This window comes from Hakea prostrata, chromosome 3, assembly GCF_041222555.1.
Source record: "Hakea prostrata isolate BN-2017 chromosome 3, UWA_Hpros_2, whole genome shotgun sequence".
NCBI lineage: Eukaryota > Viridiplantae > Streptophyta > Magnoliopsida > Proteales > Proteaceae > Hakea > Hakea prostrata.
In genome coordinates this window covers 14,921,053-15,164,594 of record NC_142602.1, presented here as the reverse complement: position 1 = coordinate 15,164,594, position 243,542 = coordinate 14,921,053, and the positions used below count along the sequence as shown (strand labels likewise).

Sequence of the window (243,542 nt, the reverse complement as noted above, 5' to 3'; positions counted from 1 at the left end):
ACTAAGGCTGCGTTTGTTTGCTAGAATAAAGGTGGTGTGGAAAAAAATGGATGGAAAATTTATTGAAAAAAACAAACATTTAATATTTTTTCATATTTTTCCTAAAAATGTATATTGTTTGGTTGTTTGAGTGGAAAAGTGAGAGACACTTGTTTGGTGAGGTGGCAACTCAATTTTCTCACCCCAAGATTTGTCAAAACCTCATACATTTAGTAGGATTTTATGAAAAAATTTGAAAAAGTAAAAAATGGGACCCACCATTATCACTTTTTAACAAAACCCTTTACTTTCATTTCCTTATCATTCACCCCGCTATACATGAGGCCTACATGTTTTTTTTTTCACCCTTTTTTTCCATTCCACCTTTTCAAACAAATGCTACATCAGGGAATGAAAAGATATTGATTTTTCCCTTTTGACAAAATAGTGATATTTTCCCCTTCAATGTGGTTATTTTTAAGGATAAAAATGTTTAATGGGATGAAAAATCATTGTTTTCAATAGAACTACAAATTCAAACTTAGTTTTAACTAGTTTCGTTAATTGAAATATTGGATCCTTTATATGAAGAAATATTCCACTCAGCATTAAGATTCAATCACGTGAATTCATTTTTAATTGGCTAGGTGATACAAGGGTAATTTTAATATAAAGGGAATGAAAATATTACTTATACCATTGGGGTTGAACTCACGACCTATTCACTAAGAGGTGGTCATTGAAGTAAATCCAATAAATACCATTAGATTAGAATATTTATATGTAATTAAATTCTATTACTCATTATCAAGGTTCGGCATGTCGGCCCATGTCACCGTGTCGGACCCTGGCAACACGACGACTCGGGCGACATGTCACCAGAAATCGGGCGACTTTTGGTTTAGGGAAATTTAAAACCCGTCCGAAAAATATGTCACTTTAAAAACCCGCCATCACCGTTTCTCCTCTTTAAATACCCGAAGTTTTTTCTTCTTCTTATTCCGTACACAGAACCACATCACCATTGCCATTCTGTGTGAGTCTGGACATTTAACTGTCTCCGTCTCTCTTTCACTCTGTCAATGGCGGAATCGCAGTCTCGACAACTCCCCTGCAACGGTGACGGCATCTGCATGTTGTGTCGGAAATCGCCTTCAGACAACTATAAGCTCTTTTGCAACACCTATGCTACTCCTTGGCACCTCAACTGTCTTTCTGTTCGTCCAGAAACCCTAGCATCTGCTGTACAATGGGAATGTCTAGACTACTTTCCAACCTTCAATGGTATTCTGGCACCGATCGTTGGATTTTCGATCTTATCTGGCGATGCTGGAACTTCTGAGGGACTGATCGCTGCGATTCGAGCAATCAAATTAAGCAGATGAATCGTTGACGGGGCAAGCATGGTGGAAGATCTCGCTCTCGAGCGAGATCTCGCTACCATGAAAAACAGAGATCTCGACCATCTCGGCGAGATCTCGGTCGAGATATGTAATTTTTTGGGCGTCAACTCGGTAGCCCATCTCGGTGGGTTTTAGGGTCCCAGTTAGGCTAAAACTTGGTATTTAGCCTATTTGATGCCTTTTGAACACACTAGTGGCCTTGAATTTGTGAGAAAACAGCCCTAAGTATGATTTCTAAATCTACCCATATTGTGAAACTGAAATGCTGTAGGATTAGAGAATGCAAGGCTATATAACATATAATATAAAACCATTAATGCTGTAGGATTAGAGAATGCAAGGTTATATAACATGTAATATAAAACCTTAAGGCATATAAATGAAAATCATGTGTATCAAATACATCAAATAACTCAGATGTCATCAAGATAACATTCATATGAGTATTACAATCTTAACTTTCGAGAATAGAATGATAAAAGTATACAACCGTTAGAAGTTTTATATAAGTCATTAACGCATAAGTTCATAAGACAAGTAGAGGATGATTGAACTTTCTTTGATGCTGTAGATGTGCTAAGAGTAGTTGCAAGTGAAACTTTGGCTGAAATCTACAAAAAATTTGGTAAAAATTGAGAGTTCCAGCGAGATATGGCGAGATATAGCGAGATATGGCGAGATATGGTGAGATCTCGAGCGAGATATCCCATCTCGTAGATCTCGCCCTTGATCTCGTCTCGATTTATGAAAAAACCGAGATATCTCGCGAGATCTCCCACCATGGGGGCAAAAAATGTTCGGTTAATTAGGTGTCACTAGGGGGTGTCGTGTCACCCCCAACGACATGTCGATTTTTCGCTATGTATCGCCGACACGAGGAACCATGCTCATTATATACTTATTTATCCAGAAGAACCAAATATTTTATTTTGTATTTTTTGTTGTTGGAAAAAGAGCAAAATCTCATGAGCCTCGGCATATAAAATAGTAATTATTCCTTTTCTACCCCGAAAAAAAAAAAAAAAAAAAAAAAAAAAACTCCTTGCACAAACCTACAAGTTTCGGAATTTTAATTCCTTTGTCAAATTGCCGAATTTGTTCTAATATTTTTTTCGGTAAACATTTCCGAGTTCAAATGTTACTAGTTGTTGTTGTTTTTTTTTTTTTTTAATTTCCTCCATTAGCAGCTATTAAGCAAGCGGTAAAAACAAAAAACCTCGTTTCCTTTCTTGTTCCAAGGGTTTAGTGCGGGTCTTCTGGATTTTGAAGCACTTAACACTGTTCAGGTCTCAGGAATCAAGCGCACGAGAGAGAGAGAGAGGGATGGAGCATCCGCAAGATGGTGAAGTATTAGACGAGAAGCCATCGGAAATTGAAACGGCGATAAGGAACGCTATGCGCTCACGCGTAGGTCATTTCAAGGCTCAAGCCGAGTGAGTAGTGCCCATGGTCTATTATCTTCAATTTGTTTATATTTTGCTTTCACAATTTCAAAGATCTCGCTAGGTGATTTTTTCATGTTGGTTGATGCCCTTTTTAGAATTTCAATTAATTTTGGTTGTACTTTTCTTCTGGATATAGACTGAGCGTTGTAGCATTAGAATTCAGGGTTTATGTGTAGATTAAGAATCCTGAGGGTGGTTGAGTACACCAGGTACTTGAGTAATCGAATTCAAGAGCCTTTAGCAGTGAAGAGAAGACAATCCATTTGAGCTGACTGTTGATTGGCTTTCACCTGGGCTGTAGATTTTGTTTAGTTCAGTTATTAGAGTTTTGCGTTGTCTATAAGAAAAATTAATGATTATTGTGGTGGTATTTTATCTAAATTCGGAGTGGGTTTGTAATATGTTGATTGTTACTCATCATGGTTTGCGGGTTTTAGGGAAGTTATTTTAGCTTAAGCAATGGAAATCAAGTGAGTCAGGTGGATGAACGTCGGTAGCTAATGAATGTGAGTTAGGAAAGTGAAGGACATATGTTAGTACTGGAATCAGACTTGTGATGGAACAAACAAGTGGGTGGGTTCGTCCCGCAGAGAGAATGACAGTAAATCCGCATGCTGGAATGAAGCTGAAAAGCTACAGTGCACACTTATTGTCTTCGCGCCCCCAATCCCACTGCCAAACCCAAAAAAGGAAACGAAAAGAGGAAGATCAAACGGATAACATTGTTGAGAAAACTAGGGGCTAAAAACTCAAAGATAATTAGACTTACTGCCCTGTGAAACTTATGCCTGAAGGACACAACGGGAGCTTTATTTCTACTTGAAACTTGCCAAATACAGAGCAAACAAAATCTTCCCAGTATGGGAATCTTACAAGAAAAATAAAAACCTAGCAAACATACTCCCAATAAGGAAAGAACAGAAAAAGGAAAGTGAATCAACTAAGACTACTCAGATTACAAGATCTCCACCAATGGATTCTTCCTTTCAATGGTATGGTTAGCCTAATAGAGTGAATATTGAGGGATTAATTAAAAACTGGTCCTAACTAGGTATTTGGTTTGATTTCAGTTCAAATCCTGATGTCTAGCAAAATCTAATTGGTTAATAATCAGCGTAGTCGGTTCTGGTTCTAATGTTGCTCCTCCTACCCAGTTAACTGGTTTGTTCTTGAATTGACAACCATCACTTGATTCAGATATGAATGAAGCTGATGATCTTGCTTCCTTTGTTTTCTGTTTACAACAGTTCATTGACTTTAGAGGGTGTGCGGAGGTTACTCGAAAAAGACCTGAAGTTGGACAAATTTGCATTGGATGTCCATAAAAGACTCATCAAACAATGTTTGGAAGAGGTACTTTTTCATTTGAAAACTATTGTGACTTGAAGGGTGAACAGTTGTGGAATTAGTATGCCTGTAGAGGAATTGTCTTCTATAGAAACTTTACTTCTTATGCATGGCGTATTTTAACATTGAGCATTCTGTTTTCTTTCTCTTCCCACCTTCCCCCGCAATGGTTTGTTGCATAACTGGATTTCGTGAATTATTATAGCAAGCATTTATGAACTGTAGGTACTTCCTTGAGGCAAAACTTTGTGTAACTAGTTTATTTACTATATGATTCTGGTTCTTGTTCAATGTTCTTTTGCCATTTTAAAAGACGATGAAGTTGCACATTACCGTTTGGTCTTGAAATAGATATTATAATGTAGAAAAAAGAAAAGAAAAAAAGAAATGAAAACCACAAAACACTTGTACCTAACCAAAGGCATTACAATGGCATGGATATGTTCCTCTTCCTCACAATAAATAGTGGTTGGTTATCCCAAGATGATTATTCTTGAAGCTTACAAATTCCCGGCTGTGTTTTAGTTTGCTTGTAGTAAGCTTTTAGTGACATATTGACATGTTTTGAAGCAGAAACTGGCCTCAACACTCCCCTACTGCGGGTGCATTTTCCTCTTTCTCTCTAAATCTCTTACTGTAAAAGCTAATCAGTTAAGTGACTTGTAGGCATGGTTTAAGATCTCAATCTCAAGGTCCATCTCACCAACTCAAAAAAAGAAGGTTGGCTCAAGATCTCGGGAGTTGGTGGAACCCCCCCCCCCCCCCAAAAAAAAAAAAAAAGAAGAAGAAGAAGAAGAAGAAAAGAATAATAATAAATAAATAAAAATGAGGGAGGGGTATTGAAACTTCTTGTCCAACCTGCTCCAGCCCTTCTGAACATGTTGGGAACCTCATATTTATGAAAAAAAACTAGTGTAAATGTGAGTTCCATTTCTTAACCTTGTGGGAAACTGTTATACTAAAGTGAACCCTTAGAATGGCCTATTGTACACATTGTATGCTTATACATTAATGATCAAAGTTAAAAATTCAAGCAAGTCTAATTGATGTGAACAAGTTTGACCCCCCTAGAATTGGGTTCCAAAACCTAGGCCCAATTGGTGCACCAAAGGGCTGGCCGAATCTTTGTAGGGGTATTTTGGTCATTTTTACATCGTTCGGGTGTCTTAGGCTTGGGTCCCATTGAGTCTAGTGGGTTGTTTGGACCTTATATTTATTTTATTTTATTGTTTATTATTTTGCAAGTTATTTGAGAGTCCTTGTATTGGTGAAATTCCCATTTAGGTTTGGATCCCAAAACTTGAGTCCACTTTAATCTCCCAATTGTTAGGATTCCGTATTTACTCTTAGAATTTGGATTGGAGTCCTCTAGAGTTAGTTATTGAGTTTTGGGGGGGGGGGGTCAAAATAATTAGTCAAAGTTAGATAGTCCTAATTGGAATCTATTTTAAATTTAGATTACTTTAGATTACTTTTGGATAATTAGGTGTTATCTTTGAAGATGGTTTTTTTTTTTTGTGTGTATGTTGGTTATTGAGTTGTAAAGGGGATCCTAGTTTATAATGGATTCCCTAGTTCAGTCAAGTTAGGTTTCTTGTTAGATTTCAAATCTTTTTCCTCCACTTTGTAAGGCTATAAATAGCCCACCCTACGTCATTGTAAGACAAGTTGAATTTGATGAATAAAATTATGAATTTGGAGGCAAGTAATCCCGTGGTCTTCTTGGGAGGCAAGACGGTTTGAGTGATCTTCTTCAAGTTCAGCCATTCTTCTTCAATTTCAGCAATCAAGCTTCAAGTCCAGCAGCAGTCCAACCCTAACAGCAGCCTACCTTCAAACTCCAAGTAAGTATAAAACAACCCCCAACCCCTTCCCAACCCTTAGCCACCCTCCCGAACCCTAAAACAATAACCTTAATACCCTTATCACCACCCCTTTTCTTGTTTTTCTTGAAATTTTCTGCAATTTTTGGACTTTTTCCTAGACCTAAAATTCAAGGTAGATCTACAGCAATTTAACTGTTAGATCTGTCTGAAACTTGAGGACCATCATCCCTCTAACCCTAGTAACCTTCCATCCCAGTTCAGCCCAATTGGGCCAACCCAACCCCTAGTCTAACCCTAACCATAGTTCCATTGAAACTCTCATAACTCCCAAACCCCTCTACCAAACCCTAAACCTTTTTAAGATTAGCATCCCCACCCCTTTTCCTACAGTCGATCCCAGTCCCAATAAAATCTAAGAATCCCAAACCCTAAAGGACTCTTCAAATACATCTAATCCATTTAGGACTGACCTAAACTTATAAGACTTGACCTGAAATTATAAAACATCTGACAACAGCACCCTGCCAAACCCAATTGAAACCCCACAGCGGCATTCTTTGAGCCTTAACTTATATATTCAGCTCTGGAATTCCATAACAGAAGCAGCTGAGCCTTGGTATCACCCCTCCCAAGCCCTAAACCCCTTTATACCTAAATCTAAACCCATTCCCAGATCTGAAACTGAATTACAGCAAGGAATTAGCCTCATCTGCACGGTATTTTGAGTAAAAGCAGCTGTTATCCACTAGGTTTCAACAACAGAAAGGGTTTAAACCCTAATTTGGTGCTGGTTCTTATTGAGAGGATCCTGGAATAACCCAGATTTTGGGTTTCATCTATAATTGTACATGTTAAATGTTCATAGCTGCAATTACAAAGTTCAAATGATCATACAATCATCAAAGTTCAACTTCAGAGTTGAGACTTGAGACCCTGTGTGCTAAGCACATCATTTTGTCTTGCGCATCTTGTCGTCTCACTAGATGGAAAAAGAGAGAGATCTTGTGAAATATCAGTGACATCTTGAGAGTTTTCCTACCACTCAGTAGTATATTAGAGTACAAGTGAAGCTGGTGAATGACATTGTTTTACTGTGTGTTCTTAAGTTTGGAGAAATGAGAGTAGAAGGGGAAAATGGATGGCATTTTTTTCTCCATGTTCTTCTATTTGGCTACTCATGGCTGGTATTGAATTCGCTATTGCTGCTGGTGGTTCTGAACGGTTTGGTCTGCTAGGGGCTTGCCCAACTGATTTTGTGATGCAGTTGCCTTAACCTCGCTGGACCCACGTGACCCACTTTGAAATTTCAAACCAATGATCGGTCTTAAACTGGTTTTTGATTCAGCAATGATCGATAGTTCCAGTTATTATTATTATTATTATTTTTGCATTCTTTTAATTTTATTTTATTTGATTGGGTAGATTATCTAGGGTTTTTCTTCTTCTTTTCCCCCTAAATCTACCTTTTTTCTTCTTCTTTTTCCCCTGGTTTATGTTTAGTTTCCTCCTTGAATTGTTTCCACTTTTGTTATGCTACTATTTCTTTGTGCAAGTCTTCTATTTGTGTATTGTAATTTTAACCTGTCTTCTTTCTATTCTGCAACTCCAATTCTTCTGAGGATGCATCTACCCATGCTATGATGAAATTTATTTTGGGCATGTGCTTGTTCAAATTCGAGTATGTGCAACTGTGCGATAATTTAGCACAGATACTTACTCCTTCCCATAAAGGCAGTGCTCCTTCCCCTTTTCTGTCTGTCTCAATTATTTCATTCATTTTAAGAACTAGGTAATAAATCCTTGGAGGGTTTACTGAAAATTTTTATGTAATGGAAGGACATTTTTGCAACAGGGAGGCTTTTGATGCTTTAACAACCTTTCTTGAGTTCTTCTCAAAAGAACAATCATTGTGGGGGAGGGCATGTAAATATTGGCCGCCACTTTAGTGCTTATTGTTGGATACCATTTGGGTCACGTTAATGTCGTTCAGAAAGCTATTGTTTCTCTTTTCAATTTTTTGGGCTTCATTGTTTTCTCCATTTCGATCATTTTGCCTATTTTGGTACGGTGCTACTTAATTTTATGTTAATGGAATTCATTGCTTCCTGGTAAATGTCTTCTTCTCATTATGAAGATAACTAGTAACTTTTATTATTTTAATGTTCTTGAATGCATACAGTGCTTTAATAGTCCGGATGATGAGAATTCCAAGGCGTCGGAGGAGAATGTGGAAGAAGTTGTTCATAATGATGAAAAAGGTACAGCAAAATCACTTGAAGATCTTCGACCTAAGAAAGAGGCTGAATTCAACTCTAGCATGGAGAAGGAAGGATCTCCAGTTTATGGCCTCCTGGGGGACGAAGAAAAGCAACACAAGGACACTCAGAATTCTGAATTGGAAAAAGTTCCAAGTGAAGACATAATAAAGAAGGCTATTAAAAAAAGAGCTGCTTATTTCAGAGCAAATTCTGAGTATGCTTCTTCATATCTTTTATTGGAATATGAGTTTATCATTCTTGCTACAATATTTCTTCTTTTTTTACTGCAACACTTGTCACTTTTTCAGGGATGTTACTTTACTAGTAGCTCGTAGACTGTTGGAAGAAGACCTTGGATTTGAAAAATATGCTCTTGATCCCTTTAAAAAATTCATTAGTGTTCAATTAGATGAGGTATGTGTATTTTGTTTGTATGCTTTAAAAAATCCATTAGGCTGCGTTTGTTTGCTGGAATAAAGGTGGGGTGGGAAAATTCTTGAAAAAAGTGTAGATTTCTTACTTTTCCCTTAAATCCCAAAATGGTAGATTGTTTGGTTGCTTGGGGTGGGAAAGTGAGAGACAAGTTTCTTTGAATCAAGGAAACTTGTCTGGTGATGTGGCAGCCCAACTTTCCCACCACAAGCCATTTTAAAACCTCACATATTTGGTGGGACTTTGTGGGAAAGTTGGGAAAAGTAAAAAGTGGGACCCACCACTATCACTTTTCCACAAAACCCTTTCCTTCTCCCTCACCCCACTACACATGGGACCCACATGTTTTTTTTCCCACCCCACCTTTGCAAACAAACACAGCCTTAGTGTTCAATTAGATGAGGTATTGTGTATTTTGTTTGTATGTCCTGCATCCTGGTAGAAGCACTGCAATTTGCTGTCTCATGTCTCAGGTACTTCATGGTTCTGAAGTTGCTCAATCCTCGAACGGAGTTAAGAAAAACTCCCAAAACAAAGAATCTCTAAGTAAGGTGTCTAAAAAGGGTGGCACAGCTCGAAGTTCTGATTCTTCTGATGAAGAGGTTGATGATGATGATGACATAAAGCTAAAAAAGAAAGCAACTCCTATAGGAAAGTCAAGGAATTCTGAAGAGGTAAAGAGCCGGAAAAGACCTGCACCAGAAACTAAATCATCTGGCAACAAAAGGAAAAAGCCCGTTGAGCCTACATCAGAGGAAAGTAGTGATGAAAAGGATGGAAACCTCTCAGACAACAGTCAATCGCAGTCCTCTGCTGATGAGCCGGTCAAGGTCATATTGTATTGTTGAGTTGAAGAACAATCCTTCAAAATATTGGTCTAATGAAAGAGTAATTAACATCAATTCTTATTGTTGGATGCAGAAAAAGAAGGAAGTTTCAACTCAGACATATGGGAAACAGGTAGAGCATTTAAAATCAATAATCAAAGCGTGTGGTATGAGGTATTTCATTCTTCTAGCTGACTTCTATGATATCATCCATCACTCCTGTCATTCTGTAATGCTAATGTTATGAAATTTTTCTTCAATTTGCAGTGTTACCCCAGCAGTGTATAAGAAAGTCAAACAGGCTCCTGAGAATAAACGTGAATCCTGCCTAATAAAGGAATTGGAGGATATCCTTAAGAAAGAAGGGTTATCCACAAATCCATCAGAAAAAGGTCAGCACTGTCAAAGAGACATCCGTATATTCTGGTTGAACCTTTTCATAGTCTAGAGGAGATGCTTGTCCAGGTTATACTGAAACCACCACTCTTGCTGTGATATTGTTGGATTATACGTACACACCCCCAACCTTCCCCTGTTTTTTATATTTCTTTGATTTAAAATCTTGGGCAGTTGGTTTCTTTGTTGCTCACCTGGGAAAGCGCTTCCTGAGCAGCCCAGCCTATAAGTAGCAATGTGGAAGTTGGTGAGGGAGAAAAGCTTTTTTTCTAATTTTTGTTACTTTTACCCTTTTACCACTATTTAAGTAGCAGTATTATACATGTTCATTAACAGTGCCTGCATAAACAAAAATTGGAAGTTTATTTATGAATTTATGTTTGACTTTACTTAGTTTAATGAGACATAGGGGTCATAAATCATCCCACACGATCTATTTATGTTTATTTAAATAGTAATAATAAATTTAAATTGTACTAAAGAGAGCCATGAAAATTCAAAATCTATGACCTATTTCACTTACCACATTCCATTTGGCTATTCTGATGAGTAAAAGTCAGCCACAAAGATTCTGGTCTACATTTACTGATCCATGCCAGCATTACTTGCATGACACTTCATTTTTGTTTCAGAAATCAAGGCAGTTAAGAAGAAAAAAGAAAGAGAAAAAGAACTTGAAGGTATTGACATGAGCAACATTGTCTCAAGCTCCCGCAGAAGGTCAAACACATCTTATATAGCTCCTCCGAGGCCCAAAATTCCAGTTAAAAGTGATAGCAAGGATGACAAGAAAGATGATCATGGGGATAGCACTGATGAGGATGAAGATGATGATGACGAAGATGACAGTAGCAGTGAAGGAACAAGTGAAGGACTTGATGAAGGTTAGTAACTCTGAACTTGTTGGTATTTCTTTATACTTTGTGCTTCAGTTATAGGATCTTGACATGCTTCGGAAAAGCAAGAAAGCCAGATGCAAAAACCAGACAATTGGATGGAACCAAGGGTAGACAATATGTTTAATTTTGAGTGTCTAATGGGTTATATGGGCCATGAGCTTAGTTTTTCTGGGTTTTCTGTGGGTTTGTTAGTGTTGATTCTTTTCATCACCATACCTCATCGATATTGGTTTCCAGCTTTGGGTAACTAAATCGCCATTAACTACTGATCTAATAGCTCTGTTGTGTTTTTTTACATGATGAGTGACATGTATGTTGGAAGAACCTTGCAATGAGGATCTGCACAAGGGTGTTTTTGGGAAATTTTTTTGGGGGGGGGGGGGGGGAGTTATGGATCCAACAAGCCATCTTAACTTTTTGAAATATTTTCAATTTATATTGTGTGTGGTGTGTGAATGAAAGCTTATCCTTGTAGGTTGACATAGACGCCTTACTTGGATCTCCCCATCCTTTCCCCTATAAATGTTTGGGGTCATGTTGGTGTTCGGTGTTTGTGCCTACATGTTTTGCATGCTGATGTGAAAATTTTTGGGGTGAACAAATAATTCATTAGCAAAACCTTTAAAGAGGGTGGATGGAGGAATACATGGGAAAAGAAGGGGTGCGGTGGCTTTACATAGCCCCCAGCCCTAGGAAGAAGGGTCAGGAGACTGAAAAAGGGAAACATGTGAAGAATCTTAAGGGATTGCAATATGCATGTTCCTTAGAGAATCTATAAGCGAACCAACCGGTATCATGTAAAATCTAGAGCTAACACAAGAAAATGGCTTTCCAAATCATATCAAAAGGACGAGAGTTGGAGTTCAATCTTTAAAAATTCCTCTCCATCCAAATATGAGGGAGAACAACACTAAAAACAAGCTTACCTGCAGTGTCATAGATAGAGCTGCTAGAGAAAGGTCATATCCAATCCAAAGCCACTCCCTATAGAAGGGTATGGATCTGCTGCTGTGGGGCCAACGGGTTTCCAGTGCCTTTTCCAAATAGAAACAGTGAAAGGGCAAGGAAAAAAAGAGGTGATCGATGTGTTAATGACAGTCTCAATAAAGGATATGAGGATGATTGAACAGGTGCTGGCGGTGACAAAGAAGGATTGAGTAGGAGGCAGAGTTTGGGGTTCTCCAGACTATGAACCTATATGGAGAGATATGTGACTTCTAAACCAAACAAGGTTTGCCAAGCAATCCCCCTGGGTGTCTGATTGTTGATTGTGGGCATGTAGTCTAACAAAGTCGTGTGCCAAGTGGGAGCTATAGCCATTTGGGGAGGGGAACTATGACAACGTGTCTGTACGGGCGTGGGGGTTGGGAAGCCCAAGACCTTGAAGAGGCTAAGGGGGTGAGATTGTTATTGTGTTTTTCAGACCTAGGAATGCCTATGATAAGAGTCCCGAGAGATTTAATTTGGCGAGTATTAGAAAAGAGGAATGTTTCAAGTAAATATATGGACATAGTTAAGGATATGAGCCATGGTTCAGTGACAATGTAAGAACTGGTGGTGAGTTTCCGAATACAATTTTTCACATCATGGATCAGCTCTAAGCCCTTATTTATTTGCACTTATCATGGATGGTTTAACTAGAGACATTCAAGATGAGGTTCCTTGTGTGTTTTTTGCTAATGATATTGATTTAGTAGATGAGATAGAAGTAGGGATTAATGCTGAGTTCAGATATGGAGGTCAACTTTGGAGTCAAAAGGTTTTAAACTAAGTAGAATGAGGACGGGGTATCTAGTATGTAACTTTGGGCATGTAGAAAATGAGGTAGCAAAACTTGATGAGAAGGAGATTCCGCAAAGTGATTATTTTGGGTACCTTGGCTCAATCATAAATGAAGAAGGCGATATAGAGGATAATCTTTTCCAGAGAGTTAAAATACAATGGATAAAGTGGAGAGGTGTGTCTGGGGGTTTTGTATGATCGACACATTCCTTAAAGGAAAATCTATAGGACCATTCTATGACCAGTTAATGTTGTATGGTGTAGAGTGTTAGTTTATTAACAAACATCATATAAATAAACCTAGTTTGTCAAAAATGAAGATGTTGAGATGGATGAGTGGTAAAACTAGGAAGGATAAAGTAAGAAGTGATTATCTTAGAGCTGGTTTAGGAGTAGCTCTCAGTGAATGATAGGCTATGGTAAAGTCGCTTGAGGTGGCATGACCATGTTCAATGGAGGCCTTTAATGCCCCTACATGGAGTAGTGATTTAATCTAGATTGAAGGAACTAATGGAACTAGGGGCACACCTAAGATAATCATAGGAGAAGTTGTGAGAAAAGATACACAGGTTAGGCCTTGTCTTGTACCTAGTATGTCTATGAATGGATTTTGATTGGAAGGCAAGGTTCCATGTAGTCGATCTCATTCAGTTGGTAAGGGTTGTGATGATGGGTAGGCCTCCTTGAGGGATACCAAAAGATTACAGATCATATGGACACCAAAGACTGGACTCATAAGGGGTGCTAATGCTCAAGCAATTGGAGGTGCATGCACCATCAGTGATCTGAATAAATGGTTGCTCTATGGACTATGTGGAGGAGGATATTGTGCTAGACCCATGTGTGACACTTATTATGCTAAGCGTCTTAGCTCATAACTTCACAAGTTTATGTGGTCTTAGGAATACAAATAGCAGATTTCTGTCAGGGTTGCTCGTATTCGATGGAGATGGGTCAAGTAGTTTGTTGATCCCTGCTGTCTGCTGCCAAGTCTCTTGACTTGGGCTCTTAGGAGATCCAAGAAGACATGTTACCCTTTTACTTGACATGTTTCCCTACTCTATGACTATCTTTTGTATATTTTGTTTTATGGTTGTGAAGTGTCTGCTTTTTAGCATACACACACGCCGGTCAGTAATTGCATGCTTTTTGATTCATCTTACAATACCTTTCTGAACATTTATCATGTCTGTTCTCCATGTTAAAAATGTTCCTAATGCTCTATTCAATTGACTGTTGCTCGCTTGCTACCTTTTCTTTTAGATGTTGAGGAGGAGAGTGACTGACTCCGGATCAACCACGTTCAAGTTTCTAAACCAACAGCTGGATAATCAGAGATTCTAGGTTCTGTTTCTCTCAAGAATATTCTCTGTTTTCTTAGCCCCTGCGTTATCTTTTTTGGGGCCAGGCGGTTCTTTTAGGCTGCAGTAGCTGCTAAATTTGCAAATTACTATGAATATAATGTAAGATGCATAATTTATATTCGACTTGAACTTGTACATTGGTGGTGGTGGTGAAATTTTCTGATGATGAATGAAAATTGGTAGTTATTTGGTTCACGGTGCATATGGTATTCGTTGCAGTTATTCTTGTCATTATGGGTTTTTTGGGGCCAAAAAATTATGGTTTCATTTGGTGGCAAGGGAAATCAGAAGAAAGGGAAATGAAATTACCAAACCAGAAAAGGGAACCTCGCTGATCTCAAATGATTAGATCAGCTATCCATAAAGAAATCATTCTGGTTTTGGTACTACGAGCTTAATTTACTTTGCATCAATCAATTTGGTAAGTAGAATAAAAATTATACATAAGAAGTATCATGAGTAAATATGATAAGAGATGAATTTTGTGCTTAGAGATCGTACTTCCATTTTTAATTTCAACCAGACGGAAAATTAGGGAGGGAATAAAGACGAAGATATTATAATGGTTGTCAAGATTGTTTGATTAGCGAAAGGCTCATAAAATGATGTCTCAAATGGTTTGGTCATGCCTCCAATAACGATGAGTGACTTCATCTTGGCTGAAGGAGTTCAAAACAGTTATGTGCAAGCGTAAAATGATCACAGGTGACGTTTGAAGAGTGGCAAGCATAGGTAAGTGGGAAATACGAGAAATCCTTCCAATGTACGGATATGCAATGAACATTTTCCTAGCTGATCACAGTTGGCTCCTTCGATTTGAAAGTTAATGAACTGATGAGGACTTATCGTCTTGTGAGAATTAGTTGTAAAACCTATAAAAAGAATTCTTGGAAGAATAATCATCTTCTGATTCTTCAATCATGACTGTTGTGCTCAGCCCAATACCATTACTAGGGCTTGAAATTGCTTCAGTCATGCATTAAATGTGCATGACAATCAAACGAAATTTTCGTCAAGATCCAAAATTTCAAACGAAATTTTCGTCAGGATCCAAAATTTCGGTCGAGCTTGAACAATTGAATCTCAATGGTCGAGGTTCAAATCTCAATCCAATGGACTAAAATGTGTCACATGACGATCCTGCACTTGTAGTGCGCTGGATTGAAGCAAGGTCCATTTGGGGCTGGGTTAAAAATTGACAAACGCACATTCGATACAGGGGACAAGGAGTGGTGTGGGGGTGGGGGTGGGGGTCGGGGTGGTTTGGCCATGACTCATGACATGACAATTTCAAACAGGGTGCCACAACATAGAGAAGACAGTAAGTGATTTTTCAAATCAGAAATCTTCTAATTGAAAAATGAAGTAAAACTTTAGTGACCATGTTTAAAATATATCTGAATCTGTTTCACAGTTACATGTTGTCAAATCTTGTAAATATGGTCAAGAAATAGACTGAACCAAAACATATATTATCGCAATGAGCAGGAAGACTTTGAAGCTTTTGAGCTTTGGCTTTCTTTAAGCTCCTGAAAAATGAATAATCACCTAACAAGCATGTAATGTTGCCATAGCACCTCAAGCTTGAAGAATAGTATACTTCAAACCCACAAAGAAAAAAAAGTCTTTTTTTGAACTTCTTCATGATTTCGATCACTTCCCTCTGGAAGCTTTTGCCTAAAATACTTCAAAATCACAAAGAAACTGAATCGTCTTTTTTTGAACTTATTCATGATTTTGATCACTTCCCTCTGAAATCTTTTGCCTAACTGTTTCCGCAAGCTCCATGACATGCTTGTCTTTACATCCTACACGAATAAAATTCTAGGGATAAGAATCAGAACCCTATTGATAAATTGAGATCATAAGAGAATCTTACCCAACTCAAGAAGAGCCTTTTCAAGCTGGAAAACATAGTCCCTGTTGGGGCCTGAAGGGCCTTTTGCGTGGACAATCTGGCTGCATGGGAGAAAATGAAACAAGGAAAAAGAGGTATCAGGGTCAATCAAGAGGATCCTTCAAAAGATTAATAACAGTAAAGAGAAAAGTGAAGAATCACAAAGCGAGGAAGAAGCATACTTGGCCATCTCTTCCATTGATGCAGGGCCCAGGTAATTCTTATTCAGTTTTTTGTCTGGTGATGCTATGTATCTAAAATAAAGAAGTTTAGAGAATCTGATTTTTCAGACAAGATGCTTAAAATGATATTAAGGTTCAGGGACTTTTCTTCCACTTACACCAGTACTCCAGAGACTGCTGGTGCTGAAGTGTCTGGTTCCTGGACATTTCCATACATGGTAAATATGAACAAAATGAACTCATGATAACTCCAAAATCTAAAGAAAATTAGAAAACTTACAGTGAAAATGTCAACGGAAGCCTTCATGTCATATTGCTTCTCCCTTACTTCAAGATACTGTATTGTATATCACCATATAAGGGCCATTGCCAATAGAAGAAACAGTAGGCACAGGAAAACAGAACTAGACTTTTTTTTTTTTGTTTGGGTGGAAAAGATAGATATAAAACTGGTACAAGTGATTATGTGATGGTGTTATGAAGATGGAAAGGTGCTAGCTAATTTTCACGTTTTGAGGTCAGAACATGCGCGATGGCAATATTGCTCCACTGTGACCTAGTGCTTGAAGGTTCGAGTCATGAAATAGCCTGTGTGACAATCCCTGTGACACCACTGTGGTAGAGCCTCATGCACTGGATATGCCCTTTGCTGGGATTCCACAGTTCTGAATTTGATGCTACTTCCTTGATTCAGTTTCTTTGTACCAGCCAAAGCTGTTGCTATGTGGCTTTTCTCATTCAATGTTCTGGATTTCATGTTTTCAACTCAGAATTTTTTTTTTCTTTCTTGGTTGCAGGGTTCCTTTTTTTCCTTGGGGGGTTTGCGAGGGTCCCGCATGTGGGCACCTCCATCCTTAGGGCCAAATTAGCTATATCAGAAATGCAACTGAACTTAGAATTCCACGCGCATATGAAGTTCACCTTTTTCATTGGGGTGACTATGAGTTCACCTTTTTCTTTTTGTATGTTAACCAATCCAAGTCATGACAGTTGTTGAGTTTAGAAGCCATGAATATGAATTTTAAGTCATTTTTTATAACATGTCCAATTTCCAAGATTAAAGACTGGATTTGTCATCAAAAGCAAATAGCTTTCTTTCCCATCAGGGAATCTTCAATATGTAGGTCTTTTGGCAGACTATATTTGGAAGGAGAGTATTGTTTGAAATAAGCAAGCATTGACAAAAATGTGAATGCTTAAAAGACAGGCATAATGTGTATCAGCTAGAGTGAAAGAAAAATTCATACAGTCAGTGCAATCTGCTCATCCTCCTCCCCTGAAACCTTGTATGCAACTCCCCACTGTTAACACAACAACAAAAGAAAAATTAGAAGAGAAAAAAAAACAACACGATTCATCTGTCTATTGAATCGAATGTTAAATAATTCAAACTCATTGAGAGTATTGAACATAAAGATAAGAAGCAAGCACAACCATAAAAGCGGGACTAAGTCAGAGGCAGCAACTATAACTGGATCTGGATCTGGATCTGTATTTAAGGCAAAGGGAACTGTGTAGTGTGTACTATGATAAAAACAAAAAAATATGTTACCAAAAATGGGGGGGGGGGGGGGAGAGAGGAAATGGACTTTCAATTTTATAACTTGAATGGAGTTTGTCCAACAAAAAGAAAAAAAATCTAAGTCAATTGGTCATTTGGCACCCATGGAGGGCACAAGACCACTGTATGGATGGATTCTTTAAACAGGTTGAACAAAAAAAAAAAAAAAAAATCCATATATGATGGGTTTTATAACTAGAATTTGTTTCCAAAAAAATGTTGTTTCTGTTGGTACTTTGGTACCCTAAGGTAACCATGAAAGAGCAGGTTTTGCAGCCACCATGTCCTAAGGGAATTCTACCAGATGCAGAGGAAAGTAAGAAAAACATGATTGAGGTGAGCACTCATTTTGATGGGTGAGCTAGGCTGAACCACACAATCACTAGAAACCTGAATTGCAGTGGAAGTATGACCATGGCAGAGACTAATATGATTAGATCTTGCACAGTCCAACCATAATGGGGGTTCAACTGACATATACTAGAGTTCCTAATGAGGTGAGTTTGTGGTTTAATGTTATATCAAGAAAGGGTTAGACTAGGATACACAAACATATGTTAGGTCCTATTGGGGTAAGTTTGTGGTTAAAATATCATAGCACTACAATGGCTAGATTAGGAGACACAAATATAGAAAAGAAATACAAACTATGGAAAACAGCAAATATCAAGGAGACCTTGTATAACATTCAATCCACCAGTGTGATGATACTTAAGTTTGATCTGATGGACTAGAGCAGGAAGGGAACAACATGGTCAAAACTCTGCCCAATCAGATGCTTAGATACTCTAGAAGAAGAGTCTAAGCTTCAGACTCACATGCTGTCAAATAACTCTAATGCAGATCTGAAACAACAGTAAAAAATAGTAATTGACAGAAAGTCACTCTAAGAAAGAGAACAAATGATTAGACACGGACACACAAAAGTTCTGAAAAGAAGCTACAATTGTAAGAGAGAGCCAATGGGATACCAGCTGAACAGTAACGAAAGAAAGAGGAAAGGGAGGGGGATATGATCATGATCATAGACTTCAGCATCACTGGCATGTTGAGAAGGCTTTAACACTAGTCCAAACCAGGATTTCGACACTTTGGTTGTAAAATTATTCACCACAGTACACACTTTCAAAATATCTGTGCACTTTCTTCTTTAGTTATAACCGGTGAGCATTACAACTAAATAGGAAAGTCTCCTATGTCATAAGAAACCCTCTATTACAACACAACAAAGAAAAATGTAATATTTACTTAAAATATAAAGCCCTAAACAATTAAGAAAAAACAAGAGCCTAGGAACTCTCCACAAAATAAAACGACACAAGCATAATACAAGGTTTCGTTGAAATTTCATAAACAATTTTGGTTTTGTCAAACATCTGAAACTGAATCATGATAAATATTGCAAGACAATAGTCCAGGTTCCAAACAAGAACAAATAAGTAAAATACTTGCTAACTAGAAAATGGAACTACTAAATTTGAAACAAATAACTACTAAAACAAAATAAAAACTTGTTATTTTAGACTCCCAAAAATATTCCAGTAGCAAAAAAAATCTTATAACAGACTTCTCCAACAAAGTTGCTCAATGAGAAGCCCACACAACTTCTTGTGGAAAGTGCCAAAAAGTTGCCCAAGCACAATGCAGACCAAGTTAGGATTACAACTACGAAGCACGAAATGTCCAGGATATCGTGCAGCAGATGAACGAGCAACTAGTATTTACACTTAATACCTCAACTCATTCGATATTTAGGATAATTTGTGATAAATTTGCCTCTTACTTTTGCTATGCTGGTCGAATTTAAATTAAACGATTGCGCTTATTTGACTCGACCATAAGATCTTCACATAAAAGATTTACTCCATCATTAAATACAAAAAAAGAATGAGCACATTTCAGATGAATTCGATGCTATACAATATAGCTGCGAATTCCACCGATTTGATTTAGCATTTAAGATTGTCTAATATCGTAAGAGAAAGATACAGGTTTTAGAGGGAAATGAAAAATTGGATTGTTGAGTTTGAAGGGCACTCACACAGACTTCTTCATCGCAAGGTTCCAATGTCACCGTTCTCCCTGGATACTCTGGTGTCCCTCTGTGGTCCGTGCTACCTGTACAGGTCCAAAGAGAAGACTTCAGTGCAAGAAGAGTTTCTATGATTACATTAGAAGGGGAAGAGAGAGAGAGAGAGAGAGAGAGAGAAACCTTGATAGAAAACACGACGATAACCTTTGATGAAACCAACGACACGATCGTCGTACTTGAAGCCTGCTTTCCAAATTAGAGAGCCATATCCAAATACCCACAGAACCATTTCCAGTGATCGTTCTTTGCCTTCGAGTTGAGAACGGGTTTTGGATTTCTCTCCAGTTCAGACGAAACCAATCATTGAGCAGAGGCAGCACCAATCGAGCTCAGGCGGGACAAAGCATTGATACCATTAGCTTCTTTTTCGCAAGGATCGTATATGATTGTGTCCTTGAAGTATTGGAAGGAAAAATAAAAATAATAATAATAAAAAATCTTCATAATGTATACGTTTCGGTTTGGGTGTCGGAAACAATAATAAAAATGCATGGTTTTGTTGGCAGAAGGCTAAAAGCCATTAGAATTCAGATCTTAGGTCACTAAATTTCCTTCTCGAGACCTTTGGGCAACCCCTTTCTGCATCACCTTAGGGCTGCAACAGGCCAGGCTAGGCTTTTGCAATATCAAGTCTAATCCTATATATTTTAATCCAAACTCATTCTCGTCTTGACCTTAATTTATGGCCAAGTATTATTGTCCTTGACCCTTAGCCTTACTGGGCCAAGCCAAGCTCATTCTTGCCCTAATTAGCCCTGTCTCTGGCCCTATGCCTAGCCCTAGCCCTAACTGGCCCTGTCCCTGATCCTAATTGGCTTTATTTGTCCCTAGCCCTGATTGACCCTATACTTGGCCTTGGCCCTAATTGACCGTATCCTTGTCCTTAATTTGTTAAGATCAAGCATCAGAGACAAAAGTGTGGTCAAGACTAGGGCAAAAAATCAGAAACGGATCTGAACAGACCCACCCTCAGAGCTAAAATCTTGTGCCTAAGCCCTATTCGGGCTCAAGGAGGGTAAGGGCAATCAAGACCAAACTTGCACCCCTACGGCCTTGCATTATCACCTTCCTGTTAGGGGAGAACAATGTACTTCCGATTTTAAATCACACTGTAGGGGATGAAACTAATATATAAATATATTAAACGAATCATAGATAAAAAACTATGGGCTCTACCCCTACGTTGTGATTCAAAGCTGTCAGGGGAGCACGTTGTTTTCCCCTAATAGGGAGGTGATCTGAACTCAATTCCAATGATATAAAAGTAAGATTAGGCTCCTAATCATACAATCCTTGTCTGTGGTGCCCTGGTGTTGCATATGATTCATACCTTGCATGGTCTCGCTTGAGTTTATCTTGTTAAACCTAGAACATATTCTCATACGTAACGTTCAAGGTCATTCATGGGCCACTCAGTTGAAGCCTCAATGCCATGGATCCCACACAGTGAATTTCATGTAATTCGCCCTTGAGGGGTCCTGGATATCATAGGGACGAAAGTGATTTGCTCTCCATTCGCTTCTTGATGATCTTGTTTGATAAGATTGTCTGTAGTTCAAATATTGTACAGTCAAGAGTATAACTCCCATTTGTGAAGTTGATAAGCCTTTCCAATCCCCAACTTCACTAACATGAACAGAGCTGACCAAGTAATGTTGAGAAAATAATAAACCTTAGTTAACGTCATTCTAAATAAGTCAAAGCCAGGATTTCATCTAACATGAATTAGATTTTGAAGACAAATAAACCCTAAAATTCCTCTAAGGATCACAATTCAGCCTGATGGGCATTAAGTATTCTGCTGCAAAATGACAACAGATTATTATAAATAATAATACACAAAGGATTTAATAAACTCCATATCCTTGAAAGTCTTCTTTTTCTTTTGGTAATTCATATCCTTGAAAGTTAATTAGTCACTGAAGCAATTTCTTGCTCTCAATAATTTATACAAGAGGGTATTTGGTGATTATACAATAAGGAAACCTCAAGGACACCTATCTTGTTTCCTCTTTACTTTTCTTTTTCTATTTTACCCATCTCAAAGAATGATAGGTTCTTATCTGGCCCAACAATGAACAATAGAAAGAACGTTTGAAAGGAGAAAAGCTGGAATAAATTACAACACGGGGCCATGAAATTAGTGAATTAGGCAAGAAATTTCCCTTCTCTAACTATCTGCTTTTGTTTGAGGGACCAAATATCCACTCTTCAGATTTGCTTAGGAGCTGAGCCTTCTGTTTGGTATCTCTCAAGAATTAGGTTGCAGTTGTTCATTGTACGCCCGTCAAGGAGATTGTGATTCCATAGCTTAATCATAAACAACCTCCAACACCTGCTCAGTACACAAACAGATGAATCATTTGCAAAACAATAAATACAGATTCCATTTTGTAAGGAAATGTTTAAATGCATATGTTTTTCCAGTGTCAAGCTCATGTTTGCATGTGTAGGACATAAATTCAATCCATCCATCCATCTATGCCTAATTCGCAACTTCTATATGCTGTGATATTCACATCACTGAACTATGGATAGCCAGTACTGTCACATCACCATGTAAATTAATATTGAAATGAAAGAGAGTGCTACCAAGCAAGGGTGGGTGATCGGATGAGGTCCTGTCCATGAAGTTTTGAGAATGCCTCACATGCCCATGGAATATGGCCATCAGCAAGAACCCTGCAACACAATAATTTATGTTTTTTTAGAAGGAAATTCTAACGAAATTATGCAGAACATTGACAGCAGAATACTTCCTTCACGTAACCTTGTTAGTAAATATTTCCTAAGCTAAAAAATGTGCAAACTCTTCAATTTATTTTCACTAGACAAACAGATTTTAGACTTCATTTCATCATATCTCTGGAAAAACCTGTGTCATAGGCTAATTAAACCAGCATTGTTTCGAGGAATAAACCAATAACTGAGAGTAGACGTTTACATTCCTACATGTGTGACACCTTGACTGCTCCCTCTGGAGCAACCAATAAGGGCACCAAAATAATATTTAACTAACAAAACAAAATACAGAAAATAACAAAAATCATGGTTACCTTTGCTTTCTTACAAACGAGTTCCAAAGATGCATAATATGCTTCTCATCTTTGGTAACATCTACAAAGTCATCTAGCATCTGCCACACATGAAGATTAAGCTTCATTATTAAAAAGTGTGTTCACTGCTCTAGGAAATTAAGAGGACATAAAACATGCATGATTACAATTATTACTAAACTAAAGTTCATCAAGCCAGCACATTGACCACATATCAAAACAGTCAAAAAGTTTATGGAACTTGGTAAGTGGAAAAAAACAGCACTAGTGATGCAAGCTATGATAAATGGTTCTAATAAGCCTACATGAAAATGATTTTACAGTTGCACTAAAACTAATTGGTATCAAAGCTAAGGTTGCATATTCAAGTAGCTCTACACCGAAGGAGTGCTTGTTGGGCCTAGAAGGAGAGCATCTCCTTGGAACATTGGGATTAACCGCTCCACCCTGCATAAGAAAATATAGTTATACACCCTCACTAATCACTACCACCAATTCATTTTTGAGTAGTGGTAATCACTTGACCCGAAAGGCCAATAGTAATGTGTCTAACCCCTAGACAATTTCCCAACAAAGGATATTGATGTAGCTTCAAATGAAAGGGCCAATCTTTCAAGATCTTTTAAGAAAAACAACTCAAAGGGGACCAAGAAAAATATCAGAGATTTGGGGTGAATATTTTCGGGGTCGGGAATCAGGGTCTACAGGTGCCCAAATGTGCTGAAACTTGGAGAAAATATAGGTGATTATATAGGGATATGATCCCCCCAAGTTTGGTTAGGTTTGGATGGTTAAATCAAAAGATATAATGGTTCTTGTTTTGGGGGTTCCAGGAAGCCCGGAAGTTCAAAAAAATAATAAAGTGGAATGACACTTGTAGGGATGTGGATGGGATATGCTGGCTGCCACTTATATCGATGTGGGAGGCTCATTTGAACTGTGGAGGAGACGGAATGACTTGAGTGAAGACTGAATACACAGCCATAGAGGAATCCCTGCTTGGTTTCACAAGAGACCCTAATCTCATGCAATTGGAAGTTCCTTACTAATACTGAGAACACCATTCTTGATGGGTTAGCAAAGCAAAAACAAGCCTGATCTTAAAAGCTGAATTTTATTAATCTGAATATGTGAACTATTACACGAATAGGGGCTTATTGGTAGCCTAACAATTGCATCTCTAGTTGTACTTTGAATATAAAACAAATTGAAATATAATTTTAATAATAAGAATTAGCCTACAAACAACAACAAGCCTTGTCCCAACTAAATGGGGTTGGCTACATGGGTTCTTGTCTTCCAATCAGCTCTATTTGAGGCCCATACCAGATACAAGGCTGAAGCTATACATATCCTTTCTCACCACTTCTATTAAGGTTATCTTAGGTTCGCCCCTAATTCTTCTAGTTCCCTCAATCTGTATTAAATTACATCTCCATATCGTGGCATTTACAGGGCCTCCGTTGAACATGGCCAAGCCACCTCAAACAACTTTCTCGTAGCTCATCATTTTCAGAGCTACTCCTAGACCAACTCTAATATGATCATTCTTTATCCTATCATTTCTAGTTTTGCCACTCATCCATCTTAGCATCCTCATTTCTACTATACTGAGCTCATCTATATGATGCTTCCTAATAGCCCAACACTCCACAACATACATCTTAACTGGTCATGCAATGGTTCAATAGAAATTTCCTTTGAGTTTAAGGGAATAAGTCGATCACACAGGACCTTAGATGCACCTCTCCACTTCATCCATCCTATTGTAATTGTCATTTTGTGACCCGTATATAATATATATATATATATATACACACACACACACACACACACACACATGTTCCTTCATGGTCAACTACGAGCATGGAAGCGATGAAAGCATGCCCACTCTCACCAGCTAACACAATGGATCAATGCAGGGGAGAAAGGCCGAGAAGCCTAAGCTAAGCTATCAATTGTCGTACCCCAGCGGAGTGACGTCTACTTAACGAGATGAACATGAGTGGTCAAGCCCTACAATGAGATCATGCGCCGAGCTTGTGACCATCGCAATGAACGCGGTATGCTTATATATATATATATATATATATATATATATATATATATATATATATATATATATATATATATATATATATATATATATATATATATATATATATATATATATATATATATATACATATATAATGTTAGGATCCTGGAAGAATGCCAAGTGGAGAAGAGAGAATGGGAATATCACTACCAACTGTTAGTTGGAAGATTATAGAAGGGGGGGGGGGAATATGTCAAAAGGGGCATTGGTAAGTTTGCATAAGGTTTTGGGCAGCCTTTCGCTAAGGGCACCGTGAGGAGTAGGGGGTGATTGGCACCATCAAAACCAGTGTTATTTGGGATTTTCACTTTAGAGTTTTGGGTGAGAGTTCTTGTAACTTTGTTCTGGCGATTGCTTGAGAGAACTCTATTATGTTCTTGTTCTACATAGTCGGAATTTCTTCTTCTTTGCCTGTGGATGTAGCACAACGAATTGGTGTGTGAACCACATTAAATCTTTGTGTACTCTCATTTTCTTTCAATTCATGGTTTCTTGGTGTTCGTTTTAATAGTAATTCTTTGGGAAACAACATCGTCTATATCATCTTTTTTTATTATGATAGAGCTATGGTACCTAAAATAATTCCTTTGTGGAATCTCCTCCTCATCAAGTTTCAATATCTCATCATCTGCCTAGCCTAATACCCATCCATGTAGGACCATAGTTGTTAAAGTGTCGCCTAGGCGTCCTGGCACACTTGGTAGGGCCTAAGGCAAGGGTTGCATCATTAGGAGCCCATAAGGCGTCCGCCTCAGTGTCTGAGGCGTCGTCTTAGGCACCTTGGACGCCATATACCCTGAGGCGACTGCCTTATGGGTAACTTAAAGTCTGAAAAAAAAGATGCCAAATCAAAGGCTGATAATTCATTTACAATTAGATTACGATTGGGAATTAACTACTCATTGGACCTATACGCATTACTGCAATATGCTACATGGGATCAAATTGTTGCATTAATTTTTTTTTTTAAAAAGCCAATCGAATGACTTAAACCGTAAAGACTAAAATAGTGTGCCCTAAATCTTGCAAAACTCTTCTTCTCAAACTTGATTGCCAACAACTTGCAGCGACCAACGACCGAGACTAAGATGCAGCGACTACCGACTTCTTTCTTTCTACTCTCTCCAGCGACTTCTTTCATCTTCTTTTCCCTCCCCCCCCCCCCCCCCCCCCCCCTCTTCTTAAAAACTTGGTACAAACCTGAAACCTCTCATTACTCAAGTTGCAGCACCGATAGTCAAGTAACTCCAGCTGCAGCGGCTAAGACATTCAAGCGTCTTTGCATATAGCTTCATCTCAGGCGAAGGTAGGTGATGCCTCAATCTTCTTCATTCTCTGTGTTTCTTTCCCTCTTCTTTTCCCTCTTTTCTTCTTTCATTCTTCCTTTGGTTAATTTGTGATTTTGCTAAGACAAATAATCTTAACAAAATCCATCATCAATTTGCAATAAACTCCGGCGATTTTTGGGTGTTTGTCCACCATCTCTCAAGCGACAATATGTCTCCATCTTTTTTTTTTAACTTTTTATCCGTTTCCAAAAATAAACAATGCTTAATCAGGGACTAAGTATGACCTGTTATTGAATACCCTCATGCTCTAAGCCTTTGCTTCTGAGATTCTTGGCCATTTTTTTTTTTTTTAACTTTGTATTCAGAATTGCTTAATCAATATGATCAGCCACTGGGGACTATGTATAACTTGTTATTGAATACCCTCATTCTCTGATAGATGCTTTTGAGATTCTCTTACTTTCGACATTTAAAAAAAATAATTAGAAGACACTCGTGCAAATCGTGAAGCTTTCTGACTTTTGAAAATTTTGTCATAAATGACATGACATTTGATTATTTCAACATAGAAGCTTCATAGATGTTTAATTGGCTTTGTGGTATCATTATTATTATTATTATTATTATGATTATTATTATTGTTTTTAATTTTGGCATATTATATGTATAAGTTTTATGTTTTTTTATTTGTAGATATTTCCTCGTTATTTACAATGGCCACAAGTGATAATCTGATGCTTGTTGGTAGGGGGGGTTAAGCAAGTTATAATCCCTCCATAGACCCAAAGAGAAAGGCCAAGTCAAATGACCCCGGGTAGAAGTATGGGTATTGGCTAGATGTGGCTGATAGGATACAGTCAAGTGCACTTTGTGCAACAGAGACCTTAAAGGAGGAATAAGAAGATTGAAATAACATTCAGCGGGTGGATATGGGGATGTTGCAAAGTGCACCAAGACCACTGCAACAATTGCCGAAGAGCTGAATGTAGTGTTGTCGAAAAATAAGAAGAGGGCAGTTGTTATTGATTAGATAATGAGTATGATGATGTTCAACAAGTAACTGAAGAAGAACATCCTACTCCTGCCTCTACTGAAGGAGGGACGTTTCCTAGTGTTGGGTCTGAGGTACCCTCTAAGAAACCAAGCTCTTTCAATTATTGGATAGTAAAGTTGAAGAAATTGGGGAAGAGCATGTAGTGGTGACTGATAATGCCTCAAATTACAAAGCAGCTGAGGCATTATTAACGGAGAAGAGGACTACATTATATTGGACTCCTTGTGCATCTCACTGTCTTGATCTGATGCTAGAAGACATTGCGGTGATAATTCAAGCGAAGAGAATAACCACTTTCATTTATAGGCACACAAGATTGTTGGAGGCCTTGAGACAGAAGACAAATGTCAAGGATTTTGTGAGGGCTATAGTGACTAAATTTGCTACTTCATTCTTGACACTGAAAAGCTTATTGAAACACAAGGATGACTTAAGGCACTTATTCATTATGAGGAGTGGACAAAATCCGATTTGTCCTAGATACAAGCAGGGAAGACAGTAGCTAAAACAACATTTGCTTCGACATTTTGGAATGGAGTGGAGGATTGCATTAGAGCATCACAACCTCTTATGATTGTATTGAGGATTGTAGATGCTGATGAAAGACTTGCATTGTAGATGCTGATGAAAGACTTGCATTGTCTGAGGTGTTTGTAGCCATGCAAGAGGCTAAGAGAAGAATAAAGGACAATTTTGGAGGCAAAGAACGACTCTGGAAAAAAGTCATACAAATAACTGATAGGCGATGGGAGTGTCAGGTGGAGAGATGGTGCAGCCTTATTTTTTAATCTTGGGAAGTTCTACAATTTAAATATTATGGATGATAGTCAGTTGATTAGTTCTCTCCAAACTTCTTTCAATGAAGTTGTTGCAAGACTAGTGTCTAATATAAGTCTACAAGGCTACAAGATAAGGTATTGCACTAGGCAAGTGAATACAAGAAAGCTAGAGGTCCTTCGTAAGTTTTTACTCGTATGCTTTTTTGTTTTTAGTTATACTTATTTTGTTTGTAACTCTAGTTTTTATGTTAGTCTTTTTTATTTTAATATATATTATAGATACTTGGTGGGATACATATGAGCTTACAAGGATTGCACAGAGGATACTAGGCCTTCATTGTTCCTCCTCTGGTGGTGAACAAAATTGGAGCACATTTGAGTTTGTAAGTATTAAGTGATTTAAGTATTTTAAATACTTTTAAGTTTAAATTTTGGAAGAATGACTTGGGATTCTCTTCAATTGCTTATGAATTCAGATTCACACCAAGAAGAGAAATAGGCAGGAACATGAGCAATTGAATGATCTAGTTTTTATTTAGTACAATTGCCGTCTTCAAGAAAGGTTCAATGAAAGGTTTAGAAATTATGATCCCCTACTCCTTGATGAGCTTGATTGGAGCAATGAGTGAATGGTTAGTCAACCTGAAAATTTAATTCATCTTGAGGGTGATCTTATTTGGAGCACTGCTGATAGAGCTATGGGGGCATCTGCATCACTTGAGGGATAAAACAGACCGAGGAGAGGTCAACCAAGTGAATCAACATCTGCTGGAGCTAGTTTATGCTACTCACGTCGCAGGTCTTTGGAGAGGGTAGTTAAGGAACATGACTCTGAGTCTGATGGAGACATGAAAGAAGTGGAAGATTTGAATGATGATAAGAATATTGTATATGATTATAGTCTGAGGTCTAGGACAAGTATCTCTTCGGAGCAACAACAACTTCGAGAAGATCTCCCACTTGTTACCAATTTGCTTGATGATGATTATATCTAGTTGATTTATATTTTTTTATTGAGGATTTTGGATATGGATTATGGATTTTTATTGGGAATTTTGGATATGGATGTTTTGTTATATTTGGGATTTAGACTTTAGATTTTAGATATAAGTGGGATTATTTGCTTAAATATTTAAAACTTTGTATTTGGATATTTGGCTATATGTTTTGTTTAATTTTCTTCTACTTATGAGGATATTTGGCTATATGTTTTGTTTCGTTTTCTTCTCCTATTTTCTAATACTAGACAATGGCGGATGAGGATATTGCTTGGTAACATGGAATCCCTATGGACATAAGAAGACAAAGTACAATGTTTTAACCACTGTGGTAGAGCCATCCATGGAGGTAAAAGAATGTTCAAGGCTTCAAGCAACACTTGGTTGGAGGTTATGTAGATACACCCAAGTGCCGCCAAGTCCCTCTTGAGGTGCAGGATACTATTGCTGAAAACTTATATCAATTGGAGTTGGCTAGAGCTCAACAAACGTAGAGGAGCATGTGGAGGAGGTAGAGCCGCAGGTGCTGGTGGAGGTGGAATTGCAGCTGGTGCTGGTGATGTTTAACGAAGGTATGTTGTCTACTTGTTTTGCTTATGCATCTATGTATTTACTATTTAGTCCCATCCTATCGTATCTTGATTCTTGAATTCAATTGTAAATGATAGTATGATACTTAGAATTTATTTAGGACCTACTATGTGTGGTTTATAGTATGTTGGATGACTTAATGTAGGCTAATGTGAGTTCTTTTATTATATAAGATATGATAAATTTACAATAAACTCGAGTGTATGAGATATACACTAAAAATTTTACTTAAAAAGCCTCGACCGCCTCAAAAGCACTTCGGAGGGTGCCTCGTCAACTCATCGCGTCAAAACTAGCCTAAGAAGTTTGATACATAGTAGGGGCAATTTGGTAAATTTGAGCAGTTCCAATCAAGCCCAGTTAGATCTAGCTAAATTCAGAATGTTTGTAGGACTCCAGTTCTATTTTTATTTTGTTATTTGGGTCAGCTTAGGAGTAGTTAAGTTTTAGTCCTATTCTAGTTAGTAGCTCCACTTAAAAGTAGAAGTCCTTTTATTTTATGTTTCAAAGTTGACTACTGTTAGGAGTTGTCTATTCAATGCCATAAATACACGGCCTATTGCTTGTAACAAATCAATTTTATATGAATAAAAATATTGAGGAGTTAAAGCAGAAAGTGAGGCTCAATTAAGGTTACTAGGGTTTCCAACGCAGGAAAGGCCTGTGGCAGCTCGATTGATAAATTTTTTTCCATCCTTAATTCATCCACAGCCCCCTAAACTAGTAATCAATCATCCCAAACCTTACCTTATTCTTCCCTATCCATCGCACCCTTCCATTTCCCCTCCACAACCCATTCAATCCTCCTCCTTCCCCAAAACCCTAGGTTCCATAACTCCTAAACCCCATCACAAAATTCCCACTCCATTTAGGATTACCACCCCCACACTCCACCTAGCATTCAATCCCAACCCAAATCATCCCCCAGAAAACCTATAAATTAAAACCCTAATTTTCTCAAAACTCTAGACTTTTAGAACTTGAATCTGAAAGCAAAACATCAAACGTCAAGGTTCAGAATTAGGTTGTCGACAATCCTAAGCCTATAAACCATAACTGAATCCTGTGCACCCTTTCACAATCCCCAAAAACCCAAAACAGCCCCTAAAACCTTAGCCGCAGGGTTTAGAGACCCTAATTTGTCTGCAGGTTCCTCACTAGATCCTGGATATTGGCCCTCATCCTATTGGAGCTACATCACGAATTTTTGAAAGAAAACTCTAGTGGGTCACTGGGGAAGCCATTGTCGAATACTGAGAAGAACAGGGAGGAAATGCAAATATGGATGCAGAGAACGAGGGTTGACCAGAAAGACATTTGGATTAAAACATTGCAAATGAAACCCCACTTAAATAATTGAAGGTTTTATGGATGTCAACTTGACGTGAACCAGAATTTTCCCCTTGGTCAAAACCCTAAGTGGGGCCCACAAAATGCACCTAGGAAGCCTCCCAAGGTTGGCCGAACCCCCTTGAAGGATTATTTTGCTCACTTTAGCCCTAATTTAGTGGCTGGTTTTTATTTTCAGAAGAGTTTCAGTCAGTCAGGAAGTCTAGTTTGAATTAATTAAGAGTCCTTATGCCTGTCATCCAGCACATGTCAATTAGAGTTTCAATTAAATGGAATTTGATAACAGCTAATTAGAGTTTTAAGTTACTTTGAACTTTATTTCAGCATGTGTCAATTAGGGTGGAATTTTCTTCAAGCATGCGTTAATTAGGGTCCATTAGATCTTTGAATTTGTATTTCAACGGTTGTGATTAATGTGGCAGGATCATAATCTATAAAGGAATCCCACTTAAGAGTTTTATGGTTTTTTAGTAGGCTATAAATTAAGCCTACTTTTTCTTTGTAAATGCAGCCTGGATTAATAAATGTATTCAAGAATTGCAGTCAAGGAAGGTGCAGCAGGGTCCTATTCATGTAGGAACTTGCGGTTATCTAGGGATTCTTATTTACATCAATTCAATCCTGTGATTCCAGCAAGTCCAACAATCATCCATCCTATTCAGCACTCAAGTACGTACCAGAATCCTCCCCACCCTTTGTCCTTCATTCATAGCAACTCTAGCCCCTCCCCCAACCCTGTGCAAGCCTCCCTTCCCCTCCCTCTGTTCTGGACAACTGCCCCCAACCCCTTTGCTGCTGCATCACAGCAGCATCATCTCCAGCCCCCTATGACTCCCTAGATCCCTTCCGCACCCCTGCGATACCCTAGGCAGCAACCTCACCCTACCCCACACCTTGAGGCACCCGTCCCACTTCTCTTTTTTTTTTGTCTCCTGGTTAGCATTCTGGAGCTCATACTGGAGTCTGGGCTCAATGCAAAACAGAACTCTGGCTGTGGAGTCTAGCTTGTTAGTTTATGTGTGCAACCTTGATCCTCGAGGCTTGGTTGAGAATCAGTCGAACTCAGAAAAGTTGTTCAAAATTAGGTTGAACCTATACAAAAATAATGACAGAGAACATGGTGGAGATTTTTCAGCACAAAATGGCTGATACCCAGACATTTTGTGGGGCATTGCCCTTTCTAGTGGAACCCTAGGATTATGAGTGTAAGAATGAGACAGTTGATGAAGTTGGCTAAGCAGGAGTCCCCCACTCAAAGATGCTCATAGGATTAGTATTCCATTGTGAGGACTGCGCCTTTGTAAGGGCAGTTTCCTTTATAAAGTTTAAGAATACAATTTACAGCCTTTCTTCTTGTTGGAGTCTTGCTATATCTGTATGTACCTGATCTTTAAGTTGACACATAAATAAATAAAAAAATAATAATAATAAAATAAAATAAAAAGGCAGAATAAATCAAGTAGAACCATTCTTAAAAATTTTCAATGGTGGTAGAAACAATCAATGTCATCATCCAACAAAACTTCAGATAAATTGGCGAAAAAATGAAGGAAAATGATAGAATCACCATATATACCCTTATATCTTCAAGATCTGCAATGTCATCATCAACTTCATCCTCACTATCTCGATCCGACAATACTTGATCTAATTCCATTGGCTTCATGCATAAAATAGTTTGTAATTGAAAGTAAGTTAGTATGTAATCCAAACAAGCATCATCACCAGAAAATGAAATGCAGTGGTCATTGAACAAAATCCAGAAAAAACTATAAAAGTGACTCCAAAATTTCCCAGCTAGATGAACAGACTGAGGTGGAACTATCACGGAAGTCTAGCAGCTAGAGAGCACTCATTTGCCAATTACTACCCAGGATTGCAGATGGATGGGAAGCCATCACCAAAAAATGCATTTACAGAAGAGTTCAATAAGAATCGCACTGAAAGACAGCAAGACTCGAAAGAGTCGGACCAAGAAAATGAGTCACTCATTTGGTGATCATTCAAAATTCTAACTTTACTTTTACTTCCACTAGCAAAACTTCACATGGTTTTTGTTGTTTTTAAATAATTTAACAGTATAAATGTTTTCATTTTGAGGGAGTAATTGTTTTTGAGAATTATTGTGAATTTTTTGTTTAATACATTCCATAACCATCCCATAAAGTTATTATGGAATTTTTAATTTAATATGTTCAGTGAAATTATGTTATTTTAGATGGAAGTGGGGAGGGATTAGTATTTCTAGGATATTATTGGGGAAGAACTGAAGAGGCGCTGAAAAGCATTAGGGTGTGCTGTTCAGGATTTTGTTGCGAGGGGGAATTCTATGAAAAAGCATATCTATTGAGAGTAAGGGTATTGTGGTTCAGTGAAAAAATATACCAAAACCCAGTTGTACTTTTATATAGTAGTAAGTATTAATTGTAGAGGGATCTTTGTTTTCGGGGGGGGGGGGGGGAAGAGAGATTGGAATTAAGATATCAAGTATTTAAAAAAAAAAAAAAAAGAAATGGGAAGGAAAGCAGATATCAAGAATAATTGTAAGGTCATCCATCTCATTTGCAAAATTTCTGTCCAGATCTCCTGCGACAACAGCCCAGCAGTCTTCACGGTCCCAGGCCCGATGCATTGGTGAAGTCCAACTCCCACTGTTATGACTCTCCGGGGAGGAAACAAGCTGCAGCTTCAACAGCTCATAAATCTAATAAATATACTCCACTCTAATCCATCTTTATTCTTCCACATGAAGAAGCTGGGGGGGGGGGGCTGTTAGGCTGTTCACAGCCGTACAAGAGCCCTCTGGGGACTTCAAAACTGAAAATAAGATCACAAAGAGGCTCCTTGTTGTGAAAGCAAAGGGAGTTCAAGATATTCTCTAGCTAACTCCTATTCTAATTATAGATGTTAAAGAGTTTGTTTGTTTTTTTCCAAGGTGCCCACTTAAGTTGGGCTGAAACTCTTGACTGTCCACTTAAGTTGGAAATATTCTAGATTGCTCACTCTAGGCTTTTTGAAAAATTACGAGTTACCCAAAATTATACCCTTTGATCGTTAAGTTTAATGTTGATGGACCATAATACTAGGGGTGTAAACGGATCGGATAGTGGTAATACCAATCTGCATCCTATTATATTCGACGGATTCAGATAATATCCTATCGGTTTTCGGATGGATAGCCACATTCAAATGATGATCAGATAGTTATTTTCTTAAGTGGATTCTTCTAAATGGGCATGAATACAAATTAAATACAAGTTTTCGACTATCTGTTGACATCTTTACCATTTTATTTGTGAGGCTAAGTCTGAAATTTAAGAATTTAGCAACTTTAAAAGTCATTTCAGCAAAAAATCTAGAAAAATAAGTCACATATCCCATAAAAAATTATAAAGATAAGAAAAAAAATCCAAATAAGTATTTATTGGACGGATAATAATCTGTAGGAAAGGGGTATGTCATTTCCTCATCCTATTAGTAATTGGACGGATACGGATACCACTAAACGGATGCGGATGCAAATTCAGAAGCGGATTTTGGTTATCCATTTACACCCCTACATAATACCCTTCAACCACTAAAATGACTTTAATGCCCCCTCAGTCTCACTCACACTACCCAACACCTAAGCGGGTGAAGAATCCCATCTTCTTCCTACACCTCCCAAGAAACCCCACCGCCCCCACATTCCCCTGCCCGCGACCAACCCTTTGATCTTGCTCTTCTAGTTCTAAAAATCTGGGAAGTGAAATTAAATCTGAAAACTCAGTGAATATAGAATTTTGGTCTTTGAATGGGTCATAGAGACGATCCATAAATCCAATTCTCGGTTCATCGAACCGTGTCGATGGTCCACAAGTATGATGTGGGATATCTTGATCGTTAAAAATGAAATCTGTTTGAGGATACCTGACAGCATAATGAGCTTTGTGAAGTGGTCTCTCGAATTTCAGCCAAAGGTTCTCGACCCCTGTGATAACTCACTAGTTTGATTTGATCTTACTGAGTTTATTCTTGAACACCTTCTTCCCTCTCTTCTTAGTTTGAGTTATGGAGAAGGTTTTGGGAATCTTGTCTATTCTCTCGTTTCTGCTCCTTCCCATGTTAGTTTCAGGTGATTGTACATGTAGCAGTGAAGATGAATCAAAAATCAACAAAGACGAACTCTTAAGTAGAAGATAGGAGACATCGCATCCAATAATGAGACTCATTGTAACCTTTAATTCAAATTCCAGGTTTCAAAAATCAGGGTGTCGATTAGCATGTTCCTCAATTTGGATAAATATGGACAGTGATTTTGATTCAGATCAATCGGAGATCGTTGTTTCATACCAAGGTACCTAAGAATCAGGGAGATTTTGGTTAATTCGGTTAGGGTTTTACTCATAAATTACGGCTGATTGAGCTAGGAACATTTCTTTTTGTGAAAACTGCAGACCACCATCTCTGCAGGTGAGCACTAGATCTCTCTATGAATATGTAAAACCCTAATTTGAGATCACTGGCTCTCGATTTCTCGAATTCATTCATCTCTAAGAGGTCTAACAATTCAAACCCTAAACCCTAAACACACTTTCTTTCCTTCCTTCCTCCATGATAAGCCTATCTAGAGAAACCCTAATAAGTATTAACCACGCATCAATCGCAATCAAATTATTAAATTTCTAGAATAACTTGGTTTGTTAGCACCGGAAGAGCACAGTCACCGGCAAGGGGAGGGGGGAAGGTGGGGGCGGTGGTTGCCAACGGGGAAGGGGTGGTGGGGTTTCTAGCAGCGAGGTGTAGGAAGATGGGTGATGGTTGGATAGTGTGATTGAGAGCATTAAAGTCATTTTAGTGGGTGAGGGCATTATGGTCCATCAACATTAAACTTAACGGTCAATTTCCCACTTAAGTGGGCAGTCAAAATGTTTCAGCCCAAGTTAAGTGGGCACCTTGAAAAAAAGACTCTACTATCCTCACTTAAACTAGACCAATTGATAAGCTAAGTATGCAATTATCGTACTCTACCCATTAATCCATGTTTGTGGTCAATTAAGTTGGCAAATTACAAGGGAAACCCAACCAATAAAGGCTCAATCCATATGCCTATCAACCCTAGGTTGCTTTCAATAAAAGAGGTCTTCTCTAGTGCAGGATCTGGGTATTCTTTCTAAATTATTTTGTTTTCTCCCCTTCTTCATTATTATTTGTTAGCTTTTTCTATTCTCAACTTAGTACACAATCTCATTTTATTATATAGCATAACATATAATTCAAAATCAAATAGGTAACAAAAAAGGGGAGAGAGGGGGCAGGGGGAGTTGGGGTCACCAATCACCTGAGCTCTGTGGGAATGGAAGAACTGCCGCTTTTGCAAGAGTGTGCGACTGGAAAATAACAGTGGATCAGTTAACCGGGAAATTAAGTAACATTATACACGCAATTCACAAATCACACAACTTAACCCAGACCATTTGAATAGCCACCAACTTGTACAGTTGTACTCATTAGACAAATCAACATTTCATCTTCCAATAAAGAAAAGAAATATTGAGACTTCTACAAAATAGACATGAAAGATCTCCAAAATTGCTAAACCAGCCAAGATTTAGACCGAAAAAGTTACAGTTGGTAGAACAAAACCTTTTGGACACTTCCAACTTTTGACTGGTCAAGCAAAATGGAGAACCATCATGTATCTTGGGTATTCGTTAATCACCATTCCAGGTATTTCACTGTTGTGGCTAAGCTTCATGGCCAAAACACAATTGCCATGAGTACTATTCAGTCATTTGAACGATTAGACGGGTGAAGAATAAACCAGATAGGGTACATGTAAGATTTGGAGGACAATGTCAACCATAAGGCACAGCTAATAGGAACTTGTACTGCACCTAGTACCAACAAAAGGTTAATATTTAGAAAGTATTAAAAAATGACACTTGAAACAGTCAGATTGCTGGTAGCAACTAACAAGTGCCCCGTTTACAGAAAATCTGTTCTGGAAAATTTAGATACCCAGAGACAAAGGCCTGATTAGACCTTATGGCAACCGCAAGGGTAGATACATTTGTTAACAACCAGAAAACAGCATCATGTAAAGAGAGCATAGTTGACCAGAAAATAAGTTGCACGATGCGAAAGCATAGTAGAAAGAATATCTCCATTGAAAAAGAAAATTGAAAAACATGCAGTCTTTGAAATAAAATATGCCAAATAGAGTTTAGTTTAGAAGCTTACTTTTTAGGATCAGACCGTTCGACGGACAACTTTCTAGTCTTTGCAAATTGCACAGAGGCAGATGGTGCATGGTTGCTTCCAGATACTGTTTGAACACATTCAAGACCCACAGATGACTGAGCTGTAGCAATTGATACACCTGCAATATTAGGGCTAGATGCAACACGTTCTGCACTCTCTACAGTGCAAAGATTCACAGGACCATTGCTTTCAGCCTTATGGTTTTCATTTTGCAGAGCATTCTCCACGAGAGCTGCCCTTTGAGCCATCTCCTTTTCTTCTTTATTGGAATGAGAATCTGAAAAACCAAATGAGTATCAGCATTCTTAACCAACCCAGAAAAATACAACAAATCAGCCTCATCCCAACTAAATGGGATCAGCAGTCAGCAACCAAAAAGTATGAATACACATGTGGCATATAGGTCTGGCACAAGAGATTCCGGTAATGCATACGCAATACTCATGATGACATAAAATATTCAGACTGTACACTATTGGTTGTTCAACCATATCAGTGGTGTTATACCTGTTAGACAATGGTAGAAGGGCAAAGCGGCAACACAGAAGGGATTAACGCCAAAGGATCTTGGTTTCTTATTGTTAGCCTCTGGTTTTCCTTTTTGATCTCTAACTCTTATGTACTTCTTTCTCTATAAATATGGAACAGATTTGGAGGCCTTCAAACATCGATCATTAAGCCTCCTTGGTGGTAACCATCTTCTCTTCTTCTTCTCTTTCTCATTTGTTGAAGAATACACAGGAGCACCAAGGAGCTGCCTTGGTGTACAAGCATGCTTTGATGGTGGTTTCAGAATTGTAGATACGCTACATTACTTTCTATCTCTGGTGTAGGAACCTTGGTACACAGTTTTTGGGAGTTTCTAGAAAGCATAGTTTCTATTTTCTGTTAGTTACTAATTTCAGAACTTTCCTTTTTCTGTAGTTTCTATTTTGGACAGATTTTAGGAGTTAGAAGACCAGAAGATTTTGTCCATGAGTTGTACTTTTTATTCCCTTTTTAGAGGACAAGTTTCTTGTCTCTCAAGTTGTATGCTTGGCACTTAAGTTCTATAATAAAGGAAGCCTGCGATTCTAGTTTTACTTTGCTAGAATCGCAGGCCTTTGTGTGGTTCTTCTCTCATCTTCTTCTTCTTCTTCTTCTCGCATTGATTTGATTCATTAAATCTTATTTTCTAACATGGCATCAGAGCTTTATTAAATCAAAAACAGTGTTGTCCCATTCTTTCTTCTGAAGTTCTTTTCCTGTGTTCTGTTTCCTTGGTACAACCACCTAATGTTGCACCTAATACACTGTTAGATCAGGTATTCATCTGAACTTATCTATTCTTCCTATTACCCTATGTTTTAGGGTCCCAGAACTCAGACTATATTCTGGTCTTTATCACCTTTTGATTGATTCTGTTTCTGCACACTACAGATTCTGTTTTTCCTCCCATTTGGCCTAGAAATTGCAGATTTTCTGTTTCGTTTTTTACTTCAAGTTCTAGGATACTTATTCAAGTTCCTACGGATTGTATGATATCTATTACAACTTATAATGTCTTCAATCACTATTGATTCAGCTGCAAATATTGCAGATTTCAAGGGAGCACAAGTTGATCCAGTGAATGTTCAAATTACCTACATCAAACTCAAAGGTAGTTCTAAATATTTGTTTTGGTAATAAGTTGTTTGTGTTTAAATACTTGCAAAAGGTAAACTTAAGATCATTGATGTTGAATCACCTACTGAGACCGATAAATCCTATGCTAATTGGAATTGGACCCAAGATGATGATATCATCAAAATTTGGATGTGGAATAGCATGGAACCTAATGCTGCAGCCAATGTTATATTTCACAAAACTGCAAAGGGAATATTGGATGACTTGCAAGAAACTTATTCCCAAGCTAAAAATATGACTCGAATTTATAGTATTTATGAAAAAATATTTCAATTTCAACAAGCGAACAAGTCTCTGCAGGATTACCGAGGCAATACGAAATGAGTTTTTTCTCTCTAAGTTTCTTGCAAGATTGAACCCTGAACTAAAATCCGTAAAGGACATCTTCTTGCTGGTAAGCATGTCCCCAACCTCAGTGAAGCCTATTATAGACCTCAACATATTGCTTTGCCTAAAGGGGATCCTTCTGGAAATAGTTCTAAAGGAGAAAATTTTGCCTTTACTACATCTAGTAGAAGGGGACGCGGTTGTGGTTTAGGGGGAGTTACTTGACCTCCTAGAAGCCGTGGTGTTTAGCAATCTTATAAGGCACCTAGGCTTTGTACTCACTATGGTAAAACAAGACACTGGGTGGAAGCTTGTTGGGCCAAACATGGAAAGCCACAATGGGCTAAGCAACTTGCCAATCATGCCATAGATAATGGTTGTACTAACACAGTAGCAACAAAGATAGTGGTTGTATCTTCTTCTGGGGACCGGTCTAAGACTTTTCGAGATGATGTAAGCCAAATTCTTCGCTGTCTACAAAATACTGAGACAATCGCTTCCACATCCAGTGGTACTTCTGCTTCCCACTCTTTCTCATGGAGGTAACACAACTCTTCTCACTTCTACATCCTACCCTTGGATCATTGATTCACGGGCTACTTCCACATAACTGGTAAGTCATCACTTTTTAGTTCTTTTTCTACATCCTACATACTACTAATAACTCTGTTATCATAGATAATGGAACTTCCACACCTATTCTAGGCTCAGGAAGTGTCTCTCTTACACCTTTTACTTTATCTATTGTACTCCATGTTGCTAATTTTTCCTTCCAATTTATTATCTATTAGTCAGTTAACTAAAGCTTTGAATTGCTTTGTAACCTTTACTCCTAATTATTGTGTTTTGCAAGACCTTCACACAAAGTGACAAAGAAGACAATTGGTGGAGAGTGTGAAAGGAATGGACTCTACTATCTGGACTATGCTACCCCTACTGCAGCCCTTTTTCATGATGATGTAGATGCTTTCCAGTGGCAATGGCATTTAGGCCATCTTTAGATTAAAAAATTTATTTCCTTCTTTAAAGTTAGTGTCTAGATTGACTTGTGAGGCATAAGAGTTGGGGAAGCACAACCGTGCCACCTATCCTCCACGCTCTATCCCCCATAGTGAGTCTTTGTTTTCTTTAGTTTATTCAGATATTTGGGGTCCTTGCAAAGATAGTAATAGGCATGGTTTTTGGTATTTTGTTATTATTGTGGACGATTTTTCACGTTTTACATAGTTGTATCTTTTAAAGGATCGGACTGAGTTCTTGCCTATATTTAAAAATTTTATTCATGAAAAAAATACTCAATTTTCTCTTCCTCTTAGATCAGATAATGCTCTAGAATACATACAAAATGATATATCCATTTTTTGTGACTCTTTTGGAATGATTCTTCAAACCAGTAGTTCATTCACTCCCTAACAAAATGGAGTGGATGCACGCAAGAATCGCCACCTCTTGGAGGTTGCACATGCTCTTTTAATTGAGATAAATGTTCCCAAGTGTTACTGGTGTGATGTAGTTTTAACTACTAGTCATTTAATTAACCGAATGCCTATGATTTTACTTTCCAACAAATCTCCTCTTTCAATTGCTTTTCCAAATGGAGAACCGTTTTTAGTTCCATCCAAAATTTTTAGTTGTGTTTGTTTTGTTTCCACATACTACGGATAAACTTTCTCCTTGATTTGTTTAAGTGTATTTTTCTTGGGTACTCTCGTACTCATAAAGGTTTTCGGTGTTATGATCCTGTTCATTGAAAACAATTTGTAAGTGTCAATGTGGCTTTTTTTGAGGACATCCCGTATTATACTAGTCCATCTCTGTCTAATGAAAATCATGTTTTGAATGATGCATCTCCCATTCCATCTTTAATTCCTTCAAATGACAGTGTGCCTCTATAGGTTTATCTGCGAAGACATAAGTTGGTTGAGCATATTGTGGATAGTACAATTCTTCTTGTTGATACTGGCGGCTCTCATGTAATGGAGATTGAGGCTGGTCCTATAGAAATTCCCTCTTGATCCTCTAAATCGGCGGATTCTTCTAGTGGAGATCCTACTCCTCCTTTAGATGACTTACCCATTGCCTTGAGAAATGTACTCGTACTTGCACTTAACGCTCTAATATTGTTTATCCTGTTTCTAATTATGTATTTGTTTCTCATCTACCTCCTAACTTTCATTGTCTAGCCTTTTCTCTATCTGCCATTTGTATTCCAACCCATCATAATGACTAATAAGGCCCTTAAAAACCCTAGCTGGAAAGCTGCCATGGATGTGAAAATGGATGCTTTACAGTCTAGTCACACATGGTCCTTACTCCTTGGTAGACTTGCCCCTTGGAAAAGATGTGGTCTGTTGTCGGTGAGTATATATTGTTAAGTATCATTTTGATGGTACGGTTGAACGGCTCAAGGCTTGTTTGTTGGTTAAGGGCTATATACAGACGTATGGTGTGGACCAAGACTTTTTCTCCTGTGGCTAGTCTTAATTTTGTCTGTCTATTGATATTTTTAGCTGTTAATTATGATAGGCCTTTCTTTCAGCTTGACATAAAGAATGCCTTCCTATATGGTGACCTCAATAAGGAGGTTTATATGAAGTGACCTTCAGGGTATGTTGCTCAGGGGGAGGATAGTGCTCATGTTTGTAGGCTTTATAAAGCCATCTATAGACTCAAACAGTCTCTGTAGGCTTGGCTTGAGAAGTTTAGCAAGACAGTGGAATCTTTTGGATTTGTCCAATGTTATTCTGATCAACTCTATTTTTGTTAGACGACAGGATGCTAGTGTTGTCATTATGGCAGCTTACGTTGATGACATTATGCTTTTAGGTAGTGATATTGGAGCTATTGATACAATCAAGGATTCAAGGCACACTTATAGAAGTACTTCTAGACCAAGACTGGGGTAATTTATAGTATTTCCTAGGAATCAAGGAAATTCGTAGTAAACAAGGAGTTAGTTTGTCACAGAGAAAGTATGTGTTGGATCTTTTGACAAAAACTGGCATGCTTGCATCTAAACCTATTGACATTCCCATGGATCCTAAGTTGAAGTTAGGACTAGATGACGGTGACTTGTTGGATGATGTCCATCGTTACAGCAGTCTTACTGGGAAGCTTATTTATCTTACCATTACTTGTCTTGATATTTCTTATTTTATTGGTGTGTAGAGTCAATTTATGCAGTCTCCCAGGAAGGCCATCGGGATGCAGCAATAAGAGTACTTCGGTATCTCAAGAGTGTGTCCGAGAAAGGGCTCATCTATCGACCAAATTGGACTATGGATTTGGTTGCCTTTTCAAATGCAAATTGGGCAAGATCTTTAGCTGATCGCCGATTTACGACAAGTTATTGAACATTTCTTGGTGGAAATCTTGTGACTTGGAGGAGTAAGAAGCAGTCCACTATTGCACGCTCTAATGCTGAAGTAGAATATAAAGCCATGGCCCATAAGGCTGCTGAGTTAGTGTGGTTTCGCTCCTTGGAGGAAATGGGATTTCCAATCTCTGGCCCTATGAAGATGTTCTATGATAATCAGGCTGCTACTTATATCGCTAGTAACCCAATGTTCCATAAGAGGACGAAGCATATAGAAGTAGATTGTCACTTTGTTCTTGATGGCAATCAAGAAGAAACTGATCGAGACCCCCTTTGTGGGCTTTACTAATCAGCTAGCTGACTTATTTACTAATATTCAGGCCTAGTTTTCGGTCTAGTTGCAAGTTGGGCATCAAAGACTTGTATGCTCCAGCTTGAGGGGGAGTGTTGAAGAATACGTAGGAGCACCAAGGATGCTGCCTTGGTGCATAACCATGCTCTGATGGTGGTTTCCTTTTCAGGTATGCTACATTACTTTCTATTTCTGGTGTAGGAACCTTAATACACAATTTTTGGGAGTTTCTAGAAAGCATAGTTTCTATTTTCTGTTAGCTACTAATTTCAAAACTTTCATTTTTCTGTAGTTTCTATTGTGGACAGATTTTAGGAGTTAGAAGACTAGAAGATTTTGTCCATGAGTTGTATTTTTTCCTTCCCTTTTAGAGGACAAGTTTCTTGTCTCTCAAGTTGTATGCTTAGCACTTAAGTTCTATAAATAAAGGAAGACTGCGATTCTAGTTTTACTTTGCTAGAATCGCAGGCCTTTATGTGGATCTTCTCTCATCTTCTTCCTCTTCTTCTCCTTTGTTCTTCTTCTTCTTCTTCTTCCAACACTGATTTGATTCATTAAAGCCTATTTTCTAATACCGTTCTTAGGTTTCTCTTTTATTTACAATACCCATGATACTCTCCAAGTTTTTCTTTGTTTTCCTACAAACAGTAAACCAAGCGAAGCCCTCATTTTATCAACTCACCCATGTTCAGACTAAAATACATTAGCTAACAATCTTCTCACTGCCAAAAACAAAAACACAATCATGCAAAGACCAAAAACGGATCTAATCCTATTCTACCAGGTTTGAGACATCCCCCAGTCAAGCCCCCCCCCCCCACCACAAAAAAAAAAGGGGGATAAATTTCCATATTAACTATTCAAACCCTCCCCAACCCCCCTTGCCGCGAGTATTCCATCGCTTTGGATCAGTGATCCAAGAGTTCAAAAACCGAAATGCCTCTATTTCTGGATATATCTTAATTATTTTTAAATATTTGAAAGTCTGAATAATTGTGGTAAATTTGGATTATGTTTATGCAGAAGCAAACAACTTGGCCAAATAATACCTGGAAGGTGTATGATGGTCAAACTCTAGAGTCTCTATTTTCTTGCATTCTTCTTTGATAATAATCACTTTCAGTTACAAAAATTTTAAAAAAAAATGAACAACAGTTTTCTTGGGGATCTTCATATCCACGGATCCACCAAACTGAACAATTGTGAATTCCTTTGATGGAATAATTACTTACTCAATCTCTAGGCTTTTGACACTAATAAAGAAGCCAGGTACCAGCAGCCATACCAGAACAAGAAGAACGGTAAGGCCAAACTAAACCTGCTGGTCCAAGTTCCAGACTCCAGATCTCTCTTCGAAATTTTACGCGTAGTTTATTGTGGGGTTCCATATTAGTTACTTTTCCTCTTTGATGAATATCATTGTTGCTATTTGAAGGATTGATATTTATTAATTTCAGCCTCCTTTTGGTTATGTTCTCACTGTTATTTCAGAGTCCTACTCAACTGGAGGAGTTTGTGTGTATTGTACCCTGTCTTTCTTTTCCTAAAATGTCTACATTCCTTGAATAATACCTGATTGACTGTTATCAAGCATTACAAAATAGAAGTCATGGCTATCAGGCCTCCCAACAATTTAAAGATTACAATATTACAGTTTTGTCATTACAAAGATGCTAATGTGGATTCAGAGGCGTATTTGGTGGATCCCAGTTGAAGTGTAAGCTCGGTTCTCTTCCCAGTTCAGTTCTCTGGCTGGAATGTGTAATGTAAGTAGATTTTTTTGGTGTTTAGGTTCATTAAGAAATGTTATTGTGACAAGGATTGAGTCAATCACTCAATATTTGTAAAATCCTCAAGTTATAGATTAAAAGGAGTGGTCTATCACACTGATAAGGAAAAACATTTCCTTTTCTCAACTCTTAACTTGTTTATCTAATATATTTTCCTTATCTCTCCGCTAGAACTACTGGTCCAGCTTACTCGATTTTTAAATGCCACAATGCTACTTTTTCCGTCAATTTTCTAATCCGCTACTGGTCACAACTCCAACAACATACTGTTGAGAAGTGTATATTTTGCTTTGGGAAATTCTGGCTTGATTCTTTGTGGACTTCTGTTGCTACCTTCGGAATTTTGCTAGTTGATACATGCAATTCTGAACCTAACAGTCCATGAGCTAGTACGACAACTACTTCCAGTAAGACCTTAAATAGAGCTGAATGGAAGACAAGGATCCACGTACCCAACACCATTTAGTTCAAGTCAAGGCTGAATTGCTGTTGTTTTTGTGGTAGTTGGGGACACACTTAAAATTTATTCTATTTCTCAGATCCTGCAGGTTACTTCTGCCAGTAAAACAGGCCCTTCAATTGTAATTTCAAACTAATCTGATTTGTCTGATTCTCCCTATGAGCAAAAGAATTTATTTTGCACGTATCCTAAACATCCCTACGTATTTCCTACATAACTTCATATCACATATATGTGTATTCATGATATATTGCCCAATAATTGGCTTACAGGATTCAATATCCATACTTTAATCTCAGGTGAAATAACTGCATGGTTCCTAACAAAAAGGTATAAACTTCCCATGTCACACTTTAACCTCCCTGACTCAAAGTTCCACCAACCACTTACCAAATTTCAACATCAGGTCTGCAGTTTCCAGCTTTATTTTCTTTCCCACAGATGCCCTCCCACTGTTGATTCTTCAAGAGATAATTAGACACTGATCACCAGACCTTTATGAAATTCATGTCTTATTTTTTTCTAATTTTCTAAGAGTTAAAAAGGTCAATAAATTAAATATTTAATAGGTCACAAAGACAAGTTATCGCATGTTCTCACTGTTGTGCTACCTCATTGGCATGTGAAGGTAGATCCGTAGATAATATAATACCACTATTCTTCATTCCAAGAATATTTGTGAGAAATAATTAAATGCTTGCAACTGCCTACAAGCATACTGCAGAGACTCACCTTTCTCAAATCTTCTAAGAGGATTCTGATTCGAAGGCTCGGCAACTCTTGATGCCAGAAGAGGCATGGGATAAGGGCTTGTACAACCATCCTTTTCAGTAACTACCTCACAAAGACCATCTCTAGTTACTTCAGGCGAGTCGGACTTCAAGGGTTGCGGGTGCACATGTTTTGCATTTTGAACTATGTTCGTTGATCTTAAACGCTTTCGTGGCCTTGAGCTGTCCATACAATCGAGGTGAACCTCTTTCAGTTCTTGGGCATAGAAATTAAACTAAACAACAAGAGAGTTCTAACTTCATTAAATATCCAGAAAACAAGATAATACCAGTAGGAGAACGTTTGCAACTTTGGGTCGACCCCATCCGCAACTATCTGAATCAAAAAATATATTAGTGGAGGATTTCCCCCCCCCCCCCCAAAGGCTACAAGCAAAAACTACAAGGTATTTCAACCACTGTGTTGGGGGTGAGGGAAAACAAGTTTGAATATGAAGCATAACTTCTCAGGAGCATTAAAAGTTCATACATTAACTAGGGTGGATTAGTGGCATAACTCATTCAGTAACAGATAGTAATACATGTACGCTGAATGCGTCAAGAATTTTAACCTCTCATCTCATACCAAAATCTGGGTAGACTAGTACACATTTCATGATGCGGAGTGGGGGGGACCCCTCTCTTTTATTGGAAAGCCATAAAAAGTATCCGGAGTTTCTGAAGCATTACATGTTTGTGAACTCTCATGGATCAAAACCACCAAAACGTTGGTCTAGCAAGGAAGAAGAGAATAGCCCCAGCTTCCAGATATACAATTGGAGAGTACCATTTAACCTGTGCTCCCTTCCACAGGCCCTTTCAAGATTCTACTTGGATACTGTCAATAGAAAACAAATGCACCTTGGTTTGACCTGTGTCAAGAGCTTCACATGAACACCACTACGTAGGGTAACTCATAAGTGTAAGAACCATTGTGATGCGAATAACCTAGGTTTTGATGGCCTACAGCACAGCTATAGAAAGAGGAATGAAGAAGGCCTCCTCTTGATGTCGGAGATAATTAGAGACAACATGATGTAACACAACAGGGGGAGTCCCCCTATCGTGGTCTCCTTTAGGATTTCACAAATTAATGTTCTAGTCTAAGTGAGTTTCTTTCTAAGCTTTAGGATAAATTAGATAAGAGTTAGGAGTCATATTCCTTGTGTAATTCTAACTTGGTTTATTATCAATATATGTGTTGACTGGTATGATAGAACATACATTCTATCACCCAGCCCTGTTCTCCAATTGTTCTCCCTTCTTCTCCCTCAATCTCTCTTTCTTCTCTCTCTATCTAGTATTGGTTACAAATTGATGTATCCAGCCAGCGGCACAGCCCAGGCAGGGCTGAAAGAGGGGCTAAAGCCCCTAGCGTAATTCATAAAATCAGGGGTGTAAATCTGTCTTCTACTGCCCCTAGGAATGGGTCCAGCTAGAGTCGTAGGGTTATTATATTGGTTTGAAGTCCCAGTTAGGTAAGAGTTTGAGTTAAGTAAATTGTTTGGCAGTAGTTTCCTTTTGAAATAAAGATTCCTATTTTTCATTTTAATTCAAAATAGGAAAGAGTTATTTCCTTTTGCAAGAGCCTTGTTTGAGTAGAGTTTGTGTCAAATTAGGAAAGAATTAGTAGCGTCTATAACCAATTTGGGCTGTAAGCAAAGACAGTTTTGGATGAATAAATTTTGTATTATTACTTGACAGAGAGAGTCGTGGGGAACCCTAAGGGAACCTGCTGCTGGTTTTTCGCTTCAGCCCTCAAATTTTCCTAAAGTTCTCTGCTCTTTGAGGCCTGTGATTGTAAGTGAGGAGCAGTTTTGGCTATTTGTTCAAGCCTTTTCTCCTTTCTGCTCTTGGTTCCCCTTCTACAATCCAGAATTTTCTGCAAACCATTCCTCTTTCTCTTGGTTCTGCTCTAAGTTGCCTAGGCGGCAGAAGTGGTGTTTCAAAGAGAGATCCTGAAGATTTTGTAGCCCAAACCTGCTGTTACATCACAAAGTCTGGGATTGTTTACATGGTATCAGAGCATAGCTAGTTTGAGAATCTAATAAGCCCCCAGAGTACGCCTTAGTCCTCAAGGGCTCATTACTCATTAAAATAGCTTTCAGCTTTGGATGGGTTTCATACAGTGCTATTTCCAACATCAATGTTTCAATATTTATTTGATTCTTCAGCCGAAGACGAACTTGGTCTCAAGCTGGTTTTTTGTTATGATAAGAGTATGGGGTAGAAATAATTTCTGTTTCAGACTTTTCCAGCAGCTGCCACTGCAATGGTTTCTGTATTTGGTGATAAGGTTTTGTGGGTCAAAGATGGTCCGAATCTGCTCCCAGAACTCTTATTCCAAGCATAATTTGAGCCTATGCCTTCTATTACGTCATATTTCCCTCATCACTGGTTTTCTGTTGGGATTCTCTGATGCGTCAAAATTGAGGAGGATTTTAGATTTGAAGGTTGATTTTGTTTCCATCGTTTTCATAAGTTGAAGGAACAGACCTGCATCTTCTTCCTTGATTGAAGATATGGCTTTCAAAGGCGATCAGAACCCTCGAGTTTCTTCCCCCAGCCCTTCTCTGTTGTGAGTAAATAAACCAGCTGCAGGTCTGGTTTCCCTATTGCCACCGTATCTAATTTCTGGACTTGGACTTCAGGGTGGTGCTTACCTGATGGTGTTTCCATGATCTAGAATCAATTGCCAAGGATTACAAACCTATTTGGAGTTTGCATTGGAGGACTGTACCAGCAGTGAAAGATTGATTCAGGCAGGTTAGGGTTTCCACGCACAGAAGCAAATCCACTGGAGCTGTCAACTGGTTTAATACCCAGAAAGGCTATGAATCATCATGCCAGATAACTGTGAAGATCTCTTTGCCCATCAGTCTTCTAACAGGTCTGATGGTTACCCAACCCTAGGCAAAGGAGAGAGTAGAATTTGTGATCAAGAAAAAGAGGAAGAAGTTTCGTTTCTGTAGATGAACCTGCTTTTGTTGATCGTTGGTTGAAGACCCTAGTCGCTGGAATTCCTCCATTAATTGAGTTTGGAAAGAAGATGATTCCTTTTGTATTCAGATTCTCCGTTGAACTAATCTGCCCCACAACTTGTTCGTGATGGAGATAGAAGCACTTCCTTTTCTTCCCAAGGTTTCTGCCTCTGGTTTACGATGGAGATGCACACGCTTCCTTTTTTTCGATTTGTAGACACTTTATTTGGTATTTTCAGTATTGATAGGGTTAGCCATACAATTATGATTGGTCCATCTTTGTTTCCTTTAATCTAGTATTTATTTCAGCCTACTTACATGTTGTGTCCCTCTCTCTTAGTTAATTGAATCAGTTTGCTTTTTTTCTTTCAACACAACCCACCTCACGTTACCTCTTTGACTTCTATTCTTCTTCACTTTCTAGTTTAACTTAGACTCTCTTTGGCATAATTTATATTTATGTTTATGATCTATTTATGAATAATCAACTACGATACTATGTTATGAGTGAGAAACAGTTTTGTTTGGTTATTACGGGGCATAGTATATTATATAATAAGAAATAGGTTTGTTACCATTGGATGAATAATATATTATGTATCATCAGTTTGGTTTTGGGTTGGTTTTGCTTTACCTTATACAATATATATGTATATCGGCTTTAGTTTTGGTTTTGGCTCGCTTTTATTGGCCTCGGTTAGTTTTAATATCCCAAAGACATTGTTTAAGTGGAGATGGAACAATGTGGAGGTTGAAGAGAGAGAAAAACAAGGTCTTGTTCAGATCTTTTTTCTATTTTTTGTGAATTTACCTTTTTTACCCTTGAGTAATAATTCTGCACATGTTCATTAATGGCACCCGCATAAACAAAAATTAACGGTTAATGCCTTAATGGTGATAAATCAAAACCTCCCTAAATCTATTTATGAATTTATGTTTAAACTTATTTATTTCAATGAGAAACAAGGGTCATAAATCATACCAAATACGGGCTCTTTTTGGTAACATTTCTTATTCTCTATTTTGCCTATTTAAAAAAAAAGGCATACAAGAATCCATTTTTGGTCAGAAATTAAAAATGGTTTGGTAACTTTAACCAGAATAAATTATGTAATAAAAGTAAGTTTGGTATATGAAAATTGATAATAATAAAAATGATAATGAAAGTTGACAACAGATCATCAAGGTTTGGGAGTGAGAAAAAGGATAAACAATGTGGGTTCTCATAATTAAAAAAAAAAAAAAAAAAAAAAAAAAAAAAAGGTCTACTATTATACCCTCAATTTGCATTTGGATTTTAAGTGGCTTGCGCAAAAATGAATAGAACAAGTTTATGATCTATTCTTTTAAACAAAAATAGGATTTAAAATGGATATAAAACACATCAAAAAAATGAGAACAAGAATTGATACCAAAAAGACCCTAAATCTATTTATGTTTAGGTCAAATAATCATAAATTTAAACTTTACCAAATATAGCCTTACGTAATGATTATTTCCAACCTTAGTTTGTGCCAATACCTTTTCATACAATTTGCATTTTTCCAAAGAGAGTTTTCCCCTTCCAAGTTTACCCTATCGTGTTTCTTTCAGGAGATTTATCTAAATTACATTTATGTCATTCCAATCTTAATTTTTCTGCATTTACAAAGTTGCCATTATTTTCCTCTATTTACCAATAGCCCCTTGAAACAATCTGGTTTACCAGAATATTGCCATGATTTCTTTAAGTGGGGCCAATTTGCTGATTTTGCAAGCCCATGGGTTATCAAAATGGTTTTCGAACCCAAGATTTACTTTATTTGGTATATTTGCTTAGACTCCTTTAGAAATTGGAGAACTCCTCTCTAATTGGGACTCCTAACTCAACTAGGATGTGATGTATATGGCCTTCAATCAAAATGAGTTTGGAGCAAGGGATGGTGGGGAAGAAGGTTTATGAAGTTCCAAGCAAAGGAACAAGGGAATGGTAAAAATGCCTGAGCAGGGAAAGAGCAAAACAGTTTTGTCTGACTTGGATTTTTTTTTCATTTTTTTTTGGGGTGGAGGGTGGGGGGAGGTGTTTGGGAGGAGCCCCAACATGGGTTAGGCAAACTATTTCATATTTCATTTATATAATATATATCCATACAAGTAATAAGAAAAGAATTAAATATTTTTTTGTTGCTGATAACCAAAATCAAGTTCCTAGTGTGACATGAAACACGAGAACACCAGATGGTCACAATCTTGAAAAAAGAAAAGAATCTAGCAGCAACCAAATTAGGCCTATTTTTAATAATTTGAATATTAAAATAACTATGCCTAAAAGAAGCTTCTTAAAGAGCTAAAGACAACTATAGGCATTGCCCACTGCAACATAGATCTGATATGAAACAAAAGAATGTACAAACTAGTCAAGACCCCAGCCATCTTGATCTAGTTGAGACAATTTTTTATTTTTTATTATTATTTTTTCTTTTTTACCGTGATTGTAATTTAAGGAAACTATATCTACTATCATTCTCATTGAAAACAAATTTTAAGAAAAAACTGATGAAATCAGAAGAGAATAAAATGGTCTCTTCATCCTCATTCTTTCACAAGTTGCAAGTGTATCATTTCACAGAGAATACATCACAATCGCAATAAGTAAAGCACATGCCAACATGAGATTCTTATAATCAGCAGAAAGTAGGTTCTGACCTCAGATCTCCAAATATCAGTTCTCACAGAGACATTCACTGCTTGATACTCTTCGGTCACCTGCAACAAATATCATACAAGCTGAAATTGTACATATCATAAGAGTTTAAAGGTCATGCTATTGCTGGAGATTACTGAAGTTTACCAACCCAAAACTCAAAGTTGAACAAGTCATGTGACGCGCACAAGTGGCATCTAAGACCCTACAAAATAGTGGTTTATTGACTGTAAGCAGAAATGAATAAGAAGACTTCCCTAATGGTTAACCAAAAGAATAAAAGTAACAAGATGTAACTCTGTAAGACAAGGGTACCTTAAAGTTTGAACACTTCATCAAGCAAAAAGCGCATGAGTAGTCTTCAGTAACTGCAAGCAGAGGAAACATAGAGTATTGTAGCCAAAAGCATATAATAAAACATAAATCAGGAGAAGATTACAAAATAATCCATAGAATATTACTAGCATACAGGAACAGAGAGAGAGAATGAGTGATTGAGAGAGTATAAAATGTGAGACTGGAAATCTATAAGGGACAGTTCCCCATTTTAAGAAACCAGGCTCCTTTTTGTAAATCAACCAACATTTGTAACTGCCATCTCTTGGATCTAATGAAGAAAGATGACTCCTGTCTGTGAGCAGCTAACAGTTCAACAATTACCCCTCCTATGACACATGCGAAAAGGAAAGGAAAACTAGGCAAAAAAGAAATGAGCATAAGTAGGCTAGAAAATATTCAAGCTTCAATCACTGTAAGTTCTGACAGGGTAGTAAAGGTCCATCAAAACTACCTACATTCAGAAAACAACACTCAATATCCTGCTTAACAAATTAACGTTTAGACTCCTGTGTCACTAAGACAGAAACATAGAGCTACACCAGTTCCAATATAGGAAGCAACCAACGTCGACAAATCCTTGATGGCCACTGGAAACTCAAATAAATCTGTTTCCCCTTTATCAGAAATTCAAAACTTATGCTTCTTTCTTCCCAGAAATTACAGCATAATCTAAAGATTTTATCTATACCCCTCCCTTCAACAGTGATAATGTATAATGTGACACTCTACGAATTGAAATGAACCAGGATCAAGGGTTTGACTGATTGAGGTAATGCCCTAGATTTAGGCTCACTGATCCTCTTTAATAGAACCAGTAGTCAATTAGGGTTTAGAATACCCTACACTTGAAGAAAACAAGCTGGATATGGAGTTCTAGACTTGGGAAAGGGATAGGGTTATATTTGGCTAGGTCTTGGAAGTTCAGAGTTTTGAATTTCAACATTGTTCCTTCGCCGTACTTTCATTTCAGACTGAAATTCAGGACTAGAATATTTTGGAAATTAGGGTTTTGAAAATCTAGGGTTCTTAGGGTTTGAACTAGGGTTAGGATTGAGTGCTCAAGAAGGGATGATCTACATCTAGGGTATAGGCTCCTATAGGGTCTAGCCCAGCTGCTGCACTTCTATTTTGTAGTTTTCTGGAATTTCCAGAAGTGCCACAAGGTTTAGAAAGGGCAAAGAAGAGGAAAAGGATCAGGGGAAGGGGCTGTAACTTGATTTAGGGTTGAGGGTGGGGAGTTAATTAATGATGAAGGGAGAGGCTTCCTAACGCTGCCACAGGGGTTTGGGAGGGGTTGGGTATGTCTGCGATAGAGGGGAAGGGGGCTGGAATTTCCAGAATTACAGTTAGAGTGATGGGGAGGAGACCTACAGGTGAGAGAGAAAAGGGGGGGGGGGCATGGGGGTAGGGTGTTGTTTACTTACTTCATGATTGCACAAAACAGCTGGAGTTGTTGAATTGTTGCTGGAATTTGAAGAAGATACTCTCAAAGCTGCTGCAGACCTCCAAAGGAAGCCCACAACTTGTTTCCTCAAAACTCTCACTTTTATTAATCAATTCAACTTATATTTACAGAGAACGTAAGCTTTAGTTACAGTGAAATCCAATTAGGATTCTAGGAGTAGATATGGAGTCCTAATAAAAAGTATAGACTGTATAGTCAAACTAGGGGATTCCAACACAAACTAGGAATCAGACCTAGACAAGGACTCTACAATATATCACAAAATACTAACTCAAATGAGGAAATAAAATAGATCTAGGGTCCTGAGACTTAGCTGGACTCAATGGGACCCAGACCTAGGGCACCATGGGATTTGCAAAATTACAAAAATACCCCTGGATCAACTTAGCAGCCATAGGGTTTGGGGAGTGTCCCTAGGCCCAAGGGAATCCTTGGAACAGTTTACATCGCAAACACATCCGATTACCTCCGATAACAGCATAGTTGTCATCGCCTAAGTTATCTAAGGTCTTTTAGGGCAGTCATAGGCTCGCAGCGCTTAGGCAGTAAGGCACCCATCAAGGCAGTGTCGAGGTATGGTAGTTTAAGTGCACCCCCCTTCCCCCTTCTTTTCTAACATACGTACACCATACATGAGAGGTTGACCCTTTATCATTTTAGAATTTTATTTTTAACAATTTTTATTGGATTCCTATAGAAGATACTTTCTTATTTATGAATAACATCTTAAGTAAATGAAATATCCGATATAAAACAGTTTCTTGAATGATATTTGGCATTAGCAAATGCTAAATATTGGCCTGAATACCAATTAAACTAGTGCAAAGCACCTTGCAATAAGGCAGCAACTATGAACAAGAGTAACACCATACCAAAAGAAAAATCCTCCCAGTCTACTCTCTAAATGATACACCATTATAACTTAGCACAGAACCATGTAACCAACAGATAGAAAAGGAAAAACCACTTTCAGAGGAAATACAATTTTCAAAAACTGTTAACGGGACAAACTATTGGAGATCAAGTTACAAAAATTGAGACAGGATAGTATTAGTCAGAACTGAAATACCACGAGAATTCTTCAGCTACACATCTTTTGGTCTTTGAAGCCAATATCAGCCTGCCAAGTTTTTACCTCTAATAAGGCATCACCTTCTGATGTTGTTATCAGATATTGGTGTCCTAGTTTTCCTACAGTATTTCAGCCATGACCCAACAACAGCGATAGCAACAAAAACTACTCAGTAGTCAGTAGATGGATGCATACCCTCCAATCACCTCTGTTCAGGGTCAAACTTAATACAGAGCCTAAGCTATGCATGTTTGGCTCCCCCCTTTTCCTCTGGTCCTTTTTAGGTCTATGCTTGCCTCTTTTATTTCCTTCAATTGGAATGAACTCACTCCTCTGTACTGGGAGGCACACAAAGGCCTCCGCTGAACATGGCCATGTCACCTCAAAAGACTTCACGTAGCTCATCAGGTATCAGAGCTACTCCCAAATCAGCATTAATATGATCATTCCTTGCTTAGGACAAAATTTTGCTCCTTGTAGCAGGAGTTTTCCTCCTACCCTGCTGGCAGCCAAGGAAATGGAATCTTAAAAGGATATGATTGAAGACAAAAACCCTGGCATTATTGCTATCAAGCTGGTAATGGAGAAAGAATGCATAAATATAATTTGTGCATATGCACCTCAAGTAGGATTAGATGAAGTCTAAAGCTAGAATTTTGGGAAAGTATGGATGGATTAATGCAAGGAATTCGTCAAGGAGAAAAGATTATCATAGGAGGTGATTTAAATGGACATATTGGAAAAGATCAAAGAGGATATGAGAGTGTTCATGGAGGATATGGTTTTGGAGAAAGGAATGAGGAGGGGATTTCAATTTTGGATTTTGCTACTGCTTTTGATCTATCTATATTAAATACTTACTTCAAAAAGAGAGATGAACATTTAATTACTTTCAAAAGTGGACAGCATAGAAGCCAAATAGATTTCTTCCTAACTAGAAGGACTGATAGATTGTTGTGCAAGGATTGCAAGGTGATACCGGGGGAAAGCTTAACTGCACAACATAGACTTTGTGGTCTTGGATATGTGCTTAGTCCCAAGAACACATAAAAGGTCCAAGGTAAACTATCCCAGAATAAGATGGTGGAATTTGAAAGGAGAGTACTCTAAATCCTTCATTAATGAAGTAGTCAAACAAGGAAAATGGGATTTTAAAGGGGATACCAATGCAATGTGGAATGAGATGGCTATGTGTATTAAGAAGGTGGCTAAAGATGTTCTAGGTGAATCAAAAGGAAAGACTCATTCTTATAGAGAGACGTGGTGGTGGGATAGTGAGGTTCAAGTTGCCATTAGGAATAAAAAAGCTAGTTTTAAGGCATGGCAAAGAACTAAAGATGTTGAGGATCTTCATAGGTATAGGTTGGATAGAAATGAAGCTAAGAAAATTGCAGGAAAAGCAAGGGAAAGGAAATATGAAGAGTTGTATAATAAATTGGGCACAAAGGAAGGGGAAAATCTATTTATAAGATAGCTAAGATGAGGGATAGGAAGAGTAGAGATCTTGACCATGTTAGATGTATTAAAAATGGAGATGGTAAAGTTTTAGTTTGTGAGGAGGATATTAAGAAAAGATGGGAAACCTATTTCTCTAGTTTACTAAATGAGCATTCTTCAAGCACTTATGTTTCGGACGATTACACTTTTCACCAAGGCACCAAGGTCCGAACTTATATACGTAGAATTTCGATGTCCGAAGTAAAAGAAGCTTTAAGGAGGATGAAACTTGGCAAGACACAAGGTCCTGATGAAATCCCAATTGAAGTATGGAAGAGCTTAGGAACCCATGGACTAGTTTGGTTGACTAAGTTGTTTAATAAGATTATGAGCACAGGGAGAATGCCAGATGATTGGAGGAGAAGTGTTGTGCTTCCAATTTACAAAAATAAAGGAGATATTCAAAGTTGTAATGACTATAGGGGCATTAAATTGATGAGCCATACGATGAAATTATGGGAGAGAATAATTGAAACCCGTTTGAGACACTTAACTACAATTACGGAGAACCAATTTGGGTTTATGCCAGGAAGATCTACAACGGAGGCTATTTACTTAATTAGGAGACTTATGGAAAGGTATAGAGAATGTAGGAAAGATCTTCATATGGTATTTATTGACCTAGAAAAAGCTTATGATAGAGTCCCTAGAGCGTTAATTTGGCAAGTACTAGAGAAAAGAAGTGTTGCAAGTAAATATATAGATATAGTTAAGGATATGTATGATGGTTCGGTGACTAGTGTTAGAACAGTGGGGGGACAAAGTAATGAATTCCCGATAACGGTTGGGCTACATCAAGGGTCAACTTTAAGCCCATATCTATTTGCACTGGTAATGGATGAATTAACCAAAGACATTCAAGATGAGGTCCCCTGGTGTATGCTTTTTGCGGATGATATTGTGTTGATTGATGAGACCCAAGTGGGGATTAATACCAAATTAGAATCATGGAGATTAGCTTTGGAATCAAAAGGCTTTAAACTTAGTAGATTGAAGACAGAATATTTAGTTTGTAACTTTAGTCATGATCGGCCAGATGATGAGGTGGTGATACTTGACGATAAAGAGATTTCTCAGAGTGATTGTTTTAGGTACCTAGGTTCAATCATAAGTAAAAGAGGTGATTTGGAAGATGAGGTTTCCCAAAGAATTAAAATAGGGTGGATGAAGTGGAGAGGTGCGTCCGGGGTCTTATGTGATCGGCGTATTCCATTAAAGCTTAAAGGAAAATTTTATAGGACCGTTCTTCGACCAGCTATGATGTACGGTGCAGAGTGTTGGGCTGTTAAAAAGAATCATATAGATAAACTCAGTGTAGCAGAAATGAGGATGCTAAGATGGATGAATAGCAAAACTAGGATGGATAAGATAAGAAACGATCATATTAGAGTTGGGCTGGGAGTTGCTCCCATAAGTGATAAGCTTAGAGAAAGTTGTTTGAGGTGGCACGGCCACGTTCAACGGAGACCTATAAATGCTCCTGTACGGAGAAGTGATATAATCCATATTGAAGGAACTAGAAGAGCTAGGGGTAGACCTAAGATAACCTTAGGAGAAGTGGTGAGAAAGGATATGTATAACTTAGGCCTTGTATCTAGCATGGCCTCGAATAGAACTGATTGGAGGGCAAGAATCCATTTAGCCGACCCCATTTAGTTGGGACAAGGCTTATTGTTGTTGTTGTTGTTGTTGAAAGGGATTTCAATCATTCCATTTTCTTGGCTGCAAGAAGGGTAGCAGGAACATTGCTCGTACAAATACAGCAGCAAAAAAATTCCTCACTTTATCCTTCTTAGTGTTGCAATTTATCCATCTCATCCATCTCAACATCCTCATATCCACTACAAAAAGTTACACAATGCGTTTAAACTGCTTAAAATACTGTACTAACACATCATAGCAGGTGGTATGACTGTCATATAAATTTTCTTCTTCCTAGTTTTGCAGCTTATTCATCTCAACATCCTCATCTCCACCACACAAAGTTAAACTAAGCTTTTTGACTGCACAACATTCAGCATCACACATCATTTCTCATCATACCTAATTCTTACCACCTCATTATCCATCCTAATGTAACTAAACTGTTGACGTAAGCTTTGAAGTTTCCCTTCCCTAACCGTTCCAAGCTTTTACGAAAAACAGTGGCAAACATAGTATTAGAGCTAGGAGCAGGAGAAATCAAGTGTTTGACTCCTGAGAAGTGCATTTCCTAACATTTCTTCTTCCTTGGTTGTGCATGCAGTAAACATCACTTAAGCAAGCTCCACGTGCAACAAAATTTAGATCTCGGCATGCACACACATGGAAGTGTCAGTGACTTGCTGTATAGTTTGGTACTGCCCTCCCCTAACACTCCAAGCTTTTGGGTGAAATGAAAGTGGCTTACATGCCATATACTCCAGCTTTCTTGAACAAATGTTAAATATTTTGATTCCAAGGTTAATGTACATAACTCCAACTTGCTCTTAAAATAAAATTACAGCAAGCAACTTGAAGAATAATGGGCCAGTAAATCCTACCATATTTCAAAATTTTGCATTTATTTATTTCACTGTATTACCCTCCTACAATCACCACATCTTCCAGCATAAATGTCACAAACAAACAATCAGAAAGAAAAAAATCTACACATTTCTATCACAGAAGAGCTCCTTAAGCAGTCAATCCATTTGAGTTAATTGGACAGATGATTTGGCAATTCGATCCACTAGGCATCAGAGGGAGAGGACATGGTTCTGAATCTGGATTAGCCAGGTCTCAAATTCCAAATTCAATCATACACACTCCAATGTACTGGCACGCATCCTCATGTATGTACATGCACAAGTATGTTACTGCAACTAACACTATTCGAATCCCATAATCCTGGATTTTTTAAGTTCCTATTCTTTTCAGTTAGCAAAACTACACTGCATTAAAACTACAGATTTGAGCAGTAGACCATGGGCACTACATGTCCATTAAGTTCCATCTGATCTGCACATGGAAGATTTAGCGCAGTTTAGTTAAGGCTTCCTAAGTGGTACATTAAGGAAAACTTTACCCCCAAAAATTTCAAGTAGAATGAAGCTTATGCAGTTGCATATCCAACATTATATATAGAGAAAAATCGAAAGAAAATAAAGAAAAAGGACAAAAAACAACAAAAAGGGTGAAAAATGTCATAACTCAAACCAGTGTAACAAAATTAAAAAATTATAAATATTAGAAAAGAAGATCTGGATAATAACATTCACATAAAATTAAGAATAGGATGCAGCACTTGATAACCATTAAAGCAAAGAAAGGCAATTAACGTACCAAGGAAGTATATCAGTACATGCAAGCAAGCCAATCAATAAAACACAAAACAACATGACACAATCATAAAAGAGAAAAAGAAAAAGGAACAAGTACCTTCAGTTTTTTGTAGTGTGTTGTTATAATATCTATAGTTGAAGATGACATTTCCGGCTCTCAACCTGCATTTTTCAATTAAACGGAAAAAAGAAATTTAGATACATCCTAACAGAAAATCAGAACTCTTGAAAGCAGCCTAGAGAAAATCAACAAACTAAAAGTGTTTCATAATTAACACAAAACAAACAAATAAAGAATTAATGTGTTTAACATTTGAGAAAGCAAATGAAGTCCTCAAGCTAATTATATCATGAATTTAAAAAAAAAATTGGGTAAACAATTCATCATCAAAAGAGAATGAAGGAGGCACATAAGGAATGAAGACCCAAGAGACAACAATAAGTTTTTTTTTTCCTTGGAGAGTCAATACAAGAAGAGGGATAGCCAAAAGCTTAGCTTTAATGTCCAAAAATATGAAATCCCAAATCTGGCAAAGAGACCCATTAGTTGTAGGTCCATTTGGTGATCCCTCCAAATTTGAATAACAGCAACACAAAAGGCCAGCTTCCCCCACAGTATCACAAAAGGAGGATCCCACGAAAGACATCCACCCAAAACCGCTCCCTTACAAAAGGAATATGTGACTTCCAGACTAGCATTCCACTGGTATCCTTTTCCGAACAGAGAAGAAAGAGTTCTCAAAAAATATACAGCCAATATTTTACACTGCATTCCAACAGAGGCAGCCAAAGAGTGAGAAACAGCGATCTACCAATGGACATGGACTGACGAGCTGGAAGGCAGTTGGAGAAAACCCCTCGGACCATGAAATAAATGCCTTTCTTGTTACACGTTAGCTTGCCTTCAAATTGAACATCCTATTCTCTACCTAATTCTCATAAATTTTGAACTTCGTCATCAGAATTCAGTTCCCTGCAACTATCTCTCAACAAGCTGTTGCTTTTTTTTCTAACTTAAAACTAGTCACATTATTGAAACCTTTGTGAAACCAAGCACTTATTTGTTTAATCTCATTATCAGTTTAAACATAAAGAGTCCAACTTTTAGCTCTAAGCCTTTGTGAGGCCAAGTTCTTATTTGTTTAGTTTCATCTTCAGCGAATAAGTTTAGTTACGACCCCATTTTATGATCTTTTAAATGGTTACACTTTTCAACTTTTCCAGCCACTGTTAGAGTCAAACTCTTATTACTTATTTTTAGAAATTTCAAATTTATTCACTCTTAAGCAGGGCATTTAGGGTGTTCGTTAAGGACCAGAATAAGCCAGTTTTTTGGAAACTGCAATGAGGTTTCAGGATTTTGTTCAACTTTTCAAACCACTGGCAATGGGAAAGCTTTTTATGCCATTACAATGCATTGGACATGGATTCAAAGCTTGGAAACAACCTATACTGCAAAACAGAGTGTAAGGTTGCATACATTTGCCCCTCCCAAACCCTGATCCTACACACTGGGATGCTTTTTTTCTTTTGACTAGTATTTAACAAGATAAAACAGAAGTTTCGGCTACAAATTTGAAAGCGGATCCTATTAAATATGTATAATTATCTTTCTAAAGGAGTTTTTATTAATGCTTGTCATATAGTGAATGACCACTCAAAATCTAATAAAATTATTAAGTCTCCAAACTAATACTTCAGGTATGGTATGAACTATGAAGAACTGATATGGAAAGGGAAGCCCTTCGATCACAACAGAATTCTCTACAGGTATTAATGCAGAATCAAAGTATGATATCTCAAACAAAATATGTTCAACATTATAAACTATTTCTGTTTAAATATGTTCCACATTATAAAATATTTCTGTTTCCCTAGGGATCAGAATATCGTGAAATTTCCAATTGCCATAATATTGAGCACAATCTGTCAAAAACAGGCAAAAATACTTCTTTCCTCTCAAGGTTGAAATCAACTCCCAAGATAAAATTACAAGCATTGCAGACAATATCAGGCTTTAGACAAGTGCAGGCAATGGGGGAAGGAATGTGATTCCCCAAATAGTTTTCAGTTCCTTTTGATGGCTCTCCACTGTCATCCTCTCGAGGTCATCTGGGTAAAAAGAGGACCATAAGAATGTAATTCTTTGTTTACACACAACAAAACAATATTCTAATGCTAGATCCTCAAAGCAATTAATTGAAGGTCACAGATAGCTCAATAAGCAGATCTTTTTCCTTATGGGACAATAATAAAATCATATGTTCCCTTTTAGCACATTGGAGGTGCTCAATGATTAATTTGGATGAACTAAAAATATCTTAATTCATGCCCAGCCCCCAGAAAGGTTACTAAAATGTAGAGGAAAGGGCCCAGTTTTGCATGCAGCAGCTTCATGACTTATTATGGGAGCAGATTATGGAGAACATGGCAGCAACAAGTTATCGGTGTGTTTGACAGTAACAGGGAACTTGTGGATTACAGGAAGAAAAATGCAAAGCAAGGTGGCTGATTGACCTCCGATTGCAATGGTTTTACAGTAATATCTGCCTCAACACATTCAAAGGGAGACGAAGTCTTTCTTGAAAATCTTGTTTCGTAGATAACTTTCAGAACATACATGGTATATAATAGCTTACTTCCTACTAACGTAACTAACCTATAACCAATTAACCATAAAAAAAATGATGCAATTTATTCTTAAAAAACGAAAAAGAATACTCACCGCATAATATGAGATATTGATAATGTAGGGATATCATTGTATGTGTACAAATTATAAGGAGATCTTTCTGCTGCCCCAACCTCCTGCGCAGATATATTAACTAGTACTTTTTGCAATGAGTCCTGCAGGAAACCAGCATGAAAGGAGAACAAAAGAGAAAAGCAATTGTCATTGGATATCTAGGTAATAAATATTAATCACGTCAGCAGCCACATAACGGAAAATCCAATCTATGTCCACCATAGAAGTAAGAGTCCCAGAGGCATGAACGCACCAAACTTTCGGAGTTATGAGGAATCTTGAGAGAGATAGAATTTCCTTCTTCCAAACAACCAGGCTGCAAAATAAAATAAATCAAGACATGAAGCTCAGTTTTTTCATATAAACATAGGGTGAAGCACCCTCTCGATTCTCACTAGATGATCCTCATGCATAACGAAATCAATAAAACAAAAACTCATAACTCAGCCTCAGATGTAGTTTGAACTTTGAAGAGTATAACACTGCTAATGCACAATTAACTGCAAAACCATCTTACCGGAAAAAATAGGAGTTCCTAAAAGGATGAACCCAGTGCACAAGAGTCTCACCATTGCAGGATCTAGGGAGGGTCATAATGTATGAGTCTTAACCCTATCCTTGCAAAGAGGTTACTACCAAACTTAAACCTGTGATCACTAGGTTACAATGGAGCAACCCCTACCATTGCACCAAGGAGATTCTTTCTACAAAACTACAATGGTCCTGAAAAGGGGAAACAACAGAGAAACTTAACAGCAGTGTTTGATCGTTGATGTACCTCCAAGAAGCAAGAATGCATATCGAAGGATGACACCATCTCTGCTCTATGCCCTGACCTCAAGTTTCCACATTTTGCCCATGACTTATAGAGTGACTCAATTGGTATTTTTCCCCACAGGCTGTATCGTCCAACATTTGCTGTCAAGTTATAGAGTGCAATAAGTCAAATAAGAAATTAAATTTTTCAAAGAAAAATGAACCAGAAAAATAAAATAAAATAAAAATTCAAGTTACACAAATGAAGATGAATAAAAATAAAAATCAGGAGCACAAGAAGTTGGAAAAAGAAAAGAAAACCATATAACACAGGTTTGCATAGGATGAGCCTTTGATATTATCAAACAGCATTAGCAGTCTTTATTTAGAAGAAAATAACACCTTAGGTATAGAATTAAAGTTTTCATAAATCTACTTTAGAGTGTAATCATGTATTTTGATGCAGATCAGGCAACGAAAGCCAAACCAAGCCTGAGAAAGCTGAGCTTGATGGAAAGAGTTGGTAAAAGAAAAATATGGCTCACTCAATGCCGTCCTCCCTCTGGCGCAAATCTCCGAGGCCTTAGGTATAATAGATAATACCCGATCAATGGCAGTTGAGGAATTGCTTTCCATCAAGACGTGGGAAGAAACATCAACCGTTGAATTTTGAGAGAGGTGCACAAGGTAGTTATGGACGTGCACCCTCATTTTCCACACAGGCTCTAGTTCTGAGATGGTGGGTATGAACAGATACCTCTTCTTCATTCCCCACAGCTTACGAGGTTCAGTCATAGGGCAGATCGTCTTTTGTGTGGATAGAATCTTCCATACACCTCCACCCCGAGCAATCAGATCAGTCCGGTCCACCAAGCTGCTAAAGCAGATCCACATTTATGACTTATTCCCAATCCAGTAATCTATATACTAGGTTGGATTACCTAGAGTAAGTAAACAATGACACCTATCAGGTGTCTCTTTTGTGTTGGGTTTCAATCATTTTCCTCAGGCATAGCATGACAGTGCCATCTTTTGTAATACAATTGGAGGAAGAGTAATGAAGCAGCAACTTTTTAGAGGTTTTAAGGCTCCCCCGTAACTCTATGCGGTACAGACAAAGAATTGGGAAATGGTTTCGTATGGGTGTGGGTGTCAACACTAGTAACAATCGTACTGATGTCCGACATAAGCGCGGGGTTTAGTTTGCATGATGATGATATTGACATTCTATACTGTTAATTATTAAATAAACTTTCTTCACTCTTGAAGTACACTCTATCTGCTTTAATAAAGATTTTGTGGTTTCTACCTCTAAATTATGCATAGAATAGGCTACATTGGAGAAAATATATAGCAGGGTACAGCATGTACTGACAAACTAAGGTCCAAAACCAAACAACAATTTGGGTGTGCTTTCCTTCAATCAATGGGTATCGATCTATCAGGAATATTTAATTAGGGTTTCCCTGAAGTTTCAGGCAAAAATTGTCCATTTGACCACTGAAAGGGCTAAACAAAACATGCTTCTGAAATTTACTAGATTTCAGCCAAAACATGACCAAGATCCAAAATCCAAAATCCTGAACTATGCCCCTAGGGAGATGGAGCTCCACATCACAACCTTTGGTTCACTACATAAAAAAAAAATTTGGGGGGGGGGGGGGTCAAAGTTCAAGATATAAATGATGAAAGTAGCAAATGCGTCAAGACAAAATTCTTCTACTTCAACAGAATAGCCACAGCACAACAGTACAAAGCCCCAAATAGAAAAATAGCAATATAGAAACTGGGGAAAAAACAAATAACATAAGGCATTGACTATGCAGGAACAATATCCCCTATTCTTCCACAACCCAACCCCCCCTCCCAAAAAAAAATAAGGGGGGGGGGGGTTTGGCATGTAGCAGCAGGCAATAAAACAACATAATGGAGATTCCAGCCCCAACCTATACCAACGTTTAAAGTATTGGTCAGAGTTATTTTTAAGAGACATATCTTGTTGAGAATTGCGCAAGTCTTGGTGCGTAAGGTTAGGAGGAGCAGTTCTTGGAGCATAAGTTGCACAAGTTTCTATTTTGGAGAAGCAGCCTTGGTGCACAAGTTTTTACTTTACAAAGTTTCTATTTTGGAGAGCAAGCTTGTTGTGCAAGTTTTGGAGAATCAAAGTTTCCTTGTCTACTTAGTTTCTATTTTCAGATTGTTACTAAATATTTTCTATTTCTAAACAAAATCTTTGTCAGTTTATTTATGTCCTTTTATCAGTAAGTTTATTTCCTTTTCAGAGAAAAGATTACTTGTCTCTCAAGATGTAACTTGGCAAGTTGAAGGCTATAAATAAACAAGCCTGTGATTCTAGGAAATTAATCTAAAATCACGGGCTGCTGCTGCTGCTGGTACATCTTCTCTTCTTCCACTTCTTTTCCCTTGTTCTTCTCCTTTATTTCAGCACTGATTTTATTCATAAAAGCTCAATTTCTAACATGGTATCAGAGCCTTAATCTGTCTTGGCTTGCTACTTTCACCGAATGGTTTGAGAGTCGTTTAGGTTTATTTGTTTGGAAAAGAGGACCCAGTTCAATGAAGAAGATGAACTAGGGTTCCCATAAAAATATAAAATAAAAATTTCAGCACTTGGTTTTATTTTTCAGAGCTTCAATTGGGGTTTTCTTGAAAGTTCGGGTGAGGCCGCAATTGGATCTGATTTTTGGTAGATCCCTCCAAGAAAAAGAAAATTAGGTTTCAGCTATCGTTTCTCGAAGGATCCTGGTTCATGTGCTTCCTTTTTCTTTGATTTCAAGTTTTGAGGTGTTTTCTCTGCAATTTACATCTCTTGCTTGCTGTGTCCTTCGCTGGTTTGCGTTTGCATCTCTGAATCTATTCAGTCTCAAGATTTGAAGCCATTCTTGGTCTGGATCTGAAGACATTTTTGGCCTTTCTTTTAAAATCAGATTGGATCTGCAGCCTTCGTCTGGATCTGTGTTTCAATTCTGTTCATTGGGTTGGTGGTTTTTTTCTTTGTACGATAACTCTGTCTCAACAATTCTGGTCGGTGGAGCTTTGATTCTTTGAAGGATTTGAGGCTCGGATCTTGGTTCTTGCTTCGTCTTTTAAGCTTTTTTTTTGTGTACATTTTCCCTATTGTTCTGTGGCTTACTATGCCTGTTGATTTCACTGTTTCTTACTCAACATTGCTGAAGAATTGTTCTCACTGTAGAAGAGGAAGACGATGAGGAAGTTGCAGGTTTGATACGGTACCTATCTCTTTGATTTTTGAGGGTCTATTGAAGAAGAAGATGGGTCGATTGGTTTAATTGGTTTGGTTCAACTGGTTCGGTTTGCTGGTTTAAGTATATGGTACAAATCTGATTGAGATTATTACCCCTATCCTTTCTCTTATTCCACCTTCGATCCCTATTTTCATGATTTGGCTGCCCGTTAGTCCGTTACATCATTAATTTATTTGATTTTTAAAGTGTGGAAATACCTTCCTTCAATAATTACCCATCTCTCTCATAATATATTACAGTCTACCCATTAAAAAATTTTCCTTCCAAGTTTGTCCATTTATAAATCTAGTTCCCTTCATATCCATCACTTTTTATTTACAAATAACCCCTAAAAATATGGTTTATTACAGAATTGCCATTGAGTTTATGTGTAAACCATTTTTTTCAGTGAACTCCTATCACATCATCTTGTGAATCCAACTTTAAAGCTGGGCATATGCATGCACCTTATGATCTACTATGAAGAGAGTTTGGAAATTATTTCTTGGATTCAAACTTGCTAAAAGAATGAAGACTATATCTACCATAAAAGGGCACATTGGAAATTCTTGCTTGGGACCCTGGATATTGGTTATCAGTCCACGTGTAAGTGAGGGGGAGATTGGAGGCATATATCTACTCAAGATTTGTTGAAGAATTTTATATTGTGAAGATTCTCCTAAGATGGTATTCTACCTTAACCAACCTATTTGATCTGCAGTAACCTATACTACCTTTAGCTACCATATTACCTTACCTACTTGGTCTGCAGTAAATTATACTGCATTTTACCTTACTACTTGGTCCACAGTAACCTATACTACCTTTTGCCTACCTACTTGGTTCGCAATAACAAATATTGTTCCTTTACCTACCTATACCTTTGCCGAATACTATGCCTTGCTTGCAAGGGGTTATGTGTGGACATTGGAGCTGCAATTTTTATCTATTAGCATGGAGATTCCTCTCTACTACTGGCATTATTTAGATAGTGCCTTTGATGCTGAAATACTTATGGATTTTTCCAATTGTTTTCATTATTGGGTGGTTCTTTCGACATAAAGAATTAAAATTTTTTTTTTTTTAAGATCAAGTTGATTATCCCCTGAGTGAAGTTCTCTCAGCATTTACTAGCATCTACTATTGCTACACAGTTCAAAACAGGTGCTGCCTTTCAAGTTTGTTCTTATTTGTCCAAGCTGAAGCTTTCTTTGTGTATATTCCAGCTTGAAAGGGAGTGTTGAGAATTGCACAAGTCTTAGTGCGCAAGGTTGGGAGCAGCAATTCTTGGTGCACAAGATTCTATTTTAGAGAAGCAGGCCTTGGTACACAAATTTATTCTTATTTCTCCAAGCTGAAACTTTCTTTGTGTATAATCCAGCTTGAGAGGGAGTGTTGAGCATTGCGCAAGTCTCGTTGTGCAAGGTTGGGAGCAGCAGTTCTTAGTGCACAAGATTCTATTTTCGAGAAGCAGCCTTGGTGCACAAGTTTTTACTTTAGAGAGTTTCAATCTTGGAAAGCAAGCTTGGTGCACAAGTTTTGGAAAATCAAAGTTTCCTCTTCTACTTAGTTTCTGTTTTCAGATTGTTTAACAATTTTCATACTTTCTATTTCTGGAAAGAATCTTTGTCAGTTTATTTCTGTCCTTTTATTAGTAAATTTGTTTCCTTTTTAGAGGACAAGATTACTTGTCTCTCAAGTTGTAACTTCGAAATTTGAAGGCTATAAATAAACAAGCCTGTGATTCTAGGAAATTAATCTAGAATCGCAGGCTCTGCTGCTGGTTCATCTTCTCTTCTTCCTCTTCTTCTCCCTTGTTCTTCTACTTTGTTTCAGCAATGTTGATTCATAAAAGCTTGATTTCTAACATATCTTATAGGCAATAAGCATCAAACAGTGTTGTAATGCATAGAAGTGGTCAAAATTGAGCAAAAAAACAAAGAACAAGCAATATATAGTTACTCTATAATGCAGAAAATAGAGAATAATGTGTCAAATTGAGATTATTATAACTTATAAATAATCTCGCAAGTGAATGAAACAACAAATATAAAACATTTATTAAACGATATTAGGTTTAAATAGTGTCTGTCCTTGCTTAGGTAACCACCTTGGTCACCTGCACACCACCTGGACACAGTCGAGGCCACCTTGTCCTGCCTTGGAAAACTCATCTTATTTTTGTTTTACCTAGAATTATTTAATTGATTGATACCTTTTCTAGCTTTATTATTTGCATGTGTACAGGATTACCATACACAATACCACATGGAAAAAGTTGGAACTTGGAAACAGAGGTAATATATATAGACTACAAGAAGGAAAAAAGAGATTAACGCTCAACTATTCCCTTATGAGACAAAACCCATATTCCCCTTCTACTCTGCTCTGGCAACAGCCAGCCCTGTTATGCCAACTCAGGTCCCAGCTCCAGCAAGGTAAGTCGCTGCTGCTTCTGTTCCTGATCTTGTTCTGGTTTTTATTCCTCTCTTTTTCTTTCCGTTTTATTTCTAGTTTCAACGCCGTGGACGCCCAATGGAAGCGGAGAACAACATCCTCACTCATGGCTTCTACCATGGCGCCAGCATCTGATTTTGCAACATCTCTAATTACTGGTATGCAGTGCATCGCCCTTTTCTTAACATTATTATGTCAAAATCTTAGTGATGTAACCTAGGGTTTACGGCCTTGAGATGTGTATCTCCCTAACATTATGGTTACCTCATAATCCCCTCTTTTAAGAACCAGCAAGCAAGAAATCAAGGTTTGAGAATTTAGGGTTTTAACAAGATGGGATTGGATTAAAAAAAAGGTTTAAATTTGGAAAGTTGGGTCAAGGGGAAAGATATGGGGAAAACTCAGTTAACAAAAACCTAAATGGGTTGGAGAAATTCATTGGACGGATGATGTTACAGTTCTAATAAATCAGTATGGGTTGGTTTTGAGATACCCAGACTTACCAAAAGATGGAAAGAGAAGTCTACAGTTGGGTCTTGGTACGGTAAAGGTTAACTAAACTATATGGTTACGTATGGGAAGGGTTTTGGGATGGCTTGGGAAGACTTTAGGGTTTTAACAAATGTTAAAATGGGCTGGGGGTTTAAGACGAACTAAGGTTATAGCAGTCCTTAATGGGTGGAAACTTCGGAGGGAAAACAATTCAACTCATGAGAGGGGAATAAGAGGGTAACAATAAGGGATAGGGGGAATAGGGAAACTTGTGGTTGGGTAGGTTATGGATTCTTGGAAATCTTCAAGAATCTTGATTCTGACCTTGCCTTCTTTCTATATTTTCTTTCTTATTTTTTTCCTTTCCTTTCTTCTTTCTTTCTTTCTTTCTTTCTTTCTTTCTTTTCTTTCTTTTCTGATTTCTTTCTTTCTTCTTGTTATGAAAATTCAGAACTGCTGCAAGATCCCAGAGGAGGGAAAAATAAAAGAAAAGGGCAAGGTGTAGGGGGAGGTGTTGCAGCATTTTAGGGGAGTGAGGGATGGTTCTTGGTGGGACCGCAGGGTAGGGGAGGGGCTGGGAAGGTCTACGCAAGAAGAAAAAAGGGTGCGCAAGGGTTGTAGGTGAGAGAGAAGAAGGGGGAAGGGGGCTCTGGTTACTGTGTTTACTTGGATTAGGTTATAGGAGGGGCTATAGTTGAGGAATGCTTGCTGAACTTTCAAGGACTCTAGCTGAAATTGAAGAATAATGTTTTCAAAATCCGCTATGGCCCTCCCAAGAAGACCACGACTTGTTTGCATCCAAACAGAAATCTTTATTCATCAACTCAACTTCCTTTACAATGAGGTAGGATGGGCTATATATAGCCTTACAATTGATGGGAAAAGAATAAGACTCAATCTTGGAAATCTTAACTTGACTCAACCAGGAAATCCTTTATAGACTAGGATCCCCTTTACAACTCAATTAAATAACAACCCCAACAAAAGAAAAAGACTTGCAAAATAAAAGCTAACCATCCAAAAGAAATCTTAATTTAAGATAGATTCTAATTGGAACTTCCACTCTAACTAGGACTCTCATTACTAACTTAATTAAAGAAATAAAATTATTTGGACTCACTAAATAAAACAAAATTTATTGGACTAAAACATTAATCAAAAGAAGTGGGAAATGACCATAATACACCCAGCAGGGCTCAGCCAGCCCACTAGGTGCACCACTTTGGTTTGGGTCTAGGGCCCAAATGGCTGGCTCATTTAAGGGGAGGATTCCTGCTTACATCACTTAGTAACTAGCATGTTTTAACAGCAACATATCTACTGCTGCCAAATCACCTTAATGAGCTTAAAAAAATTTACATGACTTGGTACCTAGTGAGTACCCCCCAACCACCTTGGGTCATATTGTAGCCCTAACAACTATTTTGTTATACACAGGTCATGTACTTTGGAACTTACCCAGTTGAAGGTGTGGTCTTTCTGACCTTTTGCGTCGTTTTGGCATACTATATATCCATCTACTGTATAAGGGGGTGAAACAGTCAGTTTTAGCACTCCTTCAACTACATGTAACACCACTCTAATCTTCGCCCGATGGTTATTCTCTTAACTTTATCTGGCTTGGCCTAGTGGGCAGGCCTTCATGCAACCGTAAAGATTGCTCCATTGTGAGTTTTGACCAGGTGGTGAAGGAATCAAGTCTGGAAAAAGTCTGTCTGCACAGAATATGGTTAAGGCTGCATACAATAATGCCCTCCCAGACCCTGCACTCGCTCACTGCATACGACCTTTTTTTTTTTAATCTGCTTGGTCTATGTTGCCCTTAATTCATGAAGTCTATAATTGTTACCTAAACCTTGCCCTCCATCAAATTTGGGCATCCCATGGCTGGTCAACATTCATATAACCACATGCAAGTGGTCAGAAAAAAGGACACCCTCATCTGCCCCTAAAGATTTTCAACCTCTTAAATGCAACATTTAGGCAAAGGCAGCAAACCTGTCCAACCAGCCTTCACCAGTAGACTAAACAAAATACCAAAAAGTGGCTTCAATGCCAAACCATGAAAAACAAGGAGGGCTGAGGACTGATCCTTCACCTTGCTAAGAAGGATAAGTTCTATTGCCTCTCCGACTACCAGATTATGGAACCTATAGTCGATGAAAAAAGCAAAATGGAATAAGAGAGAGGGAAACAATGGGAGGCTGCTAGTGGGATTAAGCAATAACAACTGATAGCAGCCTCCTCTTTTCGAATCCTATATATAAAAAGACAACTTAGCACATAGGAGATTTCCCATTCAGAGTAGAAAAGAAAACTAAAAGCAACACACTCTTGAGTACAACTAGGAAAGCAAAATAAAATAAAAGGGGGGGAAAAAATGGGATCCAAGATAGAAGGATTTTGCATAATCCCACCCACAGTTTTAACAGTCTCTAACCTGGTTACTCCAGACATGGATCAAGAGTATACACTACTACTAAGTCTGAAAAAATGCCCAGTTCTGAATCTTAAGTTTCAACAAGATAAACCTTGAGTCAATACAGCCTGTCCCAAGTTTTGACCATATTCAAACATTCTGGTAGTTTTCAATCAATTTTGACTGGCCTACATTAGACCAGATTTGGCAATATCAACTCTGAACAACTTTCAACCAGATTCAGCAGTTTTAACAGTACATCAATGCATGATATTAAGTTTTGCCCAAAAGATGTCAGGTTTCTCTCAAAACATAGGAAATCTAGGTTTTGGCGAGGATGGAAACTGATAGTTAGAACTTGAATGGAACAACTTCATTACCTTCAATGTGATTCCAACCAATTTGACTAGGACTTTGATGCATACCATATTATTAATCTAGAAGATAATTTTAACACCAATATGATATAAAAGGAAAGGCATACACAGCGCATGAGGCTCCCATCACTGCTGGGTCTGGGATGCGTAATAATGAAAACAGCCTTACTCTGCTTACCAAGAGGCTGTTTCCAAAGCTCAATATGACACCTATTCCAAAAAATAATGCTTACTTGAAAGCTGGCACGTATGCCAAAGGGGTAGGAGAAAATCAAGAGACATTTGCATGCACCAGCTTCTAAGATGAACACAGTATACATTGCTCATCTCTAACCCCCCCCCCCCAGCTAGGACTAGCCATGCTTAAAGTTAGTGTAATGAATCCGTCCATAACAATTTAGAGTGAGAATTACAAGGCCCACAAACCTACAGAAAGAACAGACCTAACAACCTTGAACTTTTAAGTTTATAAACACTTTATCAAGCAGATGTAGGGTCCCAGACGTGACTTTGCACACCATTACAAGACGAGATCAATGCATCTAATATTATGCAAGGCCAGTAGAGATGCACATCTTCATAATCTTTGGGTAAACCTAATGTGCAATAATAAAACTGGCCTAGAGTGCAATTTGGATTAAGGATATACATGGTAAATGTTATCTAGGCTGATTTTAATCATCAATGAAGTTCAAAGTAGGAAATAGTTATCTATGCAGTTCACAGTGTGAACCAAGTGATATAAATAGTCATGCAACATTAGTAAGGAATGAATGAATTTATTTTACCAGTATCTTACATGGAAAAGATGACATATCCAATCTGTCTTTGTGTAGACCACCTCCACAGAATGAATTTATTGTATCCACTATACGAAATTTGATCACCAATATAATCAGTATTGCACAACTAAACAACTAGAAAATACTAAACAACCATACAGAATGCATCAGAAAATACCACAAGAGACAAGTAAGAGGTTAAGCTTCCCAGCTTTAGCCTCAGATGAAAGCTTTTTAACTTCAGGGAGCACAAAATTAGCTTCTTTTAGGTCCCTTTCATCAAATTCGCCGGAAGTAGTTACAACACATGCCCGATTGATGCGATAAACTGCAGAATGCTGTTCTTATAACACTTCAGAGGAGATGTAACAACAGTTTAAAATAAAAAAGACAATTAGAAGAAAAAAGAATGAACAGGAGCGTCAATTCAATGATACCATACCCCAGTGACTACACCATCAGAAATTGGTCTGACTAACAAAACATGCAGAGGTAACAGGTTCCGCATTTGCATGCCATCATTTTCACTCCCAGCAATGGATACAGTCATTAGTATCCTATAAATTTGACCATTGACAACCTAGTCAGTATTGTCAAACTCAAACTACTGATAAACAAGGTAATTGAAGAAATAAACAGTAAATTTTGCATTGAAATAATTGAAACCAATACTTACTGTATGAAGGTATAAATTCTAGAATAAAGCAACGAACAATAACTTAATCAGAGGATTATCACAATATTAAATAACGTGCAAATTGTTGTTAGGAAGTTGTTACAAGCATAGCTCAAAATCTCGTCAAAGATTTTGGATATTCCAGCTAGGCCACAGCAAGATGCTATGTCAAAATGGAAAATGCAATATTTTTGAAATTTTATTCAATCAACACACTTTGAAATTCTGAATCTAAAAAGTGCAGTATTTCTTCAAAATTTAAGTCATTTCAGCATTTTACACCACAAAACTCATGTTAAACAGTTAAAGTACAATGTGTCACCAAAAAATATGGTATCTTGAAATTTTTGTTCTAGCTGAAATGGCCTTCCAAATAACCTAAAAGAAAGATATAGACACTACATCACATACCAAGAAGACTACTCACATTTTGAAAATCAAAACAGGGATATAGCAAAAAATCATAACAGATGAACATTAGCAACATGAAAATGGAGAAATACCAGACACAAAAATAATTACGTTAACTTTCTCTGTAAATATATAACAGAGGCCTTTGAGTGCTCCATTGTGAAAGAGTAATTTGATTCAGATAGGATGAACTAAAATATCCATGGGAAGACCTAAAATGACCTTAGGAGAAGTGGTGAGGAAAGACATGCATGGCTTAATCCTTTGTATCGAAGTAAGGCCTTGAAAAGAGCTGATTGGAGGATAAGGATCAACAAAACCAACCTCATTTAATTGGGATTTGAATTGTATTATAATAAGAAACATTTGTATGCAAATTAAACAAAAATCATGAAATACCTATACAAATAGTGAAATTTTAGAAAATTTTGGTTCCATAAGAAATCAAAACTTCAACATTCACCGTAACTTCAGTTTCAACAAGAGGGGAAATGTCCATGAAAACCATTTCAAAATTTTCCTAAATCCAAAATCAAAACCATTTTAGATTGCCTTCCTTGCCTTTTGGGTTCTTAACTGTGGTTAAGCAAATAAGAAAATTCTTCTTCAATAGCCACTTCCACATATTATCAAACATGCGTAGTCACTCCACTATTTTAAGGATGCAATAGCACCCGTAAAACATTACAGCTCATAATACATGGAGAATATGTCAAAGAAACAGCATATTGGGAAGAAAATAAATTTAGATAATACGTAAATAAATAATTTACAAAATGCATCTTATTTAGTAGAAAATTTCCTTACCTCCTTTTGTGTTTTGCTTGTAGTTTATAAAGCAAACATCTTTGAAGAAATGATGGCTACAATAGGAAATGCATGAAGTTATATCAAATTTCCAGATAAAAAATCACCAAAAAAAGAGGGAAAATTAAAGGTTGTAAAACATCAATCTTACATTTCGCATAGCTCGACGCTGAAGAATATTGTAGAGCTCAACAGGCTTACAATATATTGAAAGGCTCTCTTCAGCAGCAATTGCCTCCTCGGGAGATAAACGGACCCGAGAATCATGACGGCACATCTTACCTACAATCTTATGACAGCTGCAACAAGGGTCCTGCACCATTTACCTGAATAACTTCCCAATACTTCCACTCATACTCCAGTTTTCATGTTACAAACAAATGAGCATAACAGTTACCCGTAACTGTATTCGTAAGCGCAGGATGGCTGCAGCCCAACCTTCGAAACGCAATTTCTTATACAACTTCAACTCGACTCAGTATTCTTTAACAATCTGGAAACGCTCAAATTCAATCCTGTAGACGGTTTGAAGAAACACGAAATGTGGGAACCAAGCACGAATACGAAAAAGTGCAGGAAACCAATGGAGGAACCTCTGCGGAGCAATTACGCGCCTACTAACAGAAACGAATGTGAAACGTTTTCCCGGTGAAAAATAGGGTTTTTATCATCACATACACGTCTACAAACATCAAAATTGAATATTGAGGTTTGATCAGCTCCCTAAATTGCTCAATGCTGCAAAGAACAGAACGGGAATTAAACGAAAAAAGAAAAAAGAAAAAAGAAAAAATTAACGGATGTTTCGAAGGTGAAAAACTGAAGACCTACCTGTTGACCGAAGCGACGATAACTCTTCTCTTGTCTCCGGGCCGTCCAGTTCTAAAGCAGGAGCCAGGAAGCGAATACGGTATTGCTTATTTTTTCGGTAATCACGTCATGTGACTTCGAATCTTACTTGGTTTGATACCCGGCCCGATCGTCGAGCCGTTTAAATGATACGGATCATTAACCGGTTCGATTGGCCCAATCAAGTGACTCGAATCGGTTTTGATTTATGGGGAATGTGTAGAAAGAGAAAGAACGGCGCGATTCTTCAATGCTTTTTCAAACCATGGAAATTGAGGTTTTTTTTCTTTTTTTTGGGAGGTGGGGTGGTAAAAAATAAATAAATAATTAAAAAGAAAAAGAAAATGAGTTTGCATGCAAATGTAAGAGATAATTTAGTTTGTCTTTAGAACAACAATTAATTAATTATGAGAATGCTTTTGTGGTTGTAGTTTAATTGCTATATTGTGTTTTATACTTTTTAAAATTACTAATCTAACCTTAATTTTTGCATAAAATTACTAATACCCATTGCGGTTAATAAGCTCCATACTTTAACTGATGACATCAAATCTTTGCATTTTTTAAAATTTAAAAACAAGGTTAAGATGAGCCATTCAAGCATGTAGGATTAATGGCGAGCAATTGACTCACATACTCTAGGTTAAGTTTGCTTTGTAGTCTTCTGGAATTTTTTTAGTTATCTCTTCTAATCCTTTTATTCACTTTCCTCCATTAGAGGCACTGGGGAAGGAAATGTGATGATAATGATGTCCTCTCTTCTTTTTTTGTTGAGTTGGCAAGATACATGCACGATTATGGTTTGCAATTAAGAGCGTGAGACATCAAATATCATGAAATATAATTTTATTTTCATATTCATGTGTCATACATTTGCAAGAAATCCCTTTTTATTAAACATAACCTAGATAAGGGATGCCTTATCGATATCAAATAATACTAATAGACTCTTAAGCATAGGCATCTGGGTTATTGGAGAGGTAATCTTCCACTAATTTGAAGGTTCCAACAGCCATTTCCTTGCCCATCTGAATTTCATCTTCACCCATTGTGTAGTCACCAATTGTGTAGAACTCAGAAGTAGCTTTGCAGGTAGATCCCCCATCTGCACATGGTACGAACTGAACTGTATCCACAACCTTCTCAATCTTTTCACCAATCACAGCACCTTCAATCAATGTGAACTTGATTTTAAAATTTTGTTCATCAAGTTCTTCAATCCGATGCTTGATGAAGGGAAAAGGGCCATCTGCAGAGTAGACAATGTATTTTTTTGTAGATCATTCATCATGAAAACTACCAGAACTAATATTAAAAGCAACATTCTTTCCCACATATGTAGATAGATATTTATGCGAACAAAGAAAGATAAAGAAACAAACCATCACACAAGTTGATCTGTTTGATTGATCCAGCACCACCATCTCCATTAATTTCAATGCTTTTGATCTTGTCAGGAAGGATCTTGGGAAGTAAGTTGTGAGCATCAAGGATTGCAGCCTTGAAAATCCTTGCAGCAGAGAATGGAATATTGAACTCGTTGGTAATGATGGTTACACCCATGTTCTACCAATAATGCAGTATGATACAAGACCTGAAAACAAAATTATCAGAGAAGAAAGAAAAATCAGCTGTGAATCGAGTGGTTCTGGGCTGCAGTGGTGAAGATGATGAGAAGCAAAGCTGGTATTTGTAGAAGGAATCTGAGGCTGTGGAGCCTTCAATTCCATGAAGTTTATCTTTGTGGTTACTATAAAATAATCAAAATACAGATTCAAAAGGCTTCAACTTTGAACGGAACAGTACACATTGTTTGAATTTGAACATATACATTTTAATTGAGGGTTGAGAGCCGGTGGCAAACCATTCATTTTGTTCCATTTCTCCTCCTCCCAGAATTTAAAATGTAGAGTGTTTATGATTACGATAAGAAAGTCTTACCCTAGAAGCCGCCTTAGGTGAATGTTAAGAGTGGCAGGTTTTCCTCGCTTGAGGGTGTAGATTACAATACATCTCTAGAATGGACTAATTTGTTTCAAGCCAAGTAGAGCTGGTTCTTATCTAATATAAGACAATTATATAAAATTTAAATGATTCATTTTCATATAATTTGCATTTGAACTCCATTACTTCATCTAAATTACAGGATTATGTTTACATACCGTCGTGACATAAGAGTTCAAATCTCTTTGAGACCAGAAAAAATATATTAACTTTTTAATTAAACACGCAAATTGCAAAGGGAAGGGCACACACTGTTTGAAAAATGTATTAACTTTATAATTAAACACCCATGTTTTTGTTTAGAAGGCGGTAAGGCTACAAGAGGAAAGAATAAGTTGTAAGCAGATAGATCTTGGGTTGTTGTGATGAAGAAAATGAGTGAACCGTGGTTGGAATTTATAGATCAATAAGGCTGTGTTTGTTTGCAAATGTGGGGTGGAAAAAAGGGTGAAAAAAAAAAATATGTGGTTCCCATGTGTAGTGGGGTGAAGGAGAAATAAATGAAAGTAAAGGAAAGGAAAGGGTTTTGTGGAAAAGTGATAGAGGTGGGTCCCACTTTTTAATTTTCCCAACTTTCTCACAAAGTCCCAACAAATATGTGGGATTTTAAAATGACATGGGGTGGAAAAGTTTGGCTGTTATATCAGGAGACAAGTTTCCTTGAAGTCTCTCACTTTCCCACCTCAAGCAACCAAACAATTTATCATTTTGGGATTTAAAGGAAAAGTAAAAAATCTACACTTTTTTCAAGAATTTTCTCAATTCTACCTTTATTCCAACAAACAAACACAGCCTACAAGGTTCAAAAAAAACATTCATGTAGTTAACCCCTTTGTGGAATAGTAAACCTTTTTGGAATTTGACCAAAGAATTTTAAATGTGATCGGCTGACTGCACCGAAATAGATTGAATTAATTCCTCATAATTTTCAGACTGGAGGGTTGGTCTGGAAAAAGATTCCGGTTCCTTGAACCTTTCATGTTCATATGCTAGTGTGTGTGCAAATCAAGATTTGAATGTTCGTTTTTTGTATTAATTTTGTTTTTATTATTATTGTCACGTTTAAACGGTTCATCTAGAAAGAATATAAAGCTCTGGTTTCCACGTCGAGAGGAAAATCATTTCATGGTTTCCTCATCACTCTCCAATCTTTGTTTGTGATTACTTGTCATGTAATATTTGACTTTTTTTTTTTTAATATAAACGTTTTTTCTATATATCAAGGTGTTTTATTATTGTCAAAAAAGCCTCTCATCAAATAAAATAATACAAATATTCTTCCACATATACAATAATATGTCCATTTTGATTAACGGGCAAAGAGGAGATGAATGATTTGTAAGTTGATTTCTCCTTATAACTCATATAGTGTTAGGCTACATGAGTCGTTTCATTTTAGATTTCAATCGTTATATTTATAAAATTAGATGTTTGGTTGTGGAATGAAATGTGGATTTCTCCTTTTAACTCATATTGATGTATTTTTGCCTAAAAAGGTGAACTCCCTTTTCACCCCCCCCCCGGTTTGTTTGGTTACTTGAGTTTGGAAATTTCAAAAATTTAGAGATTTCAAATTTGTAGAGTCATGGTTTATAAAATTACCTGTTTAGTTAGCCTAAATATTTGGAATAAAATTTGTAGATTCATCCTGAAAAAACATCTATGGAGTCATGATTCAAATGTTTAGCACTTTTATCGTAAGGGTAAAATCTTTGGATTTCACCTCGTACCCATAAATCTACAAATTCTCGTTTTTAGTGTAAAAATATGAATCCCTAGATTTCATGTAACTAAACGGGTATAAATCTTCCATTTGTAAATCCAAAGATTTCAAATCTCTTAGATTTATGGTAATGCAAACAATCCCTATTATAGTACATCTGCGATAATTAATAAAATTTTTAGGATGAATTAGAAATTATTTAAACAAATATCAACCCTTTTACATTCAAACTTCAGTTTATTAATTGGGGGGGAAACAAATTCTTATTATAAACATGTGCACAAAAGCCCTAACATCCGTGAAATCCTCCCATAATCTATCTAAACAAAAATTAATGTTTTATTTTTTTTTTTTTTTTTTTGTTTGCCAACCTTTAGGCTTTCCTAAAACCGGTGTTCGACCGAGTCGCACATTTAACCCTTACCTTTAGCATTTTCAACATTCAAACTTCACTTCCCTATTATGCGGGGGAAACAAATTCTTATTATAAAAAGGAAAATTTGAATTTACAAAAATTAATGTTTTAATTTTCCGGTATTTTTTCAATGTCTATATTATTGCTGATCTCAACCAAAACCCTTCAACCTAATTCTTTAGTTTCTTTAAACATGTACACACAATTTTGTTTGTTTAGATTTAAATTATTTAATTATTTAATATAATCATCAATTAGCAATTTAATAAATGCCCGGTTAGTGCCTCTAAACTCCATTGACAAATTCAAGACATTCACCGCTTTAAAATGAGCAAGACCATCAATGTCCAACTTCATTTCCCTAAAATTTATACCATAATTCTTATATTTCAGAAAATATGAAGCATATCACATTCAATTAAGGAAGGAATAGCTAGAAATTATATGAGAAAGATTTCCATGCTTTTTTTTCTTCTTTGTTTCCAAATATTTATATGCAATCAAACATCTTTAGCAAAATCCAAATCTTGACATCCCAATTTATTAGGGGGAGAAAAGAAATTCAAACACAGCGTATTACATATTGATATTAAGCCATCATACATCTATAATGGTATAAATTAACTCCTAAGGAGAGATATTAAGCATAAACATTTGGGTTCTGGGAGAGGTAATCTTCCACCAGCTTGAAAGTTCCAATGGCCATTTCTTTGCCCATTTGGATCTCATCTTCATCCATCACATAATCTCCAATTGTATAGAACTCCGAAGTAGCTTTGCAGGTAGATCCCCCATCAGCACAGGGAACGAATTGAACTGTATCCACAACCTTCTCAATCTTCTCACCGATTACAGCACCTTCAATCAATGTAAACTTAATCTTGAAATTCTGCTCATCAAGTTCTTCGATCCGATGCTTGATGAAAGGAAAAGGACCATCTGCACATTAGGGAAAAAAAGTCTGTTAAATCACATAAAAAATACCTCTGGGGTAAAAGTACTTAACAAGCTCTTTTTAACGAGAAGAGAAAACAAACCATCACACAAGTTGATCTGTTTGATGGATCCAGCACCACCATCTCCTTGAATTTCAATGCTTTTGATCTTGTCAGGAAGGACCTTGGGAAGTAAGTTGTGGGCATCAAGGATTGCAGCCTTGAAAATCCTTGCAGCGGAAAATGTGATATTGAACTCATTGGTAATGGTGGTCACACCCATGTTTTGCTGATAATGCAAGAAAATATAAAACCTTAAAGGAAAACTAAGGATACCAGAAGAAACACTACTAGAAGTATATGAACCTGGGTTGGTGTGATGATGGGAGCTGATGAAGTCTGGTATTTATAGACAATTGAGGTTCAGAGATGACCTTAATTGTGTAGATGAGTGAGGTCCAGGTTACCTTCAAGCTGGGGAGTATACATAGTTTGAATATGACCAAAATTTCCATCCAGTTAAGAACAAAACGAACAAGGCAGAACAATAAATCCAAATTTCCACTCAAACATAAACATTTCGTAAATAATTTTTCCACCTTACGTTTTTGATATTTTATTTAAATGGTCAGGCGGCTTCTAGAATACGAGGCTGGAACTGGTGCTTTCAGTCTTTGCCAATCCACATCCATTCCCATTCAGGAACCGAAAGGGAAAAAAAAATTGATCTGCTCTTATTTGCTTCGCCAATCCAACTTGTATTAATAAGGTCAAAATTCAAACAATGTGTACTATTCCTTTCAAGTTGTGTTAACTCTGTGGGTTTTTCTATCATGTGATCGAACACTTGTTTAAACTTCACTCTACCTCTATAAATACCACACCTTCCTCAGCTTCTCATCATCTCCAGCACAGCAACCCAAATACCTCAATTCACAATTCTTTCTTTTTTCCAATCCTTGATCTCCTTTTGAGGTTTCAATTCATCTTGCATTACTAGCAAAACATGGGTTTGACCACGATTACTAATGAGTTCAATATCCCATTCCCTGCTGCAAGGATTTTCAAGGCTGCAATCCTTGACGCCCACAACTTACTTCCCAAGATCCTTCCTGAGAATATCAAAAGCATTGAAATTAATGGCGATGGTGGTGCTGGATCCATCAAACAGATCAACTTGTGTGATGGTTTGTCTCTTCATTTATCTTTGTTTGCATAAATTATATATACATAGAAAAGAATGTCACTTTTAATATTAGTAATTGAGGTTTCCGTAAGGAAACATCTAAAAGGAAATCCTTGTCTAATGTGCAGATGGCCCTTTTCCTTTCATCAAGCATCGGATTGAAGAACTTGATAAACAAGATTTTAAGATAAAGTTTACGTTGATCGAAGGTGCTGTTATCGGTGAGAAGATTGAGAAGGTTGTAGATACAGTTCAGTTCATCCCCTGTGCAGATGGAGGATCCACCTGCAAGGCTACCTCGGAGTTCTATACAATTGGAGATTATGTGATGGGTGAAGATGAGATCCAGATGGGCAAAGAAATGGCAATTGGAACCTTCAAGCTGGTGGAAGAATACCTCTCCCAAAACCCAAATGCCTATGCTTAAAAGTTTCTCTTATTAATTAGTCTTGTCATCAACAAACCTATTATGGTTCAATATCCAGAAGTCCCCCATTGCCTTTGTTAGTTTTTCTCTATTTGGGGGTAGGAGGAGTCGTTGCTGAAGGGTTGTCAATGATTTCTTTATGCTTAATAATAAAAGGATGATTGGTTTGAAATCTATTAAGTTTTGAAATGGGTCCTTAATTGGATAAAGAAAATAAACATTTCGCACATACTCAATGCTATAAACAAAAGGAATAAAGAAAAAAAATATCACATACATTTCCTCCTACTTCTTCTCTCAAAAAAATGAAAGACAAATTTTTATTCTCAAAATAAACCCAAAACCTGGGACAATCAAGGAACATTTCGTTTATCAGCCTTGTGTACTGTGTATGTTCTTTCTATTTCAGAAATGGATAATCAGTGTAACCAATAATAGGATCAGGTGAGTAAAATGTTTCTTTGTTATACTTGTTGAGAGGAGCATTAAGCTCAAACCTCCTTGCCAAATCTGGGTTAGCGATGAATATACGACCGTAAGCAACAAGATCTGCATAATTAGTAGCAGCAGCTTTTTCTCCATCTTCTTTACCATATCCTCCAGCAACAATGAAAGTACCATTGAAAGCCTTTCTCATAGGTAGAAGACTATGGGGGTTTTCACTCTTCTCCCCCATAGGGATCTTCATCCTTGGCTCCACCATATGGCAATATAGAATCCCATATTTGTTAAGGGATTTAACCATGTAAAGACCCAAAGCTTCTGGGTTTGAGTCTCCAGCATCTGAATAGTTTGCAAAAGGTGAGAGCCTCATTCCAACTTTATCAGCTCCAATTTCATCAACAACTGCCTCAACTACTTCCAGAGGGAACCGGCAACGGTTCTCCAGAGTTCCACCGTATTCATCCGTTCGATCATTGACTTGATCTTTCAAAAACTGATCTAGTAGATAGCCATGAGCCCCATGGAGCTCAACTCCATCAAATCCTGTAACAAGTGAGCCTTGAGTGAATTTGGTGCATTTGGTGAAAATGAAACTCTAAATTTTTCTTTTTCTCTTTTTGGAAACCTTTACCAGCTTCAATTGCATTCCTAGCAGCCACTCTAAAATCATTGACAATTTGTGGGATTTCATCAGTGTTTAACCGTCTTGGAGGTGTGACATTTTCTCCTTTCAAGGGCTTGTCTGTGGAAGAGATTGGAGCTTGGCCATTTGGTTGATATTCTACATACAATTCATGAAATGGATTAGAACCAAATCATCAATGGTGACCAGAAACTACTAAGGTAAGAATATACGTGCGGAAACCCTTCCAACATGCCAAATCTGGCAAAAGAAGACACCACCCTTTCCATGAACAGCTTCAACTATGGGTTTCCAAGCTTCTACTTGCTCTTTTGTCCAGATACCTGGTGTGTTTGGGTAACTTCAAACAAAGATAACACGAGGTTTAAAAGGATGAACTAGATAATTATATTTGAAAAGAAAAATAACATATAGAAAATTTGAAGAATTGAGAATTTATTATGAGTTTTACCCTTGAGCAGTATCTGATACACCAGTGGCTTCGCTTATGATAAGCCCACCTTTGGTGGCTCTCTGAGAATAATACAAGATAGCATGTGGTTGAGGGATTGCATTGAAAGATCTTGATCTTGTCAATGGTGCCATTACCACTCTGAAAAAAACAAGATAAAATGCATGAGAGTTATTCTTCTCCTTCATTTTCAATCATTCACAACAATATGTGACTTTAAAAAAAAAACAAGAACAGGCACACACATATATATAACAGACCTATGGAGGAGTTGAAAATTTCCCATTTTGTGTGGAGTGATGAGAGGGGAAGGACTGACTTCTCCTGCCTTTTGATGATCATTCTTCTCTGCTTCCCCAGCTTTTGCTGCCATTTTTTTAACTTCTAAGCTTCCTCTGCTCTCATGGACAATGAGTTGAGGGCCAACTCGAGCATTTATATAGAATGGGAAGTCACAGTTCATTCACCTGTCATGAATTTTATTGTTTTGATTTATTTTTTTTCCCTTGTGTGTTGCAGAAGATCACTATTCTCTAAACTGTCCACATTTTCATTTGTCATTTCTCAAGGTTTTTTGTGAGTTTCCAGTTTCAGGCCTACAACTGCACATGAATTTGGCATGATTGTTTATAGGCCCAGTAAAACTTATGATGGTTGATATATACGGAAACAAAGACCAACACGGACCTATTGTGTTTCTAATAGTTGCTTTTTAAACTGAAACTTGCAACATGAAAGCCAGCTGGTCTTGTTGGCAAAGAACTTAATTACTTAACCTAATTGTTGCAACTGAATTAATTTTATTCTAAGACCCACAAATACCCCTATGTCTTTTAATTTAGATGCATTTCTTGAATTAGGAGAGAAAAAAGAGAAGGAAAAGGAAACCTAACAAAGAAGTTTAAATTTTTTTGATTGATTTACTTTATATTTTTATTTTTTATTCTAAAGAAAAAGAAACGTATGGATAAAGAACAGAGGAGCATTTTAAAAATTTAATAATAAAATTAATTGAGGGGCAATTTAAGGTTTTAACTATTAAAATAATTGAAGGTATCTTATATTTTAGTAATAATATTAACTGAGAAGTATTTTAAGATTTTAACTACTTCAATAATTAAAAGTAATTTAGAATTTAAATTAAATATATTTTCAATTGAGTATAATTTGAAATTTTAAAAAAATATTTAAAGTGTAAAAATAAATAATATTTAACGGAAAAAACTAACAGAAGGGAAGTGTTTGATAACTATGTCAGCTAAGAGGGCAGGCAAGCGATATTATCCAGTTAAGAGGGGGTCCAAGTGTCATTTGATCAGCGAAGAGGGGAGGTAAGTGATATTCACCCTAAAATTAATCTTCTACAACATCTCCAACCTCACGTCTTCCCCTTGTTCAAACTCTCATCCAAATCCAACACCTTCTAATCTAGCTCTCAGACCCCTTTTTTGTTATTGAAGAGAAGTACATTTCAATTGGAATCGTGTCTTCTCGACCCATGAGGAGAGCTTCTTGAGCCAAAAATCAGGTGTCAAATGGATTGAGCTAGGAGACTCCAACTCAGCAATTTTTTCATCGGATCCTGACAATTAGAAACAATGCCAACGATGTCTCTATTCTCTTCTCCTCAGATGACTCCTCTACCTCCTCAGTTTCATACTTCAAATCTTGAAGTTATTTCCCACTTCATGGGCCTTTTCAACTCACCTTGCTGCCCCCCCTGCACGTTGCGAACAAAAAAAAAAAAAAAAAAAAAACCCTTTTCTCCCTTAATCTTCTTGAGATCCTCTTTTGCAGCATCGAGTTGAAGAATGACCCACACCTCATCTCTCCTCCCCCCAAGTGCAAATCCTCCATGCTCACTCATCTAGCCTTTGCAAATGATGTCATGATCTTTTGTCCTTCTCCATCTTCAATGTCATGGCCTCCCTCCAGCTATTCAAATCCCTCTCTAGTATATGCATCGACTTGCTCATCAAGTCCAAACTCTTTCGCTCTAGTACTCCTGATTCCCTCTTCTCCTCCACCTCATTGGCTTCTCTCTTGGGCCCCCTCATCCATGCCCATCTCTGTGCCCCCATTAAGTCCGCAAGAAACTCCATCTTTGGAAAGGTAGATCTCTTTCCTCTGAACTGAGTATATGAATTGATACCATCAATTAGCTTTAAATAGAGTGATGGTGAGGTGAAGCTTAAAGCCCTAAGAGAAGTGAAGAATTAGATCATCGGTAACAGAACCAAGAAGCTCGGTGTTGTCCCTACCGTTGTCTCAATCCTTGCTGGCGCCACAGTCTATAAATTCTTGGCTGCAATACCAAAATAGGGTGCAAAAAACGGAAATTGGAGAAGGAGATACAAACGGAAAGGAATAAGCAGCTCAACATTCCTGGAAAAAATCGAATTGAGTGCTTACGTCCGATCAAATAGTAGTAGCTTAGGACTTGGCCATTCAATCTTGTGAAGTAATCGAGACTAAAATTGGAGAAGGAGATACGAACAAAGAGGAATAACCAATTTGTAGTTTTGCATGTGGTCTTCTGTGGTTGTAATGATTGATATCATGTATGTGGGAAAATAGTTAAATGGTCACAATGGGTTAAGCGATCCTTACATATATTCGTTTTTATTTTCTTGAAATTACCTCAGATAACTCTCCCATTTTTGTTTGTGATTACTTGTAATGTAGTATTTGACACTTTTTTTTTGAATATAAACATTTTTTTCTTCTTCTATATATCAAGGTGTTTTATTATTGTCAAAAAAGCCTCTTATCAGATATAATAATACTAAGTATTCTACCACATAAACAATAATATGTCCATTTTGATTATTGGGCAAAGAGGACATAGTCTAGATGAATGATTTGTAAGCTGATTTCACCTTATAACTCTTGATGATTTTACAAAATGTCATCTCCATAGGTATTCAATTCCCCCAGCAATCATTTAAATAAATATTATTTATTTATTTTTTGTCCCACCCCCGTTGGACCAACCCCAAGTTGCATGGTTGGCTGTGGTTTGTGAGTTCCAACTTGGATCCACAAGGACCAACTCCAAGCTGTTTACCACTTGGACCAACCCCGTTAGTAAATATTAACCTTTTTACCTTTAACATTTTTATAATTCAAAACTTCCCTATCATGTTGGAAATTTTTTTTCTTATTATAAACATGTGCACAAAAATCCTACGTGTACCTATAACCATTTGCAAAAATTAATGTTTTCGTTTTCCGGTATTTTCTCAATATCTACACACCTAATTCTTTAGTTTCTTTAAGCACGTGCACACAATTTTGTTAAGATTTAAATTATTTAATTAAAATTAATATAATAATCAATTAGCTTTGTTTAGTAGGGTAATTATAATGTTGATTTTGATATGCAAGTCCCCACATACATCATTCTATTGTCATTTTCCTTGTGGCAATTTAATAAATGCCCAGTTAGTGCCTCTAAAATTCCATTGACAAATTCAAGACATTAACCGCTTTAAAATGAGTCAATGTCCAACTTCATTTCCCTCAAATTTCCAGCATAATTCTTATCTTTCTTAATCAGACAAGTTATGAAGCGTATCACATTCAGTTAAGGAAGGAATAGCTAGAAATTATATGAGAAAGATTTCCATGCTTTTTTTTCTTCTTTGTTTTCAAATATTCATATGCAATCAAACATCTTTAGCAAAATCCATCTTTATTGAGTACATCCAAATCTTAACATCCCAATTTATTAGGGGGAGAAAAGAAATTCAAACACTGTGTATTACATCTGGATATGAAGCCATCATGCATCTATAATGGTATAAATTAAGAGTTAAGGAGAGATATTAAGCATAGGCATTTGGGTTTTGGGAGAGGTATTCTTCCACCAGCTTGAAAGTTCCAATTGCCATTTCTTTGCCCATCTGGATCTCATCTTCGCCCATCACATAATCTCCAATTGTATAGAACTCCGAAGTAGCTTTGCAGGTAGAACCCCCATCAGCACAGGGAACGAATTGAACTGTATCCACAACCTTCTCAATCTTCTCACCGATTACAGCACCTTCAATCAATGTAAACTTAATCTTGAAATTCTGCTCATCAAGTTCTTCGATCCGATGCTTGATGAAAGGAAAAGGACCATCTGCACATTAGGGAAAAAAGACTGTTAAATCACATAAAAAATACCTCTGGGGTAAAAGTACTTAACAAGCTCTCTTTAACGAGAAGAGAAAACAAACCATCACACAAGTTGATCTGTTTGATGGATCCAGCACCACCATCTCCTTGAATTTCAATGCTTTTGATCTTGTCAGGAAGGACCTTGGGAAGTAAGTTGTGGGCATCAAGGATTGCAGCCTTGAAAATCCTTGCAGCAGAAAATGGGATATTGAACTCGTTGGTAATGGTGGTCACACCCATGTTTTGCTAGTAATGCAAGAAAATATGAAACCTCAAGGAAAAACTAAGGATGCCAGAAGAAACAATGCCAGAAATATATGAATGAACCTGGGTTGGTGTGATGATGGGAGCTGAATTGAAGTCTGGTATTTATAGACAATTGAGGTTCAGAGATGACCTTAATTGTGTAGATGAGTGAGGTCCAGGTTACCTTCAAGCTGAGGAGTATGCATAGTTTGAATATGACCGAAATTTCCATCCAGTTAAGAACAAAATGAACAAGGCAGAATAATAACTCCAAATTTTCAGTCAAACATACATTTCATGATAATTTATCTACCAGACGTTTTTTGATATTTTATTTAAATGGTTAGGCGGCTTCTAGAATATGAAGCTGGAACTGGTGCTTCTAGTCTTTGCCCATCCACGTCCATTTCCCATTCTGGAAGCGAAAGGAAAACAGAAAAAAAATTGATCTGCTCTTATTTGCTTGGCCATCCCAACTTGTAATAAGGTCAAAATTCAAACAATGTGTACTATTCCCTTCAAGTTGTGTTAACTACATGGATTTTTCTATACTGGACACACTTGTTCCATACAATGTGCTGTGTATGACCTTCCAGATGGGCAAAGAAATGGCAATTGGAACCTTCAAGCTGGTGGAAGAATACCTCTCCCAAAACCCAAATGCCTATACTTAAAAGTTTCTCTAATTAGATAGTCTATATCATCAATAAACCTATTATGGTCCAATATCCAGAAGTCACCCATTGCCTTTGTGAGTTTTTCTCTATTTGGTGATAGGAGGAGTTGTTGCTGAAGGGTTCTCTCAAGGATTTCTTTATGCTTAATAAAGGATGATTGGTTTGAAATCTATTAGTTTTTGAAATGGGTCATTCATAATTGGTTAAAGAAAATAAACATTTTGCGAACATACTCAATGCTATAAACAAAAAGAAAAATATCACATACATTTGCTTCCTCAACTTCTTCTCTCAAAAAAAATGAAATACAAATTTTTATTCAAAAAATAAATCCAAAACCTGGGACAATCAAGGAACGTTACATTATTTTTTTTTGGATGAATCAATAATATATTAAAACGACAACACGCTTACAACAAAGAGGAAAAGGCAAAATTACATAGCACTAAAGAGCATGGGGCAGGACCCAAAAGGACCAGCCGAACAGGGCCAAAAGAACTGGAGGCGAATTATTTCTTATTCTTCTTCTTCTTTTTCTTTGAAGACTTGACGTTGACCAAGAAGTCGTCACCATATGGGTTGAAACCCTTAGCAGAACGGTGAAACTCTTAGGAATGTTACATTTATTAGCCTTTTGTACTGTATATGACCTTTCTATTTCAGAAATGGATAATCAGTGTAACCAACAACAGGATCAGGTAAGTAAAATGTTTCTCTGTTATACTTGTTGAGAGGAGCATTAAGCTCAAACCTTCTTGCCAAATCTGGGTTAGCAATAAATATACGACCAAAAGCAACAAGATCTGAATAATTAGTAGCAACAGCCTTTTCTCCATCTTCTTTATCATATCCTCCAGCAACAATGAAAGAACCATTGAAAGCCTTTCTCATAGGTAGAAGACTATGCAAAGTTTCACTCTTCTCCCCCATAGTCTTCATCCTTGGCTCCACCATATGGCAATATAGAATCCCATATTTGTTAAGGGATTTCACCATGTAAAGACCCAAAGCTTCTGGGCTTGAGTCTCCAGCATCTGAATAGTTTGCAAAAGGAGAGAGCCTCATTCCAACTTTATCAGCTCCAATTTCATCAACAATTGCCTCAACTACTTCCAGAGGGAACCGACAACGATTCTCCAGAGTTCCACCGTATTTATCCGTTCGGTCGTTGACTTGATCTTTCAGAAACTGATCTAGTAGATAGCCATGAGCCCCATGGACCTCAACTCCATCAAATCCTGTAACAAGTGAAAATTAACCTTGGGTGAACTTGGAGCATTTAGTGAAAGTTAAACTCTAAATTTCTTTGTTCGGGGGAAAGCTTACCAGCTTCAATTGCATTCCTAGCAGCCACTCTAAAATCATTGACAATTTGAGGGATTTCATTAGTGTTCAACCGTCTTGGAGGTGTGACATTTTCTCCTTTCAAGGGCTTGTCTGTGGAAGAGATGGGATCTTGGCCATTTGGTTGATATACTACATACAATTCATGATATGGATTAGAACCAGATCATCAATGGTGACCAGAAACTAATAATTAAGGTAACAATGTACCAGATGCAGAAACCCTTCCAACATGCCAAATCTGGCAAAAGAAGACACCACCCTTTGCATGAACGGCTTCAACTATGGGTTTCCAAGCTTCTACCTGCTCTTTTGTCCAGATACCTGGTGTGTGTGGGTAACTTCAAACAAAGATAATACAAGGTGTAAAAGGATGAACTAGTTAATTATATTTGAAAAGAAAAATAACATATAGAAAATTTGAAGAATTGAGATTTATTATGAGCTTTACCCTTGAGCAGTATCTGATACACCAGTGGCTTCGCTTATGATAAGCCCACCTTTGGTGGTTCTCTGAGAATAATACAAGATGGCATGTGGTTGAGGAATTGTATTGAAAGATCTTGATCTTGTCAATGGTGCCATTACCATTCTGAAAAAACAAGATAAAATGCAAGAGAGTTATTCATCTCCTTCATTTTGAATCATTCACAACAACATGTGAGTTTAAAAAAAAAACAAGAACAGACCTATGGAGGAGTTGAAATTTTCCCATTTTGTGTGGAGTGATGAGAGGGGAAGGATTGACTTCTCCTGCCTTTTGATGATCATTCTTCTCTGCTTCCCCTGTTTTTGCTGCCATTTTTTTAACTTCTAAGCTCCCTCTGCTCTCATGGACAATGAGTTGAGGAGCCAACTTGAGCATTTATATAGACTGGGAAGTCACAGTTCATTCACCCGTCATGAATTTTATTGTTTTGATTTATTTATTTTTTCCCTTGTGTGTTGCAAAAGATCACTATTCTCTGAACTGGCCACATTCTCATTTGTCATTTCTCAAGGTTTTTTGTGAGTTTCCAGTTCAGGCCTACAACTGCACATGAATTTGGCATGATTCTTTATAGGCCTAGTAAAACGGACCTTGCTTGGGTCTTACGTAGGACCATCAAGCCATTCACTTTGAGCGGTGAGATCGGAATTTCCGTTGAAATTTCAATCTCGACCGTCGAATTCGGATCCTACTGCCAAAATTTTGACTTGATGATCCTGCATTAATGCGCAGGATCCAAGCTTTTTCGCAGTAAAACTTGTGATAGTAGATATATAAGGAAACAAAGACCAACACGGACCTATTGTGTTTCTGATAGTTGCTTTTTAAACTGAAATTTGTAACATGAAAGCCAGCTGGTCTTGTTGGCAAAGAACTTAATTACTTAACCTAATTGTTGCAACTGAATTAATTTTATTCTAAGACCCACAAATACCCCTTAATTTTATTCTAAGACTCACAAATACCCCTATGACTTTAATTTAGATGCATTTCTTGAATTAGGAGAGAAAAAAGAGAAGGAAAAGGAAACCAAACAAAGAAGTTTAAATTTTTTTGATTGATTTACTTTATATTTTTATTTTTTATTCTAAAGAAAAAAAAGAAACGTATGGATAAAGAACAGAGGAGCATTTTAAAATTTTAATAATAAAATTAATTGAGGGCAATTTAGGGTTTTAACTATTGAAGAGAGTATTTTAAGTTTTAACTACTACAATAGTTAAAAGTAATTTAGAATTTAAATTAAATATATTTTCAATTGAGGATAATTTGAAGTGTAAAAATAAAATTTAACGGAAAAAATTAACAAAAGGGAGGTGCTTGATAACTATGTCAGCAAAGAGGGTAGGTAAACAATATTATCTAGCTAAGAGGGGGTCCAAGTGTCATTTGATCAGCTAAGAAGGGAGGTAAGTGATATTCACCATAAAATTAATCTTCTACAACATCTCCAACCTCACGTCTTCCCTTTGTTCAAACTTTCATTCAAATCCAACACCTTTCTAATATAGCTCTCAGACCCTTTTTTGTTATTGATAAGAAGTACATTTCAATTGGAATTGTCTCTTCTTGAAATGAATTGATGATGTATGTATGTTCGTTAAAGTCTTAACATGTGGTCATCAATATTTATTGAAAGTAACGAGAAATTAGTTGTATATGACTACTATGTCAACATATTTTTGAAATGAGTTGACGATGTTACTTTCAAATAAGAACCCCACATGCACCCACCATAATGACAGTCCAGGTGATCTTTTAAGTTTTAACCCTCAATTTAAAATTATAATTATAAGAAAGTGCTTTATGCAATTATGTAATATATATATGTTTATCTATCTCAGAACGACAAAAATGAAAGAATTTATGTGTTTTTTGAAAATTATTTTATTAAATTTTAATGAGCAAAGCATTTAGGTAACTATCTTTATTTTCTCTTTATTTGATGATCAGCAACACCATCTTCTTAAATTTCAATGCTTTTGATCTTGTCAGGAATAACTTTTTTTTTTTTATTTTTTAATTTATTGTTTATGAAGTTCATGGGGGCCAGCTTACGTGCACCATGATTACAACCTCAATGGAGATTTTATATATATAATTAATGCCGCCGAACGGGTGCGAATGTCGAGATCGAGATCGAGATCTCGACCATCTATTTTCAAAAAGTATGTTTTCACACTTTCAAGAAACGAATGGTTGAGATCGAAATCTCGACAACACAATGTTGTACATTAATTTTAAACTTCTATCTTGGAAAGGAACGGTTTGCCTTCTTGGAATTTGACGAAATTATTTTAAACATTTTTTATTATTAATTTTTTAAAGTAAATTTTATAAGCAAATCAATCTTTGGCAATACATAGAGCACAACTGAGTTATTTTAAACGTTTTATCAGCACAACTGCACCAACAGCGATTGGAAAGATTCCGGTTTTGGGCTCGAAAACTGGTCAAACCAAATAAAACCACGAATCGGAAAATGAACGGTTCTGATTTTCTTGGTTAGATGATTTATTTTGGTCCTGTAACAGCTTCTAAACTGGTATAGTGGAACGCAAATCAAAATTAAAATATTCGTTTATTTATTTATTAATTTCTTATTATTGTTATTTTTAAACGGTTCATCTAGAAAAAATGCAGAGCTCTGGTTTCCACGCCGAAAGGATAATAATTATATCTACTTGGATGTCTAGAAGAACTCTGATTTGTTCAATGTTGATGACTAAAATATGCCATTTGTGTGAATCTAATTCCTAGACAACATGTTCTTTCTTATCTGTGCATTAAATAGGACTTTCAATGTCAATGATGGGTTAGTAAAACGGTTAAAGGCCGAACTTCTCTAGGGGAGGTCTTGAGGGGCATAATAAAATCCCCTTGTGGTGATCCGGGGTTGCCCGATTTCTATATGACAACGTGAAACCCATCCCCCGAAACAAAGTTTACCAAAATTCTGAGAAATCAGCTATTTTTTACCGGACGTGCGAAATGTGGGTGAAAATCATTGTTTTCGATAGGTTCATCAGTCGCCGTTTTATCTTCTACTGCTATTGTTGCTATCATTGCCTATGTGAAAGCTTCTCACACAAAGACTTTGGGCATTCTCTTATAGCCAGTGGAGGCTCCTCCCTCTTCACCCCTTTAGGAGGCATTGTTGCAGACTTGCAAATCTGCAGTGCAACATAAAGAGTAGCAAAGAAGAACTAAGCTGAAAAGGAAAACAGAAGCCCTAGCAAGAAAAGGTGAAATTTTCCTCTGAAACCCTATGGTGGCTCTCTTATCTTCCAATTCATTGTTTGAGAAACATCACAATCAGAAGCTAAAGAAATTGTTGTTGTGAATAAGAAGATGAGAGAGGAAACAAATCAGCGATGAAGAGAGTGAGAAGCCATTTTTGGGAGCAAAACCAAGAAACGCTAATGAAACCCTAGCTTTCGAATATAGAGAAAATAGGTACCAGTTGTCCAGTTAAGAGTTGTGACCATTCAAAGCTTATCCGTAAGTTGATCAAAAGTTATGAAAATCCCCCATATGTCAGCGAAATGTTGCCAATATATCAAAGTTTCGGGAGTCAACAAAGCCGCCTAATTGGCCGACATTTCGCTTTTGGTTTTGTCTCGGATGAGGGAAAGGAAGGAGTTGGCTAGTTGGGTAGGGGAAGAGGAAGAAAAGAACATTTTTCCTTTTGAAGGGTAAGAGAAGAAAATGAGATTGTTTTATATTTTATCTTATAATTTTGATTAGAGAATAAAATCTTTTAATTAGGTTAATTTTTTTCTTAATTATTAAGAATAATAATATAATTTAGAGATAATTACTATTGGTCCTCTGTACTTTGATTTTTTTACTACTGTACTTTGATTTTTTTCAAAATTACTAATCCAACTTTTAACCTTTTCTATAATTACTATTGCCCCCTACTGTTAAGTTCTGTTAGTTTACTGATGATGTGATACTTTTATATTTTCTCAAAAACTCCAAAATACTCTTATACTTATTTACCCTTTTTGTCAAGTTACAATAGTACCCTTAATTAACTATGGAGAAAAAAGTAACTATAATCCGTTTTATTCTAAGAAAAAACCACCAAATAAAGAAAGAATGATTGAATAAAACTCAAATAGAAACCGAAGAGGAAGGAAAATTGAATTTAATTCAAATTGGAAATTGAATATCACCTAAAATATTTTCAAAATAAATGAAGTTTAGTGAAGGTGGAAAACCAAATTGGATTTGGATTTTGCCTATTTCTTTAAATCAAAATAACTAAAGATTATTGAAAGTTGGGAAACCAAATTAGATTTGAATTTTGCCCATTTCCTTAATTCAAAATAAATTAAGTTTAGGGTAAAATTGACATTTAATCTTGTTTTATAAATGGGTAGAATCTTTTGGTTGTTAATTTAATGAAGGGCAATTAGATATTACTGTCCAAACTTCATTAGTTGCAAAATAAATTAGGTTTTATTAGTAATAAAATCAAACTATAGAGGGACAACAGTAATTATCCCTATAATTTAATATAAAGTGTAAGCAAGTACTATAAAATCTTAGAGTAATCTTTGGATTTTTAGATAAATCAATTATACCACATCATTACTTAACTAAACAAAAGTTAACAGCAAAGGGACATCAATAATTAGAAACAAAGTCAAAGGTTAGATTAATAATTTAAAAAATATAAGAGATAAAGTATTATTTTTATTTTTTTTAAAAATTTAAAATTTTTTAATTTTAAGTCTTCAATTTTGTTTTGATTTAATTATTTAATGTAATTGTTAATTAGGTTAATTTAATTTCTAAAAAAAGAGAGGCTTTATTTGATATCTACAAGTCTCAATGTATATCATTGTACCTATCATTGTGTCGTCACTTTTCTTGTAAGACTTTAAGAGATACCTAATTAGTTTCCTTAAAATTTATTCACAAAGTCAAGTCGTTGTCCCTTTCAAAATGAAGGGGAATTTGAGTATTCAAAGTGATTTTGAAGGGGACTTTGAGTATTCAACGTGATTTTAATTATTTTATAATACAGAATGTGATTTAAAGTGATTTTTTTTTGGGAATCCAGGACCTCCCCGTGGGATGGGAAGGTGGGTCTTTAACCGCTTGATTAACCCATCATTGGCGATTTAAAGTGATTCTTGTTTTTATAAACTCGCATTAATTTATGCAAGATTCACAAAATCCTAAAATTTATAGCATTATTTTTATTTTTTAATTCAAAAAATCATAAAGTATATTATCACATTTAGTCAATGGAGGAAAATCATCTAGAGATTATATAATAAAGATTTTTATGCATTTAAAAAAAAAAATTCATGTGGAATCAAACATATTTGGCAAATCCATGTTTATTGAGTATAATGAAATCCTTGACATCAAGGGCCAATATCTACCTTACCCCAACTTATTTGGGGAGAAAAGAAATACAAACATAATGTATTACATATTGATATCAAGCCATGATAGAACTATCATGATATAAATTAACTATTTAGGAGAGAGATTAAGCATAAGCATTTGGGTTTTGGGAGAGGTATTCTTCCACCAGCTTGAAGGTTCCAATGGCCATTTCTTTGCCCATTTGGATCTCATCTTCGCCCATCACATAATCTCCAATTGTATAGAACTCCGAAGTAGCTTTGCAGGTAGATCCCCCATCTGCACAGGGAACGAATTGAACTGTATCCACAACCTTCTCAATCTTCTCACCGATTACAGCACCTTCAATCAATGTAAACTTAATCTTGAAATTCTGTTCATCAAGTTCTTCGATCCGATGCTTGATGAAAGGAAAAGGACCATCTGCACATTAGTGAAAAAAAGATTGTTAAATCACATAAAAAATACCTTTGGGGTAAATTAAAGTACTTAACAAGCTCTAGATCTCTTTAAGGAGAAGAGAAAACAAACCATCACACAAGTTGATCTGTTTGATGGATCCAGCACCACCATCTCCTTGAATTTCAATGCTTTTGATCTTGTCAGGAAGGACCTTGGGAAGTAAGTTGTGGGCATCAAGGATGGCAGCCTTGAAAATCCTTGCAGCAGAAAATGGGATATTGAACTCGTTGGTAATGGTGGTCACACCCATGTTTTGCTAGTAATGCAAGAAAATATGAAACCTCAAGGAAAAACTAAGGATGCCAGAAGAAACAATGCCAGAAATATATGAATGAACCTGGGTTGGTGTGATGATGGGAGCTGAATTGAAGTCTGGTATTTATTGACAATTGAGGTTCAGAGATGACCTTAATTGTGTAGATGAGTGAGGTCCAGGTTACCTTCAAGCTGAGGAGTATGCATAGTTTGAATATGACCGAAATTTCCATCCAGTTAAGAACAAAATGAACAAGGCAGAATAATAAACCAAAATTTCCAGTCAAACATAGACATATTTCATAATAATTTATCTACCATACGTTTTTTTATTTTATTTAAATGGTCAGGCGACTTCTAGAATATGAGGCTGGAACTAGTGCTTCTAGTCTTTGCTCATCCACATCCGTTTCCATTTCTGGAAGCGAAAGGGAAAAAAATAAAATTGATCTGCTCTTATTTGCTTCGCCACCCCAACTTGTAATGAGGTCAAAATTCAAACAATGTGTACTATTCCCTTCAAGTTGTGTTAACTACATGGATTTTTCTTTACTGTAAGCACTTGTTCAGGCCAAAAACTTCCTAAGCTTCACTCCACCTCTATAAATGCCACAACTTCCTCAGCTTCCCATCATCTCCAGCACAGCAACCCAAATACCACAATTCAGAATTCTTTCTTTTTTTCAATCTTTGATCTCCTTTTGAGGTTTCAAGTCATCTTGCATTATTAGCTAGCAAAACATGGGTGTGACCACCATTACCAATGAGTTCAATATCTCATTCCCTGCCCCAAGGATTTTCAAGGCTGCAATCCTTGATGCCCACAACTTACTTCCCAAGATCCTTCCTGACAAGATCAAAAGCATTGAAATTAATGGCGATGGTGGTGCTGGATCCATCAAACAGATCAACTTGTGTGATGGTTTGTCTCTTCATTTATCTCTGTTTGCATAAATTATATATACATAGAAAAGAATGTCACTTTTAACATTAGTTCTTGAGGTTTTCCGTGAGGAAAGATCTAAAAATAAATCATTGTCTAATGTGCAGATGGCCCTTTTCCCTTCATCAAGCATCGGATCGAAGAACTTGATGAACAGAATTTTAAGATAAAGTTTACGTTGATCGAAGGTGCTGTTATCGGTGAGAAGATTGAGAAGGTTGTAGATACAGTTCAGTTCATCCCCTGTGCAGATGGAGGATCCACCGCAAGGCTTCTTCGGAGTTCTATACAATTGGAGATTATGTGATGGGCGAAGATGAGATCCAGATGGGCAAAGAAATGGCAATTGGAACCTTCAAGCTGGTGGAAGAATACCTCTCCCAAAACCCAAATGCCTATGCTTAAAAGTTTCTCTAATTAGATAGTCTATATCATCAATAAACCTATTATGGTTCAATATCTAGAAGTCACCCATTGCCTTTGTGAGTTTTTCTCTATTTGGTGATAGGAGGAGTTGTTGCTGAAGGGTTCTCTCAAGGATTTCTTTATGCTTAATAAAGGATGATTAGTTTGAAATCTATTAGTTTTTGAAATGGGTCATTCATTGGTTAAAGAAAATAAACATTTCGCGAACATACTCAATGCAATAAACAAAAAGAAAAATATCACATACGTTTGCTTCCTCAACTTCTTCTCTCAAAAAAATGAAAGACAAATTTTTATTCACAAAATAAATCCAAAACCTGGGACAATCAAGGAACATAAATCCAAAACCTGGGACAATCAAGGAACATTACATTTATTAGCCTTGTGTGCTGTGTATGATCTTTCTATTCCAGAAATGGATAATCAGTGTAACCGATAACAGGATCAGGTATGTAAAATGTTTCTCTGTTATACTTGTTGAGAGGAACATTAAGCTCAAACCTTCTTGCCAAATCTGGGTTAGCAATGAATATACGACCAAAAGCAACAAGATCTGAATAATTAGTAGCAACAGCTTTTTCTCCATCTTCTTTACCATATCCTCCAGCAACAATGAAAGTACCATTGAAAGCCTTTCTCATAGGTAGAAGACTATGAGGAGTTTCACCCTTCTCCCCGAGACTATTCATCCTTGGCTCCACCATATGGCAATATAGAATCCCATATTTGTTAAGGGATTTCACCATGTAAAGACCCAAAGCTTCTGGGTTTGAGTCTCCAGCATCTGAATAGTTTGCAAAAGGAGAGAGCCTTATTCCAACTTTATCAGCTCCAATTTCATCAACAACTGCCTCAACTACTTCCAGAGGGAATCGACAACGATTCTCCAGAGTTCCACCATATTTATCTGTTCGGTCGTTGACTTGATCTTTCAGAAACTGGTCTAGTAGATAGCCATGAGCCCCATGGACCTCAACTCCATCAAATCCTGTAACAAGTGAAATTTAACCTTGAGTGAACTTGGAGCATTTAGTAAAAGTGAAACTCTAAAATTTTTTTTTGGGGAAACCTTACCAGCTTCAATTGCATTCCTAGCAGCCACTCTAAAATCATTGACAATTTGAGGGATTTCATCAGTGTTCAACCTTCTTGGAGGTGTGGCATTTTCTTCTTTCAAGGGCTTGTCCGTGGAAGAGATTGGAGCTTGGCCATTTGGTTGATATTCTACATACAATTCATGAAATGGATTAGAACCAGATCATCAATGGTGACCATAAACTAACAAGGTAACAATATACCTGGTGCAGAAACCCTTCCAACATGCCACATCTGGCAAAAGAAGACACCACCCTTTGCATGAACAGCTTCAACTATGGGTTTCCAAGCTTCTACCTGCTCTTTTGTCCAGATACCTGGTGTGTGTGGGTAACTTCAAACAAAGATAATACGAGGTGTAAAAGGATGAACTAGTTAATTATATTTGAAAGAAAAATAACATATAGAAAATTTGAAGAATTGAGAATTTATTATGAGTTTTACCCTTGAGCAGTATCTGATACACCAGTGGCTTCGCTTATGATAAGCCCACCTTTGGTGGCTCTCTGAGAATAATACAAGATAGCATGTGGTTGAGGAATTGCATTGAAAGATCTTGATCTTGTCAATGGTGCCATTACCACTCTGAAAAAAACAAGAAAAAAATGCAAAAGAGTTATTCTTCTCCTTCATTTTGAATCATTCACAACAATATGTGACTTCAAAAAAAAAACAAGAACAGGCACACACATATGTAACAGACCTATGGAGGAGTTGAAATTTCCCCATTTTGTGTGGAGTGATGATAGGGGAAGGACTGACTTCCCTCTTCTCTGCTTCCCCTGCTTTTGCTGCCATTTTTTTACTTCTAAGCTCCCTCTGTTTTCATATACAATGAGTTGAGGAGCCAACTCGAGCATTTATATAGACTGGGAAGTCAGAGTTCATTCATCCATTATGAATTTTTTTATTGTTTTGATCTTCTTTTTTCTCTTTGTGTGTTTCAATAGATCACCATTCTCTGAACCTGGCCACATTCTCATGCTTTTCTGTGAGTTTCTAGTTTCAGGCATGCAATTGCGTATGAATTTGGCATGACTCTTGATAGACCCAGTAAACTTGTGATAGTTGATATCTAAGGAAAGAAAGACCAACGGACCTATTGGGTTTTAGTTGAAAGCTGTTTTAGTTGAAAGCTATGTATTTTTTAGAATTGACTAACCAATTGTGCAATTTGTGCAACTGCCAGTAAAACTTGTGATAGTTGATATCTAAGGAAAGAAAGACCAAAGGACCTATTGGGTTTTAGTTGAAAGCTATGTATCTTTTAGAATTGATTAACCAACTGTGCAATTTGTGAAATGCTTTTTAAACTGAAACTTGCAACATGAAAGTCAGTTGGTCTTTTTTTGTTTGTAATTTAGAAATTTATTTATTATAAGGTGAAACCGCCTAAACCTAATAAATTAAACAAAAGAAACCAGCAAAGATGTGGGGTGGGGGGGGAAGTGATAGTGAAAAAGACATCTTGGGAGAGCACTTTCCTTAGCTAGAGCATCTTGGGCGATCACTTTCGTTTTTTTCGTACTACCGAAACGTCCGAACCATTTTTATAAATACTGAAACCGAACGGTGTTTTGGTTGTCAAAGTTGGGTAGCGTACCGAATTATGGAAACCATACGGATCGACACCTTTCTCTGCAAGATACAATTGGTCTCTCTCTAAATCTCCTCTTCGCCTCTCTTTCACTTCTTCATCGTCCTCTTCTCTCTTTATCTCTCTGCTTCTCCCCTTCTCATTCTCATATTCTCTCTGTTTTTCTGCCCCGAGTTCTCATCTTCTGTTTGCCTCATCTCCTCCTCTCTGTCGATTCTGTCCGTATTAAAAAAGAAAAAGAAAAAGAAATAGAAAAAAAATTAGAGGCCGTTTCAGGGTTCTGTTTCAGGTCGTCAAGGTTTCTTGTCTTCAAAAGGTCTCTAGCGTCAGGGTTCCGTTTCACTTTTCCCGGAAGTAACAGTGATTCTCTGTGACCTGACGGTAACTTTCAAAACCAACAGTGTCAAATGATCAAAGACTCTATCTCCTTGGCTCACATTATTCAAACTTTTGCACGAACCAGGCAATTGTCCAAAGGCAAACAGCTCCACGCTCAGCTAATTCGCAGCGGTTACCAGCTATGCATCTTTGTCTCCAATCATCTTCTTAACATGTACGCCAAGTCCGGAGAACTAGATTTCGCTCGGAAGATGTTCGATACAATGCGTTATCGGAACCTGGTTTCTTGGACAGTTTTGATCTCTGGACTTTCCCAGAATGGGAGCTTCACAGAAGCTTTAAGCACCTTTATTCAAATGCAAAATACTGGAGAAAAGCCGACTCAATTTGCATTTTCAAATGTAATTCAATCCTCCGCCTCCCTGGGGTCACTTGACATCGGGAAGCAACTTCATTCTCTTAGTTTGAAGATGGGTTTGAATGATGAATTATACGTGGGCAGTAATCTTGCGGATATGTACTCTAAATGTGGGGCTCTAGAAGGTGCTTGCCAAATTTTTTGTGAAATGCCATATAAAGATCAGGTTTCATGGACAGCCATGATTGATGGGTATACAAAGAGTGGTAATTTTGAGGAAGCTTTGTTTGCTTTTAAGAAGATGATTCATGAAGGGGTTACCATTGATCAGTATGTCTTTTGTAGCACGTTAGGTGCATGTGGGGCTCTTAAGGATTCCACATTTGGTAAGTCTCTTCATTCATGGATTGTGAAATTAGGATTTGAATTGGAGACTTATGTGGGCAATGCACTCACCGACATGTACTCAAAAGCAAGGGATATGGAGAGTGCATTTCATATTTTTGGGATCAACTCTGATACAAGGAATGTGGTATCTTATACTTCTTTGATTGATGGGTTTGTTGAGACTGAACAGATTGATAAAGCTTTAAGTATATTTGTTGAGTTCCAGAGGCAGGGAATTAAACCTAATGAATTTACTTTCTCAAGTCTGGTTAAGGCATGTGCAAACCAAGCTGCACTTGGACAAGGAACTCAGCTTCATGCCCAGGTGATAAAAACCCATTTTGTTAGCGATCCTTTTGTTTCTTCCATCCTTGTTGATATGTATGGGAAGTGTGGACTACTTGATTGTTCAGTTCAAGTGTTTGATGAGATCGGCAACCCAACTGAGATTGCTTGGAATTCATTGTTGGGAGTGTTTGCTCAGCATGGATTAGGGCAAGAAACCATTAAGATTTTCAGCCAGATGACTCAAAAAGGAATTCAACCGAATGATATCACGCTTATTAGTCTTTTGACTGGGTGTAGCCATGCTGGCTTGGTAGAGCAAGGACTGGATTACTTCCATTCAATGGAAAGAATGTACGGTGTGGAGCCTAGACATGAACACTATTCATGCATTATAGATTTGCTAGGCCGAGCTGGAAGACTCCAAGAAGCTGAGGAATTTATAAAAAACATGCCATTTGAGCCAAACGCATTTGGTTGGTGCTCTTTTCTTGCAGCGTGTAGGACCCATAGTGATAAGGAGAGGGGTGAGCTGGCTGCAGCAAAACTAATGAAGCTTGAACCTGAAAATAGTGGTACCCATGTCTTGCTGTCAAACATATATGCAACAGCAGGTCAATGGGAAGATGTCAGGAACATCAGGAAGATTATGAGAGATAATAAGGTGAAGAAATTACCTGGTTACAGTTGGGTTGACGTAGATAACAAGACTCATGTGTTTGGAGTTGAGGATTGGTCTCATCCCCAGAAGAGAGAAATATATGAGAAGCTGGAAAGTCTTTTCATTCGGATTCGAGAAGCTGGGTATATTCCTTACACAGGTTCTATCCCATTTAACATGGAAGAAAGCATGAAGGAGAGGCTGCTTCATCATCACAGTGAGAGGATAGCTGTTGCATTTGCATTAATAAGCATGCCAAGTGGGCAGCCAATTATTGTGAAGAAGAATATAAGGGTGTGTGTGGATTGCCATTCAGCCTTGAAGTTCATCTCAAAGGTTGAGGGACGAAAGATCATTGTTAGGGATAATAGTAGATTCCACCACTTTATTGATGGATCATGTTCTTGTGGAGATTATTGGTAGGAGTTTGAGGATGGTTAGAAGGTATCATTACCAAAACCCCACATTTCCACTCCTTGACCCCTCCCTCCACCAAAAGTTCTTTGAAAAGCTTGTTGAAGGCTCTCGTCTGTGTCTTCTAACAGAAGAACCTTCCCCATCACGTCAAGTACACCCCTTTAGAGCATCAAGTTGTTCTGAAAGCCAAGTATCCTGGTCTCCTCTTCATGGTCAAATTAAGACACGGGTACAACATTTTTTTGCTGGAGATTCAGATATTGGTGATTGGGTTTCTAGGGATTTATGCTCATGTTCTCTTGACAGCAACCATTCCCATGTTTTAGTGGAATGTTCATGTCCAGAGAATCATAGACTTGTAGTTTCGGGCATGCATTTGTTGTAGTTAAGTAAATGGAGACTACAACCTTCAAGGGAGTTCTTATTATCAGGGATTTTCAATTTGTATACAAAGGCAACAATTGGGGCTGCAGAGGGGAGAGGAGAGTTGTAGATCTTGAAGTTGTTATCTGATTTTTGTTGTTGGGAGGAAAGTTTGGTCGAGACTGAAGACTATGCTTTGGAGAGTGGCTAGACATCAGAATTGGGTTTATATCTTTGCAAATATCAATTGGGTATTTTGTTCATGTGTAGTCCATGATAATGTCACGAGATCACAGCCAGAGTTTTAGATCTGAGCATGCTTCCTACTGAGATACAGCGCATCCTCTTTAAAGACAAACAGAGAAGGTGAAAAAAGAAAACCCCTGCTACTATGAATAATGTTGAACTTGTAAATTTGGCATACTGCCGCATCCATAAATTTCAATAGGGACAGTATGGAACATGTATTAGCATAGAAGTTCAAGTTTTGCATCTAAAACAGAAGCAAATCATTGTTATACCTAAATCACTTAAAAATGCTGCCAGCAAGTGTCAGCTATAGTATTTTTATTTCGTCCATACACATAAATCAATAGTAGAATATATGATCTCCCTTTACATAAATCAGTAGTAGAATATATGATCCCCCTTTATGTGTGAGTTTTGAAAGAAATGGGAGAGTAGATTGCAACAGATACCCGTAATTTTAGTTCACTCCACCTCCCCCACCAAAAACATATGTTGCATCACTTATCCTGGAGATAAGAGGTCACAACATCTATCTCTAGTAAACATTAATGGTTGCTGTCATGAAGTTTTCATTCTCCAGTACCCTGTTACATTGATCAATGTTTTATTATTATTATTAATTTAATGTTTTTTAAATTCTTCTAGTTATTGTTTGCATGTTTTAGAACAAAAAAAATTCTAGAGGTGAATTCACCTTCTCCATTTGTCTTTAAATTGGCTGCGCCGTATCTTAGTAGGAAGAATGCTCAGATTCGAAACTCTGGCTGTGATCTCATGACATTATCATGGGCTCCCCATGAACAAAATACCCAATTGATATTTGCAAAGATATAAACCCAATTCTGATGTCTAGCCACTCTTTGACCAAACTTTTCCCCCCAACAACAGAAATCAGATAACAACTTCAAGATCTACAACTTTCCTCCTCTCCCCTCTGCAGCTCCAATTGTCGCCTTTGTATACAAATTCAAAATCCTTGATAGATAAGAACTCCCTCGAAGGTTGCAGTCTCCATTTACTTAACTACAACAAATGTATGCTCGAAACTACAAGTTTGTGATTCTCTGGACATGAACATTCCGCCAAAACATGGGAATGGTTGCTGTCAAGAGAATATAGAGCATAAATCCCCAAAAACCCAATCACCAATATTTGAATCTCCACAAAAAAATGCTGTACCCATGTCTTACTTTGGCCATGAAGAGGAGATCAAGATACTTGGCTTTTAGAACAGCTTGATGCTCTAAAGGGGTGTACTTGATGTGATGGGGAAGGTTCTTCTGTTAGAAGAAGCAGAGGAGAGCATTCAACAAGCTTTTCAAAGAACTTTTGGTGGAGGGAGGGGTCAAGAAGTGGAAATGTGGGGTTTTGGTAGTGGTACCTTCTAACCATCCTCAAGCTCCTACCAATAATCTCCATAGGAACATGATCCATCAAGAAAGTGGTGGAATCTACTATTGTCCCTAACAATGATCTTTCATCCCTCAACCTTTGAGACGAACTTTAAGGCTGAATGGCGATCCACACACACCCTTATATTCTTCACAATAATTGGCTGTCCACTTGGCATGCTTATTAATGCAAATGCAACAGCTATCCTCTCACTGTGATGATGAAGACGCCTCTCCTTCATGTTTTCTTCCATGTTAAATAGGATAGAACTTGTGTAAGGAATATACCCAGCTTCTCATATATTTCTCTCTTTTGGGAATGAGACCAATCCTCAACTCCAAACACATGAATCTTGTTATCTAAGTCAACACAACTGTAACCAAGTAATTTCTTCACCTTACTATCTCTCATAATCTTCTTGATGTTCCTGACATCTTCCCATTGACTTGCTATTGCATAGATGTTTGACAGCAAGACATGGGTACCACTATTTTCAGGTTCAAGCTTCATTAGTTTTGCTGCAGCCAGCTCACCCCTCTCCTTATCACTATGGGTCCTACACGCTGCAAGAAAAGAACACCAACCAAATGTGTTTGGCTCAAATGGCATGTTTTTTTATAAATTCCTTAGCTTCTTGGAGTCTTCTAGCTCGGCCTAGCAAATCTATAATGCATGAATAGTGTTCATGTGTAGGCTCCTCACCATACATTCTTTCCATGGAATAGAAGTAATCTAGTCCTTGCTCTACCAAGCCAGTATGGCTACACCCAGTCAAAAGACTAACAAACGTGATATCATTCGGTTGAATTCCTTTTTGAGTCATCTGATTGAAAATCTTAATTGTTTCTTGCCCTAATCCATGCTGAGCAAACACTCCAACAATGAATTCCAAGCAATTTCAGTTGGGTTGCCGATCTAATCAAACACTTGAATTAAACAATCAAGTAGTCTGCACTTCCCATACATATCGACAAGGATGGAAGAAACAAAAGGATCAATAACAAAATGGGTTTTTATCACCTGGGCATGAAGCTGAGTTTCTTGTCCAAGTGCAGCTTGGTTTGCACATGCCTTAACTAGACTTGAGAAAGTAAATTCATTAGGTTTAATTCCCTGCCTCTGGAACTCAACAAATATACTTAAAGCTTTATCAATCTATTTAGTCTCAACAAACCCATTAGTCAAAGAAGTATAAGACACCACATTCCTTGTATCAGAGTTGTATAAGAGCAAGGTGAAAACTATTGTTTCTATATTTCTTTTAGAGTTGAGAACATAGTTTAACTTAATTTGAACCCTGATTAAAATTTGTACCATTTCAGCTACAAGTTTATGTGACAAATTATTCAATCAAATGGTCATATTTGGCCTAAAACTTCACGGAAATCCTAATCAAGAATCTAAACATATTAGAACTGTTGGGTTTGAAAAAACCAACTTAAGCGGTAGTTTGATGTTGGTACCTAGGTTGCTAGTGTATGCCATATCTTTTCATGTGCTTTCTAAAATATGACCTCAAAATGCAGTATAGTCATTATACATAATGTGGCAATTGTAGGGTTTTTTTTTTTTTTTTTATTATTATTATTATTATTTTATTTTAATAATTATTTTATTATTATTATTATATATATATTTTTTTAAATTATAGTTAGGATAAGATGTGCAAACTAGTGGGATTTGATGGGAGCTTTCATATTAGCATCATTGATCACTATATGATTTTGATCCTGCTCATCGCATCTCTACCATTCAATCTACTATTCAGCAAGGATACCCGATATGGTTGAGGGTGCTTCTTCACCTTCAAGTTTGCTTTCTTCACAAAGGTGTCTGAAGTAACGTTGAAGCAGTTCCCATTGTCAACTATCACCAAAGCGGTATTATCTCTGAACTTTATACAGCTGTAGAAGATACAATTGCGCTGCCAGTCCTCTCCTTTGGTTTCAGCCACCAAGATGCGGCTTACTATATGAATTCTATAAGCATCACATCTATTAGCATCATCCTCATCATATGCAGCTTCATCATAGTCGCCATCATCGAGCGGGTATGGGAATAGATCATGATCTTCTTCCTCTGTTGGCTTTTCAATCTTAGCAATAGCATTAATCTTTTGACGGTGTGGACAATATTTAGCATAATGTCCAATCTGTTGACAATGAAAACGTGTGCTTGGCTGCCACTAGTCATAGGAGCCTTACCCTTATCTTGTTGAGTAGGAAATGTGAGTTGACTAGGGGTTGTAGGTTTTGGTGCTGGAAAATTTCGCCTAACCTACCTGGCTTGGTATCCAAACCTTTTGTTGTTGGATGCCAATAATTCTTCCGCACGTAAGGTCTTTTCAAAACAATCCCACATGTTCTCTACATCCACAACGCCAATGGCCCTATTGATTTCAGACCGTAAACCCAATCTGAATCGTGACAAGATTTGGATCTCCCTCTCTTGAATTCCTGTACGAAAAGAAAGAGAATCAAATTGTTCCATATATTCTGCAACTGACAAGTTCCCTTGATGAAGAGAATTTATCTTGTCTTGTAGTCGCAAGCGAAAGGTAGATGACAAGTACTTTTCTCTCAATTCTTCCTTCATTTCCTTCCATATAGTAGGAGCTCTACCACGATCTTCCTACTCATATTCGCAAGTTCTCCACCATTCACGTGCAGCTTCAACTAGCTTGGTATGTGCTAGCTTCATCTTTTATACCTCTGATAGTTCATACCAATCAAAATAGTCATCCAACGCTGCCAACCCATCAAAAACACTTGAGGATCATGCTTACCCGAGTATTCTTTGAGTTCAAGATTAACCTTGTGAGAGTCACCAACATGCCTATTGAATGTAGGTTGTTCTCTAGCGAAATAACTTCGTAGGTACTCCTCAAAAATTGGTTGCACAAGTGGGATCCTTTGGGTCCTCTCCCCATATTTCTCTGCGTAGAAAATTGGCTACAGAATGAGCTGGATGGATTCTTCACCAAGTGGAGGGTGAGGAGCATGAGTAGAGGCAGCAACTCTGGCCTCCATTTTTGAGAACCTCTCGTCCATTTGCTTCTGGTTCACAGTGATTTGGTTGCTTAGTTGTTGAACCATCTCCATCATTGCTGCCATAGGATTAGTTGGATTGGATGGTCCAGAATTTTCACTCCCTGTTATGGCTTTGATACCAAATAATGTAATACTTTATTTGATTGATCAAAATAGTAGCCAAATATGACCTTTCACAAGGAATCAAGTTTAGATTTGATAGACTTAAGATGAAACAAAATTTAGATGTAAAAGAGGGCTAAAAAACTAGAGTGGCATTATAAGGATAATAGCATAATAATACGGGCTGAATAGATCTTCAAAACAGGGGCAGAACTATGATGAAGAAATTGAAAGGACAATATGAGGGAATTGAGAATAACAATGTAACACCCGGTCTTCACACCGCAAGGTGGATTGATTGGATTGAACACCAACCTACTTTGATCAAACACAAGGATTCTCCATAGAGAAGGAATGCTAACAAAGCAATTTGATTTTAATTGATGAGTTGTGTGTCACCCTCTTATATAAGTCTCTTTATATATCATTCTAAAGAGACATAAACATTAATGGTAACATCCAACCACTAGCTAACAGCACCTACCTATTAATAACTCAACTACTACCTAACTCTTGACAAAGGAAAACTCCTTTGACAATGAATTCTTTTATTTTCAAAGCACAACCTCTTTTATTGACTTTTCCAGAAGTGGACTTGGGCTTAGGTCTAGACTATGGAGATCAAAATATGTGGGCTAATTTTAACCCACTAAAACAGTCCTAGCCCATTAAAGTCATGGGTTGACTTGGGTGATAGCTTTAGGCCTTTGATGGGCCTGACCCGATGGGCTTCTTCTTTCTTATATATGTCTTCAATTCTGCATCAAGGTTCTTAACCAAGGTGTGATCCAGCAATGGTAATAGGTTTGGTAGAGCTTTGAGGAGGTGAACTAATCAGGCGAGATTGGGGGCTTGAGCAGGTTCAGCTTGGGGAGCAGAGCTTTCAGAAGCAGTAGCTGGCTTTGGGAATGATGCTTGCAGGAGACCTAGAGGCGAGCCAGAACCTGTCTGTTCCCTACATGTTCTATGGCGATGGCCAGAAGCTGTTTTGCTGTTCAATCTCCTTCAAACCATGTTAATTCTCAACTTGCCCCTGTTGGTAAATTTTTTCAGCATTTCAAACGAGCGCTTATACTCAATGGCCTTCATTCTTATCTTGCGCTACACTTTTATGATCAATATCATCTTAAATTAATATATTCGTTAATGGATGATGCTAAATATTGAATATTATTGTTTGAGGTATTTTCACGTTTAGTTGGGAATCTGTTGGGATTAGGCTGAGTTGTTGCACTGTGTGAGGTTATCCCTTTAATCTATCCTAATCATTCTATTTTGCCTCTCTATTAAAGTGCACTTTGTTTCTGTTGTGTTACTGCTTATTTTAAAACCTTTGAGCCCTGATTTATTTCTCCGTGATTCTAATTTGGCCCACATCCCTTATTTCGTTTTAAAAGTTTAAACCCTGTCAATAGTAAAAGCATAAATCAGTATGTTCAAACACTCACAAAACAGTGACATGATTTCTATATACATTATTATGCATTTTGTTTGGTACTTTGCCATATCAGTATACCTGCAAACCAATGAAAATACTGCTGCTGGATTCCTGCAACTGGATATTCTGTCATAACTAAAATAAACATACCAATAATTTCAAAACACACATAAGAACATAAAAAATCATTAGAGAATAAAAAACTTCTAAATTAACTAGTAGACCTTTTAATATGATAATTTTATTTATATCATGTTCTAGAATGCTGCTACATTTTTAATGAATGTTAGGGAAAGAGGCATTTTCTGCATTTGATTGGATTTACATATTTCAAATGTGTCACTGGAGCTCTCTATGTGGTTGTTGTATGACACATTTGAAGTACTATTTCGGATTCTGAAGTTATTCATCTTAATTTTTTTAAATGAGTAACACTTTTAATTGTAAATTTTAATGGTTCATTAGAATTGTACGTGGTTATTCATTCTTTACATAGCTACAGATGATGCTGAAATAAGTGTTTACTTGCAAAAACCTTATTTTTTGTCAGTTTATTCTTCAGTTATGGTGAATTTGGATTTTATGTTCTATGTCCATGAAATTAAACATAAGAATTAAATACTAAAGTGTAGTTAAGTTTTGTGATTGGAACGTAACATCAGCTTGTTATGTTCTTGATGCATATCTAGATGCTGGTTTGCGAGTTCATGCCTAATGGCTCACTGCTGGATTGGCTTTATGGTAATTCTTGTACATTAATTCCATAGTTCTGTCAACTGTTCATCATGTTTCTACAACCTCTGCATCATTTTATTAAGCAGTCAATTCTATTCAGATTAAGTTATATTTGCTTAATTCTATAAAATATATAGGAAGAGAAACTTGTTGAAGGATATGTATACATTTGTTAAACGATATGTGAACCAACATGTCCAATCATAGTGTACCAAGCTCTAGCAATGCACATGTCTAATAAAAACTTTCCTTTTGGAGTTCAAATGTTTTTTTGGATTTGAATGCTAGTCATCATGTCATCAGACTTAATGTCTCAGATGGGTTTTGACAAAATCAACTGCTGAGAAATGCCAAAATATTACGTTAACAATAATGTGAAATGTTAATGTTAACCCCAATACATGTATATGTGATGTGGGTATTATTAAAGTTCAAAGTACAGAAAAGTACAAGATTGTCATAAATTTGTAAAAATATAATATGTAATAATGGAGGCTATGGCATGGTTTTAATTTATACAACTTTGAGGATTCTAATTCATGACATGCTCATTTTCTGTTGAATTCCCTTTATAATATGGACCTACTGAGATGTTGATCAATTGCTTGCAAATGACAAAGTTATGAACATAAAAGTCCATCAACCCCTGTGACCATTTTCAGCTCCCAATAATAATCAAGGCCAAAGTTAAAAACTTATTGGCTTCTCTGAATATCTGTGGATACATGGTGCTTAGTTTCCCTTTTCCTTTTTAAGGGGGTGGGTTGGGTGGCAGGGATGAGAGTTGATGATTCATGATATCTTCCTGGTACAACAAAAACTGGTCATTAAAACCATAAATCAACTGTCAGTTATACAGAAAAAAAGCCTTTTACTACCCCCCCCCCCCCAAAAAAAAAAGAAAAAAAGAAAAGGAAATAAATCACTTTGTTTCTTCACTGAAATGGGTGCCAAATTCCTTTAATTCAAAAGGATGAAGCCCCACCAGATTATCTTATCTTTTTACCTGTTTATTATTCTATGAGAAACACATTTTCATAAAAGCATTATTAGTTCTATCTTGGTATCTACTTATAATGGCTCTAGGATTTAGGGCAATCCTAAATCAAATTCTGAAATATGAGTCTGATGATGATTTGTTCTTGCATGCCTATTTTTTACATCCCAAATCAAATTCTGAAATATGAGTCTGTTGATGATTTGTTCTTGCATGCCTATTCTTTGCATCAGTTTTTAAATTCTTGTCTCTCTGGCTTGTTGCCCCCACTCTCCTTTCAAGTGGGAAGAAAAATTTTTCTTTTCTTTTGACAGTCAAAAAGTACTTAATCCATAAAAAACCAGCACTGTATTTTCCCTTTTAATCAATAAAATAAACCTAAACATTTCATAGTAATTGAAGGCAGCGCATTGCACTGGGTTCTGCCAAAGGCATCCTATATCTCCACACTAAAGCAGATCCTCCTATCTTCCACCGGGATATCAAAGCTAGCAACATACTTCTGGACTTGAAGCTTGATGCTAAGGTTGCTGATTTTGGACTCTCACGACTTGCACCAGTTCCAAAGGACAACAGAGCTATACCTGATGATGTATCTACAGTTGTGAAGGGAACTCTGGTATAGTCAGCTCTTTTAATTTTTTGTTGTAGAATAATAATAAAGTTTCCCATTGGAATGAAAATTTTTGGGTTGGAAAATTCTTGCATTCCTTTTTCTTCTATTTTCTTTTTTCTTTTCAAATACCCATATGAAGGGTGAATTAGAAGAATATTCTGAGATATAAGCATATATCACAGTTGTCAAGATATAAGCATATATCATAGTTGTCACAGCAACTAGCATCAAAGGTGTTGACTGGCGCCTAGGCAACCCTTGGGGTGCACTTTATGACAGTGCATGAGGCTCCCACCGCTGCAGGGTCTAAGAGGGGCTTTATGCTTTGTAACCCCCATTTCTTGGAAAGGCTGTTTCCATGTTTCGAACCTGCAACGTGATGGTTCAAGGGTGCAACTTCACCATTTTGCTAAGGTTTGGCCCACTTTTAAGTACTATAGAAATCTGACATAATTATGCTAGTAATGACTCAAAGTGAGAAAATGAAAAATAATGAATGGAGTCTAGTATATAATATAAGCATGCTCATAAAAAAAACAGAACTGCATACACAAATTAATATGTACTTGTGAAGTGTCAATTGGAATTTGGGAGATGAACATAAGAAAGGAAGAAGGCAGCAGAAGAGAGAAGCATAAGAAAAACAAAGAAAGCGTCTAGGAGAGATGTCTCCTGCACACCTATATTACTTCATCAATAATATGAAATAAATTATGTACACTTCCCTAAGGAGCTAATTGACTAAAAGGTAAGAAAGAGAAATTACAATATGAGGCAACTAATTAACAAATTGATTAGTTCCCTAAAGTATCCTTACCACACAAACTATAACAGTGTCAATATGATGTGCTGTTGCCTTGGACCCAGGAAAGAGCCAGAGGCCTAGGCAACACATCGCTAACTACAGTTTGTAGAATGGTGTAGTTTATAAACATTAACATCCCACTGTATCCCCCCCCCCCCCCCCAAAAAAAAAAAGAAAAAGGAAAAAAAAGAGATAAATAAGCTTTGTATTAGAGAGAGAAACAATATATAATAGGCAGCCTCCAAAAAACCTGAAGGGAAAATTGTGAGGGGACTCCAATACAAGAGGGCATTCCTTCCTAACAATTATGCCTAGTGGGTAAAAAAACCCAATTACATCCTGTAAAACACATAAGAGTCTGTGTCATTCCAAATCAACTCTCTGAGCTCATTAGGTAACTCCTCTGGGTTCCTTACAAGCGGGCCATTATCAATTGACTAATTTTCTGGTTAATTTCGCATTTAGCCCTGCACTTTCCGACGACCTTGATCTTCCAATTAATGATGTCATTGGCTATCTTGGAATCTGATCCTATAGAAACCTCCATAAAACCCCTCTCAACATACAATATCTATCCTTTCAAAATTGCTTGAAGTTGCTTACTTAGAAATGACATGTCACCACCCTTCCCTACATAAGCTAGTTTTTCCTAAGGTATCCCTTACCATGCTACCATAGGCTGCTGCGACTTCAACTAATGCACCATTACCGTGCAAAGTCATCATATGAGGGGGAGGTTTGTTCCATCAAGATGCTCTAGGAACCCAGCACCTCCAGGCTATATGCATGCCCCACTTCTCTGCAACATTGCTGCTCTCCTGTAATACTCAGAGCTTTGCACTTAGTCTGCATATTTCCAACAATGGCTGCTACACTTGGGGCTTTAGTTTTAGCTTTATTTCAGAGCAGCCTATAATTGTTTTCATTCATGTCAAATATGCAAAAATCGCAACATATCCTAATAATAAATCAGTTATGTTTTTTTTTTTTTTAAATGTGTGTTAAGTGATGGAGATATTTGTGAAATTTCCTATGTTTGTGACCATGCACCTGTGCATATTTTGTGCATTGAGATGCTGTTTTCTCTTCCCCCTCCCCCCCTCTTCTTAATTCATATTAACTCCATTCAGTTACTGCAAATGCCAGTGTTGTTGATGCTTAATTGACTTGCAGCTAAAGCATTCTCTCACCTGGTGACTTGTAGTTTTCCATAATTCTAGAATTTTTTTTTTTGACTTTGCAAACTTGAAGTTGGATAATACTATGTTGAGCTGCGCTTATGATTATCTAGATGTTGTAATATGTACTTAAAAGTCAGTGAATCATCTACAGGTCAAAAGATTATTATTAGGTTTAGTTGTGTTGGATTGAGTTGAGTTTTCTGTAGACCTAAATTTTGTATTCCATGTGAATATTAAATTACCACTTTCTGCAAAAATTGCCTACTGTTTCAGTGTTCCACTATGTTCAGGACAGTTTGCTAGGACCACCCCAAACATTGCTTTGGTAGTTAAATTTTCAGCAGGAAATTGGTCTTCTGGTCATCTGGTCATCTGGTCATCTTCTGTATCTTAAACATGAGAATTATGTTTCTACTAAGACATGCAATGATCAAGATCTAGGTTCTGAGTCTTGTTTCGGCCAGCTAAAAACCAGGATGTGGCTGAGATTTGTCAAAACCAGGGAATTTTGGAGTAAAATTCAACATGTGATGGGGTGGTTGAAACTACCGAAACTTGTTAAAACTGCTGCTGAAATTGGTGACAATTTGGCATTTGTTGGTACAAATTTCCAAATTTTTTCCAATATTGGTCAAAAATACTGAAAGCTTCGAACAACAACAACAATAAGCCTTGTCCCAACTAAATGGGGTCGGCTACATGGATTCTTGCCCTCCAATAAGTTCTGTTCGAGGCCATGCTAGATACAAGGCCTAAGCTATTCATATCCTTTCTCACCACTTCTCTTAAGGTTATCTTAGGTCTACTCTTAGCTCTTCTAGTTCCTTCAATATGGATTATATCACTTCTCTGTACAGGGGCATTTATAGGTCTCCGTTGAACGTGCTGTGCCACCTCAAATGACTTTCTCGAAGCTTATCACTTATGGGAGCAACTCCCATACCAACTCTAATATGATCATTTCTTATCTTATCCATCATAGTTTTGCCACTCATCCATCGTAGCATCCTCATTTCTGCTACACCGAGTTTATCTTTATGATTCTTTTTAACAACCCAACACTCTGCACCGTACATCATAGTTGGTCGAACAACTGTTCTATAAAATTTTCCTTTAAGCTTTACTGGAATACGCCGATCACATAAGACCCCAGACGCACCTCTCCACTTCATCCACCCTATTTTAATTCTTTGGGAAACCTCATTCTCTAAATCACCTGAACCTAGGTGCCTAAAAGGCTAAAACAATCACTCTGAGGAATCTCTTTATCGTCAAGTATCACCACCTCATCATCTGCCCGATCATGACTAAAGTCACAAACTAGATATTCCGTCTTCGATCTACTAAATTTAAAGCCTTTTGATTCCAAAGCTACTCTCCATGATTCTAATTCGGTATTAATCCCATTTGGATCTCATCAATCAACACAATATCATCTGCAAAAAACATACACCAGGGGACCTCATCTTGAATGTCTTTGGTTAATTCATCAATTAATAGTGCAAATATATATGGGCTTAAAGTTGACCCTTGATGTAGCCCAACTGTTATCGGGAATTCATTACTTTGTCCCCCACTGTTCTAACACTAGTCATTGAACCATCATACATATCGTTAACTATATCTACATATTTACTTGCAACACTTCTTTTCTCTAGTATTTGCCAAATTAATGCTCTAGGGACTCTATCATAAGCTTTTTCTAGGTCAATAAATGCCATATGAAGGTCTTTTCTACGTTCTCTATACCTTTTCATAAGTCTCCTAATTAGGTAAATAGCCTCCGTTGTAGATCTTCCCGGCATAAACCCAAATTGGTTCTCCGTAACTGTAGTTAAGTGTCTCAAACGAGTTTCAATTATTCTCTCCCGTAATTTTATCGTATGGTTCATCAATTTAATGCCCCTATAGTTATTACAACTTTTGAATATCTCCTTTATTTTTGTAAATTGGAACCACAACGCTTCTCCTCAATTCATCGGCATTTTTCCCTGTGCTCATAATCTTATTAAACAACTTAGTCAACCAAACTCCGCTAGTGTTTTGCTGCCGGTCCCAAGCCCGGGTAAAGGAGGAGGGTTGGTGCATTAGGTCGGCAGCTAGCACCGGAAAAAATCTAACCAAACCTTTTTTCATACTGAAAGCTTCAAAATATTGTTGAAATTTGTTAAGACTTGGGACTTCTAAAACTAACCCATAGTTTTGTCTTTGTTTATTGGGAGATCAAGATTTAACAAAATTTTGGCCCATCTTAGTCAAAACTTGAACCACAGAAACATGTGATGTCAAATCCTGATTTTAGCAGCCATTTGACCTCTTCCAATTTGGTCTCTCAATTCATTTCTAAGGACAAGGGAACCTCTTTCCCTTGGAAAAAAAAAATTCATCATTCCCAATAAACTGAACTCAAGAAGGAAAGCTTGTAGAAGAACTGCAGCGATAGAGTCATCTATCTTAATCACTAATTACAACAATAGTTAAATGATACTCTTCCTGGGTGCATCTGCACTTACTATATTTCTTAGTACCATAATTTTGTACCATTATGAGTATCTAGTTATAAGTGGGTCCGTATCTAAGTTGTTAGGCTCTATCCAAGCATGGATTTCATTTCAATAGGATTCCAGTTGGTAACTTTCTTTAAGGATAGTATGCTTATGGATATTTTACACATTACAGCATGCTGATTGAAATAAGGAAAGGTATATGCACCCTGTGCATTGGCTGATCTGTAACTCTGCCTTGGCAATTTTTAGGCAAATAGCTAGGTCATCATGTAGTTTGAAATATGCTTGTAACTAGGCCAGTCTTCCCTTGTCAGTAGAAGGTTGACATCATGATTGTCTGACAAATGAAGTAGCAGCTTCTGTTTATACTGACACTAAAAATTCCTACAATCTTTGCCTTTGAAATATTGTTTGCCGTCCACCATATGGTTGGGTTTAATTAGGTTAGTTGGACAGCACCTCCTGATGTAACTACTAATGCATTATCATTGACGTAGGGATATGTTGATCCAGAGCACCTCTTGACCTGTAAGTTAATGGCTAAGAGTGATTTCTATAGTCTTGGTGTTGTATTTATGGAACTCTTGACAGGGATGAAAGCAATAACTCATGGTAAAAACATTGTCCTTGGGGTACTCTCTTACTTCCTTTTTACTGTAATCCATAACATTCGTGTATGCTTTGTTAGGATAGAATGCATCTCTCTCCCAAATTACCAAAATAAAAAATAAAAAAAAATCACCATTATTGGTAACATTTGATGTTAACGCACTAAAGAACTCCTGAATCTTTACATAGAAATGGTAAATTGTGTTCCATGGAAATAGAATTTTGATTTCTAGCTTTATTTAAGCTCTCCCTTTCATATAAACACCTCCTCCTATGAATTAAGATGATCATTTTAGACTGGTACGACACTTGATCCACGGCCTATAAAGAAAAGATCAGTACTGCAATCTCATCAACTGAAAACAACTTGGAAGCTTGTAATTTTGTTTTCTTTTTTAGATATTGAGAGTTCCATTCTAATTGAACATTTTGATTAACTTTTGATTAGGACATCTCCACCGAGAAAACAGAGGATAACATACTCCATAGGGTGTTATTTCCCCCTGTATTCTTCATGTTCAAATGCAGTTATATAGTATTTGTATCATTGATTTTAGGTGAAGATGGCATCCAAATCTGGTAAGTTGTTCTCAATCATAGACAACCGGATGGGTTTTTATCCCTTCGAATGCCTCGAAAAGTTCTTGGTTTTGGCCCTCAGGTGTTGCCAAGATGAAAGAGATGCACGACCTTCAATGTCAGACATAAGGGAACTATAGAACATACTTTCTATGAGTTCGGAGTCTGATGTCATTTTTACAGAATCTAGAGCAGCTCTTTCTGAGAGGTTGACAACGTCATCTTCATCAGCCTAATCAACCTATTTGCCAAATTGTCTCGTTTGATGTTTCCGGTGGTGATCTTCATAGGATTGATATCCCTACCATCACATCTTGCTGATAAGATCAGCAAAAATGTGGAGTTTCCTGTAGCAGTGAATTATAAATATCAAGGATGGGTGAATGCAGTACTATTTTTTTTTTTTACATGTGTGTTTGAGTGCAAGTTGAGTGTGTATATATGTCATGTTTACATTTTGTAGGATAATCCAGGGCAAGAAATCCCTTTAGTGTGTTTAGCTACAGGTCCTCTTATAATATCTTATAGAATAAAAGTTTGTAGCACCCAACTGTTGCGGAGTGCCATTTTATTTAGTGATAAGTTTGGTAGCATAGTTTGAAAACCTTGAGCTTTAACAAGTTTGACCACAGCCTTTTCCGTTGTAGCTGAACATACCGTTGACCCAGATTATTCCTGACTATGGAAGTACAAAATTTGGCCTTCATGGCCTTAAATTGTTGTGGCTTTGGGCTCAAAATTTTGGCCTTGGAGGGTGCCTTAGGGCTGGTTCAAGGTGGCCCTGATTAGGGTTAGAGTTAAGTTAGGGTGAGTCCTTAATTAGAGTTGGCCTAGCCGGCTTGACACGGCTCAACCTACCATCTTGTATTTTATCAAAAAAACAGAAAGCATACCATCTTGTGGGTTATTCTTGTATATACTTTATAGTAGAGTGATGAAAGGGAATTTTCTATTGTTTTATTATTCTATAGTTAGGGTTAGGGCTAGGGTTGTATTCCTACCAGGTTCGACCTGGCCCTGTCTTGTAGTGGATGGGTCAAGGTTGGGGCTAGGCTAAGATAATTAGGGTTAGGGTTTAAAGGGGCCCAACTTTACTTGACCCCTGTTGTAGCCCCACCTAACTATATCTCCGGATTCTCGAGGGAGAGGGCAATAAACTACAACTTCAGCCTTCAGGAAAGAAATACTTAACGTTACCCCCTAAGTTATTGAATCTGGTTTTGCTCTCCTTGAGAATGGTGTAAAAGCTGTATCCCCACCCCTACATAATACATTTAGGCAAGGTTTCACCATATCAGTTTTTAGAGATGGCCCCTCACTTGATTGTGTGGTAGGGAAGAGGCATATTATTGTGAGTCCAGATCCTCACCCCCTGGGGGAGCACAAAGTTTCACCATATCAGTTTTTAGAGATGGGCCCTCACTTGATTGTGTGCTAGGGAAATTGTACATGATGAGGGAGGATCCCAACTTTGAGTTGCCCCTTAAAATATTAAAGCCATCCTAAAACAAATCAAAATATTAACCTACCCCCAACAATCAAGTTACCTCTGAAAATGGAAAAAAGTACCCCTTCAATAGATGTGAAGGGAGAATAATATTATGTGAGTATGTGGCTTGTATAGCTCTTGCACCAAGACATACAATTGAATAAAAGTATTTGTTTACTCCGATAAAAAATATTTTTATTTGCCCTAGTGTCATGCATTGCCATTGATCATGCATATGCAGCCCTAGAAACTTGGCTGAGATCTCTTTCCTACCTAATGGATAGAATAATCTAAGAGATTTGTTATATGCATATCGTTCTTCATGCACCAAATTTATGAGTCTGGTTCACCTCTCGAAAAAATAATGTGCTATTATTAAGTTTTTGAACCACACAGTGGTTGGTTGTTTTTTTTTTTCGGGGCTGGGGTGGCTCACCAGAAAATAACTAAATATTGAGAAAAAGTAAAAAATAAGTCTTAAGTGGGTTTTATATGGGCCCATCGCTTATGTGTGGTTAAAAAATGCTAGGAAAACTAATTCAAACTCCAAATTTATCTCCACGAGGAAAAAAAAATTGAAAAAAGAAAAAAGCAAGATGGAAAAATGAATCCTAAAAGGTAAAATCTACTCCTATGATGCTTGTGTGTGGGCCTTTATTAGCCCACTTTCCTCTGCAACCCCTAAGGGCCCACGCACAGTTTTGCTGCCCAAAGTGCACCACATCTCTCCTGTAACAATCCATTAAATATTTTTCTGGCAGGCTTTTAGCGAACCACGTCGAGCCCACGAGGCCTTAACCCTGAAATCCCCACCCCAACATTGGACCAATGTTTTTGGGCTAGATCCGGACCCGTGCACTAAAGCGGAAAAGCCCAGCCCAAGAGTGGTAGCTTCAGGACTGTTTTATTGTCGATTTGTCGGTGATGTCTTAGAGACTCACGTAATCACGTTTTATGAGCAGAAACTTCCCATTTTAGCCTTGTTTCATTCATCACTGCGAGTCACTACCTACCAAGTGGGTGACTGCTCATCTGCCAGAACCCAGAATGGCAGAACATGACTTGGCTTCAAAGCAATAATTTTTCTCTTTCATCTGAAAGGCAGTGCAACAGGTGTACAGTTGATTCGGCTGAAATCTAAAATGTAAAGATAAAGAAAAAGACAAAGGATTCAATTCCCAGTTAGACAAAAATATCTTTGAAAATGATCTAATTATCTTCCATTGCTCGAGTCTCTTCTTTTACTCTCCCATAATGTCTTCAGAGGAACAGCCCGAAATAGGGTTAGATTACTTCACTATTTAGTTTGGATGAAATCCAAATGTTCAAGTAGAGAATAAAACAAATTCTACTTTTATGGGAATGGATTTTCTCTTTGGTTCTTTGTTAATTTCAACCTTTTGTTTAATTTCGTCTTCCTTTATTAGTTCATCCATAGCATCAGATGGGTATGTGTCTGTAATTGGAGACCCTGGGATGAAGAATCCAAATATTAGAGTTGGGTTGGAGGCTTGGAATTTCTGCAATGAAGTTGGAGGCGAAGCCCCTGGCATGGGAAGCCCAAGGTTAGCTGATTGTGCAGACTTGTACTGTCCATCGATCAAAGGTTTGTATTCTTCAGAACATCTTGTTAAAGAACAAATTCACTCAGCTTAATGAGTTCTGTCTTCTGTTTGAAGGGGTAAATATAAGTGGAAGTTCAGAGTTCAATTTAGTGATGACGGAAGTGCAAGAATCGCTAGTTCAATATTGTTGTTTCATGTTATCATATTTGAAGGTTTTCTTTTTCTAACTCTGGATTTGAGTTTGATTGCATTTCTCAAATGTTCTGTGCCACTGCAGTTAATTTAAATTTCGAAGATTCATTAGGTGGACCACTGTTGTAGCCTGATGTCAAGTATCCAAACAGCCTCTCAGCAAAAATTGCTGCGGTAAGGCTGCATAGCAAAAATGTCCTTCAGTGGTACCTTGCTGTACCTGTTGTGAATTTCGTGCAAAAGAGGTATCACTTAGAAATTTATGCAAGAGGGTTATAGAGTTAGACAGACAAGGCATCAGATTACCAAAGAAAGAAAAAGAAAAAAAAGAGAGAGACCAGGCATCATACCATTAAAGAGAAAGGAGTTTCGGGCACGCCAATAACCCAACATATAGTACTCGATATTGAATTCACCATGTCTAGTTGGCCCGATGTATGAAACCGAGCCTCTATGAATTCCATCTAATCTTTTATTGTTTCCCCATGAAAATATGAGATGTACAATCTTAGAGGTGAGGCTCTCAAACACTCCTTAGCATGAACACATCTAAATAACACACAAGCAGTAGTTTCTATACGTGACATGCATAAGAAACATAATGGGGTTTGACAGGCATTTCTGTCAAATAGGACTTTATGGGTTGGAATTGCATTATGAGCTGCTGCCAAATGAAGGTTTTTATTTTTGGAAAAGTGTTTATTTTCCAAAGTTTTGCCCAGTGTGATTGGTTTGAAGGAGATGCCTGTGATGGACCTTGATTAGACAGGGAGCACATACATGCATAATATGCATCTTTCACACTAAATTTCCTAGATTTCGTCCCTACCAATACCCATGAATCTCAGGTATCTATTGATTAAATTCGAAGAGTTTGGATTGCTAACCTCTCAGTTGTGGTAAACAGAGATCTCAACAAACCAGCTTCCCATTGTTTCCTATGCCAATCAATCAAATCATGCACCACAGATAGGAACTGGGGAGTTTTGGGGGTCCTGTTAAGGGAAAGTGAGCCAGGTATCCAAGGGCCCATATAGATTCTAGTGATCAATGCCATTCCCTGTTCTTCTCGTGACTCCAGATTGGAGGATTTCCCTCCCTGCAAGCACACTTTTCCATCCCCAAAGAAGCCCCTTTTGGGGTTGGAGCATTAAGAAAAGATGTGAGAGATATTTTGCTCTCAATGTCTGAGCCCAAAGAGTATTGGGTTGTGTTAAGAACCTCCACCCTTGTGTTGGATCTTGGATCACATTGATATTTGCTGTTTGGGTAAGGTCAGGGTCATGAATTGGGAGATTGAATTGATCAGTGCCAATCAGATTAGAATTGGATGGAATCAGTATTGGAAACTCTTGAATCAGTCCTTTTCATCTGAAAACCCAATGATGCACTGAGACAACTCTAGAATCAGCTGTGGAATTGAAAAATCCAAAACTGGTATCGGTCAAGGTTGATTCTGTCCAAATCAGATGAAACAGTGGGTAAATCCTATAAGTTTTTTAAGTTTGAGGCACTGTTGTTGTAGTCCCTTATACTGATCTACATTCTAGGGATCTTCTTTTGCAACATCTCTGATGCCTAAATATTTTTATACCCATTTTAAATAAAATTTAAAGACAACATGAACATTTAGTTATGTTTTTGGGCCTTTAGACAACGTCAAACTTGAACATTTAGTCACGTTTTTGGTCCTTTAGACAACATCAATGCTTACTTTGGGTCAGGTCAAAAGGTCTTCTTCTTGGTTCCATGTTTACTGAGTTTCTTATTCAAAATGTACCTCGTATCATCATGAAGAACGCCGCTTTTTGCTCAGGTCTGGATTTTGTTAGATTTAAATGGTCCTGTTGAATGCATCAAAACATGTCAGCAATATGTAATGGACTCTGTAGTTGTTTACTCTCTACCCAAGGATTTAAGTTTCTACATACCCTTCTGATTCTAATTTTATTTTCAGATTCTTTTCTCCACTTCCATTCTAAAGATAGCAAATGTGAAGCACATCATAAGGTGAATGAATCAGACAATAGGCTAGGAGTTGGTGACAAGTTTCCCATGTCAGAATTCATAACATATAACGACCCTGACCTGTATGCTGTGGAAAAGGAGTTATTCCTTGCATCCCTTTGTGAGGTACGAGATTCTGGAGATCCTTGGCAGTTTTGGATGATTATGCTCAAGAATGGGAACTTTGATACCAAAACTGCACTCTGTCCTGAAAACGGCAAGAAAGTTAGTCCAATTGTCACAGATAGAAAGTTCCCCTGTTTTGGAGAGGGATGTATGAATCAGCCACTTGTGTACCACAATCGGTCTGAGGCTGTTTCTTCTGATGATCAAATGGAATTCTTGGCTGGAGGCTTCTATGGGACATACGATCTTGATGCCAATTTGAGCAAGGGTGTGGGGAAGAATTCTTACTTTTCAGTAGTGTGGGATAAGAATTTGAGCTCAGGAAGCTGGATTTTCAGACATAGATTAACAACATCTTCCAAATATCCATGGCTTATGTTATATCTTCGTGCTGATGCAACAAAAGGTTTCAATGGTGGTTATCACTATGATGGTCGTGGCATCATTAGTAAGGTATTCTTCTTGGATACATTTCTAGATTTTCCAGCTGAGTCAAAATTTTTGACCCTGTCCAAATTGACTGTCTTAGCTCAGAATGAATCAAATCTGTTCTCTTTCCAGTAGATTAATTTAACTACTGCGAAGAGTTATGAGACATGTTTTAGTTAAATGATAGAATGTAGAAATACATTTAAATTTGACCAATTCCTTATTTTTCCATTGTGTATCATAACCTTCTCTACAAGTTTCAAGTATGTTTTGCTTAGGGCTTATTCTTTTCCACTATTCTACATGTTTCAGATAACTATTAATCTGTCTATCTATTTATTTTCTCTAGCCTTTCCTTTCCTCTGTACTCTGGTTTGATTTTGTTATGGTTTCTTTCTTAATTGACAGTAACTGTTCTTTCAGCTGCCAGAGTCTCCTAATTTTAAGGTTAGATTAACACTCGATGTTAGACAAGGAGGAGGGTCCAACAGCCAATTTTATCTCCTTGACATAGGAAGTTGCTGGAAAAACAATGGTGATCCATGTGATGATGACGTTCTGACTGATGTAACTAGATACAGTGAGATGATAATAAACCCGGAAACAACAAGCTGGTGCCACCCCAAGAGCCTTGCATCCTGCCCACCATACCACATTAGCCAAAGTGGAGAAAAAATATACAGAAATGATTCATCCCGTTTTCCGTATTCTGCTTATCATCTCTATTGCAGTCCTGGAAATGCTAAGTATCTGGAGAAGCCGTTTGATATTTGTGACCCATATAGCAATCCTCAGGCACAGGAGCTGGTGCAAATCCTTCCACACCCTGAATGGGCTGTGCATGGTTATCCTTCAAAAAAGGGAGATGGATGGATTGGAGATTCTAGGACTTGGGAGCTTGATGTCGGGTCTCTTTCTAGTCGGTTATACTTCTATCAGGTGATTTGAATAGCTATTCTATCATTTTATAGCGATAATTTTTTGTTATAGTTTGTGTATTCTGTTTTGCATATGATATGTACACTTTTCAGATCACCATGGCCATATGTGATTTCTCATTTGTTATTTTCACGACAAAAATCGTTGGTTCACTTCTATGCATGTACACTTTATACTGGCTAGATATAAGGTGCTGTTTTCTACTGCATGTAATAAATTTCTTATCAAATGCCATGTCATTTTGTATCATGAAGTTGTTAGTGGAATGGTGAGATGTCTTAGACATAATGTTATCGGTTGGGTATTCTGGTTGTCCTATATGCTTCTGATTGTTGAGTTAATAAGAGCAGATTTTGTAGAGTGGGTGAGCCTTGGCGTTATAGTTAAGTTGCACCATTGCAACCTCTTGGTTGCTGGTTCAAAACTTGGAAACAGCTTTCCTTGCAAAGCAGGGGGTAAGGCTGCATGCTTTAGCTCCTCCTAGGCCCTGCAGTAGTAGAAGCTTCCTGCAGTTGGACACTTTTAAGGGTGGGTCATGGATGGTTCACTCTCTCTGTGTTGGAGATCTTTTGCTCCCCTCTTTTTTCTCGCTTTCTCCTTTTGATTCTGCCATAAGGGCTGCTTGGCACAGTGAAAGGGGGGGGGTCTGCTTGTGCGGAAGCCTTTGGTACTGGGTTTGCCTTTTCCTTTTGATTCTGCTATAGTGCCATGATCAGTATTTACACTTATTATGGAAGCTTTGTAGAGCATACTCTCTCTCTCTCTCTCTCTCTGTCTATGTGTGTGCGTGCGGTTGATTTGTGGAGAAAAATTCCATTCTTTTGCTTCTTCCACTTACATGTCAAGTTCAGGCTTTAAGCCAATTAAACTTCACCACCTATCAAAGTAAACGTTTGGAATTTATAGGAAAGTTTGAAACGATTTTGACCACTAGATAAACAAAGGGAATAAGTACACTACATAGTAGGCTATATGATCAGAATTAATTATTAAATTTGACATATCACTAACCCAAAAGGTTACTCTAGATATTCAACTATCAGAATGATCTTGTAGCACTAGCCACTGTAAGAGAAGATGCATCTTTGCTACAGATCCTGTCTGATAAATAAAGATCGAAAATAAAAGAGGTTAAAGGAAAAAATTAGCATCATAATCCAATTGGGTGCTTGCCTTTCATCTGGAAAAAAAAATGAAGTTAATTGTTAGTTTCTGATTCTGTTCATTTGGTTTTCTTAAATTTAGTACCCAATGTTATTTTACAGGATCCAGGAACTAAACCAGCAAGGCGCTTCTGGCATTCAATCAATGTTGGAACAGAAATATATGTAAGCCGCACAGAACAGACAGCAGAATGGACTGTAAGTGACTTTGACATATTGGTTCCAGAAGATGCTGCTGGTGCTTGGTAACCAGAAAATTGGGGCTTTACATATGTATACGTTGTTCTAATTCAGTTCACTGTTAATAGTATCTGCCAAAGTATGCCTGCATCTCAGATTAAAAGCAGGGAATTAATAGCTGAGGAATATCATCAGCTGTTTTTCACCATTTAGTGAATTCTCTGAGACGAGCAATGAGTTATTCAGGCCTGCTTTTGTTCCTCTATCTTTGAGAAGCCAGCTTCCATTTGTAATCATGTATTGTTCCTATGGACAAAGCTAAGTTTCTTTCTTTCTTTCTTTCTCTTGGAATTAAGTTATTGTTTCTACTACCAAAAAGGAAATAAAGAAAATGATATCTTGTGATAGTTCCAAAACTGTGAACAGCAGTGGGTTTCCTGTCCAATGCAACCAGGTTCTGTATAAAAGATTTATGCCCTCTTCACCATACATTTATTGAGGGGCTCACTTTTGAACACTGACAAGATAGACTTTCGTTGAACAGATAATGGCGGGGGATCTGGGTAGGGTTATCATCTACCTAGATGAACTCGACTCGTTAATGAGAGAGATCATTGGCTGGGTGATGCATGGACTGATTTAATTACAAATGTCTGAACCGACTCGTTAATATTGAGAGAGACTCGGATGGGCGATGCATGGACTAGTGTAATTACAGTTGTTGATTGAAAAGGCTGAAACAGAATCATTTCATTTTCAAAAAGTGTGACTTTTCTTTATCCAAGGATTGCAGTTAAATCAGGCTGAGTTAGTTTAATCTGAGACAAGACAGTAGGGAATATAGAACATTTGTAATGAGGTGAAATTTAATATCAGAAAATATGTTTGATATTAAATTAATGGTTAATCACTCGATAATGAAGGTGCCACCTAGTGTGTGCCATTAACTGGGATTTGGTACCAAGGAGTTGGGATCCAATCCCTTCTTCTCTCTTTATGAATATTATAGGCCAAATCTGGTTGCCTTTTAGTGCTGTTGGATTCCACCATTCATGCTTTAATTCTCTCCATCTTTTCTCTTTATGAATAATCTTTAGGGCTGTTGGATTCCACCATTCATGCTTTAATTTCTCTCCATCTTTTGTCCACATCTCCTTTTTGTTGATTAAGCTTCAAAGTTAAGGAACAATTAAGCTTAATCCTACACGTATTCAGCATTTTATTAGATAAACCAATGGAAAAACATAGAAGTTCCTATGGCATCTACAAAGCAGCCTTCATAATCACTTTGTTTAACCTTTATGGCCGTCATTAGAGACTAAAACAAACTAGCCCACCAAGTGGTTGTTTTTGCATAATCTAGAGTTAGCTTTCCTTCATTTAAAAAAACAAACATGAAATATATATAATTAAGAGTCTTGATGTGTAAACTTCAATACAAAGGAGCAGCAAAAGCCAGAACTCTATAAGCCCCACCCTTCCTCTCCAAACCCTTTCTTCCTCTAGGTAACCTGTTGGCACATAAGGTTACAAGCATCTTACAAGGGCTGCAACATGCACTGGAGTCATGGGCTTCTTCAAGTAGATGTGTGGTACAAGGCTTTACCTAAATGGTTAACTAAGACTTGCTGGATGAGTTGCTAATGCTGTCAGTTAAATCTTTTCTTTAAGTTAAACTTAACACTGTTTTTGATTGACATATCTTACTGGTTTTGGATTATATTTCAAAAACTGATGGATTTGGTAGCTTGATGTAAAGACAATTATTAATTGTCCCAGGTCAACAAGTCAGTTGGTTGGCTATCTTGCAAAAGATTAATTAGTTGTCAATTCAAGGTTGGTGGAGTAGTAAGATCTATACTTCTCAGTGGAGAGGTCGTGGGGTTTGACACAACATATGTAATATCTTCTCATATATAAAAATCTCCGAAAAGATTAATTGAATACACACAAGAAAGATCTTAATAGGTTCATTGTTTTCACCAATCTAAGACAAGTTTGAGAGAAAAGTCTCCTAAAATATTTTAGAATTTTTTTCTTAGATTCATTGTTTTCACCAATCAAGATTACTCTGAAGGAAAAATCTCCTAAAATATTTTAGAATTTTTTTCTTCTTTCCTATTTGGTTTTCAGACATGCATGCCTAGAAGAATAAAAGTCTATTATTTAGATATTAATCTTTGTTTCATTTCTATCTTTTTTTGAAAAGACAGTTGCTTCATCGTCTCTCAGGAATTATTCTCACATTCTGCTTTTGACCATTCAATATATGAGTGATGATTTGAATAAAACACAAGTCAATTATTAGAGTCTTATCAATCCCATCACCTTCATGTGTTGGCATGAACATCCTCATCCTCAGGAATATCCAAATATCCAATTATTTTGAAAAAGAAGAAACAACAATTTTCTGAGAATTCGTGTAATTATAGCTTTTCTTTTAATTAAAATTCCATGGAAGTTGAACTGTTCTAGCATGTAGCATGAACAGTTTGGTGTTCACTCTTTCATGGGCAATTCAAATAGGAACAGAAAAACTTGTAATGATTCAGCTAAACAAGATTGGGCATTTTTGAAGAAACTAACAAGGAATGATTATAGATCACTTCATCATTTCATTTCATGGGTGGAGGAAAAATTTGCCGACCATACTATGTTTTTCTGTTTGCCTTTGGCAAAAGTAGAGGAATATATACTTTAGGGTCATGATAGAATGAGTTAGGGTATTTAGTCAAGCCTATATATCCCAATTAAAAATCACTTAATTTAGATTAATTAATCTTGGAACCAATAAACTTGATTAAGAACAAGCTCCACTCATGTATCATATATGATTGTATGTTATATATGCACTGCAAGTAAAAGATTCCAGCTGACCATCTTTTAAGGTTGAGCCATAATACATATCCTTTCTTAAGGGCATAGTCAATCCTTATCGGTTTTCCACCACTGGAGATTGTTTTTGTAATAAAACACAAAGAAGAAAAGTTCTTGGCTTAATTGGGTGCTGCATAAGTCGTAACTAATGTCTACCGCACAATGTACGGTTAAGATTGAAATTAAGATTGAGATTTTCAATCTCTTTCACACAAGTATAGAAAACAACTTTTAAAGATCGAGATCAAAATTTCGACCCTCATTTCAACCTTTATACTGGGTGATATTACACGTTTAATGCGTAACAGCCAAGCAATTTCAGTAGGTGCATGGTGGGGGAGTGAAATTGTACATATATTATCTATTTGAAAACTTCTATTAATGGACTTCGATTTGACAAGATTCTTGTGAACAGTATTCAGACAGTAAGTGGAGAATGTTGACTTGTCGAATCAACAACTCATAAAACAATAATTAGAAAACTAAAAAACATTCATTAAGGTATAGCATTGATTTAAGGTTTTGTACTTTGTGATGAAGAACTCTATATTTATGGGCTATGGCATGCACGTGATAACAAAAATTGTGAAGGGTTAAATAAGCCAATAAGATCTAAGGTGAATTTAGACTATCAAAAGTTTTCTAAAATGACAATAAAATTTTGTTCTCTTATCAATTCATGGCTTCTATAATTTAAATGCTATTATTTGTGGGAGTTCTTTGTTTCTTACCTAAATTTATTTTTATAAAATTACAAAATCATTTAAGTTTTGAGTCCTTAAGATTGGTGACAAAAGTTTTATTTGTAATGGCAGGGGTGTGAAGGAAGAGAATCTTTACAACGTTTGGCAATGTGACCATTTGATGTGATTTTTTTCGATTATAAATTGCTTTCTATTAATTGGATTTGAAATGATTTGACTTCGAATATCCACATGTTCATACATGGTACGTAAAGTAAAACTCGATACAAACTCAAACGAATAAATTGAAATAAGGATTTTGACTTGAACACGGACATCATCAATTGGTGAAAGATTGTATACATTATGATCCACCCTAGACTGTTAATGATAAAGATGAACACAAGTCTTATGTGATATGGATTGCCACCTTAATTGGACACATGGAAAGTGACAACGAGGCTATATATGATTAAGTATTTTTCCTTTTTGACAGTATTGAAATAAAGTTAGAATGAAGTGACAAATTGATATATATTAACATAAAAAGGAACCATAGTGATATCACCCACCCAACAAAGATCAAGCACCTCAATAATGATAAACCCTGAGTGATGTCAAAGCGGGCTGCCAACATATTCAATGTTTTTTCTTTTTAATTTCTTTTAGACTGAGAGAGAGAGAGTGAAGAGACTGTGCACGGGAGAGCCAGAGTGGCAGCTATATAAGGTTCTGGGCTAGTAATGGAAGAAACCAGGAGTCAACTTGGAAGACAGAGAGAGAGGTGCTGCAACAATCTCGAAGCTAGTTAAACTAGTGGGAGATTGGCTGCAAAGCTCATCAATGGCACGAGGCAAAGTGCAGTTGAAACGTATTGAGAATCCTGTCCATAGGCAGGTTACCTTCTGCAAGAGACGAGCTGGGCTTCTTAAGAAGGCAAAAGAGTTGTCTGTCTTGTGTGATGCTGATATTGGGATTATGATCTTCTCCACCCATGGAAAACTCTACGACCTCGCTACCAAAGGGTCTCTCTCTCTCTCTCTCTCTCTCTCTCTCTCTCTCTCTCTCTCTTTTCTTGTTCTTTTGATAATCTCTATATAGTTTTCTTATGATTCTTCCCGACTTGTTTTAGAAGCATGGAAGGACTGATTGAGAGGTACATGAAATCAACCCGAGAGGCTCAAATTGGACAAGCTGAGGCAAAGCTTAACCTGGTATGTTAGCCTATATCCTTGCAAGAACACTGCATGTTTCAAGAAAGAGATAAAAAAGAGAACTTTAATCCATATTGATCTCTTGGCATCATGTATTATAAATGTTTTCCTACCATTTTAGTCCCTCTCTACTAGGAAACCAATTAAGTTAACCCAATACCTTCTTTGTGAAGTTCAATCTTCCAAGGATATTTGCAGTGCTTCTTCTCTCTCATTTCAGTATTCGGCTCCTGTGTTTGGAGAGAATCTTCCAACGAGTACTCAATGAGTTATAGGATTTAGACACGTATACTATTCTAATCCAAGGATATTCATTAGATTTATCCTGACCTTTGAATTAGAATATAACATATGATTGAATACTCATTGGATGTACTAAATGCTCATCTCACGGCATTCTATTTTCCTAAAAAATAAGGAGAAAGTTTTCCCTACTTCACATCATTCTAGGGTTCACAATACCCACACCATTTTAGGGCATTTTTTTTCTGGTAGGACACCATTCTAGGGTTAACAGTGCCCAAATAGGGTTTACTCCAAGAGAGAACATTCACCACCTTTGAAGCTTGTCTGCCAATGAAGTGCCAGACCTGCATGCTATGGTAGGGTCCATTGCTTTTCTGCCAAGAACTCACGTTTTTCTTATTTTATCTTTTGGTGCACGTATATATTAAGTCAAGTAGTCTTTGAGATTAAGGCTTCACATGATAATTAATTATAGTTTACAATATTAACAGTGAAGAATGTCGGATATCAATTCAAGTATTCTTTGAGATAAGGTTTTCACATGATAGCTAGTAAATTATTGTTTATGAAATTAACAATGAAAAAGTATATGGTAGTGAGTATTGGTTGGAACAGAACCCACCTTTGTGTTAATTAAAGGCTCTTTACAAGATATCAGTGCAATGCATTTTCTTTTCCTACAGTAACTTGGAATGACAGGAGTAGAATCTTTCATTTTAAAACTTTTCCCCCTTAATTTTTTACAATGGGAAGGGGATTCTTCGAGTCTAGATCATGTTTTTTATAAGAAATTGAACGCATTTAGAAACATTCATTGCATAGAATCCACCATGAGACCTGCAACACAGTAGACTCCACTTACCTTTATAGTGGATATTGGTTTTTTATAGTGCCTTAAAGTCCTTGTACAAGAATATATGATCATCAATCCAGGTTTTGCTTCAGTTCTGCATAATTAATGCGCAGGATTATGTGGCGACCATATAACGGCTGCAAGACGGTTCTGCGCATTAACATTTATGCCGGACTGAAGCAATTCGTCGTCAATTATCCCACTTATTTAGGGTTTCTATTGCTTCAGCAGTGACTTCCAAATGTAGAGATTAGCACAGTTGAAAGAAGAGAAAGGGAGAGCATAGCACAATTGAAAGAAGAGAATCTGAGCTGTTCAAAGCTTAAGGAGATTATCTAGAGTTAACTACGTGATCCTCCGTCTCCTGGGGCCAAAGAGAAGTACTCCAATTTATGAGGAAAGCTATCAGACCTGTTTATATTTAGGAGCCAATCTATCGTAATTAACTAATCAACTCTGATTTAATGAGTGTAACAACTTAAAACTATAAAGCTCCTAATGAAGTTTTGTGGTATACTAATTCAGTAGTACATCCACAAAACGAAGTTATTTTACAAAGCTTAAGCATGAGAAATATGCCCTAATAAGAAAAAAAACCCTTTAAAATAGAAAATAAAAAAAAATTAAAGACTATAAACTAATTGATTTCATGGTGATATGTAAACAATATTAAAATCACGAGTATATTGGTGGAAGTTTTTGGAAAATCAAGTAGTTGAACATCTTGAGTCTTATATTGGAAATCTACTAATTTTCTGACAAAGAACATAGCTAGAAGTTCAACAGTATTGCTGATATAAATATTCTTAGCATTTAATTAGAACAAGGTTGATGCCAGGAGAAGAAAGATTTTGTCATTCTTACAGTAATGGGTGGTTCTTTCATCATGTTCCTAACATACTTTTAGGCTATCGATCCTGATGAGAACCATAGTTGTTTACTTAATTCTTAATTACAAGTCATTAGTTAATATTTTCCTCATCATTATTAACTTAAGCATTATCATATAATATTTAGATTAAGTATGTTTTTTATGATTTATTTGTCCTCCAGGAGTTACAAGAGGAAATAGCCAATTTGAAGCAAGAGATTCAGCTACTTCAGAAGGGTCTGCGGTAAGATTTTGCTGTCCCAAATGATACTTAATGGACTGTTAGAGAGAATTCAAAACAGACATACATATGTTTAAAATAGACTCATTTTTTTTTTCTTTCTGTCTTCCTTTCAGGTATATATATGGAGGGAGAACTGAAGATATGACACTAGATGAGTTTCATGCTTTAGAGAAACATCTTGAAATTTGGATATATCTTATTCGTTCTGCAAAGGTATGAAAATCATTTATAATACCACTTCAATTCCTTTGTAATTTAGTGGTACATCACTAATAATTGTTGAACCATCTATCTTGTCTATGGATCACAGATGCAAATAATGTTTCAGGAGATTCAATTGTTGAAGAATAAGGTTTGCCCTAATCTTCTTCTTCTTTCTTCTCTCTCTTTCATTATTTTTAAAACCCGTTACACAAAAGTATGAAGTAAGGCATAACAATCTGCAGATTATCCTATTCACTGAAAATTTATTCTAACAGAAAATTTTGATTCTTTTCTGATTTTGAAGGAGGGGATACTGACTGCAGCAAATGAATATCTTCAAGGGAGGGTAATGAAATATGATCTTTTCTTTATTTTTCACTAATCGATTTTAGAATTATAACACTATCAGACCTTTTATAACTATGCTGACGTACATGGCTCTTTTCGTTCCTTTCCTGTTTTTGTTTTGGTTGCAGATATTAGAGCAGTCTGGGATACCTGACATGCCTCCAGATCTAACAGGATATTCATATCCACTAACCATTCAAAATGAGATATTCCAGGCTTTAGGTGCTTAGGCAAACCACTGATGACAGAAACATTTACAGATGGAAGAATTATTATTACTTATATACCTCTTTGAAGGATGATTGTACTATGAAAGTAATAACCCTCATACAGATCCCTAACGTTTACTACTTTAGGTAAACAATGGTCTGTTATGACAGTATGACATTGTGCTAGCTTGTGATGGTTTGGTTTATATTGCTATTTTAGATAACTGCTGTGGCATATAAATGGGGTTGATTCTCTCTCTCTCTCTCTCACACACACACACAGTTGATATGGTTTGCTATAGTGTACATTTTCATGAATACATGAGATTTTGCAAATCTGAATTGATGTATTTCACCTAATAAGGTCAATCAGGGTCTGTTTGGCCTAGTTAGCTTGATCAGGATCAATCAGGACAGACATGCATTGGACCTTATTGAGGTTTATAAACCCTGAGTTAGATGCGCCTTTTTGTTAATGTTTTGATGAGCACCCTTAGAACATCATTCTGTAAATTTAAATCTCCACTTGTAAACATTTACTAAACTAGCTAATTTGGCTGCCATGGACAGCAATGCTTGTAACTGTAATGATTTTCTATCTTAATGTTAAGCTTTTTACTTTTGCGTTTAAAAAAAAAAACCTGAGTTAGGGTTAGTGTGGGCCTAGAATGTGCTTGAGCTGAGCTAAAGAATATTAGGGTTTGACTTGAATGTGTAAAAATCATTTCACCCTTACAATTGAAGATGCCTTGTCTGTTTTGGCATACTAAAGGTAAATGCCATTTTTTTTTGGATAAAAAAGCAAAAAGTTTATAGAACTATATTACACATACAACCATGTTCTATGGTTATAATTATTTTCCCTAGTTCATCATCATTGTTAACGTTCTGCAATGGATTGGAACCATGATTGCAATAGACTGTCTTGGAGTGGTTCGACTTTTGCAGCTCCCATAAATTTCAGGATCTCAAAAAGCAATTGCGTGAACTGCAATGGCCATGGCTTTAGATTTGGTCGTGGTAGGAGTTTGTCCATTAAAGCATGATTGCTCCATATTTTATGGACCTTGATGTTCTTCATCTTCAGTTTTAGCAGTCCATGGTGTAATCCATGCAGTGTTGCGCTTCCAGCAAATCTGTTCCTTTGATGCTTCCTTGTACAAGAAGTTTGATCGTATCCCTCTCTAGCAGCCCGCATAACCATCCAGTTTGGGTGTTGTTGTTGTTGATCGTTCCTACATAGAGGATTAAGTCATGAGATTGTCTTGAGTTGTTGAGTGATCTACAAATACAGACATTATCAGATCTATGGTTGTTCCCATTTGATTCCCATTCCACAATCCTCTGTGGTAGGAGCTGTAGTGCATTGGACCATTTATGAATATAATCTATCACTCTATTTGGGTCCGGGTTTTTATTAAGAACAACCTCATTACACACCAACCAAATTGGGTAACATGTTACCATAGTAGTGTTGAAAAACCATCTAAGTGTGGGTTTATCCATGCCAGAATGATAAAAGAAACAACTGCAAAAGCTTATAAGATTATTATGGTGTAAGTGATCCACTCGTAGGCCTAATGGCCTTGCTGTTCAAATGCGCCTGCTCCATTCACAATGCATAAGCACATGCCATATTGATTTGCTAGTGTTTCTGTATAGAGAACAATTAAGCCGAATCGATGTCCAAGGAGCGATGATCTCCTTAATTGGAATACCTACATTCAAACATCGCCAAATTTTTTATTTTTATTTTTGGTGGATGTGTAGTTTCCAGAAGAACTTCCACCACGCTTTGTGTTGAACATGTGAATCTGTATATTTGAAAGAAAATAATTTATTGTATGGTAGTTTAGTAGTAAAGCAGCAATTGTTAGAGATCAAAGAGATCCATCTATCAGATTCCTGATTAAGAGAGATTCTATTTAGGACAGAGAGAAAGTCATGAGAATAAGAGCTAGTATCATTTGTGATAGATAACTGATTCTCCACCACATCTGCCAGACAAACATTATTGGGTTGGAAAAGAAGGTTGAAATCTCCTATTGTATGGTTTAGGTGTTGAAGTAACTCAAGGGTCAAACCAAAAGAAGGTAGAATGCCCATTATCCACATGTCTAATGACCATTTGCCAGGTCAGGTAGAATTTTTCAATGCCATTCCAAACAATTGACCCATTTTTTTGTGAGTGTGAGGGTCAAAAGTTGATGTTTTGGGAAAGTATTTTGCCTTTAAGCATTTGATTCATATTGAGTCAGGTTCATTTAACATCCTCCAGCCTTGCTTTAGAAGTAGTGCTCGGTTCACATCTTCCATCTTCTTGAAGCCCAAACCCCCCTTATTTCTTGGTAGACAAAATTTATCCTAGGCAATGAGGATGAGATGTTTACCTATGTCAATGTGTCCAAGCTAGAATCTTTTACATAAATAATCCATTTTTCTGCAAATTTCCTTAGGAAACAACAAATATTGCATATGATAAAAAGTAAGGCGGATAACACAAATTGTATTATAACCTATCTACATGCAAATGACAAGGAGTTAGCTTTCCAACTACTCAACCGCTTATGCATTTTCTTAAGAAGGGGTTGGAGGTTCTTGGTTCTAGATCTAGAGTGAAAGAGGCCAGTTCCAAGATAGGAGGCTTTGTTATGGCCAACCCCAAGTATGCCAGCAATTGATTCTTTATTTGCCAACTCACCGTCTTGCTAAAGAAAACCTCACTCTTCTTCAAAAGGTAAATGCCATTATTGACTAATTTTTTTACCCGTACATTTTTATTGATTAATTGTTGGTGCATTAGATTCCAGCATGCACCCATTGATTCTTGATAAGGACATGGAGGAATCCACTTTCCAATAAAGAGAATATGAAGTGATATTTCATTCAATAAAAATTTTAGGGAAACTTTCATATGCCAATTTCATCTTTCTCACGTTAAAGTTTGTTTATTTATTTATTTATTTTATTAAAAAAAACCACCGAAACATAATAGAATTTTATTACAAGAAATACACGTAGTCAATTGTATATCTATAAGATCAATTACATGTAGACGCCCTTTTGATATAGTGATAGTAGCTTATTATGTAAGACCAGAGAGAGATCATGGGTTTGAATCTCTATCCTTTCACACCTTCCTCATTCCGTCCTGCCCCACTTCATTTGATGAACCTATGAGTGCTTCAAACATCCGAAGCTTTGTGAAGTATAATTAATAAGCCTGAACTGTCTTCTACCCTTTCAGGTTCTCAAGGACTGTAATTTCACAAAACCTTGTGGGGCTTCATGGGTAGGAAAAATCTTAAAGGCTTCAGGTAATTAGTGCTCTGAGAACGATAGGTGGGAACTACATTTACTACACATCACCTACCGTCCTTTGCCCTAACACGGGTTATTTAAGTGTTTCTACCAAGACCCACTCCCCAACTTCCGAACACAGTAACTCAGTCAGTCTCTTTAATTCCTTTTATACTTCCACTCTTGCACTACTCACACTCATTGCTGCCATGGCTGCCAGAAGCTTTTCCTTGTGCTTTCTTTTCTTCTTGTTGGTAACTTTGGTTTCAGGCCAAGATGGTGGTGGTAGTTCTGATGCGTTTGCACCAGATGGTAATGGAGGAAGAACAGAGTTGGTTCCAGCCATGTTTATATTCGGAGACTCCCTAATCGATAATGGCAATAACAATGACCTTCCTTCCTTTGCCAAGGCCAACTACTACCCTTACGGCATCGACTTCAACGGTGGCCCAACTGGTCGCTTCTCTAATGGTTACACCATGGTTGATGAAATCGGTATCACCGCATTCAAAACTTTTTTTGTATGTGTGTGTTCATGTTGTGTCTCTCCTCTGATGTTCTTGTCATGTGTACGTATGTTGCAGCTGTTCAGTTGGGTCTTCCGCTCATTCCAGCATTTTCTCAAGCATCTGGTGCGCAGATGCTTCATGGAGTTAACTACGCTTCAGCTGCCGCTGGAATCCTCGACATCACAGGCCGAAATTTTGTAAGTTCCGTTACACTTTTTTTTTTTTTTTTTTTTTTAAACACACCCAAAAAAAAAAAAAAAAAAAAAACCAACCCAAACCAGGCCCCCCCCCCCCCCCCGCCCCCCCCCCCCCCGCCCCCCCCCAAACCACCACCCCCCCCCACCCCCCCCCCCCCCCCCCCCCCCCCCCCCCCCCCCCCCCCCCCCCCCCCCCCGACCAACCTCAACAAATTTCGCAACCAAGTTCCTCACTTCGCATCATCTACTACGTTACAAGTATAGGCTCTAACAAATAACAATACGTCCAAAAAATGATCCTATGTATGCTTACCCTGCCTAATTAGGTCCATCCATACGTGGGTCCAAGATTATGAGACACTGGTGACCGTCAGATGGGTTCTGATCACAGGATTAAGGATTTCCTTTTTCGTGAAATGACTAAAATGCCGTTACTTTACCTTTCTGATGATGATCAGGTGGGACGCATACCTTTTGACCAGCAGATACGGAATTTCGAGAACACCCTAGATCAGATAACGAACCGTCTGGGAGCAAACGACGTGGCAGCTTCAATCGGACGGTGCATATTCTTTGTCGGGCTGGGCAGTAATGACTACCTAAATAACTATCTAATGCCCAACTACCCGACCCGAAACCAGTTCAACCCACTGCAGTACTCCACACTATTGATTCACCATTACACTACCCAACTCACCGTAAGTACCCCAAATCAAGTACAAAATATCCGAGTTGATAAATTGACTCAATGAGTCGACTCACTGAACAACGTTTGTTGCAGAGGCTATACAATCTTGGAGCTCGTAAAGTCGTTATATCTGGTGTTGGACTCCTTGGCTGTGTGCCAAGCATTCTCGCACAAGACCCCAATGGCAGGTGCTCCGAATCTGTGAATGGACTTGTTCTCCCATTCAATGACAAAGTCAGGTCTTTGGTGGACAACCTGAATTCTAATCTACCTGGTGCCAAATTTATATACCTTGATGCCTACCATATGTTCGACGATATTATCAAGAGACCTACACAATATGGTATATGATCCTTTGCTCTCAAATCTTCCTGCCCAGATAATAATTAAGTATCTTCTGCTAGCTCTTGGATTAATTTTGTTCCTCTGGCTGGTTTTCTCTGTAGGGTTCAGTGTTACAGATCGTGGGTGCTGTGGGATTGGGCGAAACAGTGGACAAATCACATGTCTACCATTCCAGACTCCCTGCTCTAACAGAGATGAATATGTGTTCTGGGATGCTTTTCACCCAACCTCAGCTGTCAATATCATAATGGGAAGAGAGGCCTTCAGTGGCAGCACCAACGTCGCCTACCCCATCAACATCCAACAGCTTGCAAATCTTTGATCTTCATGTATCTCAGAAACTGAGTAGTTTCGTGACTTATATGTGAAAGTCTGTGAATTGAGCTTCAATAGGGAGATCAGGATAATCTCTAATATAGAATATGAAATCCTGAGTGTTTCAGTTGCATTACTTTAGTGTTGGATTGTTGTCAGTGGTGATGTAATACTTGCATGCTTCTTTTCACTAGTTTTACATAGATTTTCAGTTCAAGTTGATCTTAGCGGGATTTATGAAAATGATATAATATATTTCTTCTTAAATTAGACAACAAATCTCACATAGATTATACATTTTCTTTCTGCAAAGTGCAAACAGTAGATTCTTGATCAAAATTATAATTAATTGCTCATTCCAAAAAATTTGATGGATGAGGAGTGACATTTCCCAATAAAGTAAATCAAAGTAAAAGGTACAAAGAGACTTGCATGTGATTTGGATTGAAGCTTTAATATCTTCTTGGATTACAAAGAAAATCTCTCATGGATTTTGTGCATTGGGAAGCTTTAATATTTAACTTTATTTATCCTATTAATAAGTGGGTGAAAGTTTCTCTTTCTTGTGGGCGAACCTCCATGGTTTGATGTTCTTATTGACCATGTAAGAACGATTAGGATAATGATCATTCTTTGTTTAGAAATGGGTGTTCTATAAATTTATTTTAGAACTATTTCCCAGTTGGGCACACTATAAAAATCATATGTTTATCGTTTCTATTGTTCTTAAAGAACAGGTCTTACATGTTCTGCAAATTAAAGTCATTCTTGAGACTACTTTTCTCAAGAATTTGTTCTTAAAGAAAAAAATAAAAGAAAATGCAATCCATTTTAGCAAAAGCTACCTCCCTTCTTTTGTTCTGTGAGAATAAATAAACACCAGAATTATTTTTCAAGTACGTCTCAGAAGGTATCCTAAGAATCTCATCCAACCACCACGAGAAATGGATGGTGAACTGAATTCTTGTTCAAAAGTAAATCATACCTTTACCAAAGAATTAGGTAATCAACCCAAATGGTATGAAAGAGAATTGCATTGGATTCTGGAAGAGCTTTAATGTGTATCTTCTTAGATTTCAGTAACAAATCTCTTATAGATTATAAATTAAAATCTTAAAATAGTGGTTGGCAAAAAAAAGTCTGTCCAAGAAGTAAATCATAATAAAAACTACAAAAAAGGAAGTGCAGATCATTTAAAAAAAAGAAAGAATCCTTCATCGATTATCTTCTTTTTTGTAAAAACAAATCTCTCATAGACTATAAAATCCCCTCTCAAGTTCTCTAGAAGAACCATGCATTTGGTTTTGGTTTTGGTTTTGGTTTTGGTTTTGAAGTCAATGGAAATGGCTGATAGCAAGCTTCCATGTTTCCTTTGTCTCCTTATCTTAATTCTCTCTTCCATGACAATGGGTAGGTGTTTCTACTAGTATCTTATTTTTCTCTTATCATTTTCATGAAAGATTTCTTTCTGGGTAATGAAGCTTTCCTCTTATTTTTGTGTTATTTTGTTGTTCTCAGCTCAGTCATTAGGATATATGGGTGAGGAAAGCAAGAACGTCGAAGGTGTGGAACAAAAGTTTGTGGATTCGAACCCTTGCACCTCGCAAGGTCAATGTCAAAGTCTTTGTATTGAAAAGGGACATAAAGGAGGAGTTTGTGTGTTAGGCCCAAAGGATAATCTTGTCTGTCATTGCGTTGGCTAACTAGCTAGCTATGTAGTTCGAAAAATAAAATAAAAGGTATCCCCTTTCTTATGAATATATAAGATCTTGTATGCGATTAAGTTAAGTACTTCATTTCAGTTCGCTAGTACTTCGGTTATCTCTTTTTTTTTGTATGAAAATTTCATTTATTGAAAGAAAAATCTGTAGAACAGCCATAACTCTTGAAGCCAATGAATGAAAATAGGTTAAACCATCATGTATAGAATCGACAAAGCCTTTCTTGCAAGAACATCTGCAACTGCGTCTATTGTTCTTGAAATAAAGCTAAAAGAACAAGAGAAGAACGTTAAACATAACTCCCTAATGTCCTCAACAAGAGGAGCTAAGATGAGGGGAGGGGAGCTAGTGCTTTTGTTATCTTAATTTCTAGAAAACATTATTCATTATGTAAGAAGTTTTACACATGAAATGGCTAATTGTAAGGGCATATGTTGTGTATTTTAAATTCCAAATATTATTGACTACTTCAAAGCCTTTTAGTTCTCTTATAAAAAGAGTTTGAAGTGAATCCAAATTAAATCTTTGTTCGATATCGTCCATAGGAATCCTATGCCAAAAAAAAAAAAAAATCAAATATTGATTTTGAAGTGAATCAAAGCTAAATCTCTCATCGCTTTAATGTACCAAAAAGTAAGTGAAGAGTTTTTCAGTGCGGTGATTCTCCCTAAATTGATGGTTCTATTGGTCAAATATTGAGTAAGTAAGGGCCTTTTTGGAATCCATTCTATGCAAATTGAGCGAATAACGGTAAATATACACTATTTTTATGAAAACCTTCTTGTTGTTATAAATAATATTTATTATGGATGTCCATTACCCCAAAAAGATTGTACTTCCAATTGAAGATCTCAATTACCTCAGGATGCAATATTGGTGAAGATCACAACCATCTCATTACACAATATTGGCAGTCAATATTTCCATTCTATGCACCTTTCTATCTTGGGCGGCAATCTATTTTTCCATATCAAGAATATCTTATTGTGTGCAAGAATCATATATTGTATTCCCATATCAGAGTAGATGCTCCTTCTACTATAAATATGTAATGCACTCAACTGAATGAATTAGTTCTGATTGAACTCATCTTGTCTTTCTTCTTTGTATCTAATATATTTTCTCTTTATTTTATAACACTTGTTTGATTGTTTCTCATTTTTCTCCTTCCTAAATCCTAATGAGTTGTTCTCAATTTTTATTATTATTTTTTTAATCTAATTTTCATTTTGACATATAAAACTTATTTTCTATTCTATAATTTGCATAAGGGAAAAGTTAACAAACTATTTTTCATTTTTGACTAAAAATAGATTCTTGTGTTCATTTCTTTTAGACTAAATAGAGAATGAAAATTGATACTTAGAAAGACTCGAAGATGAGATGCTAATAAAGATAAATTATAATTCAAAATTCAAATCACACATTCACACGTGACATGGATAAACTATAATTTAAAATTCAAATCACACGTGACATGGATAAACTATAGTTCAAATTTCAAATCCTATGAAAGTAGTTCTATGTAATTTCCTATAGCAAGGGAAAGAAAATTACTCAAAAGAGATATAGTTGTATTCCAACATGTAACTGATGTATGCTAAATTCAATTCATGTTATGGTATGAGAAGACTTTCATTTAACTCAGTCTCTCACCAATAAGAATAAAAAAATAGCCGTTATTGCTATAGTGTGGGATAATGAGAATGAGAAAAAAAATATTATAAAATTTAATTAGGGGTTTCAAAAAAACCTTGTTAACTTGTCCCAGCCTAAGCCCGCCCTGATCCCTGCCCAATCTCAGTTCGATTTTTTCAACTCGAAGGACAGGCTTGGATTATAAAATAATCAACCCTGAGAGGGTCAGGTCAGGTTCGGGTTTAGTCGTTGGATCAATTGGGCCTAGCCCAACTCGACCCTATGTTAGCGTAATTTAGTTGAAGTTGTATAATACAAGCAAAAAAGTAAAACAAGAGTAATGCTGGTTTGTTGGTAAAATCAAGACTCTTTAATGGAAAAGTTGCGGGTAAAATAAAAACTAAGGTTACGGTTAAGGTTAATCAGGATGGGCTGGGTTGGGTTAAGGTTTAAGGCTGGCTCGATCCAACTTGGCCTGTCGAAACCCCTAAATGTAATTCTATTTTATGAATTTACTATATTAATAAAGCTACCTTTCTTCTAAAAAAGATTACTCAAATACAAAATTGTTGGTACCCTTTGACACAGGACAAAACAAAATGATGGTAGCTCACATCTTTGTTCAAAATGCAAAAGCCAAAGAACAAGGGGTGGGGGTGGGGGAGAAAAAGAAAAAGACTAAAGATATCATGTATGTAATGACTGATCATCCAAGGTGGAGTCTTTGATTTGTTGTTAATCAGACTAACAACAGCTTCATTATCACTTCAATAATTACTTTCCTGAGATTAAGGGAGATAGCTAGCTTCATTCCTTCTCGAATTGCAGCAGCTTCCATTTGAATGGCTTGTGAGTTTCCTCCTTTACAGTAGAAGTTGAAGAGAGTGTGACCCAAGTGATCACGAACAATACCGCCAAATCCAGCCTAGAATTTGTTGGAACCCTTGCTGATTGCAGCTCCATCAACATTGATTTTAATGAAATGCAATGGAGGTGCTCTCCATTTGATGCTATTGAACTCTTTTCTTGACCTGCTATGCTGATGAAGGGCTAAATGCTCTGCAGCTATCGATCGAACAGATCTCCATATATGATATGGATTATTCGCTGATCTAGAGTAAACAACATTATTGAAAGCTACCCAGATGTGCCACAGTATAAATAAGTGCTATATGAATTCCTCTAATTCTGAACTATTTCTTCTTACTGATTTTAACCAATGAGAATCTGATCTATAAGATTTGTGGATCAATTCCATCAACAAATTCTGAACTTTGACCATACCTGTTTGGCAAAGTGACAATGGAGGGCATATCCTAACTGATCTATTTTGGATATTTCAAGAGGGAATGCGATTTTTTCTCGATAAAAAATAATTAGATCAAATGGTCCAAATAAAATTCGATTTGAACCAAATGGATCGTATATTAGAACCAGAATCAAACCGAATTAGAGTTTGAGCCTCACACGGTTCCTTTTTTTCTCCTTTTTCTGGTGGAAAATTCAAGTCTCACGCGTTGGTGATATTTTTCCAGTGCGACGTTTGGAGCAAAGTTGAATCTCCGATTCTCCCGAGTCAAAAGCGAAAGGAAGATCTTCTTCTCCTTGTACGCGTTGGTAGATCTATCTCTCGGCTCTTAAAAAGGTTTCTGCGAAAGCGAAGCCAAGTAATGGCGAGGAGACCGGACGAAGATTACGATTACCTCATTAAGGTAGTCTTAATCGGAGATTCTGGAGTTGGAAAATCCAATATACTCTCTAGATTCACTCGAAATGAGTTCTGCTTGGAGTCCAAATCCACCATTGGAGTAGAATTCGCCACCCGAACTGTCCAGGTATAAACACTAATATTTACTTATCTTTCTCTGTCATCTTCCACACTTCTTTCGTTTCAAGCCACTTGCATGCAGCTTATTCTCATCTCTAGGTCACGATTATTTGTTAAAAGTCTTGGCAAGGGTTTCTGTTTGCTAAAGTGGGTTTGGGTTATCATTGTGAGATGGGGTTCGATTTTGGTATTATGCCGTTGTTTTTTCAGTTAGCCTGGCAGTGATTTGGAGCTGTGGAACTTAATGGGTTCTATCTGAGTTTATGTAGGGGAAGTATTTGAAATTTCTGTTTGAATTTGGTGCCAGTGAGCTTTTACTGAATTGTAATGTAAGGAATTGACGGAGATGTTTAGATCTGAGAACATTGTCGTCTTGTCAATGTATAGATCCATTATTATCATTTTCAGTCGGGGATTGTTTTAATTGATTTAACCATTCGGATAGGCAAATTGAATTTTTTTTTATCAACTTTTGTTAATGAGGAAAAAAAATTAATTTTTTTGTGAATAGGCATTTCATTAGGGCAACGTTTTTATCATAAGGTGCTTAACTTCGAAGAGTATAGAACACTTAAAAGGGAAAATTTCCATCACTCACATCTATTTACTTTTATTTCCTTCCGAAAAGTTTCACCTATTCCCCAAAAATGAAATCTTACCTCTCATTCTCCCCTGATATTTCAAAATGGCCAAGTTACCCTCTATTTTTGTCCCTTAAAGTCATTTCTTTCTTTTGTTGATAAAATATTTTCTTCTTTTTATCCTTTTGCCCCTATAAAAATTCATTATATGCGAATAGCAGTGTTTTTATTTGTTATTTTTCCTTTCCCCTTCTTTTATTTTAGTTTTTTATTTTTAATCTTTATTTTTCTTTGATGGACTAGGGAGAAATTAAAAAAAAAAAAAAACATCTAATTGCTGGATTATGATAAAAGATGGAGGAAGGAAAAATAAATAAAATCTAATCACCTTTAATGGTTTCCTACCAAAAAAAAAAAAAAAAGGAGAAAAAAAATCATCTATAAAAAAAACTAAAAAGTTGCATCCAAGTTTGGATCCTACAAAGAGGGAGGCAAGGAAGGAAAAAAATAACGAAGTGAAAAATTAACATAACTGATTAAAGGTAAAAATAAAGGGTTATTTGGCCATTCTAAAATATCAGGGGAGAAGGAGAGGTAAAAGTTCACCATTTTGGGGGAATTAGAGGTGAAACTTTTGAGAGGGGAGTAAGAGTAAAATAGACAAGTATAGGGGAACGATAGAAATTTTTCCAAACATCTAATCAACCATACCATTCATATATGCATTTTGCCCAATTATTAGAAGTCTTCAGAGTGAATAAACACCTTCACTTTTACGTACACTTTATGACTTTTACGTTCACTTTATGATTACTAAAACCATAAACACAATGGTGGAAAAAGCATAGGTTGATTCTAGTCTTCTCCAGTGATATTATTCTACCATCACTGGAAGCAGTTCCTATGGCCTCCATGGACTTTGATCTCGCAAAGGCCCAATAAACTTGTATATCTCCATGTCAACATCCACCACACCTGCAATTGAATTCTTTTCTGCAGCATGCGTAGGGACCAAATCTACTTTGAGTAAGCAAGCAAGCAAGCCATGCCTTAGTGTATTTGGGTATCACCCAGTCCACATGGAACAATTAATTAACTCACGTGTAATGGATGTCACTTCTTATAAGTAGTGGTCTGCAGATTTTTCTTCCTTAGAGAAGTTAACTTCTTAAAAGTAGTGGTCTGCATATTTTTCTTCCTTAGAGAAGTTAACATCAGTTGGCCATTTGTAGTGTTCCTTGAAGTTTGTCTCAAGTTAAGTGTCCTTTGAATTGCAACCATCTGAAAATGTGTTCACATTTGAACTTAAAGAGCAAAACCACCTTAGGGATGAAGGTTTGCCATTGATGTTGGAGTACCCTTGTCAGTTTTACCGTAAACCTATCTATCTATTATTTTTGTGAGTGTAGTGGGTTCTATTGTTGGTATTACTATTTACCATATGCTTGGACTGGTTTATCTCAGACGTCTTCCACGAAATGGGGGACATCTGTAACTGGTCTATGATAGGAATCGCATCCAAAAAATGTTTACAAGTTAACTGCTTTAGGCAGAAAGTTCTTCAGTGAAAGTTATGGGCACTGACTGGTTGTGTTAAAAAAAAGCACCTATACAGAATCAGGTGTGCATCCATACGAATTTATGGTTAGAAGCTCATTGTCATCAGCTGAGGGAAACATAAAGCACCAAAGTTATGGGCACTGACTGGTTATGTTAAAAAAAAGCACCTATACAGAATAAGGCGTGCATCCATATGAATTTATGGTTTGAAGCTCATTGTCATAAGCTGAGGGAAACATAAAGCACCAGGTGATTCCCTAGGAGTTTTGGGAAAGTTATGGCCATTCAGTGATAGGGTGTGAAGCATAGATGAGATTTTTAATCTTGACATTCCCAATTTACTTAGGATTAAAACTTATTTTTGTGTTTGTTTGAAGGGGTTATGCAGTTACTGGAATTTTTAAAACATATAATTGGATTTGTATTACAAGTCCCACTTGGGTATGAGATTTAAGTTTGAATTTAAATAGGTTAAAGGGTATTATGTTCAAGGAAGCAGCCTATTCACGAAGATTGGGGGAAGCGGGAGCCCCATAGGTCTGCCCTGCATTAAGGGCTTTATGTTGTCAATTAGAGAAGGAATTGCATGAGGTTCCTGCAAAAATAATTTGCCCCACTGTTAACAATATAGGTTGAGTCTGTTGCCAGATATCTTTTGGGTTCATCCATGTTGTTAAATGGTTGTTGATAGTACTTCCATGCTTTAATTTGCTGTAGGTTTATTACCTCGTATCATCCTATGAGATCTGGGTTCGTTTTGGGTTATTTGCTACTTCAAGTTCTTTATCTGGTCTTTAATATCATATCTAATTTTTTAGTTTCTTTCATCAGATCCTCTTACATTTTCACTCTTACTTCATTATGACTCTGTCGACCAAAATTTCTAGTTTGATACTAATTTTATTTAATTTATGTCCATTTGGAAACCTTTGATTGGTATTTGATAAGACCAATTTGTCAGTGTGAAAGTGGTGAATCCAGGTCCCTATTGCACCTTCTGAGGATATTTAAACTCTCCTACATTATCAAACAGTTAATAGCATTTTATCGAAGTCGAAGTTGTTATGGTACTGCAGTGTGTTGAATTTCAGTTAAGAGTTTGAACCTCCCTGGCATTTTATTATTTTGAGATTTTGCAAAGTAACAGAAATTTTAGTGTCTTTCCTGTAGGAAATTCCTAAGTTGCTGCCTTTTTATATTTGGATTTTAATTGATCATTGGATTTATGGAGTGGGAGTTTGTCATCTGATCCAGTAATAGTCCCTAATTCCACGTGGATTGTTGTCCCCTTCGTTCCTGGTCTCTCTTCAGTACAACACCTGAACCTGAAGCTATGATCAGATTTCTCAGATCCAGCTGACTGGGTATGATCATATCCGATCCAACTTGGGACTTGAGTGGGTGGCCTTCGCTTTCTAATTAAAACAAGAGGTTGTAATCCACATTTCAGGCATACCGGAGAGAAGATTTTTTGCATAGCAGGTCTGTATCTCCTGTTATCTTTGGGTAGCCAAAACCTTAAATCTTCTAGTTGGGGAAGCCAACCAAAAGTAAACTTCTGTATTTGGACCAGGACGGGCTATCATCCTCCGTGTGGTTACCCACTTCTAGTGCTGTCTGATATTTGTTTTTATTTTACCTATAAATTGCTGTATTCTTTCAGTTTCAAATTTGGATAATTTCTCCTGTTGAAGAAGGATAAATTATTATGAAGAGATAGCATACCTTTTTTCATCCTTAACTGCAATCTCTTTTGCTGTGTCCTTTTTTCTTTTTTTTTGGGGGGTGGGGGGGTAAACTAAAACATAAATAATATCTTTCAATCCAAAGAACCAGTTAATGAAATCTAAGGTAAATGTGCTTCTTTGTTTATTGACAGTGATGGGTTTGATCAAAATGTCTGTTTTGTTGTGAAAGCGAACTTTGATTGTCAGGGTAGACCACCAATTCAGACTTGTTTTCTTAAAATTAAAACTTGGATTACCAGGGTTGGTTAATTATTCTGTAATGATTAAATATCTATGCTGACTTCTATTGGCACTTTCTTGGTGTTACGGGGTTGAGGATCAGGTTCGGTTCTGAATGTTCTGAAACACGATAAAGATAGTAGCTGTTCCTATCAAACTTCTGACAGGGAACTGCTGGTTCAGCCAGTCCTTCCTGTGTATCAGGGTAATCCACCCAGTTCTGGTTCAAATCCTATGGCCTTTATCCCTTAAACCTTGTTAGGTGTCCTTACCTGTAAAAACGACCATTTGAACATGATATGTTAATTTATGCCTTTGCTACTAAATCTCACATGTTCTCTTTTTGATTAGGTGGAGGGGAAGACAATAAAAGCACAGATATGGGACACCGCAGGACAAGAGCGCTACAGAGCAATAACCAGTGCCTACTACCGGGGTGCCCTTGGAGCTCTTCTGGTATACGATGTTACAAAATCAACGACATTCGATAATGTTAGTCGATGGTTGAAGGAGCTGCGAGACCATGCTGACTCAAATATTGTAATTATGCTCATTGGCAATAAGATTGATCTCAAGCATCTTCGTTCAGTGGCCACTGAAGATGCTCAAAGCTTTGCTGAGAAGGAAGGCCTTTCATTCATTGAGACTTCAGCACTGGAAGCTATGAATGTTGAGAAGGCTTTCCAGATAATCCTTGCAGAAGTATACCGGATAATTAGTAAGAAGAATATCGCTCCGGGCGAGCCTGCAGCTGCAGACATTAAAGAAGGGAAGACAATTGATGTCTCAGGATCAGATGCAAACACCAAGAAGCCATGCTGCTCTTCATCTTAGTAATGATTTCTTTTTTCGTCTTTTTTCTGGAAGGAAGAAAAAGAGAAGGGGGGGGGTTGGTTGGGGAAGTATTGTTCAGAAAAAGTATAGTTTAGACTCTGATATTGCTTGGATTGTTCTTTCAGGCGTGTGCCATGGTTTTTGGGTTTCAGTTAGTTTGTTTCCTGATATAGTAAATTCTCAAATTAGTATTTTAACTTGATGGGAAATTCACAATCGTGCTCTGTGCCATCGTGCCTTTTCGAAGGCATCACTGTACAGATTTTCTAAAGAATGGTTGATTTCCCTGTTATAATGATCTCTTTGCTTGGTTTGCCTGTACGTTCCTTTACCAATCGTAAGGAATCTTATCACAAGCGAGGTCCAAAGTTGATGGATGGCCTTGTGCTTCTCAGATATTCTGATCTATAATTGATGAACCGTGTCTCAGCTGCCATTGCCAGGTACTGTGGCCCAAGACCGCCGTTGGCTGATCGGTATATGCTTTGCCTCTTATTGGCCACATAGTTAAGAGATCTCTAACAAAGATGTTATGCTTTTGTAACTTTTGGGGTACCAATGGTTGATGCCTACATGGTGGTTATATGTTTATGTAGCACGTAAGATTCCCCAAACGACATGATTCGGGTTATCTTCGGGTCATCATGGGGAGTTTGATTTCAGTGCCGTGAACAGTCAAGATCGATATATCAATCGAAAATTTGATCTTCTCATTAGTATGAAAACATGCTTTTTGAAAATGGATGGTTGAGATCAAAATCTCAGCTGAGATCAAGTTCGCATTAATTGCAAAACACCCAAACAATTTCCTTTCTATTATGGGTGTCTCCCAATCTCAGAAAAGTTGGGGTTGGTCTCTCTTTTTGAGAGGTTTGAACCTCTTATTACTTATTGGTTCTTACTTGAAGCTTCAGGCTATTAACTACACATTTATAATGCTCAGGTCAGCCTGTATATCCATAGTTGGTTTGCTTTGCCCCAAAAAAATAATAATTATAAAATAAAATCTTTCACAGTAAATTCTCACATAATTCACATACATAGCTGACGAACACTTCCAACTACAGATTCACAAAAAAACTTGCTCCACTAGTCTCGCAAGAAGTGTGGCATTTAAAGAAATATTTGTACCCTGATCTTTTCAAAAGAGTGAACAACTTACCAAATTCCAGTATTTACACTGAATTAAGATTGATAATATTCAGTAAAAGAAGTCAGGTTATAAAGACCGGAGTCTAAGCGTCAAGTATAATAGAAAAATAAAATACAAAAACAATGGTTAACCACAGCAGTTGGTTTTTTGCTGAATCGGTTGTCCCTTCATTTGAACAGTGTTCGCTGGATCCTTGTTTACACTTGGCTGGTTTCCGACCCTGCAAGAAAAATTAACAATGAGATTAGATCCAACTTCAAGGACACAAAGTAAACTGCTTAGTAGAAAGCATCTGCATACAATTGAAACATAGAGTCTTTCAACTAAAAATACAAGTGGCTGTGGTGAACATTCCTAGACAACTGTAAAGGATCTTTGACCTAACCAGGCCTATATTAAATTCCATCAATTCTAGAATTGAAGGAAAAAGGAAAAAGGAAAAAAAAGGGGGGATAGAGGAAATTTCTGTTTTGGTTAGAAAAATCTACAAATGAAGACGATGATAAATGCCTTATTCCATGATTGGTTTAATAAATAAGGTGTTATTATTTCAAGAAATTACAAATTTATTATTAGTTAGGGGGAAAGAATGTAAGAATTAGGAAACAATTAGAACTGTCTTAAGAGTTTTAAATGATGTAGAATATCTCATAACATTAGCATTTTTCAGTGCTCATTGGAACTACACAATGGCTGATATCGGAAGCAGACATAGCATGCAAGTGAGGAGCACCAATTGAGAATGACTAAGAAAAAGTCACAAAGAAGCTATTGTGGCAACATGGTGATTTTCTTTTAATTTTTTTCCTTTTTATTTCTGCGGGGAAGTGGAGTACTACTGAAGCGGCTATAGGAACGTGCAGCAAAAGTCCTAGAGTTCTTAATGAATGACAGATTATTATGGCTGCCCTCATGAAGGGAGCAACACATACGAAATGGAAAGCAAGGGCAAGGTCTGAGTTTGATGATGCACTACTAGAGAGACACCCACAATAGGCTTTCTAAGTCAACACTTTAATGTGGTCATTCTCAAAGCCATAAGACCACCTTCTGTGTACTCATTGGAGACAATGCTACCAGTATTAAGTTGCCTATTTCCTGCAAAGGGATCCTAAAGATCATGCCTTACATTTTGACTACTACTTGTTTGAGTGGCATAGCCCTAGTTCCCAAGATTTATGATCCTAGTCTCCCTCTTTATTTATGATAAAAGCCACCCTTCCCTTCAAAAAGAGGCGTGAAGATAAAAATTGCCAAGGTATATATCGGGACGAGGAATTGTAAAAGTAATAACCATTTCCACCAGGAATTAAAAAAAAAATGGACAGAGTTCAAACAAGAACCATATTCAATAGCACTCAACTTGAAAAATAGAGTTAATGAAGAAGATTTAAGAAGCATCACAGTTTAAAAAATAAAAAAAATAAAAAAAGTTCAAATACCTGTTCTTGATCTCACTAGCCATGGTCAGGAAAGCCTTCTCTACATTAATTGCATCTTTGGCACTGGTTTCAAGGAAAGGGATTCCAAGTTCATCAGCAAATGCCTGCACGTTTTTTTGTTAAATAATATGGTCAGCCCAGAAATATGGCAATGTACTGTGGAAAAAAGAAGATGCCATCAATGAAGAGTTCTGATCCAAAATTTTCTACCACAATAAATGGATCAATGACACAAACATGACTCATACAAGCCACCCAGATGATATAAAGGAACATAGAGGGTGCACATAAGTTTGTATTTACTCAGAGGCATCCAACAAGAATCCAACATTTAACTTACAAACATGATCGTTTGATATTCCTCATACCTCTTCTATTATGTACATGGGAATCAATCCAACTCATTCAGAAAAATAGAAAAGAAAAAGAGAGAGATAAAAAAAATAATAGGATTATTGATATGCATGAAACTCATTTTCAACCACATAAGCAGTAATAGCAGAGAGCAAGACACCAAGAAGACACACAGTTTGTCTAACATTTCAGATGAACAAACTCTCTCTGTGGTTTATCAAGAAAAAGGCAGATATCAGAGAAGTTATGACAAAAACCAAGAAATAACAAACAAAAATGAAAAACAGATCAGCATAACACAGAGATTCAAAGTGGTTCAGAGAATGCAATATGCTATATCCACAGGAAAAGCTGAAGAAGTTTCAATATGTATGGAAGATTACAACAGACATCTCCCAACAACACCCAGAAACAGATTTTCACCCAAAACCCCTAGTCAAGTACCACACTAACTTTAAAAGAAAATGGCGAGGCAAATAAATAATGGATCCATCAGGTCACATAATTTGAGTCGCCACCAAATGCAGAAGTGGGTCAACCTTTGAACCAGGTAAAATATTTTGAGGCACACACAACAATACAGCTAACTGTTTGTTCTTTCTTTCATTTTCCTTTCTTTTTTTTTTTTTTTTTGGGGGGGGGGGGGTTGGGGGGAGGGGATGTGGGGAGCCAAAAGACACAATGAATGTCAAGAAAGACAGACAGACAGACACAGCTAAGAAACCAAATTCCAGCCTTCCAATAGCTGTAAAGCCATAACAAATTACCTTCGCAGTTTGTGTCTCGACAACCTTGTTCTCTACCAAGTCGCATTTGTTACCAACTAGAAGCTTGCATACACTATCATTTGCATATCTATCAATCTCATTTAACCATTGCTTGACATTGTTGAAACTCTCCATATCAGTAACATCATAGACAATCTGTTGAAATTGAAAAATCAGCAAAATCTACTTCCATACTGCAAGTCATACACAACTCAAAAATAAAAATAAAAATTAGTTGCCCTTTGGTCTCCCCAAATTTCACAACACAGAGCTACAATAACTAGGTTTTCACCAACCATTATTGATAAAGATCAGAATAGAGAAAGAAGAAAATCACAGGTCAGCAAACCTGGGCTATTGGCTAGGTCAGAATAGGACCAACTATGTTGTGGATTTCAGGCCATACTCTTGTGGATTAAGGTCTCTGGTAAATTCCTAACCTTGTACGTGCATCTTTCTATATTAGAATCCAGGTAAGAAATTTCCTGAACCTTGTACCCTGCAATTACCTGCTTGATATCTTCTTCCTTTGGTTCTGTGTTGTTTATTAAGATGCTGACATACCAGGATTCAGACTTTGGTGCTAACTGGTAGTCAAACCAAAATATGGTTCATTTCAGTGAAAATTTTCTGAAATTGTTAAACACTCAAATCCTTTTACAGCTTCTAATCCCCCCCCCCCCCCCCCCCCCCCCCCCCCCCCCCCCCCCCCCCCCTCCTTCCCCACCACCTGGGCATTAAAAATGACAAAGTAACAGTCTAAATTAACGGATAAGACAAACAGAACAAAAAATAAGCTAGTCCTATGATATGGGTTTCTTAAAAAAATAAAAAATAAAAAAATTACCAAAAAAATAATAATAATAAAAAAAATAAAGAAATTCCATGCATATATTCATGCCATTTCAAACAACAGTGAAGAGAGAAGAATTTAGCATACAAAAATAACTGTGAACCAGTCCATACAATAATTCCATGTGCTCCACGGTAATAACTGCTGGTTATAGTCCTGAATCGCTCCTGTCCTGCGGTATCCCACTACAGAAACACAAGAAAAGAAAAAGATTAATTTAAAGACACTATGGAACACGACTAAGCTTTCTTTACACAATGTGACATAATGTATAAATCTAATCCATATCAATTCCCTATGTGGATGAGGTGCCCAAACATGAATTTTTCAGATAGGTTGCTGAATGCCATTAGCAACTTTTTCTACTCTTGGTCAGCATTCTACTAATACTAGGCTCCTGAACCTCGCTTCTGAATGAATAATTTGAACCACAAAAGGACAAAGGAGCAACTTGACCATACCATGGTAGTTGGAATGACGCCAGACAATTATTTAAGAATCAGTTTGGAGATCAGATCACTGCAAACCAATAATGACCTAGATAATTCACAATTCAAAAATCCAAACAAGGAAATTGTAAGGTACCACCTGAGTAGCCTATCCAGGTCTGCTTGGGCAGTGGCACCAGATGATCCAACTGAAATTCATATCTTTACAATTTTGCAGGCACATCTTTGCCAATATGTAAAGCATTGTATATTTTGTCACTTGGTTGTTCCAAGCACAAACACAGAAGTCATAGCATAGATCTAAGAAGAGAAAGGCAATGTCACAACATTCAGACAGTGTACAATTGAAGATGTTCTTCCAAGATGAAAGGCTAACAAGTTGGAAGTTTAAATTAATGCATGTTGTTCAGTAAACATCAAATTTTCCAGATCCAGAGATATTTAATATGCTCAAGAGCTGAAAGTCATATCTCATTCATAGGTTCTGGAAAAAATCCAAAAGATTTTGAAACATTTTTAGGAGATACGAAACCTTCCTACACGGTGGGTCAGCTATACAAAGACAAGTACTTAAAACTACATTTAAATCTCAGCATCTCTAATGTTACTAAGAGTAAGCAGCAGCACTGGAAATTGAAGTTACCGCTAATTTATTAAACCCTACAAGTCAACTGCTGATAATGTTTTTTCATTGTACATCGTTTTCCAGTTCAACATGTCAGATTTGCATTGCAGTTCAATATGGATATTATCTGAGCTATAAAAAATGGCAATATTATAATTATAAATGGTGAGAGAAAACGAAATCATGTAGCATCTTACAATCTCAAGCAACTTACCAAAAAAAAATCTCAAGCAGAAAATTCAAAATTACCAAACCATTCACACAACTTCAATGTAACAACAGAATAACTCAAGTCCAACAGCTTTTAACATTATCTATGGGAAATGGCATTACAAATAACTCACAATTTGCAGCTTGACAGTCTTCCCATCCAACTCCACCGTCCTAATTTTCTGTAACAAATAAATTAAAAGAAGTTCCCCCAATACATTAACCTCACCACACAATCAAAGACATCAGGGGAAAAATAAATGGATAATTATGAGAAAAAGACTTACAAAATCAACTCCAATTGTACTAATGTAGCTGTCAACATATGACTCATCCTTAAACAAAACAACGGAAAATCTTCAATATCGAAAACAGAGAAATTTTCATCAAAGTAAAAAACACATGATCATTTATATATTTGAAAGAATCACAGCGGAAACTGTGGGAATTCTAAAATGCAAACTTACTGCGAATCTCATAAGAAGACATGATTTTCCCACAGAAGAGTCTCCGATTAACAAAAGCTTGAAAAGGTAATCGCTGCCCAACACGAAATATGAAATAATGTTGGTATGATTAACAAAAAAAAAGAGAGAGAGTTGAATTAAAGAAAGAATCTTACTATTCTGTGCCCATGTTAGCAGGTTTTGATAAAAGATAAAGCAAAGGACAGGACAGGACAGAAATTCCTTCTTGCTTAGGGTTTGGCTAGATTTGATTTGGTTCCGATTTGGGAAGTAAGAAAGAAAAAGGCTTTCCTTCACCGCTTAACAAATCTTGCACTTCTTATTTTTTATATCCATTTTCACGTTCGAACCATAAACAAACCTTACAGTTGCAAGTCGTAAGCAGTAATAACAGTTTACCCAAAAAAACAAAAAACCAGTAATAAACAGAGATTTTCCTTTTCGTTGTTCGGTGCAAATAAACATAGATGATAGATTCAAAACACTTGAAAATCATTTCACACGAGTCAAACGAGCGTAAAACCAAGAAAAATAATTATTTATAATATAACATTATGCTCTCATATATCAACAAGGTCCCGTAGCTCAGTTGGTTAGAGCGTTGGTCTTATGAGCCGAAGGTCGCGGGTTCGAGCCCCGCCGGGACCAGATTATAAAGTATAAATTTCCTTTTTTACCACATTTATTACTTTATTTATTATAGCTCATCATTTCAATTTGTTCTTCTCTGCATACGAGGCTCTAGGTTTTGCAGAGATACACTAGTCTATACTCACTATTTTTTTTTTGGCGGTAGAATTATTTTCTCTAGGTTCGTAATCTGGTTTTGATGATAATAGAGCTTATGCTTCTCCATGGCTACAGAGATGAAACTTCATGCAAAAACCATTTAGTTCTTTTAACTGCCTCTTATCTTATTCCCCAAAGTGTTTTCAGGTTTTGATTCTAACTAATTTTATCTTTTATCAAGATTCACCCTTTTCGAATGAGATGAAGATGATCAATTCACTTTCTCCTCCTTAATGTAAGAAGAAACAGAGGGAGCTCCAGAAGTCGAACGATAATTACAAGCCTGTTTGGCTGTTTCCATCCTACCAACCCATAGCTTCAGAAACCACGCAACCCAGAACACTGAAACGCAATATATGACAACTGCATTTAATTCTACAAATTACTGCTAGAACAACTTGGGTGACAACATGATTAAAAATCAATTCAGCGAGACCCAAAAACAGATACCCCTTTTCGTATCATCTCCTCTTGAATGACAATCAATTCTCTGGTGCTTATGCATTGGGTAAAATAAGTCTGTTTCCACATTAACAGACAGGGGAGATGAAAAACTCAAATTATGATCAGTTAAACAAGTTGGGGAAACAGAGAAAGAACAGAATTCAAATTGTAAATTCATTCTCATCCATCCTACCAAGTCCTACCCCCAAAAAATTAACAACCCATGTCACCTGAACACAAGATGTAATACATACAAATTGCATCCTTTGTTATCCCGGGAGCTTGACTCAGATTAAATACAGTGCACAAATAATTCTGTTTTCAGCAGAAAAAAATAAGGTTAACTCTGTCACATCAGATCCTCTAGGTGGAAAGGCAAAATGGCCTACTAGGGTTGGATACATGAGTAGGAATTGTGAAGTGCCTAAGAAGACTTTGCTTCTTCATGTACCCTTCGTACAGAAAGGCCATGGAGAACTCATCCACCACTGCCCTGTTCACATCATAGACGAAAACATCCGGTTCTCCTCCCTTCCTATTCCTAGCCATTCTCTCAGCAGTATAGATGGCTCCCATTCTCCCTGGTGCATCATCACAAAAGCCAGTTGGCGCATCACCATTATCAAGTCCCACTCTAATTCATAGACCACAGTTGGTAAAGCCTTCAGCATGAACTGATACTTGGAATTCTCAGGATCGTTCATAACTGTACAATCATTTTCTTTACCAATCATCAAGAGGTTCTCCGCATTTTTCACCTTGGTATCATACACAACATGATAGGCTTCTAAATTTAGAAACTTCTGCTTGATTTGCTTGATCCATGACATCATCAAGGAAAACTGTTCTGCCACCATAATTCAATGAGCTCCAGAGGAGGCTGTCATGGCCAAGGTCAAAACTAAGAAGTTGCCGGGGGACTTTATGTCTACAACTCTGGCTGAGACTCTGAACTCTTGGAATGTTTGCTGTGAGGTGCTGTTTGAGGTTGAGTAGTGGAACAGAGCTTGAACTAATGGGTGTTGCTGATTCTCTACCCCGGAGGCCCCAGTCCGCTGCAGGAAGGACTGATTGGCCCATTTCCACCCCTTGGTTATTGGAGGCATGCTCTTCAGATTCCAAGTTTGTATCCTGCTCCAAATAAATATTCTCTTAACTTAAAAAAAAATGATTTTGCACTGCTGGTGGATCAATAGATTATGGATGAGCAGAAATTATTGAGGGATGCAAAACATACCACAATACCACACTATCTCTATATGGTAATGCTATATTTGTCCAACACGGCAACCATCTGAGCAACAATTAACAATTGCTGTCAACAACAAAATCCAATTTATCTATCAGATCAAAGTAATAACTCTGAAGTCTGAACTAATTGGCTCGTGATTATTTAAGACAGATATTCATATCCTTTTGCGAATTGCCTAACAAAGAAAAGCATGCTGAATCCTGAGATCTGGCTATATACCGTGAACTGTACCACTGGTTCAATTCCCATAACCACACGATGTTCTGTTGACAGAGGAACTCCCTTGGTACATGAAATGTCTGTAAAAGCATAACATCTCAAAACCCAGCTTTTCATCTGACATTGACTAGACGATTGGCAATCAACAAGGAGAAATAGTCAATCTAACACCACTACTTCTACACAGGGAAACTCTAACCACAACTTTGGTAATAGAATTTAAGAAATGAATAAATGCAAACCTGCACAGAATTTCAAGAATGAAAAATACAAACCTGTACCAAAGCTGAAGAATTCAGCAAGCTTTGAAGAGAAAGAAAAACAATAGGGCCCTTCCAATCACCTGAGAATATATGTCACAATAAGATCTAGAGTAAGTTTGAATTCCAGGGAAAATAGTTCAGAGGAAAGAGGATGTGAAAGTTATGATATTGATGACTGATAAGAAAACAGCTCAAATAGGATAAACATTGTATGCTTGCATCATATTACATCAACAAGAAATGCAAAATACAATGCTAAGCAAGAAACACAATTCCTGGGGTAACCAAACATAATTTTAAAGCTACCATGCAAAATTGTTATACGTTATTGTCTAACTGAAGTGGAGGCTCCAATGATATGTCCTCCAAGTATAAAAATAATACAGTTAATTTAATTTAGAAAACTGAAAAAAAAAATAATATAAGAATCAAAATTAAGGGATATATAAGGATCGAGAAAACATAGAGTCAAATATTGGGGTGGTAGTTCAACATACCAGTAATCTCTACATGAACATATGCCACCTTCAAAATGATGAAAGCGGTACGCATCTCGTACCACCACAATCCGATTAGAAACCTTAGAGACAAACTTCATCCAATTATGGCAATCATTACAAACACGAAGATTCTTCATTACACGAATTGGAATTGCAGGGGACAAACTAATGAGCCCAAAGGAAACTGCTAGCTTTTCACTGTGAATATATGCAGTCGGGTCCTTGTTCCCTTGCTCAATATCATGCAAAAGACTATAACGGTCCTGCACATAACCAATTTCAGCTAACCGTTCATTCAGATCCTCCAGGAATGCGTATATCTTTTCTGACAGAGGGTGCAAACGGTCACCAACAAAAAATGAATGAATATTGCTCCCGGCTTCAATCCAGCTACGACCAGGCTCCTTCTTTACACCTCTTTCTTTCATCATCTGCCTCATTTGATCCCTATAGTCCCATTTCCTAGCAACTGCATATATATTTGATAGGAGAACATATGTTGCTGAATCTTGTGGCTCCAACTCCAGAAGATGTCGAGCAGCAAATTCGCCAATTTCAATGTTCTTATGAACTGCAGAAGCACTTAGAAGAGTCCTCCAGATCATTGCATCTGGTTCAATTGGCATCTCCTTTATGAACTCTCTTGCATGCTCCAACATGCCAGCCCGCCCAAGGATATCAACAACACAAGCATAGTGCTCTGGTCTTGGATCTATACCATGTTCATTGGTCATGGACTTGAAGTAATTGAGCCCCTCTCTTACCAAACCCACATGACTGCAAGCAGACAGAACACCCACAAAAGTGACATGGTTTGGTGAGAAACCTTGTTGTTTCATCTTCTCAAAGAGATCCAAGGCTTCAGTACCACATCCATGTTGAGAATAACCTGTGATCATGGCATTCCATGATACCTCATTTTTCTCAAGCATTTGAGAAAATTGCCTCCTGGCATCATCAATGTGTCCACACTTAGCATACAATGTAACTACAACATTACCAGCCTCAATCTCACAGTCATAACCAGTTTTTAAAATTTGTGCATGGATCTGCCTCCCCGGTTTTATGTCCGCAATATTAGCAGCAGCACTAACAGCAGAACTAAAAGTGAATAAGTTAGCTTGCAAGCATGCTTGATTCATCCGGAGAAACACTAGTAAAGCATCTTCACAATGCCCACTCTGTGCAAATCCTGATATTAATCCATTCCATGATATTTCATCCTTAACATCAATTGTTTCAAATGCAGAATATGCCTCTTGTAATCTACCACATCTAGCATAAAGGCTAACAAGTGCATTCCCAATTGACAGATCCATTGAGTAACCATAAATGCAAGATTGAGCTTGAATTTGCTGTCCTAGGTTTAATGCTTGAATTCCGGCACATGCACTGAGAGCACTGGATAATCCTATGTTATCTGATCGAATCCCTCGAATTTGCATTTCTTCGAAAAGTTTTATGGCATCAACATAGAACTCATGTTGAGCATACCCTGCAATCATGGCTGTCCATGAAACCACATCATCTTCCAAGAGCCTTTCAAGGATTTCCCTGGCAACCACTAATCTTTTGTGTTTGGCATACATGTCAATAAGCACACTGCAGACATATACATTATGCTCAAAGCCAGTTTTGATGACATGGGAATGGATCTGCTCTCCAAGATCAAGAGCTCCCAAAGAAGTACATGTTCTAAGTATACTCGGATATGTATACTGATTAGGCTTCATACCAGCAACTTGCATTTGGGAGAATATCTCAAAGGACTCTCTTAGATGACCCAACTGCCCATAAGCTACAAGCATCACATTCCAGAGAACTACATTTTCCTTAGCTGTTGAATTGAAAAATTCATAGGCTGTTGATATATCAGAATTCTTAACATATAAGTCAAGCAAAGAACCTTCAATAATTATATCAGAAGAAATCCCTGCCTTTATAGAATAGGAGTGGAGCTGTTTTCCCTTGACAAAAGCCCCAATAGAGGCACAGACACTCAAGAGACTTGCAATGGTAACACAGTCTGGTTTCAAGCCTGTGAGCCGCATGTCACCAAACAGTTGAAAGGCTTTATCACTCTTGCCCTGTTGAGCTAGCCCGGATATAAGCGAGTTGTAGGTGATTCCATCTCGATGGTTCATACCACTGAAAATCCGCTCAGCAGCTATCAAGTTGATACAATTGCAATATAGGGTGATCAGAGCATTGCACACAAAAGTTTCAGAAGAGAACCCCGTCTTGAAAACTTGTGCATGTAGCTGCTCTCCCAGCCTGAAGAAATCAATTTTAGTGCAGGCACTTAAGACACTAGAATACACATAAGGTGTTGGTTTAATACCTAATTTCCGCATTTGGCAGAAGAGGAGCAGAGCTTCTTCTTCACGGCCATTTTGAGCGAAACCTGAGATCATAGCTACCCAAGAGACACTACTATGTGAACTTAGTTCATCAAAGATAAATCGAGCTGAATCTACAAGTCCATTCTTTGATAACAAATCAATCAAGGGGTTACAAACATCTGGAGAAGTAGCAAAACCCTGACGAATCATCTTCGCATGGATCTGTTCAATAAAATGGAAAGCAATATTGGCACCAACACATGCCCTCAAAACATTGATAAAAGTGCCTTCAATGGGGTTCACATGGTCCGCAAGCATCTGTGAAAATAAACTCAATACCCTATGATTCAATTTTCTTGCAAGAGCCCCAGAAATGATACTATTCCAAGAGTATACACTTCGTTGAGAAAATGTGTCAAGCACCTCAATAGCGTCATCCAAGTCACCAAAGCCAGAATAAATATCAATTAGCTCATTACAGAAACTGGGTTCGCTATCAAAACCCAGTTTCAAAATCCTTCCATGTAGCTGTTTAGCATGTGTTAATGACCCAGCATTCCGGCATCCCTTTAAAAGCCAAAGACACGTATTTAATTCAGCATGAATATCATGGAGTTCCATCGAATGACGAAAATAAAATCCATCATTTCTGAGATTTCCACTAACGTCTTCTCCCGTTTCTCCATCTGAGTACTTATCAAAACCATGGCAAATTGCAGTGCTGATATTTCTAATCGAATTGAGTTTACCAAAATTTGCAACAAACAACTGTAAAATTTCCAAGACAATTAGGGGGGGAAAAAAATAGAAAAGAAAATCATGAGCGGATTGAAATCAATTGAAGTATTCAGTGACGGTGGTACCTTTCGAAGATTTGCAAAAGCTGTCTCCTCTGTGAATTTTCGTGAGAATACAGACGATATCCAGTAGTTTGAGAAGGACCCATGTAGGGGGAAAATGGCTGGAACCATAAGCACTAAACCTGAGTTCCTGTAATGGAGTTAATAAGACTTGATATAGTTGCAGCAACTAGCAAGAACAAACAAAATTGTAAATTAAGTTCAAATAGTTACATAAGGTCCATGATTATCTTACCCAACACTGGATATTGAGGTATCAAGAGGGGAGATTAAAGACGTGTACAGAGAAGCTGAAAATGAGAGGAGGAGGGAGTGTTCAAGAACAATAAAAAAGGGAAAACAACGTAAGCGGGAGCTATACAGGTTTTCCTTCGGTTTGAAAAACTGTTAATATAGTCCTTCGGACAAAGTTGAGTTCACTGTGGTTGGGTATGGTCAGGGTCCTAAAATCTGGAATGGTTCACTACTTCACTGCCATTTCCATACTCAAATCCGAATCAGAATGCCGGGTTCAGTCTGAATAACCTTAGAATCGGCTTGAAATCAGGGAAATCTGAAAAATCTTGACGTCTGATTCAGCGCGTCAGAAATCAAAATCGGTTTCGCCAATGCTAACATGTCGACCATTTCCGATTCAACAATTTTTGTAAAAATTCTTATCCATATAAAAAAAAAATCTGTGCTGAAACATTGGATGGGTGAGACTTGAGAGTGAGACTCGAACCCCCCCCCCCACAAAAAAAAAAAAAAAAAACTCCAAAGAGACAAGAGACACAATTGAGAGTCGACCCCTTGTTAATGCATATGTATTATCCCTCATCCCTATATATAAAAAAGCTCTCTTGTACACCCAACCCCAACCAACAGGGGAAAAAAACCCTAATAGGAAATGTATGAATCCAATGATGAACTAGAAGGTACTCTTAAGAATATAAAAATTCAATACAATGTCTTTGAACATACCCCAAGAACACTCAGGTAGCCACCAAGTCTCTAAGATCTTGTGAATATTATAGTTTTGGTTGGTAAAAACTGTTGTTCTAATCTCTCTTCCGATAACTTTTGATGTCTTCATGGTTGCATGTCCTGTGAACGAAGAAGTATCGAAAGAACATCCCACATCAATTAATGGTGACTCATTCTATTCATATTGAATACCTCTCAATCTACGACCACTTATCTCCTTTACCTAAAACTTTAAATTAACTTTGAAATTCTTCAAAATTTTGTATGCCAATTGGATGCACAAGACTCCGCGTCATGGGGAGCAAAAGGAGCACCATATTCTTTAATATTATTATTATTATTATTTTTAATAATTCGAAGTTCATCCACATTAGCTTAGGCAAACTTTGATTAGAATAGTCTTTTTAGATACAATTTAAATATATGATAGAGCCTCATCCTAACTATTCATTAACCGCCAACGCAGAGCTTTCTAGTGATTGAAACCAACACTTCTTAGTGAAGAGATCGTGGATTTGACTTTCGTTAAGGCATATTCCCATCAGCTTAATAAAGCCCCCTTTACAAAAAAAACAAAAAAAAACATATTAAAAAAAAAAAAAAAAATACAACTGTTAAGATGTTTGGATTGAAATTACTTTAACTGTTGGATTGGAATAGTCCATTGCAACATCATCGTGAACTCGATGGCATAGACTGCTTTCTACAACACAGTTTGCACTACACAAGAACCAGCTGTCTTATAAAAACGATTGATTTCGTTTACCCGAAAAAAAAGAAAAATTATTGAATTCATTATATTAATATCACTCTCTATAAACATATTTCCTGACTCCAGGGATGTGAATATTCATAAAATAATCATCCCAGTCTATGGAACGAGGATCAAAATAGAACATATCAGCTTCTGCATGATTTTCTTTCATGGCCATTCGCAGTTTTTCGGTGTTTATATCGTCAAAGCTGCAATATAAAATCAAGGTTGATGTCAATAAATATATTTGATAAATAAAGCTGTTCAACAATGCCTTTTTCTATTTTGAATTATACAGAATTCAAGCATCATAAGGAAAAGGATTAGCTAGAATACATACACTCCTTTAAAGAACAAGAATGGCTTGTAAAGTTTCACTAATCGCATCACGTAAGCCATCTTTCGATTTTGTTTATCAACTTCATTCTGGAATAACCGGCAAAATACTGTATTTACCATTTCAAACACCTAACAACAAAGAAGAAAAATCAGTAATGATGATGATGTCATGATACTAGATTGAAATGCAGAAAGAAGGCTTCATGGTAACTAATTGATTACCTTCAATGGTAGCAGATAGCGTACTGAAACGAATTTGTAGAAGGAATCCATAGTGCCGAATACTTCAAGCTTGTGAATCTTGACTGGTCTTCCATTTGTATCCATTAATGGATTCTTAAGGAAGTAATTGTATGCATACTCTTGAAACTTTTCAAAATCAGTTGGGTTTCTTATAGAGGATCCAACTTGATAAATAAACTGTCCATCTTGATTAGTATGAGCAACCATGGCCACAATAGTAGAGTTCACCACCATATCACCAGGAATCTGTAATGATCCAAGACTTGAAGTTTGAATTAATAACACATTGAAATGCTCAAGTATGAATTAGAAAGATATTAACATACCAGATCAACAATGGAAGTGGGATCACCAAGGAAGCATGGAAGCTTTCCCTTACCATAAGCAGTACCCAAGCTATCCATGGTTCTGCATTTTTAAACTGAGAATGATAAATTTCTATACATGACTACAGGAGGAAGAAGAAGATAAGGTTTTCATAATTGGCTCAAATTTACCTAAGACCCTCACTCCAACCTGGGATTGGTTCTTTGAATGTGCTTGTTATGATTGTTGGGCGTAGTATAACAAGAGGTACATTTTCTCTTAAATGCCCAAGAAGCATCTCACCCATAGCCTTTGTGAAGACGTATGTGTTTGGCCACCCATACATTTTTGCCCTGGTAGAGTTGGAAGAACATACAAGAGGTTATTGTTCAGCAAATATTTCTCTACTTTTTTTTTTTTGTGTGTGTGTGTGTGTGTGTGTGAGAGAGAGAGAGAGAGAGAGAGAGAGAGAGAGAGACTGGGTTATTCCAAGATGGACAGAAAAGAGACAACACGCAGGAAATGGACACAGGGTATCCTTGCCTGATGAAAGCTCATCTTATTATAGTCCCTTGGCTGCTTTTCTAGCTGAGATTTTTTGGTCTTTATTGTGGTCTGAAGAGCTCCAAACCTTTTGGTCAGAACTTCCAAACGACTTTATGTGAGTCCACAGTGACAAACTAAAGGAAGAAGATGCTTCCACGTTTGTAGCTAGCTTTACACTGTTAGAAGATAGACAGCTCAATCTTGCAACTATTCTATTTCATCAACTCTAAAAATTTTCAAATTTTAACACCACTAATAAGATTCTGGTCAGGTAATGAGTAATATTAAATAATTCTGATACCTTTCTAGTCCTAACTCTTTCATAGCAATTCTTTCTTCTTTTTGTGTTGCTCCCTGAGCCCCAAGTAGATTCAATCTTTCCTCTACCACTTTCATCTCTTTTTCTACATCCAATCCAGTGGCTCCATTTAGTGCTTCTCCCATAAGAAATGGTTTCTCCTGTATCAATCCTTCCTTCTCTCCGGCCACATAAGCTGAATGAAACATGTATTGATTAAGTAAGAACAACATAAGAAGGGAGAAATTATTGTTGACAAAGTTGGACTCACCAGTGGATACATGGAGAAGCATCTTTAACTTGACACATTTCTTTGCAAAGTCCAAAACATGCTTGGCTCCTAAGGTATTGGTATGCAAAGCATGATCATATCTGCAGCAAAACTAGTAATTGAGTTACTCTTTTGATAACAATAACAGACTGAACTACTGTTAATGTACCTCTGATCAAAGTCGGTTGTAGCAGCAGAGTTGAAAACAATGTCAATTTCTCTATACATTTCTTCCCTCAAGCTGCTGTCTATTACTCCTAAATTCTCACAACCGATATCCCCAGGGACGGCAATTATCTTTTCCCATATATAAGAATCTAAACCAGCACCATATTTATCCCTTAGAACCCTAAACACTTCCTTCCCTATCACCTGAAAATCATATAGCACCAGTACATCATGACAGTATCAAGTTTATACATAATCCCTAACACGGCAACAAGAAAGAAAAAAAAAATCAAGAACTGGATTTGCGGATACCTCATCATGAAGCCTTTGTTTAGCTGAATTAGCATCTGCTGCTCTGATAAGAAGGAAGAATCTCTTCACATTAGGCTGAACTCTAAGCACTTTCTCAACAAACACTGCATCAAAACAATCAAAGTTCAATGAGGTGTTAAGATGAGAAACCAGAAAATCGAAAGTTAGGAAATGGGAAATTCGCTGAACATTACCTTTCGCAAGAAAACCAGTAAAACCGGTTACTAAGATTGTCTTTTGCTCTAGATAATCCACAATACCATTTAATTCCATCATTAAAGGGGAAAAGAAAAAAAGCTTCCAGGAAATATTGAAAACCCAAACTGGGAAAACCTGAATTTAAAAGGGCATGTTTCAAAAACTTGTGGACTGGAATCATTCCAGCATCTTGCCCTTTTGGGAGACCTCCAAGGTTGCCGAAGTAAAGGTCAGTTTGGGTATGGCCATCTATGGGAAAACAGTTCCTAAGTCTTCACTGCATTAAAGCTTACTACGATTGACATTGTTCACGTTGCCGTGACTCAAATAGCAATTATGATCTGGGTATCAAGATGGAACAAACAAATTTATGAAAACAGATGCAACTAATTCGATAAACGCTCCAAAGTCCAAGCCTTGAACCTAACCAGCAACCCCAGAAAATGAAGTGTGCAGCTTGGTTGGTCATTTGGTTGTCAAAAAACGTTGTGAATATGATTTTTTATTTTTTCGTATCAGACGGTTCAATCTGCTGGCCCAGCAGGTCGGTTTCAGCCAGGATTTATTGTTCCCTGCCACACTGTTATTGCATTATTTAGTTAACTACAACTGACAGCCAGGCCTAGCAAGCAACTCATCTTAACCGGTTGGTCCAAGTTCAAACTTTAGTCAGTTTTTGAACAAGAGAGATTTTGATATTCCTACTTTTTGAGCATAAGAATCAGGCAATTTGTTTGAGCCAATTCAATCAGGAACCTGAGTAGGGCTAGTTCTATTCATGGTTTTAAGGTATTAGAATCAGATTCACCAAAGAAGAGAAAAAGGCAGCTTGACCCAGCAACACAATATTAGTAACCACCCACCCAGAAAAAATTAGCTATTTATGGTTGATCTGACATTCTGATATACCAAATATAAGTAGGGTATTCAGTCGGTTTGCCAACCAGCAAATATAAATAGGGTTTGGAAGCCAAAATTTCTAGGTGAAAGAATTAAGGCTTGATTTCAAAAATGGGCACACCAATTTCTAATCAATCAATTCCTTGTTTGTTAAACCTGCACTTCTGATTGAAATTTTACTTATAAGCTTTGACACTTTGTGGTATTCTTGCACTTCTGAGTGAAATTTAACTTAAACAAAAAAATAAGCTTAGACCCTTATAAGCTTTTGACACTTTGGGGTATTCTTGCACTTCTGACTGAAATTTTACTTAACCAAACAAGAAATTTCTAATCGATCCCAATCATAATGTAATAATCCTGAAATTTCTTTCCAGTTCTGTGAACCAATTAAGAAAGCTGGAGAAATTAAGTCTATCCTTATCACACAGTTGTTAGATGCGGAATAGTCTATCTTCAATCCCAATCAAAGTATAATTCCTCCGTGTCAAACAGTTGTTAGATGCAGAATAGTCTTTATCTCTAAATTTATTACAAAATGACAAAAGGTTTATATGCTCTCTTGAATTGAATTTTTTTTTTGGCTGGTAATTGACATTGATAGAGCTCTATTACAGAGTTATTAACACATTATTACAGGAGATTATGTATATGATAAGCCTAGATGAAGTATATGCATTTATTATGCAGAGTAGGTCTTGAACAAATATGACAAAATCTTCTTGTACTCTCCAATTTGAACACCGGTGTTGGGATCAACAAGATAAGGCACCTACAAAACAAAGTGATCCAGGATTATGGTCAATACCTAAACCAACCAATTCATAATTATGCTTAACATGATGCATGTCTCATCGGACCAAAATCTGGTCCATTTCTGAGATGTGTGACATGTGTTCCAACATCACATCAAAAGGTTAAGGTCCATTTACAAGTCACATCATTTTCTTTTTAAAATTTAATCACAACTCTTTGATGTGACTTGTAAATAAATTTCAACCATCTGATGTGATGTTGGAACACATGTCATACATCTACAAGTCCATTTCCTTGTTAGAAATGGACTGGATAAATTTCCATGTCTCAAATGATTAAAACTAATTCAAGTATCATGTGTTGTGTCACATATACATATTACTAATTAGAATTTCCCCTTTTTTTGGATTTGAAGAGGGGAAGGCCTCATAGGGAATTGGTCTTAGGGGTCACGTTACAAAGACAATACTTGAATTTAGGTCCTAGTTACAAGCAAAGACACTATTACCAAAAAATAGTAGGGAATTTTTTAGTCCTGCCCCTGAATTACATGGCTACCCCCTGGGTTATCCAATTTATCAGCCAGACCCTCTATTACTAATACCATTAGTTTCAGTTAGCTTTTACTTATCCATTTCCAATATTCCCCTAGTTAGTTTTTACTTATCCATTTCCAATATTACTCCCACATTCTAAGTTCAAAAACACTACCCATGAACCATATCTCTCATACTTTGTGGGAATTTACAATTAGAAGAGGAATAAGTCACAAATGATGGTGGAAGAGAGGGTTGTTTATTCAAGGTTATTCTTGTTATTTTGAAAAGTTTAACTTGCTTAAATCAACACTTAACTATAATTTATTAATAGTAGGGAGTATCATTGATATATTTTCACCCTATAGGGGGTCTCATAGATAAATTGGATAACTTAAGGGATATTATTAGATATTATTAATTTTAGGGGGTAGTTCAGGGGATCGCACTGAAAATTTCCCAAAGTAGAAAGTTGCCCGTTCAACAACCTTTTCTTACAAGACAAGAAATATTAATTTCAAAGGAACAAAAGTTTACCTCTTTCAAACCAAACCTCTGGAAGAGTAATTCAGAATTAGAAGATCCTTCTCCTACATTTTCGAGGACATAAGGAAGTTCCAATTCACAAAGTGCTTCACGTACAATTCGTGCATACTGCAAAGGGAAACAAAGGAAAGAAAAGGAATGAATAAGCTGTTAGAACAAAACCATATTTCTCATCTTTAGAGGCATTTGACAAAGTGTTCAAGAAGAAACCAAGTTGCCAATTGTAGCTTGCCACCTGTCCACTACGTGTAATCTAGTATGAATTATCATATAAATGAAAACTTCTCTGGGATATAGCTGCTTCCTTTTTCTTTTCTTTTTTTCAGTTGTCTGCCCATTCAGTTTCCTGGCTCAGATAATACATGATATAACAGGTGAACAAGATGAACCCAAAAACATAGAAATCTTGTAGTCTGCATCATTTGGTAATGGAGAAGAATATAATTACTTTGTAGTCTGCCCATTCTTTGATATTATATATTCAACAGAATGGAACACCCTAAGGAACAGGGTAGCTGTTGTTACCTGGGTTTTATCTTCTTCATTCCTAGGGCTGGCCTTTGGCTGTGCCTGTCCCCCCCCCCCCCCTCTCTTCTTCTGTAGGGCTTTGGTAATATATATTCTTTTTTTTTTTAATTAAAATAAAAGACTTCACCATTTCATTGAAAATGAAATAAATATTAGGTGGTTCTTTAATTATCTTTATATTTTGAATTAAGTTCACCAACAATTCAAACATTTCTTGAATCAGAAATGACTTGTACGCATAACAAGTAGCCATCAGAATCAAGAGAATGTCGAAATATTTCCTAGTAATAGGATGGCTAAATACACTTTTCAGAAGCTTTGAAGATGAAAAGGTTGCATCCATCAATGAAATGAGAACATAGCTTACTGGATTGTTTTCATATGAGAAAAGTTCCAACTTTTGGGGTGGAGGACCTTTTCTGGCTTTTTCCCAGAGCATCATCCCCCTACCTGCTCGAAGAATGGTCGGCATCCATCCTGTGAACATTGTGCTACACCCACGCAAAAAGAATTATCATCAAATCTCAGAAAACCAAATTGATTAATCATATCCTTTCAATAAAGGGTCCGTATAACAACACAGAAATTTCAAAAGAAAAAAACTTGAGGCAGAATTTATATATGGAAAAGAAAATTTGTGGTAGTTAAGGGTTCAATCTCCTTTTTAACAATAGCATTGCATCTCCTAATGTAACTTTGTTTTGTTTTTGTTTTTTAATTTTGTCTTAACATTGACTATGTATTTTAAGATTTTCCCTGTAAGAACCTTAAACAACTTGAAAGGAAGTAAGGGATTGATATCCATGAAATTTAATCTAACAAATATGAATTTGAACCAAAAGCAAACACAACAGAAAAACAATGGATAAAATAGCATGTTAAAATAGATGGTCATAGTTTTACCAACCAAAGAAAATAAGTAATAACAATAATGTATAACATCAGTCTCAATTGTTTCTATAGCATCATTGACTGGTGTTGCAAATTTACTGCATGTGATTGAGTAATGCATATGAATAGAATTGTATGCCGCACAAATTTTTGGGTAGGAAACCATTTACTTCAATGACACAATTATATCTCAAGAAGCTTGTCAGATATGCAATAAAGTTTGAAGTTACATTACCTTTCTAAGAGCCCAAACGGGGGATTGCTTCCACCACCGTACTGATGGAATAGGTATTTCACAATCTCACCTACAAGTTTAAAACGAATTTCCACTTTTATACAACATTAATAGTCTTGTTATTCCTACAACAATATTGGATTGTACCAGAAACAAAAAAAAACTATCAATTTCAATAAGTTTACCTTACACAGCAAAAAACCTTATTCAACTATCAATTCCGACTGATTGATTAGCTTTAACCGGTTGAAACCACAAATATACCACATTTTATTGGTAAAAAGAGAAAAGCATTATCCAATGTAAGGAAGTAAAAATATTATCAGAAGAACAGGGTCATCATCTCCATTAACTTTGTAGATATAAAACCCAACAACCTTTGGATAAGACATATAGTAGCATCCCAAATCTCCAAACAAGCACAAGCCCCCTATAAAGTTTTACCTTTCTAACAATGTGGACATAGTGGATTCCTGGTTCACAACTTTGACAAATTCTTTGAGATGTATTTCCCCACATGTATGGCTTCAAAACTGACTTCTCCAACTGTAACTTATTGACCATGTTCAAGCAAACTTGAAGGCCTGAATAACCACCAAAACCAGTCTGTTCTATGCATAAAGAACCTCAAAATCATGGCATGACCAGACTATTTCCCCACATGTATGGCTTCAAAACTGACTTCTCCAACTGTAACTTATTGACCATGTTCAAGCAAACTTGAAGGCCTGAATAACCACCAAAACCAGTCTGTTCTATGCATAAAGAACCTCAAAATCATGGCATGACCAGACTATTTCTCGAAGTGTAAGTTCCTCATTTAGGTAACCCTTTAAAAAGAAACTAAATTATCTCCCTGCAGTTCTATGAACTCCGAAACTTAAACTTCAAAATCATCCTTAATACAGTCTAGCACATTTTAAAGCTTGATCCTGAGACCTCAAGAAACCTAACCAGCTTCTTCCATAACCAGAAAGATTGCCATTATTCCCCAATCATAGATGTAGAATTGATATTGATGATATTTACTGAACAGAGAAGGGGGGGGGGGTTGGAGAAAGAAAAGGAAAAGGGGGGCGGGGGGAGTGAAGAGGCAAAAGAAGCTGAAATCTTGACCACATGAAACTTGAACATGACACGATAAAGAAGGACAATAGAGAAGCTAACTCAACAGGGAAAAAGGAAACAACTCCATCCAAGATAATCACTTACCACTTTCATACATTGAAATACCAGTATTAGGATCAACAAGGAAAGGGAACCTGCATGAAATCTTCTGTAAGCTTACAATGTCCAAAAGAAATGAGCAACATAGACACAGGAGCAAGCTTTTACATTGATATTTTGATCTTCAGACTGGATTTCTATATTAGCAATTAAATCTAACAGATTGACTCCCGCAGGCTTGAGTGATTCATCAAAAAACTTTTATCTTTGCCCAATATTCTCATTACATGTCATCACTTTCATAGTAGCTGAAGAATTGATTACAATGCATCTAACAAATTTCTTTTATTTGACTAGACAATAACCTTCTGATAGTACACCACTTCTCTTTTATATGCAACCAACACTCTTTCTTTTTATTTCTGAATTTGGTAACCATGAAGACCATAAGAGATTTTTTGTCAGGCAAAAGGTTTCTGGTCACACAGGTCAAGCAAATTTTTTTTGGTCTAGTATACTTATTTGTGACACATGGAACAGTGACATGGCAAATATGACCATTGGATATTTAGGCAAAACTCTAGATAGGCCATCTGTCAAATTTCAGCCTCAGTTTCAACTATATAACCCCCCCCCCAATGTACTGACATATCCTCCATGTGAGTCCATGTATCTGCATCCTTTTGATAGACCCAGATTTTTCAATGCTTTCTTTCCACTTGGCAAACTATCTAGTGAAATGCTGATATTTTACATGTGAGCTGTGGACCACGGGATCTGCCTCTCCAAAAACACTTCAGCCCTTGCCACATGAAAAATGTGTCTGTTAAAGGACTGGGAACTTTTCAACATCTGCCAGACCAGGAATGCCACACCCTTTGTACGATCAACAAGATATTGCTGTGCTCTAATTTCTATGAAAGAATAAAGCATTAAGAATAATGCAGTTCATCATGCTATATTAGTCTCAAGTCAATAGTATGATAGATCATCAATATATCAAATGAAGTGATTAACCAATAAAGGCCTCACAGAACATAGTCAATGAAATTGTTACATACTGCTCCTTGCCACCAAATGTTTTAACCATTTCCCTATGTCTTAAAGAACCTTTTGGGCAAGGATATACCTGCAAAATTTAGTCAACAAGCTCAATCAGAACTGTTAAAAAGAAACTAATGAAAACCATATACCAAAAGAAAGAAACAGCAGAAAAGCCTTATGCCAGCCCATTTCAAAAGAGCCCCCAAATAATCAAGGAACACTGCAAACTGATCCACTCAGCAAAGCAAATAGGAAGGAAACGAGAAGGAATACAAACTACAGTGACTGCTGCGAAAGCCACAAAAACCACAATAAATGCAACATGCATTCCTATTTCCTAATTCTAAAACACCACAGTCCAGTCACAGCCCCTTGCCTAGTAACCTCTCCCCCCAACCCCATTCAAACTCTTTATGTTTGAAAGGGGACTACCATCCTCCCATTAAAGGCAATGCAGAATCAAGGCAACCCCCTTTCTGGAAACCCAAAAAAACTATATCGTACTTTCCATCTCCTATAAACTGAGTAAGCTATATTCAGTTGCCCTTGACTAGATATTGTTAAAAGACCTTTCCTGTTACTGGCACATCATTTTCTTTTTTTTTGGAATAATTAAGCAACAACTCCTCGAAGGAGCTTTCCCCTTCACTTACTAATTTAAATAACATGCTTAATCCTACATTCTTCTTTCTTTCAGGTCCATCTCTAACTTCCTCAACAGTATGTAATGTTCGCAGCCCTCATATGCAAACAATAGAGTAGCTTTAGCCACACGGACATCTCAATATGCAAAATACTAGAAATATAGGAACCATATTCATAATTTGTCATCTCTTGGTTTTAGTGAAACTAATAAACAAAGTGGTATGTAACCCTATCTTCAGAAATACGTATAATCTCTGGTCCTCAAAATGGTCAGGAGACTAGAGTGAGAACATAGAGAAGAAAAACAATATGTGAGCACCTTTCATTTTGTTATAGGAATTGAGATAAAAAGACATTTAACTTATAAACAGGTCAATAACTTCCTAGTTCCTACGCCAGTGGAAATAATTGGAATTACAACCCTTGAAAGCCTTTATTTACTGTTCCCTGAAACAGAATCTAAATGAAAGCACCTGTGGGGGGGGGTAAGTGAAGGAGGAAATAAGCATAAACTAACACTGTAATCCACTACACCAATATCTTCACCTATAGGATACTCTTGAAGCTCTAAAAATCTGCAGTAGAATGTGCTTCAGATCAAATTTTCAGGACTTCTTTATGGAAGTTAAAATTCTGCAGAATTTCTTAAAGAAGAAGACAAGTGCAGAATTTGGAAAGGGGGAAAGGGCTGGCAGGGTAGTGGGACTTGGGGGAAGTGATCAGGGGAGTGGTAGGGCATAGGAATGCTGCTACACAAGTGTGGCAGCAAGGCCAGGGGGTGGGGAAGGGTTGCGCAGAAGCAGGGGGGGCCGGGTAAGGGTGTGATGGCCCAGGGGAGGTGGGAAAGGGGTAGGCAGCTTCTGTACTTAGTAGTACACTGAAGGGACTTGCTGGAACTGCTGCTCGAATGCTTGAAGAGGAAGAAGAAGATGAATTAAATCACTGAAACACTGTTACCCAGCTGCATGTCACTCATCTCAGGATTCCACAACTTCTCTCAAGTTAATTCTTTCAAGTCAATATTTCATTCTTCAAAACTGAAAATTATAATGCAAGAAGAGGCTATTTATTGCCTAAAAATAAAAGACTCCGACTGGGGTTGGGAATCCCTAATAGATAAGGTTTCCAAATCTTGACTAAAACACTTAAAAACATAATCAAATTACTACAAGACCTCAACCCTTAGATTAGAATCTTCTTAAGACATTTAACTTGGGACTTCCAAATAAAAACAACCTTTAAAAGATAAGAAACCCTTTGGATAAGGACTCTTATCTTATCGACTACTAACTAACTCAACACAACTTAAACTCTCAAATAACTTTCAAACTACTAACTCAAACAAAGAAACAAAAGTAGATCCGTGACCCTTGGATTGAGGGGATTCTATCAAGACCCATATTGAGCCCTAAAGAGGCAGGAAATGACCAAAATGCCCCTGGGCTGGTTTGGCCCCTCCCGGACTGGCTTCTCTTTTCAAGTGGGCTTGGGCCCCTTTTGGTTCTTCTTGGGCTGTCTGGGGCCAGGTTATATCAACATATCCATTACTAGGTTGGCCTTTTTGTGTAGCTCTTTTAGCTGCAGTTGAGTCTTGAATGCTATAGAGAGACTCGACATGTCTCCTGTGTTGATAAAATTAAATTTCCTACCACAGTAAAAGAAAAAGGAGGAAAGTTTCAAAGGATCGAATAATCATTTCTGGCATATACAGCTCTCACCTCCACAGAGAGATCCAGCTCAGTCAATGCCTCTCGAACTCTCCTGCAAAAAGGGCATGCCTCTGTTGAAAAATAACATTTAGTACATACCACTAGTGAACCAGTGAAATGCCTAAAGCAGAAAAACAAAATAACAAGATAAGTGAATAAGGTCCAAATTTAATCAAAGCTGTAGGGCAGTTTTTTACTATTTTGTTAACATTCTGTAATTACAAGTTAATTTTTCAGTTTACAAAAATGTAATGATGTCTTTATATTGTGCACAAGAGACAATGTTTAATGTTGAATATGATGTTTCCATAGGCAATACCCACTGTCCTTATTTTTCACATACATTTTTTCCTTTGGTTTTAGGTTTCCACTTCTGCTGATCAAGTTAGGTAATACAAAACAACAAAGATGTATGAAATAGTCAGCAAGGCAAAACCTTTTACTGGATAGGTTGAACAGCTACAAACTTTAGATAACACGCATTCCAAATAATCAGATTGTGTTAATATCTTATTATGCATCTATAGTCTTTGCAGTGATACATGAGGCCGGCAGTTGTTCATGTTCATTTTCATCAAAATACCAAAGAAGTCCATAAGAGCACTAAGAACTCACCAAACTCAAAGAGTTGTAAACGCATCGGAGAATCTTCTGTAGTTATCTGTTGGCTGCCTACACTGCTACGCAGGGATCTTGATCCCCATGGATATCTTGCCACGGTAGACAGGGATGATGTTGCCACCTATTATTTGAAGTAATGTAAGCAGCAGGGAAGTAAGAGGGGGGCCATATGGGGAAATTTCTATGATTTGAAGATTTTCAAATATATAAAAAAGGAAAAAAAGGGGGGGTTATATATATATATATGCTACTCAAATAAACTTTAATTTAAGGCCCACAAGATAACTAACGTTATTAAAAGAAAATGTATGAGAAAAACAAGTAAAAAATGAATGCTAAATCAAGACAACTGGAAATTGCCAAAAATCACAACTTAAATTAAACCCAAAAAAAAAAAAAAAAAAAAACTCAGACTCAATCTAGGTTGTCTGGAAAATAATATTTGAAAGAGCACTAGATTTCCGCATAGGAACCGGAAGAATGCTTTGGCGAAGATGTTACCTCTACGAAATTGTTCCGCTCTTGTGAGGGATCTCCTCCCTGGCAGGAAAATCAAATCAAATAAAGTTAAGTGGCAGTGGGAAAAAAAACCCATCATAACCTTAAAAAGGAAAATCACAGTGTCCAGAAAACTTTTAAAGATAATTGCTTGAAAATAACATGACAGTAGGAAATAATAATAACCTGGATCCTCTACACCATTTATATTATGTATCAAAAAATAATTAAACGAAACCATGTCCAGCAGCATATGATGCTTCATTTCTTTTTCATGGCACTTCAAGTGTCCCAAACCAGACATGGAATGTGAATAGGACAGCATTTAAATCACACGTCAAATTAAAGATCATAGACCATTGTTGCAATGTTTAGTGGTTTATAATTATTTTTTGTTAATGTGGCAGAATGCAACTGGGATCATACTTGGGGACATCTGCACAGGGAGATGGGGCCTACCTTTCATCTGCCATGTGACAGATAATGGCAATGAGGACAGAAATGGGACGAAGTTCCAGTTGAAGAGATACTGTGCACTCTTAAAGTAATGAACTGTAATCTCCAGGCAGCCATAAATTTGTAATTCATCAATAAACATAAAGGATGTAATTGTATTTGGAAGAATTTCCTGGATTGGGACCACTAGTAGAAGGCATGCCCTCCCTTTCAGGAGTCTGCTTTCCCCAACTGGGGTTCTTAGGAGACTGACTTCTTCTGTATCTTCCGTCTTTCTAGTACAAAAATCACTAATCAAAAGGAAAAATTCAAAACATAAAGAAAAAAAGAAACAAGACAAACCAAATTCAGTAAAAATAAGATAAAAGTAAAGGAAAACTATGGAAGAAAATTACTGTAGCACTTGAGATTAAAAGAAACCAAATGCCTCAAACTAAATCTATTTTTATGAAATTGAAAGTAAATCTGATATTTAGAACATTTTCATGTCTTAGTTATGATTCAAGAGCTCCTTAGCTAGAAAAAGGCGTTTGATTCAAGGGCTCAGTTGATTACTTAAAAATCAACATTTGAATTTTTAATACATAGATGAAATAATGAAACAAATGATGTAGAACCCTTAAAAGACAAGGTTTTCAAACATACAAACTACAGCTGCCTGAATCATCTTAGTTCTTTGTCTGGAAGGACGGATGAACCAATTAATACTGTCTAAACATCAGATAACCAACAAACTTCAACGGAGCCTTATCCCAACCAAATGGGATCAGGACCAGGATTCCGACGTTGCCCTAGTTTTGGAGTTGGGTGCTATAATCAACAGCAATGCTAAGAAGGACTCTGGGATCAACTATATAGCCGAGCAACCAATAGTGGTATTCATTGAAGTCGTCAGATCATACCACAGAAAAGATGAACTACAGTCCATTTAGTCATATTTAATACTGTAATTCATCTGTAAATGGACAGATATTGGTCTCAACCCTATCTTCAGAATGCAGGGTAAAATCAAAAGGCACACACTAAAATAGGAACGAAGTCGAGAAACGTACACTGAAGACCCTAAGCAGGGGACACAGAATAGATAAGAAGCTGGTTGATGGCTTCCCACCATCATCAGAATCTCCACTACTCTCATTGGAGCTTCCGGTATTTGCATCTGAATCAACGGACTTTGCATGAAATTTCTTTTCGCAGGGAACCCATTTCCCATTTCTCAAGAATCTTGAATATTTCTTCAAGGAATCTTTCGTCAATGGTGAAACATGAAGATTTCCGAGTGAAACTTTCTCATTCTTGAAGGGGCTATGACATGGCGGTTCGGAGTAACCGAAGTGCCGATAGGAGTTAATGGATAACATGATGGAGATGCTGAGGGCATGCGCGAGTTACGGGCATGCGCGAGTTACGGGATAAACTCCCCCCTCAATTATCACATTTAAACTGAATTTTTTTTTCTCGGGTGGTAAAAATAAATAACTTATTTCAAATTGAGATTAAATATACAGGAAACGATGTTTTACAGTTTAAATAAAATTACCGGGAAAAAATTGTACAGGTGATCTTTCCTTCAAATTTCGAACGCACTTCTCGGAACGCATATAAAACGATTAACACAGGAAACTACTTGCGCGGTTTATTGATCCTTCTCTGCAATCAGCCATGGAGGGCGAGACGTTGTGGGATGTCTACCAAAGCTCAAGGAGGTTATTGCTGATGACCAGAGACGGGTTGGAGAAGCTCGAAGGCTACGAAAGATCATCCTCTAGTAGACTGGATTCTCCTGATATTTCTGCCTCTCTCAAGAAATACATTGTCCACATCCAATGTCTCTGCCTCCAGATGAATCGTCTCTGGAGATCCGTTGCTTTCAAACCCCAAGGTGATCTCTGGTTGAGGTACCATTTCTACCCTAACTTACTACGATCTCTGTTACCTTATCAAATGGATATCTTCTTTTGGTGCCCAACTGGGTTATTGTCTAACCTCCATTTAGAACATTCATGTTCTCCATTTGGGGCACATTATAACTCGGTTTTTAACTATACTAAAAAAAATATTTCAATAATCATTTAAACAAAATAAATTAGAAGTATGGTATATTTCCCTCATTTCATAGTAGCTACATAGATTTCTTCCCAATTTAAGTAGAATGATGGAAGGACTATTGGTTATAATATAAAACAGAATAATGGTCCTGAATATTGCCTAGCTACAGAAAATCCTTAGGAAGGTGAGCTTAGCTGCCCCAAGAGAAAGGGGTGGAGTTTAAAAAGAGGTTTTGTGAAATCGCTTACTGATGAAGTGATCTAGCAACAAAAAGGGGCTTTGGTCCCCTTTGGGAGAGACACAAATAAGATGTGAAAAGAGATGACTACTTCTATTAAGAAGGTTTTTGAGTATAGCTTTGGAGGAGGGAGAGGAAAACACTATTTATTCCTATGCAGATACTTGTTGATAGGATGATGAGGTACAATTTTCCAAACAACCATAAAGACTAAGCTAGTTTTAAGACACGGGCCGTCACACAGCAAAGGACAAAAGATTTAAGAGTATCTACAAATGCATAAATTTGCTCTAAATGAAAACTAAGAAGACTGATAAAAGTAAGGATGAAAAAATTTGAAGATCTTTATAACAACATGAGCAGAAGGGGACAAGGGGGAAAAATTATCTTAGCTATCTATAACATAGCTTCTGCAAGGGAAGGGAAGAATACAGATTCAAGCATGTTGGATGTATTAATGGTGATGATCTAAGCGTACCACAAGGGACAAGAACATTAAGAAGATATGGGAAAGTTATATGTATAGTCTACTAGATGAAGACACTTTTAGTAATAGGGTTCCAGATGACTACATACACAAACAAATGGGGGTGTCTAAGGTGAAAGAAGGTTTAAGGAGGACGAAAGTAGGTAAGACACAATACCCAAATGAAAACCCAACATAGGTCTAGAAGAGTTTAGGAGTTTGTAGCTTGTCTTGGCTAACCAAGTTTCATAAGATGATGAACACAAGGAAAATGCATATAAATGGAGGAGAAGCATCATGGTTTTCATTTACAAAAATAAAGATGATATTCAGACCTACGATGAAACTAATGAGTCATATTAGGAAATTATGGGAGAAAATTATTGAAACCCACCTAAGACAAACAAACTATTATCACAGAGAACCAATTTTCGTTTTATGTACTGATGATCCATAATAAAAGTTATATACTTACTCAAAAGACTCATGGAAAGAATATCTACATATGGTCTCTATTGACCAAGAAAAAGCTTATGACAAAGTCCTTAGAGAGTTAATATAACAAGATACTAGAGAGGAGAAGTGTTTCAAGTAATTAGCAGCCATAATTCAAAGATATTTATGATGGTGTAGTGTAAAAGCTATTCCTTGGGTGGGGAGAGGGGCGGGGGGAGAGTCAAGGTATTGAATTTCTTATTACAATTGCATTACATCAATAATTAACTTCAAGCAAGTATTTCTTTGTGCATATCATGGATGTTTTAACCAAAGAAATTCAAAATGAGGTTCCTTGTGTATATCATGTACATGTTGTGTAAGTTTTTAACTTTGATTGCATTAGAATAGATAATAATGTGGTGAAAGTTGATGAGGGAGAGATATTGTAAAGTGACTCAGTCTGGGCTCAATCATTGAAAAAAAAAAAAAAAGGTGATATAGAGAATGATGTTCCACAGAAGATTAAAATAGAATGGATGAAGTGGAGAGGTGCATTTGGCCTATTCCTTTAAAATGTGAGGAAAATTTTATAAGATGGTTGTACCACCAGCTATAATATATGGTTTAGAAAGTAGGCAGTTAAGACACATAATATAAACAAACTGAATGTAGTATAAATGAGAAAGTTGAGCTGGGATAGTGAGAAAACTAGAAAGGATAAAGTAAGAGTGATCATGTTAGAGCTGATTTAGAAGCAGCTGTGATACATGATAATGATTTGAGGTGGCATGACTATGCCCGAAGGAGGCTTTGGATGCCCTAATACTGAGGGAGTGGTTTGAGTTAGATTGAAGAGGCTACATGTGCCAAGTGTCTTCCTAAAATGACCTCAAAACTGATGATTAAAGACATGCATAGCTTAGACCTGTATTAAGTATGACATCAGATGGAGCTAATTGGGGGACAAGGTTCCATGTACAAAATCCCATTTAGTTGGGGATAAGGATGAGTTGTTCTTGGGTTTTCATTTCCTTCTAGAGATTAACAATCTAGTGGATTTTCGCATAGTATAAGTGAAAACAAGAGAATTTGCCTCTTCCTGTGGAATTCCATGATTCCATTGGTGTTTTAGCACTTAATAGTATTTTTTATAATAAGTGAAAATAGGGTAACATTGTGTATCCCGTAGTGCTGGGTACACCCTCTTTTTAAAATCACTAAGGCTGCGTTTGTTTGCAAATGTGGGTGGGAAAAAAAAACATATGGGCCCCATGTGTAATGGGGTGAGGGAGAAGGAAATGATATGAAGGGATTTTGTGGAAAAATGTTGAATGTGGGTTCCACTTTTTGGTTTTCCACACTTTTTCACAAAGTCCTACATATTTTGTGGGGTTTTGAAAAGGGCATGGGGTGGGAAAGTTAGCATGCCACCTCACTAGAATTAAGGAAGCTTGTCTCCAGCTTTCCCACCCTCATCAACCAAACAAACCACACTTTTGGGATTTAATGGAAAAGTTTGATTTTTCAAATTTTTTTCCCACCCCACCTTTATTCCAGCAAACAAACACAGCCTAAGTGATGGAAACTTTGGCAGATTTTGTTTGTGTATTGTGCTTTACAGATGTCAATTAGCCCCAAATGTTGGAAGCTGTACTTGCCTAACAGGCTTCCTTTGCATTACAAGATTTTATCATAGTGATACTTTGTCATTAAGAAAAAGGGCGAACCCAGTGCCACAGGCTTCTGCACTAGCAGAGTTCAGGGGAGCAATTTTCCTAGGCAGCCTTATCCTCATATATATGAGGGAACCAATTTATGGGGAAATGAGGATTAATTCATTTTTCTAGCATTGGTGGAATTTGATTCACTTTGATGAGTCTTGGAAGTGGAAAAGGTCCTTTAATCATGCTGGTCACATGTATGTGGTTTTAGTTCTGTTATGATGGTTACGTGTATGTGCTGCAAAGAGTGACTTGTAGTACCATGATGAAAATGACTCGGTAGCAGGCAGCTTGATGTCCATGCATAGTTGTCAAGACATTGCCTAGATTATGCCTAGGTGGCCCCTTGGTGCCAGCTGCTGTGGTTGACCTGGGTGCCTTGGTCACCTAATCAGGCAGCTTGGACACCTTGTTCACCTAATTGTTTTCACTTTAACCTTCGCCAACACCTTGGTTCTCCTAGTTCCTTGACAACTGTGTCTATGACAGCAAAGCTTCTAAGGACTATCAAGGGAATTCACATGGTTGGACATCATCCCCTGTTTAGCCATTCTTGCTTTGATCATTGGTATAAAGCTGGATGGTTATAATGTGAAGTTGCTGGTTTTTGCAAAAAAGTTGCTCATACAGCATATTTTGGGTTCTTCTGGACAGCCCCTTCTTGTTCCCTCAGATATTTATACATCTGTCTTTCTTGAGTTACGGTTATTTTCTCACTCAGGAATTTCTCTGAGATAATAGTATGGTTTTGGTTGATTACGATCCTGTTGACCTACAGAAAAATGGAGCAGGTTTCAGAAGAAACTGATTCATTGAAGGAAAACCTTGATAAATTTTTGCTACGCAATAGGAAAAGGAAGCAGGAGGCTTGGGAGAGGGCACAATTACTTGGGAGAGCTGTAATATTCTAGACTTCCTTCCAATGATAGAGTTATCGCTGTTTTAGTCACTCATCTGATGTGTTTGTGCCTTTTCTTTTAAGAATGGGGATTCTGTTTATGTCTTGAGAATCTTTGATGAAGAACCACAAGAGACGACCTACAGCTCATCCAAGATGCTTGAAGAAGCTTATTCTACTGGAGTGGCTATCTTGTCCAAATACGCAGAGGAAGGGGAATGGTTCAAGGTAATGCAAATGCTCACTTTTATTTTAGTCAGCAGCAATCCTTTAAGTTGATTTTCATTTAGTTGATATAATGAATTGCTGAAATTGAAAATCCACCAAGTGTTCCAGAGCTTCTACTTTTATGCTATCTATCTCTTGAGCACTGTGATTTAGTTTTCATGCAGTAGATTTTTTTGGGGCTAGCTTGACATCTTTGAAGCCCAAACTGGGAACCAGGTCCAAATCTGATTTGTTGTAGAAGGAAAATTAAGCATTACATTGGGCTAATACCATGATCTTCTCTTTTATTATTGTAGAAGGAAGTTGGGTAAGTTTGTAACAACAACTAGATAGGATTTAATTTTACTTTTATGTAAAATCAGTTTTAGAGTTTGGTTTCTATCGTTAGAAGGAAAATTAAGCATTAAATTTGGCTAATATTATGATCTTCTATTTTTGAGTTTCAAGAGGATGTTCTTAATGAGGAAGCAGAAGTTTGTATGTTAGAGCCTCTCATCTTCGAAGCTCAACAAATAATTGTCATGAAAAGGTCCATCTCCTCATTTCTCCCATCCCCAAATGTAAATCTCTAAATCTCACCCACTTTGCTTTCGCTGATGATCTCATGATTTTCTCCAAAGCTGATCACAAGTCCATCTCTTCCATTCTCTCGGCCCTTTCCCTCTTCGAATCTCTCTTTGAGAATCTCTCTCCTTCAGCTCTCGGGCTTCAAGCCTGGTTCTTTCCGTGTTACCTACCTCGGTCTTCCCCTTATTCCTGGTAGGCTCACTCGCCACCATTGCCTCCCTATGCTTGACCACATTCACAAGCAACTTTGGAAAGGTAGGCTTCTCTCCTTTGCCAGTAGAGTGGTGCTCATTCGATCAGTCCTTCAATCTTCCTATCTCTATTGGTGTGGTATCTTTTCCATCCCGAAATCCACCGTCCATGCCATGGAGTCCCTGTTCTCTGCCTTCCTCTGGAAAGGGCGTGAAGCTTCCCGCTTCATCCACCCTGTTTGTTGGTTGACCATTTGCCGCCCAATCTTTGAAGGTGGCCTCGGTATTCGTCGAATCTCTAATGTTAACTTGGCTTGCCTTCTCAAGCTTATCTGGAAGATTTCCTCAAAGCAAGACTCCATTTGGGTTAATTGGGTTTATTTTTTTCCTTCTCCATTCAAATTCCCTCTGGACGGTCCCCGTGCCCTCCAATCCTTCTTGGATTTGGAGGGAAATCCTTTTGCTTCGTCCCCGTGCTCTCTTTGCTATCTCTACTTCCGTCTCCACTAGCTCTTCCACCTCTTTCTGGCTAGACCGTGGCATCTGATGGGCATTCTCTTTTTCCTTTTTGGTCTCTATGCTGTCTATAAGTCCTGCATCCCCAAAACCACCCCCATGTCTACTTTCATTTCCAATGGCTCTTGGTCCCCTGCTCCACTTCCCTCTCTCACACATGTTTGGAACTCCCTTCCCTCCATTTCTGGCTCCCCCAGCAACACTACCATCTGGCTCCCATCCCCTACCAAAACCCTTTCCACCTCCTCAGCTTGGAACCTTCTTCGTACCCACAACCCTAATTCCCCTGGCCTCCCCTAGTTTGGTTCAAAAGGCACATTCCCGGCACTCCCTCACCTTTTGGAGGGCCCTTCACCATGCCCTCTCTACACAATCCTTCCTTATTGGTCGTCATATCCCTGTTAACCCAAGTTGCATCCTTTGTTTGAATGGTTCGGAGGACCTTGATCACATTTTCTTTTCTTGCCCTTTTTCCAAATCTATCTAGAAAAAGCCCTATCCTATATTTGGCCCCATTCAAAGCGATCTTTTGGCTTTGTTAGTGAATGGGCTTAGATTTTGAGAAACTTCTCAGGTTCTTCTATTGCGATCGGGTTGGTAAGCTCGTGTTCTGTGCCGTTGTCCATCATCTTTGGTGGGAACGCAATCTTCGGAGATGAACTTCCAAATCTCGATCGAAAGATATGATTTGGAATGCCATCTATTTTGATGTTTCTACTAGACTCGTAGCTACTCCCCATCCCCTGATTGATGATACTCCAAGGAATAGGCTTATTGTTGTCTCCTGGGACCTTAACCTTTCTTTCTAGTCTTCTTCCTAAAAACCTTTCTTGTTTGTTCTTATTTCGTTAATATATTATTTATTCATCCGGAAAAAAAAACTGTCATGAAAAAGCTACAATAGGATGGTGCTCGTTAAAGACTATCAAAGCAACATAGAAAACACTTACCCCCAAAAAAAGAAAGGCAACACTAAAGGAGTTAGAAGAAATAAAACAAGACCTTGAAACTAACTTCTTGAACCTTGGCTTTTACGCCCCATTCTCTAGTATATGTTACAGCATTTCTTCATTAACTTGAATTCAGTCACCTGTACGTTTTGGAAAAGCAAGTTTGAGAAAGAAGTGTGGATTTGATTGCTCAGCCTCAACAAGGTTGAGGTAATTCACAAAAGGATATCCTTTTTATCATTAAGGTTTTTTAGTATTTTTTGAGCACTTCAAATTGATATGACAATGGATGATGCAGTTCTATATTCAGAATACTTATTCCTAGAAGCACTGAATTATTCTAGTTTTCTCTTTTAATTGAGCTGCATTTTTTAGAGTGAATAATAAATGAATTGCTGGTTACAGTTTTTCCATCTATCACAGTTACCCATTATTTTCATTGTCACATTGGATTAATATGGTAGACTGTTATCTTCTCTGCTCAGAGAGCACAATGGAAAGCACTGGACATCCTCAACACAGTTCGGCTCTCAACTGCAATATCAAAGCTCATTGAGAAGCATAACAGCATCGACAGATGGATCAAATACACTTGGATGGTAGTAACATTAATTGCTGTGTCAGCCTTCTGGAGGTGGATGCATATTGAAAAGTATATTGAAAGTTGAAAGTATGTACTTAGAGATATGGCTATACCTCAATATTAGACACATTGTTTGAATGATTGTCACATTTTATGTTCATATGGATGGAGATTTCAATACGAAATAGAATGTACATGGTTATGTGTATTGAAGGTAAAGTGTATGTAAAGTTGTGAAGAGGAGTGAGAGAGAATGGAGTGTTTTGAAAGTTGAAACTATGTATCTAGAGGGATGGCTATACCCCAATGTTAAACATTTCATTCAAATGATTTTCACATTCTATGTTCATTAGAATGGAGATTCCAAATACAAATTAGAATGTGCATAGTTTTTATATTTTCTAGAATAAGTACTAAGATTTAATTTACTCGGTTGCCAGCAGGGCAACAGGAACATTCTGCTACCCAGGCAGCAGCCAAATTTCCTGTAAGACCCCCTTCTATGCATGCAAAATGTTGTAGTTGCATCTATGGATACAAAATTTTCATCTTTTCAGTCATTTCATCTCATCATCTCATCTAAGATAGTCTTTTTCCCCATATATTTATTTGTTTTCTTTTTCTGTTATATCCAACACCAAGATTCCTCTGTTTTTCTCCATTTCCAGATTGTTTGATTATTACTCATCGAAAGAAAGATTACCCTCTTCTGTACTGTTAAAATAGGTGATTCTTTTGATCCTGTTGAATGGGCAGAAGTTTTATTATATATGTAACTAAGGAATTTCCATGGTTGTAATTTAGAGTAACCATGGAAATTTATGCTTATTTTAATGGCAGGCTAGTCTCTGATTGTAAACAAGGTATATATTGTCTCTGTGTGTGTGTGTTTTTTTTTTATTTGGGGGAATCTACCTTGCTAAGTACATTTAAATGAATTCCAGTGGAGAAACTTTCCAACTATTGAAAATTACTCTCCCCTTGGACCCAAATGAATCTTTTAATGAAGAGTTCAAGCCTAAAAATACAACAACATGAATTATGAATCTACAAGATCTTTAACACAAAGTGTAAGAGAACAGTTACCAAAATTTTGATGGTCAATCAAGCAGTTTTGTCCAGTCGAGAAGCCCACATTCTCAGACAAAGCTAGCAACTGCTTGTTCTTCTTTCTCCACTGATTCATACCTACAGCGATACATAAATGTCTTTCTTCTGGGTTACTGTAGCATGCTTCTGATATCATTCAGGACAAAACTGATTTTGAATTGTTTCTCTTCGTTGATACCTAAACAAGCCCTTTATTTAGACCAAATTCAACATGAAATTAAGGGAAATCCACAAGGACTGAACCACGTAGACCTTTCTCGCTCGTATCAATAACTCAAGCTTCTTTGCACTGTGCTGGTAACCACTACTATTTATTAACACTCGCTTAAAACTTCTGGAACTCGAACTCCCACAGAGAAGAACGCTCGAACGCGTCTTTAACCGTAGATTTCTTTATACGCTCATATGAGAAAACGTTTAGATACCTTTTCAACTGTCTGTTACGATCTTACCTCCCGATTGGTAGCAGAAATGTTCCTGATTCCATTTCATTGGTTGTCTAACAGGGTAGTGACGAAGTTTTTAACCCACCCCAGAAAAACCAATAAATTGCAACGGTCTGAAATGATCCTACGGGTGATTCCATCAACGATTTTTTGACCTAAAAACGTCCATGAGAAATGCTACGTACATTCGAAACGGTTTGCTCCATGCTTTTCAGAACGATAATCTATAGCAGGAACCAAAGGGGAAATTTTACCCAAAACTGCTTCCTCAGTCCTCGCTTCTCTCTTCCAAAGTGTCGAAAGGTGAAACTCCATGCCTGTCTCCTTGCTATTGCTGCTATATCTAATGAATATTGATTGATTATTGCTGCTATATCTAATGACTATTGATTGATTGGATTGCATATATTTCTTGTTCATGTGTTAAGTTTCCAAATTACTCAAATCTTTTTGTTAGTGAATGATTTTCTAGGTTTGGAGATTTTCTTTTTTCTATTTGTTCAACCTGCATCAGTTTCTTTTATTTATAATATACCACTTTTCATTGCTTTAGCTGAGTTCTGGTGTCTCGTTTTAGCACTTGCACAAAAGAAAGGGTAACTGATATGGCAAGAATTCCTTGAAAGTCTTGTTGTAAGCTGTTCTACCTAGTAATAGAAATTATCTTGTCTGAAATGAGAAAGATTACAATCCCAACTTTCGTGTGCATCTCTCTTTATCGTTATTCCCGGCAACCAATGCAGTATGCTTTTCTGTGACGATTTTCTCATTTTCTCACTTTGTTACTTAAAAAACCATTGAAAAGATGAAAGAAGTAAACTTTTGGTCAATGATTATGCTGATGTTTTACCAGCCAGAGGTGTAGCTTTAACTGTTATATTCTGTTGCCTGGATGCATTTCTTGCCACTTTCAGGCACCGGGTTTAACTCTTGAGAATTTTGAATTAAGAATAAAAGAAGCAATAAATTCTTGTTTAGTTCCTGTTTTTTTCTATTTTAGTTTACAAGTATGATGCACAGCTCAATTTGTTCCAGTTTTGGTAACTATGATAAGAAAACTAATTAGCCGATTAACATTTCTGGCTTATGTACAGGTTTCGAAGAAACGATCAATCGAAAATGTCGGCCTTTCGAACTTTCTGGAACAGCCCAATGGGTCCCAAAACAACTCACTTTTGGGGACCTGTTGCTAACTGGGGATTTGTTGTTGCTGTATGCCTCTTACTTTTTCCTGATTGTTAATATATCTCAATTTATGTCAAGCACTTTTTTGCTTTTTCATGCAGTAGTTATCCATCAACTCACAGGTCTTGAGTAGATATCATGTTTCTGTATGACTACCTTGGTATAGTCATAATATTGTTACTGTTTGCGTCTACAGGGATTGGCAGACACACAGAAACCCCCAGAGATGATATCAGGCAACATGACTGGAGGTTAAAAATATTGTAATCTTGAAGTTCTTCATGTGCCCCTGGTGGTTGTTATATGAGACTGTCTCTTAATTTTGCTCTTATTGTTGTCACAGTTATGTGTGTTTATTCTGCATTGTTCATGAGGTTTGCCTGGATGGTGCAACCTCGCAATTATCTGCTTCTGGTATGCCATACAGCTAATGAGTCAGTGCAGCTCTATCAGCTTTCTCGTTTCGCAAAGGCAAATGGGTAAGAAACTAACACATCCTAAAACGATAATATTCATGTCCATGTTACTGTACAAAGCAAGAAAGATGGTTTCCTATTCATTTCTGCCCAAAAAACTGCTGCATCTCTTCATTCGTATCTCTTCATTCATTAGTTTTCTGATTGTGATACTTACTGTTCTTTCAATAATGTGGATCTATCTGGATTAACATGTCAAATTGCTATGTTTCTTTTTATGGCAGGTACTTGGGCCAAAAGAAAGAGGAGGCTAAACAGCAGTAGCTGTTAAATCATGTTTTATTTTCCCCCTTTAGTTAGGGGCTGTTACTTGATCTTCTGCATACTCTGTGTTCTTCTTTCTGTACATTGTTTTTCTTAATCTATATTCTCCTGGCATATTTGGCTTTTCTTTTGCCAAAAACAGGGCTGACACAATTTTAAAGAAATTGAAGGAGCTTATGTATTTGATTCATTATGTTCTCATTAATCTGTGTGGTCAAGAGACAATAAACAAATACGGATTTTCTTACTGGCATTGCTTAATGCTTTTGAACTCTCAATCCCTGATCAAAGGGTTTTAGTTAAAAGAAAGGGTGAATGAACAGAATTATCTGACTGGTCCCCTAAAAGGAGTAAAATCTGACATGTGGAATGTCAGATGGAGTTAGACTGTAGTAAGGTAGACCTCAAGTCCTGTGCTCACTTATCAAGTTTCAGCCCAGAACTATTTGACCAACTACTGATATAAAACTTGGAGAATTCAGTTATAGAATAACAGGTTGGCTGTAAATTGCGGGTGCTTGGTCATATATGGGAAGGGATTTGATTTACTTTAGACTTTCAATTGGTACATAACCAATCCAGATGTTTCCTTTCTTTCCAACTATCAGAATTGCAAAATCATCTTACCAGACGGCATAGTTTTGTAGAACATTAAGATGGGCCTCACTTGTCAAGGCTGTGAAGTGGAAATCCTTCCCTCCATCCAAACCCCACAAAGAAACTCTGAAAGATGGCCTCCACCTGCAGATGACTCTTATTAAGTTTATAACCAAAACATAAGCCGAACAAACTAAAAGCCAAATAAAAATAAGCATACTTGTCATGCACTGAGAATTTCACCACCCAAATACAGCTTCTGACCATCATAAATCATATCAACATCTAAGATCCTACCCGCATCATCAGATAAAATGCAGCATGCGCCTGGGTATTTTAATTGCTCTGATGCCATCTTGACGAGTTCTTCAATAGTGTCTGAGACCCACAAAACAATTCCTGGTCTTCTTTTTTCTTCTGGATCCCATGGATGGAAGGGGAAAACTGTGCATTTCCTTGGCTGGATTCTATCAATTTCTGGGGAGAAAACAAAACAGTAACAGTGATGATCAAAAAACTAAAATACATAATCAAAATTTTAGAATCTAGTAGCCAAAGTACATTTTCATTGGCACTTCTCAATATCTAGCTTCTTCATCACATCATCCAATTTTATTGGCTCTTCTTAATACCTTGGATTTCTTGAGGGCAATCATGGTGCTTAGACAACTGACCAGACTTTGCATCTTCCAGAAGTTTGATCAAATTCTTATTGCCACACCTATAGGCTTCAGTGAGAGGAGTGTTTCCCCATCTGCAAGTGGGAAATACAAACAGCTGCTCATTAAATTTACTAGCAAACAACCCAGACCAGAAAGTTCGTGGACTTGAACTTTATTTTCAATTGCTCTCTAGGATGAAAATGATAAAAGAGATACCAGCAAAAGGGACACTTCCCCCATAAATCATTTTCTAATATTTCCAATGTGTGACCTATAATCATCTAAAGTTTTCTGCAGCAGCTTTGAAGAAAAGCGTTCAAACTCAATTGAAGTAAAAGAAGAAAAGACCAGATTAGTGATAGAATTCCTGAACCCCAAGCTTCTTTGCCAGAAAATGACATCAGGAATTTTCCAAAATGAACATGGTTATGGAAATACAAATTCAGGGACACGGGCTTCATGATAAACCAGAACCAATAGAGAATTAAAACCCAGTTAAAAAAAAAACTCGATGGCTTGAGGCAGTGTATGCATGTGAAACATGGAAAAGGCCACAGCAATTTGACTGGAACACCATTCAGCAGGGTGGATAGAACAAATACACCTAGAAAGAAAAATCAAGAATCATTGCTCGATTTCCTATAATGTAAAATATGATGGAAGAGGTAGAATTCTTCTTCTTTAGACCTGATTAAGAAAAAGATATAGCAAGAAACAGGAAGTCCTAGGAGCATTGTGGCATAAATTCTTGGATGGATGTTTTCAAAATAGCTTTGGTGCAAACAACACCTCTGCACTTCTGTGACACAAAAGAAGTGGAGAAAGGATTTAAAGAACAGTATCAGAGATTAGATCAGTGGTGGCCAATTCAATATGTATCAGCTGATACAGCCTGAATTCAGAGGTATAATATCAGTGAATATCAGCTGCATTGGAGACCTCTGATCCCAATCCAAGTTGGCTGGTATTAGGGCTGCAATAGGGCCGGGCTTTTGCAATCCCAAGCCCAGCCCTATATATTCTAATTGAAGCCCATTCTCGCCTTTACCCTAATTCAGGGCCAATGATTATTATCCCTAATCCTAAGTCCTATAGGGCCAAGCCAAGCCCATTCCTGCCCTGATTGTCCTTGATTGGGCCAGGTCGGGACCATTGGCCCTATCCTTGTCCTTGTAAATGTGTAACTATTGGGTTTCTCACTCTCTCTCCTTTTCTTTTTTTTTTTTCTTTTTCTTTTTTTCATTCACTTGATGATCCCATGTGGGTGTGTACATTGGATCACTTTACAACATTATCTAATCTTTTGTTTATTAGAATCTTAGGTTAAATATGAGCTGTCTATATGGTATTAATGTGTTAAAGAAATATATCACCTTACAACAGCACATAATCTTGTGTTCAATCTGAGCTGTCCATATGGTATCAAAGTGTTATATATATCTATATTTGTTTGAAGTTATTGTGCAATCCCATTTCTTCAGCTAATCCTAGTTCATCATCTTCTCTGAAATAGTGAAATCCCTCTTTTCTAGGGCTTTCTAATTTGCTATTTGATAAAAATTAGGGTTATTATATGTACGCTTCGAAAGGAAAAAGGAAAAACCCCTATCTCGATTCTCAATTTCTAAGACAATGGTCGAACTTCACTCCAGTCTGTCTTCCCCCAAATTTCGCGCTCCCTCTCTTTTCTGTTCTGTCTCCCTTCTATGGTTTTTCTCTAGCGGCAAAGAGTTGAGATTATTCATGAAAAAGAACAGGTAGAGAGACGAATTGGAATTAAATTTGGACAGATTTGAAAATCCAAGTCAATGGTAAAGAAGGTCATAATGGAGCTCTTTTTGTAAATTTAGAAACATTAGAAGGGATTTGATAAAATGAAAAGTTTATCTTCAAAGTTAAGCCGTAGGTAAGTATGTCTTCATTCAAAATTGTTAGGCAAATTAACATCCCTGTTCAACAAAAAAATCCCTATTCAAAACCTTGTCAACAAGTAAATCAACGGTAGTTTAATCTTCTACCAAAAAAAATGGTATTTTAGCTACAAACACAACTATCTATCCTTCATAAGTTTTTTTGAGATACCATATTGGAGGCAAATGAATGAAAGATGTCAATATTTTTGGGAACTAAAAATGACTTAGGTCGAACCTCAAGGGCTCCAAAAAAAAATTACCATAAAAAGTGAACTCATAGTCTAATATGATCAAAATGACTTAAGGTCAACATCAGGGCTTATATCAAAGTTAATATGAAGATAGGGTAAAAATCAAGGACACAATCAATGTTAAGATTAAGGAAAAATTAGCATTAAGATTATGGCCAAAATTAAGGTTTGAATCAGCGCAAAATTAGGGTCAAGATCAAGGCCAAAGTTAGGGCCAAGATTAGGGACAAAAGGAAAGCCAGGATTAGGGCAAAAAAATCAAGGATGGACCCAGCAAGCCAAAGAGTAATTCCAGGCCTGGCCTTGGCCCTGACCCGCCCTCAGGGCCAAAATCTTGAGCCCAAGCCCTATTTGGGGCTCAGGGCAAGTGGGGGCAAGTTAGGGCCACCAGGGCCAAACTTTGCACCCCTAGGTGGTATGGAAGATCCAATCTTGATCCTTGATAGAATTAGTTATGTGAAAGGATATAAAGGAACATTTATGAAGCCAAAATTGAGCAACAGAACATTCCATCCACCTCTTTGGCAGTTCACATATCATTCCTAGCACCGTTATCAATAACAACTCCTAGGAGCGGGACAAGGAAATAAGATAATAGCAAATTAGGGGAATTGGCTTGGCAAGGTTTCAAATCTTGAATTTTCAATCTGTGTTCTTTCCATGGCTGTCATCCATGCCAAATGATCCTATCTTTCAATTCTATTAATTTTAATTATGATTTGGTGGGTCGTCTAGAAACTGACTTTTTGCTTTGAGATTCCAGATTTCATTTTCTTACATTTTATTCTGGGTCACATGGATATGTTGTAAAAGAAAATCCTATTGCTGTTGACATTGGTAGTGCTAGCATTGTCTTTTAATTTAACTGAGAATTCCGAGACAAAAGGAAGCTCAGCATGGAGGGTTAGAGACGTCCTGGATTTCCATTTGTATCTTCAAAGTTGACTAACCAAACACACACACCCCCCCCCCCAAAAAAAAAAAAAAAAAAAAAAAGCCGGGCAACATAGAAAAGAAAAGAAGAAATTAGCCTTGTGCCAGTGATCAGAAAAACCAGATAAGAATAGCCAGACTAAGACCTGGACAGACTGGTCCAGGAGAGGGAAGAGATTGTAAGATCTTATGAAGGCATGAACATGCAGATGTTAAAATTACCTATTAAGTATCATGACACAGATTCAGGTCATACCTGTCCTCAGATAAGACACTAGCACCAGCTTCTATCAGTAATTTGGCCATTACGTATAACCCCTCTGCTGCAGCTATATGAAGTGGTGTTCTGTGATTATAATCTTTGGAATTTGGATCAATGCCATGGGACAACAATAATTTTAGGTAACCAGTATCCCCACTTGCAACAGCCTTACAGAGACAGCTACCAGCATTTTCAATATTTAATGTTGCTCCTTCTTTAACAAGCAAAGAAGCCACTCGATCATGTCCATTCTTGATTGCTTCAAGTAGGGGTGTGTTCCCAAGCTTATCTATAATGTTAAAATTAAAAGCATTACAAAGATGTTTTTCAAAGACATCTAGCATCTAGTGATTTTATTTTTTTTGGATGAATAAATAATATATTAAAGAAAATGGAACATACAAGAGCAGTCTTTAGGAAGAAGACCGGAAAGAAAGGTTAAGACCCAGGAGACAACAATAAGCCTGTTCCTTGGGGAAATAGCTGAAATTTATTTAGGATCATGAAAAATTGAGGACATGAATTCAACAAGTAAGATTTAACCCCAATGAATTAGCTCAGTTGACAAAGACCAACACTTCAAAAGTAAAAGGTCAAGAGTTCAAATATCCTTGGAGCCACTAACTCATGCCTGAATTGTATTTATTGGAAAGGGGAAAAACAAGGTTTAAGTTTACCTGAAACATTAATGTCCACACCTTTTTGGATAAGGAAAAGTATAATATCCTCAAATCCTCTGGATGCCGCAAGATGCTGTTGAGATCAAAGTTATTTTATTCACGACAGAGATGCACATTCACAAAGACAAGACATAAACACAACAAAACACTAGCAAAAAATAGAGTCACAGTACCATAAACAATCACTAAATTTCACCAAAGGGAAAAAACAATCACTATAGAACGTCTATAACCTCAAGATAAAAGACTAAAAGAATCAATTTGTTACCTACTGGATAGAAAACCTCAACCCCAACTAACTGGGGTTGGCTACATGGATCCTTATAAGGATCAAAAAAAGATTGATAACAACTAACAAGAATAACCAAAAGTGAACACAACAACACAACTACAACTTAGTCTAAAACAAGTTAACTGTGGCCAGCTACATGGATCCTTGTTCTCCAAATACTTCTCTATTCAACATCATATTTGGTACATCTAAAAGGTTCCCATCACTTTCTCTATCAATTGAACAATCTAAGATCAAATATATGAGCTAATTGTGTTGTGTACCATGAAATAATTGAGCCACGGGCTCAAAATCAAGAAAATGTTAGCCTTTGGCAACTCTGAACAGTCATATTCTTATAACTATTATTGTATGTGTTTTTCTGGCAACATTTAAACTAAAAAAATGGAAGTGAGGGCTGCATATTTAACAACTACAATCACAAACCATGGAAAATTGTTTCCGGCCTTAGCTATAGTTTAGTGGTGAGAATTCCACATTGTGGCCGTGGAGACCTGGGCTCTAATCCCAGCAGCCACAAATTGTTTCCGACCTTAGCTCAGTTGGTAGAGCGGACTGTAGTGGGTCATTTCCTAACAGATAAATCCTTATGTGGCTTGTTCGAATCTGGCACATCTGATCATTTCCCCAAGACTCTGCTTGTGCGGAAGCCTTTGGCATCGAGTTTGCCTTTTTTCAGTCACAAGCCATTGCCTTTTTTAATCACAAGCTGTTGCAATATGACACACAATAGAAGAACACAAAAGAATTTCAGGAAAACCCTAAATAAATATAACTCCCATGACATTTAGTGTTGAATAGCATAGATAGATCAACAAGCACCCATGACACCGACATCAGTTCCTTGACAGATATGCTACAGAATACAAATATTATAAATTTATAACATTTAGACACAAGATAGTCATAGGCAACACATCATTGGTAGACATACTTAAGACAATATGTCGTCTTGATGTTTAAATATTTCATAGCAGGGCCAATAACCCCTTTAAGGTTTCCAAAAATCTGAAGACTATAATATGCATTAGAGGAGAACCTTTCTAGGATTGTGATGCTTCAGATGATTAAGTGGAAGAAGACAAATAGATGCAAGGCCAATGAGATTTTTTTTTTTTTTTTTTTGGATGATTAAATAATTAATTACCAAAGTGAAAAAAGAAAATACAAGAGCACAAGGGACAAAGCCCAGACAAAGCAAGAAAGAGGCCTCAACTAACAAGCAACCTAAGAGGCATTGAGCCTAGCAACTACCTAAACTAATGTAAGTTTTTTTTTTTTTTTTGTGTGTGTGTGTGTGTGTGTGGCTCAAACAACAAGCAAATACAGCAAAGCTCAAGTGCCTACACTGAGCACGAACCTCAAGCACAACATTGAGAACAACGGAACCAAGCTCAAAGGAAAGCAAAGAAAAGCAAAGATCCCATATTTTTTTTATTTTTTCTTATTCTTCTTCTTCCTGGAGGAACTAAGGTCAACCAGGAAATCATCATCAAATGGGTTGTGCTCTTTAATGGCGTGACTACTTCTTCTCCAACCGGCAAGATAAGGATCAATCACCTGGTGGGAGGAAGGAGAATCGAAAACAATCTCAGAAGATGGATTGGAGTTGCAAGCTATGGGTTGGAAGGAGTGGGACAAGATACCCGGGAGGAGCAAAGGGGCATTGTTAAGGGGGGAATTGCAAGGGTGAAGAGTGTTAGGTCCGTGGGCCAAACCATTGGGAAATAAATGGTTGGGGAGAGGGGATGTGGGCTCAAGAGAGGTAGAAGGGCTTTGGGTTAGGATGGGCACAAGGGTGTTTAGGTTGATACCTGGGAAGGGTGTGGGCCAAGGAGAGAGTTTGGGGCAAAGTCAAGAGGGGTGGGGTTTGAGGGAAGAAGGGAGAGACCAGCTACTGTTAAGTAGGGGTGTAAATGGATAACCGAAATCCGCTTCCAAATTCACATCCGCATCCGTTTAGGTGTATCCGAATCTGTCTGATTGCTAATAGGATGCAGATATGGTATACCCCTTTCTTACCAATTATTATCCGTCCGATAAAATTATCCAATTAACTTATTTAAATTTTTTTTTTTTATTTTCATAAATTTTTTACTAGTGATATGTGATTATTTTTCTAGATTTTCTACTAAAATAGCTTCCAAAGTTGTTGAATTCTTAAATTTCAAACCTAGCCCTCACAAATAAAATGGTAAAGATATAAACAGGTAGTCGAAAACTTGTATTCAATCTGTATTCATGTCCATTTAAAAGAATCTACTTAAGAAAATAACTATCCGATTATCATATGAATTCGACTGAATCCGTCCGAAAACCGATAGGATATTATCCGAATCCGTCCGAATATAATAGGATGCGGATATGGTATTACCACTATCCGATCCGAATCCGGTCCGTTTACACCCCTACTGTCAAGAGGTTTAGGTTAGAGGTTTTGGAATTGGCATCAATACCGAGAAGCTTTTCATTGGATAGGACAATGTCAAAGACAGCTAGGCGGGAAAGATTATTTTGAATGTCACCAAAGAAATTGGCTGGATTAGACATGAGGTTTTGCCAGCGATGGAAGTAGACAGTAGGTGATGAAGCAATGGCGGCAGAGGGAGGAGCAGCAACAGGGTTGTTCCTAATAGTGTCTTCAACCTCCGATGTGTTAGCAGCGGGAGTCCACAACAATGAGTTGGTGGAACTCATGGGAGCAGCAGATTCCACAGGAATACAATCATTCATAGGAGAAGTAGAGGCAGGTGCAGATGAGTTCAGGCAACCAATAATGGCAGGGAGACAGGAGTTTGAGTCGTGCCCAAAGGTGGCACAGCCAACGCAACAGGCCGGAACCCAATCGAAAACAATGACTCGATTTTATTTCAGCCATCTAAGAATGGCCTTTTTAGTCGCAGAGGATGGGCAACGAACAGATGGGGTGGAGTTACCAGTGGAGGGAGGAGGGATAAATGAAAGGGTAAGGTCAGACGAGGGGGGTTCAGAGGAAGGAAACAGAGAGTTCCAGGCTTTAGGATTTATAGAAGCAGAGAGGTGGGCAGAGCCGTGAATGATGGTTGGAAGGTGGGAAGGGACAGGCGGAGGGGAGGAAGATGGGTTGGGAGACATTTTCTAGCACTCACAGAAAGACAAGCAGCAGTGACGGCAGCATCAGCAGAGGCCTGCACAAGCAAGCCGGGCAGAAGACGGAGAAGAAGAGGGCAGCAGTAGTGGCAGCGACCCCAGTGGCAGAGGGAACGAGGATCCTGATTGGACTTCGCCGTCAACTACTCGAGGCTATTCCGGAGACCCAATTTGCTTCCAGTGGCAACTGCAGCATCAGGAGAGGCTGGCTCATGCAAGCAGTGGCAGAAGACGGGATGAGAGTTCTGCGGCAGCAGCAGCAGAGGTGGCTTCCCCAGCGGCAGCAGGATTGCGAATCGCTTCCCTCTCCCGTTCTTTGTAATTTGTTTCAATAAGATTGTCATTACTAGGGAATAAAATATAAAATAAAAAGAAAGAGCTGAGCCCATGGATGACCTGGTTTGTTTTTCCAGCTTTGGGAATAATATCAATGAGAATGTTTATTACCTAGATGATCTAATTGACAGAGTATTGATGTCAGATGAAAATTTTTGGAGGCTAGTTTTTCATCTGCAATCCATACCTTGTTAACATGAAATTCAAAAATAAGCAAGTTTCAATGTGGAGAGTTGAAAATATTCCTGATATTCCATCTGAATCTGAGAAAGTTGCTTCCTTCCGTATATCCAATGATCAATAATATTTTTAGAGCAAATTGCACTCGCACCCCAAAATGGAGGCCTTAAAGCACTGACACCCCACTTTATGTTTAAAAAACACGGACACCCCAATTCATTAAACACATGAGTCCATTCTGTTAGTGAAACTGTTAGTCCACTGTTTACTATTCTTTAATTCCAAAATTGCCCTTAAAATGAGGAGAAAAAAATAAAATAAAAAATCAAACCCCAGGTTCCCAATCCATTTGCTTCACCGACGGTGCCGAATATGTCGACCTTGATCCAGGCAACTCTTTGGCTCCAGTCTCGTTCCTTCCATGTCTGGATTCGTCGAACAAGCTTTAACCATCTCCCCTAACCTCTCCGATGCAGTGATGAACGGCTTCCATCCTAAATCGTTACCCATCTATGAATCTCTGGTTCGTCGCCGTCTTCGACTGATGTTCTCTTCGATTCGATTCATAGGCACTCGGCTTCTTCGATCAATCGTGCTATTGGGCCATTGCTCATATCTCTGGGCCAAAACGAAGTCTCGGTCCTTGAGGGCACTCAATCACCAATGTCAGTGATGTTGTTGTTTATGAGCTTTCCTCGGTTGGAATTACTCTTCACAATGTCAAACCGCAGAAGAAACAGAGCTCTGGAAGTTTCGCATAACACATCCAGAAGACCCCTCCCATGTTTCCCTTTCAATGGAACAGTGATTTCAAATGTGTCAGTAACATTGAGCACAACCCTTCAACGAACATAAGCCACTGATTTTCCAAACTGAATTCCACGAATTATAGATGCTTCCTACGGATTACCAATCTTCCCAGCTAATTTGGCAGCGAAGTCCAATGTCCAGAACTCAATTGGGACATCATGACATTGCATCCATTAGGATGTCGTAGGTTCCAACAAATCCTCATGCCCTTCCCACCGATTTAATAGCAGATTACCATCAACCAACCATGGTTCATCATCTAAAACATTCTGCAGATCCATTTCATGTTTAAAATGGAATAAAAAATAATGATCAGGAAGAGAAGTAAGGAGATTACAGAGTGTCGGTTTCTACTTCAGGGTCCGGTGAGTGAGTTATTGGTGGCACCATTTAGGTGATGGAAATAGGATTTGGAACTGGTAACTTACCAAGGAGATTACAGGGGCTGGGTATTAGGGAACTGTAGCCAAAATATAGAAAGAAAACAATGGGATGACTTGGTTGGAAGTTCAGTGGAAGGATTTTCACGCCCTTCTTCTTTCATTTCAATTCTTGATTTTTCACTTTGCACAAGGAGACGAGAGGAAGGACATGAATGATAATTTGAGAGAGCTCTAGTCCCATAGTCACACCTCTATTACCAATTTCAGATTTCGGAAACGCATTTCAGCAGCTTAATGCTTCATACTTCGCTGTTATTGGACGATTGAAACCATCCTGAAATAGAAAATTTCCAACCATGGAAAGGTCCCGATAAAATACTCCCTCGATTACAGCATTTGCAGGGGCTACGTTGTTCTTCTCTGCAGCCTCATTCACTACTGCAGAGTAATCTGATGAATCAATCCCGCTCCTCTATATCTTATCTCCGATGCTCATCGTTTATTACACTACTCTTTTGGTTCTCCACCTTTGGCTTAGAGATGTCTATTATATCCTCAATTTGTATTTTAACCTAGACGCGACCCGGCACTCCACCGGTGTTGTGGGAAGCGGGTAGAGATGATCTAGGTTTTTCTTTCTGAGAGTCAAACAGAAGAGAAAGTAGGGAAAAGATTTCCAATGGTATTTTGCGGGTGTTTTGATTTGTTGCAGAGGTGTTACCAGACGCTGCTTTCCTTAGAAAAACACAAGCAAAAGAAGATGTCCATGGAAGAAACCGGTTGAACGGTTGTGCACAGGGTTATAAGTCTTTTTTTTTTTTGGGATGAATAAGTAAGATTTCTTGGAGAATAAGTCAAGGGTATAATAGTCTTTTCAATAATATAACTAACCATTCTAACAGAATAGGACTTATGTGTTTTTTAAACATAAAGTGGGGTGTCAGTGCTTTAAGGCCTCCATTTTGGGGTGCCAGTACAATTTGCTCATATTTTTATGTCCCTCTGCAAGGATATTGAAGAGTCTAATTTCTTTGAAATTAGGATTAGTCTAAAGGACTTGAGTATATATGGAGAAGGCTCTCAAGATAGTTCAGATTCTCAACAAAACTTTGAAAATTTAACTCAAGACTTCGCCATTTATAGGGTTGATATGAAATGCTAGTACAACTTTTTTTTTCCATATGGAAAAAAAAAATCACAATTAATGGCTCTCTCCTAGTTAAATTTCCAATTATTGGAAAACTCCTAACAATCTAAAGGAATGGGCTCAAGAAGGTCCTAAACTTCCACAATTTCTAACTGACTTTTGAGTAAATCTTAAATGTAGAGATATCAATTGTGTAACCTTTGATACTATCATAATTCTTCAAAATGGAAGACTGTGACTATAACCAGAGGATTGTAAGGCTAGTTTCCACCACTGAGCTTGTAAAAGCCATTTCCAGTGCTCAAGGCTCCCCAGTTAGCAGTTTCTGGGAAAGGTCAAATGTTTGCAGCCTTAATCCCTGTTTCCAGGAATTAACCCATGACTGAGTGGTCAGCAACTAAGCACTAGACCAATGCGCCAAGCACAGCCTTCACACCACTAGGGTTAACATTTTATATTAGGTGAAATAACAGAATCATGCTTGTAAATGCAACCATCGATAAGTAATTTTGCTTGGGTCATGTGCATTAAATGCACATGACCATCAAGCCGAGATTTCGGACCGTTGGATCCAAACGGAAAAGGGATTCACCGTGAATTCAATGGGAAATTTCAAACACGGGGGCCCGCCCCCCCACACACAAACACCCCCCCCAACCAACCCCACACCCCCCACGTATACTGATTAACAGTGTTTTCAGTCTCTGAAGCTTAAAATCTCTAAAAATAAAAAGTGAAAAAAGATGCCAACACATTTTCTAAAATTTCTAAAAGTGGTCCTCCCTCCCAAATGAAAAAATAAAATAAATAAATCAAGTGATAAACAGAAAAGGAAAATAGGGATCATTCATTAGCTCCAAGTATGTTTAATAAAAAGAAATTGTTGCAAACAAATCTTCTAGGGAACTAACAAAAAGAGAAAAAGGATAAAACACTGATTCACTATACAAATATCCAGAGCAATTACACTACATAACATGGTTAGATATGCTGGTTGAAATACTAAAGCTAATATGACCAAGAAAAGGAGATGGAAAATGCAAATGCAGAAACCAAAAGAAGAAAGTGTTTGAAGTACCAGGTTTGAACCTAATAATTTTCTTCTGTATGGGTTTCAGATATTTCCTAAAATAGGAAAGACAAATATCTTTCCTTGACATTCTTCATTTATGTAAATGGCACAAAACCAACTGACCCAGAAGAACCTATTGCATGAATTTCCAATTCTTTTTGGCAGACAATCGAAGTTTCAAACAAGAACAAGAAAGAGGAAAAAAAGAAAAGGAAGCAGCAAATCTCAGAATATTAGCAATCTATTGCCCCAATGTAGTCAATTTCAAGGCAAGTAGGGATAACTAATAAATGCCAAAGCACATCTGTAAACCTTGGCCAACAGATGAGCCAATGGATTTTCTCGCTCTAGCAGAAAAAAAAATTTGGGTGAATGGTTCTAGCAGAAATTGTACTCCTACTAACGCTCCAACAAGGAACAAATGCCTCTCACTCAGATGCACAGCAATCTATTAATGCCTAAAACAGAAGTGACCAACCAAACCAACAAGATACTGTGAATATCCTGTTTAAATTACTGACCAGAGGTGATCTTCCATCATAATCTGTCTTATTTGGATCTGCCCCAGCATGGATCAAGCTCTTTAATTGATGCAAGTCTCCATGATATGCAGCATTATTTACCCTCAAAACAAGTTCAGCTTCTTGCTTGCCAATATGAAATGTGATATCAGATTCTGATTGCTTTAACCGAAGATTTTCCTTTCCCTGTTATTTGGTAGGTTAACAGAAACATTCAGCATGTATTATTTTCATTTGAAGTTCCCATTAAATAATTGTAAAAATGCCATACTTTGAGTTACCACCCCCCCCCCCAAAAAAAAAAAAGAAAGCAGCTTAAATATTGTCCGCAAACAAAGCACATGGGAAAAAATGTAAAAAGAAAGAAAGGATCGGATAAAAGACATTGTCATGGATAACTACCTCCAGAAGGTTCTTTAAGATTGTCCTCCCATCAAAAAAATATATCTGCAGGACATTGGTGAAAGATTGTTTATCAAGCCGTAGGAGCCTACATAGTTCACGGACTTGAACTGTGTGAGGTTGAGGAATGTTGCAGATAATGGAAATTTCCCCAAATGAACTATTAGGTTGCAATGAAACAGTTTCCTCTGATCCATCTTCCCCAGTACTAATCTCCTCCTGAACAGAAATTATCCAGATTATATAATGAAATGCAGAAATCCCACATAGGGATGTCTTGCTAAAAGAAAACTTGAAATCAATATAACATATGAAGAAGAGTGATTTGTAACAAAAAGTAACATATGAAGAGAAGTACAATTTGAAAGAGGAAGTGCAAAAGAAAGGATATGCATTAAAGATTCTAAAAGATGACAATTAGCATTAACTTATACATGAGGTAAACATGGGATCATACCTAAACATCCATGGTGTAGAGTTCAAGGGGCTGTAGTAGCCAGCAGCAACAAATGTTTTATAGAATAAATTGGATACCAGCATTTGAAATCTCAAAAAAGTCACAAATCAAAAAAAGATCAGAAAACATTCTTTCAGGTTACCTGAGCTCAAGTGATAGGCAAGTCAACTCATCATTGCTTACATTGAACATAACAATTTTGTCTAAGATAGCCTTGGGCCAAACTACAGTCATAACATACCACAGATAGAAATGTAAGGATAACTAATTCATACCAGTACACCATGCCAAACAAAATAAAGTTGGTCTATGACACTGCCTTGTTCCATAATCACTTCACCTGGAAGGAAAAATTCTTCATGGAGTCTGATTACCTGATAGAGAAGAATGGTAAGAGGAAAAGGACATGATTCAGTTTCTATCAACATACCAAGAACTACACAATCTTTTTTCCACCGCCAAAAATATATATATATATAGTTAAATTTTACACTTGGCATCTTCAAAATAAAAAATATTCAAGAAATATGGTCGAACCACTAAACAGAATAACTTGTACATGCAAACTCAACATGTGGCCAACCAAGTCATCCCAAAGGATATCTGGTCAAACCATTGGCTTCAGTGCCTATAAAGAGGTAACTGTGTCAAGAAGCTTGTTTTTTCCAACAGCCTTTGACCAGAAGGACATACCTTTGGACCAAGCAACCATAATCAGAAAAGGCTATCAATCTGTGTTTTACTCTGTATTAAAATCATGGGATGCTGTGCTGCAATGACCATATCTCTGAGAATGACATTGTCTCTTTTGTTCTAAATGACCTTTATGCTGAGTATGACTAATTTCTGAGGTAGATACAGTCTCTTAATCAAATCATTTATGCAGTTCAGCATAATCAATAAAGCCATATGAAAACATGCAGGCAGTAGCAACAGGTAATCATTGAAAATATTGAAACCCAACTGTTCCCTTACTAAAAATGGAAAGACAACTAATTCTAAAGTAAAGTGGAGAAACCAACCAAAATACCATATCTTATGTTCACTTGCCAATACACATCAATATTCCTCACAAAAACCAAGAAGCAGTTCAAAAAGTGGAACAAAAGGCAAATTGCTTTTCTTTGGATGTTTGGTCCTATCTGAGGATTTATGAAACAGCTTTAACCATCGATTAGCAGGGAACGTTGGCCACAGAAAAGTAACAGGAGATAGGACATGGTCATTTTTCATCTTTAGCTGTATCTAATTTCTCCTCTTGGTGGCTGCCTTTATTGGCCATACAGTACGTACAAGTAGATAATTGTTAAGAGCAGTGAAAACAAAGTTGTGATGGGGAAGATCTCAGATCGTCAACTTGGAGGCCTTGAGCAAATGGAAAATGAGTAGTCAATAAGTACTCAAGTGGAGAACCTGATGATATTTCTGTTGTTGAAGTGAAACAGGATCTGGATCATCTTTCTATTACTCTTCATTAGCTCTCTCAACCCATTAAATAAAATGGAGATCCTTTACAAAGGCAACATAAGTCCAAATGACAAATGATACTATGTGATTTTCTCAAAGCATTGACTGGAGATGGTTTCAATCACCAATGATAATACTACTCATGATTTCTATTCCCAAAGCATCTGATTGTGCTCTGTTTAGGACAGACTTCTTCTGGATTGACAGTTTACTATTGAATATAGAAAATAGCCACATTATTCACATGATACTGATTGCAAGGAGTCTATTCTTTCAGTAAATAAATCTTGGATCAAGATTCATTAGGTTTCAAACTTCTAACTAAGGTTATATTGATGATGTCCAATGTAGCAACTCCAAGATTTTGACATGCAGAACGTGCATTTGTGCACGATGTTTATTACATAGGCAACAACGAAGAGTTGATTACATAGACACCCTCCCACCTTAAACCCCCCCCCCCCCCCCCAAAAAAAAAAAAAAAAAAAAAAAAGGACAAATATAGAATGAAAATAATTTAACAGATTAACATGAATACCATGATAAAAAAAATTTCAAAGCACGAGGAACTGAGATAGAAATCATTACAAGTAAATAAATTAAATCTTCCTACCTTTATTGGTGTGGCATTTTCCCGATACCCAAAGCCATCTTGTCTGCTATGGAATCTCTCTTTGTGCCTTTCTTTGGAAGGGTCAGGATTCTACGCAATTTCTCCACCCCATAAGTTGGTCCAATGTTTGTTAGCCCAAATCTGAAGGGGGCCTAGGAATTCGTTGGATTCAAGAAGTTAACTCCGTTGCTTTGCTCAAACTCATCTGGAAAATCGTCACAAAAAATGATTCTATCTGGGTCAAATGGGTCCACTCCTACCTTCTCAAATCTAACTCTTTCTGGACTGTCTCTATCCCCCTTAATCCCTCTTGGACTTGGAGGAAGCTCCTCCTTCTCCGTCCCCGAGCTCTTACCGCCATTACCATCCACATCTCTTCTGGTTCCTCCACTTCCTTCTGGTAGGATCCTTGGCATCCGATGGGTATTCTCCTCATGCTCTTTCCCCCCGCACGGTCTATGAGACCCGAATTCCCAAATCTACCCTTCTCTCGGAGTTCATCACCAATGGTACTTGGGTCCCTTCCCCGCATCATAGTCTCACACAAGTATGGAATTCTCTCCCCCCTATCTCCCCCCTCCTTCACGATACTGTTATATGGTCCCCCTCCACCACCAAAACATTCACCACATCTTCTGCTTGGAACCTCTTTCGCTCTCCCTTCCCTTCCCCCCGCCCCCCTTGGTTTGGTTTAAAGGTCATCTACCCCGTCATTCCCTCACTCTTTGGAGAGCCCTAGACTTGGCCCTGCGAACCCAAATTGTATCCTTTGCTGGAATGGAACTGAGGACATTGAGCATTTGTTCTTTTCTTGCCCTTTATCTAGTGCTCTTTGGAGAAAAGCCCTTAGCTACATTTGGCCCCGCTCCCGTCGTTCCTTTGGATTTTCCCGTGACTGGTCTTGGATTTTGAGTAAATTCCCATGTACCTCTATTTGTGATCGGATTGGTAAGCTCGTCTTTGGTGCCACAGTCCACCATCTGTGGTGGGAGCGTAATCTCAGGCGCTAGAACTCCAAATCCCACTCATCGACGCTATTTGGAATGCTATTTATTTGGATGTATCATCTAAGATTTCTTCTTTTCCCCTCCCCCCGGTTGTTGATTCCCCCAAGGAACAAGCTCATTGTTGTTTCATGGGGACTCAACTCCCAAATCCTCCCTCCTATTTGATTCTAGCCCTTGGCTCCTTGTAGTTCGTTTTCATCTCTTTTATTGATTATTTATTCATCCAAAAAAAAAATTAATGCTGCTGAATGCTGAACTCAAAGTGATAACTTGTTTTGTTTGGTGTGTTTGAAATAGAACAATGACATGATCTTTTCACCAACTAGGCTTCAAAGAAAGATGTTACCGATGCTTGTCTATATTTACACAAAGTATATGAAATTAAGGTCTTTCACATTAATCAAATCACTTACAATCTGATTGATGAATTCTGTCGAGCATTCTTTAAAAAGAGGGACCTTTTCAATGAATGGCTTATATAGTTTTTGAGAAATCTGCAAAAAAATGATCAGATTAAAAGCAGTAACATATGAATTATATTAGAAACAAGCAATTAAATAGATACATCATAGATTCATAATATACCAAGCAGCCAAATTGGCAATGCAATATGGAAAAGAAAAAAAAAGGGGAGAAGATTTCTATAGAACAAGTAGCTCTGCCATGACGGCAAGGTTCAGATAAGTTATACAATAGAGACAACAACAATCATAAAATCCCAAAAGGTTCCAAAAAAAAAAATTACTTCCCAAAAGGTGCATTACATGGTATATATATTCTTCGCCTCATCCTTTAGGCCCCATCCATGCAAAATGGAACCCAAACCCACCAGAAACAGCATCAGTTACTATCGAAGGAAGCTATATTAGTATCTGCAAAATTCCTTTTCATGCGGATGCGGGACCACTCTAGCATGTGTGATACAACTCACACAAATCTTATTGTTCTTGATACTATAATTGCTCAAAAGTAATTCACTAATTCTAGCAAACTAAGTGATCTATCCATTATTGGTTTGTTATAGAGCTTAATTAAAGATTTATATGTACCTTATGAACTGTTTATTGGCAAAACCAAGTCAGCCGTTGCCATAACACACAAGCTTGACATATATGCAGAACTGCTATTTCATACTCATGTCCAAATTACATGGGGATGATCAAGTAAAACAGGTAATTTGTTTACTCCCACCAGCCTAGAAAGGAGAGTCCAAGAATATGTGGTCATATATTTTCCTAAGCTGGTTCTGAAGTAAAATGCACAGGAGTTAAAAAAGGAACCTATATTTTTTCATAACATAGTTTAATTTCATTGAAAATATCCCATGCAATGAAGAGGAAAAATGTGCAAGTGCAGTACAGCAAGGATGGAAGCATTAGTTGCAAGCACTGAGTCAGCAACAGTGTTTATTCAATAAGGTGTATACCTTAGCACGAATTGATACAGGAATATCCTGGAGAACAGCAGCCTTGGTGTACCTGCTTTCATGCTGTAGCATCAAGTGATCTTTGACCTGATTACGAATATCCCTTCCAAGTCTGTTTTTGTTTAAATACTGGATTAAATCTGTCATTTTATCCCTAAACCTTTCTGTATTTGATCCTTTTACAATTAATGCTGTCATGTTACCAATCAGATAAGCTCCTAGAATCATGTCAGAGGATACAAAAATCATGATGAATATCATTTCCCTAACATTGACTGCATGAATATCTCCATATCCTGTAACAATAATATCACAAGGGAAAACCAGTCATTCAAAAAGCAAATTGTAAAAATAGGAAATAAAAATAAAATGTGAAAATTCGCTCCTTCAGACAAAATACTTGGAAGTTATAAATATTACGACATGATTAAGGTATCTAAAAGTTAATTCCCAACTATTCATTCTCGATCCATGACTAGCCCAAACTTGATTGGTACATTATCAGTTCCAAATTCCTCCTATAATTGAATTCCCAGTTTCATAAAAATGGAGAATATCAGCTTCCGATCTTTTATAGAATGAATAGCAAGAAATTTTCAGCTTCCTTACTTTCTATGAAAACAAATGCTACGAATAAATATGGTATGATGAATTTTAATGGTTAAGGTGCTGCTTCCTCTAGTCCTGAGGCCAGGTCAGCTGGGAATCTATTTGCACCTCACTCTTCTTGAATACCTGGATAGCTTAGTGAAAGAAAAATCTCCATTTCCCAACAATATCTAGAGAACTAAGTTTTTGAAGCATCAAATATCCATCTAGCAATAGAAGTCTGAAACTTACTGAGGCTGAAGGAACATCCATACCCATTAATTTGAATTTGGAAACACAATCTGAGTCCACCAACACCAAAGTAGGATTTTCAAATGGATGTTTAGATTGTACAACCAATACTAATCCCCATATTTGTTCATCACTATGGCTATCAAAATGGTTCTCTGCCTTCAGCAGCAAGCCACCTAAATCAAGATATGATCAGAAAGTAGAAGATTGATCAAGTCTCATTCTCCTAAGCTGTAAAGATCCAGGAAAACACTTTCACTAGGGAGGCATAATTGAATTGAACCATGTAAATTCAAATCCAGATTGATTCAGAAGACCAGTGGGAACAGGAAAGGCTACCAAGTTCATTTTGTAAAACCTGGATTAGTTATGTTGCCCAACCTGACTTTCTGGGTTCAATGTGAATCTTGGATGAACAAGTGCAATTCTTCTTTCTTCCACAGCACAAAGCTGATGTGAAGACTTAGCAAGTTCTAAGACCACCCAATAGAAAAGGTTGAAACTTATGAGAGCCAACATAATTCAGAAGCACTCAGAATCACTTACAGGTGATAACAAGCTCTCATTTGTTGGATGAGTGTGGGGATTTTCTTTTCTTGAGAAAGAAGAGAGAATTTCAGCTAGTAACAATGAGGTGGAAGCAACCATGAAGATAGTACAGAGATACACTTTCTTGCTGAAGTATTTAGAAGACCAAGAGGAGGAACACTACAAACGGGGCACACAGTTTCAGTGCTTCACTATATTATCTCTACAAAAGTTCAAACGATCAATAATCCCTCCATACCATATTTTGTTTGAGCCAACAATGATAGAATCGGTTCCTCAATGGATTGCTGGTGGTGGCACCTTTGGATCCTCAATAATGTAGTGCCACTTGCTGTTGCTTTAGTTTTGCAAAGTTAAGCAAAATTAGTCCTGAAAATCTCATAATGTTTCCAATTTGTTTGGTTAAAGGGAGGTAAAACATTTTACACATATTCATGTATTGAATTTCAACCATAATAGGACAAGATTCATGAAATTGGAATATTTTCGTTAACCAGTTAGATAAAATATGCATAATTACTAGCTGCTGGACAGTTCAAGTCTATGCTTTGTCATATAAACATCTGTGGGTTTGCCTACTTGATATGGGACCCCAAATCTATCTGTTACATTCATAACACCCCCACCCTAAATCCCCAAAGAAAGAAAGAAAGTTTGCTATCTATCTCATCAATCAACTTCCAAACCAAGGAGAAATACATCAATAGAGAAGTTTTTTAAAAGTGATTTTCAAATTCAAACTAAAAAATCTAGAAAGTTCTGTTAGTTCCAATGCAAACTATGACATTGTATAACTTTGGACTAACTTTTTAAGAAGTTTTTTTGCTTTTTTAGGACAATTGATAAGTGAAGTGTGTATTGGGGTTCTGTGTCACATGAACCAGTCCATACAATCTGAAACATGATTACATGACAAAATCAAATGTCATTGAGGATTTTAAATTTATGCTTTGCCTAATTTTACAAAACATTAGGCCAAGAGAAATTTACCAATGGTAGCCATGCTGACGATGGCAAAATATAGTGATGTGATGTATCGCTTTGCCAAATCAATCTCTCTAAAGTTGGAATAACTATAATCACCCATCTTTAAACTTCCTATCCATGTCTGACTCTCTTTAGAGGGTGGCAATGTGGTAGCCAAATAGTAAAAGATGCATGCCGCTGTATGAGTGTAGTAAAGTTCAACAACAATGAGTTTAACAATTCTGGTGCAGAGATACTTGATCCTGATATCTTTCTCCAACTTTTCAAAAAATCTTATAACTCTCTGTGCCCGACTCAACCTAATCCAAAGAAGGTATCTAACTTCTTCTTTCCTCCCAGAAGCCTGTTTGAAGCAGAAAAATAATCACACTAAAACTGAAAATACTGCATAAGAAAATATGCTATATCAAATTCATGAAAATAAAGGACTATATCTGTACTAAACCCTCAAAATTTAAAAGAGAGATGCTATACACATAAAAATTGTCTATAGATAAATGATCATGTACTAGGAAACCTAGTGCAGCCCCCATAGCAGCCCCCATATTTGCTTTATCGTACTGAATGTTGATCCCCAAAAAAAAAATTTACCAAAAGAAAATTTAATGTTGGTTGGCTGACCATTGGATAGATGATACAAATAAAATAGTGGTACCTTATAGATTTCATCCCATGGTAAACATCCAAGAAAATCTAACACGAAGCTCGATTTTAAGTACCTGTCAAGAATACATAAGAAAAAAGGAACCATGGTAGTTGGTCATACATGTTTAAGTTAGTATAAAACTTCTATTTGTTGCGTTTAATGTGGGAGAAAGAGAGAGAGAGACGGAAGGTTTTATGAAAAAAGGTGACTGACCGTAGAGCAATCAAGTTGCGATCATCAACAATTCGATAAGTTTGGGCATCTCTGTAAGCAAGGCAGAACTGGATAGCAATGTCGACAAGAAATGCAATCTGACCAAAAATATCGAGTAAAAATAAGGAATTTGGCAAACCCCTGAAGAATCCAAACTCAAAAGGGGTGAAGAAGGATGAATAGACAGCCCATATCAATATGAAATGTGTCCATGCTTGATACCACCTGCATTGTTTTTATAATTCAGTTTCTTACACCATCTGAATAAATAATCAAACATTCCAAAACAAATGGATTTAAAATAAAAATAAAAATAAAACAAATGAACTTGAGTAAAAATAGGGATGACATCAGGGAGAAGTGAAATTCAAATCTTCATCCAAAGGTAAAATTCCTATAAACATGGTAGCAATTTCATACACCACTATCTGGGTGCAGTGTAGTTCTTCTTTTTTTTTTTTTTTCTTTTTTTTTTTTTTTTTTTTTTTTTTGGGGGGGGGGGGGGGCGAAAAGGGTGCAGCACAGTTTATCGCATGCACTTATGGAACGTGTTCGTGTTAAATATTTAAAATTAATTATTACAATTTATGCAATTACAAAGAAGAAGAAAAAAGGAGATTACAAGTCAAGAAACACTTGTATCTGAGTGCGTGAGAATTGAAAGCCTACATCAAGTTAATACCATGATTAGTCAATCACAAAGAAACATTTTTGACCTTTCGTGAATCTAAACTGAATCAACCTATTAGTGTTGGTAGTCAGGAAGGGTAAGAGACTTTATCCTTCTGAAACCATTGGTTTACTTACCCCCCAGCCAACAAAATTTGGCTCATCTTTGTCGTCAAGGTTTTGCAGCTTTTCTTAACAAGAAAAGGCTTCACACAAGGAGCTTGTATGAACATAAGCACTGACTTTAAGCGTTGGTTTTTGTTTTCATTACATAATAAAATATTTTTTGAAGAAGCTTTTTTCCTTTTTTGGTAAATTGTTAAGAAGCTTTGACAATATATTTGTTTGTAAGAGATTTGAAAATACGACCTGGAAGAGTGCATAAAAATTGTATCATCCTATAGAGAGCTTGAAGTATACCTGGCATCAGGATGGATGATGAAGCCTCTGATACCATTAATGACAGCATTTTCTCGAGTGAATTGGCTGTTGAAACTGAACTCACTCCAGAGTGAAGCAAACCGGTTTCCCCTGGACGATTCGCCGTGACTTCTCGGCTCCTCCAACTGGAACTCCACTTCTTCTTCTTCCTCCTCCCTCGAAGCTCTGCCATTTCCTCTGTTTATCATTATCGTGGTTTCACTTAAAAATATTCCACTTCAAAGACTGGTTTGATTTCTTTTAGTTACAAGATAATATCACTCTTATACTGAGCTTTAGAGATTGGAGGGTTCAAATATGTAAATGTAATGCTAACTTACCTCTGATTTCTTCCATATCTCTTGGATTCTCATCTCATTAGATTTCGTCGAATAGATACCAACGAAAGAAGAGGAAAGTTTGTCGGCCATGGAATCAATTCTGACCCCGCCCAGTTTGTGTTCCTCGTTGATTGAGGCTTTAAACGCTATCATGTTTAGAGTACGATCCTTTTACAGTGTTACTGTTTGAACTCTGTTCAAGTTCAGGTCCATCGAAAGAACGCAGGGGCTAGAAATTAGAATAACAGATCGCCTTTGTCTTAGAAATTGGGAATAGAAGAATATTGACTCGTGGGTGGTTCGAAAAACAAGAGAATTCTTGTAAACATTGTGATTAATGGACGCCTGGCATGCACGGCCACATGGAAACCATGAACAGCAAAAATATCTGTCACAGCGGCTCAATCCGAAAGTGACAATGGCAGCTTGGTGCCGTGGTGAACAGCCAGAACCTAAAAGCTAAGACTACAATGTAGCAACCCCAGTGAAGGGACGAGCAAGTTTGGAGTCGGTCCAAACTCCAAACCTATAGTAGATTTGCATAAAGCGGCGCTGGCAAGATGAAGCTTTTGCGACCCCTGAACATGAGTCTGCCCACCTTGTCTTCCACCTTAGGTAATGCTGTCATCCCTGATGGAGGAAGGTTCATCATTTAATCTCTTGTTATCAATTTTTTTCTTTTCCTTCAGATGAATGTCTTGACAGTGAATTCAAGACAGTAGTGAATTTTTGTACTGCTGAAGCTGATCATAACCACAAGGCTTCAGTGCATTTTTTCGCAATGAAATTCTTTGCTAGTTCTCCTTGTGTATGGTAGAGATTAAGAATAGAATGCAAGAAAAGTCTGGTTATCTGGAACAATTTTACCCACCCACCCCACACAAAAAAAAGTATATTCTGATACAAACTACTGCCACTTAGAGGGTTTTCCAATCCAGCAGTAAATTATATTTAAGTGAAAGACCCCCGCAAAACACCATCTCTTGCTAGTTCATGGCCCAACCATTTGCCATGCTGTGGATCCACTGGAACAAAGAGTTCAATCAAGTTGCTCTAATAAATGGGCTGCAAATCTGTGAACCAGTTTCTCCAACCCCCAGGATCAGCACCCAGACTCAAGTAATTATTTTCCCCATATGGGGCCTGAATCTAGAACCAAACTATCAACTTTCTGACTCTATAATTCTACTCTTTCTGAGCCAGGATTTCCAGCCGAAACTTCCTTCAAAATTAAGGGGTCCATGCCACGCTGCTCTTCAATTTTATGTTGCCATTTAAGAATCCAACTTTTACTTTCTTGCTTTCTTTCTTTCTTTCTTTCTTTTTTCTTTTAATCTTTTCAAATGCCCATTGGCTGTTGGACATAGGTTCCTTTAGCTCACCCCGGAACATCTCAGTAGGCCTAGTTTTCATAAGTCATGCAGATAAACAGCACACACAATGTCTGACCAGTAAGTTGATTCTTGAATTCATTGTTGTTAATAGCCCTATCCAGTCAAATGGTATGATTCCCTTAATAAAATTGAACTTGTGAGGACCCCTCAAGGCACCATACCATGTAGCATTCTCCCTGGCATCTGTGACAGCTAGTCACATTTCACATGATATTATTCTATTCAAAGTTAGAATTCAGCTCATATCCCAGTTCTCATAATTAAACATGTTCAATAGGCTTCCACACGTTCCATTGGGATGTATCCCGCCATCTTTAATTGCCAGTTGATCTGATAGAGAACTACATATATTCTCACAGACTCAGGATGAGATTTGTCCCCAGCAACAAACTCATGAACTCTGTTATTCATCTCAATGGAACTTCCTCCTGGTATCTTCTTCACACCCTTATCTCGCATATCCTTCCTCAATATCCCAACTTCATCCCACCTCCCAAGTGCTGCATATATATTAGATAAAAGTGTGTAGTTCCCACTGTTATTGGGTTCTAACTCAATGAGATGCCTCAGAGCTCTCTCTCCGAGCTCAAGATCCCCATGGATTCTAGAAGCTGCAAGAAGAGATCCCCAAATGGCTCCATTTGCTTCAAATGGCATCTCTCTGACCAGTCCCTTGGCTTCCCAGAGACAACCAGCACGCCCAAGAAGATCGATCATACAGCCATAATGCTCGATCTTAGGTGTTATCTGATAATGTGACTTCATGTTGTTGAAATACCATAGACCCACATCAACCAACCCAACATGACTACAAGCTGAGAGGACGGCAATGAAAGTTATTTCATTCGGCTTCACCCTTGCTTTCTCCATGCGAGAGAACACTTGGAGGGCTTCTTTTCCAAGCCCATGTAAAGCAAGGCCAGCAACCATTGTCGTCCAAGTTATCACACTCCTATTTTTCATATTCTCAAAAACTTCCATTGCCTTCCCTATATTTCCTGATTTAGCATACATGTCTATGAGGGCATTGTTGAGGGGAACTATCCTATGTAAGCCTAGTTTATCTATGTAGTTATGAATCCATTCCCCTAACTCAAGAGCCCCCAGATGGGCACAGGCTGATAGGGCAGCCAGCATTGCAATTTCATCTGGTTCCACATCTTCAAGCTGCATTCTTCGAAATATTTCTATTGCCTCACTTGGTCGGTTAGCCTGAGCATAACCTGCAATGACAGTAGTCCAAGAGATCACATTTCTCGCAGGCATCCTTTCAAACAGCTCACGGGCACTGTCAGCATCTCCTACTTTAGCATAGCCAGCAACCATTGCATTCCAAGAAGCCAAATCTCTGTATTTAATCCCGTCGAATAAACTCCGAGCGTCCGAAATCAACCCACAAGTCGAATACATCTGAATCAAAGCGGTGGTCACGTGAACATCAGAGTCCAACCCAGTTCGGATTGCGTGGCCCTGAATCTGCTTACCCACTTCAAACGCAGACAAATAAACTACAGCCTTCAAAGCAGAAGGGAAAGAGTAGGTATCGGGTCGAAAACCCATAATTTGAATCCTATTATACAAAAGAATAGCCTCTTCTGCAGAATCTGTTTTTGAGAGAACCTTGATCATGGTGTTGTAAAGATAAATATCTGGTTGGGTTTTGAGACTGAACACTGAATATCCATAATCTACAAATCCCAAAATCGAGCATTTATCGATAAATTTACTGAGGAAAATATTATCCTGGTCGAGACCTCTTGGAATCATGAATCCGTGAGTCTGATTAATGTGCTTGAAGTTGGAGCAGCGATCTAGCAAGGAACCCAGGTTTGAGTCAATGGGTTTACATTCATAAAGTTTCTCAACGAAGGCAGACGAAGAAAACCGCCGATAGACGGATCGTATCATTTGTTTGCAAAACAGAGCACCAACCTCCCTCCCCTTTCGCCTGTTGGCATTTAAAACCAATTTTCTAGTGTTCTTTCGATATCTAAGAAAGGTATCGATCAACAGACAACAATAACCAACCCGAGTCCGATCCTTAAAGATATTTTAAATTTTCTTTTCAGATTCAGGATGAGAAATTATTTTATGTTTTTCGGGTAGTAGAATTTTTTGCAATTATTGGCTGTGTGATTTTCTCGAGGATTGTGATTTGTCTAACCGAATTCTTCGCAAACCTATAACCTCTCCAGAAATATGGATCTTTACCACTCTATCAATTCTGCATCCGTAATTGTTTTTTTTTTTTTTATAGACTTCATATCATAAAATTAAATTCCATTGATTTAACATGAAAATAAAAAAAAGGTTCCACATAAAACAAATGTACCAATGTTGTAGGAGTTTTGTAAATTTGCCATTCTAAGACATTTAGAAATTAGAACATAGAAGCAGCTGTAGATAATACTATAATAGCATTAAAAAGTTTCATTTGATAAACAAAAACAAATTCATCTTTTCAACAAAAACAAAACAAATTTTCATCTTCTTTTTATATTTAAAAAATGATCTATTTCCACTTTCTTGGCTTGCAACCAAGAATTTATGATTCCTCGAAAAATCATGATCTGAGGAAGTTTGATTGCAAAATTTGGATATCCCAAGACGAATAATTCTAGTGAATATACACGATAGCTGCTAATTCTTGCCATAAGAAAAGACAATGTAGCTGCAAAAGCTTTGGAAATTTTTTCTTAATAGATCTTTACCAAATTATTTGTAACATTAAATTTGGGAGGTAGGACCGTAGGGTATAACAGTGGTCAAGTTGCCCAAAACATCAAAGTTACAAGAAGCAAAACATTCATGTTTGATCATTTTCACCACTTAAATACAGTTTCTGACCATCACAAACCATGTCCACATCTAAGATTTTCCCACCATCTTCAGATACAATGCAGGAGGCACCTGAGTATTTCAGTTGCTCTGATGCAATCTCTATAAGCTCTTGCATTGTGCGTGGAATCCATAAAACAACTCCTGGTCTTCTGTTCTCCTTTGTATCCCATGGATGGAATGCAAAAACCGTGCATGTCCTTCGGTGCATTTTATCTGTGGAAAGAAAATTTCTCATTAACTTTCTGAAGATGATGATGATAAAACTCATAGAACAGCTGATATGCAATGCTAAAATGGATTTGCTGTCAGACACTTTTTAAGTGCATCACATGAAGGTTATGAAGATAACATATTATCCATGGTTTTAGCTCTCTGGAGGCTGTGAACCCAAACAACAGAGAGCATGTTTCCATGAATCCCAATTACAGTCAACATGCAAGATCACCTTCTACATTGGAAAAGTAGTAAATTGCATGCGTAATATTAGTTTAGATAGTTGGGTGAAGAACAATAATTAACAGCCAGATAGATGCGAGACTTCTAAATCTAAGGCTATAATTGCCTGGAAACAAAATCCCGAGATGAAAAACAGCATTATAGTGAAAGGAATTGAAGCAACATCCGACTAGTTTTCAACTTTCCACAAAACTGAGGGTCCGCTTTCTCTAATATGTTTGAATATAACTTCAGTGAACTCAGACATTAAGGATGTTAAATAGTATATACTTGGGAATCAGAATCCCTGCACAAATTAGTCCAGATGGAAATTTTAGGCAAATTTCAAAGCAATACATTATCATTCCGAGAAGTCAGACTGGTGAAAATTAAACCATAAATCATGATGACTTGGATACAAATGTCTAATGGATTTGAGTTCTTTTCCGATTACCACGAGGCATTAGTGCTAAACAACTAGACTTGTATCTACTGGAAATCTAACCTTATACATAATTACATATACTATCTTAATATTTGCCACCAGCATACAGGAACATAAACAAAGCTAGCAAGATCCCACTACAGATGAACAACCTTGGACGAGCAACATAGAAACTTGAAGAGAAAGAATGAATTATATTCAGATTCTAAATTATTAATATCTCCACTTTTACTGCTTATGGACCATTGTGTTAATGATAATACCTCTGATTTCCTGTGACTGACCAGGGTGGTCAGACAACTGAGCATGTTTTGCATCATCCAGAAGCGTGATCAGATTCTTGTTGCCACACATGCGAGCTTCATCAAGAGGAGTATTTCCCCATCTGCAAAGGGAAAAATTCATTGTTAGCAGACTTTACCAGCAAAAATAAATATAGTTTCAAATCTGTGCCTAAGTTTCTAGACTGATTTCAAGTTCTATCCTCTTCTCTCCCTGGATGATTACCGCACAGTTTTAAAATTTTCAGTGAGAGGTCATCCTGAAATGAATCTGAGCTCTACCCAGGACCATAGAACAATGGACAATCTTTACTCGACATTTTATTCAGGTTGTCATGGTGATGCTGATCATCATACCAAGGGTTGCAGACATCAAGCTAGGTGGAAGAAGAGATGACATGAAATGACAGAGCGAACATGAATCTGAAATTTTGAAAGTAATGAAAGCAAACTAACAGTTCTTACTTTGACCTTCTCTTTTTCACTTCACTCTATCTGTTTTTCTTGTCAACAAAAAATTGTATCACCCACAACTTGGGGCAGACTGGTTGGTAGGAAGTTCCCTGGGAGTCAACTCTAAACTCTGTGAAGTACGAAGTTCCAGAAAAGTAATTAAGCTCAAATCAATTCAAGAATCAACCATTTGACCAAAGCAGCTGTGAATGCTATTTTTCCAGGCAAGGTGGACCATAATTAAATTTGTTTGAACTTTGGTTCTGGAAAATCCCCTGCATGAATGGAGTTTTAAGAGCTCCTGGCCTTCGAAGTTCCTGACCAGAAAGCTTATTGCCTACGCATCTCATTCATGAGTTCATACAGTTGAATTGCATTGAAGAAATCCAATAATCTTATGCCCACTCTTTTGTTATCTTGCCTGCAATTCTACCTGACCTTAGCCCTATGGGACATCTTGCTTCTGACCCATTCTCTACTATTGTGTGCTGCTTGGAGATAAATTTAAATAAAGTCACGGGATGAATTCAAGATTGTAGAATCATAATATAACCATCAGATTGGAATTTATTAGTACATATATCCAGAATCCCAGGTGCAGAGTCGGAGTCCTTTCTGTCAATCTAGGTAAGCTATAGTTGAGTAGGAGTAGAGGGTAGAAAAAACGTAAAATCCAAGTGGAACCAAAAAACAGGTTGCAGATTGTAACGACTGCTTATTCAGGCTGTATGTGACAGAATCACATGGCACTGAGGATAAGAAGTATAGGGGCCAACAAGACGCCAACATAAACCCGTCACAATAGCGACAAGGTTAAACACCAGGCCTCCTGGCTCTGGAAGCGTGTTGTGACCCCTTGTCTCAAAAGCTCAAGCTGGTAACAGCAGCAACAATGTCTATCGACACATGTAAAACCCCGCACAACAATCAAGATAAATATGAAAGAAGTACCCCAAGATAAATATGAAACGTACCTGTCCTTCGAGAAAACACTAGCACCAGCTTCTATCAGTATTTTTGCCATCAAATATAAACCCTCTGCTGCAGCAACATGTAGTGGTGTCCGGTGATCATAATCTTTGGAGTTTGGATCTATGCCATTGGACAATAATCTTCTCAAGGAATCGGAATCCCCTTTTACAACAGCCTTACAGAGACAGCCACCAGCATCATCAATATTTAAAGATGCCCCTCTTTTAACAAGCAAAGCTGCTACTCGATCATGCCCATTCTTGAGAGCTTCAAGTAGGGGTGTGTTTCCAAACTTATCTAATTGAAATCAATTTATTAATTGCATTACTAAGATACCACTCTCAATGCATCCAATATCTGGCAAAGAAAATTATTTTTGAAAACCTGAGAGCACTAACAACAGTGAAGCCAAGGAGTTACCTGAAGTTTCGATATCCACACCTTTCTGAATGAGGAAGAATGTAATATCTTCGTATCCTCTTGAAGCCGCAAGATGCTGATTAAGAAAGCCCCTTATAAGCATATATAATTGTTAAATAAAACCAATATGGATATTAAAACTAAGGAGACCAAGCAAAGCTTACAATATACCAAGAATATTTGTTAGAAATACTTACCAAAGGAGATCTTCCATCATAATCTGTTTTATTTGGATCTGCTCCTGCATGGATTAAACCCTTAAGCTGATACAGGTCTCCATGATAAGTAGCATTATTTACCCTCAAAGCAAGTTCAACTTCTTGCTTTCCAATGTAAAATGTGACGTCAGATTCCAGTTGTTTTATCCTCAGATTGGATTCTTTTCCCTGTTAGTTCATAAAACCATGAGAAATTTTTAGATTTCAGCACACTTGAAATATTAACGTAAAAATTTTCATGAAAAAGCAATTTCAAAATAAATATTTCTTCGGAAAATTGAAGGAGTTCCATGGGAAGAATTCTAAATATTATCTTAGATTGTTTAATGCCTCATGTGCCTTATCGACAGCCAGTTCTGATTAGAAGACGGAAAAAAGTACCGGCATGATAAATAAATTTTCAAGCTAAGAAGAAAAATAGGCTTAACAAAATTTGCCACGGGCTAAATTACCTCTAGAAGGTTACTCAAGATTCTCCTTCCATCAAAAAAGTATATCTGTAAGATATCTGTGAAAGATTGTTTGTCAATCCGTAGAAGCCTACATAGTTCAAGGACTTGCACTGTGCTAGGCTGAGGAATGTTGCAAAGAACAGAAATCTCCCCAAAAGAGCTATAACGCTCCAGGAGCGAGACAGTCTCTTCAGATCCCTCCTCTCCTATGCCTACCTCCTCCTATGCACAAAATCTCGTTAAGATCAATATAAAAGGTTGAAACGCAAAATCCAGGCTCAATGTTTAATATAGTGCAAAATGCAAAAATGATAGAATATATAAAACAGTATAACTATGATTGCCCCAGTGGTAGGATGTATCAATACAATTAAACTTAACACTCAAATCATGGAAACCATGTCTCTTCTAATCCATCTTCCCTATGCCTATGCTGACCTCCTCCTGTTCATGGAATCTTGCTAGATAAAAATAAACATCTGAAATGCAACAGTCCAGACTCAATGTTTCAAAGAAATAGAAAATGCTAAAAAAAGAAAATTTGATAGAATGTATAACAGTGTATAACTATGATGGAATGCCCAATTGGTAGGATGTAAGAAGATAATTAAACAAAATATTCAAAATCATGGAAAAGATGTTCCTACAACTATAAACAGGGCACAAGCCATGGTTCTTCCAAGGAAAAACAAAATTTTCAAACTAGAAACAATGTAACTCCTCAAATGTTGGAATCTACTTAGGATGAAAGTTCATAAAAGGAGACAGAATTCTCATTATATACAGTTTGTTCTGGTCAACAAAACTCCACCAAGGTTTATCTGTACAAGCAATGTTGCAGCGAGTTAAATAATGTAATGGTAGGTGTGTTAGATCTAGTAATCTACAACTACCACAAGCAGTGGACGGACATCATTCTAGTATTTAAGAATTCAGATTGCCTTCAAATGAACACTGTGCTCTAAGTCACATGGATTTCGAAGGTTCTATACATTTTGAGAATGTTTCTTACAAACAGAGGGTACCAGCCTGGAAAGATTTAAATGTCTCTCCTCCATCAAAACTCTCGAATTTGTAGCTAAGTGTGAACCATTCACAGCTTCGAAACAGCCGTTTAAATCTCCATCACAATTTTACAATGAATCTACTCTATGTCCTCTATAGAGTTTATCTAAGATGAACTACTCTAGGGAAAAATCATGAAAAGACCAGAAAGGGATATTCCAGAGGAAACAATCACAGATCACAGGGCTATCCTTGAAACCTAGCCATCTTCGGTTTTAACCTAATTGTGGTGGAAACTATTGAGGCACGCAGTAGTGTCAAGCAAAAATAATAACTTCCTGAGCTATTCTGCCACTGGAAAAGAACTTTCCGCGCTATTGCCGGAAACTTTCCGTTTGTTTTGGTTCATTTTTGAGAATTGAAGTTAAGGTAATGGGTATTATGGTCATTGTACCCCTCAATATTGTCATATCGAAAAAGTTGAAATAAATTTAAATGATTAACTGTGTATTGTCACTGATGGTGTCAAGTGTGGAGGGGGTTTGCAAGATTTTGATTTTGAGGGGGGTGCACCATGTTTCAATGGAAATGGAGGGGACTTACATAAAAATTTCTTAAAAATATATAAGAAGAATTATTCTTCCAATTTTGTCTAAGTTGGTCTTGGCACATGTGAGCTAATGCAATGAAGAAAGACATGTGCCAATTGAGATGTCAGAAAGTGAAATTTAAGGACAAGTGAATTTTACCAGCATGCCATGACAAACAAAATAAATTTGATCCACCACATTGCCCTGTTCTGTAACGACTTCCTTGGGAAGAAAAAATTCCTCGTGAAGCCTGATTACCTGCAATAGAAGAGTGTGTAAGATAGATTCCACATTCTAACTTATATTATACTATTGCAAAGTGAGTCCTTGAATAAGGATTAATGTTAATCAGTGGAACCTAGTGAGATGCAGAAGCACCAAAAAAAAAAATCTATATGGAGACACCAAAGCAGCTGATTCCCAAATGGTTCTAATATCATTAGCATGTGTTTTTAAAAAAGTGTTAAGGAAACTAAAGTCCCAAAAACTATCCTATAAATGATTTCCAAAAACCCAAAATTACCATCTCTTGTGCTTAGTAGCTCCATTTCATGTAGAGTGGGGTGCGCACAGCTACTAATATGCACTTCCAAAGTGGACTTAGAAATCAAAGTCTGCCATTTTCTAGGACATTGACATTTTTCTATAATAGCAAGAAATGCCTCTACCATAATTTGCTGGCCATCTTGACAGCAGATGCATAAGAGAAGGTTAGACATCCTCAATCAGCACCTTCACCAGTATACATTACCCTTCTTGGGATCTTCCTTCAAAGGCCAAGGAATATGTAATATCAACTGAAATTGTTAGAGCTCCAGAAACATATCAAATGGTCTAACCACAAACTACAGCTCCTCGAGCCAGTATAAGTAAGTTGCCAGGTGGCATACCACACAATTATCTAAGAAGCCATGTCTTCCCAAGCTTTCATGATAGAAAGTCATAGACTTGCCAAATCTTACAGAAAGGCAAAAACACATTTTAAACATAAAGAAGAATTCATATGGACAGATCTAGTAAATATTCTGCAAAACTCAATTAAACAGGCAATAAAATGTGATTAGCCCAAAAAGAGGGGGGGGGGGTTCATGGAGAGAAAAGAAATAAGTGGTAGCATCTTGCTAAAAACAGAAACATGCTGCAAGTTCTATGCATGTATGCAAGAAACATGCTCTACCAGTTCCGTGCAACCTTCAAAGTTCAAATAGTACATTATTTATTTAACTCCTGATTCTAAGATTAAGTATATAAGATTTTTAACTATTGATCTTTCAATATAGTGGAAAAACTTACTATCTGATTGATAAATTCAGGCGAGCATCCTTGAAAAAGAGGGACGTTTTCAATGAATGGCTTATATATTTTTTGAGAAATCTGCAATGAAAAAAGCAATTGTTATCACATCATGTAATAAACATAAACAATTTAAGAAAATGAAATGGTCCAATGATGATATTCTGGATACACCAAGAATTCATGTCATAAATTCTCTTTGTGCAAACTGTGGAAATGAAACAACTATAGAACAATTTAGGTATCCTTGGAACAGGTACATCCAGTATGACCTGAAGGAAATTTTCCATAATCAGGAGAAGAATGCCATCTCTTTAGAAAAATTTGATACTGTGCATGCATCAGTTTCTGATGAAGTTCCAGGATTATTATTCATTTACACACCCGCTCCCATCCCCCCCCCCCCCCCAAAAAAAAAAAAAAAAAAACCTTGAAGCAGTTCCTTTTCCCAAGTTAGAAAACCATAATTCAACTAAATAGCTCCCAGCTGACTTTTTAATTGCTATTACGATACTTATGCATAGAAGTTTATTCTTTTGTAAAAGGGCAGAGAGGGAAAAAGGGGTTACACCTGACTTTAGAGCAATCTTGAATATCCTAGGCATGAAAAGTATTATTCCATTTCTTATTTCTTACTCGTATTTCAAAAAGATGGCCAGACCTATGTTCATCAAGAAAGTACTCATGAAATTATTGTGTAATCATAGGTTCTGGCTGGATTTCCTTTTAATTTGAAAAAAATAGTTTCACTTAAAAAGCAGATTGCAGGATTTGACAATCTTCTATATGATCTTCCAGGAGAAAAAAGAGTATATAAATGTGGTTATGGAATCAAGAGATTATATTCTTTTTCAATTTAAAGTTCTGAACCAAAATTGGTACTAGCTTAATTTTATAACTAGTATAAAAAAAATTATACAGAAATTCAACACATGAAAAGAAGGCACAAAACATTAGTTTCCATCCTGGCAGTAACTAAAACTAATCTTTCCACATAATAATCCTGAATGTGACTTAAAAACCTGGCTTTGAAAAAAGACAAGCTAAAGAACAGGAAATTAGAACAAGTTTTTACCCAAAGTTACCCAACAGTGAACAACAGATATTTCAATGACAGGAATTTGTTTTGGGCATCATTGGAGAGTGAGGACCGTGTCATACGCATGTTCTCCAATATACCTATTAGGAAACTAACAATAGTATTGTGGCTTTTGGGCATTTGTTAGAGCACTAAGAATGTGTCGTAAGCATTTTCTCCTAGACACTTGTTTGAGACCTATCAATATAGTGATGTATTCTTTCCAGAGGACAACTTTGGAAATGAAGTAGTGAAGCCATCGAAATAAACAACTATATAAGTAGAAAAAATGAGCTAACCCATCCATTAGTTAAATCACTGTTTGTTTGTTTGTTTGTTTGTTTTTTGTTTGTTTGTTTGTTTGTTTTCTTTTTTTATTTTTTTTATTTTGATAGGGATATTTTTTGAATTGAAAAAGAAAAGAAAAAACAGCAATTTAATGGTTTTCAGTGACAAATCGGACTAATGTGTCCAATGAAAATCCAATTTTGGGGTGTCTGTGTTTTTCAAACATAAAGTAGCGTGTCAGTGCTTTAAGGCCTCCATTGGTGCCCGTGCAATTTGTTCTATTCTTTATTATAATTTGCTTAGGAAATTTTAACTCCTTTACTAGTTCTGTTACATTTAATCCATTTCTACTAGCTGTCTGACCATTGTTACTTCTCTCTTCATTGAAGGAAAATCCACGATAGCTTCTACTTGTAGTTTAGGATTTAAATTATAAACTAAATAAAAAGGTGGACTCTCTCTAGGTGGATACCAAGATAAATCAACTGAGAACTTTTCTAGTCATTAACAACAAAAAGTGTGTTTCTGACTAGAAAGGAAAACTTAGAGAATATGGAAACCAAATTCTAATTCACTTCTCCTCCAAATTACTTATATACTAGTCGATAAGTATGACACAGGAGCTTTTATATCACCTTTAGACTGTTATGATGATTCTTTTTCATAAGATATAACACATGATCTTTCATCGTTCTAAGTCAATCAGATGGAAGCATAACATTGGAATTTCCCAAAATATAAGGGATCACAAACACAATGTAAACCTCACTGATAAGTAGATAAACTCACTGATATGTAGATAAACCAGTCTCTAGCAGCATACAAGATGATAAACTCTAGAGAAGTAAATAAGTGAACAGTTGCAATATAACAACAGATGAGGAAATTAATTCAAACCACTAATTAAGAAAAAGAAATTTATTTAACTGCATATTAGTACCTTTGCACGTATAGAGACTGGAATATCCTGAAGAACAGCAGTCTCAGTGTAGTTGCTTTCATACTGTAACCTCAGGTGGCCTTTGATTTGATCACGAATGTCCTTCCCAAGTTTGTTTCTGTTCATATATTTTATCACATCTGTCATTTTATCTCTAAACCTTTCTGTTTTTGATCCTTTTACGATTAATGCCGTCATATTACCAATTAGATAAGCACCAAGAATCATGTCAAATGAAATAAAGATCATGATGAATATCATCTCCCTTATATTGACTGCATGTATATCTCCATATCCTGTAGTGTAAAAAGCAAAAGCATTAGCATTTCAATTGTAAATAACATTATTATAAAGCTGGCGTTGAAATGAGTAAGATCCAAACAACCCTAAGATCCAGTTAAATCTAATTATAGGATCTTGCAACATGACAATATTGATCCAATCAGAAATCTTAGACGTCAAGAAAGAAGTATCTGATGTTAGATCAAAACAAGTAGAAAATAGAGAATTGCAAAAATTAAATATGTTATATGCAATTCACCCAAAAAAAGAAGAAACAAAAAACACCTAAGCAGCAGCAGAACCTATGATACACAACTGTTTCTAATGTCACTAGCATGGAATTTTATGGATGCTTTACATACAAAAGACCCATAAATTATCATTGCTTGTGCTTTATTAGTAGGCCCCATTTCATGTGGAGCAGGGAAACATAATACCAATATGTACTTCAAGTGTGATCTTAGAAATCAAAATCTATCATTTTCCATTACACTGATTTGTTCAAGATAAGTGAAAATGCCTCCACCATAATCTGCCGGCACCTTGGTGGAAAATGCATAGGAGGAGGTTGGATATCCTCAATCAGCATCTCCACCAGCATGCATAGCCCACTTGGGATCTGCCATTAGTAGCCATGCGATATGTAAATGTAGTCTGAAATAGTTGAAGCTCCAAAAACAGAAGTCTAAGTACAAACTTAAGGACCTTAAGCAAGACTTAATTCAAACATGTATTGAAGTAAAATGAAACAACAACTTGCATGGTGGTAAGTTAAAGAATTATCTGAAAATCTTATCTAAAATTCTGATCTTCCAAATTTTCCTAGAACCCAGCATAACTGTGTGAGTGACTGGTTTCCCACTTCTAGGAGTCGTGTATGCTAAAGGATTGCTTTATTTTTCTAACTCAATCTAGAAGTCAATTCCCTTAAATAGAAAAGATAAATCAGATGTCTTTTAGTTATCTTCCCTGAAAGAGATAATTTCATCAGTTTATGTACCCCTTAGTTCAATTCATAGACTCTGTATTGCAATAACATCACCAGTTATGTCACTAATTATTAATTTAAAAAAAAAATTCAGTTTGGAACCAGCATAGTTCAATGGAGGAAGGTGGCACTTAAAAGTTCTTTAATTAAGTTTACTAAATAAAAATAAAAGGTAAGGCAGAAATTACCGACAGTTGCCATGGTTACAATGGCAAAATATAGTGATGTCCAGTAGCGTTTTGAGAGATCAATTTCTCTGAAGTTGGAATAACTATAATCTCCCATCTTTAAGCTTCCAATCCATGTGTAACCCTCCTGGTTGGGAGGCAAAGTGGTAGCAAGATGATAGAAGATGCAGGCAGCAGTATGGGTGCAGTAGAGTTCCACAACAAGAAGTTTCACAATTCGAGTAAACAGGTAATTGATCCGGATGTCCTTCTCTAACTTGTGGAAAAATTCTTTTATTCTCCATGATCTACTCAACCTAACCCATAAAAGGTACCTCATTGCTTCTTGCCTTCCAGAAGCCTGATCAGAGTAGAAAATTTTCGAATAATTAGGGAAGCAAATATATATTGCTGAACAATATAGTTCAGGACCTTTACAACTTCCAGAACTTGTTGACATACTAGACAGAGACGTTATGAAAATGAAGAAGATAACTTTTTCATGTACAAGCAAAATGTATCCAATGCCCGAAAAATATAAAGTAACACGGCAAATAGTAAACAAACAGTGGCCTAGCTTCAGCAAAATTGTAAGTTACAAGCACATAAACCTGCGATAAAATCATTTCATTTTGCATTTTCATATCATTCGATTATAATGAATTACTCGAGATATAATTATCATAAGGTCAACTGTTTTAATTCACTAGACCTTGGAGTAACAATTCTGAAAGGGAAACTCGAAGGCATTGACGAATTCAACTCGCGTAAGAAATCTCTAGTAAATTCAGCAAAATTATAAGTGAAGAAAAGATCAGTACCTTGTAGATAGTGTCCCAAGGTAGACAACCAATAAAATCTACCAGAAAACTCGATTTCAAGTACCTGTTGGCAATATCATCAGCGAATGTAAGCATTAAAATACAGTGTACCGTTCCTGAATGGTCTAATGAAAAATTCGGGTTGGTGGAAAGAAGAATCACGAAGGAAGTAAAGAGAGGGAACAGACCGTAGAGCGATACGTTGACGATTGTAGACTATTCGATAAGTGAGCTGGTCTCTGAAAGCGACGAAGAATTTGACGATGATGTCGACGAGGAATGCTACCTGCCCAGCAATGTCGAGTATGAATAAGTTCTCCGGTAAACCTCTGAAGAACCCGAACTCGAATGGGGTGAAGAAGGAAGAATAGATTGCCCATATCAATATGAAATGCTTCCATAATCCGTACCACCTGCAATTTTCTTCTCTCCTCAGTTCCCGTGCAAACTACTACCATAGCATAGGGTTCCCCCTCCCCTACCCCATACAGACAAGAAAACCTTACTATTATAATTATAATTATAATCAGAATAAATAATAAACTTGCCCAAACTACTTTTCGCATGCACAAGATGGGCCTGGTCTCTGTTCCAAAAAAAGTTGGGCCTTTAGGGCTAGGCCCAATCTAGTCAATTAAAGTGTCAGAGACAACAGTCGGGAGACTCCACTTGTCAGGTCACACAGTTCAAATTTTTAAATAATGGACGCAATAGTCCCAAGAAATAAGGCACGCGAAAGCCCATTTACCCTAGTGTATAGGGATTCTATGGGCTTAGTTTCAGCTATTGAGGAAGAAGATCAGGCGCTAGAGTTGGAGTTGGAATCTATTGTCCATAACATTTGTTGAATTTGTGAGTTGTAAGATTTGGTTTTTACCAAGAGAAGGGAGTGTTCTGCCCATTCTTTGGCTCTGAAGGCCTTGTCCATTACTAGTAAGACTTGTTGGCCGATTTCTACCCTTTGGATCAAGGAGCTTTGTGCAAAAAAAAATCTATTTGCCCACATGAGACCCCAATACTCTCCGACACTTCTACCCACCCAAGCAAGCTGGCCCTCCTAGTAAATAAGCGTAGGAGTCGGGATCATCTTCCCGTCAAGGGAGCACTCTGTGCTCCCCAACGCCTTTATAACCACAAAACACAGTGGGGCCCACAAGGGAAAAAAACATTTTGAAAAAAAAAAACTCATATTTTCACCTGTGGGCCCTGCTGTGTTTGTGGGTTGTAAAGGGGTCGGGGAGCACAGAGTGCTTCTCCTAACGGGAAGATGATCTTGACTCATAAGCGTTGTTGATCTTATGACAAAGCAAAAGGAGTTTCGATCTAAAAACAACATCATCTTTTTTAGGAAAGAAAAATAATAATTGGGTTCCTATATATTTTTTGAACTAATTCGGGAGATTTGATGTTTCCTCTTAATTTACAATAACAGCTTTGAGTAGAATGAAATTATTTACTGATGAATAACTTAATCACACCACTTAATTAAGTAGAGAAGAAAAACATATAAGTTTTTTTTTTTTTTTTTTTTTTGAATAGAAGTCTTTTATATACCGAGATGGAAATGATAATATTAATGCCGCGGAATGGGTGCAAGACCTCTCCGTGGGAGATTGGCCCTTTAACCGCTTTACTAACCCACCATTAACGAAAAACATCTAAGTTGCATTCAAGGTAACTATTAACTCCTCTAATATGAACTGAACTATGAACTCTACTTTTTTTCCTTTTAAATCCTAATCCCTATGGTCTTAGCTTTAGTAATATGGCAAGAGATGCAGTTAAAAAACGAACAACTCCTCTAGCATCAAGCATGTTAGTGAGGTTAAGTAAATGTTTCTGGAAATGCATAGCTCTAGAAAAACAGGAAAAAACAATTTTTGCAACATAGGGAATTTTAGAAAACACTAATCTTAATATTGATCCATCGTTCACCTGAGTTAGCAATTTGGCGAACACAATAAACCCACTCAAGGACGCTCGTCACCTTATTCAACTCCCAAAAGGCAAAATATTTCCTTCCCAAAAGCAGCGAATGCACCAAGCATGCATTTATTGTGATCCGTAGATGGAGGAGTGGTTGACACACGTGTAACCAATGAACACGTAAAACAACGATCCAGGATCTCATCTTTACGTTCTATCTTTCATTTCGGGGTTTGGGTTTTGGCCGCCATTTTTAGAGAAACCAAAGGAGTTAAAAGCTTTCCAAGATTCTGAATATATATTCGGATAATGGTTGGAGAATGGAGATTACAAAGAAATAGAACAATTAGGAAAGAAGAAAGGAAGAATGATCATGTCTTGTGTAGATTGTTGCTCACCTGTTATCTGGATGGATGACCAAACGTTTGAAGCCCCTAAGGACGCTTTCTCCACTGAGTTTTCTCTTATTAAATCTGATATCTAGCAAAGCGAATCGACTTCCTTGAGACGACTTGATTCGATCCTTCACTTCCTCAACTTCGAATTCCTCCACTTCATCATCTGATGAATTCACTCCTTCATTCTCATTCCTTCTCGCCATCACCGCCGCCGGCGACTGAAACTGATAATTCAACCTGGTGAACAGAAAAGATCATGAGAGAAAGATACAGAGCTGAGCTTTATATAGTTATACTTATACTACCTCTGCTGGATAGAAACAAGAAAGAACAAGTAAGGCAGTGATAATGAATGAAATGATCAATCATGGATACCAACAGAAAGATAGAACCCTAACGATCGAACCAATCAGAGTTTGGATTAACCAACACAGTCGTGATTCCGGATGAAAAGTAAAGCAAACTGAGAATGATGGGACGATCTATTACTTCTCAAATCACATGAAAGCTGCTGGATGACTGACGATAACGATATTGGCATTAAATTTGCAGAGATTATCACTTTCTTTTTCTTGCTCAGTTCAAAGAAACTTCACGAACCCCATGAAGCTGAGAGTAGTTGCAGTCGTGATCGCCAATTGAAATGAACAGACGGGTGTGAGTAACAGGTTTTATACGCTTTTCTAATCTGGTGCACGTTAGTTTATTACACTCATTCTGCGCATCTTAAGGACGAAATGGCGTTGGCGTCGGATCACTCACGTGAAATCACAAATAAAAACCAACCAGTTAACCACAGAAAAATCAAGAGACACCATAGCTGCAAAATTTAACCCAAAAAGATCAAAGAAAAAGAAAAAGAAAGAACCCACACACGTAAAACCCTAAAATTTCATGGTTTTGGAATCTCTTCTTCTTGTATGTTAAATAAGTTAATGATGGGATTCAACTTCAGTGCAACAGCCAAAATTGAAGGCAGCAGATGTTGCGTATTAAATGCACAGCATTTGAGTATGCATTCTATCATGAACATTTTTTTTTATTTAGTGGGATTCCCAATAAGGGAACTTTTTAAGAAACTTTTTGATTTGGTTGGTAAAGCTTTGAAGGCAGGAGTAAGGAGAGATGTACTCTACGCATAGAATTCTAGTAGATTATGGCCAGAAGCCATAGATTTTTGTTGGTTCTGATGACTTCATTTATGAATGTTATATGGCTGAAAGAAATTTATGATCCAGGTGGCATCCTTAATGCTCTAATACATCACTTTCAAATAAAGCTCATCAGAGTATACTGGAATTGAAAGGCAGGAGATCCTATACCGATGGTGTAGTCAGTACCGGAAAAAAAAAAATTGGCGACACTAATTTTTGTAACCGTCGCCATATATGGAGTTTTCCGGACGGTTTTTCTGTAACTGTCACCAAAACAAAGATTTAGCAACGGATACTAGGAAAAGTAACCAAAATAGTACTCCACTAATCTTCAGGTCAATCAAGCCCATGCAAGGAATCTACATGAATCATATTATTTACTTCATTAAGGATAGGGAAATTATTAATCAAAAAAGAAAGTAAGGGTTGGAAAATTTTCACTGCCACTTCCTAAGTCAAATGTTAAAGTTAAAGTCATCCCTTGAAGAGTCGTAGTTAAATGTACTTGTTTCTTTATCTCTCTTTACTTTCTATGACTGTTTCCTTTATCAATTGTAATTTCTCACCAAACTTTGGAGATATGGTTCAGGAGTACCATTTTTAAACTTGGGATATGAGGGTAATACTAGAAATGGATAAAAAAACTAACTAACAATGTTAGTCATAGGGAGTCTAACTAATAATTGAATTGGGTAACTCTGAGTGGCAGCACTAATATTAAGGATTAACTCAAGGGGTAAGACTGAAATTTTCCCTTAAGGATATGATAGCAATTTTGTATGTTGCGTAGCGTATACAAGTGCAAGATTCACATAATAAGGTGACATGCACTCTTATTTAAGAAGGGGGTGAAATGTCTTATTTCACCTAGGGAAAGTGGAAATGAGCCATAGAAGCTCAAAGTGAAAACCTCATTGGTTTTACTGTCTTTATACAAAAGATTGCCACCACTGCATCAGAAGTGCATTTACATAGGGACAAGTAGTAAGCCTACAATTTGAAAATGTTTTTTTTCTCTTCTTCATCTTCTTCTTTTTTTTTGGTGGAGTTTAGGTAGATAATGTTAGGTCAGGAATATAGGTACAAGAATGCCAAATGCACTACCAATCCACGAAGTGCGGGTTTATACTTTTCCTTTTGCATGATTTGGAGTATAGATTGCTTGATCATCGGATTGGACAACTTAAAAAAAAAAAAAAAAAACCTCTTATCGCAACATTGTTTGATGCTTTCTAGCACACCAAGACCATAGCTTCCACTAAATCAAACAATCTTAAATGATATGGTTATGAAATCCTAATTGTGGAATAATCCACATGCATTGGCTTCTTTGAAATGGTTATCCAATCCCATAAACGATACTAAAAATATTCTAGGGTTTTTGAGATGCCCTTCCAACGGCCAACTCTGTTTGCCACTTGATGATGATATCACGTAATTAATCCTCTTAATTGGGTATTTAAATATAAATGACAAAGACTCCATTAGATGGGATAAATGAAGGATCAATATCAATGCTACTTTATATAAAGGTTCATAAACTATAGTGAACCGTTTACCAAAGCATAATAAGCTAGAGTGAACAATAGTGTATCACATGAGATATTCAAACATTGAATTGACTCGATGTCGATTGGATTCCCATTTACAAGTTAACAAGCTTGCTGTGACTTTGTTCATTACATGAAAAGACATCTCATCAAATTTTAATTTTTTTAAAAACCCATAGGGATTTATTTAAATTTAAAGCCAAGTTCAAGTTTGCAACCAAAGTTATCAAACAAAAGACACCAAACCAGAAGAGGGGTAGCATGAGCTGCATGACAGAATAGAGAATGTTGGGAGCATGTTCTTTTGGATGCCAAGCGATCTACTATGCTATTGCCTTTTCATCTTGTATGCTGGAAGACTAACAAATTAAATTGAAGGGAGATATGGACCATATGGTGACAATTTTGAATCATAGTTTCATTTTCCAACAAGGATCTCTATCTGTGTGAATTATGAGATCAATAGCGTTCCAGTTATCACCTTTGATTATCAGGTTAGTTACCCTATGTCTATTGCCCAACTTAAAGCTTTCTTTCAGCCTTTTTTTTTGTCATGGCCTTTGCTACTTTAGAAGATTGATGTGCACAACCTTCATGGAAACAAAACAAGATCCTTCTTTTATGATCATGAATCAGACCTCCATATCCAACTCTATTGAAGTCGTGAATCGTGATTATCTTTGAAGCTTGTTATATCTATGTTTATTTTGAACCAACCTTCATTTGGAGAATTCCATCTAATGAGATCTGCTTCCTTGTTTGTTGGAGTCTTTGATTTTCGAAGAGTCGAAATAGTCTTCCATCAGTCTCCAGGAGTGTTTGACTAGGTCACAAGTTGTGCAGCATTTCCTATGGTGAAGAACTTTATTATAGTTTTTCTTAAGAGTCAGAGCCGTGAGATGTACATTATTAAGTGAAGAAGTTATGCTGCGTGTAAGAATAATTTCTACCACTTAGAGATGAAGATGTAAATGGTCGTCCCAGACGAACCAGGCAAACGGTCTGCGCAGGGCGCAGAGCACAGGGCACGCACACGCAAAGCCAAGAACGAGGGAATCGCGCATGGCCGGACACCCCACCGACGCCGCCATTATCTACGCAACCGGGCACGATTTCCAACGAAGTGTGGTCAGAAATAGTATGAATACAAAACGACATGTGTACAATATATAAACGGTACGGGTACGGTTCAATACAGACTATCGATATGGCACCAGAAACCGATATCATGCTGAATTCCTGAATTAGAAACCGTACTACTTTTTGAAACAGTTTGGAATGGTATGATTTTATAAGGTCAGTTTCAGTTTCAGTATATGATTTTCATACCAAATTGACACCTACCAGTTATACACCAAGAAATGTGTGAAAGTGACTTTACCAAAAAAAAATGTGTGAAAGTGAGTCCCAATAAAATGTCACCTTCGGTTCAGAAACCAACAAACCTAGAAGGCTATCCTCCTTTGCATTCTGTGGTTGGGTAAGCTCCAAAATCCCCTGCTTAAATTTCAGAATCATCAATGTCTGTTAAGCAGGGTTTGAGAATGTAAAGACTATCATAAGGGTGCATGCCATGCTCATAAAACGAAGTAAAAGAAACGTGAATGCAAATGACGGTTTTGATTGAATTGGAATCCTAATTTTGACATAGACTAATCCAGATCGGCACAACAGAAGTAAGTTGTAAGAGATACATCTCATAGCAAACTGCAAGGAAAACTTCTTGAAATGGAACTACATTCTCTTAGGGAGCAGGTTTGTTCCATCACTCATTTTTTTTCTTTTTTTTAGGGTCACCTATTCCATTACTAATTTAAATGCATAGAATCAGATGTCAGATGGGTACCAGAGAATTACAATGAACTACTTTTTATGTAGAATAACAATCACCTAGAGAAAGTATGTGAATGGCTCTGGTGGTAAATGTAAAACCACTTCCACAGTAAACATAGCATTGTCCGCCTCCATTTGGAAGGCCACCTAGGTTAACCATTTGGGGCCTGGTTTCATCAAGGGTATTACCCAAGCCTAGCTGTCCATGCTCACCCCAGCCCCATGTCATTATAACTCCATTCCCTGCAATCAAAGTATACAATGATCAAGCTACAGCAATCAGCATGACTCCACCTGCAGTTCGTTAAAAAGAAGAAAAACTGACTTGCCTGTAGCTAGGGCAGAGTGCTCAGCTCCTGCTGAAATGCTTATGACTTTCATGCCATCAAGACCAGAAACTTTCTGTGGGGTGGCTTCCTCAAAACTTTCTGTTCAGATCAATATTTTCCAGTATCATAACCACTCAGTAAACCAAAACGGATAATTGGTAGTGACGAGAAGAAAATCATGTTCTAGATGATTTACACCAAATATGTTTTATACAGTCTGCTTGTGAATTGAATGGTTGCAGAACCAAAACTAGGTAATTGATCCATGCAGTCTTTGTCTCCTGAATCATAGTGTTTGGGAGTGGGGATGGGACACCGGATGAGATGTTGTACTTTTATATACTTGCATTTCAAACCCCCCCCCCCCCCCCCCCCCCAAAAAAAAAAAAGGTACTTTGTGAAACATCATCCTCTATTTTCTCCTCCTTTATTTATAGTTGAACCTAGGTAACAAAATTTTCACTTTGCAGCATCTCCCAATCATCAATTTCACCACCTTAATTTCAGTAGTGTCTTGCTAAAGTTGCAAAACATATACTCTGCATTTATTCTACTAATCTTAAAATTGTTTGGCTCCCACCTTTGGTTTCATTTGCCAAAATAATATCATCACAAAAAAACATATGTTTAAGAATCTAACCTTGAATTTCCCAAGTCAGGTCTATGACTGGATGTAATTCAACTGTATTTGGGAATTCACTAAACAGTAACACCCCCGCCCCCCGGGGGCTCTTTTTACTTTTTCTTTTCTCACAGTGGTCAATGATGAGGTAAACTAACTTCATTTTGCATGTCGGAAGGAATTACCTAATTTTTTTTTCAAAGGACTCCAGTCCAAAAAGAAATGCATCACTTAGTAGATAAGTACTAACTGACAGTGCATGCTTCTATATATGGAACCCAAGGGGCTGGTTTCTAATAAAGCAACTGGATTGATAATATTACCCTCATTCAGGTAAACCCTCCCCCCCTACCCAACCCAACCCAAAAATAAAAAAAAAAGAAGAAGAAGAAGGAGAAGCCCAAACAAGTAAGGGTACTTGCCATTTGAGGAACTATATGGAGTGCCATGAATGGTGGAATGCTTCTCTTGTCTCATTGTATGAGGATCACTAAGCATCCCATGAAGTTTCCCACCAAGCATAAATACTTCATATTCACCTGCCCAAAGAACCAAAGAGCATTTAGTAGAGCACAATTACCATCATATTTTGGGAACCCAAGAAAATATAGATATGCAGGCCATTAAATATACCAGTTAACATTAAAGCATGATTCCATCCAAGAGCAACTTGCAAGACCTTAAATGGTGATGCTAAAATCTGGGGGAAGCAAGCATCTGAGGAGCCACTGAATCCTTTACCCCAAGTATAGAGCTGCCCATCAGCTGATGCAAGGTTATCAGCTATTTAACATAAAAATGAAAGCAAGCTAAAAGGGTATTAGATTATAATAAACATGAAGATCCATTCCATTGCACCATATGTGTTGAATTGATGGAATATCTAAAACAATCACCTATAAACAAGGCTAAATACTCCTCATGCACGAAATCAAATACTTTTCTTTTACAAATGATATTTTCAAACTTTAGCTAGAGCACATGGCTAAGTTTGTCTTGTCTGCTTTTCTAGGTTTCTGTCCCAAATTGTTCCCAAATTTGATAGACCAGATGCATGTGTGCACTCCATATAACAGTTCAATAAGGATGATGAGAACCAGCCCGTCACAAGTTCTCATCAAATGCAGTGAAATAAGAGCCATTTCTTCCCAGGAAAAGGAGTTACAGCTACAAAAATTTAAAGCAGGGAGAAGGGGAAAACTACCAGATATTGCTGCACTATGATCTCCATTTGCACTTATGTTAACAATCTTGACATCTTCAAATCCAAAAATTGCTAGGGGAAGATTGCATGTTCTGGCCCGGTCCTTTGAGAAACCAAGTTGGCCACGTTTACTTGAACCAAATCCATAAACTGGATGTTCAGAATCGCCTGCACCAAAGTATTTCAGAACCTCAATATTTGATGCAGCTAAACACAAACCCCGTAAGTAGTTTTTTGAGATTCAACAACTAACAGGAAGATAATGGCAATTTGAGGCTGGAATTAACAACCCAATCCTTGTAACAGATGGTTTGCTCTTTGATTATGGCCAACTAATATTTATGTATACGATGCATCTCAAGCCACACACACACACACAAAAAAAAAAACCAACCTTTACCAATATTTCTTATTTTAGATTTCTTGACAGTATGCTGCAATCACTTTCATGTATATTAACTCATTATAGTCATTTCGTTTACAAGCATGTTTTACATTAGCAAGGGGGGGAAAAAAAGAGAAAAAAAGGTCAGGAACATGAACCACATACATGAATTTTCCATTTCGTGATTACCTAAGTCATCGTTTTTGGACAGTCTATGCCAATCCGACGCACAGAAAAAAGGCCCATGCTGTCCCTGTCAATAGTTATTATTGCCTGGTCAAACTTTACGAAATAGTATTTATCTTGAAAATCTTTAAAGCTTCTTTTCATGCACAACAAACACCCCCTCCCCCTGCCTTCCACCAAAAAACAAAAAAAAAAAAAGAAGAGGAGAAAAAAGAAAGAAAGAAAGAAAAACCATCCAGGTTGAGGTAAAAAGTTTTATCTAAAGTTCGAGTTAGTGCACTTCTAAAGTCATCGGAATTAAACCAAGTTTTGAGACATCAACTGTATCAGTACCACCAACATTTAAAAGTCCCCAAATTTGAATCAAGTAAAACGCAGAGGAATCCGGATGTTGTGTATAGAAAAAATAGATTGCAGGAGAAAAGTGGTTAAATGCTGAAAGAACTTCCAAAATGTCAGACTGACTAGCATGACTGTTATTCCTCTCTGGATTCCATGATTTTGGATCCTGACATTCCAAGACAAACAGACACGGCAACAAATTAAAAAGCAGAAACTGAAAGCTAAACAGACAACCATCTCCCAAACAATTATCTAGTATACAGTCTGCCAAATTAACCATAAGAACAAATTAATCAGGATTTCCATCCCCAAGGCAACCAACCATCTCTTGTCATTCTGCCCCAACAGAAGATACAAGCATGAATCTTGCGCTCACTTGAGATTCCTTATTTAATCATTGATGAGGCTCATGATCAACAATGAAGCTCACAGTTGAAAGTTTTTAATGGACTGTATCACTAACAAGTGTCAAATATTTGTCTTTCATATCAACTATCAACTGTTCCCATAAATATAAATCTCAAATTAATTGAATAACAAGGCAAAATAGGAGTCATAACATTACCAATTTTAATCATATGGAACTTGATCCAATAAAGAAAGTTCCTTATTGTGTTGCAAAACAAAGCAAAAACTATATGACCTACCCAGAAAATAAGAATGTGACAATGTCAAAGCCACATTCTAATATTTCCACATGATAGAATCTTGACCTCATGGACACAGCAAATTTTGGAGTAAAGAGAAAGAAGAGAATTATGGGCATGCCATGTTTGACAAGGCATTCATTATGTGTCACCTTTCAACAATACAAGTGAATGACGCATCCCACAGGTGACCTGTTCAACATGCTTGGAACTGAAAAATAGGACTTTAACAGGAGAGCAATGTGACAGATAATCTCCATGTCCAAGCTGCCCAAATGAACCATCACCACAAGTAAAAAGCTCTCCTGAATCTGAAGACAAAATAAGTCAGAAACTGAAATAGAAAAAATTGTTCCAAGTATTTACTAAGACCATATTGTAATATAATTTTTCCACTTTCTTTTTCCCAGTTAATTCACCCTATTTAGCAGTCAGTAGCTCTAGGTCAGTGTCTTTATCTGTTCCTTAATGAATCATTGAAAGACCATCACAAAGCATAGCAAAATTCTAGTTTCAACTTTGAGAAGCTCCAAATTTTTGGAGGGTCCGTTTATGTTACAAAAAATGGCATTGATGTGATTAGAAGTGAGAAACCTCGATAACTGTAAACATCATAACCTTCCAATTCCCTACCAGAAATATATGTTTAGATAATAAAAAACATGATATAAAAATCCACCAGAAACTAGTGTTATTATTATCTAAACCCAAAGTAACAGCAAGCTCTTGATATCCATGACTATGGGTTTTAAGTTTATGCCTAAACTGATGCAACACAACCAGTTATTTTTCACACTACAATAGCGTCAATAGAATCCTAAGTGATTACTCTTCCTATTTGGTGAGCCCCAAGTCCAGCTTGTAAGTAGATAAAACAGGCAATGCCGTTCTGCATAGGAGTTTTGAGATATAATGCAGGGTTTTCTTATTTATTTGTTGGGATAATTATGCAATCAAAATTTTAATTTGGGTAGGATATTTAAGATCAGTTTTAGTTAGTTTTAAATTGCCAAGAGTCCTAATAAGTTGTTTTCTTATAGGAGTATGTTTATTTATAATTTCAACACTTGCAATCAACTTATTGAGAATGGAATGGAAAATTAATTAAAGCTTGAGCCTTGTATGCTTGCAGCCCCTCCTTCTCCCTCCTTTTTTCTTCTTCTTATGAGTGTTCTTCTCCCAATTCCCCTACTACAACTCTGAGTCTTCTCAGGTTTCTTTCTAGTTTTCTTCTTCTCTATTCTATCCCCCATTAACTAGCATCAAAGCCCGAACCTAAGTAAATCTCTTCTCTCTCACGCGGACTCTTCAACCTTCTTGTCTTTGTTCCCTGTTTTTCTTCTCCTCTATGAGATCTTTCTGTCTGTTACATCCCTTCCTTTTCTTTCTTTTTTTCCCTAATTTCTTTTCTCAGTAATTGTGATCAAACAATGCTACAGCCAAATCCCCTTTTTGTGGTGCCAATGGAAAGAGGCAAATTTTTTTCTATGAAACTCGAGGATGATTTTTTTTAAGACAGGAAAACATCAATACAACACAACCAAGGAGATTGTTCTTCCTATTTGGTGGAGCCCAAGTCCAGCTTGCAAGGAAATAAAATATTTGTTTAAGATAGGATTCTATTATTTATTTATTGGGATAATTATATAACCAGATTTTAGTTTGGGTAGGATATTTAGGATCAGCTTTCGTTAGTTTTAAATTGCTAGGAGTCCTAGTAGGATCAGTTTTAGTAAACTTTAAATTGCCAAGAGTCCTACTCCTACTATAGTTGTTTTCTTATTAGAGTATGTTTCTTCTATTATTTAAGGGATGATATCAGCTTATTAAGGGATGGAATAGAAATGATGAATAAAAGTGGAGCTTTCTATGTTTGCAGCCCCCTTCTCTCTCCTCTTTTCTCTTTCTTCTTATGAGTGTCCTTCTCCATCTTCCCCTGCTACAACTTTAAGTTTTCTCAGATTTTTTTTCTTGTTTTCTTCTTCTCTATTCTGTCCCTCATTATAAACACAGTATTTAACAATGAATTCTTGAATGAAAATGGAAAAATCCAATGTATCTGGAGGGACCTGAAACAAACCCTGAGTGATTCCATCCTGCAGAAATATCAGATATAACAAAGCTCTCAAAGAACTTTACAGGCTTAGGTAGTAAGCCATTTGCCAACTCTCCATGGCCAAGCTGGCCAGATGAGCCCCTCCCCCAAGTGAGCACCTTACCACCTGCACAAAATGAAAACACACTCATGCCATCAGCCAAGAGAAATATGAAACCCATTAAAGTCCAGTCTAAAAAGTCTTGTAGCTGTAGTCTACAATGAAAGTAGTGATCATAAAATATTACCCTAAAAATTGTTTGATTATATCTCAATAAGCCATCATCACGGTCATTCACGTAAATGTATTGGAACTATGAAAATTTGGATGACTTATTCTTACATGATTACTGTAAATACATCATAGGACATTCAAGTTTCCCTACAAAGCTTTTGTTCCCATTTTCCTCAGATCTCAGCCTCAAAATTAATTGAATTTCAGAGAACTAGAATTGAATAAAAGCAAAGAGCATATGGTTTATAATAAGATGAAGCTTCAAGGACAAAACTAAGACATGATTTATATAATCTGATGACTGAACAATAGTTTAGACTGAATTGCAGAAGTGTCCATTTATAAGTTTGGGTACATAAATCAAACTACATCCCCCAATATGGTGAACATGAATCAAATGAACCATGTCTCTACTGTTCAGTATCAACCTCATTAATCTCCACATGCAATTCCTCAGTATCATGGAATGCACCCTGTTATTGCAAACTCAATTCAACTAAACCATCTCTCTACCATTTTATAGCAGACACATCATTCCCCAGTCTCCACATGCAATTCCTCAATATCCCCAAAGGTACCCGAATATCATGAATGCATTTCAACTAAACCATATCGCTACCCCAGTTACCACATGTCACTCTTCAACATCATGTAAGGTAACTAGTTTGCTCATAAAAAAGGAACTATTATGAACTCTTTCTTCATATATTTTTCAACACCATATACCATACTATTGAATGTATTTACCTTTGTAAACTCGAAAGAGTCTTCACACACTATTAAGCCCTTGACAACTCTATTTATTTGGTACCTTTCGTGGTCTTACAGCTGTTATTACAAAACTGACTAAATAAGAGAGCAGAAACAGCTTAGAGCTAAATTTCACTGATAGCATCCACAGTTCAAGTTTGTGGACAGAAATTATGAGGGTATATCCTGACATTGGAGGTAAAACATCCCCTTTTTTTAATATTCTAGGTAGATAAGATTACTCTGAATGAAAATGGGAGGCGTCACCTTGTCTTAGACCCCGAGAAGAGACAATCCTCATCATTGCAGGATTGCCAAACAAAAACTCGGGCTTTGGATGGGAAGGTATGGTGAGTAAGCCTCATGTTTCGGAAAATCCAAAGGAGCGAAAAGTTTCTAATTCACATCTGCTGCGTAGTTAACAAAGTATTGAAAAGGGATGGAAATCATGGCCTGGCAAAGGTACATCTGCAATGAGTTCATAAAAAGGTAATTGGCATTACAGTGAATAATAACAATGAGGCGTTCTATCAAGAGAGACATTTTAGTATCTTCAAATGCTGAACAAGATTATACATCTACATTTGTACGGAGTATCAATATTGGTATGGCGAAATCTTTCCTTTTTTTCTCTAAGCTTCTCATTGATAATCTAAAACAGAAATACAGTATGGAATAGTAAGAATTTACGGTACCGGATAATAAGGCAATCACATGGGCACCTCCGCAAGCAAGCTTAGAGATAATGTGGCGTGACCTAGAAGAAGAGATATGGGGAAGCAATTGAGGAAGGTGTTCGTCTTGAAGCTTGCCGGTGCCCAACTGGCCGTCCGTTCCAGCTCCCCAGCTCCACCACTCAAAACAGTCTATCTCCTCCTCCTCCACCGCTACCTGCCCCTCTCGCTCTTCATCTTCCATTGATGATCGATCAACTAACCCTTTTATGTTAGGCCTTCGCTGATCACTAACCCCTTTCTCCTCCTGTAAGGAATGGCGGTGAACGAACGCGATGAATGAAGAATCTTCCCGCCGAAGTTCTTGTCTAGGCGGGTCGCTAGGTTTTAGGCGACTTGATATCGGTTTCCCCGTTTTCAGCGGTACAGTGCGCCTGGTTGCTTTGCTGCTGCACCTGTGTACAGTCTCTTTGACGATTATACAGTACCATGCTCTTGGGCAAAAATGATATTTCACCTTCACACTTACAAAAGCAATAATTTACAGGTACACATCCTGGATTTGTAATTAATTACATTTACATCCTTAAAAATGGCAATTACAAATGTGCCCTAGCATTAAGGATTAAAGTTAATTGATGATGTTATTATTAAACAAATATTTAAAATGTCAATGTAATCTTTCCTAATTCAAGTGTTTTTTACAAGACCAATTTTACCTCATCCCTCTATTTTATTCTCTCTCCTCTCTAGGCTAGGACCGTAAACGGATCGAATTTGGCTCGGATACACTACTATCTGAATCCAATAAGAAAATTCGCTATCCGAATTCGATCCGATATTCGACGGACATTTTTAATAAGTATCCGAATTCGAATTCGAAATTCTACTGGATATCTGATAATTATCCGATTCGATAAACTATCCGACTTACTGGTTGAAAATTGTCATTATCCGATTTCCGGTTTCGAATCCGATTATCAGCTTGTCCCAAGCAACTATAAAATGTTTGGCAAGAATAACCTATAAAAAATAAAATAAATTAAAAAAAAAAAAAAAAAAAAAAAACTCAAGAGCTTTAGCCATGTGTAACTGTTACATCCATAAACAAATAGATAGGAGAAATGGATAATATAACTTAAAAAAATCACTTCTTGTAGTTTTTGCCGTTTTTTGAGAGGAAATATTGCAGGAGTCTCTACCTTTGGATTTTTGCTGCTTGCTTGGTTTTTGCTGTTCTTTTCCCAATGTTGAAGAAGACGCAGCAAGTTGAAGAAGACGCAACAGGTTGAGACCCGAGAGGAATGACGGTTGAAGGTTGACTGTCGGAGACGTTTCAACTTCCATAGTTCCACGTTTCAAGCTTTGAATAATGTTTTCTTTTTGGTAATTGTGTTTGTTACTTTGTTTTGGTAAATGATCTTTTGATGATTAATTACCTAAAAATGAAATTGATTTGAAGTTTAAATTTTAAACGTGTTAAG

General features: G+C 37.2%; 25 protein-coding genes, 1 non-coding gene and 4 pseudogenes across 36 annotated transcripts; 11 read left to right on the top strand and 19 right to left on the bottom strand.

The window, feature by feature from the left end:
- Window positions 1–2,580: 2,580 nt before the first annotated feature.
- On the top strand, window positions 2,581–14,184 carry LOC149021111 (uncharacterized). Its single transcript, XM_089149366.1, has 9 exons — window positions 2,581–2,815; window positions 4,075–4,180; window positions 8,180–8,472; window positions 8,567–8,672; window positions 9,164–9,520; window positions 9,612–9,691; window positions 9,785–9,909; window positions 10,546–10,797; window positions 13,858–14,184. Exons 1-9 carry the CDS (start codon window positions 2,706–2,708, stop codon window positions 13,878–13,880), a joined length of 1,452 nt encoding a protein of 483 aa, XP_089005492.1. The 5' UTR covers window positions 2,581–2,705; the 3' UTR covers window positions 13,881–14,184.
- A 1,014-nt stretch (window positions 14,185–15,198) lies between these two features.
- On the bottom strand, window positions 15,199–20,099 carry LOC149021110 (ChaC-like family protein). The gene is made up of 8 exons (XM_089149365.1): window positions 19,811–20,099; window positions 19,640–19,716; window positions 17,285–17,338; window positions 16,318–16,374; window positions 16,196–16,236; window positions 16,038–16,109; window positions 15,838–15,917; window positions 15,199–15,766 (listed from the first exon to the last, which is right to left on the bottom strand). The coding sequence occupies exons 1-8, from the start codon at window positions 19,917–19,919 to the stop codon at window positions 15,684–15,686; spliced, it is 573 nt and encodes a 190-aa protein (XP_089005491.1). The 5' UTR covers window positions 19,920–20,099; the 3' UTR covers window positions 15,199–15,683.
- Window positions 20,100–21,004: 905 nt separating this feature from the next.
- EMF2 (VEFS-Box of polycomb protein) lies at window positions 21,005–75,273 on the bottom strand. Of its 3 annotated transcripts, none has more exons than XM_089149364.1 (22): window positions 75,188–75,273; window positions 74,754–75,094; window positions 74,508–74,669; window positions 74,357–74,412; window positions 72,905–73,019; window positions 72,641–72,800; window positions 72,480–72,548; window positions 62,692–62,831; window positions 62,167–62,229; window positions 61,893–62,014; window positions 59,265–59,329; window positions 51,808–51,860; window positions 51,644–51,697; window positions 51,495–51,554; window positions 46,119–46,165; window positions 45,791–46,011; window positions 37,128–37,425; window positions 36,226–36,274; window positions 32,482–32,565; window positions 22,747–22,826; window positions 22,283–22,372; window positions 21,005–22,025 (listed from the first exon to the last, which is right to left on the bottom strand). In XM_089149364.1, the coding sequence occupies exons 3-22, from the start codon at window positions 74,631–74,633 to the stop codon at window positions 21,902–21,904; spliced, it is 2,076 nt and encodes a 691-aa protein (XP_089005490.1). In that variant the 5' UTR covers window positions 74,634–74,669; window positions 74,754–75,094; window positions 75,188–75,273; the 3' UTR covers window positions 21,005–21,901. The 3 variants fall into 3 exon arrangements, with proteins under 3 accessions (XP_089005490.1, XP_089005489.1, XP_089005488.1); XM_089149363.1 differs by having other exon boundaries at window positions 74,508–74,951; window positions 75,035–75,094; XM_089149362.1 differs by having other exon boundaries at window positions 74,508–75,094.
- Window positions 75,274–76,027: 754 nt separating this feature from the next.
- On the bottom strand, window positions 76,028–76,852 carry LOC149021108 (major strawberry allergen Fra a 1.07-like). Its single transcript, XM_089147051.1, has 2 exons — window positions 76,588–76,852; window positions 76,028–76,454 (listed from the first exon to the last, which is right to left on the bottom strand). The coding sequence occupies exons 1-2, from the start codon at window positions 76,766–76,768 to the stop codon at window positions 76,156–76,158; spliced, it is 480 nt and encodes a 159-aa protein (XP_089003177.1). The 5' UTR covers window positions 76,769–76,852; the 3' UTR covers window positions 76,028–76,155.
- Window positions 76,853–79,849: 2,997 nt separating this feature from the next.
- LOC149021107 (major strawberry allergen Fra a 1.06-like) lies at window positions 79,850–80,647 on the bottom strand. Its single transcript, XM_089147050.1, has 2 exons — window positions 80,385–80,647; window positions 79,850–80,286 (listed from the first exon to the last, which is right to left on the bottom strand). The coding sequence occupies exons 1-2, from the start codon at window positions 80,563–80,565 to the stop codon at window positions 79,988–79,990; spliced, it is 480 nt and encodes a 159-aa protein (XP_089003176.1). The 5' UTR covers window positions 80,566–80,647; the 3' UTR covers window positions 79,850–79,987.
- A 553-nt stretch (window positions 80,648–81,200) lies between these two features.
- On the top strand, window positions 81,201–82,055 carry LOC149021106 (major allergen Pru ar 1-like). Its single transcript, XM_089147049.1, has 2 exons — window positions 81,201–81,469; window positions 81,597–82,055. The coding sequence occupies exons 1-2, from the start codon at window positions 81,289–81,291 to the stop codon at window positions 81,893–81,895; spliced, it is 480 nt and encodes a 159-aa protein (XP_089003175.1). The 5' UTR covers window positions 81,201–81,288; the 3' UTR covers window positions 81,896–82,055.
- Window positions 82,056–82,295: 240 nt separating this feature from the next.
- On the bottom strand, window positions 82,296–83,806 carry LOC149021105 (putative 12-oxophytodienoate reductase 11). The gene is made up of 5 exons (XM_089147048.1): window positions 83,694–83,806; window positions 83,434–83,574; window positions 83,195–83,322; window positions 82,971–83,120; window positions 82,296–82,882 (listed from the first exon to the last, which is right to left on the bottom strand). The coding sequence occupies exons 1-5, from the start codon at window positions 83,804–83,806 to the stop codon at window positions 82,296–82,298; spliced, it is 1,119 nt and encodes a 372-aa protein (XP_089003174.1).
- Window positions 83,807–87,103: 3,297 nt separating this feature from the next.
- LOC149021104 (major allergen Pru ar 1-like) lies at window positions 87,104–88,026 on the bottom strand. Its single transcript, XM_089147047.1, has 2 exons — window positions 87,657–88,026; window positions 87,104–87,559 (listed from the first exon to the last, which is right to left on the bottom strand). Exons 1-2 carry the CDS (start codon window positions 87,835–87,837, stop codon window positions 87,261–87,263), a joined length of 480 nt encoding a protein of 159 aa, XP_089003173.1. The 5' UTR covers window positions 87,838–88,026; the 3' UTR covers window positions 87,104–87,260.
- An 857-nt stretch (window positions 88,027–88,883) lies between these two features.
- Window positions 88,884–90,686, bottom strand: LOC149021103 (putative 12-oxophytodienoate reductase 11). Its single transcript, XM_089147046.1, has 5 exons — window positions 90,554–90,686; window positions 90,316–90,456; window positions 90,075–90,205; window positions 89,847–89,996; window positions 88,884–89,758 (listed from the first exon to the last, which is right to left on the bottom strand). The coding sequence occupies exons 1-5, from the start codon at window positions 90,664–90,666 to the stop codon at window positions 89,175–89,177; spliced, it is 1,119 nt and encodes a 372-aa protein (XP_089003172.1). The 5' UTR covers window positions 90,667–90,686; the 3' UTR covers window positions 88,884–89,174.
- Window positions 90,687–95,677: 4,991 nt separating this feature from the next.
- Window positions 95,678–96,550, bottom strand: LOC149021102 (major allergen Pru ar 1-like). The gene is made up of 2 exons (XM_089147045.1): window positions 96,274–96,550; window positions 95,678–96,165 (listed from the first exon to the last, which is right to left on the bottom strand). Exons 1-2 carry the CDS (start codon window positions 96,452–96,454, stop codon window positions 95,867–95,869), a joined length of 480 nt encoding a protein of 159 aa, XP_089003171.1. The 5' UTR covers window positions 96,455–96,550; the 3' UTR covers window positions 95,678–95,866.
- A 469-nt stretch (window positions 96,551–97,019) lies between these two features.
- LOC149021101 (major strawberry allergen Fra a 1.08-like) lies at window positions 97,020–97,958 on the top strand (annotated as a pseudogene). Its single transcript, XR_016172007.1, has 2 exons — window positions 97,020–97,381; window positions 97,510–97,958. The product of XR_016172007.1 is annotated as a major strawberry allergen Fra a 1.08-like (transcript).
- Window positions 97,959–98,103: 145 nt separating this feature from the next.
- LOC149021100 (putative 12-oxophytodienoate reductase 11) lies at window positions 98,104–99,745 on the bottom strand. Its single transcript, XM_089147044.1, has 5 exons — window positions 99,627–99,745; window positions 99,368–99,508; window positions 99,127–99,257; window positions 98,903–99,052; window positions 98,104–98,816 (listed from the first exon to the last, which is right to left on the bottom strand). Exons 1-5 carry the CDS (start codon window positions 99,719–99,721, stop codon window positions 98,233–98,235), a joined length of 1,101 nt encoding a protein of 366 aa, XP_089003170.1. The 5' UTR covers window positions 99,722–99,745; the 3' UTR covers window positions 98,104–98,232.
- Window positions 99,746–100,529: 784 nt separating this feature from the next.
- Window positions 100,530–111,891, top strand: LOC149021098 (pentatricopeptide repeat-containing protein At4g33170 pseudogene; annotated as a pseudogene). 2 transcript variants are annotated; one of them, XR_016172278.1, is made up of 3 exons: window positions 100,530–103,696; window positions 108,928–110,302; window positions 111,696–111,891. The product of XR_016172278.1 is annotated as a pentatricopeptide repeat-containing protein At4g33170 pseudogene, transcript variant X2 (transcript). The 2 variants fall into 2 exon arrangements; XR_016172277.1 differs by lacking the exon at window positions 111,696–111,891 and having other exon boundaries at window positions 108,928–111,167.
- Window positions 104,982–106,299, bottom strand: LOC149021099 (pentatricopeptide repeat-containing protein At5g04780, mitochondrial pseudogene; annotated as a pseudogene).
- Window positions 111,892–120,127: 8,236 nt separating the features above from the next.
- Window positions 120,128–126,245, top strand: LOC149021097 (uncharacterized). Its single transcript, XM_089149361.1, has 4 exons — window positions 120,128–120,685; window positions 122,794–123,422; window positions 123,822–124,337; window positions 125,603–126,245. The coding sequence occupies exons 1-4, from the start codon at window positions 120,436–120,438 to the stop codon at window positions 125,747–125,749; spliced, it is 1,542 nt and encodes a 513-aa protein (XP_089005487.1). The 5' UTR covers window positions 120,128–120,435; the 3' UTR covers window positions 125,750–126,245.
- Window positions 126,246–129,953: 3,708 nt separating this feature from the next.
- Window positions 129,954–133,914, top strand: LOC149021096 (MADS-box transcription factor 26-like). The gene is made up of 7 exons (XM_089147043.1): window positions 129,954–130,265; window positions 130,373–130,454; window positions 132,607–132,668; window positions 132,782–132,881; window positions 132,979–133,020; window positions 133,177–133,218; window positions 133,349–133,914. Exons 1-7 carry the CDS (start codon window positions 130,084–130,086, stop codon window positions 133,448–133,450), a joined length of 612 nt encoding a protein of 203 aa, XP_089003169.1. The 5' UTR covers window positions 129,954–130,083; the 3' UTR covers window positions 133,451–133,914.
- Window positions 133,915–136,874: 2,960 nt separating this feature from the next.
- LOC149021095 (GDSL esterase/lipase At1g71691-like) lies at window positions 136,875–139,009 on the top strand. The gene is made up of 5 exons (XM_089147042.1): window positions 136,875–137,224; window positions 137,314–137,435; window positions 137,894–138,133; window positions 138,217–138,466; window positions 138,570–139,009. The coding sequence occupies exons 1-5, from the start codon at window positions 136,939–136,941 to the stop codon at window positions 138,788–138,790; spliced, it is 1,119 nt and encodes a 372-aa protein (XP_089003168.1). The 5' UTR covers window positions 136,875–136,938; the 3' UTR covers window positions 138,791–139,009.
- A 4,588-nt stretch (window positions 139,010–143,597) lies between these two features.
- On the top strand, window positions 143,598–149,197 carry LOC149021094 (ras-related protein RABA2a). The gene is made up of 2 exons (XM_089149358.1): window positions 143,598–143,977; window positions 148,430–149,197. The coding sequence occupies exons 1-2, from the start codon at window positions 143,813–143,815 to the stop codon at window positions 148,910–148,912; spliced, it is 648 nt and encodes a 215-aa protein (XP_089005484.1). The 5' UTR covers window positions 143,598–143,812; the 3' UTR covers window positions 148,913–149,197.
- A 662-nt stretch (window positions 149,198–149,859) lies between these two features.
- LOC149021093 (ras-related protein RIC1-like) lies at window positions 149,860–155,680 on the bottom strand. The gene is made up of 8 exons (XM_089149359.1): window positions 155,388–155,680; window positions 155,233–155,305; window positions 155,053–155,100; window positions 154,900–154,947; window positions 153,595–153,666; window positions 152,629–152,784; window positions 151,508–151,611; window positions 149,860–150,285 (listed from the first exon to the last, which is right to left on the bottom strand). Exons 1-8 carry the CDS (start codon window positions 155,399–155,401, stop codon window positions 150,192–150,194), a joined length of 609 nt encoding a protein of 202 aa, XP_089005485.1. The 5' UTR covers window positions 155,402–155,680; the 3' UTR covers window positions 149,860–150,191.
- A 126-nt stretch (window positions 155,681–155,806) lies between these two features.
- On the top strand, window positions 155,807–155,880 carry TRNAI-UAU (transfer RNA isoleucine (anticodon UAU)). Its single transcript has one exon. It is a non-coding gene; the product is annotated as a tRNA-Ile (tRNA).
- Window positions 155,881–156,433: 553 nt separating this feature from the next.
- Window positions 156,434–158,004, bottom strand: LOC149021091 (glucuronoxylan 4-O-methyltransferase 1 pseudogene; annotated as a pseudogene). The gene is made up of 3 exons (XR_016172276.1): window positions 157,937–158,004; window positions 157,711–157,780; window positions 156,434–157,596 (listed from the first exon to the last, which is right to left on the bottom strand). The product of XR_016172276.1 is annotated as a glucuronoxylan 4-O-methyltransferase 1 pseudogene (transcript).
- Window positions 158,005–158,014: 10 nt separating this feature from the next.
- On the bottom strand, window positions 158,015–162,202 carry LOC149021090 (Pentatricopeptide repeat (PPR) superfamily protein). Its single transcript, XM_089149357.1, has 4 exons — window positions 162,137–162,202; window positions 161,905–162,031; window positions 158,697–161,809; window positions 158,015–158,279 (listed from the first exon to the last, which is right to left on the bottom strand). Exons 2-4 carry the CDS (start codon window positions 162,010–162,012, stop codon window positions 158,276–158,278), a joined length of 3,225 nt encoding a protein of 1,074 aa, XP_089005483.1. The 5' UTR covers window positions 162,013–162,031; window positions 162,137–162,202; the 3' UTR covers window positions 158,015–158,275.
- A 1,271-nt stretch (window positions 162,203–163,473) lies between these two features.
- LOC149021089 (fatty acyl-CoA reductase 3-like) lies at window positions 163,474–166,733 on the bottom strand. Its single transcript, XM_089149351.1, has 10 exons — window positions 166,299–166,733; window positions 166,105–166,208; window positions 165,794–165,996; window positions 165,625–165,725; window positions 165,357–165,549; window positions 164,701–164,862; window positions 164,530–164,611; window positions 164,183–164,449; window positions 163,962–164,089; window positions 163,474–163,830 (listed from the first exon to the last, which is right to left on the bottom strand). The coding sequence occupies exons 1-10, from the start codon at window positions 166,378–166,380 to the stop codon at window positions 163,674–163,676; spliced, it is 1,479 nt and encodes a 492-aa protein (XP_089005477.1). The 5' UTR covers window positions 166,381–166,733; the 3' UTR covers window positions 163,474–163,673.
- Window positions 166,734–167,249: 516 nt separating this feature from the next.
- Window positions 167,250–178,257, bottom strand: LOC149021088 (Thioredoxin family protein). Its single transcript, XM_089149352.1, has 10 exons — window positions 177,887–178,257; window positions 176,382–176,420; window positions 175,875–176,001; window positions 175,269–175,330; window positions 172,923–172,990; window positions 171,907–171,956; window positions 170,695–170,764; window positions 169,936–170,059; window positions 169,032–169,148; window positions 167,250–167,974 (listed from the first exon to the last, which is right to left on the bottom strand). Exons 1-10 carry the CDS (start codon window positions 178,193–178,195, stop codon window positions 167,885–167,887), a joined length of 1,056 nt encoding a protein of 351 aa, XP_089005478.1. The 5' UTR covers window positions 178,196–178,257; the 3' UTR covers window positions 167,250–167,884.
- A 199-nt stretch (window positions 178,258–178,456) lies between these two features.
- Window positions 178,457–186,169, top strand: LOC149021087 (membrin-11-like). The gene is made up of 4 exons (XM_089149353.1): window positions 178,457–178,732; window positions 182,525–182,645; window positions 182,729–182,872; window positions 185,582–186,169. Exons 1-4 carry the CDS (start codon window positions 178,497–178,499, stop codon window positions 185,762–185,764), a joined length of 684 nt encoding a protein of 227 aa, XP_089005479.1. The 5' UTR covers window positions 178,457–178,496; the 3' UTR covers window positions 185,765–186,169.
- Window positions 186,170–186,792: 623 nt separating this feature from the next.
- Window positions 186,793–189,206, top strand: LOC149021086 (mitochondrial pyruvate carrier 1-like). Of its 3 annotated transcripts, XM_089149355.1 has the most exons (6): window positions 186,793–187,086; window positions 187,296–187,538; window positions 188,330–188,447; window positions 188,617–188,671; window positions 188,764–188,899; window positions 189,121–189,206. In XM_089149355.1, the coding sequence occupies exons 3-6, from the start codon at window positions 188,355–188,357 to the stop codon at window positions 189,158–189,160; spliced, it is 324 nt and encodes a 107-aa protein (XP_089005481.1). In that variant the 5' UTR covers window positions 186,793–187,086; window positions 187,296–187,538; window positions 188,330–188,354; the 3' UTR covers window positions 189,161–189,206. The 3 variants fall into 3 exon arrangements, with proteins under 3 accessions (XP_089005481.1, XP_089005480.1, XP_089005482.1); XM_089149354.1 differs by having other exon boundaries at window positions 186,793–187,538; XM_089149356.1 differs by lacking the exon at window positions 189,121–189,206 and having other exon boundaries at window positions 186,793–187,538; window positions 188,764–188,903.
- A 465-nt stretch (window positions 189,207–189,671) lies between these two features.
- Window positions 189,672–212,372, bottom strand: LOC149021085 (potassium channel SKOR-like). Of its 2 annotated transcripts, XM_089149347.1 has the most exons (14): window positions 212,025–212,372; window positions 210,936–211,160; window positions 210,732–210,795; window positions 210,080–210,419; window positions 207,701–207,996; window positions 206,688–206,768; window positions 203,463–203,561; window positions 202,731–202,949; window positions 202,329–202,514; window positions 194,456–194,531; window positions 193,773–194,067; window positions 190,390–190,511; window positions 189,978–190,234; window positions 189,672–189,901 (listed from the first exon to the last, which is right to left on the bottom strand). In XM_089149347.1, exons 1-13 carry the CDS (start codon window positions 212,231–212,233, stop codon window positions 189,981–189,983), a joined length of 2,466 nt encoding a protein of 821 aa, XP_089005473.1. In that variant the 5' UTR covers window positions 212,234–212,372; the 3' UTR covers window positions 189,672–189,901; window positions 189,978–189,980. The 2 variants fall into 2 exon arrangements, with proteins under 2 accessions (XP_089005473.1, XP_089005474.1); XM_089149348.1 differs by lacking the exons at window positions 189,672–189,901; window positions 189,978–190,234; window positions 190,390–190,511 and adding an exon at window positions 190,535–190,710.
- Window positions 212,373–214,029: 1,657 nt separating this feature from the next.
- On the bottom strand, window positions 214,030–215,685 carry LOC149021084 (Pentatricopeptide repeat (PPR) superfamily protein). Its single transcript, XM_089149350.1, has one exon. It carries the CDS (start codon window positions 215,665–215,667, stop codon window positions 214,030–214,032), a length of 1,638 nt encoding a protein of 545 aa, XP_089005476.1. The 5' UTR covers window positions 215,668–215,685.
- Window positions 215,686–216,182: 497 nt separating this feature from the next.
- On the bottom strand, window positions 216,183–231,001 carry LOC149021083 (potassium channel SKOR-like). 2 transcript variants are annotated; one of them, XM_089149345.1, is made up of 14 exons: window positions 230,542–231,001; window positions 230,053–230,289; window positions 227,917–228,141; window positions 227,729–227,792; window positions 226,929–227,268; window positions 225,471–225,766; window positions 223,165–223,245; window positions 222,031–222,129; window positions 220,277–220,498; window positions 219,804–219,992; window positions 219,607–219,682; window positions 219,189–219,483; window positions 217,744–217,865; window positions 216,183–216,813 (listed from the first exon to the last, which is right to left on the bottom strand). In XM_089149345.1, the coding sequence occupies exons 2-14, from the start codon at window positions 230,253–230,255 to the stop codon at window positions 216,566–216,568; spliced, it is 2,460 nt and encodes an 819-aa protein (XP_089005471.1). In that variant the 5' UTR covers window positions 230,256–230,289; window positions 230,542–231,001; the 3' UTR covers window positions 216,183–216,565. The 2 variants fall into 2 exon arrangements, with proteins under 2 accessions (XP_089005471.1, XP_089005472.1); XM_089149346.1 differs by having other exon boundaries at window positions 220,277–220,495.
- A 2,891-nt stretch (window positions 231,002–233,892) lies between these two features.
- On the bottom strand, window positions 233,893–242,510 carry LOC149021082 (Regulator of chromosome condensation (RCC1) family protein). Its single transcript, XM_089149344.1, has 9 exons — window positions 242,080–242,510; window positions 240,374–240,526; window positions 238,457–238,615; window positions 236,745–236,912; window positions 236,174–236,305; window positions 235,963–236,079; window positions 234,919–235,017; window positions 234,647–234,832; window positions 233,893–234,253 (listed from the first exon to the last, which is right to left on the bottom strand). Exons 1-9 carry the CDS (start codon window positions 242,300–242,302, stop codon window positions 234,210–234,212), a joined length of 1,281 nt encoding a protein of 426 aa, XP_089005470.1. The 5' UTR covers window positions 242,303–242,510; the 3' UTR covers window positions 233,893–234,209.
- Between the last annotated feature and the right edge of the window lie 1,032 nt (window positions 242,511–243,542).

Bases quoted from the DNA above. Each gene is read 5' to 3' on its own strand.
- LOC149021087 (XM_089149353.1), top strand. From the start codon at position 178,497: ATGGAGGGCGAGACGTTGTGGGATGTCTACCAAAGCTCAAGGAGGTTA. The intron at 178,733-182,524 runs GTACCATTTCTA...GTTGACCTACAG, and splicing joins CAAGGTGATCTCTGGTTGAG to AAAAATGGAGCAGGTTTCAG. The intron at 182,646-182,728 runs GTAATATTCTAG...TTTTCTTTTAAG, and splicing joins CACAATTACTTGGGAGAGCT to AATGGGGATTCTGTTTATGT.
- LOC149021111 (XM_089149366.1), top strand. From the start codon at position 2,706: ATGGAGCATCCGCAAGATGGTGAAGTATTAGACGAGAAGCCATCGGAA. The intron at 8,673-9,163 runs GTATGTGTATTT...CTCATGTCTCAG, and splicing joins TTAGTGTTCAATTAGATGAG to GTACTTCATGGTTCTGAAGT. The intron at 9,910-10,545 runs GTCAGCACTGTC...TTTTTGTTTCAG, and splicing joins CACAAATCCATCAGAAAAAG to AAATCAAGGCAGTTAAGAAG.
- LOC149021088 (XM_089149352.1), bottom strand. From the start codon at position 178,195: ATGTTATCCATTAACTCCTATCGGCACTTCGGTTACTCCGAACCGCCA. The intron at 171,957-172,922 runs GTATGTAACAAT...GATTTCATGCAG, and splicing joins ACATTTGGTGGCAAGGAGCA to GTTCCCTTTCCTTGTTGATC. The intron at 170,060-170,694 runs GTAATGTAACTT...GCGTGGGTGTAG, and splicing joins CCGTTTGGGCTCTTAGAAAG to CACAATGTTCACAGGATGGA.
- LOC149021089 (XM_089149351.1), bottom strand. From the start codon at position 166,380: ATGATGGAATTAAATGGTATTGTGGATTATCTAGAGCAAAAGACAATC. The intron at 165,550-165,624 runs GTGAGTCCAACT...TGTTTCATTCAG, and splicing joins GCTTCTCCATGTATCCACTG to CTTATGTGGCCGGAGAGAAG. The intron at 164,612-164,700 runs GTAAATTTGAGC...TTAAAAATGCAG, and splicing joins GGTTGGAGTGAGGGTCTTAG to AACCATGGATAGCTTGGGTA.
- EMF2 (XM_089149362.1), bottom strand. From the start codon at position 74,678: ATGGTGCAGGACCCTTGTTGCAGCTGTCATAAGATTGTAGGTAAGATG. The intron at 72,549-72,640 runs GTATTTTCTGAT...AATTTCGTATAG, and splicing joins CCTCTTACTTGTCTCTTGTG to TGGATACAATAAATTCATTC. The intron at 37,426-45,790 runs GTGAGTCTCTGC...TTGGTTTTTCAG, and splicing joins TCTTAGAAGATTTGAGAAAG to ATTCTCATTCCAATAAAGAA.
- LOC149021082 (XM_089149344.1), bottom strand. From the start codon at position 242,302: ATGGAAGATGAAGAGCGAGAGGGGCAGGTAGCGGTGGAGGAGGAGGAG. The intron at 238,616-240,373 runs GTCCCTCCAGAT...TTTTGTCTTCAG, and splicing joins TCACTCAGGGTTTGTTTCAG to ATTCAGGAGAGCTTTTTACT. The intron at 234,254-234,646 runs GTGATTGTTATT...AAATTTAAGCAG, and splicing joins CATTCACATACTTTCTCTAG to GGGATTTTGGAGCTTACCCA.
- LOC149021105 (XM_089147048.1), bottom strand. From the start codon at position 83,806: ATGGCAGCAAAAGCTGGGGAAGCAGAGAAGAATGATCATCAAAAGGCA. The intron at 83,575-83,693 runs GTCTGTTATATA...TGTTTTTTTCAG, and splicing joins AATTTTCAACTCCTCCATAG to AGTGGTAATGGCACCATTGA. The intron at 82,883-82,970 runs GTAAAGGTTTCC...CACTTGTTACAG, and splicing joins TAGGAATGCAATTGAAGCTG to GATTTGATGGAGTTGAGCTC.
- LOC149021096 (XM_089147043.1), top strand. From the start codon at position 130,084: ATGGCACGAGGCAAAGTGCAGTTGAAACGTATTGAGAATCCTGTCCAT. The intron at 132,882-132,978 runs GTATGAAAATCA...TATGGATCACAG, and splicing joins ATCTTATTCGTTCTGCAAAG to ATGCAAATAATGTTTCAGGA. The intron at 133,021-133,176 runs GTTTGCCCTAAT...CTGATTTTGAAG, and splicing joins TTCAATTGTTGAAGAATAAG to GAGGGGATACTGACTGCAGC.
- LOC149021084 (XM_089149350.1), bottom strand. From the start codon at position 215,667: ATGATACGATCCGTCTATCGGCGGTTTTCTTCGTCTGCCTTCGTTGAG.
- LOC149021094 (XM_089149358.1), top strand. From the start codon at position 143,813: ATGGCGAGGAGACCGGACGAAGATTACGATTACCTCATTAAGGTAGTC. The intron at 143,978-148,429 runs GTATAAACACTA...CTTTTTGATTAG, and splicing joins TCGCCACCCGAACTGTCCAG to GTGGAGGGGAAGACAATAAA.
- LOC149021093 (XM_089149359.1), bottom strand. The intron at 153,667-154,899 runs GTGAGTTATTTG...GTGTTTCTGTAG, and splicing joins AGACTGTCAAGCTGCAAATT to TGGGATACCGCAGGACAGGA. The intron at 152,785-153,594 runs GTATGGACTGGT...CAATTTCAACAG, and splicing joins GTGGAGCACATGGAATTATT to ATTGTCTATGATGTTACTGA.
- LOC149021085 (XM_089149347.1), bottom strand. From the start codon at position 212,233: ATGATAAACAGAGGAAATGGCAGAGCTTCGAGGGAGGAGGAAGAAGAA. The intron at 211,161-212,024 runs GTATACTTCAAG...AAAACAATGCAG, and splicing joins ATCATCCATCCTGATGCCAG to GTGGTATCAAGCATGGACAC. The intron at 202,515-202,730 runs GTAGTTATCCAT...ACCAAATAACAG, and splicing joins TCTTAAAGAACCTTCTGGAG to GGAAAGGAAAATCTTCGGTT.
- LOC149021108 (XM_089147051.1), bottom strand. From the start codon at position 76,768: ATGGGTGTAACCATCATTACCAACGAGTTCAATATTCCATTCTCTGCT. The intron at 76,455-76,587 runs GTTTGTTTCTTT...TCTACTCTGCAG, and splicing joins ACAGATCAACTTGTGTGATG to ATGGCCCTTTTCCCTTCATC.
- LOC149021107 (XM_089147050.1), bottom strand. From the start codon at position 80,565: ATGGGTGTGACCACCATTACCAATGAGTTCAATATCACATTTTCCGCT. The intron at 80,287-80,384 runs GTTTGTTTTCTC...CCTAATGTGCAG, and splicing joins ACAGATCAACTTGTGTGATG to ATGGTCCTTTTCCTTTCATC.
- LOC149021083 (XM_089149345.1), bottom strand. From the start codon at position 230,255: ATGGCGAGAAGGAATGAGAATGAAGGAGTGAATTCATCAGATGATGAA. The intron at 227,793-227,916 runs GTCTGTTCCCTC...TATTGCCAACAG, and splicing joins CGTCAACGTATCGCTCTACG to GTACTTGAAATCGAGTTTTC. The intron at 219,683-219,803 runs GTAAGTATTTCT...TTTCTTAATCAG, and splicing joins ATGATGGAAGATCTCCTTTG to CATCTTGCGGCTTCAAGAGG.
- LOC149021095 (XM_089147042.1), top strand. From the start codon at position 136,939: ATGGCTGCCAGAAGCTTTTCCTTGTGCTTTCTTTTCTTCTTGTTGGTA. The intron at 137,225-137,313 runs GTATCACCGCAT...CGTATGTTGCAG, and splicing joins CACCATGGTTGATGAAATCG to CTGTTCAGTTGGGTCTTCCG. The intron at 137,436-137,893 runs GTAAGTTCCGTT...GATGATGATCAG, and splicing joins ACATCACAGGCCGAAATTTT to GTGGGACGCATACCTTTTGA.
- LOC149021097 (XM_089149361.1), top strand. From the start codon at position 120,436: ATGGGAATGGATTTTCTCTTTGGTTCTTTGTTAATTTCAACCTTTTGT. The intron at 123,423-123,821 runs GTATTCTTCTTG...CTGTTCTTTCAG, and splicing joins GTCGTGGCATCATTAGTAAG to CTGCCAGAGTCTCCTAATTT. The intron at 124,338-125,602 runs GTGATTTGAATA...GTTATTTTACAG, and splicing joins GTCGGTTATACTTCTATCAG to GATCCAGGAACTAAACCAGC.
- LOC149021100 (XM_089147044.1), bottom strand. From the start codon at position 99,721: ATGGCAGCAAAAGCAGGGGAAGCAGAGAAGAGGGAAGTCAGTCCTTCC. The intron at 99,509-99,626 runs GTCTGTTACATA...TGTTTTTTTCAG, and splicing joins AAATTTCAACTCCTCCATAG to AGTGGTAATGGCACCATTGA. The intron at 99,258-99,367 runs GTAAAACTCATA...CTTTGTTTGAAG, and splicing joins GTATCAGATACTGCTCAAGG to TTACCCACACACACCAGGTA.
- LOC149021090 (XM_089149357.1), bottom strand. From the start codon at position 162,012: ATGGTTCCAGCCATTTTCCCCCTACATGGGTCCTTCTCAAACTACTGG. The intron at 161,810-161,904 runs GTACCACCGTCA...GAAATTTTACAG, and splicing joins CTTTTGCAAATCTTCGAAAG to TTGTTTGTTGCAAATTTTGG.
- LOC149021102 (XM_089147045.1), bottom strand. From the start codon at position 96,454: ATGGGTGTGACCACCATTACCAACGAGTTCAATATCCCATTTTCTGCT. The intron at 96,166-96,273 runs GTTTGTTTTCTC...ACTAATGTGCAG, and splicing joins ACAGATCAACTTGTGTGATG to ATGGTCCTTTTCCTTTCATC.
- LOC149021106 (XM_089147049.1), top strand. From the start codon at position 81,289: ATGGGTTTGACCACGATTACTAATGAGTTCAATATCCCATTCCCTGCT. The intron at 81,470-81,596 runs GTTTGTCTCTTC...TCTAATGTGCAG, and splicing joins ACAGATCAACTTGTGTGATG to ATGGCCCTTTTCCTTTCATC.
- LOC149021104 (XM_089147047.1), bottom strand. From the start codon at position 87,837: ATGGGTGTGACCACCATTACCAACGAGTTCAATATCCCATTTTCTGCT. The intron at 87,560-87,656 runs GTTTGTTTTCTC...CCTAATGTGCAG, and splicing joins ACAGATCAACTTGTGTGATG to ATGGTCCTTTTCCTTTCATC.
- LOC149021103 (XM_089147046.1), bottom strand. From the start codon at position 90,666: ATGGCAGCAAAAACAGGGGAAGCAGAGAAGAATGATCATCAAAAGGCA. The intron at 89,997-90,074 runs GTACATTGTTAC...AATTGTATGTAG, and splicing joins TGGAAGGGTTTCTGCATCTG to TATATCAACCAAATGGCCAA. The intron at 89,759-89,846 runs GTAAGCTTTCCC...CACTTGTTACAG, and splicing joins TAGGAATGCAATTGAAGCTG to GATTTGATGGAGTTGAGGTC.
- LOC149021086 (XM_089149355.1), top strand. From the start codon at position 188,355: ATGTCGGCCTTTCGAACTTTCTGGAACAGCCCAATGGGTCCCAAAACA. The intron at 188,448-188,616 runs GTATGCCTCTTA...TTGCGTCTACAG, and splicing joins ACTGGGGATTTGTTGTTGCT to GGATTGGCAGACACACAGAA. The intron at 188,900-189,120 runs GTAAGAAACTAA...TTTTTATGGCAG, and splicing joins CGTTTCGCAAAGGCAAATGG to GTACTTGGGCCAAAAGAAAG.
- LOC149021110 (XM_089149365.1), bottom strand. From the start codon at position 19,919: ATGGTTCTGTGGGTATTTGGATATGGCTCTCTAATTTGGAAAGCAGGC. The intron at 17,339-19,639 runs GTGAGTGCCCTT...TTGTGTTAACAG, and splicing joins CTTGCGATGAAGAAGTCTGT to TGGGGAGTTGCATACAAGGT. The intron at 15,918-16,037 runs GTATGCTTCTTC...TCTCCCATGCAG, and splicing joins TCAATGGAAGAGATGGCCAA to CCAGATTGTCCACGCAAAAG.